Source organism: Patagioenas fasciata, chromosome 12, assembly GCF_037038585.1.
Source record: "Patagioenas fasciata isolate bPatFas1 chromosome 12, bPatFas1.hap1, whole genome shotgun sequence".
Taxonomy (NCBI): Eukaryota; Metazoa; Chordata; class Aves; order Columbiformes; family Columbidae; genus Patagioenas; species Patagioenas fasciata.
This window is the reverse complement of record NC_092531.1, coordinates 25,011,122-25,253,949: the sequence shown is the minus strand read 5'-3', so window position 1 is coordinate 25,253,949 and position 242,828 is coordinate 25,011,122. Positions and strand designations below refer to the sequence as shown.

The following is a 242,828-nucleotide window of genomic DNA, read 5'->3' as shown; positions in this document are numbered from 1 at the left end:
AGGATAGTAATTTCTAACATTGTCAGTTAATTTCAGTAGGACATTACCAGAGCCAGAATAAACCTCAGCTTCAAGCCCAGCTATATTTTATAATCCTACAGAAAAATGTAATCATTTTCTATAGAAGACCTGCTGCTGTAACAGCCTCACCCATCCAGCACACCCGGCCCGGGTGCTTTGCCAAGCAGGTCATGGCTGCCACACACGCCAGACACGGGCTGCCCCAGCTCCTGGCAGAGCCACGTTTCACTCCGCCCGTCCCAAGAGTTCTGCAGCATCTCCAGCACAAGCAACGGAAGGTCAGCCACACCATTTACATCTGCTTTTCTTGACCGAGAATGCCATACAGAAGCACAAGCGAAGCAGCAGCTACGCCAGCCTGAGCGAGCCCGGCGCCACAACCGCAGCCCCTTCCCCTCAGACCACAGCACCGCACCAGCGGGTCCCAGCCCAGCAGCACCCCGATCAACCGCCGCACCAGCACTCATCACAAAACCATCATTGTAACCGAGCACGGGCACCTCGCCCATCTGTTCCACACAAACATTTCCCCACAGGGAGGATTTTAACACCACTTCCAACCACCACCCAGGCTGCCCGCCACAGGCCCTACCTCACACCCAGAGCCGCTCTCCGCTCCTCTTCAGCTCAAACTCTTCTTGGTGCCTTGGCTTTGACTTCCACTCTGTCTTCAGCTCTTCCAGGCCTGCTCACCAGAACCTGCAGCAACCCCTGCCTGGGGTCAGGCTGCTCTATATGGGCAGGGGGCTGCCAGGGGCTGTGGGCCCTGCCCGCTCCCCCAGCTGGGCCTGACGGGCTCCTCAGCAGCCCCAGCTGTGCAGCCTGGTGCAGCCTGGGCCCGCCTAAACCTGTTCTCTTTTGCACAGAACCACAGAATGTCAGGGGTGGAAGGGACCTTGAAAGCTGTGGTTGCATCTGAGAGAGGGACATCCCCCTCCCACAGACATGGCCGTGAGTCCTGTTGCTCTGTGGCGCGGGACGTTCTCAAAAAGCTGGGCAGCAGATAGAAAAGATGCGTTCTCTTTAACACACAAAAGCGGCCTTGCTCTACTGTAGCTTGTAGTAAAGTGTTTAATAAAGTACAGTATCAGAAACAATAGTCTAATAGAAAAGCTGAAAAGGTGAATACCATGTATATTGTACTTGTTACATTTTCAGGGATATTTTAGGGAGCGAAGGATTTCTAATGGATCCTGCAGAGATACAAACAACATAGAAACTGATCCGTGTCAGTTTAGGACCAGAGATGTGCAGGTGTCGAAAGTACCTCCCTCACTGGGGAAAAGGAAGGCGCTGACAGAATATGATGTACTAATTCCGTACTAAACACACTGGCAGCAGATGTGCAGCGCTAATGTGCTTCAAGTGTTCCCTTCCAAACGAGGACTGATGTGCAGCGCAGGCTGAAGCTCGCGTCACTTGGTTTGGTTTTATTCAGCCCTTCAGGGTGGCTCCTGGGGCTGGCTGGGGTGTTACTGTGGGTTCTGAGGGCTCACACCCATTGTTCGGACTTGGTTTTTGCCTCTGAATGATATCATCTATGCTTTGTTGAAATTATCAAATGGACGAAACCGGGAGATTAAAAAACATCCTGGCCTTTTTGTGGACACAAACTGTTGATAATCACGGGCTGCTAGTTGGCGACGTCTTTCCGTCACTATCAGACCCCCGCATAGACTCCTGAGAGGCCAAACAAGAACCTGACTGCCGATGAAAATTAAACCCAATATTACACTACTCACCATACTGACAGAAGAAAGTTTGCCTTTTTTATTAAAGCAGCCATTGGGGAAGGAAAGTTTGTCCTTTTTAAAGCGCAGCTCTTGGGTCACTGCCACTCCCAATGGGAAAGGTCTATGGTTACTTATCTTGCTCCTGATTTCTTTCATAAATCCAAAAAGTCCACTTTTCTTTTAGTTTATAGTCACATGAGGAAGTAAGTCACAAGCTGCTGCAGCAAACAACTGAGATCTAGATGGACACAAAGAGATTCTGTTCTTTGGGAACATTAGAGAATAATAATAACTAAAAAAATATTAGAGGGTTCAGATGAGAACAAATACACTGATTCAGAATAACCGCAGTTCTTTTTTCCTAATTGTTTTCTTCGGTGTTCCCAAGGCACTGCTTGGGAATTAGGAATTAATTAGAATTCACCTCATTGCTATCACATTCATCTAATATTTGTTACCAATAATGTTCTGTTGATAATGTTCAGTTAATAATTTGTATTTCGCGGGGATCCTGAAGTTTATTTCAGTTGGCTACCAACATCCATCAAATCTCCTCCTCCTCCTTCATCTCCAGCGGGGCTGAGGAAATAAGGAAAGGAGCGAGCTGTCCGCTAACGTTGAGAGGAGTGGGTGCTGTGCAGGTGAGTCACACCTGCCCTCACTGACCTCTGCAAAGCCAACCTGCTTGGCTCTGTCAGCCTCACAAGTACCACGAGCTTTTAAGAGGATCGGAGCAGTCATACCCTCAGTTATCAATGAAGAAGCTCTAAGTAGAGAGAGCAGGGCTTTCCCGGGGTTCACGCAGCCAGGCGGCTGCTGCAGGGGATGTCTCAGGACTCACCTCTTCTGGAACTCAGTTTAAAAGTTGCTTTCCTAAAATCGTCTTTACCTTTGATCTTCCTTCCTGAGCTCTTCATAAATAAAATGATCCATTCCCTTAAATACACATGATCTCATAAACCATTCTTCAAACACTCCGTGAGCTGAGGAAGAAGAATGAGGGCGACATTTTTGTTTTCCCTTTGCATTCTTTAGGAGGTACCAAATTCTTGGCTAATGGCAGCATACACATGCCCCAAAAACAGCTTTCCAAAAGAATACTGCCCACCACAGACCAGAGGTCAGTAAATACACCCACAGCCTTGATAGTCGGAGATACTGAGATACGATCGGTTCTTTCAGTCTTTCAGAAAAGCAGGGCCCACGTTCCTAACATCATCTCTAGCTGCAAACTCCCCTTCCCATGCAAAATGACTTGAATGGCTTTCCTTTTTTTTTTTCTTTAAAGAAAGGAAAGGCTATTTACACTTGTCAGCAGGCTATTCACATCAGGAATTCAGCTAATTACGCAGGCACAATCATCAAAGGGTGCATCAAAGAGAGTGTTTATACATGCGGGATGAAGCAACAACCGCTCTGTACCACAAAGGGCAGCTGTAGTGCTGAAGATGGATCAGTCAGCTAAAGACACTGCAGGCCGAGTCATAGAATGCTACATAACAATTAAAAACGGGTATTAGGATTTAAAAGCAAGATTGCTAGCTATAAAATCATATTAAGATTAATGAAAACTTTAATAGGTAAATTATTTTCAAATATTTTATTTAGAGAACTATGAACTATTTTCTAATAATGCCCTTTACATAGTTGCATCTCTAGAAGGCTAGCGGAGTGAAAGCAAAAGATGCAGCGTTAAACGAACTTTCCATCAGAAATGACAGGTTTATCTACAAAAGCAAACCGAATGCAAATGACAAATCAAAGAGAACATTACAGAAATATTTACCCCGTCAAATAGAGATTCAGTGTCAGAATTTGGCCTCCAGGGTTGGTTTGCGAGTGTAGGGAATACAGCGTGCAGTGAGTGTACGGAGCACCACCGCTCTTCATTTCTGCCTAGAAAGTTGTGAGTGCGATGTGAACAGAGCGTTTCTAATGATACCCTCAAAATAACAGGTCAGAAATCACGGGGCGGGTGGGGAAGCTACACTAGTTCTCTATACGTTTGGCAGCCGCTGTTTTACAGGCTGCCGTATATACGTTTAATGACATCGGCCTCTTCCTTGTCCAGGATGCCCTCGTCCACATAGGCGTCAGCTTGCTGATCAATGAAATCTCGCAGCTTTGAAAGGTCGTAGTCTGAAAAATAAGAATCCATGGGCACAATGAGTCACTGCCACTACACCACCTCGCTTCAGAAACAGCACCATCCTCAAGGTTAGGCAACAAATGCAGTGTTTCCAACACGAAGGGAACGCACTGCAAGTGCCACCTGCGAAAACAATTAAAAAACCCAAACCAACAATAAAAAAGCCTGCCCAAAGTATTTTTATATGTCATGCTGCTTTTACTACTCAAGAGAAATAATCAACTCTTGCTCTTGATTGCTTGCTGAGAAATGCTGAAGTCAGAATATGTTCTGGACCAGGGGTTGGATGTTCTGGTCTGCGTGCTAATGTTGTTGAAACCCTCTGATTTTCACAAGTGTCATGGATTCAAAAGTGTTAAATTGGCTGTTTCCTGTTGAAATCCCAGTCAAATTCCCGCTTACCACAAACACCTGCAGTGAAAATTCAAGAAAGCCACTTCCTGAAAAGAAGTAGAACTAATGCAATATTTACGTTGGTACAGAACACAATATCCTGACCCGAGAACCCAGCCGGGAGTGGTGTCTGGGACAGCGTCAGTGCCAAAGAGCCGCTGCTGGCCCCGTGTGTCCGTCTGCACCACGGGGCTGCATTGATGCCGTGTGATTCACACCAGCTACGTTAAACAGGCTTTTCACATGCTGGAAAACATCGCTGCTTTCCATTAAAAGAATTCAGCTTTCAAATAACATTAAAAGGTAAGTATTGCGTAGTCGTAACTCTGGCAACAGATCCAGTATATTCGCACATAAACACAGTACCAATTTTAGGCACATAATTTACTGCATAAAATGTAAAGCTTAATCTGTTACAATCACAAGCGGGTAGTCTGGAAAACATCGATGTCTCGAGGGCGCATACTAAGTTAAATGAATTAAGATCTTTCCTAAAAACAGACACATCCTGAATTTTTCAGTATAAATTACTTATTCCACAGACAGAACCTCCAGAATATATGAATACTGATGTCGCAACGTGCTCAGTGTACATCACCATACAGCAATAAGCAGAAGGACCTTCTTCCAAACCGTGCGTTCTTGGCAAAACAGACAGCAGTGACTTTCTGTCTTTTTATGGTTGAGTGACCAAAATTGGGCAGAAACAGAAAGACATTAAGAAGCAAATTAACGCCTGTGATCATTTTTATAACAGTATAAGGCAATTTCAAGTGAGTAATTCAGAGAAATGATGTTCAGAACTCTCCACTCCAGCAGACGGGTCCTCTCTGTACCTGCGTTAACGGGAGTTTCCTGTTCGCTGTAAGGTGGTTGGGATTTCACACCCGCTCTGTCACCAGCACTACCTAAGAGAACGAAACCTGTTTGTCCCTCCATCTGAGCTGAGTAACAGGGACAAACCGTACCCAGCAACTGAATAATGAGGTTGTGAGATTTCATCCATGGTGGCACAACGAGATCATTATTGGAGATGTGGAGGTTTCATTACTAAACGTTCTGTATGAGACTCACAACCATTAAGATCCTATCCAACTCAGGCTCATTTGTGTATCTCATGGCAATTGAATTTGGTTTTGTTTCTTTCTAGAAATTGATAACTGTTGATTTCTAATACTTATTTGCAACCTGTTCATTTGGGCAATAATTAGAAAGATCAGCTTTGGTTTATATTCACCACAATGGCTGCAGTATTACCTCGAGTTGAGAAACTCCTACAGTTAATGAAACGAGGTCTTATTTGCGTATTCAAACGAAGCCATTTGCCGTTGCAAATAAACCTAGAATGCACTTTCATTCCTAGTTGTGAAACTATAAACTACCTAGGTACTTTGTGAAAAATCTGACCATGTTATTTGCACGTATGAGTTAACCGAGCCCCAGTTATGTTCTTTGGAGACTAAAGGCAGCAGGACCCCCAGCAGCGACGTCTGCGGGTGGAACGGTGTTCGTTACACAGCAGAGGAGCGGGGCTTAGAGAGCACTGCTTTCAAAGCCAGGCCTGGGACGTACTGAGGATCAGCCCACAGAGCTTATAGAATGTATATGTGCAAACCAAACTTCAGACACGAAAGCAAAACAAGCCAAAATCCAGGCTTTTGACAAGTTTCGCCGTAAATCATGCGGACCGCTCAAGTTTACTTGCCTCCATAACAGGCAATGGATATTTTTAAAGCAGGAAGACACAAATGAACATTTCCAGGGTCATTAGTCATTGAATGATTAATAATTTCTACTGAAATTTGTACAAAGTTAAGGATCTACAAACATTTGCCTGAAGCAAACCTAAACCTCTTCAAGCATTGCAGCGAGCAAACCAACCCACGAACGGGGAGGAGAAGGCTGCCCATTTTAGTACCGAAATGACTTTGTGAATCGCTTTCCGCTGGCTCCCAGGCGCGAGCTGGGAGTGGAGCAGTGATGGATGAGCACATCAACACCACCTAATCTCGCACTGCGGGAACCCAGCACGGTGCATCCACGGCCAGATCAGCTTCCCCTGCTGCACTTCCTTTAACAGCATCCCAGGAGAACTGAATTAGCATTTTACAAAAATAAAAAGTGTGGAAAGGCACAGTAAATGCGATGTATCAAACGAGTAAGAACACTATTCTAATCTTGTCATAACTTACACTCACTTTAAGGCCCATTTCCATTGCCGGAGGACAATAAAGATATTTTAGTGCAAATGAAAACCCATCTGTACAGAAAGCGTACGTCTTAATGCATTCCCAGGCAGATAAAGTGCTATTGATCTGCAGTCACAGCCATTTGCAGACTGCAGCACTGCAGAGGAAAGGTTATTATAGGGAGCGAGGGGCTGCCCACTCACTATGTGTGATACAGATAGAGAAACAATCACACGACCAAGATCTAATTACTGTAATGAGTACACTGATAAAGAGAAAGGTTAATTAGAGTTGGCAGGAAAACTCTTGAGCAAATACGTACGCCTGCTGCTAACTGCCATTGCTGCCATTGTGTGGAAATGGTGTTAGAGATGGAAAAGAAAATGTTAAATCCTTTCATATGATGGAGTTCCATATAGGAAAATGCATGTGTTGAGCTGTAAGCACGCACCCATCTCTGCACTGTAACCCAGCACACCCCGTGCAGCCACTTCAGCCGCAGCTCCTGTTCCACACAGCTTTGTGCCTCAGAGCTGCAGCTACCAGAGTTTACTTGGGCTGTAATCCAATACATTACAGTGCTAGCGACATAAGTTTGTATCTTAACTCTTTCTGACTATGAAACAAAGCTCGTTGCTGTTGGTGCTGGCATGCACAGCGCTGGCCTGATGCACTGAGCTTTTCAGGATGCATCCAGACATCTTAAATACATTTACTCCATGTACAAAATCATGACTTAAAAACATGTTGAATGAAGAAACGAAGCACTGGACAAAACTGACGTACTGTTACCTGGTGACAGGCAGACCTTGGCTATCTGGACAGCACCTTCCACTGGGTACTCCCTGGGTGTTTTGTGGCCAGTGGCTGTTTGAGCCGGTTTACATGGATTTGCGCTAGTTTACTATTTTCATTAATTGATTTAGCTTTTCATGACCTGTATTAATTAAGTCTAACACCACTAATTATCTCTATACACCACTAATTACCTCTATAATCTAGACAAGCACAGTTTCACATGACTATCATTTAACTTCTACCACGAAGTTATACCACACAATTTGAATTACACGCTTTGTTATGCATATGGCGCCCACCCCAACGTCAAGGCTTTTTATTTCATACCTTCTTTGTTACCTTGTTTGTCGTGTTTTTTTAGCCATTCTATGTTCTTCCTGATTGCTTCCAAATAGGCCTCAGCTTTCCCTAGAGGAAGGATGGGAGAGAAGTCAGGGATGCACTTGGAGCGGCGATGGACGCAGCTGCTTCCCCGGCTGAGCTTGGGCACGGCGAAGGCAGATTAAAACTATTCTTAGGTTCTGTTTAAAAGCTGAGTCCTGTCAACCTTAGTCAGGCAAAATTCCCACAGATGGACAGCAGGTTTTGTCTGTGCAAGATTACTCATCCACAAACTTCGGATCATGGCTTTTTTCATCCACTTTCTGTGGTGTGCACAGACCCTGCACATGTGGATTGAAGGCAACCTGCAGCTTTTTGATCATAATCATCGTTCAACAAAGATGAAGCTGTTAAGAAGCACGGAATGACTTAAATAAGACTGGGAACTTTGCGTTCATATACAACGTGTCAGGAAACTCCTCCTTACAGAAGTACTAACAGCATACAGCAAATCTGAGGTTGTGTTGTTTTGGAAAGACAAGGTGAAACACAGCTACTGGAAAAGAATATTAAAATGACGATGATAACGCCTTGTTAAAGCTCAAATTTGAAAGCGGTGGCTATTTTTGGACCAGAATGCACACAGGACAGAATTAGTTCAAGGATTACCTAATAAGGCCCCTAAGGAAATATTCCAGCTGATGGATTTTGAATTCTTAACTTGGCTGGAGCTTTATTGATGTAATGTTCTTCCATTTGTCAGAGAAAAAAACCTAGTAGAAGGTTACTACTGCCAACTATGCATGTCTGGCCCATTAGTAAGTGGATACAGTATTAAACATACCATAATTTTGAGCTGGGAGTGCAGAGTTAGCTCTGTAGTAAGTTACTCTGTGAAAGAGCAAAGGGCATTGCAGGGTGAGACCAAGAACTAAATAGTGATCCAATTTAAATTTCAAAAGAGCTATTGGGCTGAACACTTTTCTGAAGGTAAAGGAAAATAGCCCGAACCAAACTGAACAGACAAATCTTCATCAGACAGGCGAAATATGTTATTTAGCACTTCCCATGGGTCTAGAGACAATTTTTCTTTACTGTGAAATTGGAAAGCCATCTCGAGCTGTTTTCCTCTTGTGTGCTCAAATAACCACTGCTGGAAAAATGCCACCTCCTATTTGTGTCTGGCTGGTGGTTTACACGCCTGCATTGCCCACAGGACCCAACCAGGTGACAATGAGCTACAGTCTGCTGTAGCCTTGATTACTGCAGCTCCGTACTGAGCGTGTTGCAGTGAAAACACACGCACCCAAAAACGTACCCGCATAAACCAGCAGCATTACAAACCAGACTAGAAGCACTTGTTTTTAGCCAACTGACTGCAAAACATAGATGCTTATGCTGGATCCAGAGCAGCACGAGCCCGCTGAAAGGTTTCCACACCACCAAACGTCCCCCTCCAAAGGCTCGGTGCTGTACGGGTGCACAGCGTGCGCTGCAGATCTGCCTTCAGATTTGGCAGCCGATTTGAACCCCATGGACAGAGCCACTTCAGCTCTTACAGTCCAGCGCTGCATGGTACATGGCATCACATGTCATGCTGAAGCAACTCTAAGTTTGCTTATTGAGACACTAACTGACTGTAATAGGTTTTCAGAGTTACGTAGAACAGGTGAATTGCTGACGAACCGTGACCTCTGGCAGTGAGCAATGCGAATGACTTCGCTTTGCAGAACTTTCCAGTAGCTTTCAGTTCCAGCTTGTTCGAACACAAACTGGAGAGATCAGTGGGCTCACTCAGAATATTGAGTATCCCGATGATCTGATTTCACTGGAAAGTCATGGATGGAAAGAAGCAAAATCTCTCTGATTGCTGTGCCAAAATGCAAGAGGAACTGTCAGTTCTGGGAAAGATGATGCCTTACTCATCGGGGATATAGTTTCACACATCTAAAAGTAAGCAAATAAGTACACTTCCAAACCAAGCTGTTGTGTGCTGGCTCCCACTTCACCGCACACTGAAGATATTTATGCTAACACAATGGAAAAACAATACCACAGACAATACCAATCACTTGGAATACGGATGGAGCAAAACCCATGGCTATGTTGTACCTCTGGGCTCTTCACTGTTTCCTGCTGCCTTTTGTTCTTCATCTTTTGTGGAATCCTTTGAAATTTCGTATTCCTTTTCCATTTTAGCTGCTTCTTCCTTCGTGCTGTCTGCTTCTTCGCTACTCTTGTCTAAAGAAATAACAGTAAGAGCGTTTTTGTATCAACTGCACTCCTAAATCACATCAATACGGGCTTTAGGAAGTGAAGCAGCTTGAGTGATGACTGAGGAAGAACCTCACTGGAGCCTGGCTCAAAGTGCTTTCTAAAGGTCACCTCTACCCCCACCTCTGGAAATAGGAATATCTGTTTCTGCTCTTACAAATGGCAGCTGAATACAGGTGACTAAAATCCAGAATATGTATGAATAGTTCATCAAGGCACATTCCTTTGTGCGGAGAAAAATGATAGGAAATTTGCATTCACCAGATCCAAAGTTGACAAAGGATTATTTTTTTTCGGTTTATTATTTAAGTCTTAGAAAGCATCGATAGAGCTTGCTGCTGTATACGTGTAGTGTCTGGAGCCCACTGAGGAAAAGGACGGTGGGTATACTTCTCGAATTCAGTAAACCTTCCCCTCTTGCTGTGTTTTAGACACCCCGGCTGTGGGCACAGGTTCTCCAGGGACTGTAACCTGCAGGCTGGATCTAGAGCCATCAGCCTGCTTCTAGCTGAACAGGCTAAACCCCATGTTATCCCAGGAGAGAACACTGTAGAACAAGTACCTGCTGGTAGCTTCGTTCTGGTTTTAGTAGAAGGGTTCTCGAGCTTCTTCTTTGTCTGCTCAGCTATCATTGTATCCAAGTTTTCTAGAAATCAAGGCAAAACAAAAGCAAACCCTTGTTAGTCTTCAATAGATAAACTATGTTCTCCACACCACCAGCTGGAATGGTAGGAAGAAAGCTAAAGGAGCGGTCTCCATCCTTGCCTCTGAAGAATGAACCCAGGGCCCACAGCAAAAGAACAAACACGGAACTTCGATCAATCTTCTTAAAAAATGACAACTAGATCATGGCAATGGGTGTACCAAATAGAGCCAATATTCACGCAGACAGCAAATGTGTACATACATATTGTAATATTGAAATCATATAACAGTATCTGTAGCAATTTATTCTGATGAAAGCAATGAAAGGGTTTAATTAACTCCACAAAGTATACAAGACTCTGAAACACGTGCTTCATCCTGGTGGGAAAATACTATCCCAAACTGCCTATCTGTCTGGATTTTAGATGGTTTCACTGGAAAAGAAGTCTAATAAAAGGTTTTAAAATATATTTAGATTAACGAATATGTGAATATGCATTTACCTGAAAACCCAGCAGACAAGTGTGGCCACGTATATAGTTCTAAAAGTCTAGAAAACTCATCTACTTTGGAAGTAAAACCACCTTTTCATCAAGATGGGTGTTTCAGATATAAAGATCGTACGTTTATGTGGGGAACAAGTCCTGTGGCATTCACAGATACAGGGCATCGAGCAATCTGCCGTATTTCCTCTACGGTGCACAGTTTTCTTTCCCTTTATCAGCTTTTTTTAAAGGTTCAGTTACACGTGGAGGCAAAATGTGATAGATGTCAGCTGGTGGAGGGGCATTTCCGAGAGACTTAGTTTTGAATTGGCAATATTATCTTTATACAAACAGCTAAAATATTCAGTATGAGGTGTGGTAACTGTGGCATAATAGACATTATAGGGCTGGTAAATATTTTAGATTGTATCTTCTGTCTAAGACCAACCAACCTTTTATCCATCAGAAAGATACTCAGCCCTGAAACCTACGGATCCATTTCTCAGCAAGCACATTTCTCTCCATGTCAGATCAGCAGAACCAATTCCGCCTGCCATCGGGTGAGAAATCACATCCTCCTCCCTGCCCCAGTCCTCTCTGCTCTGTTATTCGCATAAAATCAAAATGCAAGCAATTTTTGTTGGCACCTTCCTTAATCCCACCCTGTCATTCTACATCGCGTTATGGTTTTTTCGGTGAACACTATTTTCATTCGGTACATATCCTTTCAATGCGATTTCTGGCCCTGCCGTACACCCTAAACTAACCAGGCCTGGGCTGGGTCACGAGCCGGATCAGACGTCCACTGATGAACAGAAAAACCAAGCTAGAATTACAGTGGTGGTATTGATGCCTCACTAATCACTTAATCCAAAGCTTATTGAAAAGACCGTAAACATTCCTTTCAGCTGAGCTTAAGATACTTTTTAAAAACCCTGAATCAGTACCAGACTGGTATTCCACCAGGAATATAAAGATTTTTCTGTTGCAAGAAGCACAATTTTTAGGATAAGATTATACAGCTGAGAACTTTGTGCTTCATTAAATATAACTTAATGAAAACAGAGGACTAACCTGGTGTTCATCATGCAAATACATTCACCATGCAAATACATTCACTTAAAAACCCGGTATCTTTCATCGGTAAAGATATGGACAAGTTTATGTGACAGACCTTTTAATAAGGACTACGCTTTACAGGAGAAACGCCGACGCTACCTGGCTAGCCAGGCGGCACATCAACACGGATCTGCACATTTCAGCAGCAGCTCTGTGCTCTGCGCCACAGAGAGGACTCTGCGCTGTCATTTTGTTCATGTTTATGGGGATCACCTGGTGTACCTATCTATATCTATATCTATATCTATATCTATCTATATCTATATCTATATCTATATCTATATCTATATCTATATCTATATCTATATCTATATCTATATCTATATCTATATCTATATCTATATCTATATCTATAGCTATATCTATATCTATAGCTATATCTATAGCTATATCTATAGCTATATCTATATCTATATCTATATCTATATCTATATCTATACCTATACCTGTATCTATATCTGTATCTATCTATATCTATATCTACATCTACATCTACATCTACATCTACATCTATATATCTACATCTACATCTACATCTACATCTACATCTACATCTATATATCTACATCTATATATCTACATCTACATCTACATCTATATATCTACATCTACATCTACATCTACATCTATATATAAAATAGAGATAATGTTATCTGAGAATCCCATACCTCACAGGCTATTTCCCAGCTTTATTCTCTCAATAGTCTATGTTTATGGGGATCACCTGGTGTACCTATATATATACATATATACATATATATAAAATAGAGAGAATGTTATCAGAGAATCCCCTACCTCACAGACTATTTCCCAGCTTTATCCTCTCAATAGTCTATGTTTACGGGGATCACCTGGTGTACCTATATATATATATATGTGTGTGTATATATATATATATAAAAAAACCTATATTTTTTTATAAAAACCTATATATTTTTATATATATATATATAAAATAGAGAGAATGCTATCAGAGAATCCCATTTCTCCTTGGACAGGATTTATTGCCCTTTTTGCCCTTCAGAAGGAATGCCTTTAAGAGCTGGTATTGTTTCAAACCATGTTTGTACTTGCGATGCGTTGCGGGGCGCAGTGTTTGCTCTGAGCGGCGCCGATGCCGCCAATTGGGAGCCAAGCAACGCGCAGTGCGTGCGGAGCTCTAACGAGAACCGATTACTTTTCCGGCATTGTTTCCCTGGCAACGTAAGTTTTACAGAGGAAGAGTTCAGAAAGGTACTGACCTTTCCCCAGAGCCGGACACTTATTTGAAATGGCACTAATTAAAAGAACAGGACAATAACTACTGAGCTAACGGAAGCGACCTGCGCTGTAAAACGGGTCGCTCTGGGGCGGGCTCCTCGCTCCAAGCAGCAGCAGGAGCTGGGAGATCTGCCTCCTGCCCTCCCTCACGTTCTAACGTGCTCTTGGATCCCGAATGGGTCACCGAAGCACTCCTGATGCGGGAGGGCTCCTATTTGGAGTCCTGGGCCCAGTTTCCACAGGTACTACGCACTGATAGATCCTATTAACTGCACCTGAAAATGCAAATTCCCAGCACTTTTGAAACTCTGAAATCTTTCGAGTTCAGTATTCAAAAATCTGAATCGCATCAAATCCGAATATTTATCTTAACTCTGGAAGAATGCACTGCAGTAACAGCCTTTAAATCCATGGAAAAAGATACTACACGAAATAATATTACAAATTAAATTAATTTGTTCTTATTAGAGAGGCAGAAACTAATGTACCCATCCAAGTATTTAACAGAATTGGCAATGGGAGCCTGAAATGGACCCTTCTCTACAGATAGACAGATTCACAGTGTCTTCCAGACTCTCACGAATCTTCCTGCAAAGGGTTTCTTCATCTGCGTAATTGTCACATTCTATCCTCGTCAAACTGACTGGAGCTGAGGCGTCACGTCATTAAACTTCTGCAGAAAGACCTGCCTTGCTGTTCTGCTTTCACACGGCACAGAAAGGCTGTGCACGTTAGAGGAGACAAAGGGATGATCATGGTACCTGAAACCAGTCTTAGCGACAGATGAAAAATGACTTGACTTGATGGGTTTGTACACTACAGCAGCTTCAGCCGGGAAGCTTTGTGGCTTTGTGCTGCGACTGCTGGCACGAGACACACGTATTTCAGCCATTAGAAAAGCACCGCTCTCTCAGGGCTCTTCTGTCTTGCACCAGAGATGAACCTGAACAACCTGCAAGGCTTTTTTACACCTGTGACAGAACTCAGGACATCTCAGGGTTTGCTTGTGACTGTTCTGTGGAGAATAGCATACCTGGTTCACTCTTCGGCCAAATCTTCCTTTTAGCTTCGGTAAGTGCAGGTCCAAACACTGTCAATACTCTCTGGATTTTCACCAATGCAGCCAAAAGCAGAGTTGGACCTTTAGTCAGCTCGCACATGTTTCACGCATCTGTCACATTAACTGCTTAAATGTGATGCGCAACAGAAACCCCTCCATTGTGGAATTACAGATGGGTTTGAGCCTTGCAACCCTCTTGTTCCTTTCCAACTTCCTGCCTTATGTGTCAAAATATGGCATTTTCTCTTCTGAGCCTTCCTGTTCGATTTGCCGTGACGTGTCTGAAGGCTGACCCTGACCCTCCCCAGGTGCTGCCACCGCTGGTACATGGAGCACAGGCACCATGGTCAGAACGGCCTGAAATACAACAGCAGCAGTATCACCCGGCAAGCAGATCGAAGCAAAACACCATTAAATAGATGTGTTTGGCGGTGAACAAAGCTCTGACCAAATCTCCTTTATTGTCCTTATTAAATTCCCTACCTCACCGACTATTTCCCAGCTTCATCCTCTCAATATTCCACAGACATTTCCTTTGCTTTACTCCAGGTCTCCTACAGCTGTTCTGTACACGATTTGACAGTCATGTAATGTGGTGGGAAAAAGAATTAGTAATACTAAAACTACTGGATCTCTCTTAAAAAGATATCAGAGGAATTTTAGATCCTATGGATACTGGGAATACCAGGCTCTCAAACATATTGTCCCCCTCAGGTGACGCCCATTGTACTGCGGTGTGTAGAACTGCGAGGTTCGCTGCCATAGACCTGTCACACCGCAGCTACCCATTTACTTTCTATGCGGTGAGAGTCTAAATGGGGGAAAACAAGAGAGAAGATCTAAGCAGTGGGGGCAAAAACCCCCATTCGTGTTTGTGTAAATGCACAAGTAGCATGGGGCAGACATGGACGAGGCTACAGGAAGAAAAGCTGTGAAGCTGCAGTGGGGTCTGCGATCAACATCCTTCCTGCATTCCAGTCCTGTCTGGGCCTTCGCACACTCCCTGTCCATGCAGCCTTTTATCTCCATGCAGACTCATCTCGGGTTTAAGCATCCACATACACTTTACACCATCACTGCTGCTCCTCAGCATCTGGCCCACTGTCCCCGTTTGGGGTGCCCCCAACTTCTACTTGTCAGGTATGAGAGAGTCCTTGGTCTTCCTAAGAACAGGACAGAATCCTGGCAGCTGGGTCACCTCAGTTCATCAGATATGAAATAGAGAGAAAAGAGAGCTGCCTGAAACCAAATAACTCCCACTGGCAGCTGTATGCATCAGTCATATGATAAACTAACACTGGGCAACGAAATTCACATAAGGAAATCGATTAAAGATTGTAATGCTTAGGAAGAAAACCTACAGTAGCGACAGACCATTTTGGAAAAAAAAGGACATTAAACAAGAAAAAGAAGGTGTTATGCACGAACAGTTTATGGAATTAACCGCTGTCACTGCCCCTCATCTCCCCGGTTAGAATGAAGGGCAGAACAAAAGGTGCACATGACACTGCCCATCTATCGCTTGCAGGCTCTGGCACTGGTTTGGCCACACGGCCCCTCAGCCCCTGGAAACACGCAGTGTGCAGCAGGGAGCACCCGCGGCTGCAGACAGCGAGCAGGGGACGGAGGGCGCCAGGCTGCGCCGTGGTCTGCTCTTGGCTCTGAGCCCGTTCTTGCCTAACCAAACAAATACCAGGATCAGACCTCTGGCCTGCAGCATCTGTGCTGATGAGAACTTCGGGGACTGGTCATAGTATTCAGATGAGTTCTCCCCTCCCAAGAGAAGCCAGGTTGTGTCCGCTCTGCACTGGCTGTGCTGGGGACATCCCGGAGCTCTGCCTTCAGCAGCACTGGAGCTGCCGAGGGTACCGAGTGTGGACGCGAGCGGCAGAACGGCTATTCCATATTCCTTAGCACAAAGATGCATGGGCACGTTAAAAATCAACACAGGGGACTTTCCGCCTTTTCTTTTTCCCCTGGATTTTTATTTTCACGCAGCTTCACTCTGGCTAAAAGAGAATATTATAGTAAAACAATATCCGAACAGTAACCTTAGAAAAGGACCAAACTAATGAGTGTGTGTGTGCCTCGGCAACAGTCACCAATGAACCATCCATCTCCCCGTTGTCTCGCTGTTTGGTCTTCTTTCCGATTGTCCATGGAGAACAAATGATGAGGGGGTAGGAGAGGTAAACAGAGACATCTGTTCCTGCCCATTTCTAACCAACACCATCTCCTGCTCAGTCACGGGGGAGCGTGTGGCTTCTGCCAGTGACTCAGAGCCAAGGGGGGCGGTGTGAGAGGCGCCTCTGCTGTGGGCTATGGAGGGAGGCAGCTGCACTCAAACACTGCATATTGATGAGCCGGAGCAATTTCTCTGTTTTCCCGTCTAATTAAAGGGGGATTTGCTCCCCAACTGGTCTGCGTGTTGGAAACTGTGGCTCCAGTAAGCTTAATGCTCTCCTACAAGGAGGTGAAAAGTGGGATGCCCCTCAGAAAGAGCAAAGCCACAGAGTGCTCAAACTTTTCTTCCCACTCCTTTGCCTCTTTCTGTTCTCCAATGATGTTCAGTTGTGGAAGATACAGAAGCCCCAATTTAGAAACTGAAAACAAAATGGCCAACCTCAATCGTAAGGTGCGATAAAATCCCTATTATATGCAGTATAAACATGAAGCTTCTATATATCTATGAGACAAAGTACTGGTGACAAAAGTTTGTGCTACACGTATGTCTTAGTTCCGACTGAGATAGAGCTGATTTTCTTTCTAGTAGCTGGTACAGTGCTGTGTTTTGGGTTGAGTAAGAGAATAACGTTGATAACACACTGATGTTTAGTTTCGGCTCCCCACACTGGCCTGCCCGCGACAAGGCGGGTGTGCACAAGCAGAGGAGACACGGCAGGACAGCGGACCCCGCTGCCCAAAGGGACATGCCATGTGCTCAGTGTGTAAAGCTAAGGGAAGAAGAAGAAAGTGGAGGGGACATTCAGAGCGATGGCATTCGTCCTCCCAAGTCACCGTTACGTGCGATGGAGCCCGGCGGTCCTGCAGGTGGCTGAACCACCTGCCCAGGGGAAGTGGTGAGCGAATCCCTTGTTTTGCTTTGCTCGTGTGCACGGGTTTTGCTTCACCTGTTAAGCTGTCTTTACCTCAGCCCACCCGTTTTCCCACTTGTACTCTTCGATTCTCTCCCCCATCCGCCGGGGCAGCGAGCGAGCGGCTGCGTGGGGCTGAGCTGCCACCACGATGTTCTAGTCCATGAATGGTAACTCCACAGAAGAACACAGTGTGCACACAACTAAGCTACATTTCTAGGGTAATAGTTGATTGGATAACACAACTTTCATTCGATCAGGGCGGCAATGGATAAATTTGCTACAAATCTACTCCTGCAAGAAGTGTACGGCAGGAGAATATCAGCAATGTACTGTGTAAAAAGAATTAATACATACACACTTGTGCCTCTTAAGAATTTGTCTATCATCTCTGAAAGCTCTATTTTTGTAATGGTCCACTGGGCTCTAATTGCCAATATTTCCCAGAATGGTTCTAAAAATCACACATTAGTTAGGTCTTATCAGTGGGAGATGATTTACAAATGTGTTGATATCCGAACAAACCGGCAGAAACCATTTGTTCCTGCTTCTAAACTGACAACCATATTATTAAAATAAATGTATTACAAAACTATAGTTTACATAAATACTATAAATAGAGCTTTTACCAGGTGGTAGTGGACTGATACGCGTTTGTTTTCAAACCTGGCATAGGTAATAAAATTCATCAGCACACAAAAAAATCCTCTTGGTTGTGCCATGTAGATGAAGCTTTTCTTTAGCGTTTATCTGGCCTGTGATGGATGGCTCTGATGGAAAAGCTGTCGGAGTGAATCTCCACCATGACACTACCCAACAGACACAAGGAAAGCGAAGGGAAGTACGATATTATTCACAAACTAATATTCAAGCAGTACAAGTACCTATGCAATGCATCCCTTATTCTGCCCTGTATGAATCAAAGTGAGTTTTGCTCTTGGCTCGAACAGCACTGTTCCCCTTGACGCGCTCAGCACCATGAAGGATATCATCCTTTCAGTTCTGCATGGAAGAATCACTACCAGCTTTTTACGCCACAGGAACACTATGAATGCAGAGAATAGCGAAATACTTTACACTGAATCAGCCCTAAGTTCTCTGAAAGCTTCTCGCTGCTTTCCCGGTTGCTATGTGGAGATGCCAACTCTTTGTTCCACTCCGTCCCTGCGCTCTTGCCAAGAGCAATCGCTCTCAGGACCTGTGCTAATTGCCCCCCAAGGCTCGGCAGCGTGGGGCGAGCACGGGGTGTTCGGCTGCCTGACAACAGCGCAGGGTGTTGTCAACAGCACAGCGGGACCTGATCCACCGGCCACCCGTGGAACCGATCCTGTGCCACATTATCCATTACCTGATGCTTTCTTTCTGCACCAGCAACGTTTGTCTATTCTTTTAACTGCAAAAACAATCTGAGAGCCGCTTGCAGTCTTCAGAGGGCAGACAGGCTTTCTAGAAAGATTTCTGGAATCCTTTGAACAGGCTACAAACATAATGAGGCTTTCATTCCACAGAAAAATTTGCTCCCAGTACATCAAACAGAGCGTTCATAGTTAAGACAGTAAAGCGTGATAGCAGATAGTGGCATTTTGCCACCAGCAGGGCAATTATCAAATATGATGCATTTCGGCTGAACACACATTTTATATCAGTTTGTTACAGCCTCTCATTAGTGTTTCCAGAGCTACGGTTTCTGAATACATACTGTAAAAGATAGGCAGTACTTTTTCTCCTCTTTCATATGTATGACTACCCTGGTTTTGGTTTTTGGGTTCTGTGTTACAGATTGTATTTAGCATACGTAAAGCTTTTCAATATGCATTACATAATAACGAATATTCGCATAAACCATGAATGCCCTCTCCTTGCATTTCTGTGTGTCTGCCTGTGTTTTTCTTGCACCACACTGCAGCTGGAGCCTTTGTAACTTAAAGCTCAACCTAATAACATCATGCACTGCAGCAGCAAGTTAGTTTCCCCTAGAGTAAGGCACAATGACAATGACATAATGCTGTGGTTTCCAAATCCCAAACCAGCTGTTCCTGGCACGTGCATTCACATTCACTGGCTCTGTGTCCATGTGAGAGGCCCAAAGGCTTGTGGCTTGATTCAGTAAATGATTTATTATTTCGAATGTATAATTCAGGGACATAACTCACGCACGGCTTCAGCCACTGAGTGGGGAGAAGCAACTTGGGCAGTTTCCCACTGTCATAAAGGAAGGGTATAATTCATCTGCACGGATCCAGTGGGTTTTTTCCACCCAGAAGCATAGGATCCACTCACTGATTTTGGACTGCGGGGACAACTAAATGCTGCCAATGTTTGTAATTTTTTCCTCTCTCTGACAGATATTCATACTGATACCTTTATATACCATAATAAATACAGCTGGGGATCAGTCCCCTAACCCAAACTGCACCAAGCACCACGGCGCCTATTCATGTGTTACTGGGTATATTATGTTCTAACTCTGAGCTCAGTAAGGGTGGCAATAAAACTGCTTATGGATACTGCAAAAAGCTAAGATTCTCCTGTGCTTGCTCTTCTTGATTATTTGAGAATACTAGCTCAATAAACGAAGGTCAGCTTTAAAGCCATTTCTCAACAGCAGCTCTAAAAAAAGAATAGCACAGAAGCAACCTGAGACCTACAAGAAAGCTTCTCCTCCTACAGTGAGCTGCTGTGATGGAGCGCAAAACCCAACTCTGCATAGATCACTCATTTGCAAGGCAGAGTCTGGATACATCCGTTCATATCTTGCTTTAAACCTAGACTAAATCAGACCTCTGAAACTCTTAACCTAATCCCTGCCCTCTGTACTATGTCATCGTGGCAATTTGTTTCCAGGGTTACAGCATTTATTTACCCAAAGTCAAGTCAATATGAACAACTGCCTTGAATTTTAGCAGGAAGAACACATCCCGAGTGTAATTCCATTATCTCAGCGGTCTTGCGTCAGGGATGAATTTAGCCTATTAAGTTTTGGCACAACACTATCAGTGAGGGCAGTATCTGCTTAAGCCATATTATCTTCATTTGTAGAATGATACTGAAACAAACAACTGTGCTTGCAATCAACCGCTTCTTTATGTGCATCTATCTTTAAATGTACAGGCAGTCAGAGAAATAAAGAGCTGAACTGTAGCATAAGATGTCCAAATATTCCAAAATTTAAGAACTTCTCACAGAAAACAAAGGGATAATCTTGGTCAGAGATATAACGAATACTTCAGAGAGGAGGTGAATGTGAAACACGATCCACTGGATTTTGTGCAGCCAAGTAATTGACAATCAAACCATACAGTTACAGTTGCATCAATCAATCAGGCCCATATCAAACAAGCCAGTTGAAGTCATGGAAGATGATCACCAGACCCGGCTGATTGATTACGCTGAGAACTGCCCTGATGTAAAGACAAACTCTTCAGGCTAACCCAGACCAGGAACACTTCAGAAAACTGAAAGGGTTGTGTGAGCCCATGCAGATGAGCCTTTGTTCTGTAGGAAAGCTATCAACAGCTCATATGAAACAGTTTGCAAAAGCCAGGAGAGGTGTGTGGGAAAAACCAAACAAAAAACCCAACGCAGGTTGTTCCAAAGTCACTCTTCAGGATATTATAACCATTTTACAACATCTGCAAAACCACAGACTCCAAAATGGATCCAGGAACGACTGCTTCAAAAACTACTCCTGCACCAAGGTGTGACGCCTCCCATAGATGGAAGGAGCCTCACTTGGCAGAAGACCATGGCATTGGGTCCTGTCTGCTCCAGCTGCTTACAGGTGACACATGAAGGGTGCTGCAGAGCTAGGGTCCTTTTGGAAAATGCAGGTGGCTGATCCACCCAAACATAACTGAGCAAAACACTCATCTGCCCCGACACAAAACCATTCAAATCAAGTGTTTCACAGGTGTGGAAGTGAAATAATCCTCTAAATACATCTGTGATAAATAACCTTCCCTTCATTAGATGGAAAGATTAAAGCAGTCTGGAATTTAACATCGCTATAAAGACCGATCGATCATTTAGAAGCGCAGCTTTATGAATTCCAATTAATGAGTCTGAAACAGGCCTCATAAAAGCTAGGAAGATGGCAATAAAATCATCACCGTTGGCAGAGTAAGAACATAGCATTGATAACGCTGTTGCATAAAGTCTGGAGGCTCACCCAGGTAGGAGACTGCTTCTTCAGGTGTGATCGTTCCGTATTTAACCATCATCTTCACAAAATCAATCAGAGTTTTCATGATGGTTATCAAGGTCTCTTTCTCTTTTGCCTCCGTCTCTGTGCGAGCAGATAAAGCAAAATTAGTCAAAGACTTCAGGCCACTCAGGAAAACTCAGTTCTGCAAACTCTCCACAAACCTCATGCATAAAAAATGACCAAGTCACTAAAAAGAAAATGCTGTGCTGGTTTAGCAAAGAGAACTGTACGTTTTTCCCTTTAAATTGCTCCTGTAAAGTACACCTGAATACACTTTAAAACTTCTGGGTTTATAGCTTTTTGTCTTGAAGGTCTATGTTATGGAAGGTAAATGGTATTAGTTCTGTTTGGCAGATAAGAAGACTAAACACACTGAGATGAAGTGACTCGGCAGAGTGGAAATTGCTGGTCAGAGGGCAGATACAGGCACAGTTTTCTACCATCTCTGTCTTTTTCTTTCATTTGTCTGTGCACTACTCAGTAGACCAGTCTGGTTCTGTATGAGGAAGATAGCTCAGAGATCCCTTCTCCTACAAGATCCATGGATTCATTTACAGAAATATGAAGTGTCTCAAATGAGATTGTTACTGTGCACAAGACCGTGACTGGTACTGGAAAAACATAATATTGCATGGTTGAGAGGATCACGGCTCCAGAATAGGATATGAACAATGATTTTTCATTATAAAAATTCATCTTTCTTGCCCACACATATCGCTGATTATCTTCATCATCATTGCTCTTAGCTTTCTTTTTCCATATTCTTTATCTGCTGAAACATATTACTGCTATTTCACAGAATCACACAGAATCACACTATCACAGAATACTAGGGATTGGAAGGGACCTCGAAAGATCATGTAGTCCGATATTTCCGCAGCAGCAGCACAGAGCTCCCCAGCACACGGTTACATGAGCTCTTCCCACAGCCCAGGTGCCACTGGAGGACCCAAGGGAGCCAGGGACACTGCCTGGCACACAGGGACAGTCAGGAACGTCCTCCCGCCTCGGCAGGGGCCCAGCCCCTTTTCCCAACACACATCTGTAGGATGCAATTGAATCCCCTCTCCTCCAGCGTGATCCAAGCTGGCAGGCGAACAGCACAAAGCAGGAGACAATACGGAGATGTGGAGCCAGCGGGACCTGCTTCCATCTGCTCGATAACCCGTTAGACCCAATATAAGCAAAGTGTGCCCTGAGGTTTTTTGTTCTAGCTCTCCACTTGGGCGTTCATGGGGACTGTTTGAAGCAAGTTTATGGCTCCTGCAGGACAAGGAATCTACAGAATAAATGGCTGCTGACTGTTCTGGAGCGAGCAGAAGATGTGCTGGCTGCAGGAGGAGAGTGGGTGTGCGGCACAGCGTGCTGGCAAAGCGGCTGTGGCGCGCTGCCACAACCTCGCCTGCAATCACTGGAAGGCACTGACGTCTCGCACCGGAATAGGAAGAGACGTGCAAAGCTTTCACTGCAATAAACAGCAAACCTGTGGTTTGTGAAAAGGCTGAGAGGCTCAGCCTCATTTACTGGTACCATCACGGTGAGGATTCTGCTGTGGCTTACTCAGATCTCTGTTGGCTTAGAAGACACGGATGTTACTGGAAAGATCTCCGGAGAAAACAATTTGCCAGTTTTTCATCATGCCCTTACGGGAATGAAAAGAATTCAGGGCTCCTGAATTATACAGCACAGGATGGGAAGGGCTATCTAGGTCACACAGTCTGCAGCTCTGAGTGCTGCTCCTCCCAATGTTTTGCCATATGCACTAATCAAATTAGTCTCTGCTATGCATCTTAGAGAACATTTTCAAGGTACCTGGTCTCTTGCGACCAGGGAATCTGTGGGAAAGAGAAGGGAAAGGAGCAGGAGAAAACAGAGAGAATCTTAATTTTCTATTTTTCTTCCTAAATGTCCTTGTAAACACGCGATGAGCTCACCTGAGTTAAGACTTTTTAATAGCGCGTAAAAATTTGGAAAGTATTGGAGGTCTTCAAAATTCTCTTCAGAAGGCAGCTCATTTCTTCTTTCCAAGGCATTAGATGGTGACCAGGTGTTGTCCAGCGTGTCATCAGTTTCTTCATTAACGAAACTATCCTTAGCAGCATTGCTTAGTATCTCCACAAAAGACATAAAGAAATATAAGCACATTGCTTCTGGTGATAGACTTAATAGAGCAATAAACAGCATCATAATCTTATGTCGACACTTTCCTAATTATGAGATAAAGACTATGCTGTTTTTCCAAAGCTATTTCAATTTGGGATCTGGCTTAAACCTCAAAGTAACTCATGATACGTTCTCCTATCTGATGGAATTTCTTAAAGAACACCTTTAGTTTCCAGGTTGAACTAATCATTCCCTAAAGCACGGCAGTGTATCGGTCTACTTGTATCATTTGGCATGTGAGTCAAAATGATTAGCTAGGAAATTACCATTTTTTCCGGTTGCTTTTCTTTTGTATCACTGTCTGCTCTGCTTGGAGGGTAATGGAAGCCTTCAGACTCCTTCTCACGATCCTTCGCTTCATTTGCGATCAGCTGTTGTAAAACCTCTGCCACTTCATCTTCCAGGGTGTAGGCCTGACTCTCTGTGATCTGTTGAAATATTTGTGCAGGGTACTTATAGGATAGTGCTTTTCCTAGATTGAAACATCAATACGAAACCTGAGCTTTGCAAATAGGTTGCTTTAAATATGTTTGCTTCAAAGCTCAGCGCAGCCAAATTAGGTGTAATACCTTCACTGATATGTGTGTATACATGTATTCATATATATACACATCTCTATCTACATACATGTATATACACACACAAACACTTATCAGTTACGTGTGTATACATAAAAACACCCACCCACACATATTGTCTCCAGTAGGAAAACAAGCCCATATGGGGCTTAACACAATGGAGTCCAGCTTGAAAGATGGAGCTGCAAGCGAAGCATGCCTGTGGATGTGTATAAATATATGTGTTCTGGAACATACCTATCTACAATTGAATAACTACAACAAAATAGAGTAATGCAGAAAGGAGAAAACCAAATAGCTTTCTACGGCATCATTAAAATGTTCTCTCTTTGCTTCATAACAGTGTCACTTGTACGAAAGCTCGCCCATGCAGCTGTCCCTCCGCTCCCTTCGTAATCAGTGGGACCCAGCACGCAATCGCTGATTGCAAAATCCACTGCAGAAAGGATAGGGTTAGTATTTTAAAATGCAAGGATCCCATATTGCAAAGGCTAAAACCATTGGGACATCCAGAGGTCAGAGACAAATCCAGTCTTGCTAAACATCAGTAACAATGAGAAATGCATCCTTAACTAACCAGTATCATTGTATGTCTGCTCGTGACAATAATTAGTAGGTGGATAGGAATGAGCTTAGACCCCAAATGCCCCTCATTTTCACTCAAGTCAGCATTAATAGCTGGACACAAAGAGCATTAAACCAAGCCACAAAGCAGCTGAATGAAGTATTAGCAAGATACTCACTAGCCCCAGATTTAGAAGTTTTGAGACGATCTTGTCAAACACTCCTCTATCATTTTCCTCGTAAATTCTTGCAGCAATTTTTTGAACAATGTCTTCAGCAGTCAAGGGAGTGCCGTCTAATTGATGGAGGCCATCTGGATCATCTGAAAGGATTACAGTTGAACTGTGTGCTGACTGTCCTAACTCATTTGGATTAGACGTCCTGTAAAAAATATCTGCCCACGTATTTTTCTCTTCAGAACAAAGCTGCACTTTTGAAACACAGCAGGAATATATTCGATAGACACTTTGGAATCCAACACATCAGTCCCAATGAAAAATTCTTTGTGTCCATTTTCCACATCTGAAAAATGGCTTTCTGCCTGGCTTTTTTGAAAGAGCAGAGACGACTATCAGGAGCACACTCTCCTGTTCCTAGGAAAAGTTGTAAGAACGAGAGAACACTGCTCACACGTCCTCATATGCATCTTCCTGCTATCTACTGTCATTGTGTGGCCTCCCAGTTCAGAACAGATCTTGACAAACACCGATTTCAGCAAATGAAGTTTTAATTATGGAATCATTACTTATGGCAAATAATATTATATGACCAATGGGAAAGTGTATATGATGAGTAAGCTTCGGTCTGTGATGAGCGAACTTTGATATAATTAAAAACATCCTGAGCTAAATGCTGCTCACAACTCTCAGAGGACTCAAACTGCAAGTCAGTTAACTGCTCCTGTAGTAAAGGCAAAGATTATTTGCCCCTTGGAAACTTCTTTTAGCTTTGTGATGAAGAGAATTACCTAACGTTGCATGTAACATTTGAAACAAATAGATGCAATTTAGCTCTGCATAAAAGTGCTTCTTCCTTTCAAACCAGAATACATTTTCATTTCAAATGTGTCCCATTTTCCTTCCATCAAATCAAAATTGCTAAAAACCATAATGCAAATTACACTGTTGGGTTTTCCTCCATGGAAGAAGACTGTGAAAATCAACAGCAATTGCTTTATATTGTGTTTCAAAACCTAATTGTAATACGACAAAAATACAACTGGAAATAATTGAAACTGCACACCAGTAACAAATAGAGCTCTTTTCTGCTGGTGAGTACAGCATTCATGACTGCAATCAGTTTGCAAGAGAAGCCTCACCGAAAAGTCACCGACAGATGATTACAGAATACCTTGGAATTTATAATCCAGTCCACTTTTAGTGGAGTCATAGTCGTCCACAAGCCTGCGGTTCTTGGTGGAGTCCGCATCGTCTACGGCCAGCTGCTGGTCGTACAACGAGCTTCTAATCGACTCCCTCTCCTTTGCATTCCTCTCTCTTTCTGCCACTGCTTTGAGCAGGTTCAGGTCATCAACAAAGGAATAATTCCTGAACTCTGGCTTATTTTCTGAAAAACATATCAACGCACACATGACATAAAATCTTATACCAGCCTGAATATCGCTATAAAGCAAAGACAGATGTTTTACCTGTGGGAGCTATTTTCCTGTTCTTGTCTGCCTCAGCTTCAGCAATCTGATAATACAAAAATAAAACAAACAAACAGGCAGAAGGAATCAATACACCAAAATGTGTGACCCCTTAATTTATCAATATCAGAAGCCTTAATGCCTGATCTTCCCTTTTAGTAAGAAGTTGGCGTTAAGAAGCAGAACATGATTAAGCGGTTGGCACTTTCTGTCAGTACCAAGGCATCCTCTGCTCAGAATCAGACACTCTGAGAAGCTGAAATAGACTTTCCATTTTACAATAAATGCCAGTTATGTTTTTCTTCTTCAGTCCAAGCTCCCGCCAGATTCAGTACAAAGGGGTTACACACCTATAAGCTCTTGGAGCTGCCAACCTGCTTTTGGAATGCTGGACAGTAAAACTCTATGTGCTAGTTCTTAAAATTAATGAAACTCTATTTTGTACCCAACCCCATCGATATTTACTTTACTGACATATGTATTTTTAAGCGATTTGTTGAGCCATTAGGATATTCATGGATCTGGTACCTGAAGGCTCAACACATTACGCGAACACCAAAACTAAAAACCACTGTAAATATTTGTTATTTCACTTACCTGTTCCTCCAAAGGTCTTTCTACACTTAATTGCCTGTTGTGTATAGATTTATCTAGAATAAATGAACACACATATATACTCAGTTATGTGATGCATGTGACTACAAAGAGACAGCACATTTTTTCTTAATTTATAGTTTTCTCCCATAAAACACGGTGTTTTAAATATGATGTCAACTGCTAGTTCATGTAAGAAAAATCAGTGTTCCTAAAAGATTGAGAATACAATCAAAAAGTCAAACATTTAAAACAATAAGATTGCTTGGGGCATAGGGAGGGGCTCTGCAAAGGAGGTAATAGAAACACAGATGTAGACTCAGTGACCCCTTTCTGATGAGAAAACTAAAAAAAAATTGGGGGGAAAATGCTGTAAGACATTGACTAAAATAGCAGTAATCGGATTGGCACAACCGGGAGATTAAAAATCTCCTACATCCAGAATACCAGGGGAGAGAGGGAGCCAGAGAGAGACTTGTGCAGAAACTGCTGTAGAATAGATGAAAACGTTGCTTGGAAAAGGCTGAAAAATATCAGAGCTTTTCCCTCTACCGGCATCTATGTCTTCACTTTAATATTAGATTGCAACTTCCGTGATCCAGCGTCTCGCACCAGGAATATTGCTTCTTTAGGATCTAATTTCTTTTAGCCAAGCGGAAGTAAAGTTTTTCCTTTCCTCCACTTCCACCCTGCAAAACTTTGCCCATCTCGGAGCAATCGCGTTACCGAAGGCGCTTACCTTGGCCCGCGGGTTTCGGGAAGCCATGCACCCGGCTCGCCAGCAGCGCCAGCACCTGCACCGCGACCGCCAGCCGGACGAACATCCTGCGGCCGCCCAGCCCTGCAGGGCGAGCCCGGCCCGGGCACGGGGCCGCTGCCCGCGGGGCTCCCGCCGCGCTGCCCTGCGCGGCCCCGGGCGCTGTCCAGCGGCGCGGTGCTGAACCGCACGGCAGCGCCGACCGCCGCGCTCGCAACGCCGCCGCCGCCGGGCTCGGCCGCTCGTCCCCGCGCCCGCAGAAATGGTCGATCCCGTCCCCGCGGCCGGTCCCGGGCAGGGGGGAGGAGACGGGGGAGGGCCGCGGCCGGCGGAGCATGCGCGCCCGGCTCCGCGGCCCCGCCAGCCGCAGCCCCTGCCCGCCCGCTCCCGGGGGAGCGGAGCCGCGGGGGCTCCGTGCCAGCCGGCGGGGGCACGGGTGGCGTGGGGCGGCCTCCCCGCCTCGCACGGGGCTGAACACCGCGGCTGAGCTGCCGGGAGCTGCGGGAAAACCCGGCCTGCTCAGCCACCCGCGACAGCGCTTTTGCATGGAAGGCTTAGGTTTGAAGCCAGCTCAGAAAGGCTGGGTTGCACATGCTTTTTGAGCTACAGAAGTGGAATTCGGCCCTGAGGCCGATGAATCTGTGACATCTGTTTAAGCGCTTTCCGCGGGGCTGGATTACACAGGAGAGGCACAGTCATCAATGATCCTTTTTACTACAAAGAGAGGACTCCATAAGTTTAATTATAGCACATCTAGCTCCTTACATCTTAGAATCAAAACAAGCAGTAGCACAAATGACAATAAGCCATGTAAGCTGATTCTGAACATTTTCATAAATTAAAATTTAGCCCTTGCAGACACAGAGCAGCAACAAATCCCCAGGGATCAGAGGAAGACATTTTCACCGTTTACGGCAGAACAAAGGATCGCAGCGGTAGCTCTTTTCACAACTATAGGATCTGCTTCCAAAGTGGGAGATAAATCACAGTGGGTTTTCTTCCAAAAAGACCTCATCATTTTGTAGTCATAAATGCGTACATGCAGGCCTCAGCTGAAAACAACGGAACGTTAGAAACCTCAATACTTGTTAACTGCTAAACAAAATGGCTAAAAATGCTGTTTGAACAGATGAAGAGGATCATTGCTTTTACAATGGAAAACCAGGAACGGTGTCAACCTCATAGCGTGTGAAATATTATTATAGTACAAGCTAGGAAGAACACAAAACGTTAGGAGAAATATAATTAATTAGACTACCAGCACTAACAAAGTTAATTTCTTCCCCTCCCCGCCCCATTAGCAACCACTATATTTAATACTCAAGCCTTTCCATATAATTTAGATGAAACAGTGATAAAATCTGGTGTTCTAGTTTACATCAGACTCAGTTCTATAAATTAATCTACCTGTGATCCACACATCCAGAGCAATGAAAATAACCCTCAGAAATGCACGGATCACCCCGGGATCCTCACCTATTGTCAGGCTCCTGTTCTTGGAGCTGCACCAGGGCTAGCGATGACAGGATATTTTGGGTAAAAACCTTTCAGGCACAGTTGTATGTAAGAACAAACCAGCCTTATTTACACATCGCCTGGTAACCTACAAGGAAAATTATTATACTAAACAGAACTTTCCCTCACTTTAGAAGCACAGAAGACAAGCAGCTTCCACAAGAAAAAGGCAGAGTGTCCTCTTCCCCTGCCATCTTTAGCATATACATACACACCAACAGGAACCTCCACATTACAGCGTATTACTGATATAGAAAAAGAAAATCCATTCTTTAACGTATGCAGCTTGATAGTCTATCCCAGTTTTGCATTAATTCAACAGTTCGTTGCCTATCTAATATTCTCAATGTTCAAAAGATGTGTAGTTGCTCTCCACTTACTGTTCCCATTATTTACTTCTATACCACTTGAACATTTCCTAAAATCCATTGTAAATATACATCCATTTGTAGGACCCTACACATTTAGTCATTCAGACAAAAGTCGCCATACAATACAAAAGCAGTTAAGTGTATTTTACACATGCTGAAATCAAGATAGACATAGAGCAGTGAGATTAGAAGAACTCTAACTGGTGATGATTGTGAAAATAAGTTCCTGGTTAAAAATGCACCTATTTATATTTACATCTCCATATGGCTTTTTGTGTATAAGGCTATGTCTAATTGTGTTCAAATGTGTTGATTTTACATGATATCCTTCTGTTTATGTTTCTATTTATGTGAAATCTTTTCTATACTATTCCCAATTCCACACGCCTTCTATTTCCTTAGTGCCAAATCGTCTCCCGCTTTGCCAAGGCTGTCTAACAAAAATGATACAGAAGGACTCTATAGGGGCTCAGACTGACGATGGGGAGAGAAAAGAATTCAAAACCTGCCAATATCCCAGGAAATCCAAGCCTAAAACTGAAGACACAAACCATTTCCCTATTTGTGAAGACTCACCAGCACCGGCTGCCGCTGGAGGCACAGGCACTCCCGCACCCCCGTGCTCTGCTTTTGCACACCTGGCCCAGGACTCCTTCCTAGTGCACCAGCAAGCTTGTGTGACACACGTCACAGACAACACATAATCTCTGCTAATTATGACCAAATATGTTTAATCATCGTAGGCAAATGACTGGGTAAAAGAGCTGCCTTTGTTTCTCACTACACCTCTGTTTTCATTTGGCTTCATTTATATAATCTACTACTACACGCTCCTCTTCCCAGCATGGAGACAACATGGTGAAGAGCATAAGCTTTTCTATTTTGGATTCTATTTTGGCTCATACACAATCAACCCATTTTCTATTCTAGAACTATTTATTTCCAGTGATGATTCATGAGCCAGAAAGAAAACCACTTGCCTGTCAGATGCCAAGGAGAACTTACAGGAATGGTAATTAGGATGTTTTTTATTGTGGTGAGTACAGCTGATCTGGTGCCTGGAGAAATGACTGAAATGCAGCCTCTCAGTGCTATTTTTATGGTTGTTTTATAACCACACGTCAAGGTTTTTCATCCAGCTGATGAAAACACAAGGCAGATGAAAGCAGAAAAAACCAAACAACGCAGCAACCCCCCTTGCCAAGTCTATGCTTAGATGGTAAACATTCCATACTTTGGTGGATTTGCTTTTTCTACTTTATCTCATATTATGCTAAATGATATACTAAATATTCCAGTGCCTAAAAGAAAAAAAAGGTTGGAAGAGTTCCTGGTGATCTTCATGCAAGGCATCAGATAGATCTACAATCATCTGAAGGTAAGTCATGTATTTTGCACGTATGTGTGCACTACGAAGAGTCCTCTGGATTTCAGTGCGATCATCAACAGTACCAGAAATTAACCATGTGCGAGCCTGAGGGTTCGTACTCTACAAGTCATTCCACACACACCACCTAAGGTGAAGAGAAGGAATTCAGACCCTCGAATCAACAAAGAAAAAAGTCAAAGCTACTGAGTTTTGCACATTTATTCAAGCTCCGTCAGCTTTACCAGCAGCTTCTCTTACGCTTATTGAACTTACAGTTTTGGTCTGCAAAGCTTATAAGTTTTTCTAGCTTCTACAATATAATATGACGTCCTTACATGACCAATTCTTAACTGAGATATTCTTAACCAATTATTTTGTAAAAAAAACTTTAAAAAATACAGGTACAAATCTTTCAACTTAGTTTCAAAGAAATGCCAGTTTTTAATATTTTTAAAACTACTGCCCTCAGTTTGTTCCTATTTTGCTTTTTCTCTGATAATAAATCAGTTTAGAGCTTCGAACTTCAGCGTGAATTTCTGACCAGACATATGTTGGAGATGGAGGGATGCTTCTTGGAAACACAGCTCAGAGGGGATTGCTTCAGTTTCTTCCCCATCCTGTCTAGAAAAAAAAAAACAAAACCAAAAAAACACCTTTGAACTAAAATAAAAAAACAGAAAATGTTAAGTAATTTTGTTTCAGAAAAATATGTGTAACTGGAAAAGCCATATGTGGGTTTCTAAAATGGAATTAAGCATCCAAAACTACATCAATACAGTATTATTTTAGTCTGCTGGCTTTGGTGAGACGATTGACTCACATACTGAAGTGGCACTATGCTTGTTCCTTGTTCACAGGAAAAACAGTGAGAGAACAACAATTACGTCAAAATATACAATAAAGACTATGCGAATGTATCTTGTTGCAATCGGCTGAAGATTTCATGGCAGTCTTGGAGAGGCATATCCTAGCGGATCAGGTACCCATGGCTGGGTGGGTGTGCTTTTCCCCTTGCAGAATGCAGTATCTCGGAGTATCTGGCACCTTCTTTCACGAGTCCACCCCACGCTCTGCCGGTGAACGCCCCGCTCCCCCCCAGCCACGGTCCTGCGGCAGCGGGTAGGACCAGGGTTTGCCATCGCGTTCCGAGCAGCGCTGGGATGTGGCCCATGCCTGACAAAGGAGGAGCCTTTTCTGTCGATTGAAATCACTTCTCTCGGTAACAAATGACCAAACCTAACGAGGCTTCTGTCCATTTAGCATCTGCAACTACTCCTGTTCAGCTATGGCGACATAAAACTAACGTCAGTTTGAAAGGCACAGTATTACAAAATGGCAAAACCAGTACCTAAAGAGTCAGGAACAACTGTAAATTTTAACCTTATGAATTCACACCCTAATTTTCACGAGTAAGAAATCCTTTGTTTCATTTGCAAGAGGAATGCAGAGGTAGCTCCCTGGAGCAACGTGGTGAAAGCTCCCAAGACCTGTCGGACCCCTCTAGATGTTCTCAAGCTTTAACAACAGTAATTCCCACCTACAGATTATCCCGCCGCTCTCTGTCGAAACCACCTCTACACGCCTTTGTTTTGTGGTGCTGACAAACGCGCAGGAGCCGCGGGCGCGGGGGCGGTGGGGCCGCTGCAGCTCCCGCCCCCCGGGCCGCGCTCCCCCAGGCGGCCCCGGCTCCCCCATCAGGCGGCACCGGCTCACCCCTCCGCGGGCTGGGACCGCCGGGCTGCGGGCGGCCACCCCCGGCGGTCGGGCCGACCCGCTCCAAACGGCCCGGCCGTTTGGGGTTTCAGCTCCACCTCCCGGCTCAGGCGGTGGGCGGGTGGCGGTGCCGGCGCGGCCGGTGTCGGCGCAGCCGCGCCCACCCCCGGGGTTCCCACCCGCTCCTCTCGGCGCAGCGACAACATAACGTCCCCACGGGCCCGGTTCCCCCGGGCTCTCCCTGCTCCGCTCCGCTCCGCCCCGCCCCGTTCCGTTCGGCCCCGCCCCGCGCCGTTCAGCTCCGCCCCGTTCCGCTTCGCTCCGCCCCTCCCCGCCCCGTCCCGCCCCCAGCGGGCGGGCCCGGTCCCGCTCCCGGAAGCGCACGGCGAGGCCGCGGGCCCGGCGGGGTTTTTCTCTTCCGGGCGGCGGGCGCCATGAGCGACGTGGTGGAGCGGACGCTGAGCGCGTTGCCCGGGCTGCTGGGGCAGCACGACCCGGGCGCCGGGCCGGGGGGCGCCGGTGGCCCTGGCAGAGCTTCCGCCACCTCCCGGCTCGGGAGCCTCATCCGGAGCATCACGGCGCTCACCTCCAAGCATGTACGGGCTGCGGCTGGCCCCCCGCTCCCCCCGCTTCTCTCCCTTCCCGCCCTCCGCCTCCCGGAGGGGCCGGCGCTCCCCGCGGCCGCTGGGGCGCCGAGTGCGGTGCCGGGCTGGGCGCGGGGGCTCCCTCGGCCGCGGGGCCTGTTGGGCTGTGGAACCCGGCGAGGAGCCTCGGTGCAGAGCGAATTTACGGGGTGCCGTGTTAGGCTGCCTGGGGGGGCGTAATATTTTAATTATTTAGATTTTGTTAATATATTACTTTATCATGACTTATTTAGTATAGTATTTATTGACTCTGTGCTTGAAACAAGCTGTCTGAGCTCACTGCGTTAAGTGAGGTATACGCTGGTTTTGGGAAAACCGTGTAATATCCCAGAGTGTGAGGGGTTGAAGGGCCCTGGAAAGCTCATCCAGTGCAATCCCCCCATGGAGCAGGAACACCCAGCTGAGGTTCCACAGGAAGGGGTCCAGGCGGGTTTGAATGTCTGCAGAGAAGGAGACTCCACAGCCTCCCTGGGCAGCCTGGGCCAGGCTCTGCCACCCTCAAGGGGAACAAGTTTCTTCTCATATTCAAGTGGAACCTCTTGTGTTCCAGTTTGGACCCATTACCCCTGGTCTTACCATTGGTTGTCATAATTACCATCGTAATATTGTTAAATCTATCTATCTGTCTCATATTTTACCTCCAAAATTTATGTGAGATTAAAATAAGTTTAACCTGTTCTAGGAAGAAGAGAAATTAATCCAGCAGGAGCTAACCAGTTTGAAAGCAACAGTTTCTGCCCCAAACACAACACTTGTAAGTTCTGTTCGTGGTTACAGGCGGTGGGAACAGCAAAGGTGAAGCAAAATGGTGTTCTCACTCTTTCTCCAGGTGGCATGTACAGGTTAGCTGTGTTATGGGTATTTAATCATCTGCTTTACAAGGTACCGACGTCTGGTTTGGCAGCGTGGTTAAAATAGTGAGGATGCTGTGATTCTGTTAGATGTGAACAAACTGTAACAGGATGGTGCTGAGAGTCCATCATTCTGTAGTTTCTAAAATAATGTAGACAAAAACCTGTGAGATGAACAACTCCCATCAGATGATGTTCTTCGCAGGGTAACATTGTTCTTATAATTAGCTTGTGCTGTATAAGAACCTGTGCATTGCATGCACAGTGGTTTGTACTGAGTTGCAGAACTTGGTATCTTCAGGTTTAGATACGCGATGTATATTTCAGTCCCGTGAGTGGGAATTTTTTAAAGGAAGAATAAGGTTTTACATCACACATAGTGAAAACCTATCCTAGGTCAGTGTAGTGATCGGTAAAGAATAATTTGCACTAGCAGTGTGATGATCTAATGTTTCAGATAATTTTTTTAGTTTAGTCATCATCTAATGTTGATCGCATACATGATAATCAAAATAAGGTGTCTTTCAGGGTACTATATGGGAATTATGCTTTTGTGGCCAAAAATTGATATTGATTTGCAGAAGAGGTTCACAGCAAAGGAAAAATGAAGAGTCCACTGCTTTTAGAAAATAAATTTGAATACACATATGTTTCTGTCAAAGTCCTCTACTTCATTAGAGCATAAAACATGATTGACTTAAAGTTCTCACTAATTTATTTTTACTATTTCAGAGACTGATGAAAGAATGTATGGTGAGGTTCATCTATTGTGAAATGCTGGGCTACGAGTCTTCCTTTGGATATATCCATGCAATCAAGCTTGCACAGCAAGGAAATCTCTTGGAGAAAAGAGTTGGTATGTGCATGGAGCTGTAGCCTTAATAATATTCTCAAACAAATCTCTTAGGATTTATAATTCATGTAAAAATACAACTGAAAATGTTGTTCTGCTTTCTTGGTCTTGTCTCTTAGTCTTGCTCCTCTTTGAAAACAACTAAACCCCTAGTTTGTGAGCTGCTCTCTATCTGCTTGTACAACAGAAGGCAGGGGAAAGTATTATAAATCATCGGTTGTTCTTTCATTGTTGTGAATTGCAGCACAAATAAACAAGTAATTTATGAGCAATTTTGTTTAAAATCACAGCAAGCTGAAAGTGAGTTTCTGCTAGGAACTGCTCTCTTTTTCAAGTGCTGTAGTGTGAGATTAGGCAAAGATATTAATGCCAGTTCCTGCAAGCATAGTATTGGTTTCCCAGCGTTCAACTAAAGAGAATTGTTTAGAATGTTTTAAAAGGGCTTATTCCTGTTAGCAAAGTGGCTCTAAAATATTTTCTGGTTTGGTGCTTGTAGGCTCTTTTGGTTTAGAAACAGTTGTAGGCAATGAGGCAAACAGGGAGATCCTTACAGCGTAGATGGCGAAGTTCCAGAGGAAATCTGAAAGGCTAGTTCGGACCTGCTCCCCGTAGCTGTAGTCTGAAGTCGCTCTCAGCCTGTCTCGTCTGGAGAATTTCCTTGCAGTTGCTGATTCAGCTGCCTAGTGAAGACATTTCTTCTTGTTTGCAGAGAAAATGGTTTAACTCCAAGCAATACTATGTCTGCATACACAGAAGGGAAGCAATGTCTTGCGGGATATGCTTGTTTGATATCCTTTGTTTGAATTTCACCTGGATCATCAACTCAAGTATTGGAGTTTCTGAGAGAATGCGTTACAAGTGATGATTTTAAAGTGGCTTTATCCTTGAGTAAGGAAAGCCAGAGTGCAGATGCTCTGGTAGGGATTAAGACATTCTCTCTTCACCAAACCTGGGAGAGCAGGTGGGAAGCTGTTTTGAAGAAGACTTTGTGACCTCTGTAAGTGTCAAGAACCAATGTGTCTTGTTGTTAATTGGTTTGAGACCTTTCTATGCTAGGGCTCTTTTTGAGAAGACTTTGGTGAAGCAGCGTTTTATTTTAAATGTAGGTAAAGTTCTCTGGACACAAAATGCCCTGAAGCTTCGATTTGGTAAAAGGGTTTTATCAAGAGTGTGTGGGAGGGTTTTAGTTTTTGGGTTTTTTCTTGTTGTTCTGTAGTTATTAATACATGTGATACATGAGGATAACCTTTCCTGTTCCTGGTGCAGTGCACCAGGCTCTGTATGAAGGAATCGTTGTCAGTTGATCCAAATGGACAGGTTACTCTTTTACCACGTGAGCCTCAATGAATGAGAGTGAACTGCATTTTGGCAGGTGTGCCAAGCTGATTAAGTCGGTAGTTTCACAAGCAGATAGATCAGTCGGATGGCCCAGACAGTTATTTGCATCTAGGTTTTGATCCCTAAGCCCTGAATGAACCAAGACCTTTTTAAAGACCCATGTTGTAATACAAATGTTGTCCTGAGTTGTGGCACAGCCTTCCCAGCTCCCCACTTCACGTCCCTTAGTTTAAAGGAAGAGGAGTCTTGAAGAAGAAGTTTGCTGGCAAGTTTAGTTTATGCGGTTCTGCATTGTTTCCTCCTTATTAAGAAATAGCAAAGGGGTTTTGGGCATAGGATGCTGAATTTACTTCTGTGTTCCGAGTCAAATATAAAATGTATTTGAAATGGAACTTTATTTTTTTCTAAAAAGAGAAGCAGGTTTAAGGAAGTACATTTGCTGTGTAGTCCAGAAGGAATATACTTCTGTCTGTGCAGAGGAGATATTCCTTTTCAGGGAGCCATTGCTCATGGTGTTTTTGGCCGCTCTTTAGTGATAACAATATTGTAATGTCTCTTATTTCTCACAGCTTATGAATTCTTAGCTGTTATTTGTTGAGCTTTACTGCAACCTAAATATAACTGATTTGCCTAGAAATAAAGTATCGATATTTGAAACAGGAGCAACGGTCATCCAGCAGCGGGGTTTTAAAATTGAATTAATTCTTCTTGTATTACGAGGGTCTTAAGTTTTCTATCTTGAAGTTACTTCCTGCTTGAAAGTAGTAACAGAGGCTGCTTTCTTTTTTAGGTTACTTGGCAGTGTCTTTATTTCTCCACGAAAATCATGAATTGCTACTTCTGCTAGTGAACACAGTTGTGAAGGTACAGTGTTGTTGGAGGTTTGGAGGTGAACTAAACGTGGGCCAATTCAACCCTGTTTTGTGTCACACAGCCTCTAAGCTGTGTGCCCGTTAGTTCTGCCTGCTCTCTTACAGTTGCCTGTTTCTTTGCTTAGCAGTGAAAACTTGGAAACACCTTCCCTGGCTTTTTTATTTAATCTTGGCATTCCTGCTGTTGTAGTTATATTTTTAATGTTTTTTTCAAATTAGATATACCATAAAATGTCCTGTGTAAAATGTACCAATTTGGTATGTTCTCAACTCCAGGGGAAGCCATACATGACTATTTCAGCATAAACTTTGCTTTTAGCTGACAGCAACTGTCTGCTCACTTCTTTGAGTTCTTTTGATACATTTCATGGAAAGTGGAAACGTACTTTAGAGTGACACTGAAAATCTGTTACCCAATAATATTTCATAGGTGTAATCTTCTGTATTACTGCCTCTTACATGGAGCAACTTTGACTTAAACAACTCTGTCACTGTCATCACTATTTTTATATTACAGTAGGCCAAAGTCACATAATTCTAGACTGAAGGTGAGGTTCATTTTGATGTTGTAATTGAAAACTCTTTTATAAAATTTCTAAAAATCTGGCTTGAACCTGGGAACAATAGAGAAAGAAGCAGAATACGAGTCCACAAAGAACTAAACCAAAATGAGCACTAAAGCCTATCTGAGAGAAATGGCCAGAGCAAAGAATGGCGTGAGCTGGAAACCTTACGTGTTTCATTTGTTTTGAACAATACAGTCTTGTATTTCATGAGTTCATCCATCCCTTTTTGATTTGAGGTTCCAGTGGGCTGTATCTACTGGTTTTATTTGTAGTGCGACAGATTGTGATTCTTTAATTTTTTTGTCTTGTAGAACATTACATGTAATTTTCCTTCTCCTCCTAGGGAGTGTGTAATGCCTAATTTTAGTGTACAGATATGTAACTGGCAGTATTATTGAGCTTGGTCTTTTTTCTATATTTGTTTAATTCTTTGGGCTAGTTCAAGGGCACTGGAGAGCATACTGTTGAATTCTATGAGAAGTGACTCATCCCACTGTTCCAACTGGGACTCAGCGTAGTTTTGCAGTCATCAAACTATTTCAGTAAACAGATATTGATTGTAGTTCTGTGTGTCAGTCTCTCATACATTTAAAATACGAATGTAGTTCTATATCATAAGTCTGAGGAGCTGCTTGATCCTTCTTCCTGTATAAGGGAAGAAAAGAACGCTGTGAGCTCAGTGAGAGCTGGTGCTTCTGGGACGTGAGCAGGCAACTGGCGGTGGGGCGCTGGCTGTAGCTGGGCTGGGTGCAGCCCGCCTGGGAAGATTTGGGGTGCGTCTGTGCAGAATTTAAAAGCCTAAATGAAAAATGACTGTCTCATCTCAATGACTTTAACAGGACTTACAGAGCACTAATCTAGTAGAGGTGTGCATGGCATTGACCGTTGTCAGCCAGATCTTTCCGCGGGAGATGATTCCAGCTGTTCTTCCCCTAATAGAAGACAAGCTCCAGCATTCGAAGTACGTATTTATTTCAAACAGCCTTGTACGGGTGAACGACTTATTTCTGTAGGTCTAGTAAACTAGTGGTTTTTTCTATGAGTTACTCTTTCTAATTGTTACCTACGTTAATTACTTCTCTCCCAGTGTTTCTCTTGGATTCTTGTCTCATTTATTTGCAGTCTTGACTGAGTGTTGGATGGGTATTTTTTTCATCGCCGGCTTTCATAGGTAAATGTAATTGGCTTTATCTGCTGGAGTCCTTCCAACAAATACATGGATGAAGAAGTGTTTGTAGAGTAAGTGGAGAGATAGATGGGGATCCTGAAAGTGTTTCACTGATACACTTTTACCCAAGTTTCTATGAAGAGCTTTATTAAAAGAGAAGTATCTGCAGATATCAATGTCCTTGAATTGTTTGATTCTTAATTTATAATATCCCATACACAGAGAATAACATTAGTGTGTTGATTGAAAGGGAACTGCAGCAGGAGCTGAGTCAGTAGCTTCTGGACAGGTATCTTTCGCAGCTGCACATGATCACGCAGAGCAGCAGTGGCCAGTTTGACTGTTTATTTGGTGGCCATTGTTTGAAATTTTCAATCTGACATCAAGCACTACTGAACTTTTAAGTTGTTGTCACTGCCTCACTTGAATGATATTTGCAAAGTCAATTTTTTATCAAATATGTAAAACGTGGGTTCTCGTCTCTCTTCAAATCCTGATGTTCTGATGACTGGCCACAATTTTACAGTGCTGTAGAAATAACAAGTGAAAGTTAAGTCAAATACTTAACATACACAAGCAGCTTCATTTCACTTTCTGTGAATCTCATTTCTCTTTAGGGAAATTATCCGAAGAAAAGCTGTTCAAGCTTTATATAAATTCTATCTCATTGCTCCTAACCAAGTTCAGCACATTCACGATAAGTTCCGGAAAGCCTTATGTGACAGGGATCCTGGAGTCATGGCTGCTTCTTTGCATATTTATCTTCAGATGATTAAGGTAGGCAAAGAGTTAGAAACGCAACGGAACTTGAGAGCTGTTTATATGTGTTGGTTTTATTATTAAATACACACTGTATTGTACAGGTGTTCTATAGGGAAAGCTTACTTGTGATAGTTAATTTATGTGATCATGGGTATCTTTGTTCTGGTTGTTCGTGGTAGCTCTACTGTACGTGATCCAAACCCTCAGTGCTGGCATCCTTGGGGAGAAGATCTAACTTCTACAGTGTGTTAAAAGGCTTCCTGAAATTTAGTTGTTAATATTTTACTGTTGCCTTTAAGTTAAATTCATTCCCTTTGCAAATGTACAAGAAAATAGCGTAGGTATAAAGTGAAGAACTTAGAGGCGTTGAGGAATGAGAGTAGAAGTTTGACTTAAAGAAATGAAACCGTCAGTGTAGGTATTTTGACCTTACTCAGTTTGTGGATTACTCTCGCTTTTGACACGCTGTATCAAATTATTTGAATTGTATTTCTTTGTGTAGGAAGACTCATCCGGATACAAGGACTTGACCGGGAGTTTCGTTACCATCCTAAAGCAGGTGGTGGGAGGGAAGCTCCCTATTGACTTCAACTACCACAGCGTGCCAGCGCCCTGGCTGCAGATTCAGCTCTTGAGAATACTGGCGCTGTTAGGAAAAGACGACCCGAGGTAACCAGCTCTTTCCCTATCAGTAATATTTTCAGGGTACAAAGAACACAGTCATAACCCGCATCTCATAGACAGCTTTCTGCTTTGTTGTTTGGGTGATGTGGTGTTTATTCTTTAATAAGAGGACTTCTGTGTTGAACTTCTAACACGTTTGTTATTAACCAGTGCAATCAGCAGATATTCTTTAAACTGCAAAATTAGTTTATTAGCTTCCAGATTGGTTATATGGTTATTGTGGAATATGCTAGAAGTATATGTTCTTGCTGCCACTTTTCTTACTAGGTTACCAAACAGCTGTGTGAAAATCCAGAGTAAATTCACTTTAACAAGTGTTGTTATTTAGCGAGGACTTAGTTGTCCGTGATCTTTTTCCTGTTGACGTTTTATGTTTTTATACAAGCAGTGAGGGGAGTGGTTTTATTCTTGATAGAGCAAATGTTTCTTTAGAAAGCTGCGAACACCTTGTTAGATGCCATTTAGAAACGTGTGATAGAGATTTTCCGTGTTAAAGCGGTTCTGTGGATATGGATGGTGTGTGTTACGGGTTTCAATACTGGTGTTTGAGCTGTTTGCAAAATAAGACTCTGTGCTTGTTGGTGCTGAATTCTTATCTTTTTCTTGTTAAACAGCACAAGTGAATTGATGTATGATGTTCTGGATGAATCTTTAAGAAGAGCAGATATAAATCATAATATTACGTATGGTGAGTGAGGTTATTTTATGTAATTGTAAGTATTGAAAATGTGAGTAGTCAATTGTGCTGAAATATCTGTGCAGTGCTTCTGAAAAATCTAATTATGTTCTCAATATACAACAACTGTTTTCTTAGGTGTTTTGACGAGTAAATTGTAAAGCAAGCGATAGTGCTGCAGTTCCTTGATCCAATCAATTAGCTTGTTTGACTGTTAAAGCCGTTTGCGTTATATTTACTAGAGGTTAATTACCTGCTGCTTTCCTCCCCACAGCCATCTTGTTTGAATGTGTCCAGACAATTTATACCATTCATCCCAAATCCGAACTACTTGAAAAGGCTGCCAAGTGCATTGGAAAATTTGTTTTGTCACCCAAAATTAATTTGAAATACTTAGGTAAGGTTACCTGATTTCATAAATATGTTTTGATTTTGATTGTAGTAGTATACATTCCCTTACATCATTTCCAATCACTTATATTCTAGGTTTAAAGGCTCTGACCTATGTTATCCAGCAGGACCCTAATCTGGCACTTCAGCACCAGATGACAATAATTGAATGTCTGGACCATCCAGATTCCATTATTAAAAGGGAGGTCAGTGACTTTTTAAACATCAAATGGTAATTTTCAAGATGGGTGATTGGTTTTGTAAAATGAATAGTGTAAATGGTGTATTATTTCTCAGTTATTGAGAAGCCGTTATAAACTCTATTAATATGACGAACTGTGTAAATAAGCATGGTATTTAATTTCAGTCTTGCCAAAGAAAGGCAGTTGCTCACATTTGGGATTGTACTAAAGTGTCTATTTGCCTGCTTCCTTTTTTGAGTCATCACAACCAATTACATATAGTTTTTGCATTCTCTTTCAGACTTTAGAGCTTCTCTATAGAATTACAAATGGACAGAATGTAATTGTCATAGTTCAGAAGATGCTTGGCTACTTAAAAGAAAGTAAGGAGGAATATGCTATCATCAACTTAGCTGGCAAAATAGCAGAACTAGCCGAGAAATATCCTTTTATTTTTCTGAAGCTTTGGAGTCAGAGCTCAGGCGTACGTAGCATTTGTACCTTTCAAAGCATCTGTCGTCATTGCAGGCAGGAAGCGTTACAGCCGTGCTTTCCATTCTTTCAAATGCAAAAAAGCGTACAAAAATGACCACGGTGTTTGCATTTCCTTAAGGGAAAGCACTGTTGAAAATTTCCATTTGGTAAGTGCGCATTTTCAGGATGTATTTAAGGGAAGGCAAAAGCTAAATTCCAAAGTTAACAAAGGCTCATCAAACTTTAAATATATAAGAAAAGCAATGTTACTTTCCGTGGAGAGCTTAAAAATGCTTATTGCTTTTCAGTAAATCAGCAGCAAAACACTGCTGAAAAGAACAGCGATCTGTCATTGATCAAGTGACACTGGGTGAAATAACTCCGAAGATTGCGCTGGAAAGCTGGCGTGGAACAAGCGTGAACCGCAAATGCCGTAGGATATGTTTCCGGAGCTAAATCCTCGTGTGAACATATCTGTTCCTACTGTGTGAAGTCTACTTAAACTCTTATTTTTGACTCTAACGTTTATTCACGCACAACAAAATGTATTCATTGGGGAGCCAGCAAATTGCCCATAACGGGGAGCTGTGAGTTCCCATGCAGGCTTTTTCAACACAGCAGTGACTGAAGAGTTCTCTGATTGACTGCCGGTTTTCATGAAGTTTACAGGAAACACTTTGTAAAAGGTACAGGGATATTTCCTCTTCAGTTAGATTGAGCTGGTATTAGACCATCAGTCCCCCAGTGTACTGGAGAGATCAAGATGGGTGGCTTATTTGTGGAGAATTTATTTCCCTAGGAAATGCACTAAAAAAGAAAGTTATGCCTTAGCGCTTTATTCCTTAACATCTGGACACATATGCCCCTGACAACGGGTGGTTCATCCAAACCATGAACGCTGTGTTTTCAGTCGGAGGTGACGTTGTGCATCCTGAAATCCCACACAACTTCCTGAGGCTGTTGGCCGAAGGTAACTCCCTGAATGCTCGGAAGAATTAGACGTGTTCCTCATCATCTGGCTTTTTTACTTAAAATACGCTTTGAAATATGTGATGGGAGGCGTTATTTGTGTTTCAGGCAGAGTATGTGTTGTTTCCTCTCTAGGATTTGATGATGGAAAAGAAGATGATCAGCTTCGGGTGTATGCAGTACGGTCCTATTTAGCTTTACTTGACGAGGAAGGTGCATTGTATCCCCAGAAATTCCTTCAAGTTATGAGCTGGGTAAGGTCAAAGTTGAATATACAGATATGAGGAAATAGTCAAAGGTGGTGATGGTTTTAATATCTACCTTTAGCTTTTATTTTTAGCAGTAATATTCTAGATAATATGCTGAAATCTGTTTTTAGTCACCTCTTCTGGTGCCCAAGGGCTTCTTAGTTTGTTGTAATTTATGGAAAAGCTGACTCGTTCCCCTTAAGGCAGGTGACTGTTGGAATGGCTTAGCAGCCCCATGAATCCGACCACATAACTGACGGCCTTTCCGTCTTCATCAGGATTAGGCCAGATGTGGTTGTTAAATGCGTTCTGAGCCTTGCAGGCGAGTGGCCAAGTGCTGTGCTGGTATTGCCTGGTACCTGGGTCAGCTTCAGCTTCCCCCAAGGAAGAGGCTGCTTTGTGGGCAAATCATGTTCTGCAAGGGCCTAATTGCTATGTTTAGCTTGCTTTTCAAAACAGCTCTTTGATTTTAAAGAAGCTAAAAGCTGGAGTGTGCTGAGGTAAACACAAAGATAATTTCAAGCCTTTGACGTTTAAAAGACAAAATGGTAATGAAATTATTTAGAACATGTTTAAATAATGGTTTGTGGAACGTGAGGTAGATTTTATTATGGTGTTGCTTGCTACTACTTTCTAATTTCAAGACTGAAAGCACTGCTCTGTGTTACTTATTGCATATTTTGTCTGTTCTTTGTGAACAGGTGTTGGGGGAATATTCCAGCCTTGTTACAGATGTTGATCCAGAAGTTATTCTGACAAAGCTACACAGCTTGCTGAAGAAGACTTTTGTGACTTCTGAAACTAAAGCGTGGATAATGGCTGCGGTCACCAAGATAGCATCGCGTACCTCCTGTTCCAAAACAGTTGACACACTGATCCAGGAGTTCAGCAGCTCTCTAGATACGTGCATGAGACAGCACGCCTTTGAATTGAAGCATCTGTGTGAAGACAAAGCACTGATGGCAAACTTGCTTCCGTTTGATGCCAGTTGCCATGAGATGGTGGTAAGGCAGCCGCAGGGCCTGTTCTTCATGAACCTCTTTGTACTTTGGGGAGTTGAGTATTTTGGTAAGAAAGTGTTTTCAAAATGAACGATATTTGGCAGTTCTGGCTGGCGCCAGTCTTCAGGCTACTTCAAGTGAGTTTTCAGAAACATGATTCATCACATATGCCTGAAAAAGTATGATGTTCTATACTGAAAGATAAAGAACTGTGGTGTTTAGTTAATAAGCTTTTAACAATTATTTCATACACTGACTTATTTTTCTGTTGTCTTGTTAAAGACAAGTTAGGCCTGCGTTAGTGGCATAGTACTGCTTTTTAATTCAAAGGGTTCGTTTCCTATTTAGAAACTACTGGTCTTTGCACTGAAATGTCCGTAAAAGGATGGAAAATAGCATTGATATTGATGAGTTTTTTATTTTTTTAATTTAGTATTTTCATATATTATTAGGATCAACCATTTTGGGAAAACTCCGCTGTGTTTTTCTAGTTTAGACAAAAAGCAATAGTGGGAGGAGTTAATTCAAGTCGCACCTCTCCAGCTCACAGTCTGTCCAACGTACTTGCTTAACAGTTTCTGTTAATACAGCAGCTTCACTGGAATATGAGATGTGGGACAGAAGATCCCGATTTGCTAACAAGACACAGTATTCTTCTCGTAACATCAGGCTCATGTACAGAAAATATTTTCATTGCTTTCTCACTTTTCTTAATTCTGTGTAGGTGGACGCGTCCTTATCTTTTCTGGATGGGTTTGTGGCTGAGGGGCTGGGTCGTGGTGCAGCACCATATAAGCCTCATCACCAGAGACAAGAGGAGAAGCTTTCTCAGGAAAAAGGTGACGGTTAGTTTACTGTATTTATTAAATAGCTTGTAAATTACCTGGTAAGTAGTAACAAATAATCCGAGTGTACAATTAATACTATTTCTTAAAGTAATGTTACCTTAATACCAAATCTCTTGTTTGTAGATTTAGCCAAGTTCAACTTAGATTTTAGTTCCACATCTGTGTAGCTGCTATATGCGACTGTTCATTTATGTTGCTGTTGTGCAGATGAGCATGTTTTGCTATAATCTCTGCTGGATTTGAAATACATGGGGATTATTAAAGCAAAGGATTCATAACTCTACTGTACTGAGCACTTGTTCTTGACTGCGGCCTCATAGGTTGCGATGATAATCATTGTGAACTTATGACACAAATCTTGTGTAGGTGCAGATAGGACAGCAGTATCTGCTCTCACTTATTTAAAAATGCCCAAAGACTTTACCTATAGTGCATTTTTAGAATTTTTACTTTTTTTCCTCTATAAATATTTGTTTCGTATAACCAGTCACATAGGGATTTATTGGAGACGCTGCTGAATGATTCGCTCTGAGGTTGGGAAGGTTTTCTAAAACATTACTCTGCTTTGCTTTACTGCTGTTGAATTAGAAACATCAATCTTGTACACTGCATCATCTACAACTAAGTTTTTAAGATTTTGACCGCGGGTTAATGCACACAGTAAATAGTATTGTCCACTCACACGTGTAACTGGGCAGAATTGAGCACTTTTCTGAGACAATTGTAAATTGAGAGTTTTACATCTACAGTCTCTGCTTTAAGCCTGCCAGAAAATCCAAAATTTTGGTGGAGAAATGTTAAGCAAGGTCAAATATGCTGAAGCTGAATACTCTATACTGGTTCTTCCATGCCTATAAAGCCCAGTGAGGGATACAGTGTGCTGGATGTGAGGCTGAGCTCATAGTAGCGCCTCATACTGCGGTGTTGAGCCCAAAATGAGTGGTTTTTGCTGAAGAACACCCATTCGGCGCTCTGGTGTTCGCAGTGCTTTTGCAATTTTGTGTCATCGTCCAAAGCAATTTTTAGAAGCTCTTCAAAACCGCTTTTTGATTCGTAAAGCGTAGTTAGGGTGGCTGGTTTTTCATCCTGATGTGCAAGTCTTAGCGAAAATTATTTATCACCCAAAATGTCAAGTATGTTTGCAAAGCAGACAGTGATATATGGACATAACACTGTGTGCTCAAGATGTTATTTAGGCTCATAAATGAATGGAAAAGCTCACTTGTGTAGATCCAATTCAGTTCTCTCTGCAAATGCTAAGTATTGACAGATGATATGCTGTGAAGTCTCTGTTTAATGTCAGTATTTAAAACCAAATGAATATATGTTTTAGATAAATCCTTTGTGTGTGTAAAATAAACTTATATGAGAACAGAAACATCTATTTTGAATGAGGGCAGAATCCTGAATGGGAAGCCTGAGAAGGGCAGCAGTACCGCGTATCTATTTGCAGACAATAGATTTCTTTCTTACCTTCTTGTTGTAATTGTAAGATTCTGTGTGTCTTGCAGCTCTGAATTTTGAACCTTATGGACTGTCGTTTGCTTCAAGCGTGTCGGCAGCTGGGGTCACGGGCAGACAGTCCCCCACTGGCTTATCTTTTGGCTCTGATACCTCCGGTAATAGTGCTGAGACAGGGCATAAAGAGTGAGTCAATTCGTGTTTGAAATGAAGTACATTTCAGCCTCTGTTCTTGTCAGTATTGTGTGTCTTTCCTTCATTACCTGGAACTAAAAAGAATAGAGTTGAACTTGGAAACCTCTGTCATGTAGAAGGAAATCCAGGATTTCTTTAAACTAACTGGGAAATGCTAATGCAATTAGACTGCTTTTTTTCCACGTCCTTCACAAAGTACAAATTAAGTGGTACATAATGCAGTAAAATGAAGCAGGATTACCTGATGATTACACAATTAAGTACTTTTTTCCTCTGGCTTCTTGCTTTTTGTTACAGGCTATGCTTGCTTTTTATGGACTTAGAGCAATGTGCCTGTTAAGGAGGTTTATTTTGGTGAAAGCGAGGCTGAGATTTGCAGTGTTTTAGAACACTACAAATAAATGCCATATCCGCAGCTTCATGCGATTCATTGACTTCATTTCTACTGTTGTAAATTGGTATGCAGGAAAGCTTGGGAGATTTCTCAGATCCTTTAACTATTTAGTGTAAGGAAATGTGAGTGATGCTTTTAGGCGTAGGACTTGCAGTGTTTAGCCTGCATCTGTTAAGTTCTGCTGGAGTTGAGGGAGAACACAAACGCTTCTCATAAGAAACACCAATATTTTCTAGCTCTCTCCTAATTTTCAGCCTCTTATATTAACAGAATTTTTGAAGGAATCAGCAATAGACTTATTTAAATATACTAGAGATTCCCAGAATCTTTCTCCTGAATGGTGTTTGAAATAGTTTTGGCATGTTTTTATGAATGTGATGTCCGTATAGTTGATCCTGCTTTGTTCTGTTTGTCTTTTTAGGACAAATAATCTGAAACTTGAGGGAGTACGCAAGCTGTGGGGAAAGGAAGGCTATCTTCCCAAGAGAGAAAACAAAGCAGGGAAAGCGGATGAGCCACAAAGTGCTTCTTGCGGCAGCGTGTTGGCAGGACAGGCGGGCGATGCTGCTGCCTCGCGCTCCGATGGAGCCGCCGGCCTCCCCGAGCAAGACAGAGAGAAGCAGCACTTGGCATCAACTTTGTTTGTCGGGCTGGGGTCAAACGCTGCTGTCAGTCTGGTAAGCGGTTCTTCTGTGATTTACCAGATTAAACTTGACACGTTGCCTTATTTACAGTTACAGATACTTATGTTCAAGTGGCCATCTAATTAATTAATTAAAACCAGGCAAAAAAACCTGAGTAATTGAAAAACTCTTGAAAATTACGTTTATAATCTGCTTGATGAGAGCCTGGTAGAAGTTGGATATTACTTGATCAGGCGATCTCTGGAGCAGATCTGATTAGGTAACTGGAACTTCCCTCTGTTAACAGGTTGCCCTTCAGGTTTTACCCTCAGTTTTCCCTGATCACTGTTCCTTGACCCAGCTTTGCGGAGCTGTTTGCGCTCATTTGGCAGTAAGGCTGGAGTTTGCCCTGTGTCAGGATCATTTTTTATTTATATATGGTAATTTGTGGAACGTTAAAGAATTCATCATTAGGTAACCTTTATAAGACTGGCGTTATCATACCAGCCAGCTCAAAGCTAAGCATTTATTACTGGTTTAACCAGAAAATGTTTGCCTGTGCTTGCTTTTTAACAGGAGCTTTTAGTTTGCTTGAGAGAACGCAGAGCCATTCTTGCATTATGGGCTGATCCAGTACCCTGTAAGGAATATAACAGAAGGACCCATTCAGATGTTTGGGATCGACCTCTGTCTGTCACCTGAACTGATTCCTTGGTTGTTCCTTGCCTGTGCTCTGTTTCATTCTGTGAACAGTAACACAGCTGGTTGCTAGAAACTGTCTTTTTCTTTTTCAGATGGGGAAAATGGACACAGCTACTCAGAAATTCAAGAGAAAATCAAAGATAACTGAAGCTCAAAACAGCGAGGAGATGTCAGACTTCCGAAATAGTGCTGCTCTAGATTTTGGTCCCTTACTCGACACAGTACCTGTTAGTGTGGAAGACTACGAGGGAAATATTCACACAAGGTTAAGGGAAGCCTCCCTGTGTTCTCAAGGTATTGTAGAAGATAATTTAGGATCTGAAACACCTCAGTCCCTAAGAACATCTGGACCGGCTGACAGACTTTCGGACAGTAGGCTGTCACAGTCGTCTTTATTTGCTGATAGCAATATTGACATTTTTCAGCCTTCCCCAAGCACTCAGTGCGAAGGTGCCGGTGAAACACAGCCGGTCCCTTCCTTACCAGCCGAGCTGGAGGCGCCCGCTCGCTCCGGAGCGGTGGCGCTGGCTCAGAGCGATGCCCTAGCGCTCTATTCCTGCAAGGGCTGGACAGACGACTCCTTGTTGCTCACTCTTTTTCTTTCAAACAAAACCACGTCTGCACTTCATGCTGTGAACTTAGTGTTTGAAGAAGCAGAACATTTTCAGGTAAGAAACCTTGTTTCCATTATATTTCAAATTCACTGGGAACTTCTTCCTTTTCGCTTGCATTTCAATGGACAATATTTAGATTTAATATGTGTTTGCTTAAAAACTCTGGCTGTTACACACATCCTGAAGGGTAATGAAAGAAATCTCAGTTCTAAACTTAGTGGTGTTTGATATACAAGTTAGCATCTCACTTTTTAAGTTCACCTTGATTTCATTTCCTGCTGCTTGCCTCCACATAACAAATACGTAGGATTTTTCAGTTCTAAATTCAGCTCCTCCCTGGTGTTTAAGAGGGAATGCAAACCCAACCAGTCGTACTCTGAACGGTCTGGCTTGAGTTGCCACAGGAATCACTGTTACATTTTTGTCTGGGGGTGACTGCTGGGTCTGTGTGTTCATTTGTATTTATCCCATGGGCAGGCACAGTGCAGTTTCTTCCTTCCGTTTTGTGGTTTATTCTCAAAGACATCAGTTGTATTTCCATTCTCGTTCTCATGCATTGGTGTTGGAGAGGAGTCAGTCGATTTAATTTTTATATCAGTTACATCTGGGATTTAACTATGGTTGGTAAAATGTGCGATACTCTTGCTTGGAACTTCTCTTAATTGGAAAGCTGTTTAGCAGTTGCCTATCGGCGTGACTCTCCGTGCGTTTTGCTGAAGGAAGCACAGAACTATGAAACCTTGGGAACACTCAGCAAGTGATAACTGGATTTCTCAACTTCTTGCTTTTACCATATAGCTTGGGGGGTGTTGCAGTGTTGCCTGCTCTTGTATATGAGTTTATTTTGGGACTGAACTACAGAATTCAGGTTTTTGGTCTCTCTGAGCAGTCATTTGTGGGGGGGAGTGGGGAAGCCAAATGGCAGAAAGAAATAAATTCTTAAGTGTTTTAATTCTCATAGAACTCTTGTAGATGTTAATGATTGATTTATCCGTGCTAAGAGCTGAGAAATGGGAGCTCTGTTCACTTGCCAAATAGTCCAAGAAAAATCGAAATAAAAGGCACACAATTTTATAGCTGTGTCTTAGCCACTTACACCAGTTGACAGCAAGACTTACATTCTATATTCCTTTTAAAAAATGATACAGGTTTTGGAGGGTCCCAGCTGCCAGTTCCCTGTAATTGAAGCTGAACGCGTGGAGCGTTGCCAGAGGTGTGTGCGCATGGACAGGCTCTGCACGCAGGGAGTGCTTTCTGGCTTCGTTCATTACCAATCAGAGATGGAAACTCGCCTGGAATTTTCAATAACTTTGTCATTGGTGGACTTCATCAGGTAAATAAAACAAGCTGCAATAGCTTCGTGTTGAACAGCTGATTTTAGTCTAATTGAGATGACTGTTACAGATAGCGAACGGTTACTTATGCACTTACAAAAAGGCACAAAGTTGCAGGAAAAAGCACAAATTTAGTGAGAACACCGACGGTAGCTGCAGGCTGGAATGGTCTTGAGCTACAGAACCTGGTTCTGAGGAGGCAGCGGAGCTGAGCGAACAGAAGGGCTTGCTGCTTTAAAATATCCCATAATATCAACATGTCAAGCGGCAATAAGCGGTTTGGGTACAGGTACCCTGCCTTCTATGGAAAGGCTGACAGCTTTTGCAGGGGAAGAAGAAAACAAATTCTGTTTATTTTTAAGCACTGCATTTATTTTAGAAGTAGCAAAAGCAAGTGTTCTTTTTCCATAGACTTTTCTCTTTTATAGTGAAATCAACCTTGTTTTCCGTTATGAAGTCCTCTCGTTGGCCTTGTTTTGTCTCTTTCAGTGGGCAGATATCTCAAGATATCACTTTGGTCTTTCATTTACATAGAATAACATATTTTTTTTCATTTAGAAATCTAAAGCAAGGAACGGAAACTTACTTAAAAGGCTAAGCTGAGAAGAGGAAGGGTTTGTTTCAGCTGATCTGTGTTTGCTTATTGCTTGCTTGTCCACTTGCCCCCAGGTGTCATTTTTTTGGGAGACTAAATATATTCTGAATACTGTATCTTATTTTGCTGAGATATGCCGTGAACTTGTTTTTAGGCCAATGGAAATGAGTACAGAAGACTTTGGGAAGCTGTGGTTGTCTCTTTCGAATGATGTAAAACAGAATGTGAAAATGTCATCTTCTCAAGGTTCCCTTTCAGCAGCTCTGAATACGCTGCAGCAGAAGCTGAAACTCCATGTAGTTGATATTATAGGTGAGTGAAAGTACACTGTGAGATTGCTTACCACCTCTAATTAGTCCCAGGAAAATGAGTGCATGGGAAAAGCACGTGTCTTATAGTTTAAGGCAGGGCACATGTTGAGAAGCACGGTAAGCACGGAAGCTTTACCCCATGGGCTTTATTTGCCTCATTCAGGGGTCTGTGTGAAGTGTGCAGCAAGCAGTCAGTTTTACAATGGGGCTGTCGCACTGTGACGAGTTTTGGATAGGACAAAAAGATGGGAATGAAGCTCTATGACAAAACAAAGCTGGTTCACATGCAGGAGGCGTGACTCTTGTCATGAGGAGTGGGGCTAAGAGGGGAGAGCAGCAGAGATGGAGTTTGAGAGAAAGATACTCATTGTTTGTGAACTGTAGCTGTTGTTACTTGTTGATTGCTCATTGCTTCATCCGTGGCCTCTGTTTGCAGGCAGCGAGGGGATCCTGGCGTGCCGGCTGCTGCCGTCGCTGCCCTGCCTGCTGCACTGCCGGGCCCACTCGGGGATGCTGGCTCTGTGGTTCAGGTCGCCGTGTGCTGCCCTCCCGGACGCTTTGCTTTATCACTGCCAAAAGGCGATGGAGGAATCCCAGTAACGGTAGTGCCTGCCTTCATCTGCTTGCTGTGTGAAAAGCAAATCAAGGATTTCGAGAGTTGCACAGATAATTACCAAAGCTAAATGAAGATACTGCTGCTCAGAAGTAGCACAGCTGGCATACATCATGTGGACTTTGGGAGGGAAGAATGATGACCTAAATTATGCCTGCAAAAACGTGCTCAGGACTGTACAGTGACTAACAAGTAATCCATTGAACTATTGTTACCTGTTGAAGTGAAATGTATATTTCTTAATTTTGTTGTAAATGACTGAAAGTATTTATTTTTATTATGCAGCTTTTATAGATGCCAACAATTACTCCTCATAGCAACCACTTAGATATGATTTTAAAGAAAATATATCTCCATTATGAGGTCAGACATGATCAGTTGTCAGGATCATCTTATTTTATTTTGGTACCTTTTCTAAAGCTATTTCTAAGCACTGCTGGCAACGAGACCCCTATTGGTCGTTGTGTAAAGTAACTTATGCAGCAACAAATGCATGTTTTGAAAATAGTTAAAAGGTTTTAGTGAGCAACACACTTCTCATGAGCTTTGATTTCTTTTTTTACTGTTGAAGTGGTAATGTCGAAATGAGTTTTTGGTAGGAGGCAGATGTGGCTCTGGATGGAAGCACCTGCTGGGGGATGATCTGAGCCCCTCAGGGTTGGTTCCTGTGTGCGGTTCCTCCTGCCTGCTGTGACACCGCGTTCCTTCCCTTACCTGAGCGGAGGTGCTTGGCTCTCTGGTCATTGCTCCCTGGTCAGTCTGTAAACTTGTTCTGTCCCTGCCCATGAAAATTCACATGGAGCAAATTCTCAGTTATTTTTGCTTCTAATTATTTACAGCCTGAGTGTGACTCCAAAGCTTGGACTTGCCCGGATGCGGCTGTGTTGTGTGTGAATGGTGAGGAACCGTGGTGAGGCGTCAGATCTACATTGGAGCAGCAGGCGTGATAAATGTGTCTGGTTAGGTTGTCTCCTTTACTTCCTGAAATAACCTCAGTCTTGAAAATCCAGCAATCTTAATTTATTTGGATGCTAAATGAAAACTTTAATACAGTTTAGTATTGGTTATAACTGGTTATGCTTTTATTTAAAAAATCAAAGACGGTACCCACGGTTCAGACATGATATAAATGGATTCTAGGGTGGAATTCTTCCTTTGAGTGTTTAATGTCAAGGAGGAAACTTTTTGTTTTATTTCAGTGTTATTGACTCTCACCTGATAAGCACTGCTTGTAAAGGAAAATAGAGTACACAAACTGCTCAGTGACTTTGCTAATGTTCTGGCAAGTGTTCATGGAATCATCGTAAGAATGTTAATGTGTTAATGTTTCTTTTTGTTTGCTCGTTTCTTTGTTTTGAATCATCCCACTTGTGCTATCACAAGAATATAAGCTAAGTTCCTTTTTTATTGCTGCTTCAGTACCCGTTTACTGAGGAGTTTAAAGTGCACTGAACCTGTAAATACACTTAATGTTCTGCATACTTTCGTGTTTACTTGGCACTTCAAGAAAGTTTCTGTAAATAAAAACTGATTTATAGTGGAATAATTCCCACCAAACCGTGTCCCTGCTGGTAAATCAGACTCGTGTTATGCAAAGGGACTTGTGTAATCACATGAACTACAATGGAAGTATCTGGCCTATGCGTTTAAACCATTTCAGCAGTGTGGTGGTCGATGTCCTAGTGTTGAAAAGAACAGCAAAAACCAATATTGCCTTCTCTTGTTCATGTTCTTTGTAGCCTTTTCCACTGTACCAATAGTGTATGTTAAGATGTCAGTATGTAGATTGAAGAGCTTTATCATAACCCCACATAAGGGGGTTTATGGAGCACTGTACCTGTGTCGACCTTCATTTTTAGATTGCCCAGCAAATATTTTTTCTTTATCAGCATCTTTGCATTTCTTGTAGTTTAATAAAATTCAGCTTCATTTTAAAAAAAGCTCTGTACTCGTTAAATATCCTTTGCTACCACGTGGAGCAGTGTTTGTGCGCATGAAGAACTGGTTTCTATTTTAATTGTTTGTGTTTGCATCTGAACAGTGATGAGGAATGCGACGTTGCGGGAGCCTTGAATCCCTGGAGTGACAGAGCACACGTCAGGTCTTTGGAGCAGCTTTCTGTGTGCCCGCTCAGCTTACCCAATGCTCCTTCTGGAATGCTGCTGGGATTTGGTTTCAGGTATCACAGGAGCCTTTGGGGTCTCTGTTATTCATAGTTGACAGCAGTAGGCACCACTTGCTGTAGTGTTGAGGAGGAGTCCGTCTGGTCTCGATCCATCATCCACTTGTCTCTAATATGAAATCTGTTATAGCTGCGTAAGTAATCATACGAAGAAATGATCTTTCATCAAGCTCCGTACTGGAAATCTTTCAGTGAGTATCTTCATCTCTGTGGCGTTCCCATGTACTTTTCTTGGCGACTTATTAGATCTTGAAGGATTAGTTCGTTTTCAGGGTGCACGGGCAGTTCTGGACATTGTGGAGGCAGTGGATGAGTGATTGTGTTAGGTCCATATGGAATCTGATGGATCAGGTTGTCCCTCCTTACCACAAGTATCTTCAGGTATTTTTAGTTGAATATTTCAGCAGGAAAACTGGTGGAAGTGCATCACGGCAGTATGATGCAGTGTGTTTCCCTAAACATAGATCAAATCTCCCGTTGTGTTACGTTACTCTCTGCTAGGTATTCCCAACCCCTTCTCATCCTGTAAGGCTGAGAGAATAAACGTGTGTAACGGATGGCGCTGCCCTGCGGTTTTCCTGTACCTGCGAATAACTCATCAATGGCGTTGCCTGATGGCTTCTAAATACTGGAAAGGTAGTTACGGCTTGCAGAGTCCCACGAGTAGTTTTTCAGCATAAAAAGCTGTATTATCTTTTCTGTGTGGATAAGGCTGTGCGTTGTCTTTTTCTGGCGTTGGGGTATGTATCGAAGTATGTGAAAATGGAGCTGGACCTGCTTAGGTTGTCCAGTTAAGACTTGCGTTTCTGTTCCTGGGATGAGAGTGAGTTGTGCTTAACCTTTTGGTTCTCTTCAGGGTCAGCTATTTACGTGCCTTTCTGTGAGAACGTTTCCTTAACACAAATCAGATTACATGTTCCGTGGTACATGTACAATTTCATTAAGATGCCGGAATGGACACTCCCTTGGGAGTTTCTTGAACATTGACACTTTTCTCTTAGTGCAGAGTTGGCAGCGATGAAGCAAAGAATATTGTGTCCTGCCATGATGTGACTCACGAAGTGAACGTGGCAGCGGTGCTGTACCAGCAGTGTGGCTCAAAGCACCACTTACCAAGATTGCTTTGAACTTTGATTTGAAGGTAGTTGGCAGCTTTCTCTTGGCGCCGATCTTAGATTGCCTCCGGTATAATTGCGGTGTGGGTTGTTTGCAAATCCCGAGCGCTTTCAGCCAAAACAGTTCATCTGTTCTGGGAATGAGGACAGAACGTGTCCCCCTGTGTTCGGGGCAGGGATTTGACACCATCTACCTGCCCTCTCCCTTCACAAATCTGCTCATCAAAGAGCACCAAGGTTGGAAAAGGTGAAGGTGACCCAACTTACGTCACACAAATTCCCTCCCCTTACTGCTTAATTTCAGTTTAAATCGGATGGTAGAACTAAGTAAATCAAAAGGAAACAAAAAGGGCAGTAATCACACATTTTTAATCCACAAATATGATAATACATCATATACTTAAGGTGACCCGAACATTGCCCGTATTTCAGCAATGCTGTTACATACCAAGCTACGAGTACAAAAGTAAACAACGAATATACAGGATATGCAAGTATGAGAAATACTTGAAAACATTCTCTTTCCTTAAGGCTACTCAGATTTATAAATAGAACAACAGATGTTCAGCTGTTTTCTCTAAAATACCAGAATCTGAATATTGATGCTTGCAACACACAAGAAGAAAGTCACGGATCCAGGATATCCCTTTCCTCTGGGCATCTCGAACGGTGAATAATCTCTGCTCTGGCTTTAAATAAAGAAGTTTGTTTGCCACAAGTGAAACAAACACAGAATCCGGCGTGTGCACCGGGACAGGAGTGTTGGGTACAATAAATACTGTTCAAAAGCATCAATTGCCAAACACGGGCTTGGAAAAGAATGCAGCTAATGGTGCATATAAATATGGCTCTGCGAGGGTCTGAACGCGCAGCCCCGGGGGCTGGTATTTCACCTTCATTGCTACTAAATATGCTTTTTCTAGTGAAAGGAAACGTCTTTACAAGCTGCTCTGGTAATGTCTTGTGCTGCCGTTTTTACCGTGCTCCAAAACGAGTTTCTCCTGGGAACAGATGAAAGTGTGTGTAGCACAACCCTGGTGAATCCGTGATCTGAGTGTGTGTATTCTCAAACGTATAAAGGTGCGATGAGCAAATTGTTGTTGCAAGAGAGACAATATAGTTATTCTGGGTCAAGACAGAAGAATAAAACTTTGAGCAGTTTTCTCTGCTGCTGTAGCATTTAAGAATTTAAATGAGAAACACTTTTCTTATCCTAAGTAATAGGTGATCAGCACTGGAAGTCTGCCTTAGAGAGGAATGGCTTTCAAATGGATTTGCTTTGTCAGTTTTCAAGTACATGCATTTCTGTATCATAATATATATGATGTGGGAGGTGTTACCTCCAGATATTGGGATTGCCTGCTGTGTCCATTGAAGACACTGAGGGTCAGCAGACAGAGCTCACCTGAGTCCCTATGGCACTTCTCCTAAGACCGCTGTGGATACTCTAGACTTGGATGGCACTGCAAGTGTAGCCCATGAGGTTCCTTTTTAATCACGTCTCTGTGTTACCGTAGGCACAAATTAACGTCACGGACATGTTAAACCCAGAGTTTTATCTAGGCTGAATATTTTGGGGATGAGGTTGCAACCGTCGGTTCGTGTCTTAGTTGTGCTCCTCTTGGCAAGCGCCTTTCCGAAGGATGTTTAGTTCTGGCAGGCAAAGGGAAAAGCAGGAAGAGCAGCACAACCTCCAGCCCGAACTCACCTGATGTTACCAGGTGCACAAAGCCCGAGATTGGGGAACTGACGGATTTCACCTGGTTTTCTGGTTGCCTTTGAGCCTGAACCACTGAGCTGCTTTTCAAGAATCAGATGGAACCTTCTCTCTGTTATCAGCATGTATAAAACAAAACTCTAATGAAACTACCGCTTCACAGAGCAGCTCTTTCAGTTTTCTCCCACTTCTACTGAGTTTGTATTATTTGTTGTTTTCCTATTAGGCTTAAATACTATGAAAAAATCAGAGATGGCTTCTGATATTGATTCCTGATCCCTCTGAAAGGAGTGAGCTTAACCCATTCCAGCCCTACTTTCTGGCTAAGCTTTTTCGGCCATTATGGAAATAAAAACAACATACGCACCGAGGGCAGCCTGGGGGTAAATTCCATGCTTTGCTTGTTCGCCTTCACCTGTCTATTTGTACATAACCATGCATTTGAGTTCACTTTCTTTCCATGCGTTCAGCCTTGAACACAAAGCTAGTGAGAACACAGCGTATAGCGATCTGTTTCTGAACAACATACATCAGCAGCCTTGTTCACTCCCCTCCTTGGAAAAGACTGAATTATCTGAACAGAACATTAAAATTAATAGCTTTCTGATGTGGGTTTTGTGCATCATCACGAGCCTGGTGAGCACGTTCTGGCCCGCGCTGGGCACTGGGGTGGGAGGCCGGTGGGAAGGGGCTCGCTCACCGGGGCTCATGAAGAGTGGCCAGTCCTAGAGAGAAGTTTTTGGTTGGTTTCTTGGTTTCGAGCGCAGTTTCAAAGGACCTTCTCATCAAGTAGTTTGTTGATGCCATCGCAGATCTTTTTGAGGTACGGCCGGCAATCCCCGTCGAGGCTGTACAGGGCGGTTAGGAACTCCACGTCCGCAAAGTGATTGAAGACGTGGTTGATGCGGCCGTGGGATCTCGGAGTCAGGTGTCGACCCACTAGTTCGTGCACAAGGTCTTTGCATTCGTTCAGAAGTTCTGCAAGAACGTTTCTGTCAAAAGTGTATTCCACCTCGTAGAAGCTGACGATTGTCATGGCAGTTTGGTTCAGCTTCTTCCTGAACTTGTCCACGATTTCCAGCTCTTCTTGGTTGAACTGATTATTTCGATAGAGGATCCCGATTTTTATTGCCACTTTAATCAGGTCTTTCATTATTTTATGGGCTTCCTTTTTGTTTCTTGTGTGTTCCTTTGTCACTTTGTACAGCTCATCGAAGATCTCGCTGCTTGTGTCATCAATCAGCATGTTAGCCATGGTTTTGGAGGCCATTTTGCTCAGGATCTTTTTCTGGGCTTGCAGGGCAAGATTCTTGGAACTGAAACAGTCGGGACCTGTTTTGAGACAGCAGAGAAGAGGGAAAATGTTAATTTTGTTTGGTGAATAATTTTCATAGTTTGTTAAGCAGTGCCTGTGTGCTGAACTGAGACGTTATCTGTATCTCTGATCATTACATACGGTCATGATTGCAGTGATGGAGACGTTATCTGTATCTCTGATCATCACATACAGTCGTGATTGCAGTGATGGAGACGTTATCTGTATCACTGATCATCACATACAGTCGTGATTGCAGTGATGGAGATGTTATCTGTATCACTGATCATTACATACGGTCATGATGGCAGCAAGGGGAACATTCCCAACACTGTATTTCCAGGTGTTGGGATCTCAGGCATCCACGGCTCAGATCTTGCTGTGGCTGAGGTTTCTTGCTTACACATTTGAACAGAATACTCTGGCAGGGCATATCTCTGCTGGTTCTTTGCTAGTCTTTTCATTTTAAAGCTTAATACTAAAGCTTTCTCGGCAGAGAGATCCATTGAGATGTTGTGGTCGAAATAATAAATAAGCTATTGGAGATGAGCGGAATGAGATACTGACAAATACAGGAATCCAAAAGAATGATCCTGCTGGTCATTGGGAGGCACTGTTGTTCCATGGTTGGACTGAGCACCAGCTCAGTTAAGGGCTAATCTGCAATTTCAGAAATGCGGATTTATTTTGCCTTGATCTCTGCGGATGATGCCTTTCCTGTTTGTTACCTGTTTGCAAAATTATAGAATGTGATTTTTGTAAAACATTGGTACTTCAGTGCATGCGGTTCCCGCCACCTCCGCTCTTTGCTCTACGTTCCTCAACTAAATCCCTTGGGCTGTTTGTTTTCACCCAGCTGTGCAGGTTGCCCTCAGCACAGCACCTGGCCCAGGTGGCTGCTCCTGCTGGACTTTATCCAATGAGCTTCTTTGATCATTAGCAGAGATTAATTTGGCCTTCCTTCGTTTTTCACGTTGAAGTTGTTTTTTAACTGACGCTATGTGGACAAAGTAAAGGAAATGGAAAGATTTCATATGAAACAACCACCCAGTTTAACACCAGGGGAGTGAATCAAACCACTAAGAGATTACAAATAACACTCTGAATTTAAACAGTCACTTGTTTAAACCCTGTTTTTCGAGTTAGCCAGAGTATTAAAGTTGTCGTCTTTCTTTGTGTGCTACGGCTGTACTACTGAGCAATATGAAAGACTAACATTGAATTTCAACTGAACCACCACCTGGAAAAAATAATTCAATGTGCTTAAAAGGATTGCCTGTCATTTGGGGAGAAAATTGTGGGGCTGAGCTGCTGGGTGGAGGAAATACAAAAACTGTGATTTAATCTAGAAATGATAAAACCGGGATGAAAGCATTCTTTCACTTAGGAGTATGTGGGTACATAAATAGTACCAGTTATGAATAATTATGTGGCTTTGACACAGTAAAATGGAAGATTAATAGTAGTGTCCGTTTCTGTAGAACGCGTTTGCTGTTCATACGATCCAAGGATGGGTTTTCCCCCCGTGCCACCGCGGGGTTTGGTACCTCGGGTGGGGACAATGAAGGTGCAGCACAGCCACAGAGCATCCAGCTGAGTTCTAACTGAATGGTGGGGCTGGAGCGTTTTTCCATGGCAAGCCCCAAGTGTGGGTTCTGCTATTTAACAGCATGAGATTGAGCTCCTTCTCATCTTTCTAAAAGTGAAATAAAGAAATCTGTTATTACACTGGAGCTGCTAAACTTTTCTCTAGAACCTGGATTCCCCTTTCCTCTATGATTTCCTTTACCAGGCCCTGATGCTTTATACTCCTCCTCCTCCTCTCGTATCTCTGGACCCCAGTTTCATGCCTCCTATCGCTGCTGTGGTCCCCTTCACCACTTGGTGCTCCTGTCTCTCCAGCATCCCTAGGACCTGAGCTGTACCAGCCACGGGTGCTCAGAGTCCTCAGGAACCAGACAGAGCCAAATACTTCGTGCGTGTTTCTTTCCCCAACCTCCTTTCGCGGTTTGTGCTGCTCTGTGCTATTGTAATAACTGCAATCACTGGTAATTAGTTTCACCACCGCGAGTGCCGCGTGGTCACCTGTGCCGAGCAGACAAGGTCCCGGTGGGAAGGGCGGTGCTTGGTGGGACACAGGACAAGCTCGTGCGTCGCTGGTGCTCCAGGTTATGGTTGTTTGGATCCCTGCCTCCAAAACCACGCAGAGCAGACACCAAGGTGACGCTTGGCCTCTCAGAGGTCACAAGCGGTTAGCCACACGACTCAATTCGGGCCTTACAGGGGATGTAGGTTTACCATGGCAGTCTTTCTTACTGCAGCGCATTGCTCGTTACACAAATACATCTTCGCCTCCTACACGCAGCAATTCTATTTTCAGCTTTCTTTCATACAGCAAAACAAATCAGCAGCAACATTATGGATGCTATTAGCTCTCAGGAACATTATACCAAGGCTAAAAAAGAAAAGCCGTTCTCTGAGCACAGCGCTCTGCTGGGTAATGATTGGCTTTCATTATAGAACGCCTGACATCGTAGTTTTTATTAAAGCAAGGACCAGTTCTGCCTTCAGATCTGCTTTCTCCCTTTCTCTCTGTCATCTAGAGGGCCGTCTATAATAAAAGCTGTTCAAAAAGCCCCGTGCAGCGGGGTCGATCCCATAGCGATCCTCCATCCTTCAAACGGTGCCACTCTCAGCCCTGTGCCCCACGGCGGTGGCTCCTGTGGGTCAGGATGGGGAGAGGCCCCCGCCGGGCAGCCCCGCGTCCCCAGCACCAATCCAGCTCCTGGCACACGGTACTGAGCACGGCAAAGATGCCTCACGTCCACTAAACTTAATAACAGGATTGCTTAATAACAGAGTTGCTTAATAACAGAAGTGTGGAAAAAGTTGGCAACTCTAGAGAGTTTTGTATTTTAAGAGTTTTTGAGACTAAAATGCAAGAACATCCGTAATGTTCTCGAAGTATTTTGATTCCAGATGGCCGTACCAAGTACAAAATGATTAGAACTAAATGCTCAGCAATACTGTTCCCATGTAAATGTCCATTCAGCTACTCTGTGCAGAACACACGGCAGAACCAGTGAACCAGAACGTGCTCCCAGTGGGTGTGGAAGCACCCCCCAGGCACACGAATCCCCTTCCCTCCCAGTTAGCCGCTTCTTAGTCAAAATCTCCTTAAAGTGTTGCAGCCGGGGTATTTTCTCCGCTGGCAAACGTCTGAAAGGTGTGTTGGGGTGAGCTGTGCGGGGAGTGGTTAAAATGCTCCATGGGTTCAAATGGACAGAGTAGGAGGTGCTCTGTGGAGTTTGTCCGGTGCCTTTTGCATTGTGTTAGCAGGCTTGCTAAAAGAGGAGGGTACATGCAACTTCTTTGGTTTTGTCACAGCCATGGAGTTACGGCTGACACTGGGAGTTGTTACTGCAGTGCCTGCTGCACCTGGTATGATTAAAGTTAATTAATTACTTCAGTCATTGGCTTCACCTGGTCTGCAGTGAATGACGCTGGGAGCTGGGTGCCTTTACCCCCTGGGTGTGACTGTGGTTCCAGGGGTGTGTGGGGCTGTGTGTTCAAGCTGCTGCCAAGCAACATGTGTGGTGGTCACTGAGCATCCCAGAGAGGTGAGTCGAGCTGCTGTGAATTAAAGGACTGAGCTAAACCCGTAAAGAAGTTGCAGGAGCCCAGTGCAGCCCTGTGGCCTGGCAGGAATGGGAGCTGATGGGGTTGGAAAAGGTTCTTCCATCTGTGCTGTAGCTGTACTGTAAGCAAGGAAACGGGAAAATACATAGGGAAGTAAAGATGATGAAAAAGCTGAAATATTTTTAATACTCCTGAATCCTCGATTTTTAAATGCACTGCAGCAAAACCCAGGCTTTGGGGAGTCAGCAAAGCTGCTGGAGGTGCGGGCAGCCCTCCAGCTGCCAGCAGCCGCTTGGGCTTGTGGAGCTGGGCTCAGCCAGGGGACAGGGGTGCTCTCGGGGTCTGGAACAGGGTCGGATACCTGGGCTGTGAAAAGTGGTGTAGGAATGTGCAGTTTCAATGGTCTGTGTGACCCACTTCGAATGCATCTGTGCATTTAACTTGGTGACGTACTTGCCCCGAGCCTGGGGATGCTGATGAGAAGGAATGAGGCAGCTGTACCATAAAGCTCTTGCAGGGGGTTAAATGAGCAGTGGATATCTGAATAGTTAATCCGGCGTTCTTGTTGGTTTCACAGTTTACTGGGCTGACAACTTGCTTTATTATAACATGCAGTTACCTGCAATGTTTCTTTTTCTTGACATAAATAGTTAATAAAGCATAAAAAGCTTTTGAGGAAAATAAAAGCAGGAAACCTTCTGAAGCTGTTACATAAAGCTGTAAGGACAAGAATGAGCTGGTGCGGATTCGTAAAGGAAATTGTAGGAAAACAACAAAAAAACTCCAGTTGCTTAATTTCTAGTATTCAGACAAAATGTTTAGAGGTAATGAGCTGCAAACTTGTGTGTTTTATTTATCCTTCAAGTGCCACTTTCGTGCTATGAGATTGATTAGAGATGCGAATGGCAGAACTCGGGATTTCAAAAGAGCTCTAAAAGCGGGCAGGGGAAAAAGTGCACCGAAATCACTCTTGCACGGTGTTTTGGTGCCGAGCTGGAAGTGCGCGTGTTACTCTTGGACAGCTACAGGATTACTGCAGGAGAAACAGTCAGTGTTTCCAGCAACTTTAAGCCAAGAAATCCAATAGACCAGATGGAATATATCAGCTTTCAGGGAGGGCCAATTTAAACATGTGTAAGCACCAGGGGCCCAGTGCTCAAACTTTTAACACTTTTAAATTGTTACTATGAACATAAGAGGGTTGCTCATTTCTGTAGTGGAGCGGGAGACTACAGACTGATAATTATATGATCCTGGGAGAATGTACCGGTATCCAGACATCTGAAGGCGAAACTTGGGCATGCTGGAGATGGCAGAGGGAACATGACTGAATGGAAAAAAGAGACTGTTTTTCCTTTCAGCGCTTTATAGGAGCACTGTCTGGGAATCTAGCAACTGGAGATTCCTAATGACAGTCTTATTTCAGCAGCTGGCCCGTATTTGGTATTTGCTTTACTAATGATATATGGCTGCTGCATACTGGGGTGTGCCTTTGGTACCTGGCGGGGTGGTGGGCTGGGGAACCCCTGTGAAGAGAAGAGAGAAGTGCAGGGGGGGCAATTAAAGGCTGTCCCTGCCCGGCTAATGCGAGAGGGATAGCCAGGGCTGCTGTTTCCATCAGCTCTGCTGGAGCTGCCAAAAATGGGGCTGGCTGGGAATGGAACCGCAGCGCCGTGTTCTTCTCTGCTGTCTAAAAGCGGTAGCTGGTGGGCCGTGTCTGGATAACAGCACTGGCCCGTGGCTGAAACTGGCTCATGGTGTGGAAACCTTCGCAAGAGCTGCCTTGGTTACACGGCAGAGCTGACGTGACGCTGGGATTTTGTACGGCTGCTATTTGACGTTGCGAATTGGACGTTATACTTGGTCACATCCTGCAAGCTCGCAGCCAGGTTGTGAGAGAGGAAACCGCTCGGTGAGGACCATCTCCATGCGTCATGTCCCTGCACCACAAATCAAACCTCCACAGCTTTGCTAAGGACCCAGCTCTTGGGCCTGGCCTGCCAAGTACCAGCTTGGCGCTCACAGGCAGCAAAGTCGCCTACATCTGAAACTGGCTACCAGAGCTCTTCTTTAATCTGATAAGACACATCAGAACCTAAACCTCAGCGCAGGGAATGGTGTCTTAGAAAAGTGACTTTCAAGTGTTTGGTTCAAACTTTGCAGCACACGGGGAAGCTCTGCCAAGGCAGCAAACACATCTGGGGAACCTCTGGCTCTGGTGGCCACTGCAAACAACGCAGAGTTTGCTCATGCAGCACCCGGGGGTGCACGCAGGTTATGCATGAGGCTTTGCTCTTATCTGGAAGTGCTCAGTTGTTATAGAAATGAGTAAGTCTGCCTGTCAGGAGAGATAGCAAAATACAGTGGTGTTTGGGGTTTTTTTTAAGCTTTACTATACAACTAAAATTGTTTTGATAAACTGACCACTGTATTTTATAAACAGGTTCAAAGTCTTCCAATGTCAGCCCGTTACGTTGATAGCAAATGCAAAATACATTGAGAAGACTGAACGTCCCTACTCCAGAAAATGCTGGTTTAACTCTGACACTGCAATATAAAATGCTTGTATGTTGGCAGCAAAGGTTTGAGGGAGGAATTTGCAATAGACTGAGCCGTAACAGACCAAGGTGTGCCCTGGCCGCATCTTTAAGGAGTGGGAATGCAGGACGATTGGTTGCAATTACCTGTCGATCCTGTTCCTGTATTTCAAAATGGATATTTATGATCACGTTAGCTAGCTCGGGTCAAAAAGAGGTCTTTAAGAGTGGGGAGGTATGCTGATGTATCCAAAACACTACAGCAGGATCTCGGGTAAACATGAATAGCTCGTAAAACCCAGCAGATAACACCTTGGTGACAATGGGGACATCTTGAATTGGTCAGGATATTTTTAGCCTTCAAACTGTCACCCACCCCCCAATACATGTTATATAACATCCTGGGCAGTGACTGTTGAAGAGTTTAACTTCAGCCTCTGAAACATTTTGTGTTTGGTTTCGTTTTTCTTTTCCACAATTACCACATTTCCTACATCTTCTTTTAGAAGACCTTGTATTTAAAAATAAGGTAGCATGGTGACTTTGTGGAAAAATGTCTAACTAGATGAATAGGATCTCTACAGGAAAATTATGCTTGTTTTAATGTCTGGCCAAGTAATTTTCACAACAGGACAGCAATGAGCTCTTTGATATGTGCTAAGAAACTGTTCATTGCTTAGATGGGACTTGGTCTCTGGTGGAGCATCAGGCACATAACGAATGGTAAACCAATTATCTTGTTAGGAAAAAAAGCCTCATAGGTTTCTTTAAAAGGACTCAGCCATCATGTTCTTCCACACAGAAGTAACAGTTATCTAGAAAAGCAGGATTTTCTTGCTAAAGTATTATTTGCCACTAAGACTCTTACAAGCCATGAGAAACCTTTTGAGATCTTGCAGCTATACTGCTTTTACCCAGATGCAGTTATTGCAGCGACTTCTCTTTGTAGGTGATCTGTAGAACCTGCTTGCAGTGTTGCTTTATGATCAGTTTCTGCACTGGCAGATTCTGCTTTGAGCAAAAACTTGAAGGAAAAAGAAGCTGCAAGCACTGAACAATAGAAAATGCAGGCTGTGTTATCTATCTGTGTTATCTGTGTTAGCTATTCAGCTGCTCGTGCTGGAAGCAGATGGTAGGACCGTCCCACTCAAGGCTGCTGAGACATTCTGGTTTCAGTACATACAACCTTTCTTGCTCCAGGAGTGTAGTAAAAACTTAACCTCTCCCCTTGCCTCTTTAAAGCAAACAAAAACGCCCCAAACCACATGGGGAAAAGAGCCAGGACAGACAGCGTACAGCTCTACGGCCGGTGCTTCCCACCTGTTTTACCTGTGCTTTAGTGTTTCCTTGCAGTGGCCCAGAGGCAAATCAGTTCCAGCCTCTGGCTGTGTTCTGCTGGTATGGACGGGGATTTGGCGCCGGGGAGCGGCTGCGCTCCTGTTCTGATGATCGAGCGTTTGAGCGCCGTGACGTTTGCAAACCCGGGGGGAGCCGAGTCCAATCTCACAAATGACTTGGATTCCTGATCAGGATGCGTGAGCTTTTCTGTGTGTTCTTTCACATCCTCCTCTGGTGGGGTGAGGGCAAGAGAAGGGCTGTGGAGGTAATGCTGCTTTCCTGGGCTTGGTGATGATCACAGTCATCACTCCTGGTTAACAGGAGGTGCAGATTTTCCTGTGCTTCTACAGCACAAACGCTTTCTATTCCTTCCACGACGACCTCTTTAGCATGCAGGAGCCAATCGTTCCCAGTAGGAACATAATAATATGCTGTTAGTAAAGCCTGGCAATATCAGCCTTAAATATTAAACAAGGCCTCTGTGTGATGCGTGTGCTTTAAATAAAGTGCAGCTCAGAAACAGGCTACTGGTTCACCGAGTTATTCTTTTTTTGCCCCCCCCCCCATTTCTCATGCCCGCAGGAAGAAAACTGAAGGTTTATTTTTGTGCCTCGAAGCTGCTCGCTGTTGCAGTGCACCGCTCTTTCTCCAGAGATGGAATGTCCTTGCCTTCTACATAGAGTAATTCTATTTTCCACTCTAATATATTAAAAATTGGTATGATAAATAACCATGTCTATTCTCTAGGGATGTACAAAATCCCACGAGAAAGCAAGGATAACTGGTCCAAAGATGCTGTGGAACTCAAAGATAGCATTTTGCTGTAGCTTAGTATGAGGCTGAAAGAATACAGGGGTGGGAAAGTGTTTCTGCTAAACCAGGTCAAGGTGAATAGACTTGCAAAAACCACACAATAGGCTGCAGCTGCAGAAGTTGGGGAGAGGATGGGGGCAGCAGCTTGGGCACCAGCATCTCTACAGAGCACACGGGTCTCCTCGCCATCCTCCAGCACACCGCTCAGATACACCCAAAATAACCCACCGTGTCCCACAGAGGGGCAGCGATTGAAAGCCATGTTGCAGTTCATTCTTGTGTGGCTCTTATCTTGTTTTTTAAAAGCAAACTAAAGTCTCCACTGCCAACACTCCTTAGCTTTCTTTGCTCAAAATGCCTTGGGGACACTGACACAGTGCAAGCGCAGGATGGGCAGCAGTAACCGAACAGTGTGTGTAAGTGAGGAAAAGCCAAGGCAAGGGAGGCGGAGGGGAAAGGCAGGCTGGTTGAGCTTGGGATTGATTGAAGCAAATGGCATCTGCATATCTGGCAAACAAAGGAAATTGTTTTCTTTAAATGGACATCATGCGCTGTTGTTTTATGACCTTGTTATTTGCTTGCTGACCACTGGGTTTTGAAGAAAGAAGGTGATAGATAGGAGGGAAACATAACAATGGCAGAGGTCAGGTACATCTGGAAAAGCAAATGGGTCCCTAAATAAAACACCAGGGGAGCTGTTAAGTTTCCCAATTAACTCCAGCCATGCTTCCAAACTGCTTAAACTAGACAATACAGTGAAACGAAGGGAAGATGAAGAGGACAATCATAGCAAGATGTGTCTGATAGCAGTTAACTCTTCCAAGTCAAGAGTAGACACTACAGATGATTGCAATATATTTACAACTATTAAAGTCTAATTAACCTTATACATAGTCTATTGTCTCAGTTTTTGTTTGCTTGTTATGTTTTTGGGGGAGTCAACTTGAAGAAAATGTTTCGAAGATGCTGGTTAGTGCTTGCAGATCAGCTGCTGGTCACAGGGCAGTGGAAGATGGGGACTTCCAGGTTATAACACATCTGGACCTGCTGTTTGGTGGCCACAACTAGGGACAGCTATGGCCACAACAGACCTGGACCAGCAGGAATGTGATGTGGTTATAAAGGATGCCAAACCTGCTGCAATGTGAGGGTTTAGAAGCAGCATAAGGGAGGTTAATGTGTGGCCTACCCTGCAACTGATGTTCTTAAAAAACACCCAACCATACAAAACCAAGCAAACAATCAATCTCCCTCCTCCAAACACCAAAACAAACCAACCAAAGCCTAGTTATAATACTGTGTATGTCACAGCATCATTATTTACAAGGTATGTGATGCTAGCTATGTTTATGTATTTATAATAGTTTAGATTTCCTATGTGGATGCGAAAGCCTGGATTTGTAAAGGTATCTCATGTATCACTAAGTGCACTCCAAAACTTTAATTTCTGGTCTGAGAATGTTTGGGAGGGGGGAAAAAAAAGGGATGAAAAGAATAATCTGGAAGAGTAACTGTGACTTGTGAAGCCTTTGGGGAAAGAAAATACTCCAGAATAATTCACTGCTTGTCATACTCAGGACCCTTGGTCTGAATCCTGGCTGCAGAGCAGCCCTTGCCCTGCAGAGCAGCCCTTGCCCTGCAGAGCAGCCCTTGCCCTGCAGAGCAGCCCTTGCCCTGCAGAGCAGCCCTTGCCCTGCAGAGCAGCCCTTGCCCTGCAGAGCAGCCCTTGCCCTGCAGAGCAGCCCTTGCCCTGCAGAGCAGCCCTTGCCCTGCAGAGCAGCCCTTGCCCTGCAGAGCAGCCCTTGCCCTGCAGAGCAGCCCTTGCCCTGCAGAGCAGCCCTTGCCCTGCAGAGCAGCCCTTGCCCTGCAGAGCAGCCCTTGCCCTGCAGAGCAGCCCTTGCCCTGCAGAGCAGCCCTTGCCCTGCAGAGCAGCCCTTGCCCTGCAGAGCAGCCCTTGCCCTGCAGAGCAGCCCTTGCCCTGCAGAGCAGCCCTTGCCCTGCAGAGCAGCCCTTGCCCTGCAGAGCAGCCCTTGCCCTGCAGAGCAGCCCTTGCCCTGCAGAGCAGCCCTTGCCCTGCAGAGCAGCCCTTGCCCTGCAGAGCAGCCCTTGCTGTTTGCCCCGTCCCTGCTGCTGCCTGGGGACAGGGTCAGCTTCTCCCACCCATGTGTTTCACGTCGCTTGTTGCCGCAGATGACGGGATGCAGGTCCTGGCTCTGCTCGCACAAACGTGGCAGTGACGATGTCATCGCCGTTTGAAGCAGACGGTTTTGTTTTGCTCAGCTCCAAATAGCCCATGTTTTGCGCTGCAGCTTTACAAGAGGGAGGTAATACCAGATGGGAATGTTGCTTGTGCAAGTCCGTAAAAGACCTGAGGGCATCCATCCTCCCGTTCTGAGTGATAATATCAGTGGCTGAATGTTGCCTGCTCTGGTTTCTTTTAACTCATTTTAAGTATGTTTCCCCACTAGAAGTTTAAACGTTTCTTTAGAGACTTCTATCAGATAATATTACTATGGCCTTGTTGAAAAAAAAACCCTGTTCGATTATAACCATCTGAATTGATATTGTAGAATGTATCTTCGATGAAAAAAGTATTTTAAAGTGTCATCTGCTTCTCCTGGCTGACGAGCAAGTGAGTGAGCTCCCTTTCCTTGAAGTTCAGGGGGTTTTTCCCTCCTCCTTCAGCAGAGAGCAGATGAAGCCTGTGCTGTACCGAACGGGCTGCCCACCCGCCAGCACCGCTGCTCTGCGGTACCTTCACTGTTGGTGCTGGGTGAAGTCGATGTCCTGTTCTCAGCCTGGAGGTGCTGGAAAAGCATTTAACAACAGCAAAGCCGACATTGAGAAGGGAAAAGGCATGAGGACCAGAAAAACTAGAAGAATGTGCACTTATTGTTTAAAACAATGCTCTACTGTTTGCCCAGTCATTTAAAAAAAAATAGAGTTGCAGAATAGTAAGCTGTGTGGAATCCTTGACTTGTTGGGGGGTTTTGTGTTGTTGGTTTTGGTTTTTTGTCCTGTGTTGTTTTCCCTGCCTCTAGAGAAGGATTAGCTGCTGGGGAGATGGCCAAGGCAGATTCCAAATGGAAAGCTCCTGAACAATGGAAAAATTAGCACTGGTCAGTGCAGCTGGGATTCATCACGCTCTCCATCTCTTACAAGTTTCTGTGCGTCTGATTGGGATTTATTGCTAGGGAGAAAGCACATGTTGCCTCGTACCTCAGATGCGATCTATAACCCTGTGTTCCTTTAAGATGAATCCTGATTTGGACTTTGATCCATCCTCCGTGTCACCTGCTCTGCACAGCGTTGTTCGAGCATCAGATCAGGATGCACGGAACACTGAGAGGGAGCCTGGGATGCTTCCATCCCCAGGGACAAACAGACTGGTGTGTGTCTGTTCCGCATGGGCTGGACCACCTGCAGTGTTCTCCGTAGTTGTCTCTGAAATACCGTCATAAACACCGAGCAATGTTTATCCAGCTTTTTCTTGAGTAAAACTGAATAATTTTTAAACCATGAAAACCTTAGTACAACCTACTGAAAATTTAAGCTGAGTCTTACAGTGAAAGCAACAGATTATTTCCTGTGGAAGGATGAAGAACTGGGGTGGATTTGCGGGTCGGTTGTGTTCTTCCTTTGTTCAAGATGAGTGTGAATAATAGCTGTCAAATGTTGGTGTCTTGCTGTCTTACACTGATGAAAGAAAAAATCATGAGGTTACACCGGAAAAAAGGGAGGAGAAACTAGACTGCAAATGACGATTTCCTTGTTATGGGCTTTAACTAAAATGCTGAGCGTGGCACCGGTATTTTCACACCAACGACCCACGGAGCATAAATAATATCTTAGTCAACGTTCCTGTAGAGAGTAAATGCTAATGGAGATAATGTGGTTTCATACTTTTATCTTGTTCGTTGTGTGTATACGTATTGCAAAACATATCGTGCCAGGAGGAATATCCTGGTAACAGGGATGCTGCTCTGTCATCAGGTGGTGTCTAATAACAGTTGAACAGCAGTAGCCGTGACCACCCATGGTGTAGAAGCTCACCCGAAGCGCAGCTCTTTATATCAGGAAAGCAGAAATAGAAAAGACGCTAAAAAAAGTAATTAAATGGAAAAGACAATTCTTAGGACGCCTGTTTCATTATTCTGAGGCATGTGTTGTGTGTTTTATGTTTTTTAAATATATACATGTGTATATATGTTTGTATCCTCATTATATGACGTTGCATCTATTTGGAGTCAGGATTGAATTTCTGAAGGAAAAGCTTAGAGATCACTGCTTTTATTTTACCTAAAGAAAACCCTCGGTGATAAACACGGGTCAGGAGAAGGTGCTGTCCCTCATGAGGCTTCAGTTCTGCAAAATCTCCGAGTGCGTGTCTGCTGGGTTTATTTGTGCTGTTCCCTACACATGTGCTGCAAGCACCCAGCTGAATGTCCGGGATAACACAGGATTGTTACCTCTGAGTGGAGCACTCACGACAGTCTCTAGGTGAAAACACGTGAGCTGCCTGGCTTGATATTAAGAGAAAGAAACATAGCACAGCCTGTGTGCCGTTGTCATCTCGCTGTCCCAGATGCCAGCAAAACTGCCGCCTTTATATCTGGTTAATGGTAATAGAATAACGCACAGCTCCACAGTTCTGCTGAAAAAATGTGCTTAGGAACAAAAATTGTGCTACTTCTGAAGGTAAACTGGTCAATTTTGCTGTTTCTTAATCTTGAGCGTGTCTTTCCTAAGGATCTCCTTGTGGCCTTAAGCACCACTTCCTTGGCTATCTCAGGTAAGGTGCGACACCTGCACCCGATCTGAGGAACGGGGCACTCTGTGCACTGCTGTGTCCCCGGAGCACGGGCACAGCGGGGAGCGCCTGTCCCCCTGGGCCATCGTGGGGGCAGAACTGTCGGTGCGGGGACAGGCTCGGAGATGCCACCCTTGGGGCTGCACGGAGCTAAACCACCGAATTCGGAATGGTCATTGCTTCCCTGTCACGACTACGTTGTTCTTTTTCACGCAATACGGAGTGTGGTGTTTTCCAGCACAAGCGTTTTGTAGCTGTAGCAATTCCCAGAGTGTCAGTTAGTTCTAATCGCTGCCTTTTGCTGTGTTTTTGGAACGGCAGCTTAAGTTCACCACTCTTGGCTTAACGTTTCAGATTTAATGTTTACTTGGGGAGGAGAAAAGGCTCAGCTGGGTTTCACAGTAACAGACACGTTTATGTGGAATCTTTCAAAGATTCAGTGGGAAGAGTGTCCTCTGATTCCTCAGTTTGCAGCGTTACCTTGTGGCACAGTTAATGAATGAGTTCCAGAGAGTAAAGCTGTTTGGTTTGCTTTCCTTTGACTGACATGTACAGAAATGAACTGTGTGATTTAGGTGGTAAGCGGAGCAAAGTGACGCTTTTGAAGTCCTAACTAACTGCGAGAGGTTGGTCACACCAGCAAAGCCACCTCCGTGTAAAAATGTATGAAGCACAGAATCCTTATCCTTTGAACAGGTACAATAATGAGCCCATTCTACTCGGTTAGTCCCGACTAACCCACTGAAGTGGGAGGAAAATGAATGAAAAGCCGTTTCTTTCTCCATTGCCAGAGAACGGCTCTCAAAGCAGCGCTTTTCAGCACTACCCTGATTAGAATGGCTGGTGGCTCGGGGACTCCCACTTGCCAGCCTTGGCACCTCGCTGCTTTTCAGCACTATTTGTTACTTTTTTTTGAATCCAAAGCGAGTTTAAACTAATGAAAACATGCTGCTTTAACATCCAGGGATTTCACAGCCAAGCCTTGCTTAAACTTCTTCATGTAGATATCTTTGTCATTTTGTAAGGTCTGTTCTGAGTAGGATGAACAGACCATAGTGTGAAATTTAAAAAAGAAAAAATCAAGATTACAAAACCGTTCATTCCTTCTCCTCTTGTATCCTTCCAAACGTGTCCTAAACTTTTGCCTGCACTAAGATACCCTGATTCATGCAATCTAACATTTAATAGCCATATTGAATAATATCCCGAAGATGAGTCAGAGCATTGCTGAAATTTGCACTGAAGTCATAGAAAAACATAAACCCTAAATCAAAAAGAGTTTGCGGTCTCTCCTATATTTGCTGTCCCAAGGTGCAGATCCAGCCTCTGAAACTGTTTGTTCTTCTTTAAAATAAGCAGCTAAATCCTCTGGCGTACACTGGCGTGGTTCCTCCTGCACTGGCACACGGGTACGTTCCACCCCAAGGAGGCAGCACAGCTCACAGATCCGTTTTCTATAGGTTGATGGAAGAACAGTAATCACTCCGGACCTAAAGAGACTTAAGTATTATGGCTGTATTTACTTATGCAATTAAAACCAGGGCGATTCATAAACTATGGGTTATCCCTAGCATTCATACAAGCTGACAACGTTCTTATTAAGCTGTTTTGATGGAAGACGTTAACTGGTTGCAATACTGTTGGCAATGCATATTTCTTGGTTAGAATTGCATCTGATTTCCTGTCAGCCAGCCCGTTCGTCCTGTGCCTGCTGTTTGCATGAGCTCTGCTGCAGAGGGTTGGGTTGAAACACCGAGTTGTTCCAGTCCTACAATAGGGAACCCAGCTCCCCGCTCCTCTCCAAGCTAACAGGGTCGATATTGACTTTGGTCTTGTGGACTTAGCGTCCTTTTGAGAAAGACAACAACAAAAACTGTGTGTATATAAATATAAACATGTATATAATAGAAATATGTATATACACACATTTATTTCAAAATTTTCTGGGGAAATTTTTCAGGCTTAATGATGTTAATGCCAACACAGCAAGACTGGAGTTTTATAGTCTTTCAGCAGTGTAACGACTGCCTCTTAATCTGATCTAGTCTTGCATATGCTTATGTAGATTTCCCTAATGATGTTGTTATTTCATCTCTGTGACACCATAGGACTAACAGCAGTAATTGTTTCAGCATTTGTTATTACCTACTGTCCAAAGCCATAGGCTACCAAATGCATTTATTGGGATGCGTTACTCCTAAAATATACAGTGGAAAAATTATTGCTGTCATAAAAGTTTCTAAATGTATGAAGCACAAAGTGAACAGCCCCAGTTGTCACAAGCTGTGCAGGCTTAAATCACACACTTTGGGAGAACTCTTGCTTATTAAGAAATAATTTATGAGTTGAATTATATCATTTCTAAATATATAAAGAGTTGGGATGGCTTCCAACCATGGCTGAGGAAGCCAGCCAAGTGATGCTTTCCAATTAAATCGGGGGACTTTTTTTTTTTTAACTTCTTAGTGCCCTGTGTTCTTTCTTCTGTTTTTCCCTGATTCAAGTAGATAATGTATTAACCTCGCATAACTGAAGTCTCGCACATATTCCCTTTGGTGTCCTTTCATGTGGCGGTGATCAGTAGGAGTCTCTCTGTAGGTACTACATGAAATGTTTCTTTCTTGTCCATATTACTGCTGCTGGTGAAGCTTAAGTTCTGGCTTTTAGTTAAGACCTGTTGTTATAGAGAGCTTCAAAGCTTGTGACTTCTGATGGCTCATTTATGTTGATCACTCTTTGATAATGACCATTTAAAGAAACAACTGCATAAACCAGTGCAGCACGGAAAACTTTGGCTTCCCATGGCATGGCAGTGCCTACGCTGTTCAAGTTATGCAAGAAGATAGATGTAGCTCCATGACCTAACTTATTAGCAGAGGAATAAAGACAGATTAATTAGAAACAAAAATGACAAACAAAAAAAATCCACTAAACCATCAAGCATTTCGCTTCCCACTTGTGTTGGATGAAATGCAGATGTTTGCAGAGATGTTTGCTCGTGCTGAATTACGCTGGTAGCAGCTTTCTATACAGTAAATAAAAATCCCAGCTCTCCCTAGAGGTTTGAGTTGATTTCCTAGGTAAAGCATATAGAAAGTACAGCCTAGCGCTCAACCTGAATAAGACAGACCCGTGTGAACATACCCAGACCAGAGCAGCCCGGTTTTTTGCAAGATGTCAGTGACAATGGTAGCTAAGAAAACCTAGTAAATTATCTACAAGCTTAAATTCACTATAGAAGAGTGCTCAACTGAATACAAGTTGAGCAATCCGCAAAGCTGAACAGAACAGTGATAATCACTGCAGGGACTGTGGGGCAGAGCAGCCTGCCCTGCCTGCCGGGAGCTGTTGCTGCACTTGGCTTCGCGCTGTGCTGGAGCAGGGCGGCTGCTCCAGGGTACACAGGCCCTGCCTTTATTGCTGGGCTTGGAACTTTGCCACTCAAAGAACTCATCAGAATGAGCACTTTTTTTTTCCCAGCACTTTGGAGCAGATAGCAAGTTCATTTGGGTATCTGGCATATTTGTTTGTCTTTGTTACTGCTTCATCTAGTTACCGATGATTGTTTAGAAGATTTAAATAGAGGTTTCTCCTCCACTAGCGCTGAAAAATGACATCAGATTGTGTTACTTGGAGAAATGATCGAAAATGATGGGAATTATTCTTTTACAAGACAGACAGAAATAGCCCAGCACAAGTATATTCTGCATTCTGCCAGTTGAAACAACAGCTTATTTTGTGCTACGCCTTTCCCTGATTCATTTCTAGGGCTGTTCCCTAAAGAGAATCTGCAGTGAGTGAGTCTGAACTGCTGCTTTCTGTCAAGTGGAAACTGAGTGGCTATTCCACAGCCTTGTTCCAAAAGCTCCCTTTGAAAGCTGGAACACTAGAGCACAGAGATCTGCCAGGCACACCACTGGGGAGGCAGGAGTGCAGTCCTTGCCCAGCGTCTGTACGTCCTGCCAGCTCCTCCCTTTCTGCTATGACAATTCATACGCTGTAATAGCATCTGCCGCTGTTCGTGCCATACGTAGGAGTTTTAGCCAACGGATTCATGGAGCCAAATCCATTTGTCACACATCCGCATCTCCAGCAGCCTTTATGAGAACTTCCCTAAACAATGTTCAACAGTTCTCGGACTTGCAGGCAGAGTGCAGCTCGACCTAAACTGCTTTCCTTCCTACAGAGTGGAATTACCCTGCCATGCTGTTCCATGTGGCCATGAATTAAGGTGTTGGTACTTACAGAACTGGCTACTGTTTCCAATAAAGGCTTCTTTAGGTTGGTTTAAGGACCTCAGGTTATCTGGGCACAGAACTACGACCTAAACTGATGCGTTTAGGACATTGCAACCATCTTTGTGTGGGAGACAGTACATGGGTAGTTCTTGCTGAGACTGACAGAATTAAGGTTGTGAATGACATGCCTTGGGTATGGAGTGGACAGTTTCTGACCATGGGCAGAATACCTCTGTTTTTTCCTTTCCTTTATATACAATATATGTGCTGCCAGTGCTGCAGTTCTTTCTCAACAAGTCGTTCAGAGCAAGCCAGGGAGAGGTGGTATGGGAGGCACTGGCCAAAGAGCAAGATACAGTATGAGTCTGATTATTATAGTTGAGATACTCTATCTCAGGGCTACTTTTATTCACAGATTAATCTCCTAAAAGATACTTTAAAGCCACTGTGCAAGGCTCAGGCAGTGCTGTCAGCCCCTTGGGTGCCATTACTTACAATCAAATGATACATTAGATTTGGGTATCAGCAATAAAACTCTCCGTCTCATTGAATTACCGTGCCTCACAATGACATTCAAAGGGCAATGGCACAGTAGCATACATATTTATGTAATTAAAATACATGACCTTAAACAGATTCTTGTGGACTGTCCATCACGCTCTTTAAAACTGCGCTCTCACAAGCCAGCAAGCTCCTGTGAAACTCTTTCCAACCACGGTCAACCAAGTCTTTATGGCTAGAACTGAAGACTTTTCTTAATATTGTATTGTCTGGGGGTAATGTAACAGAAGTCCTTAGCAGTATATGGACCTTAGGTCCTTACTGACGTTTGTCTTATAGAGATCTTTTTCATCCATATGCGGTCCGAGCTGGGATTGGTAGAGGAAGGAGTGGGAGAAGGGAAAGGTTCGTCCCCATTTCACCCCCACTTCTGCTCAGTTCATTCATTTTCTTATATGCTTGTGGCTCTACAATGTATATTCCTCCCCTAGGTCAGGGCTGCATTGTACACGTTAACCTTCTCCTACCCGTTTGACAACAGCCACTTGCCCAGCTCGCTTCCAAATAGCACTTAGCTGCTCCAAAAGTCATCGTAGCTTCTCTTTTGGGTCACAGCCAATGTGGCCTCTGGCAAAACGCTTATTTACAACACGCCTTAAAAGCCCTCTGGCATCCCAATCAGTAGTACAATGACATAATCATTGATTTCTTACTGGATGTATCAATCTCTATGCCATTATGGAGTGGAAGGAAAATAGAGGCTTGAGGGATAATCGGAGTAATAACTTTAGAATCTCGGTCTGGGAATAGCAACACACACTGAAATATACACATATATTCAACAAATAAGGACTTTGAACAGATTTTCTATATCTTTATAATTTGAAAGCTCTCAAAGCATACTGCACAGAAATATCTTTCCGTTTTCGGTTGCAGAGTTTATCCTGCACGTAACATTGGGTCTTATAAATAACTCCTAAAATGAGGGCTGTCCACCAGAGTGTAGATCTGGCTGGCTATTGACGGGAACACTTTGCACCCAGACGGTCTATGGGAGTCTCCGCTCAGTGAGAACTGAGAAGTCCATTGCATTTGTGTTAGAAAGTGTTTGTGTAACATTCCTGTTTGGAAAAGAAAGAGGAAAAGACACTGAGGCAGCTTTTTCTTTTCATGAAAATTCTCCTCATATAAAATTATACAGAGAAGAGAGGGGGAAGAAAACCAGAGGCTTTCACAGCAATCAGATTCTGAGGTACTTAAAATTCTCCTACTTAGTTAAAACATGGTATTAGTGCTACCGCAAATTTGCTAGAAAGATAATGACAGGTGTGCCTTGATCTTCATGCATCAGGCACTTGTTCTCTGTTCTTTCATGATGAAATACCAGATCTTCACTCATGTTTGGAAATCAAATGACAAAATCCTTTGACTAGAGCTACGCACAGCAGAGGCACTAATTAGAAAACTCCCTGGCAAACAACAGAGCCAGGACTTCTTTCTGTTCAAGACCATAATGTTTAAACTTATTCAGGTAAGTAAGAAATGCAGAAGACAAGAATAACAAGGCATATTTGTGTAACCTAAGCATTTCTATTCCCAGATAGCTTGTACCAGATTCTCTTTTTCACTTCCCTACAGAAATATACCTTTGGATTTGCTGAGGAAACCCCAAACCTGGCAGCATCTTTTACTTCCCACCTTCTCCCAAGCCGCAAAGCTCCTCCTGCTGCCTATGCTGTGGCAGAGAACAAATCCCACAGTTGTTTGCATTTGATCCAACCACATCACCTTTGTCTTTGCACCCATCAGATTCCACACTCGAGCTGAGAGTTTTCATTAAGGTCTGCAAAAGGACGGAATTTGGGAAACAGCTCGTCGTGATCCTTTCCTTCCACCCAAATCCTGGAAAACATCCTGGGAAATGTAAACTTCCCAAAGCTTTTTGCTATTTGAACATTTCGATTTAGCGTGGATTTTCTGCCCTCCGGTTGTGCTGGTTTGTGCATTTAAACGTAAACGCTCTCGTTTCTCGTGCTAGGAATCCCACTCCACGCATCGGCTAATTAACCACAATTTAGAATGGAGTAGGACTGATTACTCTACTGTAGTGCTGCTGTTTCTTAGCAACCGTGGAAGATATGGTGAAGGATGTGAACGAGAGACCCAAATAACATCATTTCCAGACTGAGAACTTCCACCTAGACTTCTCTGCTAGTGGGAGGGTTAATTAATTTCAAATTCCCATTTGCCCGCTTCAGTGCTATGTCCCGTGTGGGCCCCACCAGGGTGATTTCCACAGTCCGAGATGTCACTTAAACATTTCATTTCCACAGAACGAGTAATACCTGCTAGGTACTCCAAAAAAAAATAGTAACATTTCATTAAACAATCATTTTCCTGTTTTCTTCCCACAAAATGACTTACGTCCAGCACTAACCCCTCACTTGATTCCACCAAAGTAAAACTGCACGGTTGGGCCTTGCTTCAGCGTTCCACAATAAACCAAATTGATTTTATTAATAGCAAAATTGGTAATTATGTTATTCTCCATAATTCTAATAAGGTATTTTGAGCATTTAAATGGCTTTACTGTACTCTGAAGATACTCATTTCATATATTAACTGACTTTACACTGCAAGACAATTCCATCACTGATCTTCAAGTATATTAATACATTTTAAAAATAGTCTCATAGCCGGAAGCCCGACTGAAAAACAAATTCCTTTAATGCTTGCAGAATCTTTTAATGCCTTGCTGCCCAGTCCTACTGTGCAATTGCTACTCACATATGACATTGTCAATACTGCAGATTTAGATTTGACTCTGGAAGGGATGGAAAATTGGTCTCTGCAATCCTATTTATATTTTGCTTTTTGAGCATGGGAACGACTGAAAAGGAAAACTACGCAGCAGGCTTCAGAGTACCTAAGTGAGGATAAAAATGAATCAACGGCTCCGAATAACATGGACCATGGAGTCACGTTCTGGTCTATGTGTCTGAGGCCTGCAGAACGTGCAATCGGGGGAGATTTGTGTGGCAACGGCGCTTCTGCTGCCAGCCTCTGGAGCTGGGCAAGCTGGGGGGATGAGGTGTAAGCTCTGATAGCCTCATGCCTAGCCTGGGGGTCACAGCCCCTACTGAGCTGCAAAGCTCCCCTGTCTTCACCTCCAGTAGGTAAGGTAGTGCTGCAGCCTAGCACGGCAGAGGCACCTGGCGCAGAGGAGCAGTGCCAGGAGGTACCTGCCCACCTTGCTGCATCCTAGCAGAAGATCCAGCCCAAAGTGCCCTGCTGCTGCCTGCCCCATAGCACAAGGTGTTTCCCATCAGTAAATCAAGGGCTTCACTGACCAGCTGGTGCTTGAAATGAAGAAGTGGGAGGAGGGTGTGAGATCCACCACAGGGCAGTGAGGAGGAGGAAGAAGAAGAAGAAGGAGGTGGTTGTGGAAGGCTGAAGGATGCACAACTTTCAAGGTGGGTGTGTAGCTCCTTGGTACTGCTGGTGTGTCTTCTGCTTTGAGAGGACTTTGGGCTGCTACTTGGAGACTCTGAGAAATGTTAGTGCTGGTATTAAAACATAATTTGTTCTTCTTGTCTGGGTATTTGCTGCTATGGGAAGTCCTGTACTGGGAGGAGCCTTGGTCTGGCTTAGTGACCGTTCGGTGTAGCCTACAACGGTGTGCTAGGGCCTGTGTGGAAATCTCTGCAAACGACAGCAGCTTTTTCTTGGTGCTGCAGAGCGTGCACAGGGTGTTGTGGTTTGTTGTGGTGTCTGCTGGCAGCAGGCACAGGAGGGACCAGGGCTCCTCTGGGTGCTCACTGGGCTCCTCTGGGTGCTCACTGGGCTCCTCTGGGTGCTCACTGGGCTCCTCTGGGTGCTCACTGGGCTCCTCTGGGTGCTCACTGGGCTCCTGTTTCATTGTCTCATGGAACTGAGAATGGCTCCAACTGTTTGGGGAAGTTGTTGATTTTTATTGTTGTTGTTGAAGAAGCCAATTTAAACCTATAAAAATCTGAAGCTGTAATTCTTTAGTCGTGAGGGCGCTCTGTAAAGCTGTGTGTGAACCAAGGCGTCACCTCCAAAGGCACTGTGTGGTGATGCATGTGTCAGTCTGCCTGATCGTATGTTTAAAGGGCTCCTGTTCACTTTGTGAATTTGATATTGAAGTTAGTTTGGCAGTATTTGAGTTTTTGCTTGTTTAGGTTGCACAGGTTTGTTTGTGCTGGTGGTGTTTGGTTTGTTAGTCTGTTTTGTAAAGCAGAAATATTCTTTAGTAGTCTGGAAGGGAGGAAACAGTTGGGTTAACCAGTGTAAGCAGCTGTACGCTCCGTGCTCAAGTGGTGTTCGCAGGCAAAGTGTTCTCTTACCATATAAGTTCAAATGGTCCCTGGAAATACTATCTTACTATATTTTAAAAGCTTTCTGTTGAGGTATTTTATCTTAATCTGTGAGATAGAGGAATGTTTGATTACTTTAATATTCAAGTGAATCTCATCAAGGCTTGATTAGTTTATTCCTGGCAGCAGAGTAGCTGAACATTATGCCAATTGCTTTCTGTAGTAATTTTGTTCATGCATTGTATTTCAGTGATTTTCTCTGATGTGCCTTGCTTGTGTAGCCCAGAATGACTTTGTAGGATGCTCCTTGAGATGAAAAATGACTTTTCCCTTGTCTATCCCATATGATAAAACTGAAGAAAACCTCTACGTTCACAAGTTCCAAATGTGGTGCTTGTGAAGGGTGGCTTGCACGAGGCATTAGATTCATGAGATGGATGGTCTGTTTAGTCTATCTTGGTTCACTTTAGGAACAGTTCTACTTCTGTAAGACTCCAGTGGCTTTTTTCCTCCTCCTATATATGGCTTTGTTATAACAAATTTAAAACAAAAACCCCAGATGTTAAACGTATAAAATCACATTGCAGGTTTGCCAGAAAGTGGATCTGCTCCTCAGCAACCGCACTTGGTATTAATTTGCCTCCCGGCCCCGCTGCGCTGCTGAACCGTAAACCAACCCGTCATCGACCTGCAGGCTGAAAGTAGACGGTGTATCTCTAACTGAGCAGAAATCCACCTTCCTTTTTCCAGGTGTAACCTACACCCACAAAGTGCTTCTAGTGGCCATTAGGCAAGTTGCATCTACAGCCGTCTACAGGAGATGGTTGTATTTCAGTATTATTTAAGGGTGGGATGTTTGCCATTAGGTGTCAATAGTGGCTTTACGATGCATGAATACAAGATGTTATGGACAGATCTCCAGGTATATCTTGCTGATGACTCTGAGTGGTACATTTTCTACTTTCGAAGCCAGCTGGCACAGAAGGTGGAGGAACATGGGCTGGTGAGAGGCGAGCAATGAAGGATCAGTAACAGCTGAGGTGGTGCTGGGATGGATTAATTTGAATTGAATCTAGGGAGGTGGAAATGGATGTGGATGTAAATTGATAGCATCAAATACACACCAATAGTTCACCCTGATCTCACGGTTTCGTACAATCTATAGTTTTTCAGCTTGCTGCGGAGAATGAGGGGTAAGGATAATCAGGTGGTTTCTTTCATTTTTTCCAGCCTCTGCAGCTGAGCTGTCTTTGCATTTCCATTTGGAAATCAATGTTTGTGTTAGAAATCACCTGCAACTTGGTGATTAGGTGATTGATGAACGAGGCTCAGAAACTCTACATTTGCAGCCAGTGAGGGTTGTTTGGCTAATGTGAGGATTATTGCATCTGGGCAACCTACACAGGTATTAACTGCAGTAATGACACTCTCTAGAAGGATCAGAACTCATATCTATGAGATTGAGTTAAGGACAGATTTTTTTACAAAGATGATTCTGTCTGCTCACGTGGAGAGCAACGTTAGGGTGGCCGTTTGGTTTGGCAAAGAAAATAATTCTTTACATCACCAAACTAATTTGCCATGTATTGTTTTGGTATCGTAGAAACATGAGGTCCAAGAAACAAAGATTTTAATCAATAGTCTAATCCATTTCATTCTCTGAGATAAGACTACCAGGCTGCAAGAGATAATTGTCTAATCTGTTAGATTAGACATCCCTTTGTAGCTTAATGCAATATTTGCAGCTCTTACAGTTAGGAAGATTTTCCTAATGTCAGACTGAATTCCCTTGGCTGCAGATACGCTGAGTGCTTCTTGTTCTGTCTCCAGCAGATGCTGATCCATACATTAACTGGCTGTAACAAACTTCCAGTTCATGGGGAAAACATTGTCCAGCAGTGATCTCACTTCTAGATTAAATACAATGGTCATAAGGAGTGGTAGAAGGAAAATAACGTTATCCACTATACCTGTTTACTAGTAGATCTTCACCCTGTGTTTCCACAGGCAAGCTTACTATCAGAGCTCTATTAATGAAAGGCTACACGTCAGACCTAATTTTGCAGTTTGTTATATTTCAGGCCAGGTTTTATGTGGCTTTCTTGAATTGGAGGTTTAGTGCCAAGTTACTGGATCTTGTCACCTTAGAACAAGATTTCTTATTCTTTCCACTGGGGCATTGTCTGAGCTGTGGTTTTAAAGCACAAATTCACACCCTAGAAAACAGATTTCTGCAGGAAACTCTTGACAGAATCAGAAAATGTCCATATTCCGTGGCCTGCACACAAGTAAGTTTGGCAACAAGCAATGTCTTGAAGATTATGGTATAAGTGGGTTATGGGCTATATACGTGAAGTCCTCACAGACTGTTTTACAGGGAAAAAATGAACCTCGGAGTATGGAGAAAACAGAGTGACTCTGTGTGCTGTGGGGAATCCTCTTCACTCTGACTTACAGGGGTTTTTAGGGAGACCGTGGTCTTAGGCCATGGTGTGTGTATTGCAGTCAAGGAACAAACCCCCTGTCCTGTCACTTGGTCAGGATCTTGTGCTTTATCCCACGCTGTATTCTGAAAGGCTTGTATCAGAAAATACGCCAACAGTCACGAGCACGTTGAATCTACCAAACTTATTTTGTTCTGATAAGTTATTTTTGGGTGAAAGTCTTTAATGCATGAGCCTCTTGCTGAAATAAAGGGGAAAGGAAAACAAAGCAACACTCGATAGTTCCAAATTGTGGGTTCTATTTTTATTCCAAACGTAATTTCACTGCCAGAAAGCTAGAGAGTAGAATCAGAAGCAAATGGAAAGATGGGGGGGGGGGACATTAGTGTGTCCTCTTTAGCTGAATTGCTAAAAATATTAATTTTCTACTTCTAACATTCCTTTAGTGTCTCATCATATGCAGTAGCACTGCTTATTGGGAAAAAAAAGGCAGTCCTGAGTTTAATATAACAAAGCTGAGGGTGGTTAAGATAAATCAGTGCTCAAACTGCAGCCTTTTATGAAAGGCTTCTGAGAGACCATATTGAATGCATGTGTATTTTTCATATTGAAGCTGGTGTGTGAACTGCAGAAGTGCAGCTTCTTTCTCGGGGTTGCACCGCATTGATATTAGTATTTTTAATACAGTATCTTGAGTTTTACTGCACAAACTCATAGTGAAAGACACTCCTGGCCTAAAAATAGTAAAGGCAAATAGGCAAAGCAGAGCGGCAGTGGGAGGAGAAACAGACACAACTGAAATACTTGCTTAGGGCTGTGATTAAGACCCTGCTGTCAGTCCAGCACTTCATCTATCAGATTTTGAAAGGGTATCGTATGGGAGGTTGCACAAAGAAATTAGATATATTTATAAAGTCCTTGAGTTTCAAAGCCTGTTTGCTTTGAAATTCAGGAAGGCATCAGTTTACAGAAATCTGAAGTGGCAGAGTTTGGTTTAAAATGTACAGCAATGACAGGCCATTAATATGGAAGTCCAGGCTTAATATGAATACAGTATTAATGGTATAAACACCTACAAGGATGTTACATGAAGAAAGGAACTTTTTATTTTTTTAATGATGAAAAACCCTGGAAAGCCTTACTTAGATGTGTTCTTTTTCCAAATAAGCATGTGAAAACATGGTAAAGTTTCTTAAATACTACCATTTTCTGTTACTTTGCATGTGTCTGTCCTTGTGTTAGAACAGCTCTGAATTGAATGAAGCCCAAATCAGCAAGCCATCTGCTGGCATCTGACACACTGGGTGTATCCTAGGAGCATCCTCCCTATACCCTTTAACTGTAGCCGTCTGACATTTCCTCTGGCAAGTGCTCAACATGGGTAACTGTATTAAGGCAGAATTGGTCACCCCGCTTTCAGCGGCTCGGGTAGCGCCGTCTGGAGATGTATTTGCATTTGCTGCTGCACTGTGAATTGGTTTTGGTAAGATGGACTCTGTTTCCTTTTCGTCATCATGAAAGGTGTGTATATGAATTCAGATGAAAGTAACTTTATCTATTTTATGTGTGCTTCTACATATATCTACACACACACATATATATATATATGTATTTTTTTTGTGGATCTCCTAAAAAGACCCAGAAAAACCCCAACAAGAGAACAAGTTGCCCCTTGGGCAACTACGGGAGGCAGAGGTTGATTTATCCCCAATAACAGCCTGCAATTCTCATGGTACAAAAACTCCCCATAACATCCTTCCCCAGAGCTGTTATTCTGCATTGAACCCCTCAAGAGTTGCAGAGCCTACGTCGTCTTTGACTTGTTCAGGCCTTGACGTTTGTTAAAAATATTTAAAACTCAACTTTAACGTTTTAGCTGCTGATGTGTGCGCGCCTCCCATTCATGGTAACAGGGCATGATCATCACTAGAGGGAAAAGCATGAACCAACAGGATAACGGTTTTGATTCTGCAGAACAGTGTTCTCTTTACTTCCTAAGCTGGTTTTGATGTTCTGTGTATTCTTCTGAAGGAAACTGCTTTTATATTGTTTGTTGTGTTTTGGCCTCTCTAGGGCTGACGTCAAAAAACCTGCCGAAGCTTATGACTTGGAAGTATTTAGCTTTTCTTCTATATATAGCATTTTGTCCACTTTATATATGTATAAAAAAGGCTTAGTTATATTCAGACACATGCTGTTTGTATAAAAAAGTAGTTTTCAGGCCAAACAAAACATTAGGTTGAGGCAAGTTTCAAACCAAACGAATTCATGTAGAAGGCTGTAAAACTTTCAGCAACAAAATGGTGAGGTTTTTTTATAAGCTTTATGATGTAATGTGTATTTTTATATCTTTATCATGGTAAAGAAGCCACATGGCTTTAAAAGCAAGCTCTAAGTACTTATTTAAAGATTTATTTTCAATGCCTTTAATAACATATGATCTGTAGAGAGAATTTGTATTTTAGTCATCGATGAAGTGACCAAGCATAGGCATCAATTGTCCCTAAAGTACGATCGCAAATAGGAAGCGTAACTACTGCTTTAATGCCTGTGAAAGTGAGGAAAGGAAAATGAAGTATTTCCAAATTAGTTGTTTAACAACAGCACCCATGGTATTTGAATTTCTATCAAATGTGGCTATGAGATAAAAGGAACTCCAAGAATATAGAAAAGCTGTTGCGGTAACAAGTGTGTAACAAAAATCCTCTCGCAGGCTGTGGTTCCCTGCACTGTTCCTTTGGTTTGTCTGCTCCTGCTTTACTCCAGTGCACGGCCACAGGTGTTTCACATGCACCTTTTACCACCTTGTCATTGACTGTAGTGACTTCAAGGAAATCAGATTCTGTCCTATGAAAATTTGGAAAACATCAAATAACGGCTGCCCCCACCATCACCCTGAATTCTCTCCCTACACATCGCTTGTTGTCTTAATACTGCTCGGCTGTTGCTACGGCAATCTCTTTCTAGACGAGATGTTGCTGACTGAGGACAGACCAGGTGGGTCTGGCATTTGGCGTCAGCGATCCACAGAGATGCTGTGGTGGGACGTGGGGACCCTGGTGACGGAGATGAAACCCAGGTGTCAGGGCGGCTGGTGGCCTGCAAAGGGTAGGCTTGGCTCTTATTTGAGCTTGATTCAGGCCAGCGCGGGCTGGAAAGGTGGATGGGGGCATGTGGTGGTACTCTGGTGAATTCCTGTGCCTCAAGTCCTTTCCCTGAAGTCTCCCGTGGTGCGTTTCTGTGCTCTCATCCTTGTCTCATTGGCAGAACAACATAATGTTCTTCTCCTAAGGGCACAGTTCAGTTTCTAGAAGCCTCTCTTGCCTTCACTGCCTCTTCACAGTTGTTTAAAGCTTCTGGTTGCTTTCTAGAGGCAAACTGTGAATTCTCTTACAATATCTTTTCATTAAAAATATTAGAACTTCTAAGAAAAGATAGTGGTAAACTTGAGTGGGGAGATCTGCATGCCATGGTTCATCACAATACGCTGCAAAAGGGCTGGGCTCTGTTTTCCTTTATTCCTTGTAATTAAGCAATATCACTAGAAGGAATTGTCCTTCTCTGACCTCATTTGATCAGTGATAATCTCAGGCTGCTGTGTCTGGAGAGAAATGCAATTTTCCCCTGGACCTGCTAATCAAGCTCAATGATTGGACGTTATGGGGTGAGGATATACTGTTCTCAAGTAGGTGTTTGTTCAGGAATGAACTCTGGGGAGAAAACAGGGAAGCTTTTATCTGTGGAGACGCTACTGTATTCTCACTTTCTGGCGAATATTGCATCTATCTGTTTCAGTATTTCAAAATCAAATTAACTTTCCTGTTCTCAACATGCTGTGCAATCAAGAGGCCGATCTCATTTGCAAGCCCGCTGTCTGTATCGTTTGCCGGAGGAGGCAGGTTGACTCCTCTGGTGAGGCAGATCTGCTTCCAATACCTCTAATTACAAAGGCAAAACAGTATCTTACTCTTGTCTGTTATCCCTTTCGTGAAATACAACTCGATAGCACTTACTCCCTTTCACAGTGGCAGAAATCATAAACTCAGGAATATTTCAGAAAAAATGGAATAAGGAAGAAGAATCAAATGAATACTGAAAGAGCTGAGGCTGGTGAAATAATATTGTAATGGCTGAGGCACAGGGGATATGGGAAGATGAGTTATATTCCGGAAAGGTGTGGGTATCTGGAGAAGGAACATGAAATAATGTGTGAAAGGTGAGGATAAGTGGGAAGAGAAAGAACCAAAACAGATTCTAGAGGTTAGGAGATGGAGACTATAGCAGAAATCCTGGTTCCTGCATCCCTGTGAGGGTCTTGGCCTCCTTTGGTGGCACCTGACAGTCAAAGGAGGGTGCAAGGGGGCTTTTGACCTTCCTTGCCTTCTGTACCCCATAGTACGCTGCACCTGCCAGGCCTTTTCCCAAAGCACGAGGCGTTTCTGCGTGTCCTCCCGGGGCGCAGTTCCATTCGCTGCTCCTGAAGCAGTCAGAACATCCATTTTTACCAGCACAAGCTGCTGCATATAGCAACACAACGTTGAAAGTGGCTATTTGCTGGCTCTTAACTGCACTTCTGGGCACCTAGCACTGAGTGAAAGCAGCACAACTGTATCTTGAACTCGTTGAAGTGAGTGATACCAACTAATTAAAGAACTGCAGTTCACAGTTCAGAAATCAGCCTCAAAACTACAGGAGTTACTCTGGGCTGAAGGACAAACAGAAACCAGCTGATTAACAGCTTAAGCATTGGGACTGCCTAAGCCCCCAGGCATCTGATTTAATCCATATTTTAAAGTGAAACCATAGAACTATGAAGAATGTTGATATTCACATGTCCTTAAGATGATCTGTTCTTGGCTTTTGACCAGTTCTGGGTGATTTCTGTAGGGGGAAGTGCTTTGGGTGACTGTTCTGGGAGCATATACTGGTTATACTGCTCAGGGGCTTCCAGGGGTTTGTGGTGGGGTGTGTGTGTGGTGGTTGTTGCTTGAGGAGGGACAGGCAAGAGTGAAATCTCAGCCATATCTGCCTCAAAGCTAAAGTGTTGTGTCATTCCTCCTTACGCAGGATGCTATCTGATACCAACCTTTGGGAACTAATATGGAAATAGACTCATAAAACATAAACAGACAAGAGAGAAGCCAGAGAGACCTCATTACTGAGGTCAGACCAGGTTTGTATGATAGAAGCTGGTTTCTGCTAGAGATGAGGTTTAATCACAGACACAAACCCTTCCTCTTCTAGTTGTATAGAGCCTGGTGTCTTTAAAGGGCACCAGTTAGCCCAGGTTGGTCAGAATGGGGCACACTGGCACTCCACAGAGTTTGTGGAAGTAGTTTTTACTTACGCTCAGGCTTGAACTTTTTCTCCCATTCCTAAATCTGTAATCCAACACTTTTCCTCACTGATCCTTTATAATTGTTGAAGAAATCCAGTAGCTGTGCATCCTAATGACTGTACTGATTATTTCTGCACCTATTACTAAACATTTCTCTTAACAGTGGAGATCATTAATGAAATAACGTATCAAAATAGCAATGAGTATCAAAATAGCAAGGCAGCAACTATGACTTTGAAGTGAACATGAAGGTTGCTCTTGACACCTGTAACCCGGTTTCTTCTGATTTCTGGGAGGGAAGAGGAAATGACGCCCAAATACACAAAGTTAACATTAAAGGCAAGGAAACAAAAAGCACTGACATCCACCTCGCACAACGCTACGGGGCACGGAGGGTTTGATGGAAATAATCATCTGAAGGATGGTTATCTTAAAGATTGGAAAAACCAAAACCCACTCACTTTTCAAAGTCCAAGGAACTTTTATTTGTTTGATCTGCGTCTGTCAGTGGTTTGACCACATAAACTATGTCCTCTAAAAGTAGATGGAAAACTGTTTGTAAAGGAAACAGTAACACAGAAGAGTGTTAACACATTCCTTTGAAGAGAGAGAAAAGATAGTTTTTCCTGCAGCACAAGCAGCTTGAATGAACAGAGTTAATGCCAGAATTGAGATGCTCATTGGTGGCAGCGAGGTATTCTGCTCATTTCTACTATTTGTGTTTCAGAAGATTACCTTTCATATCGAGCTAGCACCAGTAAGAAAACCAAAGGCAACGGCTTCATGGGGAAGTGTTTGTTTCATGTCATAGATGGAAACAATCTTCCTGCTCTAGTTTCTGTTGTTAAATCGAGAGATGTAGCCAAAACCTGTGTCTGTATGGAGAGACAGGTCAGCGTGTTCCTCTGGCTAGACAGAAACAACCGGTAAAACTTGATTTAGAACAGAATCTCTCCCAAGCAGAGCTTAGTGATCACTGGATAGGACAGCAAAGTGACTTCTGCTCTTTCTCAGTCTTTTTCATTAAAAGTGGCAGCCTTAGAGTAGAAAAATCACTGGCTAGCAGGCAGTGCCTGAGGTCAGCTTGGCTTCTCAAGAAGTCTTGGGTATAAGGGCATAATGATTGCAACAAGTTGGTCTCAGCTTCCCATGAGCCTCCTTCAGCTGGACTTGTCAGCCTATAAGATGCCCTCCTATAATCAAACCAGCAGAGATTTCTGCAGACAAGCAGCAAAGAACACACTTTTAAGTGGGCAAGGCTCCAGAGCCGGGTCTTGGCTGAAGGGAGCTGCCCTGGGAGGGTCCCACAGGCTGCCCCCCAGCCCAGACAGCGTGAGCGATGCACCAGGGGCACAGGAACAGCGAAACATCTCTGCACCCTGCGCTGGCCACAGGGTCTGCGCCCGTGAATAAGCTGGGATGGAACCTGTTGTACGTGCATCGTCCTGCCATCTGGATGCAAGCTGAATTATTTCCCACACTCCAAATGTTGTTTAATTCATACTGGCCACTGTTATCCTCTGTCTCATGCCAGGACATTTTGTGGGAGGCTATCTGGCATGGCCTGAAATGGTGCCAGGAAGTATATTAATAGATAAACAGTTTAGAGGGCTGTGTACCGCAGCTTGGGCGCACAGCCAGGTCCTGCTCGGTCTGCTAGAAAAGATAGTGAGCACTCTCAGAAAGTTACAGGGTTCTACTTTTTGGGGACCTGGGAGGGCCTGTCACCCCAAGGCTGATTCTGTGAGTAAAACGTGGATACCAAAGGCTTCTCAGGCAGGCCAGGTCTTCAGGAGCTCTCATCTATCTGGCCTACTGTTTTCTCTTTTACCTGGGATTTATAGCTTTGTTCTTCCATTACCAACAAAATCAGGTAACCTACTATCACTACCATGACTTCTAAGTCTTTGGTGCAGATGAGAAGGATAAGAGATTTATTTCTTCAAAAGGGGAGTATGAGGATTCTGAGGAGATGCACTTGTTGCCTTGTACAGGTCATCTGCTATTGCCAAAATATCACATCAAATAGAGCCCAGTCTCACCCCAGGCCTTTGGCAAGGCAGACAGGAATAGTTGATGATTACGGTGTGGCAGGATATTGTTTTGTGTTTCTATCTATGAACTTCATCTGGCATCATAAATTCGTGCACCAAGGCTTGTCCATATCCACATATTAAAAAAAGCAGAGGCTTTCTGTTCACGGGCTGCTAGCAGCAGCATAATTCCAGGTGGGAACAGCCCGGTTTGGGGCTATGGAGAGCTCCTTACAACCATCATTCACATAAGCATGAAATCAGCCACCCTGCCTGAGGAACTGGCTGTCTCTGACCTGGCAAAGCGCGGCTGGCCCCTGCCTGCTGTTCCTGTGTCTGGGTGGCACCAGCGTGCCCTGTCCTGAAACTGAGTAGTTCTGATCAAAAGCATCCAACATTTATGCACTAAGATAGCGCAACATCCTTCATGTGCCTGCTGTCCCAACCTGGGAGTCAGATTCTGCTTCACTGGTAAGTCCTCCTGAGGCCACACGTTTACATACGCTGTCCTCTGAAACGTAGGAAGAAACTATCAAAGCTATTGGAAAGAGTCTTATCTCATACAGCTGTTGCTGCTCGGCTGCCTCACCCACAGATGTTGCCATTGCTCAGGCGGGTGTTCTTGGGCTTCAATCCATTGCTTCATGAAGTTCATATTTCCACTTGGTCCTTTTAAAAATGGGAGCCTGAACGAGTTGACCTGTTCAGCTAAACTGTCTGTTCTGCTTGTCCAAGTTGTCTATTCGACTTGACAAAAGTGGGATTATTTGGAGTCTTTCCTATCGTCATAGAATGATTAGATTTATTTTTTTGCCTCTCAAAGCTTTTACTTTATTTTTCCAGTTGGACAAGGCTCCTAATTTGACAGCTGCTGAGCTGACGAGGGGTCTATGTGTGAACTGGCAGCCCAGGTGTTTCCTGGGGGGAACAGTGAAGAGAGGAAGAAGGATAGGGAGCAAAGCCCTGTAAGACAGTTTGGAGCACGGGTTCCCATGACGTTCTAGCTCATGCCTGTCATCTCTCCATCTTTTTTTCCACCTAGCTTTGTTTTTCCTTTGTTTTCCAGCAGAAGGGAAGGGAGCGCCCTTTATTAGGCAGGTGCTAGAGAACACTTCATTGCAGAAGTATCCAGCAGAGCCCGCACCTTCCACTCAAAATAGTTCTGTGGTCTCTGTGGGTTTTCTTTGCGTGGTTTGGTGCTGTTGCGTGTGTTTGTTTGCTGTGGTTTGTTTTCCTTCCAGCTTCCATATTTACGCTGTTCTCTACCACTTCTGCTGCCTTGTCTAAAGTCCAGTAAACATGATTGTATATCTGACTTGAACCTTTTTATGGAGAATCAAAACAAGGCTTTGTTAAATCAAACCCCTCTCTGTTGGAACACACAAGTATTCCCTGGGGCAAAACATACCTTTTGTCATGATAGACATCGTTCAAATGACCAGTGTCATACTGCATAGAGCTATAAAATGCCTCCTTGCGCTTTGGTACACGTGGGTGTTACTGATGCCTCTAACAATAAAGCACTAAATATCTTACAGTACACTTTCCAATTAACTTTATATTTACAATAATGGATCTGCTCTTGAACGGCATTTAACTCTGTAAAGCAGTGATTAAAATATGTAACAAGCTTAAAAGATTAATATCACAAAAGTATAGGCAGTTTGCATAGCTTGACAAATAACTTGCCGAAAAAATTATTTGCTAAGTGTTTCAAATGAAATAATATTACAGCTCTATAAAAAATTATTCACGTCTGTCAGGGCTGTTTTACAATAGTAAGTAGTGTTTAAACCTGTTGTTTTTACTAAGTATATATTTATTGTCCAGAGGAGAGTTCAGGTAATTTATCAAATAACTTTAAATGTGTTAATATGGTAAAGGGGCTTAAATATTGCATAAAAGCTATATGGCCGAATTTCGGCCTGTTTCAGCCCGGGAAGCTGGGACAAGGCACACTGAAGGTTGGGCACCTGCAGAACTTCCAAATCCACTGCAAAGTCATCGGTGTTGGAGGTGACCTGGATTTTTGTGAGACGTCGCTCTGAAAGGTGGCACAAGGGTTCATACTTTCATGTGCTCGGCTGCCTCTGAAAGGGCTGGGACAAAAGTCTTCCATTGTGCTACTGGGGAATTTAGAAAACCAGCCTCTTATGGTTAAAAAAAAAAATAGAGAACTTGAAAAAAATGAGCACAATGTTCTATTCCGAGATTATTTTTTCGGTTCTCAAAAGCTTATCTATAGGACAAGAAATGTGATTAGTCACAAGTACGGTGAAACTCAAAATTTCACTGAGGGTAGTGCTTGTAGCCTTTTTCTTCTGCATTACAATATGTAATTTTTCAGACTAGTGGAAACCTGTTTAATGTTCTTAATATGGGTCCGTCTCATGAGAAACTGTTGAAGAACAACAACAAAAGAAGCTGTTTGACTGTATAGAGAACTGGAATGTGAAGCACTAATGGATGGGTGTGAGGAGCCTGCTGGAAGCCAGGGCTGTGGAGCTGGATGCTCCTGCGTGCGGAGGTGTGGTGCACATTAAGAAGAAATACAGTTAACATCTTGCGCTACTTGAATATAAGGAGCTTTTTGTTTGCACCGAAGAAATATGAAGATGCTATTGTGACAACATGTTCGGAATAAACACAGAAGAAATACTTGTGCCTCCGTGGAGACTCGGCTTTAAGTGGGCTATTAAAGGAAATGAGGCTGCTGGGATCTTGGAGAGAGACTCCAGCTGGCTCTTGGAAGCCGAGCGTGTGTGGCAGATGGTGGGGCGCACAAGGCAGCCTCCTCTGCTCTGCACACCCGTGTGCCCCTCGGGAACGGTGGGAGTGCCGCTCCATTGGGACAGAGCGAAAACATCAGTATTGCAGAGGTAGTGCCAACCCTTAAAAGGGATACGCTTTTAAACACCTGTATTGCATTAGCATCGTGGAGCACTAGTGATAAAGCAAGCTCTATCTCTCTGGGTTTGAACAGTCTGATATCCTAGGAAGTGGGCAATGGCTACAAGGAGTTTTAACCATGTCAGCAGAAGTCATTGCTTTACAAACGTGTGAAGTCTGGTAATAGAGAGAAAGCAAAACATTCAAGCTGGTGTCACTTTCAATGCAAAATCCTGGCTGTTCTAAAATAAATGGCCAACATTGAACTGTTACTAGCACTTCATCCCAAATCCTTCCCCGAGGCGCTCTGCTTGCCCTGTGAGCAGGGTGCCCCGGTCCCTGCGGGGTGCGGCACCTCCCCGGCCAAGGTGGTGGTTGAATCCCACGCCGTAGCCCCCCAGCTCCTGCGCCTGCACCGGTGACTGACAGCGTGACTGCTGAACACCCACACGCAGAGGAACACTGCGCCGTACATATGGCAGAGTACGGAAAAAAAGACCAGATGAAATCCAACAAAAATGTGCTTTCCAGAAGAGGATGGGTGATACAAATAGCAAGTAATTCTTTAGCGCAGAAAAGATGATTGCAACTGGTTAAGACAAAACCACCAAGTTTTCACTCTATTCCAATTTTATTCTACTGCATAGGCATCTGCCATGTATGGTCAAAATACCAGATTTTTCTTCTCAGATAGTACAAAGAAGGAACAGAAAAGAGGAGAAGAGAATGATGAACATCAGCTCCTGGCAGCTAGCAAGTGATGACATAAAAAGCACTTATGGCAATCTCTAAGCATAGTTATTTTTAATTTATTTAAAAGAAAACCCTATTCAGAACAGAAGTGAGTTGTTGGCAGGGGCTATATTACATTAGTTTGTATATAAATATAATGTTTTTAACTTGCACTTCATGCACTGCTTTGAATGTTTGGATGAAAAAGTATAGCTGTTGGTGGTCTGTTAGTCAGTTCAGCCTAATGCGGCTTTATGAACATAAGGAGCTCTGTGACCTGTTGCTGGTCTTATTTCGTTCTCTAGATCTCAAGTAAGAAAATACAAAGCAAGATATCAAGAGTAAATACCTCCAATATTTAAAAGTGGATTAGATTTCAGTCTATGCTATAAAATCCTGTTCTGCTGTGAGACTAGACAAGATGACACTTATGACCTCCTACCGTTGTTCATCACTGCTGTATTAATAGAGCAGTTAAAATACTCTACAAAACATCTGGCCCTTTCTTCATGTTGTAGTTAGAAGATTTGGTTGGTGCGGAAGCCTTTCATTTTTGGGGAGCGGGCGGAGGTGTCAGCTGGGAGAAAGGACATGTCTGAACTGGAGAGATCATGGTGAAAAGATTTCTTGTTATAACTCACTAACTTTCTACTTGGGTTTATTACGATCTCTAGGGCAATCTCAGACTTCATTCCAGTTGTGCTTGCTCACGTCTAATGCCAGACAAATGGCTTCAGAGAAGGTGCCTGTGACTTCCACCATGGGAAGCGGTCAAACAGGTCCTGTGGTCCCTGGTGTCAGCATCGCCCAGCGCCTGTCTCGAGCCAGCCGTGCGGGTGGTGCCGCTGCAGCCTGCGCTGCTGGGTGTGTGTGTGGGGGGTCACACCTCTGCTGGCTGAAGAGGAGTGGGAGACCCAGAGATGTGTGTGGGGAAGGGGGTGGCCTTGAGTTGATAGCTCTCAGTGGACTGGCACTGGGATGTGCTCTACTGGTAGAGCATGTGCCTCTACGTATGCTGGATTTCACCCAAGTTTGTCCCCACTTTCTGTTTGTGCAGGACAGCCTCTGATTACAGCACATCAGCGATGGTTTGTGCAGGGCACAGGAATGTGGAAATTTGGAAACAGCAGGAGAGATTTTTTTTCTTCTGTCTCATCTAAGAACTATGCAGGCTGCAGCCGCCAGACAGCGGCGATTTTATGGTTCTTTTGGTGACAAGTTAGGACCTGAAAATGCAAGCCCAGGAGCCCAAGGGCTCTGCGTGCATGTGGGCAAACTGGTCCTGGAGCGATGGCAAAATATCCCTAACCAAACCCTAAAAACTTCGCAGCCTCTGGGTATAAAGCACAAAGCATGCTAATTTGACCGGCTGTCACATCATGGCTGAACGCGACTCCAGGGCAGCGCTCTGCCCTCCCCCGGGCAGCCGGCTGGACGGGGCAGAGCGGAGCCCGGGGCTGAACCTCACCCCTCCTGCTTCCCGCGGGCGGTTCTGCCCGAGCGGCCGCCGGAGGAGCCGGTTACCGCTCGCACCGCCTCCGGTGCTGCTGCTCGGGGCTCCGGTGCTGCCGTCCTGCCCGCCCGCTGCACCGCGGGACCGCGCGGGGCAGTTGGTCCCGCAGCCGGTGGGGCGGCAGCGCCCCCTCCTCAGCGCCCAGCCCCGGGGCTGCCCCGGAGGCAGCGGAGCGGGGACATCCCTTCCTTGTCGCAGGCGCCCCAGCACCGTCCCCCGCGGAGCCGGACGGCCCCGGTCCGTCCGGCAGCATCCCCTCTTACCTGCGGGTGAGACCAGCTCGCCTTCGCTGAGCTCCCCGGAGTCGGAGTCCATGCTGCAGGCAGTGGCGGGGGCGCGGGGCGGGCGGAGTGCTGCTGGCCGCCGCTGCCAGGAGGGTCCTGAGCCGGGGAGCAGGAGATGGGAGCGAGCGGCCAGCAGAGCTGCTGCCTCCTCCTCTCCTCCCAGCCCGGGCGCTGGGTCCGCGCCACCACATGCAGCCACCTCGCTTAGTGCCATTGGCTGCAAAGGAGGAGCGGAGACGGGCGGGCTCCGGCGAGGGGAGGAGGCAGCGGGGGCGCGGCGGAGGAACGGCTCCTTCCCGAGCCTGTTACACAAGTTCGTCTTGCAGCGGCTGCATCTCCCCAGCCTCCCGGTTTTCTGCCCGGGGGCGGCGGAACCGCGGCTGCACAGCTGTGGCCTCCTCGGCTCAGGGCGCTCCTGAGGCAGGACAGCACAGAAAGGACCGAAATGACATCGGGCGCCACTGTGTCTCCCGTTTTCTTCTTTTTCCTTGTGGGCATCTCCCCTGCTCTTCAGTAGCAGCTTTGCGTCTTTTCACTAGCTCCCTCTCCTTAACGATCAAATTCCTCAAAAATTAGTTGTCAGAACAGCGGAGGCCAGCAGGGAAGTGTCAGTTCTTACTGGATATTAGTGCCCAGGAGAACAATGAAGGAGTGAATTTTGCTACTGCCTGTTTGCAGATTATTTGCAGACTCAGGGAGACAGTGCAGTATTTGGTAGATGAAGACCATGTTAGAAGATTACTTTGAAATCTTGAGTTTGAAAACTTTTAGCTCAAACTCTGTAGACTTTGCCTGTGTCCTACAGGATACTGCAGTCCTGAGCCATCCCTTAGTTCAGACTGTCGAGGCCACTTATTCAGCTCTGGTGAGGGTAGGTAGATCTTTCCTTTAGCTTTTACTCCTTCCTACTTTTCCTTCTTACAGGTCAAAGATCACTTTAATTGTAGCACAAAAATCCCAGGAAAGTAGTAGCAAGAATACTTTCTAATTAGAAACCAAACGCCATCATAAACCAGATCTCATAGCTCTATCTGATCCCATCCTAAGAGCCGGCGAGTGCCTTGAACGCCTGCCCGCAGTAAATGATCTCTAGCCAGATGTTTATGCCTGTGGCTCTAGACCACAGGTATCTCTTTCTTTACCCTGTGACTCTCTCCCTCCAAGCCGTGCGGATCCTCATGTTGCTTTATCTCAGTAACGCCCGGACGCTGCTTTGACGCTGTATATATGAAGTTATCTATTGTCATCAGACTATGCCAAACACTCTTGACAAACATGAAAGCTTTCCCTGTTAGTGTATACGGTAACATTAAAAACAACAAACAAGAGTCTTTCCAAACTTGAAGAACCCTGCCAATTTCTTTCCAGTGATGGCTGCTTCTGTGCGATGCTGAGTGTAAGAACGACAACAGTAAAAGTGAAGCTGGAGTTTGCCTTGTGTTCTGGGGTCGGTCCTGGCACGCTCTGCTGCCTTCAGACCTGCTTGAGCCTGGGAAGATAGGAGCCCTTAAGCTTTCTGATCCTGGGAATACACGTGTTGGGATGTTGAATTTGGACACACAATTCTTCAACTTCTGGAGTGAAAAGCCAGGTGTTAAGTAACTTAGCATGTTGCTGTCATACCTTGGGTATGTAGTGTTGAGACACACCTGGTTTTTTATTCCATGAAAACAAATTCTCACTTTTGTTCATAGTTGCTTTCATTAAATTTAAAGTGGCATTTCAAATGCTGCTGATTATAACCCCATAAATTAGTCTTATATAAGGAAAAACATCTAAACTGAAGTGATTCTGATTCTGTTGTGAGGAGCCAATGCAAAATCTGAATGGATGTACACAGATCACAGAGGCGAACAGAACATCTGGGGGATCTACAAGCATGACATAAACAACATTAACAACATGAAAATACTGAAATGAATGAAAAATAATTCCAGTTATCATACCAAGAGCAGAATCTGAGAGCTGGAAAGAGTTCGGTCTCTCTCTTTTTTTGTTTGTTTGCTTTTTACAAGCACAAATGAAACATAAAACCCCTCCCCAGTAACAGTTTAACAGGGAGAGTAAATTTGTATTTGAGTACAATTAATTAGTTTTCTGGACTGTCTTTAATTGCTTGAAACCTAATGGTAATTGATCATACTGCAGTTGTTAAGAGACCAGGTCATCTTTCATGATCCTCTGAAAGATCGAAGTCTTGGCACGGAAAAGTCAAAATAAAAACTGAATCCCAGTTATTTTAGTCCTTCTCAGCTTTTCTTTTATCCTAGAACCACAATAATTAATGTTACGGTGGCGATGGTGTAACTCAATATTTTATTGCATGAGGGATGTATTGTGGTAGATACCGGGCATGCTCATTACTATGCTGTAATTACTTCCTATTCCGCAGTAAATGTGTCTCAAGACTACTTTCCCTCTTTATTGCTGTTAACTGTAAAGCAATTCTTGAAGTTTTGAACTGTAACAGAACGAGCACAATTTTTCATTTCAAAACATATGGTTAGAATTATTATTGTTTTTTCTCCATCTCAATGTTCTCTGCCCAGCAAAGTCCAGCACTTGGTTCAACATCTGACCTGGAAAATTCCACTGGCTTAGAGCTCTGAACTTTGTAGTTTCCTCTCATTACAATTCCGGTGCAGAGAAAACCCCCAAAGGTTTGTTAACAGCAATGTGTGTATTAGCTAGACACATATTCAATGAAATTCCACATGAAGAAAGTTGATGTTTCATGACTTATTTTTTGCATTTAGTACAAACAGTGCAATCACACATTCATTGTCATAAGTTAAAGCTCTGTGACTGTCGCTAGAGTAGACCTAGAGAGTGGTGGGATATGTAGAAACTGGAACATCTCTTTTCTCCAGGCTCAGTTAATACATTTACCTGCACATTTCTACAGGTCTGCCTTACCGGGAGAGCTGGTAATGACTGTAACTGCCCCACGTGCTGCGTGTGTTCCCAGTTATACGATGCTGTCTATAGCGGCTACGTCACTATACGGCTCCTCCATTCACATTTCGGCTGCATCTGGTCTTGATCTTCATTCCATATGGAATTTATCTGAAATCCTCCTCTGCCTACTCAATGTGCCTGTGAGAGCTTTTAGGATTCATGCTTTTTCACTGATCTATCTGCAAATCATGCTTGCATGTTTGCATAAACAAAAATTCATCATATTCTAAGTATTTAGGTAGCCCAATTACCATAGCATCTATGTCTGGTATATTTATTCTTATGGGACTGTTGTGAAATAAGGAGAATAGTATTTATCTCTTTCAGATCGAGCGAAATGAGGTACTGAGAAGCTGTGATTTTAAAGTCAAATGGGAAGCACAGACTTTCACGTGTGTCTCTTGAGCCGTACCTGAACTGTCAGGTTATCCGTTTCTGCTAAATAAAAGATTGGCAAGCTGTCTCTGTGCTTCGCTACTCAAGCTTTCCTCCTCCAACCTGAGCCTTAGAACCTATCACAGGAGGCCTTTTCTCTCTTCTTTCCATTATTAAATCTAACAGAACTCCCTCTGTGCTACCACCTTTGTGTCTGCCTTGTCTCGCTTTGACTGCAAGGACACATGAGCAGGATCACTGCTGCTTTTTGGTTCTAAATGTAAAAGTGTGTGATTTTTTTTCCCCTTGCAAGTATTTTTCCAACATTATTTAAATAAGTTCTACCCTAGGATGTACTGATTCTAATATTGCTGCCTAACGTTTTTCTTCACAAGTTACAATATTATATCTTTCGGATACAAGTGCCAGTGCTACTGAAAGTATTAAACAGAGAAGCATCTGCTATAGGCTGATATATTAATGAAGTGGACTGGATTTTAGATTTCCCACCCCCCCTTCCCAATTTCTTTGTGGTGTCAGTTTTCTACACATAAATACACTATCTGCACCACTATTGGCAAAGCGTGAATACCCAATATCAAGGATTAGTAGGTTCTCTGTCAACAATTTAGTTGTGACAGGAGCTTGGATTCTTACTGATGTCGGGACGTTAGTCAGCATGCACACACATACACACGTTTCACATGCATTTTTGATGGAATGTAGTTGCAATAATGCAGCTATTGATGGTCTGCAAACTCTTCACATTTGACTTAGAATTCAAATAATGAACAATATGTCTACGTTACTTTAGTTACATTACTTTAATTCCTATTCATGTACCAGTAGATATTAAAAAATCTGGATTTCTGTCCTAGGTGATTATCTGGTTTAGGCAGTGCATGTTAAGTGCAGTATTTCCTGTGCTCCCCCTCCTTTTTTTTTAACGATACTGTTAAGAGACGTAAGGCTTCAGTTATCAACACCTATCATAGTATGGCCATATTTTAGCCATTGGACTTCCTGACTTGTGTTCTGTCTTTGCCTGGTGTTGACTTTTCTCAAAGAAGAGCTGGAGAAGCAGTTAGGGACTGAGACTGTGGCCCGGTGCTGATGCTAACCCACACTACGACACTTTCGGAATATCAGATTTAGAGCCAGGATTGAGACACAGCTTCAGTCGCCTTGAGGGGGCCTTGTAAGGTGATCTTATGAACGAAACAAAATAGAAAACTATTGTACTCTTGTGCAACTTAGATCATGATGAACTGCATTACTCTTGGGGGGTTATCAGAAAGGATAACTTAGGGTTTGGTCCCATCCATCCTGTGCCCCCCACTCAAAGCAGTAACTTATCCTGTTTTCTCTTACCTTATGGAAACAAGAATCCTGTCCATTGTTTGGCCATGAGGATGTTGTTACTTTCCTGTTCACTAAAGAGCAGGATTTTGGTCATGGAATAAGGTTCTGTGTGTTAAACTGTAATTTGAATTGTCTGGCATTTCATAATTTGATACTAATGTCATGATAGCTGGTTTTATTTTTTAAAGCTACTTTACCATTCTTTTTTGGGGTGATGATCGGTCCTGTACTTAGCAGGATGTCTGTCTTGCAAGTTACGTGTACCATTTGCTGTAGGCTGGCAAATTCTTGCATTCACAGCATTGCATTCTAAGCAATTAAAAAATAAGAGCTACCTTCCCAATTTGAAAATGCACTTGTTAGTTCTGTTTGCGGAAAAAGTCTTTTGAGGCAATTCTGTGTGTAAATTTTATCGGTTAGGCAATGACCCTCACTTGTTTTTATGGGCGGAGAGTTAGGCATTATTATTTAAAACTCTAATAAATCAGGTACTTGTTTTACTTGCAGTTTTAAATTTCATTACAGGTGGGATACTGATAATATTAAAGGCTAAGACTGATTAGCCAATGTATGAACTTTGTTTCTGCTTTCTCTGTTCTGGGGTTGGGAAAATACAGAGGTTTTCTCAAGGGAATCCCTGTAAAATACCGGATAAAGCAGGGCATTGCCATTTGCCTTCATTCTGCTGCCGTCTAGAGAAAGCTGGAGGACACGAGAGGACATCTGGGTGTCCCTGCTCCGACAGGGGTGCTGGACTGGATGATCTTTCCAGGTCCCTTCCAATCCCTGACATTCTGTGATTCTGTGAACTGCCAGGCAAAACCATTTTTCCCATTTCCCACTGTATTTGGGAATTACTTTTAATTCTTGTGTTGGTCATTGAAGTTACTTTAAAGCATGTTACACTTCTTACTTTCCATGTGTTGCTGAGTTATGCTCTTCATTACAAGGGTTGATTATCTGAGGGCTACATTTAAGCCTCTGACCATGCTGAAGATGCAAGTAAGAGATAATTAAATCAGCAACAGATAGCGCTTGTTACTGAGCTGTGGTTCACAAGCTTTGAAATAGTTTTCTGCTTCCAGTCTGCAAGATGGGTCATCATTGTTTTAATCCCTGATTTCAGATTTTGTGTAGGAGGAGGATTCCACAACTCCATGGTACTCTGAGAAAGCAGAGAAAATGTTGTTGCTAGGAAACCATGGAGGACCCACACCGTGCTGGTTTTCCAGAGTGTTTTATAGCTAACATCCCTTATTTCATTAACTTTCCTAGTCCTATTCTTTATGCAAACATCCACATTTTTCCCTGTAGTCATGATGTTTGTTACACACTTATGTACACTAGAAAATACAGTCTTTCTGTGGTTACTTTTGTATTGTTTTCTTCTACTCCTCAACACGCTAAAAGCAACCCACCAAACTTCTCCGATTATATTGTGTTTTGAAGGCTAATATTTATTCACATGATAATGTTGCCTAGAGATTCTGAATTATTAGGATGTGGTAGATCATGCTTTGCCGCAAAGGGCAGATGCTGAGATGCACAGAGTTGTACATCTTACATAGAAACTTAGTCACATTTTTCAAATGGGATGTTATCAGCCAAAGTCTTAAAGCGTGTGACGTTTTGCAGCTGATTGGGTCTGGTTGCTCCGTAACGCTGGGTGCTGTGACTCCCGTCTTACAGCCCTAGGATGTATCCACACGTTGGAAAGGGGACTGGAACGATGCTGTAGATTTTGGTGCAGGAGTGATGCCCCTGCGACTGAAATAACCATGCAACAGGTCGGTCTTGGTATAGAGATCCTGCTAAAAAGTGTAGCACCCTTTGGACTAAAGGGAATAATAATCTCTGAATGGCAATGGTAGAGCCAGAAAACAACTGTTTTATGGAGCAAGTCACTAAGATCCACAGATTTCACTCAAATGGCAGGATGTTAATATACTCTTCTGTGGTTTCTGTAGAGCTTGATGTGATTTTTTAGAACAGTATGGAAACATCATCTCCATCTGACAGCGTGTGGGCATTACTTCATGCCCATTTCCAAGAGTAGGGCTAAAGGCACTCGGCTGCCCACCTACCTATAAATAACTAAATATCATCAACCCAGACATAAAATTGCATTTTATGGGCAGTCTTAGGAACATGCAACATAGGCAATTAGATTACATGCAGCCCTGCGACAATCCCAGTAAAGAGAATGAAATTATTGAGAAACTTTCTGTCCAGACCACTTTCAGGTGAATTATTTCTCTTGTGCACACTGAGGAACTTGGAGTACCTGTAAATGCAATATATGAACGGCTTGAATTCAAATTGGATGACACAAATTTCTCTGTGGATAGATAGATCTAGAGCCTTTACTTTTTTATGACTAAACTTTTGGATTGTAGATCTCTGGTACTCCTGGCAGCATAAGTAGCTGGAAGGGCTAGAGAATATACATATATAAAGGCCCTTTTTAATGCTGCTGGAATTCTGAAGGAAGCTGAAAATGTAAAGTACACTGACAACTTTCCATGGTCCTCCAGTGAGTTCCACAGACCACTCATCATGGGCAGGCGTTACAGTGAAAGAATTTGAAGAATGATAGAAAGGCATCACAAAGTTTACAAACTGAAACGTTACAAGAGAATATCAGGCTGCTAAAGCCAGTGTGTTATTTAATCAGATAAAGAGATGAGAAAGGTTCTTACCATTTTGAAGGACAATGAGCTGTGACTGTGCCCCGTAATTAACAGGAAATCATGCCCGACAACCACCAATCCTACAAAAGAGACCACATGTCCCTAAACTGTGTTCAGAGCTTTGTTGAAGTCAGCCAGGTACCGTGGAGTTCTAAGAGCGTACTGAGAATTTCAAGACAAGGATGTGAAGCTGGTGTCATTCTAGAGATAAAAATGTCTAATCTAGGGTAAAACCGGGCTCAGCTACTCATGTTTTTACTGAAGGACAGTGTTCTTTGTCCTAACAAATTCTAGGAGTTCCAGAGCTCTAGGGAGCGGTATTTAACACTGAGAAGGAGGGATGGAGCCTGGGGTGTTGCTGTCACCCCACAGCATCATACAGTAGGAATAATTCCAATATTCATAGTTGAGGCACCACCATAATCAAAGTTTGTGTGCTCCTGGAGCTGCTAGGAGAGGTGATCTTTACCTGATTATGTAACTTTTAAACGTTTTTCCAAGTTAAAGATATATTTATTTTCATTTCTACATCTTAAACCTAAGAAGAACAAGGGTATATACAACTAGCCCTACAGAACATACGATATCACACTGAACACTAGCCAAACCTACTGTGGGATAACAGATTCAGTTTCAGAAACGGACTTTCGTTTCAAGTGAGATGCTCTTGATATTGAAAAATACGATACTAAAAGGCCAAAGCACACGTGGGTTGGATGTGTGCAGCCCATTTGTTGTATCCCTCTCACACGCTACGGTAAAACGAATCCTGAGATACCTTGTGCAATGACTCATGTGATATTAAGATGTGTCAGTGTTCATAAACAATGCTGTTCATCTTCTGTGTGTATGAGCATGTGTGAGAGGTGTGGGTGGAAGCTCAAGTTTTAGTTGTGATGACTCAGCCTTTATTCACTGTTTCTCTTATTTCTGATTTATGAAGGAATTATACTCTTCGCTGTGCACTTAGCTAGGTGGATTCGTCAAGGAAGGCAATGTGTTTGTTTCCTGGAACAATACTGAGATGCTTCACTGTTTAAAATAAAATCAGCCTCCTGTCACAGGCAGTGACCTGGTTGGGCTTTTTTGGCCCTCATTTCTTCACTTCCTTTTCTTGGAAATCTACTCAAATTAATGGGGAAGTCTTACCTACCTTCTTCTCTGTCAGACTTTGCATTCTATTATTAAAGCGCTTTTGTATGTAGCCTTTGGTAGGCTTATCTAAAGAAATATGCCTTTCATGAATCTCAGGTTCTCAAAGGAAGTATTCTCCTGTTGTTATCTTGACAGACTATTTGATAAGCCAGTGAGCACTTAGGATACAACGCACAATGTTTATGCAAAAATTATAGGGAAAAGAACAAATGAGTTTGATAGTGATTTAGGTCGTGATTGGTATACAGGTGAAATAATCTATTTGTCTTTCCAGTGTGTGGTTGTGTTCTATTTTTCTTATTAGGATTTGTATCATTACAAATTTCAGATTCTGTAATTTGTGTGAGCTATAAGGTAAAATCTCCTTGAATAAAGCGTGGAAAAGGTGACTTGTAACAGGACTAAGTTCGTACCGAGTTCTCACAATCATTTTGTATTAGTGATTTGTAAGCCGCATGTGCTAAGTGTAGCCAGCAGATGGAGGGCTGTACCAGCTGCTTAAAACTGTACCTGTCTGGTTATCCACGGCAGACGCATTGCAAACTGTTCGAAAGCTCTCGCAGCTTTGGTGCTTCGTATTTCTTAAAAAGTAAGAATCTTTGTTTTAAAAGACGGACCCTATTAGGGCTGTTTGAAGTATCTTTTCACAATGATGCATAGCTCCTTTTGTGACTCTTAAACCTTTGTGGATGGTGATGGCACTTAGAAACCAGGTGATTGCTGCAAAGCCAGGATATACGCACATATGTACATACACAAAATAGATACCTATGTATGCAGGAGTCAGGGGAGGTCAACTCTATTTCTTTATAACATCATGAAAACTCAGAGATCCATGATAGAAATGTACCTGCCAGTCCAGATACGCTGCAATGGTGTGGGGGATTTTCCATTCAATTTTTTCGGAAAATGTTGATCAGTGTAACTCACCACACTGAGGTTTCCTTATGCAGCGTATTGAGATGTGCTTCGCTACCAGTGCTAAGGTGACCTCATGTCCCTTGATAAGGGCAGGTCTGCTCCTTCCCTCCCTCTCTGTAAATGCCAGCGCTCCGCTCCTGCCGTTGTTGTCATAATGCTGCCCATCTCACCCGCTATCTGCTCCCAAGAGCCAGTAAAGGAAATGAAACGGGAAGAAAAATACCTTACCGAAAGAAAAGCGCATAGGTTTCTACTGATTCGCTTCCTTGAAAAATTTCACGTGAGATTGCACAAGTGTCAGTGAGAAAGGGGCAGGCATTTGTGACCAGGGTAAGGAAAAGGAAAACGGGACCTCCTGCTTTAGTTTTCTATACACACAAAATATGCCATCAGTATAGCTCAGAATTAATGATAGATCAGGAGGTTGCAGGAGCAATGTAAGTACATAAAAACAGAGCAGTAGTTGCAGTTTTTCCCTAATGATGGGTGATGAGTGCAGACATTGTTCTGGAGTGTCTCAACAACGATGTGCCAAATGGACACAGTCCCGTCTTTTAAGTCATGCTCAACCTGGGACTTTCTCTGGTGTCTTCATTTTGTTACCTGCTCAAATCTTAAATGACTAAAGCAATTTCAGCACAAAAGCTTATGGAAACCGTGGTGGCCTAAGCAGCAGCAATAACAGAGAGGAAAGAGGCAGTTGTGCCAGGAGTTGTTGGAATATGAATCCCCCAAGGCTGCTGTTTCCTCTGACCTCGTGCACTCAGGGAACAGGTGCAGCAGCAGCAAGCTGTGTGACTCCCCACCCTGTGCCCCCACCAAGTTTCCCCTTCTCTCCTCCACAATGGGGCTGCTGGACCATCTCACTGCTTCTCTTCAGCTGGCCAGCCAACCCAGCGTGACGTTTCCCCGGCTGCCTACCATCTGCCTCCAGACTCTCCTCTCCTTTCTTCCTCACTCCTGCGAGGCGCTGAGAGCCTGCAGTGAAATGCTAAACATGCACATTTCCTACTGATGCTTAGAACAAATAATTGCTCAGCATCAGTTAAGAGCGTTAGCACCTAGAGACAAGGTATCACGGCTTGTAAAAAGGGCACACCAGCAACGGCAGCTCAGCTTGAGCCATGTTTCTCATAGTCTTGCCATGATGTCCTAATGAATATTTATCATTATTTGCGAGACCCTATTTTCAGCAGTTGTGCATTATAGTAACAGCTGACAAAATGTTCATTTTGGTTTGTAATTAAATTGTCTCTGTTTTAGCTGCTCATTATGGTGGAGATGTCACTCCCACACCATTGTGTCTGCCATTGTAACACAGCTGGATTATTGGTGGACCAGCAAGTTTAAAGGCATATCTGATTAGTTTGTTTCTTGTCTGGATGAGGGTCTCGGAGCAGAAATGTTAACTCTTTGCGCTGTGCATTTGTCTTGTATTATAGCAGAGGTGAACGGGGCCCAGTCAGGCTTGACAGGGGTTTTTAGCATAAGAAAACTCTTCAAAAACTTTCAATGCTTTTGCTTTTAGCAGCGGTCACTAAAACCCCTTCAGTAAGAAACAGCACAAAAGTGTTCACTGAAGTAAATTCAATTAAATTAGTCTTCTACCTACTTGGAGTCAGAATAGGCTCTAATGTAAGGATTGCAGTGAGGAACACTCAGGTGTTCTGTTTGCCAAAGTGTAGTCAGGTAATACTTTATTTCCAACAATAACCAAGCCCTTGGCTCCTGGATACTTCACGTTTCCTGTATCTTTGCTACACTGGACCGATCAATGCAGAAATGGTTGTGATGGAGAGGATTAGCGCTCATCCTGCACATACATGGCCCAGAGTTCTCGGTTGTCTCATACTCTTCCTACCTTAGTCCCCACCAGTATATTAATTCAGTGAATTTATAGGGCCTAGAATACATTCCCTGGGTTTATACTTGTTGAAAAATGTATTTGAATCAAATAAAAACCTTAACATATTTTGATCTGGACATTTTAAAGTAAATTTCTATGTTTTCTTTCAATCATATCAGACTTAAAAAAAACAACCCAAAACAAAACACCTAATTTTGGATACATCTCACATAAAAATAAGTGTAATTAATGCTCATTAGAGACTTCCATCCCTGTTTCTGCTAACACAGAGAACAACTTTAAATAAGTCAGTCTAATTTTGGGGATTACTGTCTCTGTTTTCCCAGTTGTTATGAGGATGCTCACTTCAGTTAAATGACATTTTCAGATAAAAAGGTACTTCATTAAAAATTGTCAGCCATCTCTAACTTAATGCTGTACGATGGATTAAACCGTAAGGTTGTCTTTGCAGTGTTAATTCTGAAGCTTCAGACAAAAAGGGGTTGGGTTCAGCCTCAATTATGTAAACTGGAATTCGTTGACATTTGAATGGAAAAGGAATCTGGCTGATGGATTCCACTCTTGGCCAACCTCCCTTTCACTCCAAATTGAGAACAAATGGGGCTGACGTTGCTGCAGGAAAGCGCACTGTGCTTGGGTTTTGGCTCTTGAAAAAAGAACCTGGAATGACTTGAAGCTGGATCCTGTTTGCTGTTCACAAATTCCAAGGAGTTAGCAGGGAGAAAGTGTCTCTTATTTGTTCTGCGTAACACAGGCCATTAAGTACCTAAGCCTGTCGCTGCAGCGCATATTGCACTACATCTGGTTTCTCCTTACGTCCCCAATTTAGAAATAGAAATTCAGCTGTGACCATAATGAGAGAGCTGTGCTTGCATTTTAATTTTTAAAAAGCACATTCTGGAATACTGAAGTTACAACAGGAACATTCTTTCGAAACGGTTGCACGTGTTCTTGTAAGTATATGTAGAAAGTGTTAATAAGATAAGGCAGCAGACGAGAACAGATGTCCCATGGCAAAGTTGAAATAAAATTGACACCCAGTTTGCTAATGCGCACCAGTGGAAACTTTGTTCTACGTATGGGGGCTCGAGCTTGGACGCCTACATCCCCTCCCCTTCATTGCCAAACAAAGAGGAAAATAGGAACACAATGGACACAGAACTGATAAAAAAAGCTCGATCAATGTGCTCATTTTTATCCTGTAGCAGATTTTCATTTGCTGATCTGTTTACTTTGCATAATTGGTGATGAATTGAGCTCACCTTTAATCTCTTAATTGCATAAATGCAATATATAAAGACATGCAACATAATCCCGGTTCCAGAACACTGTTACTTTGATCTTTCCCTGAGCCACGATCTCATTAAATTTTTATCACTCTGATGTTGTTTGAACTCAACAAAACTTGGAAAATGAGGAAGTTTCGATAAATGATTGAGGTTTTGTGTGTTCTGTTTCAAGTAGAGATGAGGAGAAATCAGTATCAGTTTGAATAGAGTCCACTCCATCCAGTTCCTGAAAAACTGGCAGCAGGGTTTTGGGTTTTTGGATTCCTCACAGTCCAGAAACAGATCTATATCCGTATTTGTAATCCAAATCTCTTCTTTGTAATCTGATATTGAACTCTCAGGTCAGCAATATCGCAGCACAGAAAAGAGATCCCACAAAATGACCATTTTAATGTGTAGATGAGGCGTTTAGACAAGGTTCTTAGGGACATGGGTTAGTGCTGGAGCAAGGTTATGGCTGCACTCGCTGATCCTGAGGGTCTCTTCCAACTGAAACGATTCCATGATTAATTTATGACCTTTGCCAGTTTGGTGGGGTTTTGTTGTTACGCTGTGTGTTATTCTGAAGAGCTGATCACTACTCGCAGGTGAGCGCCGTCTTGAAGCGCAGGAAAGCTCTCTCACAAATGTTATTTTGTGTGGATGAACCAAACATATATCGCTAGCTAATTCCCATCGGAGCAATGATTTTGCTGTTCAGTAAGGACTGCCAGTTTAATGATTATTTTTGGCTTCTTTATCAAAGCGATGAGTCCTTTTTAGGACCTGCGCAGTCAAGGAAGTGTGATTAAGTCCAGGATATCAGAATTTTTTCAGCTTGATCCATGCTTTGTAGGTTGTTTAGCTGTATAGTAGTCTGAGAATCCCACATCTTCACTATGCTCGATAGGTGGGAAAATGCTGCGGTAACTTTTTTGTGATGACTGATCAGCAAAGAAATTCTTTTGAGTAGACTATTCAGAATAAATTTACAGCCTGTTCTTTAAAAATGATTTTAGGACGATTTTGTTCTTTTAGCGAGGTTTACTGGAGTCTTACCCTTCAGTGTTTCAAAAATTAGAAGTCCTTTTGTGAGTGTCAAGCATTAGCTATTGTTCTTTCTCATCCAGAAAACAATAGATCAGTTTAATCAACACATTGAATTCTGTGCCTCTGCTCCTCCATTTCTAATAAAACTTAATTATCAAAAGATGCAATACGCCTTTTATAGCAGTTGCATTAATTAAACTTTCTGCTGGATGTAATCATTCTGGGCACTTGAGTGCTTTTGGTTTGGTAATTCATTACGTTCAAGCAGAGATTGTGGAGCTATGTTAGCATCGTGTATATTTTACTTTGTCACAAATAAGTTTCAAATTTGACCCTTTCAACACTCTTGAACATCTGCCTGAGGGAAAAAAAGTATTAAAAATGTTGCCATGTTGAGGTTTTGGATGATCTGGTCTTCATTTGGCTGGGTTTGAATGTCTGCAGAGAAGGAGGCTCCACAACCCCCCTGGGCAGCCTGGGTCAGGCTCTGACACCCTCACCAGGAAGAAGTTTCTTCTCAAATTTAAGTGGAACCTCCTGTGTTCCAGTTTGAACCCATTACCCCTTGTCCTAACCAACTATCTTGGGCCCCTTTACCTTCAAGCAGCCTTGCCCATGGGATTTCCCCCAGCAATTGCTTGAAAACTTGATTTGAAAACATTTTGCTTCATACCAAACAGAAAAGGATCCACTTGCAGCTGCTTTCATATTCATTCAGTAGCCAAATCTAATCCTTTTGCAAAACTTTGTGCTTCCTGAAACGGAAGTAAGTGGCAATTTTCTTAATGCCTTTAACATCATATTAATAATACTGCTTTATATTCTTCTCATGTCTATCTTGAACTATTTTTTAACACTGAAAAATATCTTCTGACATTTGTTGGAATGATAAAAGTTGAATATAAATATAAATATGTGTTTAGGTGTTAGAAGATGCAGTTTCTAAATATAGCTACTTTGATCAATGATTACTTGCCAAGAATCTTTCTGCTAAATGGAGAATAAATTCAACTCCATCTACATATCATTACAAGGTAAGGATAAGTTTATGAAGCATGGAGTGAGATGCTAATCAGCTCTTCTAAAACTAAAGAGGAATCAACTTATTGAAATCCAATTGGAGCTATTTTAAGCTGTAATCAGGGAGTTCAATGGGGTTGTGCACATTGTGCCAAATGTATCCTTCTTTTTCTTGCAGCTGAGCTCACTGGTCTTGATTTTAACCAGCAATTATTAAAGAATAAAGAGTTATTATGAAGAGCTGCTCAATTCTTGGGCTGATAAGTTCATAACTGCTCTGGAAGTGTGGTGAGGCTGCATGAAATATTGGGACCTGTGTTACTCATTGAAGGGTTAATACACAAAAATCAACTTTCCTTCAAAGCCTCTAATGTTTCATTAGAGATTCCTGTTCTATTATGGACTGTGGAAGAATGCCATAGAGGCACTAAATTCAATTAACCAAGCAACAGGGTAAAATGCCATTAAATATATTAAGAGAAAGTGAGTTAGCATCAATGCATCAAATTAATTAAGCTGAATTATACTTAAAATACCAGCAGAGCCTTACAATTGCTTATAAATCATTTTGAAACATACTAAGCAGGGTTCTATTGATCTTAACGCCTACAGATTCCCCTCAAGTGGACTGGGAGAACACTTGCAGTAAAAGGCGACGTTTGAAAATAATGTTCTAGCGCCAGTACTAATTGTAGTGATGCCGATAGACTGTGTGCACTCTTGGCGGTCAGTTTTCTCTCCATCTCTACACTGTCGATGACTCCAGAATGACGCCACCTTTTCCTAAAGCAGTGTTCAGTAACTGAGTGAGACCACAGGGGTCTATTGGCCTTTAGCTTCTGTGCATCAGCAGATAGACAGCTTCAATGCGCTGTTCTTTTTGCATGAATACATTTTCTGTGTGTGCCATCTGCTGGACCCTGCTCAGAGTGCAGTGTTAACTCGTACATCTCTTCAATTATATTTGTACCTATATAAAGTTACCTGCAAAAATATCAACAGCACAACATCATTTCACTTTATGGAAGAAATAGGTTGTTTTGAGTGACTGTAGTTCACAATATATAATTCTTAAAAAGACAGTTCTGGATGATTATTTTTTTTAATGTGTCCATGCATTTGAATAGAGTTATTCCTACAAAAGTGTAGATCTGTGGAATTGAGTACTTGTCTGTATTGTAAAATAAAAGTCTGTGCTTGAAAACCTGAAACAGTATGCAAAGCCAGCACTTATAAACAGACATAACAGAGCTTAAGGCTTACAATAGTAGTAGATAAGCAATGCTGGTTTGAGCCCAAACAGTCTTAATCTCTCAAGTCCTGGGTAGCTGCCACTCTGGAATGAGTATGTCAGCAGCAAATTCCTATCTTAGAGAGGGATTTGTTTCACCGTAGATCAGAGCAGATTTGGCTCGGCATATTAACCGATTTTCTCTATCCAACAGTAATACATTCCTTTCTACTGCAAACATTCAATTGGGATTTTCTTTTCAAGCTAAGAATTTAATTTTGTTGGGATGCTAAGGCTATAACACTGAGTTGTATTGGAGAATACAGAAAGTGAACAATCTAATGAAATGACAATTGTTTATTAATGTTTAAAAATTACTACTAGAGCTTGTAGAATTCTAGGATAAAGGTTTTCAATGGGAGTGTCTCATGACCACGTTACTGTCTGAAAAATTTATCCATTTGCAGTGAAATTGAAGCGTTCTTGTGACTTTTTTTCATATACCATTTACTACCTTCATGTGCTACAGCTGCCATTTACTACCATTTGGTCACTTAGCCAAACACAGGAGTTACCACGCTTTTGTTTGAAAGCGAAATAGTTTAGTTTCACAGATACAAACTGAAATTTACTTTCAACTATGCAGTCAATTTATTTCTTTGCTTTGTTTCCTTTTTTTTTGGTTGTTGCTTTAGACACTTTTCTCACAGACAGCTGAACCCTTTGTTTGTATCGAGCCGAGCTTTTTTTGTTCCATCCTGTCCTGCTTTTGTTAAAAACAAGACCAGTTCTCTTTTAGTGGTTTTCCTTTCAGCTCAGTTCTTCTAGGTGGCTGTGCTTTTCTGAGTTTTAGCTTGCATATTTTGCCTCGGATGTTGTACTTGGTGCTGGTAAGAAGACCAATGGAATGCTGAAGAAGCTCATGGTTAGATTTATTACTATGGTAGCCAAGAAAGACTGATAAGTTTTCCCACATTCTGTTGTGAGAGGGGTGTGTTTGAGGAGGGGTGGTTGGAACAGGTGATTTAAATTGGTCAGTTAAGTATTCCATCCCATAATCATCATGCCCCCTATACAGGAGGGTGATCAGGAGGGTCACACTCTCTTAGACCATGGCCAGCATCTAGAGAGGACCCTGCCTGTCTGCCTGTGATCTATGGACCTCAAGCCCTGTTGGAGTGACACCAACTCCACTTCGAGCATTCGAGAGTGGCTTTGTATATTTTGTGTATATATTCTGTATTTATTAGTAGCATTAGTAAAACCCTTTAAAACTCTCCAACTTGAAATCTAAGTCTCTCTTCCTCCATCCTTATCTTTGCTGTCATCTTTCCGATCTAAAGGAAAGAGGGTGGCAGGAAGTGAGAGGGTAACAGGGAGCATCTGTCACCATTTATTGCCGCCTTGCCTTGAACCTTGACACATCCGTAAATCCCCACTGTCTTTAGAATCACCAAAAACTACCCCTTTTCCCTTCTTTTAAAGCTTTGATAAAGTGCATTCCTAGGCAAGCGGTCTTATATGAATTTAAATTACTCAATCTATTTCTGCTTTCTTACTATTATTAAAAATATCTTTACAATACTATATCCTCTGAAAGCAGTGGGAAATTTGAGTTTAGAACATCCCAGATTTCATCCTCGTGTCTAATACTTTAATAATCAGTTCATACACGCATACACACATCAAAATACTTTCTTGTGAGTCTTAGATTGGGAAAACACCATGAAACATTATTTAGAGCTTGTTTTTGTGCATACAACTTTTATTTGATGATTACTTTGTTTTCTAACATCCACATCTATGTGCTGTGAGCAGCCCATAATCACAGTGATGTATAAAACACAGTCTTCCATTTTGGTCTATGTCGATGTATTGAACATTAATGGAACAGTCACTTGGTGTGGTCACTTGATGTGGCTTTAAAAATCACTTGAATTTTTACAGTACCTGGTAATATAACAACATTTAAAATGGGAGCTCTGTTTTGTACTATGGCATACATACATTGGAAAGATGTAAACTGTTCATATCTACATGGCAAGCTCTGAACCATTGCTTCACCAGCTGCAGGTCCCAAATGTGCAAGTATATGGGGAGGGGAGATGGACCTTATTGTGCAAATATTCATGCAAATAGACCACTGCATAACAGTAATAATAAGGCCGTGGAGAACAGGGCTCAGATTAGTTAACAGCTCGAATTAATTCATTGATCTATTTTCCAAATGTGGACAAAACTAAGTACTGTAGAAATTTGAGGACCAGAAACACTATATGCAAAGCTTATCAGAAAGAATACACTTAAAATACAATGGGAAATAATTCTGCAAGCTTGCTTACAAAAAGTAAAAAACGAGACTTTTATTTCTTCCATAGAATAATAATGGTAATAATGTTTCTGAAATTCCAGCCTACAAATTCAGTAAGATATAATACATTAAATAAATCAGAGCAGCATGCATTTTCCATATATCTACATGATTTCATATAATTATTTCAAAATTAGAATGATAAAAGTAATTTATTAAGTCCAACCTCGTGAAGAATTTTACTCGGGGAGAGACCTATAATTATGAGATGGAAAAGCAGAGAATAAATTATGGCTATAAAAAGGTTTTGCGTGTGAAATAAACAAAGATGCGCATACTGTGTATAAAATAGCAGTCTGTTCCCAAGAAGAAAGAGCCTTCAGTGGGTTTCTTTTCAAAGTTCTCATGCAAATGGAAATGTGTGACCACTGAAGTACCCTTTTTCCCTTTTTGGTGTTTTATGATACAGAACGAGTCAGAATGGTGGGATGTGACCTGTGTGGTGGGGTTTTGTTTGTGGTTTTCTTTGTTTTTCTTCTACCTACAGCTCAAAGAGTTTCTTAGTTTAAAGGGCACAGAGAATGTAGAAATAGATGTTACATTAGGTATTCCAATCAGGTATTTATTAGTGGCTGTGGCTGAGAAAGCACTGTAATTTAGTGCTGACCCATTCTAGTCAACCTGATTCTTCTTTGTGCTACTTCTTGGTGTGAAAACCATTTCCAGCAGAGGCTGCTGTTCTATGGGGTGCATGGATAAGTCATTGTTTTTCTGGATGTTGTGAAGGCCTCTTCCTTTCATTGTCTGCACTCTGCACCGTCTCAGGAGAGTCACCAGAATTGCTTTCATCATTACCATGGCGATAAATTTTCCTACACAGCCCCGAGGGCCAAATCCAAACGGTTGGAAGTAGCGCGAAGGAACCTGTGCAGAATAACAGGAGGAATAAACTTTACATTTTTTTTCACAAAAGTAGCCAAAAATATGATGAAAATTGCTAGTAGATATATTCTGAAAAACCTGTGGAAATAATCTCTCGGGAGCAATTCCTTCTCTCCTTTACACTGAAGAGCCCTCCCACCCAAGTCAGGCCAAAATACAGGCACCTATAGAAGGTACGCTATTCTAAAAGCTAAGATAGCAGGGAATGTAAAGTTAAGCAGTTGGATTCTGCCAATATGTTTCAGTCTGTTCACCCTGTTAACTACAGGGATTTTACCACAAGCTATGAGATGGAGTGAAGCTTTCTCTCTTTAATCTACATTAAAGTTTACTAAAAGCTTTTCGAGAAAATGTTCATCATAAAGCTCATAAATGTCTGAGATACAGGCTGGTACTTTGTCTAAAGATAATCACAAAGCCATACACTAGGATTGGACTGGATGATCTTTTGAGGTCCCTTCCAATCCCTGACATTCTGTGATCCTGTGCCCAGCTTAAATAATAGTAATGAACAGGATGTATAGCTAACCAGGCACTTTGACAAAGGGAAAAGTCTTATGGTCACAAGGTTCCTGATCAAAACAAGAGGAAGATACATTGTCAATAAATAATACCCAATTTCCTGAAAGAAATAACACAGCAAACTTACATTTTTCTCAAAATTTTCTAGAGAAAATTCATTTGGCTTTGGGAAGAATTCAAGCTTATGCATACGTCCAATATTGAGAATGATGTTTGTCCCCTTTTTCACAGGATAGCCATCAATTACATCATCTTGTAAAGCTTTTCGCATGATTAAGTCCACCACTGGCTGGTACCTCATGCTCTCATAAATGAAATTCTCCACGATTCTTAAATTGGGCATGTCATCACTCTGTATATCTCTGTCACCTTGAGGGATAAAACAGATGGTGGAAAGTTGGTTATGAATTTAATAGCTTCATTGTGCAAATACTGAAGCATTTTTGGAAGATTCTCAGTTGCTGAAATGGTAGGAAGGATCTAGCAGCTTCTAAGTTGTTTTATGTAGCCTTACCTATTTGGGAAATCTGGCATACTGCTCATCAGCATAAATGCTACTTCATTAATTAATGCTGCTGATTCTTGAAACACTGAGCCTTGTTCTGCTTTCTCGTCAGTGACAAAACTCAAAGTCCTTCCCTGGTCCCACGGCTGAGACCATCAGGTCAACAACAAAGAAATCCGAGAGCTGACAGCAAACAGAATCTGGAGTAGTCTGCAGATAGGAAATAACTTTGTAGGGACCTGAAAGTGTCAGCAGGTGGTGGGGTTTGGCTGGATGTGGAGCTGCGTCCTGCTGCGCCCTGACTGTTTCGGTGACCACCAGTAGCCTCCGGCCAGCTTGGGTCCATCAGCAGCAGCATCAGTGCCATGGTGCACCGCCAGCGGGAGCCTTAGTTGAACTTCACGCTCCGAGCAGTTCAACAACTCCAGGCCGACCACCGTGGTGGCCGTTTTTGGAGATAAAAGGCAGCTTTACTACCCCGGTTGATCCTTCGCTTAAGGAAAAGGCAACAAAGCTCTACTTTGGCTATCACGAAGAAATAGGGAAAATGAATGAGTACTCAATTCTCATGAGGACAACAAAATAACGTTTAATAAAAGCACATTAGAAAAAAGAGTAAAGGAGTTGTTATACGCTTTCCAGTGTTTAACTGAGCAGAAGCAAATCTTCAATAAGAAAGCATGAAATGCGTTTCTATAGAAGTTCAGTGTCAGGCTTGGAATGAAGTCCAGACAAAGGGCAGAATACAGATTTGGAATATTTTGATTATGTTTTGAATAGTTAGTAATTGGTACTTAAAGCAGTTGATACCAAAATGGATGACAACAGAATACAGTTTTGATTTTATCTCGTCTTTTGTTTCTGCAGTCATAGTGAAACTTATACACGGAGAAATACTGGTGGTTAGAAATATTAGAAATGAGCATACCCTTTTGCTATTTTGAGGGAAATGGGAAATAGTTTCAATGGAACTTATGAGGTGAGTGCTGATTTGCACTACGGTTGCTGAGGAGTGAACATAGCACATTCTTTCTAATAGATTGTTAGTTCTTATGATTCCTATTTCAATTTGCCTTACAAATTGCTCATCTTCTTTCATTTCATCTTTAATAAAATCTTTTAGATGTAATGGTAGTTCATATATTTTACAGCAAATGCTTCTGCTAGAAGGAAACACTTAGAACTTTCAGCCTTTGAAAAACTGAAATTAGATCAGTGCTGAAGCAAAATGATATTCCTGCATCACTGACTGTGCAGCTCCTGCTTACCCATAACAGTTTCAATTTCTCTCATCATCTCCTCTTCCACTGTGGGGTGCTCTGCAATCAGGATGAGCATGAAGAAGAGCGTGACCGACAGAGTGTCGGGAGCAGCAATCATCATCTCCAGCACGCACTGGTTCACGTTCTCCGCGGTCAGATCCCCTCTGTTCTGGAAAACATGGAACATTTGGGGACAAGGTTGATCGCTGACCTCTGATGGCAACAAAGGTCGCTATAGCAGTAGAATGGGAAGGACCTAAAATACGATTCTGTGATCTGCTTTAAACAAAAGAAAAAATCTTGGCAGTCTTTTTCATATGCTAACTAGCATTTATTTTTTGCCTTTTGGAGAAAACCAGAAAATCCATGTTTCAATGACTATGTATAATCCTACAGGAAAGCATGAGTTTGTTCATAGCTCATATGCCTATGGATTTATTGCCTTTCCTCACAGAGTCTGAGCTGTCAGAGATTATACACGGTAGGATTTACGTAGTATTTGAAGCCTTGGTGGACAAAACGCAACATATCATGATAAAATATAGAGGTTAGGGAAGGACTGGAGGATATTCAGGGATAGATGCAAGAGTTTTAAGGGTATTGTTTAAGCCATGAAAATAATCAGACAAGCACCCGCTTCCAAAAATGCAACTGTTCAAAGTTTGAATCGCTTAAGGATTCTGCAGAGCCAAGTAATTTGTGTCCCTTTATGATGATACAACTTTCAGATAAATACATGAAGTTTAAGTTTCAGAGCCTGTGCTGGTTGTGACAGGAGAATGTCAGAAAAATTAGCCATATTTTGAGTACATTGCCAATACCTGTGCAAAAATCAGCTGGGATGCAAAATCCATGTGTTCATCCAACTTTTCAACAGTGGAAAGCTTCTGTCGTTTCTGTTCTATTAAGATTTCCATTGCTCCTTTCAGATCCTTGCTGAAAACAGATGAAATCCAACATACTGATAAATGTCTGCACCTTTTTAGTATATACTAGGGTACAATTAGAAACATAGAGATGGCAAACAAATGTTAGAGAAGATAAATCTTGTGTCTAGTTCATAAGACTTGTCAATCACTTTAGATGAACCTCCATCTTTCCCTTAAAGCCTTTAAGCTATATAGTTCTATCAAAGCAGTTCATTACACATGCCTCACAAGTAGTAGTTTCCTGTCACTAGATGGAACCCAAATCCAAAAAGAACAAACTGATTGCCAGTTCTTTTTATATCCAGTCCTCTCTTGGCAGAAAAAAGCAAATGAGGTCATAAAACCAGAAGTGGCACTTCTTATTTTTGCAAAGAGGAAGATGGTGAAATGTATTTGTTCTTTATTTAGGAAAAATCCCCTTCAAATGGATTATAATGCTGAGCACCAAGTTTTAACTCAAAAATGAGTTACTGACTCCAAAATGCACATTGAGGGAACCAATAAATAGAACTATTCTCACGGGTTAGCTCTTCTGGGACAGTTTGGTTTTGATGAACTGGATAACAAATGTAACTTCACGCCATGTGATGGTTTTTTCTTGTCTGTTTGAACTGAACCAGTAATTTCAATGTAGTTTCACATCTGAGAGGGCATTAACTAATATTTTGGTGAGTAAATGAAGGTCGAATAGACAAAGGCTTTAAATCATTCCCTGAGATCAGTGACTCGCAGCATCAGTGGCAAATCTGGTTCTGTTGCTATCTTGGGTCTGCAGATAGGGGACTTCAGCAGCACCTTTGCCAATGTCACCATTTCTTTTCTAAAAGGCAGAGGGAAACAGGAACCTCCTTTGTAGAAAGAAAGCGTCATTTGCAAATGAGCTGTAAAACTCTTGATACTTACGCTGCCTCTTCATATTTCTTGCACAGCCAAGAAATCTTGAAAAAGATGTCGGGCTTTAATAAAAGTGCTTGCCAAGCATCAAAGTAGTTCTGGATCTTAAGTACGATGGCGTGTTCTGAAAATAAACATTAATAAAAAGCAGCATAAAATTTAAACCTCAATAGTCAAAATAACAAATGCTTCAGAAAAAATAATAATAAGGCTCTGTTCCCTACTCCAACTAAATTAACTGGAATTTGATACACAATTGGTTTTAATGGTGGTAGATAACATCAGGAAACATTTCTAGCACGCTGTAGGAAAGGTATAGAAGTTTCTAAGAAAACCCTCTTGGTAGCTGGCTAAAAGGAGACAGTGGTGTGTCAACCAGAGCCAACCAGTAATAATTCGGACATCACGATAATACCGTTTCTGTCATATGCTTTTGAGGATGAAGAAATCACAGAAGACGTAAGTTGTTAGGTGAACTTTTCAAGGCAACTATTTAGTTTACTTGAAAGAATTTGATTCTTACATGTGTGTAATATTGGGATTGTACCAACTTAGTGCATAAAAGTCTCTTTAAGTGGTACTATTTATTAAGATGAGTGTGGCAAGCTAAGGTATAGTTTTGGTCGTATAAAATTCTGTTTTGCAACTAAAATATTTCAAAAATCAATTTCAGTTAATTATATGGTGATAAAAGAGTCTGTTCTTGCTCTGTTTTCTGAAAAAAACCTGCTGAGTGATGTCAATGAGTTTTCCTTGGAAATGTACTTTAGCTTCATCACGAAGTGTAAAAATAAAGCTGTTAGTACCATCCAAAGGGATCCCGAGAAAAAGCTTGTTGGATGTGTCAAGCATGATCCGTCTCATGAGATTCAACACATTGATGTTTCCTGCTTCAGTGGTTACTTCCTCTAGTCTGTCCAGGTGATCAATGGTCGATTCGACACAGATCGCTATCATACGCACCAGCCCGGGGCCGGACAGAGCTGAAATACACGTGCAAAATGATGGAAAGATTGGTTAACTTTCACACCTTGTTTCTAACTTATCAACTGGCAAGAATGGTGTCAATAAAATCTGAAGCATTATCATGTGGATGGTGTAGAATCAGTCTAAACCGTACTGATTTATCACCTTTCGAAAGAAAAATGGAGTTAAAATGGCAATGAACTCCAAGCCTGAACTTCCCTTGCATCCAGGCACGTTGTATGTCAGCCACACATTTTACACCAGGTTCACACCATGGTGAGGAAAGAGATTGGGCATCCTCTGTGCTACCTTTGTTCTTTAAGAATTCAAAGGCGACAAAAGGCAGTGGTCAGCTCTGTTGCTGTGTAACTCAATGGGATTCTGATAGGCTCCAGCTGGAATGAATTTAGAGAATTTTTGCATGACTTTAGAAATCTTGCCTGAAGTACTGTATTTAAATTCATTTTCCATACAAGAATTGCTGTAATTGCCTCAAGGGCATTATTTTATCAAGGATATGTGGAGGGGGATTGTATGTTTGTAACTGAGAAGAGAGGAGGTCTATTTTTGTTAGGAAGGCTGTAAAATCATTAGAAGGAGCTAATTCTAACAACATGCAAATACTGAAACTTTTCAATTTGTGGAAAGGAGGCGAATCAAAAAATTGTAGACTTATAATAACACTGATGTTTATGTAATTTCCTATTTAATTCCAACCTAGTGATATTGTTTCAATCTTTTCCTCTGTTCCTACATTGGTTACGAGTATATTAAAGGCATGAATACGCAGTTCTGCTGTGCAATATCTTCTACACTGCTTTTGAAGCTACAGCACTTTTTGTTCTTTTTTTTTCCCCCTCCCTCAATTAGAACAAGACAGAAAAGTCTTTGAGCTCAGTGGAGGCTGGGATAGGAACAGCCAACTGCATTTCTGGAAGTACCGAGTGAGCTGATGAAACTGCTGGACTTGAAACTTGAAAACATCTAGAAACATGGCTGTGGACATAGTTGAATTTTGTTTAGATTGGATGAGATTAGGAATCGAGGTTCTCCTGCCCCTCTGCTCTGCCCTGGGGAGACCACACCTGGAATATTGTGTCCAGTTGTGGCCCCTCAGTTCCAGAAGGACAGGGAACTGCTGGAGAGAGTCCAGCGCAGCCACCAAGATGCTGGAGGGAGTGGAGCATCTCCCGTGTGAGGAAAGGCTGAGGGAGCTGGGGCTCTGGAGCTGGACAAGAGGAGACTGAGAGGGGACTCATTCATGTTTACAGATATAGAAAGGGGCAGTGTCAGGAGAATGGAGCCTATCAATGATAGGACAAGGGGTAATGGGTTCAAACTGCAACACAGGAGGTTCCACTTAAATTTGAGAAGAAACTTGTTCCTGGTGAGGGTGTCAGAGCCTGGCCCAGGCTGCCCAGGGAGGTTGTGGAGTCTCCTTCTCTGCAGACATTCAAACCCGCCTGGACCCCTTCCTGTGGAACCTCAGCTGGGTGTTCCTGCTCCATGGGGGATTGCACTGGATGAGCTTTCCAGGGCCCTTCAACCCCTGACATCCTGGGGTTCTGTGAATCTGGAAAACAACTTCAGGACCTTTTCAAATAGTGTACCAAGCAGGGGTACCAAGTAGGGTGTGAAAGAACATGTGCAATAAAATAATTTTGTAGGATATATAAACAGAACTGATTTCTGTAATTTAAATATGCAAAAGGCAAACTGCCCTTCAGAAGAGACAGACTGTGTGCTGCAGTGATGCAGTGCATTAACGAACACTGCTTTACCTTTGGTGAAAAAGGGTCGAATTTCTTTCCAGTGTGCTGGGTTGTTATTAAATATGATGCCATTTTCATACATGCCAATGCACTGTAATCCAAGCTTGCTCCCAAATCGAGAAACGTAATGCCAGTGTTTCATTACATGGAACACACTTGAGGATCTGGGAAAGAAACAGGGAGGAAAAAGCCCAGAATTAAATATTGTTTCATAGATTGCACCGAGAGATTTTATTCTTACATTTTATAGTTGCTCTGAAACGCTGACTTGCTCTTCTAGCTTGGCAGAAAGTACAATGCTGGACATTACCTGTTGGTCCTTTTACATATTTAAGTCTTGATGATAATTGCCTTGAGAATGCAATCAGAGCAGTACTGTATTCTGTTTAGATTTAAAACTTTTTCAGTTAAAATGCAAATGGTTACCAATTGTTTTCAATCTGAATAGTGTGTATACATAGAAACATGTACATATATATGGCAATGACCAATATCAGTTACTTCAGAAGATGAGGTATAAAGTATTTGACAGTCAGTCATCTAATCATGATGTGTATTAAATCACAGCTATACTTTCATAGCTATTTGGTTATAACCAGACACATACAGAAAGCATAAATATACATGCATCATTTAAATATGCAGCATCATAATATGATGAGACGTGAGATAACTATCCCTAAATAGACATGTTAGGGAAATCTGTGATATGTGTAAGTCTTTTTACAGCTGACAATATTTATTTACACATGCTGGCAAACAGGTTGTGACCAGCATTATTGCTTTAACATAGAAGTTTCTTTAGAGGGAGTCAGCATTTTAGGAACGTCCACCATGAAAAACCTGATCATGTTAAAGCCAACAAAAAGAAAATCAGAATAGAGATTGAAATGAATCAATATCTGCTTTCTTGATCATCAAGCATACTCTATGGACCAAATCCTAGATTTCTTACAGGGGTTTGGTTCATCTTTTTTCAGTCAAGTGAAGTGAATGGGACTTTTGCCATTGACTTCAGCAGTGCTGGGTTTTCGCTATAGATCTGCATGACCACAGGTGAAGTGAAGAGTGAGATGCTGTGCGGTGCAAACAGACAAACATGGACTAAGGAGTAAACCAGGAGTAAAACCAGGGACGAGTGCGTCTGCAGGTCCAGCATTATGTTTAATACTGTGTGTAACTGGAGTCTATGAGCAATCCCATTAACTGGAGCGGAATTACTCATAATCCTAGAACACTGCATTTGCTTAATTAATTTACTGGATTGGAGCCATAATCTTCAAGCATTACCCCCATGTTAAGGAGAAGCTTAAGAACACAGGAAACTAAAATTTGGCTTAAATCCTGCGTTGCAGTCAGTCTAGGTTCCTGCATATTATGTTGCCCTAATATTAAATGGAATAGTATAAGAGATAGTAAACATATTTTAGGCTTAAGCCACAGTGCTTAATCTTCCTTTCCATGAAGAAAATGAGAAAATTCACACAGACATCCATATCAGTCCTTAAAGAAACAAAAGATTAGAAAAAGCTCTGTGAACAGCAGGAAATAAAAGGTTTGTGTTGGGATGATTTTTGAAAATAATAACTTCAATTGTACTTTAGGAAAAAAGTAGCAAAGAGGTTATAAAAATATCAAAAAAGCTCTTCATATCATTAAGGGTAGAAAATAAGGATTTACTTGCTAATTATAAATGTTTCTTCACCGCTGATCCAAACTCTCACAAATTCTCCATATGTCTTATTGTAGTAGTTGCAGGCATTGCCCACTCCCATCCAGAGAAACCTCCCGTGTGAAAGGAGGGGACCGATTCCCATACAGTATCCCGGCCCTAAGGAATGCGATAAGAGAAGTTTGCTCACTGACAAGAACGTCCCTTTGAGCATCATCCTTTTAAAAGCAACATTTTAATGTGGCAGTCGAGATCTGCATTGGGCAGTTCACTTATATAATCCTGTTCTCAAGTTCTGTCTTAAACCTGCATCCCTGGTGAAGCCCCACTTAGTATCTATGGAAGCCTAGAGCCCTTTTAATGTACATACAACTAATGCCATACATTACTTCTTTGTATAACTTCAAAGTGCAGCTCTGAGATTGCTGACGTTTGGAGGGGCAACGGCCAGATATTAGAAAGAAGAAGTTATCTGGGAAAAAAAATGCATGTGGTTTATTAATTTGTGATTTTAACAAATCTTCTAGTGATCTTGACTGAATTTGCGTTGAAGTGCCATAGTAACACCTACAGAAGTCAATATCCTTTTCATGTAATTAATGACACTTCTTGTCGTTAATACTAGAATGAGCAAACAGACATTTAAAGGAAGGAACACCGTACTGCTGTGAACTTCTGCAAACATGCTGACGTGGGAGCTCGGAACGGATTAATAAGCATTTAGTCGACACAGTTCTCAACTAAATCTTTCCACTGTAACTCAGTTTTTGTCTTAAAACAAAAGGGAGAAAGTGGAAACAGTAGGAGAGAATTTGCCTTTCATTTTTTTTTAAAGAAATTTCCTTCTTCAGTGAAAGCAAAATTGTCTGTAAAACATAAATCTAACACCATAAACCAAAATAAGTTCAGTATTTGCAAAACTTGTTGTATACTGCTTGAAATTTCAACAGTTGCTTATGACTCCCCTGTTTCCTAATGGGAGTTGCGAGACCTCAGATCATTTAATACTTGTGAACTTAAAGCATATTAATTTAGCTCTATCTTCTTGTTGATCTGACCTCATAAACTACCATGTACGTGGGAAAGTATTCACAGAAGGCTATGGGTTCTGCTTGAGTGCAATACAAATCATGGCCTAGATAATAATTTGTTTATAGCAAAGGCAATTTAGAAAGCTTTAAACTTAAAACATATACAAAGTCATTTATAGCACACATGAAACTGACCATCTAGAGTATATACATCATAAAGCAGAAAACTGAATGTGCTACAGTTATATAGCCAAGCCAGATTTATTATGGAAATTCTGAGGTTAGAATGAGCCTGCTTTCTTTTATCAGTTAGTTTTACAAACCTGTTATTTAAAATGACCTAGTAAATTTTGTTAGCATACAATCACAGTTCAGCATTACTTTCTCGCTTAAATTTGAGAAACAAACCAAAAATACGCTCAGAGCTAAAGTTAATTTACCTGGTATTGATGAAGTTTCTTCATGATTCCATATCAGAAAGAGGAAGAGCATGAGAATGAGGATGGGCACTGTGGCCACGGGCACGGTGTCGGGTACGAGGCTGCTGAGGTTGTAGTGCATTGGATTCAGAGTTTCCAGTACCATCTTTTCCCAGGGATTCTGCTTTGCCTTAAAGAGAGAGAAAGGGGAGAGAGGTGGTTTTTCAAAGCCCAGAGATATATTCAGCTTTAGTCGGTACCTCTCAAGCCCTTTGCAGTTCTTGCAAATGAGTGGATGAGCTCTTGAGGTAGCTTTATTTTGTATGAGAGCGCCTGCCGGGACCGCTTGCCAGGACAAGCTGCATCACAAGTCGAGACAGACATGCAGCAGACACCCTTTTTACTTGGAAATAACAAAGCTTTCCTGACCTTGCTCTTGCAGCATAGTTTTGGGTAGCTGGGCTGACAGACAGGTTATCTCTGATGTTGACTTGGCTGCCCAATACTGAGGTTCACTCCTTGCAAATTTCTAACCAAAACACAAGAAATTAAACTTTCAGCACATGTGGAAGCATTGAATGAGTTCACTTAACGAGCTTTTATCTCGGTTGTTTTTCCTTCATGCATTCCTGTAGTGCCCAGAGTCCTTGAATTTCCAGCAAAACTCCAGCAGTTTTTCCTGATGCAGAGAGTGCGCCCATGTACACCAGTCTGGTGTGCTTTCTTCTTTAATTGTCAACGTTTCTTTACGCTTCTTCTGCTGAGTACTTTGAAAATGATAACATGTGCCATAAGAACCAGGATCGTGGATCGTCTGGTACCACAAGCTTCCTCAGGCACTCAGCAGCGCTTGACACAGTGGCTGGGGGTGGAAACACCAAAATAACCCCACAAGACACACAGGTGAACGGACAGGTCTGTTCTGCATAGGAGGAGTAGCAGTGTTCCTTAGAAGTTGTTTTCTGTGGTTTTGACTTAAACCATAAAATATGAGAGGCGGTTGTACCTGAGAAGGAAGATGTTATTCTATGAATGAGAGTTCACGTAACCACAGAAAGATACTGCTTGTAACTACACAGTAATTTATTAATAACACGCCTTCTTAATTCTGCTCTGACATGAATTAAGAATAGATTTGCTTCGTTCCTTCCTGTGACAACATTTCAAAGTTGAAGGATGTATTTACTTAAAATGGAGCTTTTTGTTCCAGTTTGCTTTCAGCAAGTGCTTTCTTATTTATCTTGTGCATTGGCCTCACATTGCAGAAGAAAGCACAGTTTACCTTGTAGTAGCTATCAGTGCTATAACTCGGCCAAGTAAGGTCACTGAATAGACTGGAAAAGTTTAGAAATGGAACAAAGCTCGAGTGCCCATTGTGCGTGAAAGAAGCTTTCACTGTTCCTGCTCATTTTGTCTTGAAACCATGTATAGGTAATTTCCTTTGCAGCTGGTTGAGATATGTGTCTGATCAGAGGGGTTTGTTGGTTCTGATTGTTACTTATTACGGTGGAGGGGGGGCGGGAATGGGGCAAAAGAAGCTTTAAAAATCGAATAGTTGGAGGAAAGAGGCGAAGTGCTGCCGTGACATAACAAATGGATGTGCACAGGCTGCCTGACCGGGCAGTAATTCTGGATCTTAACAGCCAGGAAAGCATCACCAGCAGAGGGCCCTTCAGATCGCTGATCTTTAAGTTTTGACGACAAAGCCTGGCAGAAAATTCTAGGTTCTGTTAAAGGTTTTCTTTGCAAAAGGTGATATGGTGAATGATGGCAGGGTCCTCAGTAAACAGTTCATATACGTAAACGACAACTGTGACCCCTTTTATGCCAGTTAGAGCTTTGTGCTTGATGACTGTGTCAGCAAAAGAGCAAATTACATATTGCGTTATAGATTAGAGCTGAAATTGTCTAATGGTTTTGAGAAGGAGCTCATACAACTGCCTGCAAGCTCTTGAAGAGCCATTCCTGAGGGACAGAGTTCTTTCCTCTGTAGTGGTTCATCTGCCAGCAGAGATGTGAGGGGGGAAATATCTGCTACTTGTTACAAATCCCCAAATATTAGTGACCAATATTAGCAGCATCTGAAGCAACAGACCTGGGTTTAACTAAAGAGCTTGGAAAAGTAAAATCTTCAATAGACTGATTTCACACAAAAATCTATTGGCTTCTACAAGCCCAGTAAGTCTCTGTTTTTCCAGATTAAACGTTGTAGCCTTCCTTTCTTCATAGAAGTTGATTCTACATATCGCCTGCTCTCAGTTAGGAATGACAGTTTCTTGGGACTGTGAAGGTTCAGCCATCCACATGGAAGCCTGTAGACAGCTTTTGGTGTGCATTGCACAACTAGGAGGCCAACGTCTGCTTGGATTTGTTCTGTGGGTGCTGCCTGAACATGCAATCAGTTTACTATGGAAACATGTTCTAGCAATGTTGTGTGATTACTATAGCCTTGTAGAATAATCCTGTACCACTTGCTTACTATGAAATCTAATCTAAACGGCATTTATAAATGTATCTGTTCAAGTTGGAGGAGGAGGAAGAGGGAAGGAAGAGGTGGCAGCTTTCAGCAGAAGCTGGAAGTGGGAATACAATAATGATCATTCTGGCAATCTAAAGGGGTTCTTGACAAGTAAAGGAGGTGGTGGGAGCCTAATATTGTGTCAGAGGGCGAGACAGAAATGCAGAACATATTCCTGATTTTGTGGTGTTGAAAAAATACGTTTGTACCGTAAGTTTAAGAAAAGTATCTATTTGTTGCCGTTTGCTATTATTTGGAATTGTGGTTTCCTTAATTGTATTGAGCTTTCTTATGGCAGTATTACCTTGTTTCACAGCTGAACAGGATGTAGCCCTAGTGCAAGTTTCAGTTTTTAAGCTCTGCCAGCTGCCTTCTAAAATGCTGTCGCTTATTCATTCGGTGTTAGTGGTGGCCACCAGTGACTCATCCTGTGAACAATACTTGGCTTTTCTTCTCTGCCTCAGTGGCCACAGAACCTGATTTCTTGTCACCCCTCCTGCTCGAAGTGGACTGGAAGTGCAAGCGGAGAGATGGTTGGAGTTGCAGTGCTGTTGTAAATGCTGACATTCCTGTTGTTTGGAGTCTGGTCACTTAGTTTTCTGAGCACCAACCAGCACCAGCATGTGTCTGGGACTTAACTACTCTATGCATGTTGAACCCATTGGCAGAGAAACAAATACATTAAAAACATCTATAAATGCAGGAGTCTATATAAACATTACTATTCGTTTGGGTAACTGCAGGAAGGGCAGTGCCTCTTTCATGTGCCTTTACATGGTGGTTGCAACCTTCATTTTTGAACTTATCAGCTTTGTGCCTGTCACTCCAAGTCATCTACTGATGTATCTTTGGGGTTAGGTCAGAAGTTGTAATGTATTAAATAAGGAGTAATTTACACATGTATTTAGGTATCATGGAGGAGCCATTTGAAGCCACTGTAACCAGCTTGGAGCTGTAATTTCTGCAAGGTGATGATCAACTAAGGTATCCTACAGGCTCTTCTTCTCCTTGTGATTTGCGTGAACGATTTTTCGGGTACAATGGAGCTGTAAGACCTGCCTTTAAACATTCCACAGAAGTTACTGGATCCTTTTAGTGATCCCTAATGCCAAAGATCTGTTGTTGCTGACGTATAACCAAGTACTGCCCAGGATGCTAAATTCTTGCTGAAATGGCTAAATGAACTTTTTGTGTTGCTATTGATTATAGGGCTTAGCGAGCTTCCAAGATGTTGGTAATATGCTGTCAGGCTGGTTTGGCTGTTGTCTTCAAGACCAGCCAGTGAAAGCTCTGATGTTCTGAAAGTCTTGATTCAAATGTATCCTCCTAGCAATCGCTGGTTACTTTGAATGTCTACATTGATCTGCAGAGGATGCTGAAAATTCACTTTCCACTAGAGTCTTAAGCCTTCAAATCACTGAGCAGTTGTGAAACCACCATTGCCTGTAGTGAGCGAGACCCGGAGTGGCAACCTGCTCTGTGTAACTGAAAATTCGGTAGCCATCTCTCTCCTTTCTGGCCAGTGTCCATACAGTTTCCTTGTAGCTATTTAGAAATCATGGGTGTGTGAGGCAAGGTACACTATGTGCTTCCCAAATGACTGTACAATAAGAGTTTCTGCTTTCTGAACACTCTGTAATTATATAGTGATTTTTCCTTCAGACAAAGAATGATCTAAAATTAGAATTTGGACTGTGTCCTCTTCTGGGGTTTTAATTGCAGTCTGATATATGATTTGGAAAAATAACTTGCTGGTTTAGTACTTTTCACCGAAGATCTCATTGTTGCTTAGGAACCAACATCATGTCCATGAAAAGTATTATCCATGTAAGATGGTAAAAGGGTTTAACCTGAAACATACATCTCCTGAGGCACAACTGCTGTGTTAGTGCTTGTAAGTCATCAAAATAGCTATGGAGATACGCAAACCTTTGCAGTATTGGCAAGAATATATTGTACTGCTTGCCTGCCTCCGAGTTTCCTTAGAACACCATAAGCTCCAAACTAACCAGAAAATGACCTGTGGATAGACAACAGGAATTTCTCTCTCACACACTTCTTATCAGACTATGGCAAAGCAGCCCTGTATGAGGAGGGCTTTCTCTATGCAGATACTAACAGTTTGCTAACACTATTGAGTGGGAGGCTTTGTTTCCAATTTGGCAGATAGCAGGCAGCTCTGCCATAATTGTATGTGTGCTGTAGTGCTTTTATTGCTAGCAAACACCTGGACCAACTTCAGCAAAGAAAGTTGGTTGACACAGAAGGATCACTCTGTAAGAAATGCGAGTGAAATTAACTTTTTTCTGGTTATAAATGCCAAGTATTCTACCAAAGTATGTACGTTAATCCTGAAGAAAATTTATCTGGGTATTTCAAAAAACCAGACCAAGGAAGAATGCATGACTATTCTCAAACTACTCTTCCTGCAAATGCTTTTAGAAATCAGAGTTAACTAAGATGTAGTAGCTCAAAGATTGCACTTTTCCACAGCAAATACCAACCGAGAGAGACCAAGCTACGGCAGAATAAACAAATCCTCTGGGTCACTTCCACACTTGTTCTACCTGATGGCCTTTTTTTAACCATCTTCTCCCTGCTGCAACAACGATCATTGGAGATGTTGGTTTGTCCAAATTCCCTCACTTTCCGACTGATTTTACGTTGCTACACATCATCAACAGTTGCCAGTGTCCACTTCATGCTATGCATTGTACCTTAACTGCGTTGTGGTACACATCTTTGTATGAAACATAGTGAAAGGAACAAAATCCACACTAGAGTAGATAGAATGAAACTGGAGACGACAGCAACACTGAACAGGTTTGGGTTTTTTTGATCAGTGGAGCCTGTATTTATAAAGCCTATAAAGTCTTAGTATTTCTTGATGTAATAGAAACAGTTAGAAAGGTTGAATGAGGTGAGCCCTTTCTAAGGATGACTATTCTGCAAGAACATTGAGCCATTTATTTCAAAAAGAAACTTTGTAGAATGCTTACAAAACACATAACATGTTACTGTTATTTAAAGACCAAAAATTTGGTTTAACACCCGCAGATTTTCTACCAAACCCAATCTCCATTCAGACAGCGACAACACAGAATCTACAGGAAGTTAATGACAGTAAGTGAGAACAAAGCAGGTCCAGAAGGCACACTGCCTGCTCAAAAACAAAGAGCATTTCTCTACCAGCTCACTCACACTGCTTGAAGAAAAGTGCTAGAATATGAATTAAAGATTTACCTGTGTCCTCTCGTTACTCCTTGATTGTTACCAGTGAGGAGTGCTATCTTTGATACTGATGTGCTCCGTTTAAAGATCTGGATAGGTTTCCTGGTGCTCACTCTCTGTGGCATCTTTTATGCAGGTGCTTCGTGTTGCTAAGAGATCAGTTGCTTAGAGATGGAAGTTTGTTTTTTGTAATAGATCAGGGGCCATCGCTATTGAGAAGAGAATTTTGTCATTTTACCTCTACAGCTCAATGTATCTGCTGCAAAATAGCCAGTGATAGAGATTCACATGCCCAATGCTGACTGGAATTGTAACTGGAGAATAAAAACAGAAAAGTAAATGAAGTTTATAATGATGTTTGGCTCTGAATATCAAGGAAAGTGGTTTGTCATTTAAATGAAGGTGCAATTAGCAGAAATAATATTTTCTCCTAGCGTATCTACATGTATTTTTAATTTCCAAATGAAAGGAAGAAAAATCCAAACATTTTATTCTAAAACTGGGATGCACAAAGTTGTCCATCACCTTTTGAAAGGTACAATCTTGCACTGCCATTGGAAAAGTCTTACTGACTACCCTAAGTATTTCTGTGTATACTGTTTCCTTTATATTTCCCAGTTGGTTTGGTAAATTGTCAGAACTTCCTATACAAAGTAAAGGCTGCTTTCTGGTGCTTCTCTTTTTGCAGTAGCCTGGGGAAACTTGGACAAACTTAACCTACAAAAATCCAAATGTTTTCAAGAACTGTATTAAGCAATTACAGGAATCATTAAAATAATGACCAAAGATCTATAGGAAAAGGTGATAATGTTATTAAAAGATGAGACTAATGCAGAATTATTAATAATCTACTTATGCCTGTTACTTATAGTTTTGAAAACACCACTGAAGTCCAAATTTTCTTAGTTTCTGTTATGGGAAACACAGCCAGAAGCCAACAATCTCACTGAGGTTGCAGCAACGCCAGAAGCATTTCTGCCTGAATTCACAGAATCCCAGAGTGTCAGGGGTTGAAGGGCCCTGGAAAGCTCATCCAGTGCAATCCCCCATGGAGCAGGAACACCCAGCTGAGGTTCCACAGGAAGGGGTCCAGGCGGGTTTGAATGTCTGCAGAGAAGGAGACTCCACAGCCTCCCTGGGCAGCCTGGGCCAGGCTCTGACACCCTCACCAGAAGAAGTTTCTTCTCAAATTTAAGTGGAACCTCTTGTGTTCCAGTTTGCACCCATTGCCCCTTGTCCTATCACTGGTTGTCACCGAGAAGAGCCTGGCTCCATCCTCCTGACACTCCCCCTTTCTATATCTGTAAACATGAATGAGTCCCCCCTCAGTCTCCTCTTCTCCAGCTCCAGAGCCCCAGCTCCCTCAGCCTTTCCTCACACGGGAGATGCTCCACTCCCTTCAGCATCTTGGTGGCTGCGCTGGACTCTCTGCAGCAGTTCCCTGTCCTTCTGGAGCTGAGGGGCCACAACTGGACACAATATTCCAGTGGTATTTATAAAAGCCTCAGAATGATTTCTGTCTTTGTCAGCATGTTTTGCTTGAGGATGAGGAGTCCAAAAATGACCCGGACAGTTTGCCACACAAACACATTTTGATTCCTTTTCTGTGATCACTTATTTAATCAAAAGTACTGATTTTTAAAACTGAAACCTCTGAAGTTTTTATTTGGGCTCTTTCTTCTGTCAGTGCTATGTGTCTACTTAATATTATAAAGAATTGGTGCCTGAACTGTAATTCAGGGACAAGAAGCCAGCTGAATTGGTAATGAAGAAGTCCCAAAAGGGGTTAAATAATGTGAAAATACTTGTTGATATTTAAACTAGGTTTTGTCAAGGCTGACTTCTGTGGGATATATCTTTAAATCAAATATTATTTCTGTATACCAGAGAAAACGTACTTAGGCTCTTTCATGCCAAAGAATTCCCGGAACTTCGTATAATGTGACCGGAATGATTGGACTTGTTGTTCACTATAAAGATCTGTGGTTGAATAATACAAATTCTTCAGAGCCTGAGTGGGCATCCACTGAATTAACAAAGTTCTTTTTTATACCATTAGAAATGGTATACTGAATATTTTACAATAGACTTTTGAGGAAAAAGGGTGCAAAACGCTCTTCATAGTTGAGCAGAGGGTACGCAACCCTGGAGAGACCCTGTGGCTCATGTGGCAAAATTGATTAGACTTCTGTTGTAGTAATAAGGGCTTGAGTCTGAACTACTAACTATGTAGAAAGAAAATAACTTCCTTTAAAACAGTGGAAATGAAATCACTAATATCAGAATCAGAACTTTGAAACTAGTAGGATGGTATCAGGCTCAGATCTTAATTCTTTTCATGTCCTGATGGTTTCACTGCAGTCACTAGGGTATGGGACAAATGCTCACCTTACCCCACACTGGTGTATCTGTCCCCAGTATACTCCATGCTGGTTTAGGATAAAAGGAGAGACAGACATCTGTATGAACATCGGCTGTCAGCACCAGCTCATGCTGAAGATCCATCTGGCTTGGTACTTTGTCTCAGATATTGGCCAAAACCAGATGCCAAATGGAGAGTATAAGCATTGGGCAAATACATATACTTTCCTTCCTCTGCCTTCCCCGCACTGTTTACGGATAAAGAGATTTCGAGTGACAGTGTTAGCTATCCCTATGCTTGCAATAATGGCCACCTGTCTTTTCCAGGAACTTCAAGAAATACATCGTAGTAACTTGACAAGGCATTTTACTCTTACCTTTCCTCCTAAACAAGTCGGTTGTCAAGTACTGAGAGAGCTGACGCTACTGCAAGTACCTGTATTAAATACTTCCTGTGCTACTCTGTGATTTAGAAACGTGTATCAGCCACGGGAATAGCTGATGGTTCTCTCACTGGTCAGCAAAATTGTTCAACAAAGCATTCACTGGATATTTCCAAGCTTATAATTCCTTAAACTTGTATTGGGTGATCTTGCAATTTTTATTTGTTTGATTCTGCTTCAGTCCACTGTTAAAGTAATGGGAACTGTAACAGTAAAGTGCAAGGTGCAGCGGAAGGTCCATTGTAGACTCGCAGGAGCCTGAGTGCTGTTTCTAAGCAGCTCCTTCCCTTGGCAGGCACGCACTGCACTCTGAACCTGTTTGTGTCTCTCCCATGGGTGTTTCTCTGAGTAACTCTTTCATACTTTTACAATAAAGTATCTATTCATTGTCATAATGTCACCCTCTTAAAGAACAGTGTGTACATATGCAAATGGATGTTGAGGGAGTCAGTAGCACACAGTATTGGAAATCACTCGATCCACACTTTGTGCATGAGTTTTTCTTACGCAGTGTCCTGGAAGGAGCTGGTCTATTTGGCTGTTCTAACGTTACATTCAGTGCAGACGTTATCCCCTTTTTTGCCTCCCCAGCAAAGTTTTCTTAATGCAAATCAGAGCTTGGCTTCTCCAGCTAATGGCATTTTTAAAGATCATCTAAGGATTCCTATATCGTGGGATTGGCTGAAATCCATTGGTACTGCCCACAGGTTTTATTTTGTGCCTAGATTTAGAAGATCTATATTGATCTATATACACCAGATGGGTGTGGCAATGCTGTTCTTAAATTTTCACAACTCGTCTTCTAGGGTATCTTCCAAAAGTCCCAAACTTTTAGAAAATGCATGTATTTTAAAGTAAAATGTAGTTGTGTGGGGAGTTCTCCCAGTAAAGTCATGTAAAACATATGACTGAAGGATGTAGTAAAAAGGATCTCTGCACTAAGGCATATGTAGGGTATAATGCTGTTGGCTCTGAAGTTAGTTTTCCCTGTATAGAATATAAAAGCCTATATACTCAGAGGAGCATTAAAAAGACAGTAAAGTTCACTTGAAACAATGGGATTTTCATCCTTCCTTCGGCGGGAGTAGGATAAGGTGTCCTTTGAAGTATACACAGAGATGATAAGGTAAGGCGCAGTATACAGTTTTTGAAGTTTGATTGTTAAGGCTTGGCTTATCTCTGCCTATTTTTCCCTCAAAATCTTACCTTGGAATTGAAGTGTATGCTAGTGGTGTGTATTAATAACTTGTCCTTCATGCTAATTCATGGTTATCTAGAAAACAATTTCACTTATCTGCTATGTTTTCCAAATATATCTGATAAAGTTGTTATTCCCTTTCTAATTGTCAAAGGGATCCTAGGACTGAATGGATGTATGGGGCTTTGAGATACTTGGGGATGTGGGGAGGATTATGTTGCTATCGCCTTTTGGAATAGGCACTAGTTATTATTCTGCATTGTTTTTGTCTATTAAGAGGATTTAAACCTTGCAGTAAAATTAGGCTGTATTTCCTTAGTTAGTCGCCCCAAAATCACTCTTCTCATTCTGTCCAAATCAGGTTGGTAGCACAGCATTAAAAATTCCTAATAAAAGTCAAAATGCAAAGAGTTAACAATACGGATGTTTTTCTTCTATTAGTCTGTCTGCATCTAGTTCAAACCTTCAGACTACGGTAGACTACACTTCTTAATTCAAGAAGCACTGCTTATTTTGAAGATGGGGACAGTGTGTTCTTGTCATAGGCAGAAGCGGCTACAGTGAAGTATGATAGGAGCAGGTCACGGATATGCTGTCTAAAACTCTGTATGAAGTATCTGAACTCTACAGTTTCAGCTTGTTAGCTGTTCAACCTGTTTATATTTCCTTTTCTTTCCTGAACTGGTATTGCAGCTGGCAAGAAAAAAGGGATGTCTGAGGACTTTGTGTCCTTGGCGTGCAGGGACTAGTGATGACTATCTCAGATTTTCTCTCTTTGCCTGCGAATATAAGACTAATTTGAGTGCATATCTTTGGGGTATATGGAAAGGTGCTTTGAGAGACAACCTATTTCCTTGTCATGGAAAAACGTTCAGGCTATTGAGAGTAGTTTAGGGTGAGTCTTCAGATTGCTACAGGCTTCAACAGCTAATACTCTTTCTTTTATTAAGTTCTTCTGCCACCGAGTAACTATCTCTGCAAGTCTTGTGCAACATTCTCTTCGGTGGTGACTGCAATAGCGGTGGTACAGAACTTGTGCCTGAATGCATAGCCACAGAGGCAGAGTGCATTTTCTTGAACCATTAAACCACTTTACTTCAGCAGCTTGAATACACTTGCTGTCTATTGGTGCTGCTTTCACAAAAATGCCCCAGTATTCACTTAATTTTCCCAAGCCAATTTCTGTTATTTGGCCATTATAGTGGGAACAGGAGTCACATGTATCACATAGAATTATTTCTAATGGTTACTTGGATATATTGTGGGATGTTTCAGGCATTTTTTTTAAATAGTAAGGATGCTTTCCACCAAAAGTTAAAACCAAAAACGCTAAGCTCTTGCTAAAAGGGAATTAGAGCCTATAGTGCATTATAGTCCAAATCAGTCAAAGCAGTCATGATGAGTGTTGACAGAACAGAACATTTTCAATGCCAAAGGTGCTGCAGGCGTTTCTTCAGTAGGAATAACCACTCAACACAATGCTCAAGTTGAGCTTGGAAAGAAGGTGTGCAACAATCAGATGAAAACACTACTAACCACTTACGGCTGTTGTCAATCTTCTAAACTGCTTCTTCAAGTGTTGTTGGTGATGTTATTAACGGTACCAATTTCTCCATCAAGACAAGCTCTGAAGTGGCCAGGGCTCAGAGAAGCCTCTCTATAGCTGCGTTCTGACCGTTGTGCCGCTCCAGGGCACAGCAGCCTTGCAGAGGGGTTTTCTGTGCACGGGTCTCAGTGCTTATCTAAAAGAGAGGTTTCTGTATTGACTTCTGTCTTTGAAGGGCTGACAGTTTTGTATGAACACACGGCTTGTATGTTTAGGCCCCCTCATGTTAGTGTTTGGTGGAAGGCTACAATTCCATCCCCCCAGAAGCCCCGGTAGCCATTGCGAGAGAGCGGCTGACGTGGTGGGGGGCGTTCCCACGGTGACGGCGACCACATCCCCTCCCCTTGCCTTGAAAAAGCCTTTGGGAGCCTTAGTCGCTGCCCACCAGGTGCAGAGAGGAGCCACCAGCTTGTGCAGCGGGGTGCAGAGAGCACTTGTTGCTTGTCGTTCCCTCCGACTTATTGCCAGCGTCCCAGACTGCTGATGGCCATGGTCACCTCCAGAAGGAGAGCTTGGCTCAAAAAGGCTGTGGCAACGCGGACTGAGGTTCTGTCCCGACCGGTGGCTGTTCAGGTCTCCGGCTGCAGGGAGCACCAGGGCCTGCTGCTGCCGGGGGAGGTAATTACCCAGGTAATTATAGACCGGTCAGCCTCACCTCTGTCCCTGGGAAAGTAATGGAACAGCTTATCCTTGGTGTCATCTCAAGGCACATCAGGGATAAGAGGGTCATTAGAGGCAGTCAGCACGGCTTTACCAAGGGTAAGTCATGCTTGACCAACCTCATAGCCTTTTATGAGAATGTACCAAGGTGGATGGATGATGGCAGAGCGGTGGATGTGGTCTACCTTGACTTCAGTAAAGCCTTTGACACAGTCCCTCACAGCATCCTCACAGCTAAATTGAGGAGGTGTGGTCTGGACAATAGAGTAGTGAGGTGGGTTGCAAACTGGCTTAAAGAGAGAAGCCAGAGAGTGGTGGTCAATGGTGCGGAGTCCAGTTGGAGGCCAGTACCTAGTGGAGTGCCTCAGGGGTCAGTACTGGGGCCAATATTATTCAATATATTCATTAACGATTTAGACGAGGGAATTGAGTGTACCATCAGCAAGTTTGCTGATGACACTAAGCTGGGAGGAGTGGCTGACACGCCAGAAGGCTGTGCTGCCATCCAGAGACCTGGACAGGCTGGAGAGTTGGGCGGGGGATAACCTGATGGAATTTAACAAGGGAAAGTGTAGAGTCCTGCATCTGGGCAGGAACAACCCCAGGTTCCAGTATAGGTTGGGAAATTACATATTAGAGAGCAGTGTAGGGGAAAGGGACCTGGGGGTCCTGGTGGACAACAGGGTGACCATGAGCCAGCACTGTGCCCTTGTGGCCAGGAAGGCCAATGGCATCCTCGGGTGTATTACAAGGGGGGTGGTCAGTAGATCGAGAGAGGTTCTCCTTCCCCTCTACTTCGCCCTGGTGAGACCCCATCTGGAATATTGTGTCCAGTTCTGGGCCCCTTAGTTCCAGAAGGACAGGGAACTGCTGGAGAGGGTCCAGCGTAGGGCAACAAAGATGATTAAGGGAGTGGAGCATCTCCCTTATGAAGAAAGACTGAGGGAGCTGGATCTCTTTAGTTTGGAGGAGACTGAGGGGTGACCTTATTAATGTTTATAAATATATAAAGGGTGAGTGCCACGAGGATGGAGCCAGGCTCTTCTCAGTGGCAAACAATGATAGGACAAGGGGCAATGGGATCAAGCTGGAACACAAGAGGTTCCACTTAAATTTGAGAAAGAACTTCTTCTCAGTGAGGGTGGCAGAGCCTGGCCCAGGCTGCCCAGGGAGGTTGTGGAGTCTCCTTCCCTGGAGACATTCAAACCCGCCTGGACACCTTCCTGTGCGACCTCTCCTAGGCGTTCCTGCTCCAGCAGGGGGATTGGACTGGATGATCTTTTGAGGTCCCTTCCATTCCCAAACACACTGTGATACTGTGATACAACACGGTGCAATAATGGTAATTTTCTGCAGAAGCAGCTGCTGGCAAAACCAAAATAGTTACATGTGATTTTGTACCAAACCAACCAAAATTGTCCTTTGTTTGTGAACTCAGAATTCACAAGCTCTGAGAGAATATATCCCAAATCCCAATTATCTGTAAAAAATGATTTTTGACTTTATAGGAGGTAATTATGCTTATTCTGGGTCCTTTCTGATAAGCTATGAAATGCAAACAAAGCAGAATTTATCAGAGCCTGTGCAGGTAAAACTTCTGAATCATCTGTCATTATGTTTATCCGCCAATCCTACAATGAAATCTTAACTTGACCATTACAAAATTGCTCACGATTACTGGGGTCTTTGCACAACTCAAACACAATGTGTTTACTGAAAATCTAGTTCTAACAAGCTAAACTCAGATTGCAGAAGCAGTACTGAAATTTATTCCCTTGAAGAGACGTGTTTGCTGAAGATTTTGTCTAAGACAGCAGCATAATGGAAACAGTGCCAAGTCCTGTCTGCACACTCAGTGTTTGGTGGAAACCAATCCATTTCAATACCGGAAACACTCAGGATTAGTAGCAGCTCTAAATGAAGCTTTTGTAAATAGCCTCACAACATCCCTGCTTAGGGCATTACTGCACAGTAACACTTTAAAGCCAGCACTGAAGGAAACACCTTGGTGGCTGCTAGCAGAATGACCGTGTTATTTGGCGCTTTGCCTTTGCGTTTGCAGAAGGTGCTTAGCACCTTTGAGACTGCAATCCTATAGCATCCAATCTGTCCTACACATTCAAAAGTCTGATAAAATTACCCTTAAAGTCTTCCTGACATGATCTATTTGTTAAGAAAATTACTATTTTTTCTAAGACATAATTTGTGGCATTTCTTGTCCTTCTGCGGTATCTTCAGACACCTGAGTGTGGAGACCAGGAACATAAATTCAGGCAGTGCAATACGATGGGGCTCTTCCCAGACGTGGTTCGTGCCAAAGCGCTTGCTTGTTGATGTGGGCTGGAGCTACAATGCCTGTAAAGGAACTAAGTATTCTGCCAGCGTGCCCCCTCCATCCTGTATTCCCAGAACAATTTGGATGTTGTGTCACAGCCGTGTGCCATTTGGAGACTGCACAGAGCTGCACATTTTCTATTTGGTAAATTAGGACTCACACAGCTCAGAAACGAGGGTGTTTGGGAGAAGGGGAGGGAATGTGCCCCTGCTTCCCACTGGAAGAACCTCTGTGTCTTCCACGCTGTCTCCCTAAATAAGGCAAAATATTAAAAATGCTGTTTGATGTGACTGCGTTTTATTATTTAGTTACATGAGCAGCTTTCCTGAAAACTGTGCGTCTAGATAATTTATATTAAAAGCCCACTTAAATTTGCCATCTAATAACAAAAATCTAATATAGAAGGACTCAATTGTTTTTTTCTTGGTTTGTATTTCGGTGGTGCGATGACTCGAGAATGTAAAATCTTTGAAACAGAGACAACCTTTTAGGAAATGTGTCTGAATAAGGTCGATCTTAGTAACCCACCTTCCTCGAGTGGTAATACTGCTATGGATATGACTCGTTTTTGAGTTCAGACAGGTGTGTCTAAACCTGTCCTGCACTTGCTTTGTTAGCGGCTCTCAGGTAGAAGTCCATGTGTTCACTTAAGTTCCATGCCTGTCTTTAAGAGGCACCGAGGTGTCACAGATGAGACTGTTTAAGGTTCCTCTAAGGCCCCTCTTTTACTATCAGAACCTCCAAGAACGTGGTCCATGGTTTTGACTTGAGTAGATATGTAGTGTCTATAATAATATACCTAATACGACCAGCAGTTGTGTTTTGCTTGTGAATGTTCTGAGATCACATCGCCACCTCCTCCATCGATAAATTATCTCAGTGCAGTTGGTGCATTTCTTTTGCAGCCTCTTTGTGGCTATTATTGTGTTTGGTTTTCTGAAACTCATAGATGCCTGTAGTAAATTAATTATTTGAAATATCTCCTGTATTATTTGCTGAACAATGATATAGTGCTATTTCTTTCTCTTGGCTTTATAAATAGTCTTATGATATATTTAAGGTGTGTACAGCGATATACCAAATGAATATGTTAAAAGTGCTCAAATAGCGAAAACGGTTTTAATTCCCTGTGAATCACGATGGTAAATAAAATGAATGACAGAAAGATGAGGGGAAACAAGGTGGAAAGTTGTTTAGATTCCATGCTTTCTGACTGCAAATTACCAAGAGACACAGCCTTAGTCGGCTCTTTGTTGGATTGCGCTATGGGCAATAGTAGTTGTAAGAGTGACGGATGCAACATATATGTGATAGAAGGTGGAGAGGAGACATTTCTGAAGTAGAGCAGCAACCTTAATGCTGGTCTACTTTATATCCAGCTATTTTTCATCTTCCAGTCTGGTATCCTTGGTCCACAGAGGCATCCACACTTTCCCCTTGGACAGATTCCTGGAGGGTGGGTCGAGTTCCCATAGTGCACAGACCCCGAATTTCTCCGGTCTTGTTGGAATACCTTCAGCAAAAAAATGTTCTTTGTTGTTGTGTGTACCACTCTCAATATAGAGACAATTCAGGTTTGATAATTTCTTTGATAACGAGTATTAAGTATTTAATTCCTGGCTTGGTTTTGGGGTGGTTGAGGAGTGTCCTGTTCTGCATCTGATTCCTTCCTGAACTGTAGGATCCATTGCAAAAAGAAAGGACTATTTTTCAAGGAAAAACCTATGGATTTCTCCAGTTCCATTAACTATTTTCAGATTCCAATGGTGTTACAAAGATGTGGCAGATCTGTTGAGCCGCTTATCATTTGTCATGTGTTTGGATCAGTTGCTTTTGTTCCTGTACTTTAAATTATGAACGGGCGGATGTAGCCATAGTGTTTGAATTGGTCTCTTTGACTTTGCTTCTTAAGTCGTCTTTCTCTATGATTCAGCTTTCATTTTTTTCTAACGTGTGTTGGAGGAATTCTGAGCAATTTTCTGGGAAAAAACTCTTTAGCTGCCAGTGCCCCAGTGATGAATCTCGAAGGCATCCTCCTCCAGGATTACTGAATGTCCATTCAAAGCCAATGAAACATTCTGCTGGCGCCATTGAATGGGACTCTTTGTGCTGCGCCACTTGCAGATGTCTACGGGGTTTATTTTGAATTTTAAACAGCAGCCTGGCTTACCTAGTAAGAAATCGGTTTCCATTGGTTCTTAATTTATGATCTAACGTTACCACCAGATATTTCAAAATATCAGCTAGTACATCCTTTGCTCTGCATAAATGTATTTATTCTTGCAACTCTGTATTTAGTAGGAAATGCCTGCAATCAGAGGTATTTCTTAGGGAATATGTTGCTGATTCCTTGAGGAGCTTTATATCCTTGTGCCACCGCAATACACGATGGAAGCGCAGGGGGGCTGAGGTATAGCTCCAGCTTTCACAGTCATTTGGTGAGCACTGGCCAGCGATTCCAACTCCTTCCATACAGACTTTTTGTCTGTAAAATGTTGCTTGAAAGGACGATGCCCTATCTAATTAAGTGTAGGCATCATTAATTTAACTTATTCCAGTACTATTCAATCTGTAACCTTTTTCTTTTTCTTTTTTTTAACTTTTTTTTTTTTTAATTGGCTGCTGTTTTGCTAATAATATAAATTTGCTTAGGGTCCATCCATCTGCTGGAATTGAATTCATGATTAAGTCTTCCTGCCAAAGTATAGCAATTAAAAACTAATTCCACGCATCTTCCTATTAATACCGTTCACCCAAGGCTGATACACAAACCCACTACCTCTGATACAAAATTATCAGAATTATACTATTTTCTGTATATTTTCCTTTCACTTTGAAAACACTTTTTTCTCTTTTTCCCCTCCATTTTTCTGTTTTCCTCCCTTCTTGAAACACAAGCCTGTGTATCCAGTGTGTTATAATCTGTCTGGAATGCACATGCAGACAGCGAGTGGGATGCGTTCTGGTGTCTGTCGCTGCGACGAGGCTGGAGCAGCTCTCTGGGCAAGGGTGACCATGAGCTTAGTGCAGCCCGAGCCTCTGTAACTCTGCTGGTGTAGCTGGCCTACAGTTATTGCAAAGACATTTCAAACCTACGTATTCCATTTTTTTTCTGAACATGAATAGACTAGGACCTAATATGAATTTCAAAATCAAGCCTTTCTTTTTGCATGCTGTCAGAAGCCTTTTAACATTTTCAAGCTAAGCCTTTGCTATAGGAACAATGTTGGTCTCGGTGCCAATCCTGAACTGCAAGCGTGATTTGGAAGGGGGAACCGTGCAGCTGCTCAGCTGTGTCTCATGGTTTGAGCAGTGATCAGAGATGGAGAGAAAGGGCATTTATAGCTCTTCCTGTGGCCTTCCTGAGTCTATCCCGGCTGAACATGGTTCCAACAGTCACCAGCATCAACCGCTCCAAAGGAAAGCACAAGAAACATACTGAAAAGCATTAATCGTTAATCAGTCTGGGAATCCCAAGAACGATCTTTCCCTTCTGCTTTGCAGGTTTGGAAACTAAAGTAGGTTTGGAAACCTAAAACAAATATATTAAGTCTCTATCACATTTCCTTGGAAGAACAGTATTCAATAAAATCTGTAAGTTATCATGCGAGGTTGTGAAAGCTTTATACTAGTTACTAGTATATATATATATATATATGCATACTTTAACTAGTTCAGGAAAAAAGATTACCTTCTTTCTAATAGCGTTCATAAAGGTTTTAATCTGTATAGTCTTTCAGTGGCATCAGCAGAGGAAGTCTGGTTATCTGTCTTCTCAGGGCATCATCCCCAGCAACTCAGTCCACCCTTGAGCAGGAATTATCCAAGGGAAAACAGCATGCCAGGCGCTGGTGGGCTTTGTTGTGGGACAGCTGCCTAAATAGATGAGTTTTCAGTAATAACAATCTTTGCAAAGTAAAACAACAGTGGGAACATTATTTTAAGTGTGACACCATCTGAATACATTCTCAGCCTCAGAATAATCAAGTGATATTCTTTATTAGACACATAGTGTGTAATTTGGATACAAAAATACCTCTTGTGATAAAGCTATGTTTTATCCCCTGACACTTTATTTCAACTATGCTGGCACCATGAAAAACATAGATGTGATGTCGTATCTACAGCTTGCACATTTATATGGATAGTTTCGTTCTACTTTCCATATAACTTGGGCAGATGTACACGATTTTTGTATGCCATACTTCACTGCATGTCAGTTATGATGCATGGTTGTGTTAGGACATACTTTAGAGAACCAAATTCTGAAGAGGCAGGAAATAATTGAAATGCTGCTTGCTGCCATTCCGCATTCCTATAAAATAAAATAAAATATAATAAAAGAGTGATGGGTATAGGGAATAACAGTTTTCTCACATTGGTGTAGATTGCTACTGAGCATATTTTTTCTGTCCTTTTGGTAAGGAAATAGGAGTAAGTTCCCAGAACTGATCAGCAGCATCCCCAAACTTCCATTCTGCTTTGCTGAGCACCAGTCTACCATTGGGACCTTTGATTTTCGTCATGGAGAGCAAACAAAGCCATGAAGTGTGCAGCTGCATTGCGGTTGATGGCAAGTGCTGTACAGATGGACCAAAGTTTCAGGTGTGTTATGTAGGGACAAGAGATCTAGAGGGATACATAGGGTGGTGGCAGAGGATGAGAGGATATGGAGATACTTGGATGAAGTGGAGGTTATATGGTATGGGCAGAGACAGCTGCTTCTGCCACTGGGGCTGTTAATAGGACTGTCAGTCTAAGCTTGGGAACCCATTTGCCACAAAACTGCTGTCAACTGGTTCCTGACTTTCAAAAAGGAGGTGATTTCTTGACAGAAGTGAAACTCTATGTCCTGGCAAAATGACCACAGTACCGCATAGACTGCCATCTGATCTGTGCTACAGGTAAGAGCTTTGGAGCAAGTAGCATCCTGGGGAAGAATCCTGCAACCCTGCCAGCTGAGCCTTGGGTAGGGTGTTCACAGTGACCCAACGGCCCGTGCTTTTATTTTATTTAATAAAAAATGCTCGATTTATTTTTATTGTAATGCAGAGAAAATCCTGCAAGATTAGACAGATGGGGAAACAAGAGTGCTGTGTTGCTTCTGTTATTCTCCAAACGGCAGCTCATGATGATTATACTCTTTTTACTCAATCATTATGCTCTGAAATGGACAATAAAGATGAAGAATTGCTGTTTGTTATGTTACATGGCCTCTGGTGTGCAGTTCTATTTATGTTCTCAGAAAGAAATATTTAGTTTGCTGTTGTGATAGATACTTACTAGCTTTATATCTATGAAATTATAAACTATGCTTGCTTAAGATATGTCTTCTGGGAATCTGAATGCAAAGTCATTCTTTTTCCTTCACAAGATTAATACCAGAAGCAAAATTCAAATATGCGCTTCTATGATAAGCTAGGACATCAACTGCAGAGCAAACAATTATTCTTGTAATCTTCATTGGCATCAGAAAGACTATTTGCACAGAAGTAGAACTTTGTGGTAGGTTCAGACCAGCTGCCAAGGCTCCAGGCCTTGGAGATGATTTTTCAGGAAGTTTTGTACGTATTTGGTTTTGTTATTGTTCCTTAGGATGTCAATATGTGATCTGTATGATGTTAGTAGACTTACTTACACTAGATTGTCTGCAGCAGTATGGTTAAGAGCTCAAGAAGCAATGTAATATTCAATGAGATTCTGGTTTTGGATGAAGATTTCTTGGAGGCTGGTACTGGGAGTATAAATACAATCAGGCAATGAAGTTGCACTTCTGACAGTGTGTTTATATTATTGGTTTGCTTGGGGTTTTTTTAATAGCCAAATTAAGTTTTAAATAGTGTCCTCGTTTCTGAAAATACCCGTTGAGGCATTAGATTCCTGATCTTGTTTTGTAAAATATAGAAAGCTGAAAAACTTCCTGTGATGTGGCAGAAGCTCAGCAGAACAGATCTGAGATAGCGTAACGATGATAAGCCGGGAAGGACTTACAGTGAAACCTTTTTGTTTTCATCAGATATCTGCCATACAGGGTGAAAAAGGCATTTTGTATATCTATTTGCAATATGTATGAGCTACCAAAGAGACCACCATGATCCCGTATCATAGCACACACAAGAGCAGACTCTCAAGCCTCCTAGGAGGACAGGCAGAGAGCTGGGAAAGATGGGAACAGACTTTTGAGCAGGGTCTGTTGTGATAGGACAAGGCGTGATGGTTTTAAACTAAAAGGGGGGAGATTCAGGCCTAGAGGTGAGGAAGACACTGGAACAGGTTGCCCGGAGAGTTGGTTCTGAGTTTAGCAACTTTCATATTACTAGTGAAGTCTTCTTATTCAGTCAAACTCTGCTGAGCTTTACAACAGTGTAATTCTGGGTAATTAATTTTCTTATCTTTACTATGAATTAATCAGGAGCAAAATTTGTTATATTGAAGACATCCCATGTCACAAAAGAGTTAGCAGGAGTTATTTGGGAGAAGTCTGTGCTTGAACATGTAAAGCAACAGGTAAAGTGTTATTAGTGAGTGATGTATGATGCTCTGAAAATAGCAAAGTGCCTGTATGAGCTTGTGCTTGTAAGGAGGGATTTTTACAATGCAGTAGCACTTATGCTTGCATCACAGCTTGGGGGAATGAAGTTAACGAGAACCTCGCTAGCTGGAAAAAGTCGTGTGCAATTCGAGTCGTGCCAAAGCCGGCTGTGACTGCAGGCCGGGGCAGAGACAGGCAGTCCGCGCATTCCCCTCTGGAAACGGCTGACAGCGCTTCCCCGTCGTGCCCGGCTTCCCGACGTGTCCCCGACGTGCCAAGAGCTGGTGGAAGAGCGGGGAGGAGGCGGCCGGGCCGCGGTCCCTCTGCTCGGCGGCGCTGCCTCCCCTTGTCCCCCGCCCCGCTCCGCTCCGCACCGCGTCCCTCGCTCCGGCGGCTCCCGGCGCGCCGCCACTCCCTCCGCCCAGCCAGCGGCCCACGGAGCCGGGGGGCATAAAGCCCTCCCCGCCGGCGGCCCGCCCGTCCGCAGCCACCCCGCGGCGATGGAGGCGGCGGGCGGGCGGGCGCTGCGCTGGCTGCTGGCCGCCGTGGGGCTGCTGTCGGCGCTCAGCGCCGCCGGGACGCTGTTCCTGCTGGCGCAGTGGCGGGAGCTGGACGCGGCGCTGCGGGAGCTGGAGGCGGCGCGGCCCGGCGCGGCCAACGGCTCCGTGCGGGACCTGCTGGGCGCCGCCGGCCCCGGCCGGGCGCCCCCCGCCGCCCGCAGCAAGCGGAGCCGCCGCGGGGAGCGCGCCCGCGGACACGTGCGCGCCGACAACGACGAGATGCTCATGATGCTGACCTACTCCATGGTGCCGGTAGGGCGGGGGCGCCCGGCCCGGCGGGGTGGGGGGCGGGCACCGCCCTCCAAAGGCTCCTGCTGGGGCCAGGGAAGCGCCGGGGGTCTCTCGGAACACAAGAGGTTCCACTTAAATTTGAGAAGAAACTTCTCAGTGAGGGTGTCAGAGCCTGGCCCAGGCTGCCCAGGGAGGTTGTGGAGTCTCCTTCTCTGCAGCCATTCAAACCCGCCTGGACCCCTTCCTGTGGAACCTCAGCTGGGTGTTCCTGCTCCATGGGGGATTGCACTGGATGAGCTTTCCAGGTCTCTTCCAGCCCCTCACATTCTGGGATTCTGTGACTTGCACAGACCCGAGGCCCTGAGGGGGGAACCGGTAGTTTATTCAAATTTGAAAACATAAATGGCTTTCTAGAAACATATACAAAAAAAAAAAGGAAAAAAGCAAGGGGTACTTTGTTCGTTTGTTTTGTTGGTTGGTTGGTTGTTTAACCAGATGTTAGAAAACTTGCTACTCCCGTGAAATATTTTTCTGTGCTCTTCATCACAACATTTAATCAAAACTCCTTCCTGTTTGTTTTAAGAAATCATCTTGGTGTTTGGCAGCTGCCGCGCGTTGTGTCCCATCCAATAAGAATGGCTTCTCTGAGCCTGAGGGGTCCACATATAAAATCATTGGAGAAAATATTCAAATCCTGACAGGGATTGAGTGCTGTTAATCCCATTTATTGTTACGTGCTCAGGCTTAAATCATGTATGGCAGTGGGATGTCTAGATAATTTTGACAGTGGCAGCTAAATATGCTACTCTGCTGTCATTAAGCAGCATGTATGGATTAAATGAGTAGTATTGCCCTTTCGAAATAGCAGCGAGTGACATTGTGTATGTTTTAACAGCATGTAGCAAGACTTGTGTAGCTTCTCTGTTTAAATCACCACTGCGACTACTGCTGTGTGCAATGTGCTCTGTTTAAATGTATGTGTCCCGCAGGGAGCTGCTTGGTGACTTTTTGTGCCATTTTGTTGTTACACATTTCCATCAAATATTTCTCCTTCTGGCTGCTACTCCGAAGGGTGGGCAACTGTGCAGACCCACATGCCCAAGGGGAAGAAAGTCCTTAGAAGAATTTTCAAGCACCTCCCACTCCATAGCTTTTATATGTTGTGTCCAACTCCCATTAACGCAATGTGAAAACCCGAATGCTTTTGTAGCACTGAACAAGTTTCCTTAGGGTTGGTGAGATGGTCCCTGTTACATGGGAGGGCCCTAGAGCCACATTCCAGCCCCTGTGGAATGAGGTTTTGCCCGGTGGGATCTCTCGTGCAGGGGGGCACAGATCGCTGCACATTGTGACTACAGGTGTCAGTATCTTGCTGCTCTGCACGGGGGAGATCCGCTGCGGCCACCCTTCAAAAGGCTTTGAAATAACTGTAGGCACCAAAAATCCTATTTTAGCTTTTGTGCTATGGGTATAGTTTTGGTTCTGTGCCTCTTATTTATTTATGCATTTATAAATATATATATTTATTTTGTAAGAGAACCAAAATAGGAAATTGGCGAATCTGTTGCTGTAGGAAGGTTGATGAGAGGGTAACAGTCTAATAAGTTTGTAAGCATTAAGTTCAAAAGTGAGATTTAAACCAGTGCAGGAAGTTGTGGCTTATGGATATTTAATGATCTGAGTAGTTGCTTCGTAGTTTGGGTTGTCTCTTTTTCTTTTTTCACCCTTTTTTCATGAGAAAACTAATCTTTTAGCATTTAAATAAGATACTTCTTTGTGTGCGGCTGTTCTCCATGGCAGAGGTGATGCTGGCCGACTGCATCACTGGCGTAGGACTCGTCTTTTATGGCTAAGCTGGAGGTTCTAGGCTATTTGCTATAGCACACTCACTTCTTGAGTGCCAGGTTTTTTAATTGTCACCTGAATGGCACTGATTGGTAAAAATGATGCTGCTGAGATAATTAGAGGGCTGCAGAGCAAGCTGTCATCGCTTCAGCAACCTCAACAAAACCATTCGGATTAAAATGCAGTTGGAATTAGAACATAGGTGGATAACACGTATTTTAGAAATTACAGGGTAGAAGCCAAGTGTTTTCAAGGGGTGTGAGGGGAAAGAGGAAAGCAAATTCTGGTGTTCAAAACCAGTTAGCTCTTCCCAGCTAATTTAAATTGAGTCTAAAACTTGTATTTCTAAGAGCTCTTCCAGTAGAGTCTGGAATCCAGTAAATTCTCAGCATATATCTCATATCTCATATATCTCAGCATATATTGAAATCCATAGTCAAATATAGTTTGATTTTGCAGCAAAAGAATACTTACCATGAAAATAATTGTCTCCTATTTGAGTCTGTTAGATTTGTCACTTGAAGCTAATGGTGCATTGATTTTAAAGATAATGATTGACAGCAGCAAATAAACTTGCTGGGATTAAACGTCGGTCTGCCTTTCAGATTGACTTGCACTTGGTTTTTTCTGTCTTTTGGGAATAGTGCGTTCCACTATTTGCAAATAGGGTAATTGCACCGAGATGAATACAACGGCAGCTCTGGGTAAATTATTGTAGGTTGCACAGCCCTGAAATAATAATATTTTTCTTAGCATAATCATTAGACTTTCCCGTAAAGACCTGAGACACTTCCAGTGCCCATGTTCATAATATTCTCATTTCTGCTGGGTGGTTTGATGAGTGTTGACTCCCAGCATGTGGGGCAGAACATGAACTGTGAATGTTTGCCCAGCCAAAAGCCATGTGTTTTGTAAAGATGACTTTTTAATCGACAAACTTGAGTCTACTCTAGATTAAAAGCACTGGCATGAGTGTCAGTTACTGCTTGGTTTTTAGAAAGCCTGTCATTGTTAGGATGAAGTATTTTGAATGGACGAAGGTCCACTCCACATTTGTAGATGTTGGTTATTCCGAGATAAGAAATCACTTGGAGCATAGGTCATCTTTCTGCCTGGATATGCTATGTTGGAAAAGTGTTTATCCTTTGATATGAATATAAAATAAAATGGAATGTACTCTTTATTGGCTGATGCTGGCCTTTAATGCCCGCCACTGATAGAGGCAATGGATGGACACCAAACCTGCTTTGCAGATGGATGGTGTCACAATGTCAAGGTAGCTCCGAACAGCTTATTCTTACAAGCACAGAGCAGACAGTTGTATCTGTGTTTTTGGAGTTGTTTCTGTAGGCCAAGCAAACTAGCTACTGTGACGGTGTGCATTGCGTTCAACTTTACTTTCTTTGCAATATTAGGTCCGAGTGATGGTGGATTTATGTAACAGCACAAAAGGGATATGCCTAACAGGTATGTTTATTGCCTTAAGCATTGCACCTATGTTAACTTCGGAAATGCAGAGTTACAATATTTTCAAAGAACTTGAGGTCAATGACTACGTCAAAGAACTATGCTGTTTATTCTCTCAGAATTTACATATCAATGGGGTTATTTATTAAAAAAAAAAGACAATAGGTGCTACTTTGGGACTTATCTGTACCGACTTAGTATGAATGTCAGAATTTGAAGAGCTCGGTTGATGTCACTTGGAGCTATTTCCTTCCCATGTCGTTTTCATAAGCAAATCTTATAGGCTTGGGTGTTTAACACACTAATGGAGCTCTGAGGTGGGTATTTCTGTGTACGTCCACACACTTCAGGGCTAACATGGGATGAACACACAGGGTGTAGAAGCTTCCTTCCGTTACTGTAACTGCTGTGTAAATGTGTTTGCCCCCCTGCCTTGGCCCACAGTAGCAGGACATTGGGTTTCACGTGTTACTGGTGAGGGCTTGGAGGCGCTGCTGGCTGGGACGAGGTGATGGGCGCATTTTCTTTGTTATGTCAGGTAGCAGCCAATTCAATGGCTGTGGTCTAGCTTAGAAGTCTCTAACAGACTGAGTCGTGCGTTCTTTTTGGAAATAAGAAGACTAGAAGTAAGCCACTATTAATGTGTTTAAGAAAACGCTTCACTTGCTGTCTGGTTTGTATTTTCAAATGGCTGGAAGGTCCATTTGGCTCCACCGATTTCAACGTAAATGAGAATTACCACAGTACACACAGATGTTCAACGCTGCTTCTGAAAGTTTAGATCAGTCCTGATGGCAACCGAAGTTGTATCAGAGGCAACCTAAAAGTTTGTTTCTTTGGGTTCCCAACTTCGGAATTCACGCTGTTTGGTGCCTTCTGCACCTTTTGCTCCCTTGACGCTACCAAATTCTGTCTCTCTCGCTGGCTTTCTCTGCTCTAGGCCTCTCTGTTTGCTGGTTTTCCAGGACCTTTCTCATTTCTCTTATACAAGGATAATCAAGACCCTCAGTTTTTGAGATGAGGCAGTAATTGAATGCACTAATGGATGTAACATGGTAGTGTGGAAAAAATGGTCATTTACTGGAGAATTGGCAGAAAGATGGTAACTGATGTTACTGCCTGTACTGATGAAAAGGGATAATTGCTGTGATGGTATTATAAAATGGTTTTCACTTTACTCATAATGCTTTCTAATTAATCCTGAAAATTGTCTTCCTTGGGGAAGTGTAGTAATTACTGCTATTTTCTGTTGTAGAGAGTTTTGTTGAAACAATACAGTACTTTGTTGGCTGGAGGAAAATATTCACAGAACTAATTTGGTTCTTTAATTGCAACTTCCACCTTTCTTTGTATTCTCCTAACCTGCTTTTCCTGCTGCTGGGGTTTCTTTTGGTGCTTTCTTTCTAGAGGATCACATAAGATAGATCTTGTTACAGAGACGTTTTCTTGCTCACTTTTGCCTGCTGTGCTTTCTTCTCGTTAAGGTCCTTTTATTGTATTACATGCTGCTGAATAACTGAAGCAAGTCCCATTTCTAGTACAGCAACCGGGTTCTGTGGGGAGCTGCATCCAGTCTGCAGAACAATTACATGTGAAAAGCCTCATTGTTGATAGGAATGAGAAGTCTTTTTTCTTCTTCCTATTCAAACAGTCTGAATCCTGAACTACAATGAAATGTCTGTAAGACACAGAAGCGTAGCATGTATTTTTAATGTGTGTTTGCAACAGGATTTTTAATTGTGACATTCGTCAGTATTGTAAAGCTATTCTTCTTCTACTGAAGCAGGATCTTGGAGAACACTTGTATAAGTTAAATATAATGGTGGTTACAATGCCATGGATGCAAAGCATGTGAAGGTGCCCAAGCCCCTGCCAGTGAGATTACATTGTAGAGGTGCTTGTTCATCAAACCTATATCAACTGATATTTGCAAAAAGCAACATGTGTGTATGTAATTGATTTTAAGGGTTTTCTTCCAGTAACTCTGAGTTTCTGCTGATGCTCAAATAGTTAATTTTAATACAAAGCAGTTAAATCCATATATGTTAATTTTGAATGCTGAGAGGTTTTCCTCCCCTTTTACTGTTATGAACAATACTAATCAATTGAATTTGGAATTGTTTGTTTGTTTTATTGCTGGCTTAAACTCATAGTTTCTTTTTTTCTTGTTTTCTTTTGCTGCTTCTTGTTGCAGGTCCCCCCGGCCCCCCAGGTGAGATACTTGGATAATTGCAGTCATATTAATTAAAACAGTTACTGGTACAAAATGTTGAAAGGTAGAAAAGTATCTTTCATAGAATAGTCTTCTTTTGCTGATTAGAATGAGGGAGGGTTGAATGCCTGCCTGCCTTCATGGGTTTTGTATTTAGGTCAACTCGTGCCCCTTCTGAGAGGGCTGGGGTGATTTAAACAATAGTTTATCAAAACCATATGGAATTAAGAGTGTTTAAGTAGCATGTAGCTGTAGAGATGAGTATGTGTATATATATATAAAAGAGTAAACTGATTTAACACTAAAAACCACCTCTTTAAAAATGTTGGTTACTGATTCCACCCTCCCACCTCCCCCATAACTTTTCCTTCTTTCTTATTGAATTCTCTCTGCTACCACCCGTGTGGTTGCTGAGCTGTAGAACAGTTCCTTGCTCTCTTTCTGTGCTCGAGCTGTGGGTCTGCTTAGAACAATTCTCTGTATGAGGAAAGGGTCAGATGCTTTTCGTTTGGGGGGGTTCAGATAGTGACGAAGAGGGAGTGAGGTCTCCTGTGTCGACCCATTGTGGTTTGGCACAACAGGACCCTGGACAAGCAGGGAAATGCTTTTCTTGTGTTAAATTGGTCCGACCAGCAGCAGAAGCAACATTGGAGCTTGTGTGGTTTGTGAAGACGCTGCAGTCACCGTCAGGTTCAGAAACAGGACGGGTTCCACTGTGCTTGTCCTAGAAATGGGATCCGAAAGGCCGATCACAAGCAGCTTACCTTTGTTTTTATAGTTTTTTGTTTGTTGCGGGTGGGTGGGTTTTGTTTGTATTTGGTTTGGTGGTGGGTTGTGTGTTGTGGCTTTGTGGGGTTTTGTTGGTTTGCTTTGGGAGTTTTTGGTTTTGTTTTTTAATTATTATTATTGAGGAGGATACTCTATTGGCATGGAGAACATAATGCTCAATTTGTGGGTTTGGTGTGTCTAAAGAATGTATATACATATATAAAAAAGTGTGTGTGCATATATATATATATATATATAAAAGTATACTGTATGTAAATGTGGTAGATTTAAGGATAAATTGCATTGAACAGTGAAAATTCAATGATACTGTTTGGTTTGTTCAGGGCCTCCTGGACTGGATGGCCTGCCTGGCTACAATGGATCGGATGGGGTCCCAGGTGCACCGGGACAAAAGGGAGAACCAGGAATAAATGGAAAAAGAGGAAGAATAGGTATATATATATATGTATATGTAGATTTTATTTTTGGTAGTTGTTTTGAAAACAAGCCAAACCATTCTTACTGTTTTATTTTAGATCTTTGTACGGGGACAAGGGCTTCAAAGTTTACAAAGAAGCTGCACGCCACAGAATTCCGTAGCATTCGTTTTCTTACGCTAAGCTTTGGTAGATGCCTTCAGACTCAGTCCCGTGAGGACAGTGCTAGACATACTCATAGAATATTGCAAATTAAGGTTATGGAATACATTGTATTGATTTCCAGTATTCTGAAATTCCTACTAAATACTGTTATTGTAAGAACATTTCAGTTCCCTCAACCTGCCAACATAATGGCCCTTGGACTTCACATGTATTAAAACAAGAAAGCCAGAGTATGGGGCTGGTTGTTGTTGCACGTTACCACAGTTTTGGTTCCAGATTCATGATAACTATGGCAGGAACAGTATGCTTCCATATTTTGCTTCTTTTTTGCATTCTCTACTTAGCTGGTCTTTGGGCAGCTTTTTTGTGGCTGAGGAAACTATTTGGCCTAACTTATTGGCTTTGCCATGACGTGTTTCTACTAAGAGCGGAGAGAAGCAGCAGCACGGGTGCTGTTGTTTCTTAGCTGTGCAGCTCATCAGCGCGTGTGCAGATGGGACCGGGCAAGCACTGGTGACAGAGGACAGCTGTACCCCTGGCCCATGTGGGCTTGCTGGCTGGAACAATTGTCTTCTGTCTCCTCAGACACCGCACGGTGTGTCAATTCAATCATTGGCAATGCACTAGTCTTCAGAAAGTCAGGCGGCAATTGTGCCAAAGACACATTTTACCCCCAAATTGTGATTCCCGTTTCACAAAATAAATTTAAATAGTAAAGCAATTAGGTTTAAAAAAAAAGCATTTTCTTCTCCAATACTAACAAATGTAATTTATTTGAAACCTATGCCTGCAAGAACACTGACATTTCAATTTTACAACCACTGTGTTTCTCCTAAAGCAGGAAAATACCACCTGCCACAGAAGTAGAGGATGCAGGTGTTTGGTGTCTTGGTTGTGCAAACTCACGTTGTTTTCCTTATTGCAGAACTAAATCATGCAGGACAAAGGGATATCTTGTTGAATATTTTACTGTGATTTTACTTCACTACATGGTCAAGTGCAAAAACTACGTGCAATGTGGGCTGTTCATGCTTCTAACGGGTGTAGAATGAGGCTTATGAAGCCGTGTGAAAATGATACGAGGTGGCTGTATCTCTGCTGTAGTGCGACAATGGAAAAGATTAAAAGTGCAATCTGTGTTGTAACGTTAGTACGTAACTGCTTTAAGATCAAGTCTAGAGGGACCATGAACATGCCCTTCCCTAGCACCTTGCAAATGTGAAATAAGTGTATGAGTTCACATCTTTCTTTTGTATTCCTGCTTATCCAGAAATTCTCCAGCCAGTGTTAACAAGGCCCAGGTCTGTGTATTTCACCTTCAAAACTCAGAGGTCCCTAAGTAAAGATTATATTATTTGCAGCACACAACTGTACACCTTTCCCCTTCATATTAGGTTACAGTGTTGTCCAGCTAAATATGGGTGAAAATGACAGCTAAAGTGAGTATGTTTTGTACTTAAAAAAAGTTGATTGGTGCTTCATACTGGACCAGAGTTCTTGGTACTGAAATGCTCTTTCTTTCTAGGTGTGCCAGGACCAAAAGGTGATCGGGGACAGAAAGGAGAACCCGGAGAAATGGGTTTGCCTGGCAAGGACGGAGTGCCAGGAGGAAAGGGCGCAAGAGGAGCAAAGGGCGAAAAGGGGGATGCAAACAATGATGTGATATTGGAAGGTAGGAAGAAGTGCCCTTAGGAGCTTTCTTGTAACTGTGTACTCGGCAGAAAAAGAAATACTCTGCTTCATGAATGGGAACATGAGTTGATCTGGAAGAGCAGGACCAACCAGCACGTTGTCCTCAGTGAAGTGTTGAGTATTGCTCAGCCCAGGACATTCTGGTCTCTTTTTAATGCAAGTCTTCAAAAAACTTTCCTGCTTGGCCTTTAGGAGGTTGATGTGTACGTGAATTCTGCCCTTTCCAGTACTCTTCCAGTTGGCCTCCTCCTGCTCTTCCTTGCGGTGTAGTTTTGTTTTTCTGTTAGAAAATGGGGGGCAGATTTCTGCTCAGGAATAAATGAAGCAGCCAGAGATAAGCTGTGTAGAATTATAGTGCTGTAGCCTCTGAAGTTGAGGTCTTACAATACAGCAAGCAAAAGGCAACAGAGCTTTATAACTCTTAATTGCGCCTGTAATGCAGGCAGATAAATTGCCTTGGTGTCCTACAATTGCCTTGTGATGTTCTGTACGGTTACCTTCCAACCAACAGCATCCCAGTGAGTTCATTGCACCATAGTTCTGTGTGCATAAACCTCTTAAGAAGAGAGAGGCTGGTTTAGAAACCTCTCAAAGCCCATCATGTAGACACATACAGTTCTCTGCTTCCTACACAGGTGCAAAAGGTGAACCTGGACCAGCAGGGCCGCCCGGGCCCCCGGGGCCCCCAGGGCCTCCAGGAAAACGTAAAGCTAAAGCACAGCTTCAGGAGAACGTGTACAGCAGCAAATCCACAGGTCAGTTCCTTCCGCTGTTCCTTTCAGTATTTAAACGGTCTCAAGATGAAACCTGTTGCTCCAAGTCTCACAAAGCGGGAAGCAAGTGTTTAATTTTGCCGACATCAGTAAAGCTGCACGAAGTTAAAGCTGGGCACGTGGAGTGGATTTCCTTCAAACTGCGGCTGCACATTGCACCGCAGATACTGTTAAAGCCAAAATACGAGTATCCAGCTTGCCAGGTCATAGACCGTGTGCTGAAGTCCAGCAGCTGCTGCACTTTTTAAAGTCACTGCTTCTCCTTCTCCTCCTTCTCCTCCTTCTCCTCCTTCTCCTCCTTCTCCTCCTTCTCCTCCTTCTCCTCCTTCTCCTCCTTCTCCTCCTTCTCCTCCTTCTCCTCCTTCTCCTCCTTCTCCTCCTTCTCCTCCTTCTCCTCCTTCTCCTCCTTCTCCTCCTTCTCCTCCTTCTCCTCCTTCTCCTCCTTCTCCTCCTTCTCCTCCTTCTCCTCCTTCTCCTCCTTCTCCTCCTTCTCCTCCTTCTCCTCCTTCTCCTCCTTCTCCTCCTTCTCCTCCTTCTCCTCCTTCTCCTCCTTCTCCTCCTTCTCCTCCTTCTCCTCCTTCTCCTCCTTCTCCTCCTTCTCCTCCTTCTCCTCCTTCTCCTCCTTCTCCTCCTTCTCCTCCTTCTCCTCCTTCTCCTCCTTCTCCTCCTTCTCCTCCTTCTCCTCCTTCTCCTCCTTCTCCTCCTTCTCCTCCTTCTCCTCCTTCTCCTCCTTCTCCTCCTTCTCCTCCTTCTCCTCCTTCTCCTCCTTCTCCTCCTTCTCCTCCTTCTCCATAATAATAATAATAATGATAATAATAATAATAATATTAGTTGGTGGTTTGAATGCTCAGGAATTCGGGTTCTACAAACATTGCGATACTGTGATAGCTGTAAATTTTGGTTCAAGGTATTAGCCGATTATGGAAAGCGAAGAGAAGCAGAGAACAGCTTACTCCTAGCTTACTCCAGCTTGAGAATGGAAGCAAACGTTTGGGTTTGGATCCGCACGCTGGACCTGGGTGGTGTTGCATTCGAGGTGGTTGCTCCAGCCCTACAGTTCTGGGGTCGTTCTCCTCCCGGCTGAGCTGCCCATGCTCAGGGAGGTCAGAATGATCCTGGAGAGTGTCCTATAAAGGATAATACCAAAGGATGGCTTGGTTACTAATCTGTCACATTTCTGCAGAATAAGAGCGTTACTGTGACAGTATTTGGTGAAGCGGGGTTTATTCTGTAATTGGGACTGTAGATTTTTGATGGCGTACCGAAGGGGAGCAGCACAAGGACTTCGTGCACTTACCAAGTGCGGAACAGCAATTTGTGTGCCTCACCGTTAACGGAGCGATGTGTTGTTATGTCACCATCGCTCTGTGCAGTTTGCTGAGATGAAAAATATTATCATAAATGCTATTAACCAGTGAATATTTCGTATTGAGTGGGACATATATCAATTATTTCTGCTTCTTTCTTTTAATGTAGCATGTAATTGTAGTTTTAGTAGCATGTAGGAACCTCAATGAGGAGATTTTGGGTTTTGAATATCAGAATAGAGTGTGAAGAGCCGCTTAACAACAGAAAGTAGATAGCTGGAGGAGGTTTGCATCGTATTTGAAATTCAGAAATGGATGAACTGTTGTACAAGATACAATCGGAACATATACTCGGGTCGCCTCTTATCGAGTGGTGAAACAGACTGAAGTGCTTTGGAGAAGTTATCCGCTGGGTTTCTGGTGGTCTTCACATCCCAGTGTCAAACGGGAGCTTTACCCGACTCTGCGAAGAGGAGACCGCCCTCGAGGGGCCTTTGTGCTGCGTGAGGCCGTAGGCTGAGAGATCTCATTAGCAAATAAAACAGCCTTTTTAATTAAATATTCGTATCCCTTTGGAGAGAAGAGAATACACATAACGATTTACAACTGTAATTAACTTATTACATAAGAATACAAGAATGGTTTTTTTAAATTAAATTTTGAATCAGGTCAAAACTTCATTTCTCCAAAAGAAGAGAATAATGAGTTGGAAGCTCAGGTGTATTTGTTCTTATTTGTTCTCGGTGGTACTGGGAACCGTTTGCTAATTCTCAAAGAAACAAAATGTTCTGATCCACTCCCTTACTCTGCCTTTCCCACCATCCCCAGACAGACCACTCAGTGGGTTTAGTATCTTGCAAACTCCATCAACTCTTGGCTTGAGTATTTTATGATAGGAATCAGTGGGATATTTATATATATATATATATATTTGTGTGTGTGTGTGTGTGAAAAGCACTGCAAATTTCCAATGACAGTCTCTGATTTAATCGTAGTTGCTTTCTGTTTCATGCAGCTGAAAATCCTCAGAGTACTGCAAATATCGTCAAATGCAAACAGTGCACTCAGCTTCACTACGAACACTGACCTGGTTCTGGGCTATTCTATAGTCTTAGATAAGCTACTCTATAGGGAACTGCTCATTCAGTATTTAACTGTATGGATTAGACTCAGCTCAAGAGAATTTCCTGATGCTGAGTGAGTTCCTTTTTGAGATCCTTTGACAATATTTTGAGATCAGAGGCTGGAAAGGGATCCAGAGGGATTGCTGGATTCCAGCTATAGGCACTGATCTTCCCATGGGTGGATTCAGTTCTTGTGCCTTATTTCAGAGAGATGCTGTGATCACTTAGAGCCTTTCGATGTCGTATCACCAAATGCCCCAGATAAATGTGTAGAAGAAATACGTGTTGTTCTCGATCTGTCTTGGAGTAGTTTCCTTCGGCATGAGCAAAGAGAGGATGTAACCTAAAGGAGAAAACAACAATGCAGTATAATCTGTCCCTTCTTTCCTGAATGTCACAGTACCCTTTCAGCATTACTTTACAGCTATTTCATATTTTTACTGTCTTTCTCATTTAAACTTCATCATAGCCCTGTAAATCCCAAAAAGATGCTGGAAGGCAACAATGAAAATGAATGTCCAAAAGAATTTGTAGCGTGTGTGCCAAGCAGAGTGCGATGTGTTGGGAGATGGAAGTACGGATGGAATTAGAACAGAAGGCTGCAGTGGGCTCAGGATACTGAGCAAAGAGCTCAGAACTGCTCCCTGTGGCTTTGGACTCTAAGCAAGCTGAAATGCATCGCCTTGTTTTATAGACAAAAGAGGTCTGTTTAAAATTGTCCATAAATATTTGCATTCAGGTGTTTTTTTAATAGTAAAAACTAAGAGAAGAGCCAACCAGTTACTCTGTGAATTATTGAAGGGTGGGGAAAAATGTTGCCAGGTGTTTATTTGTTTCTGATGTGAACCATCTCTATGTGTGTAAGGAATATAGTGTATAATATATTGCCCCTTTAATAGCATGGATGGCTGACCTCCATTCTTATCCATTATGTTCTCAGTGTATGTGTTAGTACTTTATTACTATTTCGAGCATTAACAGCACAAGCAAAATTTGCGGTGTTGGGTACAGAATCCACCCCCTCTGCTGGTGTGTGTGGGTTTGGGTGCGAAGCTGTTGAATTGAGCATTTTTGGCATTTGTGCTGAATCAGCCAGTTGCCGGTTACCTCCGTTGTCTAAAGGTGCCTAAGGAAAGGGGCAGCTCCGTCTTTCTGAGCAGCTACTCAGAAATTCACAGCGAAGGAATCAAATCTGTTGAGCAAAATTGGTTACTCCTCAAATTGACTGTCAGCCTGACAGCCGTAAGGAAACGAACCACAGCCAGTCTTTCCTAAGCTCTTTTCTTGACCAGACCAACCTAAGCTGTTTGTTTTTCCACCAGATGAAGCAGAATCCGGGTTGTCATTCCTGTATTTTGGTGGAGTCACCGATGTGCAATCTAGAAAAATGCCATGTTTTTCCTCTCTGTGTCGCAGCCCTGGGGGAGGCGTGTGCGGTACCGAATGACGACACCCGGGCTGGGAAAGCCGAAGACAGAACCCCTGCTCCTTCCAGAAAAGCTGGTAAACTGCTCCAGAGCACGAGTAACTGCTGCTCCCCGCTGGGATGGCCCAGGTAACCAACGCGTGCTTGTTCTCCAGCAGAATGTGTGATAACGTCTGTGGGGAGCCCTGTTCACTTTGTCACGGTGCAGCAAACGTTTGGAACTTGGATGCGGGAACCCGCAAATGTAAGCGATGAAAGGATTTGGCTCACCATGCATTTTTCAGGTAGGCTGGCAGTAGCCACTGATCAAAAATCGGTTGTTATGTTAACGTTGCTTTCTTAATTCCTCCAGGCTAAACTAATATTTTTAGTCACGTATGATGGGGTTTTGCCCACGTCTTTTTCAGAATGGTTTCCATCTTACTTGTGTAATACTTGGCCATACCTATGGTTGTAGACATTTAGACTTTTGTAGTATCTTCAGACATATTCAGAGTCCAAAACAGATTTTGAAAAAAACTTGAGGATTTTAGTATTTTTGCTTATTTGATGATTTATTTTTTAAATACCTAATCCAGGTTTGAATGCCTGCTGCTCATGCCTTTTTATTCTTTTCTCTGAACAGTTTCCTATGGCTTTACTTCCCAAAATTGTAGCTAGGAGTTGTGCCTTTCCATCCAGCTGGGCATGAAAATGAATCCGGTGCTGCATGAACTACATTTAGTGCAGGAAAAGTTCCAGGACCGAGTGGAAAAAGGGAACGTTTTCTGTGTATTTACCAGCTGTTCAGAATTAGGTCTGTGGGAAGCAGGCCCTTGAACAGCACCTCTAATAGATTGGTTTGTCTCTCCATTCTTTTATTATTCCAGCAAGCTGAATCACAATTGAAAACACAAATACAGTTGTTGTCTGTCAGTTATTTGATGGAGATTGACTTTCAGTAGAGACTGAATTTGAGGGTAGAGGTTTCAAAATCGGATGAACCAAACGACAGTCCGTTTTTCGTGTTTTCCCCTTCATTTAGGAAGCTCTATAAAAGAATATGAGAATTCCAATGCCTTGCTGAATGACACCTACAGGATCGTGAACATCACCGGATTCTTTCATGGATGCGGTCACGCAGTACAAAACAATCACCTGTACTATCAAAAGGGAGGAACCAATGTCATTCTGAAGTAAGTCAGACGGAGTTGGCTTAAGGCCAGTGGTGGTGTGGAAGGAGCAATGGGTTCGAGTGACACAAGTGAACCTCAGAAAGCAGACAGCTTCCTCGTGCATTTGATGTCTCCTTTTGGTCCTATCTAGAATAGGAAGAATGGAGGAATGGTTCAGAATTCTTTCCAGAACAGGACAACTGATTCTTTGCAATCTGTAACTAGAATGTGGGCCCCGTGTGTTGTGTGTGGGTGCTGTGGGAGGAAAGGAAAGGGGGGGCAGCCCAGGCCCATTGCTCTGCTGTGACAGTTCCTTAAGGAGTGGTAACCTGAGTAGTCACTGCCTGACAGGACAGCTGAGCCTGCAGATGAAGAAGCAGCCACGTGCAGAGGTGACAACAGATTTTTCTTTTGGCTGCCCTGGGGTCCAACAGGTTTCTATGATACATTGCATTGCCGTGGGTGTCTTGCACTTGGATTCCTTGCTGTGCTTGTAATTGTGAGAAAGATACGGGAACGGACTGAGAAATTTGGGGGTCAGAAAATAATATCTGATTTAAAAAATGAACTGTGCGGCTCCCAGAGTCAGGGTCGGCTCAGCAGCGGTGCGGGACGCGGCTGGGCGGTCGTGCGGCCGTCAGCCCCGTGCAGCCTGGCTTCCCGAGCTCGGTGCTGGGTCGGAGCCCGTGCTGCGGTGCAGGGGACGCAGCGGCTGAGGACGCGGTGACCTGCTGGGCTGCCCTTCCCGCTGCGGGGGAGCGGCTCCGCTCCTTGGTTTCCTTGTGAAGAGAAGTTCCTGCAACTCTCCCAGTGTATCTCCCTGAACTGGAACTGGGAATTGCGTCTCTGTTTTTCAGTCTCTGCTCAGGACAGAGACAGACAATACAAATCAAAACCAAAACCTCATCTTGCGGGAAGAGCCAAAGACAGGCAGTCCAAGGGCAAGGGAAAGATTGCATCTGCTTTCAAGTTCTCTTACATGACTCTGATGTTTGAGCCAAGAACATTGCTATACTTTGATGTCTATTCCCAAGCAGGTGTGAGTGCTGCCTTCCTATAGTCATTTGGATGCCAAGGAATGTGAGCAAGCTGCTTGGATTCTATAATATTTATTCTGCCAAAGACAAGTCCACTTTTTGGCAGCCTCCTTGATCTTTAGGGCTTTTTGTTTATACATCTGTAAAAGACCATATCTGAGCAATACGCAGCGACAGGACAGATCATCAGCTTTGCTTGTGTACCGTTAATTGGGAGATGCCTTCACGTAGAGATGAACACGGGCTGTGTGTGAATTCTCAAAGCCTCTCTAAGAAGAGCTGAGAGATGGCCTCGCTGCTCCGTTCTCTGCCCTGAGGTTATTTACCTTCAGCACAGGCTGAATGAGGCTGTGAGTTCTGTGACAGTGAAGCCCCTTGATTTGGGGCTCCAGAAGAGCTTCTGAGAGGTTTTGTGTTGACTTTTGTATTGGCTACAGAGAGAACAGGCGAGGCCTCGGTGGGTTCACTTTGCAAATGTTGAAAAAAGTAGTTAAAAGGAGTTTCCCGTCATCTGGAAAAGCTGGTGAAACCAGGTTTGGCTGACCTTTGGCAGGTGTTTTCGTGATGATTGCTTCATCCTGTCTTCCTTTTTCCATAACATGCTTCCCCACCTCTGTTAGTTTCAGTTGGCTTCATTTTAGCAATCGAGAAACTGTTGGTAGCTTTAGTTCCTTGTGGTCGTTGGAAATACGACACTATATCCTGCCATTTACCCCTAGGTGCTGGAAGATTGAGGAATTTGGGAACCATTTGGAGTTGTCACTGACTGGGGGAGCAGAACAGAACCTTGGGAATGAAGTGGTCATCATCACTTTTCTGCTCCCTTTAGGGTTTTCACCTGAAAGAGGGAGAGACGGGGTGTTCTGTGTTGCAGATCTTGCCCATTTCTAATGAACGTGTCAGTTGTCTCTCCATAGGAAGAAAGAAAAAGGAAGAAAATCTGCATTTCTATGTGACTGTTCCTGCTCAGGGCTGTCCTCCCAGCCCTTGCACAGGTTATTTACCAGTGTGAAGCAACTGATGAGATAACGGGGCTGACACACGTTCTCAGAAGTCTTCTCTAGCCTTGAAGCCTTTTGTTTCTATAGCACAGAGGTGCTGCTGGGATACGGAGCTGCTGTGGACACAGGTTTTAGAAGAGCTGAGGGGAATGATCCAGTTAGCAATTCTTGACTTCTCTTAGGATGATTTTTCCAGCATTTGCTATCAATGCCTCTTCCACAGCAAAAATATTCTTCCAGTATTTTTGCTTCTCTTGTAAGTTCCTGGATCTGAAATGTTCCTGTCATTGAGCCTGACTTTTCAGAAAACTTGTGGAACTGTAGCAAATTCCTGTATTGAGTGACGATTTTCTCTCTATTTGAGGAATGGAGCTATACATTTAGATAGAATTCAGCCAATGCGGGTGCATCATTACAGAGGGCATTACACTAAAGGAGAAAGCGTGCTCTCTGCCTTTGCTAAAACACTCTGGTATTCAGTAATTAAATACAAACTGCAAATGTGTCTTGAAGGTAGCTGGTTACCTTCTTAAACTGGTAGAGGAGCTCAATTTAGCTGCTCAGTGCCGCTGTCCTCAGATTATCATCCTTTTAAGGAATTTTAGGGAATCAGACCAATTTCTTACATCAGAGACGAGACATTCAGGCTGTGCTGGTGGGGCCGGCGTCAGCTCAGAATTTTGGCTCTGCAGAAGTGGAATTTTCATTCCTTTGATGTTTTCTTGGGCAAATCACTGCACTATCTGAACTGTTCTCAAAGATGAACTGGAAGACTGGGTGAACCTGCCCAGAGTTCAGGTTGGTTTGGTCGATCAGAGTTTCTCTCCTTAGTTCCCACCTCGTAGAAAGCAAACAAACCTCTGTCAGACTTCATTTCACAGCCTTGGGCCTTCACCCGGTATGTAATTCTTTTCCATGCCCATTCCTTTTAGTTATTTCTTTCATCCTGGTGATAATAAAGCTCATAGACTAAATAAAGTGAGACCTACCAAAGCAAGTTCATGGCCTTGTGCATCTTTTAGATTGGTTGTTACTTTGGAATTTTCTCCTGATATTTTGGAAGGTGCTTTGAGCGGAGGACTTAATCTTAAAAGACATCGGAACGGTCCTTGAACTCAAGTATTTTCAACGACGCTTCTGTCACTAGTGATGCACTCTGAGTTGATTCTACCAAGAAGTGTGTGTGAAAAGAGATTTCTAACACAACATGCCGAATACTTTTTATCTCATTTCAGATTTGGGCTTGATAAAGCATCGTTGAGCACACTGCTGATTGAAAATGCCTTATATCATGGTCGTAACTACCTCTTTTCTAACTCGAAGACCTATTTCAACGTAGCGGTGGATGAGAAGGGTCTTTGGATTATATATGCCTCAAGCACGGACGAAAATATAATAGTAGCACATGTTGATGAAGAAACATTTTCAGTCATTCGGCACATCAACACTACATATCCCAAGTCTAAGGCTGGTAACGCGTTCATAGCGTGTGGCATTATGTATGTTACTGATACGAAGGATACGACAGTAAGTTTTGCGTTTGATTTATTGAAAGAGAAGCAGATTGATGCAAGGTTTGAGTTACGGTCTTCACAGTCTGTTCTTGCTATGCTGTCGTACAGTTTAAGAGATAAGAATTTGTATACGTGGGAGAATGGAAGCTTAATGATATATCCTGTACATTTTGGCAGATGAAGGTATTTTAGAATACCATGTATGAGAGCCGTATTTGACTAAATAGATGATTTCAAGCTGTATGATATACACCTGGGGGTCTCTTCATTTGGTATAATTCTCTGTTCACTCATGGTGGTTTCTGAGTGTGCATAAAAGGGAGATCAGGCACCTTTGTACAAACACACTTCAATTATACAGGCACTTCTCATCCTTTTAAAAGAAAAGCTGTTCCGTATTGCAGCTGGCACACAGCACAGATTTTGTTTGTCCCCTGTTATTCAGCTGATAATTTTATCTAATGTACATTGATTATTCTATGGACGTGTGCTCAGCAGAGAGTATTTATAACTTTCAGTTGCTATCGCCCTATCTGCAATAATTTTCTAGTCCGTGATTATGGTCTGGTATAAATGTCTAAATAACGAAGTTTTGTGTACAAATCCCTAAATAACGAAGTTTTGTGTACAAATCCCTTTGCCATGTTCACTTACTACTTGCCACTGATTCTCGAGGAACGTTCCTCTTGGACAAAGATACACGGCTGTTAAAAATAATGGAGATGGAGATGGTTGTTCAAATAGAAAAATCAGAAAGCTTCAAGTTGGGCAAGTCCAGTGAACTGTTACATAAAAGCAAAATCCAGCCCAAGTACAAGGAAAATGGGAATAATGGGTTATTAAATATTGAATGTACATGAAATTGTGTTTGCTAAATGGAGTTTGGGAAGAAAAGTAACGAGGTATAAAATTGAAGAGAGGAAGTAAAGTATACGATTAAAATTCCCTTTTTAACGGTGCTTGAGTTGCTTGTGTTGCTGCAGACTCTTCCTTGCCCTCTCTGCCGTGTAAATTATGCCGCTATAACTTGCTTGTAACTATAGTTCACTATAGTAAGGTATATTGATTAAAAACCATCCCCACATTCATCCATACAAACGAAATCACAAAATGCGGGGTATAGTTTTTTTGCTGATATTCTTAGAAAAATAAAATACCCGGAGCAGGAATGCATGTATTCATCATAGTGCTCAGTGACTTAATCTGGGATTAAACTTCATTCCGAGAGTGCCCGCTATCATTCAAATATTTCAGAGCTGGAGGGGAGAAGTAATGGGAAGTTTTAATTTTGTTCTGGTATTTAATATTTCTAAATTTAACATTGAAACATAAATCCCTACTGTTTCTTACTGTATCTGTGTTCAAAGTCATGCTCCTAGGAAAGCCCTACCTGTATTTCTAAGCTGCTTGTGTATATTGGTTAAAGTTCCTAAAGCTCATTCAAATATTTAGAAGCAAAGTATCACTTAAATACCTTTTGGCTGAAAAAAACCCAGAACCAGCTGTGTTTCCTGCAGCTGCCTTTGGTCATGAAGAACTAAATTCTGTTAATCTTATGGTTTTCTAGGACAATACCATGCAAACAGCTACTCCGTTTTATCTCGGTCCAGGCTGAGGCTCAGGCGCTATCTACTCAATCCACCAGATGTTAGTTAAATGGATTTAAATATAAGGAAGAGTTCTGGGATGGACTGTTCCATGAAATAAAAGTAATTTATTTAACTTACAAAGGGAAAACTAAACGGTGACATTTACTCTTCTTTCTTTTCATACCTCCTGTACTTCACAGCCTGCAATTTAAAATCACCTTTGGAGAAAGGTGCTTTTTATTCTAGTATATTTTACAATACAGCACAGACATCAAAATCTTCATTGGAGGAATAAGACAGTGTGTGAACATTTAAATACGCAGACATCGTTCCAGTCTCGTAAGAACGTGGGTTTGTTTACAACAGAAAAATACATCTGACGACAGTAGCTAGTTATATTACAAGCAAACGATATTGAACTCTGCATAGTTTATACAATATACTGTGGTAATAATTTAATTACCAGTTTTATCCACTATTTACTAGATGGCCACATAAAGCCTGACATTCATCTGAATTGTGGCATTATATGTTCCATTGGTATTCTCTTAACAGCTTCATTTGATGAAGTATATTCTGGACAAATGAATTTCAAAACTAAAAGCTGACTAGAATCATGGGTGTCTTCACTACGAACATTTAGTGCTTACAATACATTCCTAAAGTAAAGGCAGGTGACCAATAGAAAACACAGCTGTCAAAGAAAGGAAGAGAGTGTGCAAATTAAACCCATCACATTTAGAAGTGTGTTGATGTGCAAGTTGCAGTATCAACGGTGTATTAATACCAACTGGGAAAAACCCCTCAGCATAAAATGATACGTGTTACACAGCACGTTCTTGATTGCACATTTTCCACGGCATTGCATCCATTACACTTTCTCGCAAAAATCAAATACACTGAGTACCCTTAATTAAAACGGAACTATTTTACAATGAGAAGTTGTACACATGCTTCAATTAGTGGGAATAACTGGAATAAAAAGAACGGGAATCACATCAGAAATGCGTACTGGCTTGTAAAGCCACAGTGCTTGTTACGTGACTGACGACTGTCAGAATCTCTACAATACACTTAGTCAATGCAGCTTGGGGGTTACTGAGCAATAACTGAGCAATAACCCCTCCTCTGACTGTAGGCTGTACTGGGTGTCATTCTTTACTTTTACAATACAGTACCTGCATTTCCACCCCAGTGATCCTTATGGGCATACTCAAAATACACCTGCTGAAAAGTGTTGAGGTTTGCTTTTATTATTTTTTAAAGGTTTTTTTGTAATCTTTTTCCCCATAATACTTGATGCTGCAGTAACTGCCTTGAAAGGAAACCGCATGTTTCCTTTCCACAGTGCATACCACCGTGATTTTAGCCACTTAAAGGGACATTATATAAAGCCAGGACTAGCTCCCACACCACTACAGAATGTCGAAAATGCCGGAGGGTATGTTGAAAGCACTGGGAAGAACCCTCATTTTCAGCGTGCCGTCCGCTCCACAGGAGAAGATCCGATTGCCTTGCACAGTTTCAATCTGGGTGACTCCAGCACCAATGTTTCTGAAAATGGACTGCTTAGCATGTTCATTTTTAAACGAATGAATTAAATTATAGCCAGTCAGTCTCCACACCTGTATCAAAAGAATAACAAATGACAAAAGGAGATTAAAATGAGGATTTGTATCTTTTCCCTGTTGTTTCAGATTCCTGTTTTAAACCCTATTCAGCAATGATAAAGGGTATTTTTTGTTCCTTATTAGCAACAATTACAACAAGTCCAAGAGGTCCAGCTGTAAGGAAAGAAACTGCTTTCTCCTTCTCTTTACCATGGTCTTGTATTTCCCTCCTTTCCTATTCAGGAACCAAGCCCTTTAAAACAGGGACTGTATTCCTGGTTTGTGGGGTTTTTTACTGTTGGTTGTTTCTCACTGCTTGTGGCACCTCAGCAGCCGTCTGGGGCTGCAGCATCGAGCAAAATACCAGAACTTGGGGTTACACAAACTTTACAGGATGTTGAGCTTACTGAACGCCCCCTGTATTAGAAAAATATCCAAAGGTAAAACCAGAACATTTTTAAGAGAGAAAAATAAGCCAAGATTTCAGAATCATACACTTTATCAACCTGAAATTCAGTCACACAGCTTAAAGAAAAACTGTTCTATCTTCTTTAGTAGAGAACAAAACCTACTTGCTTTAGAAGGACATAGTTCCCTTTACGTTATTAACGTAAGGCAAGCATGCTCTACCCCATATGTAGGTTTGGGGCTTTGTTTTTGTTGTTGCCACATTCACCTGTCTATTTACAGTGCTAAATACTCTCCTACACAACTCAGTCCTCCCCTATCTTACCTTCATGTTGCCTTCTGCTGAGCCTGTAACAAAATAGTCCTCAGAAGGATCCAGGGCAAGGGCCTTCACGGCTGATTCGTGTGCTTGGAAGCTGGAAAGGATCTGCCTCTGTCTGATGTCAAAGATGCAGACGTATCCCTTCCTGCCGCCGGAGATCAGCAGCTGGTGTTTGGGTGCATACTGAAGGACCGTGGCCCCGTGATCGTGACAAGTGAAGGCTGAAGGAGCGAGATGTCAGAATGTAATAGATTTGAAATCGTAAGTAGCTTTCAATGTAAAAATGCATTTCTTCTCGAAATCGTTATCTGAATATTTTTCTAACTTGACAGTTAACATTATTTCACATGGGTAATGTCACAGCAGCTGGCAGCTTTTTGCTCTCAGAAGAGCTATATAGATCTAATGCACGAGAAAGCATGGTATGTAATCTAATTTATTTTAGAATACAGGTGAATACCCAAATTAAAAAAATAAGAAAGTAATAAATTCACCGTATTAACTTAGATTAGATTCCTGAGTTAAAAAATACTACAGCTGAACATTAAGGTAAATATTAATTACCTTACAGATATGTACTATTATATACTAATTTCCTATTTTTCATAGGAGCCCTGATTCAATTTCTTTAAAATGAGGCCAAACTTGTGTGAAATCTGCTAGTTTTGAAATGTGAATCTCAGAATGCATCTATGGCTTATTCAAGTACTGCAGTTGTTTGCAGATGTTTATGGTGGTTGAATTTGTTTTTTTAAAAAGCCCAGGATATTCTATTTGCATTTGTATGTGTTTTTCTTTCATAGCACAACATGACTGGATTTTGATTTAGTTTGTTACATAAAGATGAAATTATTGAACGTGGTCAAACAGACACAAACGTCTTTTAAGAATCCAGTCCAAGTGCTGAGAGACAAGGCCAGCAGACAGAATGAATTGCTTCTATTACCTACAGTTGTCTTCTCCTCTGTCCTTCACCAGAGTACTGGATATATTAAGGGCCAGTTTAAGTAAAAGCCTACATACATGTGAGAGTTCAATAATACAGCCTTCATTAGTTAGCTGTTAATTTTTTTTTCAGGACCGTATGCTAATATTTCAGACCTCAATACTGTCACAAAACCAGCTTTGTGCATGACATTCTTGCTTCATACTTTTCTACATGGAGCTAGAGACTACACAGTGGCAGTTCTGGTGTGTGCAGTAGTGTGCAACGCATACTTACACCAGTTCCCGGTGCAAATTTTTCCCCTTAGCCAAAAGCACACCCATGTTCTGCTTCCTTAGTCAATAAGAAGCAGAGGTTTAATTTCCACTGCAGTGCTTACCGTGTATGAGACTGTTACCAGATGAAACCAGGGTGTCCCAGAGGCACACGTTTCTGAGGGGAAAAAACAAGAAGTCATTGTGGCTGAGTGACTCACAGGGTGACACGACTTGGGAAGTGTTCACATTTTATGTCAAAACTTAGAAGGTAGAACCGAACAAGGAGCCCTTGACTCTCTGCAGTCATTGGAGAGCATATGCAAAGAGTTAAGAGCTTTAATTCTTTCTGTGCTCTTTCAGAATTCTTAGTGGAACAATACTTTCTACCTTTAAGCTGTGTACTAGTCCTAGGTTGTACCAAGAAATTCTGGAAGTTGTTCTTTTCAAAGAATTATCTTGCCTTTGCTAAAAATATTTCTCCCCCCAGCAACAGCATTATGTCAAATGAGTTGCATTTGGGCCTCACCTTGAAAAAGCTGCTTAACTGTTGTTGACCACTCCTCACAAAAACTAAATTTGGGAAACAAGCAACTCAAGGAAGCTTACAACACTGAGCCTTAAAATGTCAGCCACACATTAATGCACAAGAGTAGCAAGTTAAGGGAGATGAACAGGCAGCTTTGGTGAAATTCCTCGTTGTTTCATTAAACACACCTGTTATCATTGGACTGTCCCGACGTAGCAACCAGACTTGAAGAGGTTATAAACGCAAAGTCACTTGTGGTTTTACTGTGGCACTGCCAACTCTATTAAAAACAAACCAAAGAAGATGCAATCTTACCAGCTGTAGTCTGCATCAAAAGTTACCATCAGTCTGGTGTCACCCATAGCATAATACAAACAGTTGGTTACGCAACGTTTAGAAACGGACGGACAACACAGTTTGAAACATCAGAGAATGGAACAATGGATTAAAAATCCATTATAAAATAAAAATACACTAAAATAAGTGAACTACAGCAAATCCAAATATAGTGTATCAAAACAGCCTGAATTTCAAATTAAGCATGGTCTTCATGTACTGTTAAGCAGCAGTAAAAATAATTGAAGAGCGTATTTTTACTAAGTCTTGGGGATGACAAATCACTACTGTCAGCTCTGACTTTTAATTTAATCAAGGGTAAATGCTAAAGTAGTATTTGTAATTACATTGCAGCTTATGGTTATTGTATAACTAGTTTTCCAAAGATGTATCAATGAAGCTCTACAGTTGTTTTCATAAAGTGTGCCAATAAAAAAGCAGCAATATCAAAAATGTGTCTGTGAAACTCTGGTGCTATTGATGTGTCTGAAGTCTCAAAGACTTAAGTTTCCTCTTTAGAAAGGAAAAAAAACCCCAAAACCCAACAAGGATTCTGTGTACTTACCAAATAGGGCTTAGGGTTTGAGGTGGTTTGGTTTACTTGCCAAATACTTAGAAATCCTTCGCCATCAGCAACTCCACACTGCAAAGATGGAACAGTATTTATTAGGCACAATGTGCTGGTTACTGGGTGCTTACTTCATGACAGTCAACAGCTGACTTCAGGGAAAAAACACCTACACCACCCAACCATTGCCTGCACATTAAATATCAACAACGATTGTCAGGTACAGAAAAGTAGTTTAGAAGCTAAACGAGTTCATTGCTGATTGCTTAATGATTATTTAAAGATTGCTCTCCTACATACCTAACTCTTTTCTGGAAATGGAGGCTTTGGAAGCTTATCTTTCAAATCCTCATTTTAAATGCTGAAGCTTACAGAGGCATCATTACTCTTCTTGGAAATGTTTAGTAAAGTAAGCAGCACGACAGCGTGCCATAGAAGCATTGTAAGAACAGTTGTGGAAGGATTCTACGATGCCATGAATGGTAAACTGAGTTAAATTTGTTCACCAAAATGCATAACAATACTGTATATTCTATACAGCATATTCTATAACTATAAACATTTCAGAAAATGTTTTAGAAATATTAAGAATGACTTTTTGTATTTTCTCCTTTTAGTCACATTTCAGGAGTCCCACCGGAGTGACCTCTGTGTGAAGCAGTGGGGACAACCAGTACTCTTAATTTCTCAGTTAAAACTGATTCTCATGAGATGCTGTGATTGCAGTATCTCAAAACATAATCAAACCACTATTTAAAAATTTAAAAAAAAAGTTTAAATGAGTTTTTATGCTACCTGAAAATAGGTGTGCTGGAAGATAGTTTGTATTTCCAGCTATTCCTAGATGTTGAGCTTTTGCTGGTTTATAGCTATCGTACAGTCCTGTCCAAACTCCTTTAATTCACTTTTTATGTCTTGTAACTCTACTGAAGTTAAACAGTTTCTCAGTCAAGTGCAGACAAGACCCGCTAAAGGAACAGAATGGGCAAGACGAAAAACTGAGAAGGTGGGTATTCCTCCCAGTCTCTTTATTTGTCCACTCTGTTTTCTGCATCTCGTAAACCTCACAGAGTCATTTCTGGCCAAAGTGTATGGCTCCTTTGTGCTCTCTGCTCTCCACTGTACTGGAGTATACTTACATTCTTCAACTAATAGCTGTCTTATTTATATATCTTTAGGGTCATTCTTGGCCAGAATGCAAAGTGTGAAGCACTTCTTGAAGACCTGTGCCTAGATTGATACAAGTTTGCTTCTACAAAATAAGTAAGCTCAATATCACTTTCAAATGTTAATTTTAAAAGGTCACCACACGGGAAGAGAGATTTCAGAACGGGGAGAACAAACAGGCTGCAAATGCAGCAAATGGGATATAAGATAGCAGTGTGAAGGAAAAGAAAGGAGAATAGGAGTGAGTGTTTATTACAAAGCTTCCATATGCAGCCAAAGTGAATGAAATGATACTCCTGATGCCATCATTCTAGGACATCTTAACGGTTTTGTGTGTCACCAGTTAAAACTGTTTTACAGGTCACAGCACAACCGTATGTTTCCTTGTGAAGGAAGGAAAAAAGGAAACACCCTAAATGTTGTACTTACCTTATTGCCCTGGGAATTGAAATACATTCTTGTAACCCTGGCATTCCCAGCCTGCCGGAAGCAAACCAACTGCTGCGGCCTTGTCCACTCAAACATTCGAACGCTACCATCCTGTGCTCCTGTGAGATCTGAGGTTACAAGACAGATGTTCATTAATACTATAGTATTTCACAGAACGTTATCTCTTCTATGCTACTAAGTGTGAGTCACTTACAATACTGATGGACTGGATGTGAGGCCATTCTCTTGACATTATTCAGATTTCTTTTAATGAGCTTCATATAAAAGAAATAAAAAAATAGTTTTGAAGAAAAGACATCAACGCACTCTTCAGTTTTGTTTAGACTACTACATGGTGAGTGTCCCCCAGCTTGTTAATCTAACATCATTTGCATCTAACTGCGTCCAGTTGCAGTATGGTATATAAAGCCTATTTCTGAGAGCTGTTTTAGACATGAAAGTTCAAATAGTATTAATATTCTACTATACAAAGAACTTAAGCACGTGCTGATGTGCATTCTTTTGATATTAGTCCCCATGCAAGAACTGAAAGTTTGGGATTGTTCTGGTTTTGGTTGGCTTTGTTCGTTTGTTTGTTCCTTTATTTTGTTCCCAGAAACTCCAGGTCCTACCTGAAAACTCCTATAAGAAAGAGAAAAACCTGACTGTCTGAATATTTTCTATGTCACAATAAATCTATGCCACAATATGCTTAGTTTGGCCTCCTTTGTGGCCAGGTCTTGGTCATTGTAGGCCTTTAATGTCAATATTGAATTAACAGTATGACTAATGCAAACTAGGTCTCTCAAGTAAATAATCCACTAAAAAGCTAACAGTCTCTCGAGCTGCACGCAGCAGAAGTACTTACCACCCCAGCTCCGGTGCTAGTTTGACCACTGCCTAACCATGGCATCGATGAAGACGGTTGTATCTGACTCACTCCAAAAGACGGTGCAGTTGACTGAGTTAGCGTGGTGGTAGAACCACGAAAGTCAATATCATCAGAACTGTAAAAGAACAGCATTGTTCTGCTATAAACAAATGTTTCTTTGCTGCCAATGCTGTCAGCTTATCTCATTGTAAGAGCCTAGTGGTAGTGGGTAGAGGAAGCGAGACAATGAATTGATAATTCCTGCACTTACGTTGTACAAATGCTTTCAACATGCTCCAAAGCTTTTGGTGTTTAACCTCAACAGTTGATCCTAACTGTGGCAGATAGATGATGGGACTGTAGGCTCTTTTGAGAAGAAAATTGTTGGCATACTCCTGACCTGCATGTCTAGATGTATATCTATTCCGTGCAATGGAGTGCGGTACAGATGAGTGCTTGTTGCAGCTGATACATCCACAGTTCTCCGCGCAGTAACGGAGGAGACAGGAACTGAGGCTGTTGCATTACACAGCCGGGCTCGGCCCCCACAGCTGCTTGATGTTGCAATGACGCAACTGCAGCTTTTGTAAGGTAGCATTTCCTTTATTAGCTTATGCAGCATGGGACTTTACATCACCGAGCAGTGCAGATGTGCCCCAAACGCTCACACCCCTCAAAACCTTAGTTTCTCCACGTGTAAAGCAAAGACAGTAATATTCTTTGGCCTTCCCTAACTCTTTTATTGTAGAGCAATCTGGAACCTACTGAAGAAGAGTAATTAACGTTTTTTTGGTATGATCTGCTTGTGCTCACACAGGTATTATCCATGCAGACTCACAGTTAACCAATACTCTCAATATAAACACAAAGAAACAATCCTACCTTTTGGACTCCCTGTCATATTCTTCCCCAATCCATATAAACGACTGAGCAGCCAGTAGAGCTGAAATGTCGAGCTCCTGAACATCATGTGTAGATGCCAAAACAATTTCATTGCTGTTTGCCTGTGCAGCACAAATAGAAAATTTATACTAACTGTCATTAAGATTATTTTTAAACTTATTGTAATATTTGAGGCTTACCTTATTAACTGCAAATGCCATTATCATATCTGATTCTTTGTGAATTATTTTTGCTTTTCCTCCAGGGTAGCCAAGATCTGCTTCAACCTACAAAACATTTATAAGGAATTTCAATTCTCCTGAAAATCCATTTTGTAGAGGTACATTCAGACTGCAAAAATCCATACAAATTTCATGCAAGAAAAGTTCAGTGGCCTCAGCATTGATTAGGAAGCTAAACTTTAGACTTCTCATACTCTTTGGTGTTCTAGAAGCCAATACGTTATATTTAAGTGTGAGAAACACAAAGCTGTGTGTGCAATACTATTTACGAGGTGTTCACTCATCCCAATTATCAGGACATCCAAAGTTAATTCAGTGATTAAAAGCCTGACACACAGACTCCACAGAACATACAGCTTCTGTTAGTCACGTTAGAGAAAGAAAAGCCAGTTCCACAGAACTTTTAAGAATGTGCTAGAGGTTTGGGAGAAGGGATACTACCTTGGCTTTGTGATCTTCTGCTACGCAGTTTTGTTTGACCTGCTCCACACGATCTTCTACAGACTACATAACATCACACAGTCACAAACACAAAACACATGCACAAACAAATATAAAAAAAGAATGAAACATTCCAAACTAGATTTTAAAGGCCACTCTGTCAGTAAATGATGACAAATGTATTTTTAAATTTTTATAAAAGGCACAGAAACTAAGACAGGAATCTAAACAAACTCACTTAAAATGTAATGCCTCCTAGATGAACACAAAATGTATGATATAGTAAATAAATGGAGGAGTAATACACACACAAAGTCCGTACTTACAGGAAGTCTTAAAGATATTACCCAGTATACTTATTTCCCATGGTACTTGTGTCTTGGTTTAAATTTTCAGTTACAACTCATTACAGTTGTAAAATTCATAAAGCCCCATATTATATATTGCTATATAATATTAATTTTATATGTATATATTACTCATGCATATATACATATACATAAAATAATAGCTTATTTAGATCTCTTTTTCAATGTGACACACAAAAAATATTACATGAAACCTCAAATTTATTTACTTATGACCCTTATTGCAAATGTTCTGGTTCTTTATTTGGACAGTGTTCGAACACCTAAAGGTAAGGTCAGATACGTCTTGTCTAACGACATTCAGTTCAGTTGGTATTTCAATAAACAACATGACAGTCATGTTGATTTAAAACAAATCCCAACGCTCTTAAATGAAAGAAAGGAAACTGAAACGCCAACAAAAATGGAAAGAAAAAATACCGAGGAGACCGAGGAACAGTTAGAATAGAGCTTTCGTGGAAAAAAACGTTACATCCTTTGTTTACCTCACTTTGTTTCCTTTTCTTTGTGAATATGTATCTTATGAAAGTCTCCTGAAGCAGCTCTTGCTTCACAAGAAAATGCCAGAGCCTTTTTGCTGGAAGAGCTGAAGAATCCTTGGATCTGGATGACATGGGAGGGAAATAAAAAACCAAAAGAGAAAGCTGTAATGTAATTAAGAGTGGACAAAAAAATACTCAGTGAATGACTTTAGATGAAATTTCAATTTGAACAAAAACAAAGTTTAATGTCTAATTTCTTCAAGGCAAATATCGAGAGATACTTTATTTCCTTGTATTTTTTAAAAAACCGCAATATATTACTAACTTCCAAGTACTACAGTTTAGTCTGCTGACTTGCTAAGATCTAGCCAGCCTTCATTTGGCTCTTTAACTTCAGGTGGAAATGCTCTTTAGGAGTTCTATGATCAAAGAATGTGGTGTTGCTAGGACAAAAATACTTACTTGAACGGTGTATTCTCAGGTTCAACCATTGCTTTATTGCGGAGGACAGCTGGTCCTGCCCCTGCGCCAAGGTCACTAGGGTAAGTACTGATGTAGTTTGGCGGCGGGCCTTCAAATTGGTCCATTCTGTCCTGAAGAATCTGTTCCCAGTGTTCCAAATTTTTTATCACAGCAATGCCCAGTGGTGATGTCACCGGCAGATCTAAACAGAAATATTAATAAATTAAGGCTTAGCAAAAAAAACCCACACTTAAGTTACAGTGTGTATAAAAATACTAGATAATACAACCATCAAAAACCAAATCTTGTCAGGAAATGTACTTGTTGGCAATTGTAAAAAAAATAACACATTAAATTATTTAATTTTAAAACTGAAAGTTAAAAAGCAAAGTCTGACAGAAGGCCATTGTACAGAAAGCAGAAGTGTAAAGCAGCATTTAACATACCAGTGAATTCCAGACCAGCAATGGGAAAGAAGTTCTTAACATTGTGCAGAACTAATTTTACCATGGTCAGATGAAGAAGAGCCCAGCTGTATCAAAAGAATAGATTTAGTTGTGTTATAACAAGATTAACATAGTTATCTGCAGAATATTTTTCACCTCCTACCAAATACACAGATCAGAAAAACTGTGTAGATGGTTGACTGAGGTTTACCCGACAGGTAGAGAAATACTTATTTATCAGCCATGCAACACAAGGGTGGCTCCGAGAGCACCTCTCTGGAACAGACTGTTCCCCTTCCCTCTGGTACAGCTCCCACGTTATTTTACTCTTCCCGCAGGTAAAAGGGTGGGCATGCACGAGCCTCTACAAGACTGAGAATTAAGTACAAGTGCCCTAAAACACCTCCTGAAATTCTCCATTTGGAAATCATGATGAATACAGAAAAGACAAATCAAACAAAACACAAGCCACACAGCTTTGACTTCCTAATCCGTTTTTTCTAGGCAAGTAAGTGAGGAACCGTTACTGTGGTGCGAATTTGTCACTTCTGTAATCCTATTGCTCCAGATAAGCCTATCCACAGCACTGAAATTATTTGACTTCAACTGGAAAGTGCAGAGGATCTGCATTCTCTGTAGTCAGGAAGAAAAGGTACGCACATGACACAATGATTCTAAAATAGCGGCAGCTCCTGCTAACCTGTAAGAATTGGCATCTTTGTGTTCCTGGATCTGTACATCAGAGAGGAAAGCATCATCTTCTTCTTCATCACTGTGAATGCTTTCATCTGAATCATATATAACACCGCTGTCTGATAAAGGAAGAAATGGCTGCAATGCAAAATAAAAGTCTGCTAGAAAAGCAACTTTCCGATCTCTTAATATTCAACTCTTATTTTAGTTATCACTGTCAGAGTTTAAATGACAACAGCCTAACCGAGAAATAGGTTTCCCTAAAGCATAAACAAGTAGCAAGGAGAAAAGTGTTAATCTCTATTATTGACAAGAAACATGCTTTGAAAGTTAAGAAATAGGCTTGTAGGCTCTTCATCTTTTTTTACGAGGATCATATTCTGCAGCTTACTATGAAGGGCACTCAAAATCTTCACATTATTTTTGTCCTTTAAAACTTAACAGAGAAAAAATATGCTTTTATGAACAGTAACATACATGTTCCATTTTAAATTACCTTTGCCATAAAATAGTCCCACATGCTGAGCTCTGGAGGAATAAACTTTTCTTTGTACGAGGGTCTTTCTGCGGGTACAGGCGGTGGGACAGAGCTGTCTTTTACTGGCCTTCCCGGCACTAGCATTCTCATATTGAACCGACGACGATGTTTGTCCATTTCTTCTGATGGAAGAGGTGGTGCTAAATTCAGGTAATTTGAAAAGCTGATATTAATATTGCATCTTCAGAAGTGGAGGTATTTTATAATTGAAGCAACTAAAACCATCGCTATTGGTACTAATTTCTACTGATTCAGAAATCAAAGCCAGCCTAAATAAAGTAAGTGTGATCATACAAAGAGTTCACTTATGATAAGTTCACTAACAGTGGCATTTATACATCAGATATATAATGAGAAATACATTTTATTATCTGGATTAAGTTTTCAGGAGATGTAGCTTTTCAATAAAAAGCTATTAGCTGAAATCTGTTCTCCAGAAAAGAATGAAAACGTTTTGTTGAGAAATAAAATAGAGAAAATGTCACTAAACTAAACTGCACAAGCAGCAGTAGTTATTGAAAATATAAGCCAAAGAACTCTTAAGACAGCAAAGAGAATTTGAATAGAGAAGAGAGGATTTTTGGCAACTGAAGTCTATTTCAAAGTGTTATGATTTAAAATGTTGTAATAGTTATCAACCCATTAACACAGAATTTGTTTTTCAAAGTGTTACTGGCCAGGCAACAGTGAAGATCACACTTACTTTATTACAAAGGAGCTATATATTTGAAAAACTTTTTATTTCAAGCCACTACTAACACTCATCTATACTGCAAGTCTTTACAAACCTCCATTACCATCCTCTGAAACATCGGAAGCTGGAGCAGCTTGCAGGTTAAAGGGAAACAGAATACATCTCAAATGAAGAGGAATGACTCACAGAAGTTATTCACAGTAGCATCTTGTGAAAATAACTTCCCTAAATAAGTTTTAAGTTACTCCACGAATGACAAATATCTGCTGTGCATCCTGAGAACGGTGCATTGCCTCGTTACTATTTTGTTTAATATTTCAGATATGAAATATCTAATTTTAGCACAGGTTTCAAGCTTATCACTGTTTTGAAAGCCTATGTGACATGATTTTCAGCATTGTTGCAGTGTGAAGCCTATGACAAATGGTTGTATTTGCCCTTGTCTCCAGAGCCGGAATTCAATCTCCATTTCTGCTTTTCCTCATGCAATATATTAAAACATGCTCATCTCTCGTTGCAAAATCTCTGGTTTTAGTTGGAGTTTACAGACACATCAAGTATTTTTCTGACAGATGAAGCCAATATTTCTTCTCTGTGGACTTGTGCAAGGTGAAATCATATCTTGCAATAGAAATTGGTTTCAGAAATACTGTTTCCAAGTTACCGCAGTCGTTAAACAATAACGTTCATCTCTCACATACAGAAAACCATAGGTATTAACACCGATTCATACCACCTGTTTTTTCACTAAAAATAATGACATAAAGTCCCCCAAAGTTGTTCTAAGTAAGCATCTACTAGTAATATTAGCAATACAATAACTGTACAGTTTTTATGCCAAATTCAAAATGTGCTGGGTGCCACCACAAGGGACAACCACAAAGACTAATAATTTTTCTGCTTTTTAATTAATGTAACAGTTTTCTTGCCGGTAGATACTTAAATTCTGCTTTCTTGCTGTTAGTTTTTAAAAGGAAGGAAGGTATAAAAGGCAAATCGTTAGTATGCCCCTTAGAGAACAAGGTACCTGGAATGTTTTCTGACTGCCGTCGAGGTTTCACAAGGAGTTTCACCCCTCCACCAAAAACAGCAGCCCACATTCGGCTGTTCAAAGGATGGGCTGCTAGTCGAAATAATTCGTTACATGAATTGGTTGCAAGGGCGTGTATAAGGAGACTCAGGTAGACAGCTACAACAGCTTCGCAGAGCAGGATGTTTAACTTTGGTTGATCTTCATCCTGAGCTGAACTTAAGAGATTTATAAGCGAACTCACACCTGCAGAGAGAAAAGAGGAAAAGTTCTGTATTCAATGAGTAGGAGTACAAATGGAAAAAAGGGAAATGTTTCGCCTCTCTCTTTCATGTTAAACACATACTAATAGCCACACGATACTTCTATTCAGCTGAAACATACTACGGGCAGTTCAGCTTGCCTGTGGAATTCCTGCACTCTTTCCCCAGTTGACCTCCAAGCACTAAAGCGATGCTTGGGTGCTGGGAGTAGCTGTTTTGGTAGCTATACCAGGTAAAGCACGGGGGTAAGACAGTGCTAGAGAAACCACTAACAGAAGGAGCTTTGCTGGGGGTGAGGCAGACTGGAGGAAAACATTTTAGGATGACAAATTATCAGCTTATTGAGTTTATCCTAAAGATCATGGTCTCTTCTTCAAGCAAGATGTTTACCATATACAACGTTTATTCTTATTTGTTTTGATATGTGAAAAAGTTAAATGCTTTTATTAATTCAAGAACAGAATCAGAAACACTTATCCATTTCTGATCATCCACCATTTCATCCATCGTATTACAGGACAGTGAGATCACATTTCAGATGTGGTGCTAAGAGTAACGTGGGCTTTGTCTCACCAGGCCACTGAGCAGGGGCTGAGTTGGGAGTTGCGTGCTCTTCGATACTTTCTGTCCTCAGTCTGCGTCGATCGCTCAAGAGCAGTCCTTGATAAACCATCCCTGTAAACTGATTCGCTTCTGTTTGACTGCTAAATACAAATGAAGATTTTTCTCATGAGAAAGGATTTCAGAATATTTTTCATAACAAAGTGTAGTTATATATACGAGCTTCTTATTTAATCAGAAAATGCAATATTTTAAATTCTATAGGACTGTCAAGAATTTTATAATTTCATGGTACAGAAAACAAATTTTCAATTGAAACTTGGATTGCTGCCATGTGGCATTATCAATTTGAATATGTTATATGCAGAGCTCCAGACATGAAAAAGTCTTTTCCAAATATTTTAGTAATATATTTGTTCTGAATAATATCTTTTAAACGTTTTTACAGATTTCTCTTCCAGTTCCAGTTTGGAAATTACACTGCATGAGTCCTGACTTCAGTTAGGCTCAGATGTTTCCCCTGCAGCCCTGTTCAGCAATAACTGTGCTGTGGAACACAGCAGTCAAATGTTTTTCAGAATCATCCTAAGTGAGAGTGACACTAAATTTTCCTGTTACTTATTGAAAAAATCTGAATGATTTCTGTTATTTTATCCATGGAAACCTGATCTGGCATATCAAAGCTAGCAATGTGTAAACTGTATAAGTATCTATACCCATACACAGATATTTAATCCCTTTTTTAGACATAGGCAGGAAGAATTTCCACCTCAGATACTCAAGATTACTCCAATGCAGGACTGTAAGAAAACTTGTGGGTTTACCTGTAGCTGTGGCTGTCACATAGTGCTTGATAAATGGATGCAGAAAGCGAAGCTGCTAAAGAATGAAGTGTGTACACCTAAAATAAAAAGAGCCAATAAGCTATACATAAGTTATACATAAACGGTGAGTAAACCACAATTCTTTCTAAACAGCACTGGAAATTGCTCCTAGTTTTAAATCAAGTGCGGGAAATAGTATCTGAGTGTTACTTTAAGTTTAGAGCACAGTATTTAGAAAATCACAACTGCTACTTCAAGATCACTGGATTGCAGTCAAAACCCTCTAATGCTATGTCAAGATAATTAACTTTATTCAGACAGAGAACTGCCACAATGAATGAGTATACTGAAGGAGTGCTAAAGTATGTCCTGTTACAATAATTAATTTGATAGAGTGATTCCTGGAAGCCTTAATATATAACAATGCAGTTTAATACAGTAGTAGTTGCTCAATATGCATGAAATAGAAAACTTTGTGTAATAATGGTATGATTCTTTTATATATCATCTCTTTTGTACCTCAACTATGTGATCACAAATTTCCGGAAGTCTCCAGGAGTAACAAGAATAATAGCCTGTTATTGCCTGACAATACAACAGAAATACTCCAGTTCTTAAAACAGGGGAAATGCAAGGGTTTCTTGGAAAGTCCGATGCAATCCACAGCGTGAAGAAAATGGTAAACTGTTAAAAAGGTGGACTTGAAACTCACTCTGTGTTCATTTCCATCTCCTCTTCCTCTCTTTCCATTTCCTCACATGCTAGACCTCAGATTAAGCTATGAATTATCTAAAGTCGTTTTGCAGTTAGGCAGTGTCAGCTCTTCTTTCTGAATTCTCTTTTAAAAGCAAATGCATGTGAAGCAGGAGTTTTAGAGTAAGAAAGAAGCTTGCTATAGCATAATGCAAAAGGAGTTCACTGATATAAGAGACAGACCGAGACGTAAACAAGCTTTGGCTACAGTTTTAGAAGCTTAACTGCCTCGCAGTGGGACAACTCATTTCCTTTCCCAATTTTTCCCTACTTCATTTATTCAACAGGAATTCAAATTTTAATGAGTGTCATAGTCATAACACTGTGTCATAGTTTCAGACTCTTTGGTTTTTTCCCCCTCTATTTACTGAATCTGAACAGAATGTATTCACCCCAGAATATGGCTTAGATTAAGCAGTTCACCACAATTCCTTTAAAAACCAGCACGCTCAAGGAAATCCACGCTAGAGTAAGTTATGTAATATCTATATTAATAGAAAGTTACAATGTCAGTCTCCTACCTCTGCTTTCATTAATCTCCCTACAGCATTTGACCATAATGATAATCAGTTAACTTATACGATCACGTTATTTAAGAGCCAAGAATTCAGTGGTTTAGTATATGTCCACATTTGGAATAGTTTCCTGAGAATGACCAGAATTGGGATGAAAGGCAACTAACCAGATTCAAAAGGGTGTCAGAAAGCAAGTGGTTAACTAGCGGTTTACTTAAAGGGAGGAGGTCAGTGCTGTCAAAGGGTAAGTGTTGAACAGTTACCTCAAACACCACATTTTATTTTCCATGCTCACTCCATAAAAAAACATTTAGCGTTTCCTGAAAGCTTTTCATTACCTTGACATCTTCAACGTTAGGATGTGGTGGTGATTTCATCTGCACAATAGTGTAAAGAATATCGTGGATGTGGTTGTTTAAATACAGCACGGGATTGGCGATCACCGTTTTTGTGGATGCTATGCTTGCAGAAAGCAACGGTAGGGTTGTGGGTAATGGAAGTGGAGACTGAAGTTGTTTTACAGTAGTTTCCTGTTTAAAAGAAAACATTGTATTTAAAATCATTGCTTTGAGGAAAAAAGTTTAAAAAAAAGGATAATTTTCTATCTTAAATATTTTTTCAGTTATTCATTTTCTTGTACTGTCTACTCAGTACAGACAAGATTTTTACTGTCACTGATGTCAAAACCAAATTCTTAATTACTATAACAACAAATATCAGACCTGATAGCCAAGTTTGCTGGAACACTTTTTGATTTAGTGCAGGAAGAGTATTTTTATGTAGTTCATTAGGAAGTGTTTGGATTGACTATTAAGAGACACTAACTAAAATGCACTCGCTGTAGCATGAGCTGATATAATACTCACTAGTCTGAGTTCAATAGCAGTAGTTAAATTGGCACCAATCTGAGTTTCTCAAGTGGAAATGAACAAGTTTTTTTCTTTCTTCTGAAAAGAGTGTGCTAAGCCTTGTACCACCAAACATTTGCCTACTGCTCCTATTCGAGATGTGAAAAATGTGGGACTAGAGCAAGTTAAATGACCTGCCCAGTATGAGATTATCTGCTGTAGCTCAGTTTAGTCATTAACATTTGTTGGAAAATATCTCTTTTTGTATGAAATAAATGTAGACAATGCCATAATACAGTACAAGGGAGCACTGCCCTGTCTAATTTGGTATTATTTGTTGAGCCTTGCAGCTAAGATCCCATTCCTTGTAGCTCCCTTGCATGATCTGCAGAGGCACAGGGAATGAGATTGTCATATTTCAGCAATTGTGAATTTGATTTATTATATGGGTACCTGGACAGGCTGGAGAGTTGGGCGGGGGATAATCTGATGGAATTTAACAAGGGAAAGTGTAGAGTCCTGCATCTGGGCAGGAACAATCCCAAGTTCCAGTATAGGTTGGGGCATGACCTATTAGAGAGCAGTGTAGGGGAAAGGGACCTGGGGATCCTGGTGGACAACAGGATGATCATGAGCCAGCACTGTGCCCTTGTGGCCAGGAAGGCTAATGGCATCCTTGGGTGTATTACAAGGGGGGTGGTCAGTAGATCGAGAGAGGTCCTCCTTCCCCTCTACTCCACCCTGGTGAGACCCCATCTAGAATATTGTGTTCAGTTCTGGGCCCCTCAGTTCCAGAAGGACAGGGAACTGCTGGAGAGGGTCCAGCGTAGGGCAACAAAGATGATTAAGGGAGTGGAGCATCTCCCTTATGAAGAAAGGCTGAGGGAGCTGGATCTCTTTAGTTTGGAGAAGAGGAGACTGAGGGGTGACCTTATTAATGTTTATAAATATATAAAGGGTGAGTGCCATGAGGATGGAGTCAGGCTCTTCTCAGTGGCAAACAATGATAGGACAAGGGGCAATGGGATCAAGCTGGAACACAAGAGGTTCCACTTAAATTTGAGAAAGAACTTCTTCTCAGTGAGGGTAACAGAGCACTGGAACAGGCTACCCAGGGAGGTTGTGGAGTCTCCTTCCCTGGAGACATTCAAAGCCCGCCTGGACACATTCCTGTGCGACCTCACCTAGGCGTTCCTGCTCCAGCAGGGGGATTGGACTAGATGATCTTTTGAGGTCCCTTCCAATCCCAAACATACTGTGATACTGTGATACTGTGATACTGTGATACCCCGAATATTAAGGTCGAAATTATAGTTTAATTGGAACACAACTATAATGCTGCAGCTGTAACATAAACATCAACATTTATATTCCATAATTATAGGTAGCCTAATCCTCAGTGTCATCTAACAGATTCTTAAGAACCAAATAATCAGGATGTGGAAAACAGCAGAGCTAAATACCAAGTTCTTTCCCTGAGAACATTAAAATGATCTTGACCATTAGACTTGCAGAACATAAGAAGCATCTATTTAGGCACAAACTTTAGCATTTGACAAAACCGACAGTCCAGAACTGTTCACACGTGTCAAATGAGTTGAATTTGTTTTACCTGCTGTGACTCTTGCAGCAAGAACTTCAGCTCCATTCTTACAGATGCCAAACCACCACCTTGTGCCCCATGAAGACTACAGTAACTTAGAAAAACTCTCAGAAGAGCTTGGTTCTTCTGCAGCCACCACTTCCGCCTTTCAGCATGTTCACGTTTTGCTTGTAACCTACGTCTTTCTATCTGGTGCCTTTCATATGAACCAATGTCTGGCTTATCTATAATATCATCGTGATCAAGTAGATCCCCGTTTACTTTGGTATATGTTTTGCAATAGTCTTTGCCCCCTGCATCATGGTTGCAGATTTCATGCATAGCAGCAATCTCTTTTTCAAGCCAGTTGTACAGCTGAAATCTGAGCTTTCCTCCATCTACTTCATAACCTGTAGCCAAAGTCCGCAGTTCAGTCATAAGGATCTTCAAACAGGCTCTAAACTTCAGTTGTTCAGCAATAACATCAACCTCAGTTTCTCCTGCATCAGAAACCTCCTCATGCAGTGTTTGTGAGATGTTGGTGTCTGAGGTTGGCTCATCATCTTCTCCACTCTTAGATTCAGACTGTGAGCTTTTCATCATTATCCCAACATCCTTGTCCTCTTCATCTGATCCATTTTTGTCTTCACCCCAATCAAGAGTAAGGGGCTCATCATCAAATTTTACTGCTGGTTGACTCCAGTCAAACTGTGCTGAAGACTCAAGAGTATTCTCCAAAGCAAGGGAAGTGGAAATTGGCTGTGACCAGTCTATACCACCACTTCCAGCACCATCCATCAAGGCTTTGGAATCTGAAACACCAGCCTGTATTGGAGGACTAGATGAGTCCTTCTCAGCAGCTACAGTAGGCTTTTTTCTTACTTTTGGAATTTTGGAAAGGACTTCAAGTGCTAGTACAGGACAGCCCACTTTAAAATGAGCATTCGCAGTAGTGAAGAACAGTTTTCTTTCTATAAGATTAATTTTATCAACAAAGCTTTTCTCAGTTTTCAAACCTAAGGTGGCCAAAGTCCCTTCTGGTGAGCCGAAGTATCTTCGGATGAGCAAAGGGTGGGTCCGAAGATAATTGTAAAAACTGAATACCACAGGATTGCATGACTTGACAATAACTGAGGGATTAAACAGATACAACATCTATTAAAATGGCTATAAAATGGTATTAATCTGGTTTGCAATGTTTCCTGCATTACAGAGATTTGTCAGAACACAAAAACAAAGACAGTTTTGGGTCTAGTTGCCAAAACAAAGTGAAATAATTACTTATTCCCCACAAAAAGATTAAAAGAATGAGCTGGATAAGTAGAAAGATACTAAATTCTCTCATTTGCCTGAGTGTTACATTCTACTCAGCTATGCCTAAAAAGAGCCGGGATGATCAGCCAGGTAGAGATTTCCCCAAGGGAGGGAGTATGCCACAGAAACTGCGTTAATCTCGAAGACAGAATAGGAAATCCTGCCAGAACATTGCTCGTTTCTAGAAGCAAGAATGAAAATTTACTCCATCAGAATAAAGACTAGCCAACAATTAGCAGTGGAGAGGTATGCAGGGAAGTCCCAAAGAAGGCTCTCCTGAGCTTATCTGACAGCAGAACTAAATTTAATATTGGGCAGTCGGAGACAAGGCCCTGGAAGAAATTGGAAAAAGATTTATATATTTATGTTTAAGAAGAAGAAATTATTGAGTGGGCTAGTGTTAGAGATAAGCCAATTAATTATTTTGACATAATGGCATCTCAGGAGATACATACAGAGATACATACAGAGAAAGTATTTCTCCTCCTCTACTTTGTCTTCATAAGTTCATCCTATCAGACCAATGATTTTCCCTTACCTGGGTTTTCATCATCATCTTTAGGTGTTTGTTCCAATAACGTGTCCAGTGCTCTAGTGTAATCCTTCATTATCCAGTATGCAATGCTTCTCAGAAATGGATCCGAATGCAATTTAGTACAGTTGAACCCAGCTCCATCCTTACAGCAACCCAAAATCTTTTCATAAAGAATGGAGGTGTACGTGACAGAGGTCTCAAACTCAGATTCATATAAGCGAGCAATAACCATAGCCAACTGGATGTCTTCCATTTTCTCAAGGCACACCTATAAGAAGTGGGGAAAAGGTTGCTTTATTAAGGAAGACTGTTCTTTAAAATACAATGAAGTGAATAGCAATTTATGTTTACAGAACAGCTAACTTCTTATATCTGTTCTTTAAAGTATATATTAATCTTTGGGTCAAAAATGTGGTAAGTGATATATATGTAAGTAAGATATTTATTGCATGTTTGGAAAGAGGTGTACTTTCTATTTCAGGAGGTATAATATGTGTAGCAGTATATCAGCATGTCAAAAATTATTATGGCAGAAGATACAGATTAACTTCCAAATTTAAAGTTAATACGTTCCTGGTAAGATATTCTTCACACAGCCTCATCTGCAGAATCTTTGTCTTTTCAGGTAAAGACAAACATAATGCATATAAACAGGTGGGACAACTAGAGTTCTCTAATTCCCATTCTCTCCTGAGAGGTGCTGCTTAGGTTATGATCCTGCTTACAGGTCTCACCTCCCTTGTGGCAAGGCAACATCACAGCTCACTAAGAAGGGATCCTAGGGCTGCTTCAGAAGAGAACTCTGACTTCTTTTTTAACTTAATGTTGTAACAAGGTCATGCAGAATAGCTGAAGGCTGAACAGGCTGCTACAGCTTAACTGTGCTGATCAAACAGGCAGCTTTGCCAGAAGGGTCATGACTGGTATTCCCAAGAGCGCTTCCTGAGGACTGATATATAACATCTGAACAATTATTCAGGCCTTCAGATCAGCTCCCAAGCTGCTTTTCACGGTGGTGTGGAGGTAAATGGTATGTCTGCAGGGCACAGAGAGATCATGCGTACACATACCATATCATTTGTGCTGCCACGATTTGTGAAAAGACCATCAGGGAACAGCTTGTAAGGATACACTTACATAGTTCAAATTAGTAACTGAAACTTAATTCTCAAAAGTGGAAAAGTGGATACCTCTATAGCATCTTTCAGTGAACCTGCTAGCAAGAAAAATGCAGCTGATTGTTCAAAGCGTTGTTTTCCCAACAAAGCAAAAGCATTTTTTAAAGCAGCTTTGCGCCATCTATCTTCACTAAAGTTGTGGCTGAAAAAGGCAGTCATCTTTTCATCATGCTGGGATCTGCATAAAGAAATGCAATGTACACAACTATTTATTATGTAACCTTAGCATACAACCACTTTAACAACATCACTTTAAATTAAACTCTCATCTTGAATGAGTTCTGCTTTGCATTCCTGGTTCAGTTAAGATTTAATCAAACTTACAGTTAACAGAACTCACCTGAAGAGACCCCACACCACTGCCTTTTTCTTCATAGCAAGGTAAAAAAGTGCAGCATCTAAGGCATCGTTGTTCCTCTGGAATGAAGCTTTTGCAACCTGTAGTAAATAAAACCTACTTTAATTACTGAAAATAATACTCAAAATACTGCTTTTCCCTAACTCCCTCTGTCAGGGAGGACAGTCAGGTGATTCTATTATTTCTACAAAGCTACAGTAATTTCTGTCAGAATGTTTTATTTACATGTGACAGCTCTCATTGCACTGCAAATGTTCTTAAGAGTCAGAAAAGCAGCACTACTGCAGCTATTAACCCCTCTCAACACAGCGGGACAGTAACGCGTACTATTGTGTGAAATTCCTCTTGCAATCCATAATTTCAACATGCTTAAGCTAACACAAGTATTTCTGTAATGGACACTTTATCTTGTATAGGAGTCAGTGATGTAATTGCATTTGATTTGGAGTACCTGGATGATTAAGCTTCACTCCTGGATTCTCTGAGTACCCTGTAAGTTTTTAAAATGTACTTTTACAAGAGATGACTTGGAAATGTAGTACACTAGCAAGCACTTCTGTTCCTCAGAGACTGCATTATTTGCTGTAACTCAAAGCAAAAACTCGTGATGATTCAAATCCATCAAACTTCGAGTTACAATAAAGCTGAAATTCTTACTTTAGTAAGGACTTAAATCTCAATGGTACCTATGGGAAATAGTTTTAAATATTATCTCAGAAATATATTGCATTTTATCCATTGTTAGACCTCCCATAAGAAAACTCCGCATGGAAATTAGTTGTGTTATTTTGGTTTTACATAATATAGGTGCATATTTCCATCAAACTGTAATTTTTGTGACTCTTCAGATGAGTAAGACCTGAATTTATTTGCATTTCAGATCTTTTATGTTCTATAGTACTCTGTTATAAAAAATACAAAATTTGCAAAGAGACCCTTTATATAGTTTTTATTGAGTAATATTTTAGATATATTTATTTCTTAAATAAAACCCTCTACTGAACTCAAAGCATAATTCCCTCTTTCATCTGTAGATGTATAGTCATACCTGAAAACAAGACTCTTCTTAAAATAGGGTACTTAATATGATTTTCAACATACTGTTAGATATGCAGCAGGGGAGCAATTAGGTGCTGCAGAAATGGCTTGTTCCCTAGGTCCAGTTGTATTATATCTTACTATTGAATAACAACATTTGTAAGGCAGGAGTACCAACATCAGGTGTGCACACTCCTGGGTGGGCTGGAGTACAAAGAAATGTGCCAGCCGCAGGTCACCGTGTGTATCTGTTGAGGCACACCTGACAGCACGGAACTACAGCCTGCAAGCAATGCCAAGTACCTTCTCAATGCATCTTCGGAGGGTGTTGATATTCCTGACCCACCAGCCAATACCCATGGCTCTTAATTCAGACCACTGTGGGTCTCCCCTTTGGATAGCTGGGATCATATTGATCAACTCCTCCTCAGCCTCAGAATGAAAAGCCCATGCAAAATGGCAAGTAGACAGGCCTAAACAATAACATAAGAAAATTTAGAAGATTAAAACTTGTTAATAGGTAAATGGACTACATCAGACATGCGAAGTGTGATCTCCAGCTGAAGATTCACGTAGACCTGACACAGGCTCCTTCGCTCAGCATGAATATCTTTTTGCTCTCTAGGGATGTCCTCTCTTCAGTGCTTCTGTCCTTTTCCAGTATCCCACTTACATACGTACTAGAGTTATATGGTGAAAGGCTGAAGGAGAAATATTCTATTGCCTTGGAGGCAGACCCGTTCTGGGCCAGAAACCTTCCTGTCTGCTGTTAGGTGGCAACTTGATCTTCTTTCCTGTATTTCACAACAGCATTTACTCCAACTGAGCAAGGGGAAAAAACTGCTGTGATGAAAATAAGAAAATAATCTCTAAGATAAAGGCATGCTCATGTAAAGCAGCATCTTCATTCCTCCAGCAGAAACAATGAAATATATATATATATAATCTCTATGTTTTCTTGTTGGGGAACTTACTCCTGCCTCAAATTGAATGGGGCAGAATCTTATTCTGTTCTAGAACTACACTTTTTTGCTATTCACAGTGCATGGAGGGAAGCATGTACTAAGCCTTTGCAAGATAAGGGCTTCAACAGAATAATCTAGAATTAATATGCAGATAATGGAAATACCATAATATTATAAATCAAATATAACCAGATCCTGTTAGCTCAAATGGATCAAATGAAAGCAACACTTTGCTCTAAGAATTACCTTGGTGAAGTAGCTGAACTCGATACAGAGGTGGAAGTGATGTCAGAAGGCAGGTGTGCAAGCGCATAGCCAACAAATACCGTAAGCCACATTCATCCAAGGTATCTCTTCCTGTGAAATACAAAATATTGACTGTCAAACATGCAGGTGACTACAGGAGGCATATAGACAACCTGTCATATGCAGCGTGTGAGGAATGTATGTTTCTTAGCTTTCTGAGAACCTGAACTACAAGTTATTTATTATGTGTGAAATATAAGCAGAGATTTATATTTAAGTGTTTTTTCTTTTACTATAATCTGAATAACTGATGCTAGTTTTCAGCTTTGTTATCCCAAAACACCCAAGGACAACGATTACCTTTGCTGAGAAGAACAAGAGTGTTAATTCAATAATATGTCAGTTACTAACCTGAGTAATTCTTATCTCTGTTCTCATCTAGCTCAGTGCTTGTTGTGGCCACAGTGTCTGCCAAAGCCACCAGGAACATCTGCTCCAGTCGAGTGAGGCCTGGCAGACTTGAGTGCATCAGGTGGCTTGAAAGGACACTCGCATGTTCTCGGCCAAAGTAAGTTGGACCGTACTGTGAGAGATTAATAACTTTGGATTTACTCTCCCTCTTTTCAGGCTCAAAATCAATAAAGTCATCAGTTGTAACAGGCTGAATCTGGAATAGATCTGAGTACTGATCCTCTGTTTTTCTCTTAGCGTGGTCTTCAGAGCCCTGAGGTATTTTAGAAGTTTCTTCAGAAACATAAGTAGCATCTTGATCTGCAGCAAGCAGCGCATACAGTGGCAGCGGGGGAATTGAGTCTATCTCTGTGTAGTCTCGGGTACCATCTTTTCCAGCTGTGATGGTATCCTTCGCAGTACTACCACTTACACTAATGGTGCGAGAAAGATGGCGTTTGGGACCAGTTCCTTCTCCAGCTTCTGTGTCTTTCACTATTGCAACTTCTCCCGCAATACATTTAACTAAATGTGATAGAATGGCTTTGGCTCGGCGAACTTTACCCAGGTCCATAAGTTCTAATAACTGGGTTGGATGATACTGAGGGAGAGTAGGTGAAAGAACATGAGCAGCTTCAAAAAGGCCACCATCCTGAATTACAGTTGGAGTGCCAAAAACATCATCCACAATACCTGCCCCATCAATTACACTGGTCTTCTTTGCTATCAAGCTTGTTTTGAGTGGATCTTGCGTTGCTGAGTCTTCAGTAGTAAAAACATCACTTTCTGCATCACCAAACTTGACAGTGTGTTTCCACTGGGCATAAACATGCATTTCACAGTCCATTCCCACTACCAGGATGCCATCTCTCACCCAGGACAGAGACACAGGCAGGGAAGGAGTGCCATCTACAGATGATACCAAATCAATTGATCTAAGCAACACCCACTTCGACTTTATACCTTGTTTTATGCTACCACCTAGTGGTAAAGTAATGACAGCTACTCCCTCTTTACTGCTCGTTTGATCTGTTACAATTCCCGAAAGTCTTCCATACATGAAGATGTTGGCACCAACTCCAACTGTCAATATATGTGAGCCATCTTCTTTTGATACCCAGTCCAAATGCACCAAATGCTTGATACTGGGCACCAGGTATTCATCTTTATTCAAAAAAGCATCTGATTTACTGTAAACAAATAAATTACTATCTACACTGATCCTTGAATCAAGTACACTTCCAACCTTAACTAAATCATCCAGATGAATTGTCTGTTCCAAAACCCATTCTGATCCTCCTGTAGACTCACATTCAAGTATACAAACATGCATGGAAAATTCTTTGGAAACAAAACCGTTATGCTGTATGGGTTGTTTGTATGCTACTGCAAGACGTCCCGTATAAGAACAGCTCACGGCAACTGGCCTTCCTACTATGCTCACTGTACTGCTGTTGTCTTCTCCTTCATCATTCATTAAAGGCCATTTTCTCCAATGATATGTTTCCCTTTCTTCTCCATTTTTGCCGTTCAGGTCTGTCTCTACCGTACATCTCCAGAACCGCACTCTGTTGTCCGAACACGCTGTTACTATCAAATAAGGTGCAAGGCAGACTGGGTATATCGATGAAGAACTCAAGTGACCTGAAGTTAGAACAAACATTTACTTTTAGTAATATGAAGTAGAATGTCTGTATGAATGAGGCAGACACAGCACCGGCTGACTACTGATAGAGAACTTTACAAGCTAGTATTCTTTTTCTAATTTGGAATCGAGTAAGGGCAAATGTATTAACACTGATAACAGTACTGCAGCTTGAACATCACTAATCAGCTCCAGTGCCAGTCACTATTCAAAGAAGATAAGCTTGAATTGAACTAATTCAGAAGAAGGGTTGCTGGAATAATGAGAAGAATACAAAGATTTAACCAGAAGACATTAAGGATATTAAGATTAGGTGCATGTAGCTTATCAAAATGAAACCGAATAAAGAGAGGAGAGACACAGACAGACAACCAGAGGAAGGGCTAAGTGCATCAGGTAAAAAACCCCACTATATACCCAACATATTAGTGCTGGCAGGTCAACAAGTGGGTATAAATTGTTCATTAACAAATTAAGACTAGAAGTTTCCAACGGCTAGAGCAGTGAGTTTCAGGAACAGCTTTGCTGTGGGAACTCAATACATTTATGAAAAGGTAGCACGACATGGACAAAATGATTCGTTCGAGAGAGCCTTTTTAAAAAGTCCTGTGTTCCCTGTTTCAGTAAATCAGAATGTGATAGGCTGACGATATCTCTATATATCTAGAATTGTATAAATCAAGAAGTAAACTCATGGACCAACTGTATAGAAAAAAGTGTTAGGTTTACCTGCTGAAGGAGTTGCTCTTATTACTTCTACACCAAGAGGAAGATCCAGAGGTTGGCTGTACACAAGTCTGGAGCTCAGAATGAGTTTACTCGCAGTCTGAAGATTTGCAATTGATGAAGATCGTGGAAGGGGACTTATGCCGGGTGATACATCTGGAGAAGAATCCACAGTCTTTTGCTCAGGTACGCTAAGTTTATTCTCTGATGAAGTAGCTTCAGTTGGTTTTGCTATAAAAAAGTGGTCAACAGTGTTAAAAAAAAGTTTATAAGTAAGGACAAGGCATGAATAGCCTATAATTGGTTTTATTTTTCTAAGCAGCGCTTAAGTTACACAGAAAATAATTATATGACATGCAGACTCCATTGGTTTTATTGCGCCTTATGAGTCTTCATTTTGAGATATCCATAACATTCTGAAATATGGATAGTTTAAAATGAAACCGGTGATTTAGGACGTTACTCATCCTATCAACAAATTTTTGTATTGCAATTGGCATAGAATGCAACCAATGTTTGTAAGGAACCTGACTGCTTATATAGCATTGATAAATTATTTCAAAGGTTCCTGACTTTGAGGCTTCTGCTTGACAAAGGTGACACAATTTGTTTTAAAATAAACCACCATGGTTTAAGTTGTCTTTCATGTGATTTAAAATAAACGTCTGTCTCTAAGAACATTACAGTCACTCACCTAAACAGGCTTGCACAGATTTGAGATGAAGATGCCACATCTGAAGAACAGAGCAGCCATTGCTGTCTTTTTCAATTACTACTAGGTAGAACTTTTCTGAGAAAGGTGGTGGACGATACCCTGTAATTTAAGCGTATTATCGCTATCATGAAGTTGATGTTCAATGGAAATAATTTGCAATGACAGAAGACTCTCTAAAAACTGATACTAAAAAAGCCTTTTTATATACACATTTTAATTTATAACATATAGCATTTTGAAAAATGGACTTTGTCATATGAGTTAAAATGTTTCACTGAGGAAATCAGAATGTCTTTAATACTGTTACCATGTAAACAACAATTAATATGAGGAACATGGAACAGCTGTTTTACTGAATTCTACAGATTCTCGTTAAGCATATGCCAGCTAGATTGCAATATTCTTTAAGAACATTTTTGCTACCTACTTCATTCATATTAGTTATTTTGATGCTATACCTTGTGATGGCTGGAAAAATATCTCAGTTTCCTTCCCTTCCACATCTTCCTTATGTGGTTTGTATCCCAAAATGAAGTCTTCTTGAAAGACATGAAGCAACTGTGTGTTTGAGCCACACTGAAATATTAAGCAATAGTTATACGTCCAGAACAGTATAGCAACATTTGGTACCAATGCCGTAATTTCTTCAGTGCAGTCTAGCTACTGATGACGATCACTTTCTTTTATAATTTTGAAAATTATTTTAATGCATCAGAAAAACTAAACATTTTCCTCTTATATTGAGAAGAACATATTCTAGAACCTATTGTTTGTACATTCAAATAATTTAACTGGATCTACCACGCTAGACAAATTCTATAATAACATTTCTGCTGCAGTTATTGACAGATGACTTAGGATCTGATTGGATTTGATTTCTTTAGCTGTTGAATAAATGACAGTGGCTAAAACTCTTAGACTTCATCCCTTCTCAGCGGGAAGACGCTGTCTGCAGTGTATTGCTTGGGAAATCTAAACAAGGGAATGAACTGCAGGTTTTCTTTCTCTCTGATACCTCAAGAGCTGTCCTTCCCGACAGCAACACGTCTTTGCGGTACCTCCACCTCTCTACAAAGGAGGCTGCTGGCACTGAAACCCTTTCCTGCAGGCAAGGAAAAGACGTCGCACAAAGACAGCCATGGCAAAGTTTTCAAGTTGCAAAACACCCTCTTTTTCCAGAGAAACACGGAGAGTGTTCCCTGTACTCATCTATAAACATGCTAGAAAAATATTTTGTAAATCTGAAGATCCTGTATGATTAATACTTAAAAGACATGGAAATTTATTGACAGATGGAGAATTGGCTGCTTCCTACCAGAAAACAGCACTGAAACACGTATGATCAAAGTAACTGTGAGTAAGACCAAGGTGTAATAATACTACCTTCTCATTGTTTGAAATGGACCACTGTGTTGGTTAACACAGAAAAATTTGTCTTACAAGACAGGCAAAATGTTCATATATGGCTATGATTGCTACACTTTGGACTAGTTCTGGCTGGTCTTTAGGTTTGGGATTTTTTAGCGTTGTTCATCTTTGTGTTTGAGTTTGAGGAGAATGTTATTTTCTTTGAGTTATGATGGTTTGTAAAGCAGTCTTTAGCTTTGTTTTAATAAAGATATATGTTTAGAAAATACTGTTGTACTAACAACAGGCTTTGAGCTCCTAGCAGCTAAACAAAAGCTGTCTGACTAAAACATTCAAGATATCTCAATATTCACATAAATTCAAGGCAGTTATCATGGAGGAATGTCACCTCTTTTACCTCTTTTCAACAGATTAGGGTAATTAAAAGACAAAGCTATTAAACACGTTTATGTGATACCCTTAAAGCGTTAACCATTTATTTACTTTGTTAGTTATTGCATCAAGTTCAATAATGCATCCTGGTCGAGCAGTGGATTGTTGGCTCACAATGTTAAACACTTCTCCAATAAGTTTCTGAAAGAGAGAAAAGAGTTAATATATTTTTCCTTCAGACAGAAGGAAACTGTAGTCATTTACAATAAACTGATGCCTTAGTTTTCCTTGTTGGCATAAACCATAGCAGACTTCTTTCTGTTGTCATTTTGCATTTATGAATAATGTGTTTATCAAGAGATTTGTGCTGTTGTGAATCTGAAGCTATTCAGCAGGATAAGGCACCAGTTTTTACGGAAACAATATGTTGCTTATTTAAAGATTTATCCTTTCATAGCATAACTTAGTATCTGTGCATGAGAAATGCAAATATTCCGCCTCACTTTTGTTTCTTCTCAAATTTAAGTGGAACCTCCTGTGTTCCAGTTTGAACCCACTACCCCTTGTCCTACCATTGGTTGTCACCAAGAAGAGCCTGGCTCCATCCTCCTGACACTCCCCCTTTCTATATCTGTAAACATGAATGAGTCCCCCCTCAGTCTCCTCTTCTCCAGCTCCAGAGCCCCAGCTCCCTCAGCCTTTCCTCACACGGGAGATGCTCCACTCCCTCCAGCATCTTTGTTGCCCTGGCAGTCTTGAGGCGTGGGGTCAACTGCCTCTTTCTATGTGACCTTGTAGGTGGGCCTTGCAGCACATCCTCACCTACCTCCTCTTCAAGATCCAGGGCCTCAAACCTATTACAGAGGGGCACCTGGGGAAGCAAAGCAGGTAGGGAGGGGGATTGCCCACGGCCCCGTACCAGAACCTGCTTCCAACCCTCGTCATCTTTTCTGTCCCCTACCTCTGCCCAAGAGCGACGGGGCAGGGGCTGTCTCAGGTCTTCTAACCTCTGCCCGACAGGGCAAGGGGTTCATCACCTTTTGGGGGTATCCCCCTGGAGCCTCTCTGAGTGGCACCAGGGAGTTACTCCACCAGTTGATCTCCTTTTCACACTCCCTGATGGTCCTCAGCTTCTATGTAAACTAAATGCTTTATTGATTTTTGCTGGAATGCCCCAATTATTGCTCCTAGAACAGATTCCTCAGACTAATCTGAATACTGAAAGGCTCTGTCTTGCTGGTTATCTTATAAAAGAACAGAAGAACGGAAAAAAATGAAAAATGTGCTTCTTTATATAATAACATGCAAGGTGAGGCTTTGCTTGAAGTCACAGAAATGAAAGATGTCAGAGAAATTTTCAGTCCAGCCACTTTTAGTAATAATAGCTGTATGTCCGTCTGCTTATTATATAAAAAATATGCAGAACCTAAGACAGACAGGCCTCTGGAGGTCAAAAACCACCCAAACCTTAATTTTATTTTAATACTTTCAAACTACATAAACTTACAGATGATTCAGGGTCAGATAACTCATCCAGAAGTTTTCGTGCATCTACAACAGCTTGATAGAGTCTCAGGTTTTTGCCATCGGAGGCAACAAAGCAAGCGCTAGCGGAGTTGCAGTATGTACCTAAGAGAAAACAAAAATATTCTAGTTAAAGAAAAAAATGGCAGTCAAATGGCATCAGGTAGTCTGTTACAATCCAATTCACACAATATATTTCTAACATAGTTTTCATGAAGTACTGAAGCACAAAGGTCTAAGCTAATGTGTGCATTAAAACACCATTATACTCAGGAGGGCCAGCTCCAGCTTCCCCAGCTTCTCAGACATCTCTGAGTAGGAGCCTAAGGTGAGCTGTTCAGAATGCTGCAGCGTTTTCCCTTGGTTACTGTCTCCAGGCTTTTGGATAAAATCAACCTCTATAAATATTCTCTTCTACCATCCAGTTAAAAGTGCACATATAGAAGTGGAGGGAAAAATGTATCTGCAGTAGTGCATAATGTAGGAAAAACTGTCACAGAGTGTCTTTATGGCTTCTCTACATTATATAGAACAGGCTTCATAGAAGCTTTTCTGTGCTGATGTGTGGTTTTCTCTTACGTCATAAGAGGGAATCACCTTGTTATTTGTGTTTAGAAGACTCTGTGGGATTCAGACAGCACAGAATGTTACTATGTGAGCACAGAAAATTGATTTCTCTTAAAGATATGTTATGCATTTATTAAGCACATTTAGAATTTTTAAGGTTGCACAACATCTCTGACACCTGTTTAATCATTGCAAAGGTCAGGCTGGCCTTAGCATAGTAAAAGATCCTGGCACTATTAGTATAAAATTGAATGTTACATCCACAGGACAAATTGCATTTTTAGTACTATATATACCAAGATGAAAACTACCAAAACAGCATCTTTTTGATAATTCAAAAATAACTGTCTGAGCAGCTGAATAGAGTAACGTTTTTAGAGACAATTTTCCTAACTGTAAGAGAAAGCCCTAAAATTAAAGACAAAAGCTGAAGAATTGTCCTAGGGCATTACATGGGATGTTGTACTGCCCGACCTCTGAGAAAGTATTCCCTGCAGTTCCGTAAAGTTAATGTAGTCTATTTCTTTAAAAATACTTTGTGTTCTAACTGGGCTTTTATAAACCGCTACTGGTCTGAAGAATTTCAGTATTGTTTCAGGATCTTCTAAGCAGCGTTCTTAGCCAGCATGTCAAAAGAGTTGATACTGCAAATTTTGGCTGAAAATCGTTCTCAATAGCTCAGATGTTCAAGTGGTCCAAATACTAGTTCTGTTTAACCCACTGCCTCCTGTGTCTGTATGTGGCCAACAACCCAGACACCCGAGTCATTAGAACACCTGTATTATTGAGAACCATGTCAAGGCAGAGAACTCAGTGAAGCTGCCTAAAACACCAAGGAAAGGGATCATATTGTTCTTTGTGAGAGTGATGATTGCTTACTCACACAAGGAAGTTACTGAATGTCAGATGATCTGCAGTAACTAGACACACTCAGACCACATGAAATAGTTGAAGTAGCTTAGCCTCACATGAAATGAAAACGCTTCATTTGCATAATACAAGGAAACTGCTAAAAAGTTAATCAAAATATACTCCACATACAATAGTAATTTATTTTAACAAATTAATTCTATGACTCACAGTGTTAACACTATATGGAAACATACTAAGTAGACTCACCAAGGCAATAACTGGGAATAAGCGTTGGAAGCCAGGCTACGTTAGAGAAAGCGGAGGTATGAAGAGAGTTAATTCGAGCCAATTCAGACACTCCTCCAGTGTATGACAAAGGTCCTATAGGGTCTACGCGCCACAGAATCAGCTCACTATAGATTGCATTTGGGTCATGAAATGTACGGGTTGCTGCATTTTTAAGTTGCTGCCTAGAAGAACCTTTCACATGTTTAATAGGATCCATTATTCTGTTTATCCTCTCAGAGTCCCAGGAACTGTCTGATTCAGGAGTTAACAGAGCATTATGATGAGAAGAAGTCAGCAGTAATGGTAAAACAGAATGGCAAGCTAGATCATTGAGGTGAAAACGGTGACCGCAGTACCTAAATTTATGTGATACAGTTAGCACAGTAGTGAAAGCTGATTTATCAGCAAAAGTAACTGCCCACTGATTGAGAGAACCATCTATATGTTTGGAAATCATCATTACTATGGGAGAGATTATATTCATGTTTGCACTATCCTGGGCAAAGCTTGTTCTTTTATTTTCTAGAGCCTTATCTGGGAAGTCCATTGTCTTCTGATATACGGTATTACTGTTATCTTTTACAAAGACAGGGCAAGCATACATCATAATATTTTTGCTAAGGGAACTAGCATCTCCTGATGGAAATGCAACAGGGATCTTAGAAGAAAATGAAACCTAAAAAGAAAGAAAGAAAAAAAAAAATTAGAATATAACAACCCAGCTTAAGTCCAAATCAATGTTAGCTGTTTCACAGGAAGTACTTAAAATAAACTCATACTGATGTTTAGATAGAAAATAGAGGACACAATGATTGTTGACTAAGATAATAAATATTTTTTAAAAGTCAGATATACAATACCTGAACTTGTCGAAAGATGCCTGGAGTGTATTCATCTAAATATTTCACATGCCACACCAAAAAGGTACCATCAATAGGATGGATAGTAAAAAGCATATCTGGATTTCTGTTCCATTCAGTTAGAAGCAACTCGATTTTCCGATCTAACAAAACTGTTGGAAGAGGCATGCGTGGGCCTGCTAGCAGAGATGTTTTGGGGCTTCCCTCTCTTTCTCCATCTTCATGTTCCGAAGAGCCTGTACCAGTCCCTGTCTCTGATTCCCTATCTATAGACAAATCTGCAACAGAAAAGAAATGTGCCATTTTATCCATTGCAAAGAGTTCCCTATGGGTTTCTATTCAAAACAACCCAGTATTTTTAAATCTGTTACTAGTACTATTGGATAAGCACACTCATGCAAATTGAGGGTAGAAGCATCTTTCTTTGGGCTGTCTGTACAAAAAGATGAGGCTCTGGCCCTTGGCTATTGCTCCTAACTATGCAATACAAGTAACAATAAATATAATCATAAAAATCCAGATACTTAGAACCTAAGATTTTTCTGGTCAACTAAAAAAACCCCACATATTTCATATGAGTGGGGTCTGTTTATATTTAGAAGGTAATAATGAAATAGATGGTATGTGATCCTTGATGAAGTAGTATGTATTGTATGTTCAGTAAGAATTATCACACCCTTTACTGCACTGGTCATCTAGATTTGAAGAACCTAAGCATTATAAATGACACAATTTATCATCATTTTACTGTCACTAATTGGTCTTACTGGTTTCTGTAGACAGAAAATGGAAACAAAAGACAAAAGCTACCTTTGCCTTCCAACAGAGAGTACAGCATCAAATTTTTCATGCCTACAATTACAGCAGCCAAAACTACAGCTGTAAATGTCTATTTCTTTAACATTAGTGATAAAATGTTAGCACTTACAATTCTTGTGCTAAGTAGTTGCATTATTGCATTAATGTGCTTCAAAATAAGTGCTACATATCACAATATAACTAACCATGATCTAATTTCATATGTAAACCTCTCTCTTTTTCTTCCATTTCTTCTTCCTCCTCAACCTCAACATCCAAATCTTGTTCCAGCTGTTGTTCAGAAATTTTTCTTAGATGCTGCATAAATACTTCAATAGAGGATGTAAAATTAAATTCTTTATTATTCAACCAGTGAACAACGAAGCCTCCATTTCCTTCATCCATATTAAAAGCTGTTCCAGCCAAACCTGATGGAATATCTGTGGAAAATTTTAAACAAATAAAAAAGGTATATATTAAACTGCCAATCTTTTGTGTGTATATATATACAAACACGTATATACACAAAATTCTTAATTAAGACATTTAACTTATTTTAGGTAGACCATAACTTGCACCTGTAAGATTAGAGAAGGTAAGATGCAGATCAAGTTTCTACATGCAATTTAATTTTAAAAAGTAAAGAGATTTCAACATCAATAAATTTAAATGAAAACGATTCCTATATGATTGATAAATAACACCCAACAGTTCTAATTGCTTTGCTTTGTACACTGCAGTCTTGCCATTTCATGTACAGGTTTTAGGCAAGGCATATAATTACTCTTTAAACTTCTCCTTGTTTAAAATATTCTATATTCTATTTCATAAAAAGCAGCTGGTTTCCTGCCAAAAAATCTGGTACAGCTTTTTTTCATTCACTGTATACTCTGTAGGATGCAAATACTCTATTGATTATATACCATTGCCCCCCAAAACCCAACAATCAAATGCTAAGTGGATGTGAAATTTAGGTTTCTTTTGCTTTCTGATGTGCAAAGATAAATTTAATTGGCTTTTAAAAATGCTGAAAGTGTTCAGAATAAATTCAACCTCATTTGTCTTACAAAACTCTAGGCCAGTAAGAGACTTGTGAAATAAGTCTTCCTACAAATTTGCTGTATTCAATTAGGCAAAGCAAAGAACGTGCATCTCAGCCCCTTTTATTTTTTCATTTTGTGCAAGTACAGTATTACAGTTCAATAAATGGTTGTATTTCACCTGTAGTAGGGTTGATGCTTGCTGCTATGTGAAAGTGACCAAGTGCATTTGCATGATGTGAAATGTGACGCTGAACTTCGTGAGTACCCTGTTGATCTGGCAATACATCTGTGTGGGTAACAAGAACTGAAGATCTCCTTTGTCCTTTTCTCATATTTTTCAAATGGTGAATTGTCTGGTATAGTTATAAAAAACAAATTAAGAAATACTTAAAAAATTGTAAGATAAAAATTCACACTTATATAAAGCCTAAAGCTTCTAAATTTCCTTCTACCTAAGAAGTGAAGACTATTTTCAAAAGGATTATTCTGAGCAGATTGAACAAAGAATAGTGAAACTTGTGTACATCAGTTCTGGCCAAAAGCAAAGCTCTTCTAATAGTCTTCTGAAAGTTCCTTTTGATATCTGTTCCAATGACAACACAAAAAACCACACTATTTTGTGTAACACACATAAACAAGATTACAACAATCTCAGAGCAGTAACCTTTGCAATATTATTTTATAATGAATCACTTCTGTGTAACTGAAACTTGCTGAGAGCACATGGAGAGCACAACTGGTTCAACAGCCCATAGCACGCTTGCTTCTGCTTTCCCTTTTTGTTGATGGTCATGATGCGTAAGAAGTAAAAACTTGGTCTGATTGTAATTGTCTACAAACGAGTGGTGGGGTGGTTGGTTTTTTTTGCTTTGTTTTCTTGTTTTTATAAGGTTTTCTCTTATTGTAAACTTAATAGACTTGATATGACCACCACTGAAATTTAGTGCCCCACAATAACGCCTTTTGGAAATGCAATTATCAAATCTGATAACTAAAAATTCAAAGAGTTTAGTTACTGCTTCTACTGTTTTTGTATTTACAGACTTTCAGACCCAATCAGAATGAAACCATCACTTACTGCTCCATATGAAACATTGTCTCTTCCCAATGCTGTTAGTTAGCTATAGATAGGAGCAGATTAAGTTATAAGAACATGGAGCTTGGCTGCAGAGATCCGAAGTCTCTGACTTTGTCGGTGTTTAGTAATAGACTTCCAAAACTTATATAACTCACACTATGCTTATAAGAACCAGATAATACACATTCTTCATATCAAATCCTTTAAATATTTAAGCTTTAAGAATCTTGGAATAAAAAGCTGACCAAATAAGTATTTACTTGTACCTCTAGTGCATGCTGTATTTTGTCCTTTTGCTTTCCAGACTGAGAGACAGAGCTGCTGATGCTGGAGGTGCTGGTTTCACAGATCTGCTCCCCGAGAAGCGTGTCTTCTGGCAACAGCGTCTCTGCCCACAGCCGACAGATGCCGTCAAGACACGATGTGAGTAACACATTACAGACCAAACCCCTGAGAACAGACAGAGCAAGGTTGCCCAATGAAATTAAATAAGCGTTATGGACATGACAGAAATTAGGGAAACTTAGAAGTATTTAGTAGTTACTGTTTCATGCACATTTCTGCCTCTCCCCTAACTAAAGGGTTTGTATCAGTAGTGATTCTTGGCATGCTGATAAACCCATGGACTCTTGGCAAAAGTACACGAGTTATTATTTGATAAATACAGCAGTTATTATAAAACTGCAGTTATGAAACTGCCTAAACTTACAGGACTATGCAAAGCATGCATAAATTTTACTAAATAATGAAAAGAGAAATTAAACAACTAATTAAACATCAGTATATATGACAAAGTGCAGAAAATAGCTTACTAAATGCTAATCATTTAGACAAATGTTTTCTTTCCAGAGTTACAGCACCATTTGGTGAAGACAAAGCCCTACAGCCGTGCTTCTTGCCATAACTTGAGAAAGCACTGAAGTTTAAAGTATATTTTAGAATAAATCCCACCTATTAACATGACTGTCACTGTCGTACTAGGTAATCCGGAAACTTATGGGAAGATGTTCATATGTTTTATTTCTTGAAAGCATAAGCAGAGAAATCTAATCATGTTCTTGATGGCCAAACTTTAAGCAGAGTGTGAAAAAACTTGGTCAAAGGTTTGGTTTTTTAAAAAAGAAAACTTTCGAACCTGGGCATGTACTTGCTAATGTTACGCCATGAAAATCCTGTCACTGCTCGAGGATGCGCCAAATAAACAAATGAGAAGTGGACAATGCCTGGACATTTTTTCTTTTCTTCATTCTCTTGGGGCAGAAGAGATGACTTCCAACCGGTCATAGGATACCAGACTTTTAGGAGGCAGTCATCCTGGGTAAAGCAATAAAACACCCCATGGGGTTAGCTAGCTATAATTGAAAATGTCACAAAAGAGAAATCCCAAATAATAAGACAACTGCTGTTCTGGTATCTTTCACGAAAACTTGATCTAGGCCAATGGCATCCTGGGGTGGATTAGAAGAGGGTGGTCAGTAGGTCAGAGAGGTTCTCCTGCCCCTCTGCTCTGCCCTGGGGAGACCACCCCTGGAATCTTGTGTCCAGTTGTGGCCCCTCAGTTCCAGAAGGACAGGGAACTGCTGGAGAGAGTCCAGCGCAGCCACCAAGATGCTGGAGGGAGTGGAGCATCTCCCGTGTGAGGAAAGGCTGAGGGAGCTGGGGCTCTGGAGCTGGAGAAGAGGAGACTGAGGGGTGACCTCATTCATGTTTACAGATATATAAAGGGTGAGTGTCAGGAGGATGGAGCCAGGCTCTTCTCGGTGACAACCAATGGTAGGACAAGGGGCAACGGGTACAAACTGGAAAACAAGAGGTTCCACTTAAATTTGAGAAGAAACTTCTTCCCGGTGAGGGTGGCAGAGCCTGGCCCAGGCTGCCCAGGGGGGGTGTGGAGTCTCCTGCCCTGGAGACATTCAAACCCGCCTGGACGCCTTCCTGTGGAACCTCAGCTGGGTGTATTGTAGCTCAGACTACAATAGAGTTTGTGGTCCAGGACTAATCTGTATTACTTATTTACTTTACTGAAACAAATACAAACCATAGCAAAAACTGATTTAATTTTCTTTTTGTCCTTACCTTCCCAGCTGTTGCAAAGTATTCACCATCAGGAGACCATGACATCAAATGTACTGACACTGCAGTCCTAAAGAACACAAGAGTAAAGTTCTAAGTAAAGTCTATTTATTCTATAGTATTATTCCATATGCATTCAGTTGATTAAGTATTACTGTTCATTATTTAAATAAAATATATTTGTATTTTACCGTTGTTGCTTTAAGCATATTTTAGAAATAGCAGAAGCATAAGACATATTTGCTACTATGAAATAGAATATTTAGTATTTTCACAGTTTTACAAGAAAACAGCCCATTAAATAAATTAAGTATGGCAAGCCTAGGCTAGATCAGATCAAATCACAGAAGGGGAGTTTGTCCCACCTGCTCTTCTACTCCCCATGAAGCCAAGATAAATAGTAGGAAAAAAACAAAGTTGCAGATAATCTGTGATGGGTCAGCTGCCTGAAAGAGCAAAGCAGCCTATACAGTGCTTTATGGACCCAAAATCTAAAATGGCTTCCAAAAAGTCAAAAGAAAACAGGTTCATAGGCAGCTGCTTCCCAAGTCTGCATATGTATAGAAATAGCTGATCATGAAGCATTTCTGTAACAGGGATCTCAAATAGAACTGGGTAGAAAGAGTTTCAAGACCCTCTTCCTAAGACTGAGGAAGCGGCCCTCATCTTCCTCAGTGTAGTGCATCTGCCTGCTGCTGCTCCTCTGCTCACTCTCATCCCATACCTCAGCACTACTTTCAAAGATGAGAAAATGGGGACAATTTTGATCCCCTGGCAGTGCTATGGTTTGGGTGGGCCTTCGACGAGGTTTTCTGGTGGTAGGTCACTTAAAAAAGTGAGGAATTTTTATTTGGAGTAACTTACTTTTTAAATGTGATGGTGTTCTAAGGTGATTTAAAAGCACATTTTAAAATACAGCTTTGGAAAGAAGATAGGGTTGATATATGAGGTGATATTGCAATTTGTCTTAAAATACAAATTATCTCACTCACTTGCACTGCCAGACACATTTCCAGTCATTTAAAACTGGGAGAACTTTATCATCTTTGATCTGATTGTCAGGATCATCATCTTCATCTTCTTCTAGGAGGTCACTAGATGGAGGGGCCCACAATTGCAAAAAGTCAGTTGCTGTCAGCAGCCTATTACCTGCAAGTCAGTAATATCACAGCTGTGAAACCAAGATGATGCATATATATTGAAAGATTAAGCCTAACATCATATTTTGCTGAGAATTATTCAAAACAGGTTGAAACCTCAACTTTATCAAGTCCATTCTAAATACGATAGGGTATGCAATCATTATACAGCTATATATTTATATATTTATTAAAACATTTTGAATTTAAAACATCTTTTAAAAGAGCATCAATGGGTTTTTGGCAACTTCAAATGATAAATCATATTTAATAATGAATGTTGCAGATGCTAAATACTCATTCGTATCTCAAATAAATACACATTGTTAGATGTCTTAAAAATATTTGTGTCTGGCTACATTACTGATTTCAATTGTAATAAAATTCTGCTTAAATGATTATTGGTGGTAATTTGACTCAGTTAGCAACTTAACGTTCTATTTCCCAAACTAAGTTCTTGTGTAGGAGACTCAAACACTTGGTACAGCACCTTCACATTTTAAGTAACACTGGTGAGAACAGATAATCTAAAATATCCATATTAATGCTCTCACTTTTACAATAAAAATAATTTGTATTCTTCAAGTTCTCCTAAACATAAATGTTGAGCAAATACTTCACAAAGTTTACATTACCTTGAGGATCCCAGGCCAGATTGTAAGTCATAGAACTGAGGAAGAATTGCCCAGTTTTAAGCCACTGACACTTCAGTTGCTGTAGTTTGAAAACAGTAAAAGATTAATTCTCACATCAACAGCAAAATACAAAGGTACCGGTATTTCTTTCTCTATGAAATTGCTATTAAGCCTGTTGCAAAAACATTCAGGATCCAGTGGCAAATTGCTGAATCTAATTTTAACAATTTAATTGTTTTATAAAAATTAAATGCGTCACAGAGTACCCTGCGAATGAGATCTGGACCTGTCACGCATACAAATCTATCTGTAGTTTACTTTAAACTAGTTAGGTCATACGTTTATAACAACATAGGGGATGGCAGTATAGATGCAACAAAGATTGTGAAACCTGCTTGAGTACATACTTAATGCTTGAGTGCATACTTAATGCTTGAGTGCTCGGCCATGGCTGTACTGTTAGAATAAGCCTGGGTGCACATAGAGAAGTCTAAGTCATGTTTCTGTACCACAGATCTGATGATCCCTTCAACACAAACACCAAAATGTCACCTTGTCACTCTAGGATGAGATGAAGGAACAAGATGCTGTGAACTTAGGCAGAGTGCCGTCCCCTGTTTGATTCACGCAGTGGAAGATTCTACCCATATGATCTTATTATTGATGGTGGGAAATGTTTATCCATTAGTCTTGTGTGTGCCGATGTAATAAAATAATAATAACTGGCTGACAGACTTTTGCCTCTTCTAAGAACCTAAACTGAATTACAATCATTAAATATATACGTACACAATTTCTTTTATGAGAATTTATACCAAGAGGTTCAAAAATGCAAACAGCATTTCCATATGATGCTGCAATCTGTAAAAGAAAACAGAAATACATTCAAAATGTGAGGTAAGGAGCTGAGTGTTACAGCTCCTCAGTATTCCCAAACAGCTAAAGAATTTCCAATACCTCTTCTATGTGCCATCGTTCAAGAAAATGAATACGAATGTCATTAATTAATGTATACTTCCCTAAGTAAGTTGAGAAATACATAGTTCTGAACAAGCCTGTCTTTACAATTTGAACTCTAAGTAGGGAAGACATCTTGTTTAGTGGAACAAGCACTGTCAATCAGATCTAATATATTCTTCCAGGGTAACAACTGTTAATACATAAGGGAAACATGATGCCTTCACTACTTCTGCTCACGTTCCGTCCACTTCACATGTAACTAATACATTAATGATTAGTGTCTGGTCTCGTCACGTTCCCAGATTCCAGTTTGTACCACTAAATAATAATTTTGAGCAAGTCTATTTGAACACTTAAATACATTTTGAGGGGAGGCAAATGGGAAAAATGAAGTACATATACCACTGAACCCCTCTATTTCTTTCACCCACTTGTTGCACAGAAACCTCCATATGCAAGATGGTCTTTATTAGGAATTTATCTGGTCATGCGTCTAATACTTTTTCTTCCTTAAAATATTTTTATAAGAAAAACCGTTTCAGTTCTTAGCATTCAGGATCTGGTTTCCTCAATACTGAAATGATATAAAAGTTGCACAACATTTATTATGAAATCATATTTCCTCTTTGGGGAGGTGGGGCGAGAGAAGGTTGCAACAGCACACTCCCAAGAAAAGAACAGACCGTGCCCAAATGCTAACTAGGGCTTTCTCAATACTGCAACCAATTTTTAACTAGCTGACATAGCTCATATCAGTAGGCAGTAACAAATGACAAAATGTTCTTAGTGTGCTACCACAACTCATAGAAAGTAGTTTTTCTTTTTTTTTTTTTTTCTTAGCAATTTATGCTGTCTCTTTAACATTGTTTAGGGATTAAAAAGAAACCCACATAGCCAGTCAAAGGGCCATGCAGTTATGGTGGTTCACACTGTAGCACTTCTAAACACATTAAACACGCCTAAGCTTTTCTGAAAATTAAAGTATTTCTAATTTATTGCTTTGCATGCCACATAAGCACACATATGTGTATATATACGTATATGTGAATGATTTAGCCATGTATACTTTAGCTAGATAAACGTATACAAAAATGGAGACAATAACAACAATTTGAGTACCAATCCAGTTCTGATACTATACTGTAACCAATACATATCTCCCCATTTTGTGAGACCTGTTATTACAGGTCCTGAAAAGGAATTAAAACCATTATTACAAGATGCCTCCTGTTTCCCCTTCCCTCCATTTAAAGAAGAAATTGCTATTAAATTAAAACAATTCTCGGATTAACACAAGAGGTATTACTCGGAAAGTAACAAATCAGTAAAAACTGATCTTTGTCATGAAATTAACTCATTAACACCATTAATGTATTATGATGTACTATGTTGCTGCTTATTTTGAGTATTGCAGATGTATGAAAATTCTTACCCTGCCTTGTCGCTGGGAGCACTCCACACAGCTCACCTGGATGTTTCCGTGTTTAGCACCGGGAATGATTTGCACACATTCAAAGTCATTTGCCAGAATAACAATGTCACAACCAGAGCCATACGCCTGAAATATTTTTTAGAAGAAATACAATTGAATACTGATTTTAAAAACTAACTGAATACTTATTAGATTACTTATGGTTTTGAGAGATCCGTGATAATCTCCACTGAAAGAAGATGTTACTAAGTAGCGGGTTTATTCTTTGCCAATTCAGAAGCACCAGCAGAATAAGCAACAAAGCAGCAAAGGAGACCTTAAATCTTCTAGAGTTTAAATCACAGCAAACAGGAACAGTAAAAAAAAAAGCCCCCAAACCAACTCCTCAACTTATTCTAGCTGTGTGTGCTTTCACTTTTGATTGTTGTGTGCAGTTGTTTTAGGTTGTTTGAGGTTGTAGTTGGTGGTTTGGTTTTTTTTCCTATTCAGGTACAACTCTTCCTGAGTGTGCATATAAACCTCTTCAATATCTGTGTCTCATGTCCCCCCACTCTTTTTTGTTTTTAAGTAATATGAAGTGATTCTTTTTTTTTTAATAAGAATGAAATTTCTGGACTTTTCTGAATTTTAAGAAATGCAAATTACTACACCACTGTAAACCAACAAAAATTGGTCTTGGTTATAGTGCATCTTGTGTACTACACACTACAGTCTAAACAATTTGTTTAAGAATAAGTTATAGAACAATGATCACTTCAGCACTTTTTATTGGCAGGACAAATATATATATGTGTCTGCCAAGCTTTCACCTCTCCTAGTGTGCCAGAATATTCTAAAAGCCTTAATCGCTCCAGATGATCTGTTCCACTGAGTTCCCACATTCATGCATAGAAATCCCCTCCCATCAATCTACCAATAAACCTTTATAAACAGTTCTAGTTAGAAGTCTCTTTTCTTGAAGTAAGTTTTCCACAAATTCCAATGCAATAGGCAAAGATTTTAGAACAGCTGAATTAGGCAGTGTGCAAGTTCTCTTATGAAGTTAAGTGCAAGGTGGTTGTGAATTAAAAGGGTGGGTTACAGTAGAAGATGTATTTTTGTTTCTTAAAGAATCATCAGGATGTAGAGGTCTCTTCCCCAAGTGAAACCTTGTTACTGTCACTCATACCCTTCCTGCTCTTTTCCGTGTTTGGCACTGCACAGCTGAGTGTCCCGTGCCAGCAGAGAGCATTCAGTCCATTAGACACCTCAGCTGGAACAGCTTCCCAACAGGGGGTATCAGCCTTCAGCTCTAGGTTCTTGGAGTAAGCGCTGTCTCTTGGTTCTGGGGTCATTTTCTCAGTGTAGATATTTATTCTGAGAATGTCTTTCATTTTTTGAAATCATATTAAGGTATATTTACCTGAAATCTTAAATTTACTTTAAGAAGTACATTTATTATAACCCCTCCTTTGAGAAAAGGTGTCCCCTCATTTTAAAACAAGTGTTCACTTTTTCACATTTATAGCCTCCAAATTTCTCAAAACAGAAAAGGTCAATATATTTCTCTGTACTGAAAGATATCTCCACATTTTACATTATAAGTCTAAATACAGGTTTTCCATTTGATTACTTTTCTAATATACTCAATATATCAACATGTTTATACTTGAACAGAACACATTTCTGTTAAATCCTCTTTTCACTTTGTCCTTTCACTCCTTAAACTGGTAACAAAGCAGAAGCACCCTATATTGGCAAAGAAAATGGAAGTGTCGTAATATCTATCATCAGTAGTTCCTTCTTGAGGATTCAGCTGACATCACCTTCAGGGTCATTCACACCACCACAGGTCTCTCCGGCCAGAATAACAGTGGCTATAATATTTGTGGCAACATACTAACAATCTGCATAGCATGATAAAAGGAATGGAGAATCGGTAAGCCATCCAAAAAGGAAAGATGGAAAATGAGATGCTGAGATACTGTAATGGACGAGAGCAGCACACAGGTCTTAGAGAAACAGAATTCTAAGCAGTCACTGAATGAAGCAAGTGCAGTAAAAACCACCCACATGGACTATCTGCCAACCTCCATTTCTAATGTCACTGATAACTTCAAAGAGAAAATTAAATGGCGTTGCAAAGCTGTGATAATGCAAGGATGACTTGCAGGATCCACAAGCAACTAATAAGCTGTAGTCTGCCAATGTCTGCTCTAACTGTCAAGATCTGGAACCACATAAATGAACAATAACAAAGCTCTAATTGAATGCAGGAGCACCAGACAGAAGTAGGCCGTTCTGTCCTGCCTTAACAGTTTATGCTATATCCTCAGTTTTCAGGTAATAGGAAAGCAGCACATGCATCTCTCTTTTTCAGCTACCCATGTTTTCTTGTTTGGTTCTCTAATTTTAATGTTGAACACTGGAACTAACAGACAGGGAAACAATATTCCTTCACATTCTCTTCTTGTTTATATTTCCTCTGTGTAAAAAATGATTCTTTCTATAATCTGCAACTCTTTACAAATTTGGGGTAAGCGAAATAGACTGGAAGTTCTCAAGCTCCAGTGTGTACCATTAGGGGTACAGAGGCGCTTCAAGATGGGAAACAATGGGGAAGAAACAGAATCAGCCCACAGTGGTATTAAAAAAAAAAGTTCATAAACATCTAAAATAACATAAATCCATTAAAATCTGTATTAAAACCTGAATTAAAGCCTGTATTAGCTTTACGGTACTCCTCCAGTACAACACTTACCCTGAAGTTTTTGGCTATGGGTAGTAAACATATAAAATGCAGAAATTCCTCCACCTCCCAGTCACCACACCTGACTTCTGAAGCATTTCCAAATCCTCAGCAACAGACACGCCATTTACACTTTCCCCTGGTTAAGTACTGGTAGAATTACATACACTTAATGCAAACTAGCAAAATAACTGAAAAAACCTTCAACCCACTACTAGCCTGCAGAACAAGTGTTCCTAAATTTATATCTGAGACGAATTTCTAATTAAATACTTTACGATACGCTTACAGACAGAGCTTCAGAGAAAAAGAAGAACATAGTAAGGATTCGGATGTTAAGCATCTGTAATCTAGTTCTCATAAACATGACACAGAGGAGAACATAGAGATATATGCAAGTAGTAATAACTGAGAGGGAATTGAAAAGAATGGTTTTAGTAAGTAAATAAGGTAGAGGAGAACCCTGCAGAGCAGAAAAACCGATTCTCAGTGGCGGGATCTTGTGGACATAATGGTGTGGATGAAGATTTTGCCATTTTCAATGAGGTGAAAAACATTTACATGGGTTTGAGAGACTTTCATCTGCAACAGCTGCTGAAATCTGTTACACACAGTTCAAGGCCAAGTGGCAGTATTGGCACTGACCATGCCAAGAAGCTTGTCTTTTTCAAACATGACAAATAATACATTGATTTTTTTTCACTTTTATCGGAAAAGTTCTTAGGTACAGATACCCTTAAAATCCGATATTTTTTTTTTCCCTTGAAAATATTTACACATCTCTATTTAATGCACTTCATAACACTTCTTACAAGAACCAAATATTCATTATCTTGTGTTTGTGGAACACTAGCTAGGGCTTGGAATTTTTGTACTTACAGAATCTAGTGTTTAGGTAATTGACATACCATGCATTTGTTTGGTTTTGGTTTTAATCCCAGACTGACCTTAGAAACAGCCACATTATTTTCAGAGTTTGCGGGGCGGGGGGGGGGGAACAACCCTGAGCTTGTACAAAGAGAAGGCGGCATATAAACAGAATGAGAACAGCTTGTCACCTTTATCTGAAACCACCTTACTCCACATCACAGAAAGTCAGATTGGTAACATACAGTTGGGGAATGCCAGATATAAGCCAGGATTGCTGCAGGCAGATGTAGGAGCATAGGGAGGAAAGAATACTATGTGCATTTCAGATAAAGGATGCACAAAGCCTTTGTTGCCAGCCTCTGTCTTATCCTAGCTCTGTTTCTTTGGATTTGTTTTGCTTTATGGAGTCACTAATACTTGGGTTTTTGCAACTAAAGAAAAATTAATGGCAAAATTATTTCTTTTCCTTTTCTTATTCTCAGAATAACTAGATGACTTTCACCAAAGCTTTAAAATAGTACAGCTGAGACAGAACATGTTATCATCTTTTAGCTACAGTGATTTGGAAATGAAAAGCCTACCTTCAGCCCCAGGAAGAAGTCACGGAAACAATCCAAGAGCAAACCACAGAGAAAAGGAAGAATGAAGAACATGAGAACGGCAATGTCCATCCTCAGGTGAGAACAAAACATGTTCCTTCTCTCAGGATCCTAAGACTGCTGGAGTTAGGCATCTAAAGAGGACATTTCTCTTCCTCCTCCTCCTTAATAAAAGTGTGAAATAGCTCCAAAGCCACAAACTAGTGAATACAGCTATACACATACCCAAGCTGTTATTCTACTGTTAAGTGGAGTAACTTTAACATGAGTGACTCATTTCTGCCTACAAAAAAAGACATTTTTCAAGTCCCTGTGATGAATCAGTTGTAGCAATTTTGAACTAGTTCTCACACATTTAAAACAAATGCCTTAACACCAACCAAAGCACAAGGGAGCACATGCAAACAATGGCTCCTCGGCCACAGCCTGACTTCATATGCATTCATATAGTACAGCACATACTATGCAGATCTCTTGTGACCTCCTGCCTCTTACTGCTTTGCTTCTGCTGTGCTTTAGGGGCTGACAGGTATTGGGCTCTAAGAGTATGTCTAGAGTCAGGCTCTGCCAACAATACAAATGATCTCTTGCCTAAATTGCAAATCCTGCTTCAAGGTCTGAGTTAAAGTTATGACTCCAAACAAGTAAATGGTTTGGGGTGACAGATCTATGTCAACACAGTGTTATTGATGTTGACCAACAGACTTTAAAGTTGGGCGCTATCAAAAGTGACACCTGCAGTGCATAGTAGACTATGATGCTACTGAGAGTCACACAGGTGACTAATTTCCTAAGAATATGGATATAAGACCTGAAGCTGTGTGCAAACAGATGTTTTAAACCATGCAGTTTACTATAGGATCAAGGTCTAGAAGAGCAGGAAATAATGCCACAAATTCAGAGAAAGGAGGAAAAGGGAAGAAGAAAGCTATGGTTGTAGAAGTCCAGAAGATACCTTTATTAAAACACACGGCCCTTTAGTTCCTTCTTCACTATATTACAAAGAATTGGATGCAGCAGCCAGAGAAGAGGATGGGATCTGTTATCTGCAGTTCCATAGTTAACATGCGACCAAATGATTTGGCATTTTATGTAAAACAAGCCTAGTTATTGTCAAATTCTTGTATAAACAGTAATATATATCATTATACATTTTTGATGTTATCAAAACTATTATAAGAATTAGCAAAATGTCTTTTATAAAACCAGCTGATCGATGTTTCAAATCATCACAGTAACAAGAAACACATTAGAATATAAATATAAGTAAACAACCACTTATATAAATACCAAAAGTAAGAGGTCCCTTTAATAGCAGTATGGCTACATAGCAGCAGAACAAGGAAAATAAAGACAGACATGGTACCTTTTATTTCTTAAGGCTTTCAAGCATTCATTACTGAAATTAGACATCTGTGACAACCTAAAGGAAGCTTTAAATGCTTGACAAGTCTGCTGACAGTTATCCTAGACTAAAAATTATGCTCTGTATCATTTAGCTTGGAAGTGGTTTGTGCCTGGGATATAATCTTGTGTTAATATAAAATCTAATGAGACAATTTATTCCCAAATACTGATTAGATGATAGTATGCAAAACACTGCAGAAGCTGATCATTCATTAAAGTCAGAGAAGTAAGCTGAAAGAGTGGAAATTGACATTAGAATACACAAAAATGGCCTGTGGATGATGAACAGTCTTTATTATGTAAACTACAGGACTCTTTGAAATTGACTTATCTCTGTCAATTTCTTTCCTCCTCTAGTTCAAGAGGTACATTTCACAAATACCTGTTTTTTAACCATAGTAACTGAAGCCAAACGCTTCTTAAGCAGCCTAGTGCGCCCAGCAACATTTGGGGACGCACAATTTGGGTGTTTCCCTGGCCCGCCACTCGAATCCCGAGGTGACGGTCCCACCGCGGATCCCGGTCTCCATCTGCAGCGGCACCTCGGCAAGAGCGAGCAGCGAGACCCCTCCCGGCGGCCGGAGCGGGGGCGACGCTCCGCGCCGGGGTCACGCCTGCCGCCTCCGGGCCCGCAGTGTCCGGGAGCAGCGCGATGCCCCAGCGGAGCGATGAGCGCTCCCTATCGCCCTGCCGGCTCCCGCCCAAGCGCCTTCCCCGCACCACCCCGACGCCCCCGCTGGTAATCCCCGCCCCACCTGCCGCGGTGCAAGGGCCCGCAAGCCGCCCCGGCAGGTTAATCCCCTGCAGCCCCTCCCACCGCCCTCCTCAGGCCTACAACTCACCCTCCCCTTCCCCCACCGCAGCCGGGCGCCCCCCCCGCCCCTCGCCCCGCCACCATTACCGTGAAGGGGATGTCCTCTACGCTGCCCACCGAGTAGCAGTTGTCCCCGGGGTTGACGGCGCCCGTGAGCACCTGGTGCAGATGCATCGCGGCCCGCCCCCCGCTCTCCCGGGGCCGCCAGCACCGCGGCCGCCGCCTCCGCCTCCGCCGCCACCGAGCGGCCGAGACCCGGATGGCTCCGCGCGCCCGACTCCCGGGCCCAGGCGCTGCGCGCGGCCGCCGCGAGCGCGCTCTCGAGGAGCCTGCGGGGGGGCGGGCGGGTGGAGGGGGCCGCGCACGCGCGGGCAGCGCCTGGATCAGGTGTGGCGCGCGCAGGCACCGCCCCTGCGTGAGCGGCGGCCGTTGGGCGCGCGCCTGCGAGGCGCTTAAAGGGCCGTGGGGGGGGAGGCGCGCGCAGCGCGGTCCGTAGGTGCGAGGCCCGCGGTGCGGGGCTGGAGCCGCAGGTCCCGCAGCCCGAGGCGGGCGGGGTAGCGGGGTGAGAGGAGAGCGCGAGGTTTAAAAGAGAGAAGGGAGACGCGGGCAAGGAGCGGGGGATGCGGTGCGCTTGGCTGGCGCCTCGAGGTGAGACGGTGGCAGGGCGCCTCACGGGGGCGGGCGGGAGGGAGGAGAAAGAGGAGCTGGGGGGGTTTATCAGCTGCCGCAGCAGCGTTCCGGCCGTGAGGCGGGCTGGGGAGGCGTGTCCCCCGAATCAGGAGCGATAAGCGTGCCGAGAGGGAAGTGCCGCCCGCCGGAGGAGCGGCTGGGCAGCGCCTCGCTGGCTGCGGGCGGTGAGGGGTGTCCTCGGCTGGCCCGGGGCAGCGTGCTGCGGGTCGCGCACTTGGGCCTCTATACAGAGTGCTTCTGAGGAACGTTTGCGGCTTTTTATTAAGGATCCTCACGTTTGGTTGTGTCTTGGGGAGCCGGTGAAGCTCTTGGGAATCCCTGAGCGTCCGTCCGGCGGGCGGTGGTGCCGCTCGCAGCCGGCACACGGAGCTCGCAGCAGCCGCTCGGGGTGCGGGCTGGGCAGCGAGTCCGAGCCTCAGGGGCCGCTCTTAGTTATTGATTCACGAGAAGGGCCGGCGTTACAAGTCAGAACTGTTTGGTATCAGTGAGAAACAAACGATGTTTTAGGGTCCTTGTAAATAACCATTTACGGGAGGTGGATGAGAAAATGACCAGTTCTTGTTTGATTGAGGTGTTTGGTTGTGTTCTATGCACGTTATGTGACCTCACAGAAACTATGGTGAGCCCTTTGCTGCTTTATTTGTAATAACTGCCAAACATTGTTGAAAACAAGCCTTTCAGTGTGCCTATCCTTATCCTTCTCGGAGGTGTGAAGAATGCTGGCTCCTGAAAATTGATCGTCAGGGGTTCTAAACTCTGAAGGGAAAAAAACCCCATCCTGTATACAATGGTCATGATATAAAGAAAATTCTCTATTTTCTTGTACTAGGTCAATATGTTAGTGTTGCAGTTGTACTGCTGATGATAGTGATTGAAGCTGCAACACTCAATCTCTTTTACAGTTTATGGCATTTTTGCCGGAGTCAAGACTGCAAGATTTCTCTCACACTATACTGCTTCTTGAAAGTGTGCATTTCCTACTAAATAAGTGAGTTTACTCAGAATGTTGAATTAAATGAAGACATAGTAAAGTCACCTTTGAATGGGGAAAAAAACCCACCATTGTTATCATAACAATTAAGATTTTTGTTTACTCCTGCCCTTAGTAAAGGCAATTTCTTTTTAAAGGGAACAGTATCTCTAGCTGGGGCGAAAGGGGGAAAAACAACATTTTGATCTTCAGTTGATATAGTTACATATTGTTTGTAAGAAGACTTGGAGATAAAAGCACTGTCATGTGTTGGTTGTTTGTCTGTTTTTAAATCAGTGGAACAAAGTCCAAGTAATGTCTGAAAGGACAACTGGCTTTTGAATAGGCACAGCCAGTCATAATATTAAATAGTATGGTAGGAAAACTGTGATCTAAAGGAAAGCGTTTTCCTTTCGTAGGTGCACTAGAGCTCTGTGGTTTTGATGACAAAAAGTCCTCAGTGAAAGCGGAGTACTTGCAGGATCAGTTCAATCATCTTGTGTAACAGACATGATGGAGAGTTTTGGTTTTCAGCCCAGTCTCCTGTTACCTAATCAGAGGAAGGCTGCCAATAATCTGGGGCATGCCAACTGTGGGACAGACTTCCATCTTATTGCTTGGGTTGGTAAGAAACCTTTCAGTGTTCGACTTGCATGGTGCTCTAACTCCACTGAAGCTTTGTGGTGGGACAGAGAATGCATGTTATCCTGAAGCAGGTAAAGTTCAGCTTTCAAGGAAAAATAATGCCAAGTTACAGGCTTAATAGTAAAATACTCTGTGGCTGTGGAAACCTATAGACATGGTCAGCTCTGTGCGTGGTGCTTTGAGCAAGAATCATTCTGCAAGTATCTGCAGATAAGGCCTTCACATTTTTTCCTGAAAACAAGTGTTTTCACGCAAGTTCTGCTGACAGATTGTTTTATTTACCTTAATTCTTCTTTACTAGTGACTCAAATACCGCCCATTAAAATAATTTTCAGTGCATGTAGTAGTTATTTCTATGTCCAAGAACATGAAGCAACAATAATGCAGAAGATGCAAAAGACTACACTGTTAAATGTGCATAGGGAAGCAATCCTGAAGCACATGCAAAAGAAATATGCTGCATATAGCCTAGGGAAAGCAAGACTCTTCAGAGGTCTCATGCAAGAGAAGTACCTTTTATTTCAAAGCTGAAATGCTGCACTTCAGCCTTGGTATCTCAAAACCTGCAGAACACACCCTGTTTCAAGCACTCTGGCCAGTTTTCTGTGCTCTTGAAGGCCTTTACCCTTCCACAAGAAATTGAGAACTTCCAGGCACAATGCTTTTATGATTCTGTGAATATTTTCTTCATGATTCAAATCTTGACTGTATTCTTGAATAACTTGTATTTTTTCCTGAAGAAAAGCTGCTTGCCGTTTTTCTCAAGAAGTCAAATTCAGCTGTTAACTTAGCTTGGAGAAAATTGTTTCAATCCTAAGATGCAACACCTGTTCTCTGCTATTAATTTCTGAACTGTAATGTGGGGGGTTTCATACTACCTTTGTTATGACTCATAGAACAAGATTGCCCCAATAAAGATCCTAATTTGTGAACTGTTGTTCATTGTGTATTTCTGCAGAAGACCTTCAAGGCATTCCCCTGTAAAGGATGGTGTCCTCTTCTATACTCCTAAAAAGACCTTGCTACAGCACAGTTTTTGCTCAGATATTTTTAAAAGCTCATGGAAACAATCTTGCTTCCCCAGAGGTATCTAAATGCTGAACACTTTTGGCAGTGCATAGGTGTCTAAACACTTCCCCCTGTCTGGACCCCGACTGTCCTGTAAAGTAATTACTCACACTTCCAATCTGAATGAATTTAGTGTCTGGATCCTAATAAACAGTAAAAGACACTGTTGGTTTAATACAAATACTCTTCTTCAGACAGAAGAATTAATACTTTGTACTTTTGCAGTTCTGATCATCTCTGTCTCTTGCCTTTCTATATGTCTTTCTAGCATCCAGAAAATATAATCCCCCTAGCAATGTCATGAATGACCATGTAGGATTAATTCTGTGTTCTTTAATTTGCACTCTAAGTGATGATTTTGTAGAATGGCAAATGTCATTGTCAATTGCACACATATAACTTTCCTGACATATAAACAAGCATTCCGTATCATAGTAAGTGCTCTGCTAGCACTAGACATACATGAAAGATGATCTGAGAGTTTCCCCTCACCAGCTTTTGGGGGGCGGGGGGGCAATCAAAACAAACCTCAGATTCATACTGAGTCATGTTCTGCAGCAAGATTTCAATTCTCCCAAAGGCAGACACTTCTGTCCTTAAGGAGGCAATGAAAGGTGTTGCATGGGGTTATTTACAGCACAGGCTCATATCCAGCAACTGGAGGACACCAGAAGATGATTCCTGTTGTGAACCTCTGATGACAGAGTTGTCAGGCACAGACCAGATCTTCAACACCAACCCTTTTACAAGCACAACAGGAACAATTGTGCAGTGAAGGCTGAGGAAGACTTTCCCACAGAATTATATATGGAACAACTTGGTTATTTGTACCTTCTCTCCAAAGAATGTGAGAGGTCTGTACAGGTTTCTAAGTGTGGAGATTCTCAATGCAGAGATTGCTGATTCCTATGTCAACATTATCAGTAAGGAACACGTGGATTTTATGCCAGACTACAGACTGATCGGCAGAATGCTGCAGTATGTGTCAAAGTGAAATTTGCTTAACTCCTTATATAGCATTGAGAATCTCTGGGATTATTTTGGGATGTGAACTGTGTGTTCTGATCTTGCAGACAATTCTGAGATTGTAATAAAGATGTATGCTTATGGAAAACATCCTCTCGCTTCCTACAACTGCAAACAGGATATGAGAAATGACCTGAATGCTTGCCATGAGCAATTATGCTATGCAACGAATTCACTGAAAGCGCGCTCTGGCTCTCCAGTCATACACCTTAAATTAAGTAAACATAAAAGGTGAAATTTGGGCCTAAATAAGCAAATAAGTTTTGAAAGTGACTTGGTGGGAAAAGCATATCATGTTTTCTCTAATTTGTATATATTTATTTGGGTTCCTTCCCCATGGTTTTCCCTTTCCTGTCAGTTTTTTCTACCTCCATCTCCCAAACTTTAGAATTCCCTAACTCAAGTGCTAAAGTCCCTTGTACATGTTTTGGAAACTGACAAAGAGAGACTTTAATTAGGCCCCGGATGGAAAAACTGCAGCGAGAGGCTGATAGTTTGGTCTTGTTTAGCATAAGATGAAAGTGGTTGTTGGTACCTTCACTTAGAGGGAGGAAGTGATGGTGTCAAAGAGAAGGTTGATGTCCCAGGGGACATTGCAGGGCAGTAAGAAGGGGACTGAGGAGCTGGCAGCTTCATTTGATCCACTGCTATGTGACAACTCATCTCGCAGAAAAAGGTTCCTCTAGCGCTACCAGCCAAATGTGTGTGGCAGCTGGCATCTTGACCTGTCTTGGCTTCCGTTTCTTTTGGCTAGACTAGAATGGGGGAATTTGAGCTATCTGGTTTTGCCTGAAAAATGAAGACAATTGTTAATTTTGTAGTGGCTAAAGGAGTGATGAAAAAGCTAGCGGTTCGTTGTGTACAATGTAAGGAGAAGCTAGTACTGAGCGCTCACTACCATTGAGTCAAGTGGTGTGTGCTGAACACCTCTGACAGGTCAGTGATGGACGTGGACGTGTGTTCTGAGGGTGCGCACAGGACTAAACGAGTGAAGTGGTGGTGATATTTGCCAGCAGCGTAATATGGAAATGCTGCCCACTGCATCACACAGATCTGCTGCCATCTGTTCACCAAGGTTTGCTGCACTGACATGAGCAGAAAATGGTATCATTTTCCTTATGTTAAAGCTGTGGAAAAGCTTGCTTTTGTGCTTGGTTTTTGTTTGGTTTGTGTCTGTGTGGGGGGTTGATTTTGTTTTGTTATTTATTTTCTCTGAATTCAGGTCAAGTTCCTTTATTCTTAATATGAAATTTCTATGGATGTTATAAATTTAAGGAGCCTTAGTTACATAAATAATATTTGTCTCCTGCATCTGATCAACATTTCTTTTTTGTTTTCTTTGCTCTTCCAGCAAATATATAAACCCAGTAATTAAGCCAGCAGGACAATCAGTCTATGTGGATCATACGGGGTTTTTTTATACCTTATTGGTAATGTACCCAAAAGGGATCATTTCACAATGACCTTGTAGTCATAGTTATCAGGCAGTCTATATTTTGATTTTTTAGAGTTAAGCACATCAAATAGAATAATCACAATTGTTGCCACATTTGCTACTGATGGGTGTTTGCCATTATTTTTGGCCAAATAATCTATTTAAAAGACTGCTGACTGGGCAGCCCAAGCAAGCCTGTGGGGTGCTCTGTTTGTTTTAGGATCTCAGGCTACTAGCCTTTAGTATCAGATACTATATTATGGAGGTAACCTTATCTGGTCTTAAATACAAGTTTTTATTAAGAGGACCAGCTGTGTAATAGCAAGTATGAGTAGGACCATTCAGTACCTTTGACTATTTTCCCATCTGCAAATAACTGTTGGACATCAGCTGTGCTGCGTTACTGAACTGTACTAAAAGATCTGAGGTACAGCATAGGGGATCTGTGAGCTGTATATTCTGATGTTCAAACGGTCTCCAGTTTTCTCTGTCCCAATCTCTTTGTACCTCATTCACCTGTTCTGGAGTCATCAGCTTTCACTTAGCTGGAGAATCTGTCAGTGTTTTGCTGGTGATGAGAACAAGAGTTGCTACCTCTTACCTTCTGCCTCTCATCTCTGAGGATCCCTGGAGCAGGAGACATCCAGCCTGAACTTCTGCATTATCCAACTGCTTTTTACCAGTAGCACCACAGACCAGCTCAGCTGTTGCTGCGAGCAGTGAGTTGTCAGCCTTGAATTTGGCCTGCTTTGTATCACAGAGCTGAAGTAACGGTGTCAGGCTCAAGAGCAGCCAAGTACTCTCCATTTGGCTCTTGAACTGGGCTCAGTGCCAGCACAATAATTAATTATTCTCTTTATGTCTTGGTTCTAAGTAAATAAAACGTTGAAAAGAAGATATACCTAGGAGAGACGGTTCAGCATTGCAAATGACTGGATTATTTGGTCCTGCCATGACCAAGAAATTACATAGAAACAGATAATCTACTTTGCAATGTAGCTACATAGTCATTTATTATGGTTTATACAGCTTGATTTGATGCTTGGGTGCTTAGACCTCTAGCACCAGTATAAACTCTCCATGTGTGCACTTGTACTAATGAAATCCTGTTAGTTTGTAGAGCTGGCCATTGACCAGAATCCCCGTTCTGGAGAAAAATCTGAAACATTTTATTGAAAAAATATAAACCAGAACTACTATGAAGCAGAAATTAAAAACTCCAATGTTGAAGTAATAATTCTTTGAAGTATTTGGGAGTATCAGACACTGAGCTGCTTAAGGTGTGATTTCACCATGGCTCCCCCAGGTGACTAATGTGGGAAACTGGGGAGCTGGTTCTAACCATAGCAACTGAAAGGTTTGGTTTTTCTTATTTCATTTTATTTTTATTTTTTAAATGGGAAAAAGAGGTGAGAGGATCTCTGTATTTTGCTATATAGGCCCTAAGGGAATTATCTTGTTATCCGCACTTTTGTTCAGTCGGTTTAGAGTCGTGTTGACCTGGCTATACAATTTGTATTTTTTGATGGTAAAAGACATGTATGCAACATACATTGCAATGCATTTAAAAACACATATCTATGATATGGGTCCATTTTTAAACTTTGGTCTCTTGACTGTTCCAACTTCCAGATAACAGGGTGGTTAAAGTTGCTGGATTTTTCTCTTGTTTCCAGCTGAGAGAAGCTGAACAGATGGGAGTGGGAGAAAAACTGACACGCCAGTGCAGACAGTGTGATTAATTTGTTGTGGTTCTTTTTTTGTAGTTTTTGTTGTTGTTCTGTTTTTAATTTGGGAGGACAGTGCGCATACTGCAGAAAAGGCGGTAAAAATATACAAGTAAGTTTTAAGTGTTGTTTGTCCAAACCTCTAAAATGTCTTCAGTTGCTACCTGGGTGTAGTGGGAAGGGAAATAGCGAGACTGTATTTAGAAAGGGTTGCATCCATAAGGTAATGCAACCAGCAGCTTTCAGAACTCTGCCAGATGGTGTTAGCTATGGGAAAGTTCTGTGATTCATTTGCTGAAATGTTTGTCATGGCAACTGAGGAGTTTCAAACTTGTTGGTGCAGTAATGGTACAAAACTGCCATTGGTCTCACCAGATGTGACACTCAGCATAAAGGAAACTTCGTATGACACTCCTTTCCAGCCTGCCTACTTTGCCCAGCAAGATGCAATTGTAATATTTTTTTGCATTTAGCTCCATCTCAGGGTTCATCAGACCTTAAATTTGCTACTTCAAAAACCTGTAATAACTACTCAAAAATATCACAATTATTCACGAATTTTTCCTTTACCTTGTGTTTACAATGTCTGATTGAAGGAGAAATGAATGTTCACTATCATTAAATTATCTCCTCTCCGTTTTGGAACAAGCAGTGGGCAGATTATCCCAGGAATGGGATCTGGTAGAAGAACCAAGAAGGGCTGCAGGAAGGCCGGAACAATGCTGGATTCTTTTCTTCAAATAACTCACTGGGGACAAGATCTGCAAAGGGGTATTCCAGTGATCCATGCTAGCCAAAAAAATATACCTTTGTATAGTTTCATTTTCAGTTATGCTGTTTTCAAACATTTACAGTTCGGTTTCTAGTTTAGCATTCCAAGTTTCAAATCTGTCCCTCCTTGCTAGTGATTAGTAGGAGGGAGTGACACGTGCTGAATGTTAAAGTGGCATAGCACTGGGGGAAGGGAAGCAGTAACATACATATATTGTGTACGTATACATTACATAGGACCCTGTAGATTTGCATGTTGGGTATCTGCCGTTAAAATGAGATCACAATAGTAGAGGAAAGGGAAGCAAACATTCTGTCTTCTGTCAGTCAGCACACGCTTTTCACAAAGGGAAGCTTTTATTAAGTAGAACATGATGAGTTTGGCATGATGTATGAAAGAAATGGGACCACTGGTGATGCTATAAAACTTTATAGAGTGGTGCTGGTATTAATACAGCAATTTTGTATTCCTTACTCTTAAAGTATTCGAGCAAGATTGTGAAAAAGAAGTCTAAAATTCTTTTTGAATAATAACCAGTTTTCAGGAATCAAGGGAGTGGGGGATACTCTACTTTCTACTGACTAAAATATCAGAAGATAAAAATTAGAATTACTAATAAGAAAAGTACCTAAACTGCAGAGATAAACTTGATCGCAGTAGTTTTAGATTTAAGGTGTTATTTTCACAGCTGATCCTTCCAATACGAGATCAAAAGAACTATTTTAGGTACTGGACTTAGAAAACTAAATATCGAATATTGTTCTACTCTGGCAGAAACTATACCTTGTTTTAGTGTGAAACCACTGTGAAAAGGTTGATTCTGTCCTGAGTGTTGTTTTGTGTATCTTTTGTTAAGTGATTAGAAGGCTGACAGGCTGACACTTGACAAACCGCTCCCCTAAACCTGAAAATCCTTTTCATTCATTTGCTTTATTCAGGCTGGAATAGAGCGTTGCTTGTGGAAAGCTAATTTACTGGGGGCAAAAAGAGAACAGGATTATAGCATCTCACCTCTAAACCTCCCTCCCAGATCAGCCACACAGGCACACAAAGCACTCTGAAACGTTCTTGTCAGCGCTGGATTTTAGTGTCAGTTGATAAACAATGATAACAAAGCATCTGTTGATTTTTACCATAGGAGCACGTTGGCTTTTTTGTTCTATTTGACACCAACTAATTAGGTTGATCTGTTCTCAGAACGACTGCATAGAAACAGTTGCTTTCATGTGTTGCTATTCTTTGACAGGATTTCTTTGCTTGCTAAATTGAATCGTATTCAGTTGGAGTTGAGGCAGAGACAGTATTGATTCTGGGGAAAACTCGCAGAACTGCTGTGATTCTGTACTCCAGCTTATTCATATGTTTATATTTAATGCTGCCCTTATGTATGTAGGTATTTCATGAAGGCGTGGGGGTTGCCAAAGCATGATGAAATTCATGTAAGATGCAGTAACTTGCTGCCATTTTTATAAAACATTAGTGACACCCAGTGGTTATTTTTGGTTATGGACTAATATACATTAGAAAATTTATTCTAAGCCTTTTTCCTTATAAACACTGGAGCTCAGAGGACTCGTGTCAAACCGAGGTCTGTGTGCCTTTGGCAGGTATATATCGTCTGTACTTTAGGCTTACTAATTTGAATGAGCTTAACCAAAGGGAATGGAGAGAAAAAAGGCACTTCAGACTTGTTTTGAAATGGTTCTCACGTTATACCAGACCTAATGACAATGCGGAAAGTGTTCTTGTGCTGTAAGGAATGGGCTCCTTTTCCTTCTTATTTTCTTTCTCTTCCCTACCTCCCCTCCTTATTTCATTTTTTTTAATTAGTATGCTGTGTTAACATTTTTTTTCTTCTGCTATGGCTTAGGTGCCTCTGTACAGAAAGCTGGGTTTCCTACTTTACACTGCTGTCATTCCCCTTTGTACCTTGCTTGTTTCGCTAGGACTTGATTTGTTGTTTTGCAAATACATTGAAGAATTGTTTAATGTTTGCAAAGTGTTTTGAAGCTAGGGGTCAAACTGTTTATCTTTTTACTATGTCAACTGTTGCCTCATTCACAAGCAAAGCCTGCTGCTGGAGGCAGGGAGGATTTTGGACTAGTAAGTTTCTTAGGATTGATTTTTACACATATGTGGGGAAGTTGTAGTTCTATGTGTGTGTGGTCTTCATTTGTAAAATGGTGACATTGGTGTATCCTGGTTTTTGAACATGAGAATACTAAAGCCTGGTGACTTTGTTATGATTTGGTGTGTGTTGGTTTTGGTGGTGCTTTTTTTTCAATGGGAGACAGGCCAGTGCAGTGTGCGGGTGCTTGGGTTGGTGGACTTAAACTGGAGAGTTGGGCAGGGAAAAATGTCATGAAATATAACAATGGCAAGTGTAGAGTCTTGCATCTGGGCAGGAACAACCCCAGGTTCCAGTGTAAGTTGGGGAATGACCTATTAGAGAGCAGTGTAGGGGAAAGGGACCTGGGGGTCCTGGGGACAGCAGGGTGACCATGAGCCAGCACTGGGCCCTTGTGGCCAGGAAGCCAATGGTACCTGGGGTGGGTTAGAAGGGGGTGGTCAGTAGGTCAGAGAGGTTCTCCTGCCCCTCTGCTCTGCCCTGGGGAGACCACACCTGGAATCTTGTGTCCAGTTGTGGCCCCTCAGTTCCAGAAGGACAGGGAACTGCTGCAGAGAGTCCAGCGCAGCCACCAAGATGCTGAAGGGAGTGGAGCATCTCCCGTGGGAGGAAAGGCTGAGGGAGCTGGGGCTCTGGAGCTGGAGAAGAGGAGACTGAGGGGTGACCTCATTCATGTTTACAGATATAGAAAGGGGGAGTGTCAGGAGGATGGAGCCAGGCTCTTCTTGGTGACAACCAATGGTAGGACAAGGGGTAATGGGTACAAACTGGAACACAGGAAGTTCCACTTAAATTTGAGAGGAACACAGTGACAGAACACTGGAACAGGCTGCCCAGCCCTCAAAGTTTCTCTCTTGAGCACGTAGTGTCTGTAGCCTTTACTGTCCATTTCTGTATAATATTGACCAGTTTAGAGAAGGTAATAATTCCATTCAGATTGGCTAGTACTCCGCTTTGTGACTGCAGAGGAGAATCCATGAAATTGAAGTGAGACCAGTGTGGGATTCATTTTTCTTATATCTGTCTTATTTATCAAGACTTGAGCTGAAATATTCAAATATCATGTTTTTTTCAGACACATGCCTTTATAACCACAGACTATATATATCGTATCTCCCAGAGAAATGAATAATGCCATAAGGAGCTATTTAATCATGAGCATGGAGATTGCTCTGCAGATTGCTGTGCTCTGACAGTGCCACTCAAGATGGAATGAGAAAAATAATGCTAGAATAAAAGGCGTCAGATTCATAGTTACTTACAGAGCAGTAAACTCAGCCTGTACTTTCTAAATACCACAGAGAGAAACATGCACAGAGAAAAGGAACAGCATCTATTCCTGTTAACTAAACTTCGCAATACAAAATTAAAATTATAACTTAGAGTTCTTTGTGCTACCTGATATGTCTCATGTTGTGGATGTTGGGAGGCAACCTTCTTGAGGAGACTGGATTTAAGAATATTCTGAAGGAGAATGACTTATTTAACCTTCTCTTACATTTAAAATACTGAGCATATATTCAACTAGGCTATGAAGCTTGATAGAGAGTCACAGACAGTCACCTCCGAACTCTAAAAACTCATTATCTTCAGCCTATTCTGTGTTTTAGCAATTCGTCCTGGTGGAGTTGCACAATGTGTTTTGTTTTGCTGCCAGATGAAGTCAAGCTGGTATCGGCTGAACTTGTGAAGGTGCAGCATGTGTGTTCCAGTGGGACAGCATTAACACAGTTGTGACGAGGCATGTTTCTTTCACACAGACACGACTTTAGGTACTAGCATTTAGCTCCTCAATGGGAGGACTCCTTTGCACAATGGGAATTCTAGTGGCAGAGATGGTGGTGTGTGGGAGACTGCATCAAGATAAGTGAATGGAAGAAGATCAAGTGAGAGATAAAGTGTAACAATATGCCTGCATACCTCAGCAAGATGAAGAAGTGATGCTTCACAGTGACAGCTATAGGACTTTAGTTGCTCGGTGTGACATTTCTCAGTGTTACAAAGACCATCTGTGTTCTGCTTGTGTACAAATCCCATCTGCTTTAGTGACAAGTCTTTCAAGGAAGGACTTTCTAAATGAAATGTATGCCTGCTGTTGTTCACTTGGCATCCCTAGAAGAGTGTAAGGATACGTGGAGTCCCACCAGCTTTGTGGGCTTATCCAGTGTTTGAGTACAGGTTTGTACCAAGACAGTATAGATAGAAGGCAGAGCTTGGGCTGGAGCACAGCGGTCAGATCAGGTAGCATGGAGTTATCTCCATTCACGAAATAACATGGTTTGCTCTGCCTGATTGTGTGTGCACCTTCTAAGTTTAAGTCAGATTTTAATCTCTCTACATAAGAGCATTTCCCTTCTCAAATAATGACTGATAAGAACATTTTCAATAAACTGACAAGGGAATTTGAATTTCTCCTACTTTTGAATGAATAACGTACAGCTAAGGAGATGTATTGAAAATTCTTGGCTGGGTTCAGCTATTTGGAAGAATGGAATGTGGATAGAAGAGACTTTAGGAGACTGAATCTGCACATGCAGAAGCCAATGGTATGAAATACAGGAATATCGGTGTGATGAGGAGCAACTGCTAGGAGAAGTAGGCTTCTTCAACAACTACTCTGCAACATTCACATACTATTTAAAAGAGAAACACATCTGAGTGGCATACAGTTGTTTGTGTGTGTGTTTTGGTTTTTTTTTAACTGTTCATTTTTGAATAGGGAGAACATCTGAAAAATTTCCATCCCAGGGTATATGTTTCTGAAAATTATGCATATGAGAAATGTGGTATGTAAATAAATGGGTGGAGTCATTCTGCATTGCAACCAATACACCAAAGTCTTCTCAAGTTCACTTGCATTGTAAACACCTGTTTGATTTGGTCTTATATAGGGCATTTACATTTGTTATTCCTGCCTTTGGACACAGGAGTTTCCAGTCCTTCTTGAAAGAAGAAAAAACACCTAAGTGCATGGAATGTGGTTTTCTTATCTGTTATTTGAAACTATTTTTCTAATTATGCTTCTGAATTCAAAAGAATAAATCATACTATCAAGGGGCAAGTTAGATAACAATTACACCAGAGTAAAAGGGGAAGAATGAGAAGCACACGGTCCTTGATGAGCCTGTTGGCTCATGTGTATTCATGCAAATATACATTCATCATTCACAGTTCATAGTTGCTCAAATTAAAAATATTCAACATGAACACTTCAGGAAAAGAAGAATGGGCTGGATGTCAAAGTATTTATTTATTGCAAACAGTAATAGCTCTAATTTTAGATGAACAGAAACTGTTTCCAAACATAAGCCCCCGCCAGAGACTGCTCAAGTATTTCTTTACATTTAATATATATTTCTCAAAATGAATCAGCATGATTAGTTGCAAAATTACAGGTTGATACATATATTTTTAAGAAATATTAGGGTTTCGTGGTGAAGTAGTTTTTTTAAAAAAAATGCAAAGCTGTTAGTGCAGCCACAATCCTGCTGGAGCTGATGGTCACGCAGTGAGCCCTGCGGCGGGGTCTGAGGCTCTTCTGGGCATGGCATTAAAGTGATGAGGTTTAGAGAGGCGGGTGGTCAGAGATTTACCTGGTGTGGGAGGGGGAGCTCAGTGCACACGTACTTTTATGGGGAAAAATATTTCCATGTTTGAAAATGTAGCATAGGAAACAAAATGATGGCTCTTGCAATTAAGGTAGCTTTTATAAATATTCTGCTATTAGATAACATAGATTTAGTAAATAGTTTGTCATCTATGTATTGTAAAATATTTACTGAATCTGTTGTAAAGCACTTATCAATAGGACAAAATTCATTAACAGGACGTATTTTCTGGCACAGTCTAACACATTTTACAATGGTACTAGGAAATAGGTCACCAACCTTTGAATATTGAAGCTTGATCCAAAGCATATTTAAATAAAGGATTGATTACTCATTTGGTAGGACTATGTGTTTTAGACTTCAATTTCTGGCACCACCCCAGAAATTATTAAAAGCTTTAGAAATATTGTTTTATGAAAGCCATAACTGAAATACACTATTTGAATGGAGTATTACCTGTCTGAATGGAAGGACTGCCACTATAACATTCCCTTGAAAAGAATTGTACTTGTAATAAATAGAGTACTTAGCTGAGCTGGATTGAACTGCTAATAACTGCTGGCTGGGTTATGTCCTACAAGTAGAAAAATCCTTGGGGAAAGAGCCCAAGTCAAAGGAGATCATCCCTTTTCATTTGGTGGTCCCCTGGCCTCGCTTTAAGGTAAAACCCTTTAACAAAAGGTCATCTATGGATAATGGTCAGATTCCTTGGGAGCAGGTCTATTTATGCAATCTGAAAAAGATTGATTTGAAGGAGAAGATTCATAAAATTGATTTTATTTCTTTTTTTTTAATGACAAGACTTTGGAGCAGTATATGGGAACCAGTTATCAAAAAAGGAAATCTGACTTGATCAACTTGATTTTAATTCATCTTTTAAAAAAGTGCCGTGCATCACAGGTGGGCTCAGACATCCCATGAAGAAAAAGTCAATGGAATGACTGTGTCCAGTTCTTGTTATGGTAAGACAGCACAGCAACGAAAGGATTTTAATGTTTTTGACAATCTCAAGAGGGTGGGCAACATGAAGATTTGGGCTCCCGAAGTATGACAGTTTTATTGGTATTGTTAATGGTTGCATTATAATAGTATTTGCTGTAGATGAAAGTTTATCCTAAATGGACAACTGTGCCAAATTCTTTTGCGTTCTAATTCTGCTAGTGGATGAACTGCTTCTGATGTCAACAGATATGGGACGATTTTGCATCTGATGATCCAAATGCACTTGATGTGGGTAAGCTTTTTGGATCATCCCCAGCCCAGGGATGCGGGATTGTCACAAGAGTTGTGTTGATTCACCTTGAATTTGTGTCCATCTTTTTTTTTTGGAGTAGACAGTATTGAGTCCAGGGGAAGATGAACATTTTTGCATCGTACTTGAAAGTGTTTGTGTCTTAGGGCCATAGGAACAAAAGACTCATAGTAAGGTGCTTGTGCCTTTTTAGCCTCCCAGAACAAACTTGCCAGATGGTGCCTTTTCTCTCAGCTGGCTGCCTACCAGCTACACCTGGGTGCAAACCAAATCGTTTAAAGTGCTGTAGAAGAATAATACACTTTTCATTTCTTTTCTTTCACAAGAGGAAACACAGCACAGGAGGGTGTCTGAATCAGGCCTTGCCGATTGAAACCAGTTCTCAGGTTTTCATGGGTACTACTTTGCCATTTACTAAGATTTTCTTTTTTTTCAAGTAGGCTACTGTTTTGCAAAACTCGTTACATTTTGTTCTTTTCAGAAAATGGGTTCAATCATGATGCAATTTAGATAACTAAGTTGAAGACTGTCATCTTAAAGTGGATGATGTAGCTATTAAGCAAAAGAAATGCCACATTTAAGAAATTGCTTTTGGATGTGTTTTGTTCCTTTTCTGATTTTTCTTCCGATGACTTGAGTGGGATTTTGGTAATTGGTTCTTGGAAACATGGAAGTGGTTCAAACCTGGATAGGTATCCAACCAAAATGTATCACTGGCTGTCAGTTGCATTTGGGCATGAGGTACTTCCAGTAGCATGGCTGCGTCTCAACAAGTTAATGGCTCTATATGTATTTCCTTTGTATAGAGGTTTGCTTGCACATGCTTACCCTAGAACCTCCTTAATCCTCTTTGCAATGTTAAACAACGGCATGAGCTATGCTAGTTGTGAAATATTCCTACAGAGCAACTAATTCCACCAGTTCTTCACCTTAGTGGATGGTTTTCTCCAAATTAGCCTGGTTACTCGCTACGCTGTTACTGGTTCCAACCACCAGTTTGTGCGTAAGCATTAATTCCAGCACCTCTGTAACCTAAAATCAGGAATGTACCCTGCATGCATCAATGTGTGTGAGTTCTCAGAAAGTGATTGCATGCCAACTCATTTTTTTTTCTCCACTTTGAGAAACAATGGGGTTCTAGAATTTTGTTCATATACAGCGTTCCTTACTTTCTGGAAAAAAGTACCTGGTAGGAGACAATGTGTGCATTAATCCTTAAAATTCAAGCATGTTCATTTTTAATATTGTCATCAACTAAGAGTTTAACTGGTAACTCTTATAATCCCTTGACTCCAGATTGCGAGTCGCTCCCAAAAATGAAGCTGCTACCCAAAATGAAATTTAATAAAGTTTTGAGGCAGTGCAGCATTTCTTCTAAAAGCGCTGAGCTTGTTTAGGTCAAAGTCTTGACCTCTCCCAGCAGGACAAGTTAGAAAAGCACGTTACAATAACACTTCATCTGGATGTATTTTTGGCTGGTGTAATAGGACGAGTTTTCCAGCAGAGGGAGAAGTATACTGGGTTATTGGGAACAGAGCTGTTCCTTTGCAACCCCTCGTTTAGCAAAGCTATATGCAAAGCTGAAAATTCCTATTACTTTGCTTAGAAGACACACTTATTTGTTCTGACTGGTGTTCTTTTGAAATGTCAACATATCTTTCTGCCAAATTTGCTATCAGTAATTTTCATATAATCATTGGTTTGGTATTTTTTAACATAATCAAATAGCTGAGTGCCTGTTTTATAAGGATTTTTTTTTCCACATCCATAATAGTCTGGTCTAATGAGTTGCACTTTCCACTGATTGCAGTGATAGCTGTTCTTTAATTCTTAATTAAACTATGTTAAAATATGCTTTAAGGGATGTATGTGTGATAACATTGTTTGTGTAGTCACTATCAGAGTAATGTATGGATAACAGCTGTAAAAAGAAAGTTCTTTTTGTTAGAACAGTGTGTTATTTGAAGAGAAATGTGAATGGAGAGTACAGTATGCTCTGGATAAGGAGCACATCCCTTGATGTACCCAACTTGGTATGTAGTTCTGGCATCACTTCTCTTCCTCTACCGGCCCCAGAACTGTCCTTTCCTCGCCCCGTCTCGCACAGCACAGCACAGCACAGCACAGCACAGCCCAGCCGTGTGCCGAGTGCTGCCGGTGGTTGGTGATCTGGTGCTAGCGCATGCGTTTAAGTGCGTATTTTAGTCTGAGTTACTGCACAGAGTCTTTTAGGTGCTATTTTATGAAGAAGAGTAGTGTCATCCCCAAAGACTTTCAAGCAATAGAACATCTTGTTGCAGAACATGATGCATTCTGATCTCTGCTATCTCAGCACATTCAGCTTCCTTTTAAGAGACTATCAGAGAAAGAGGGTGGTAGAAGTTGTACAAGCTTTAGTGAGGCCACTTCTACTCTCTGTAACAAAATTAACCAATATGGAAATAATTATTCTGCAATAACTAAATCCTCTGTCCTTTCTGTGAAAGCGGCGGTGTTCAGCAGTGAAACTAACAGCACTGGGAATATTACTGGATAACTTGTCCTCAGAGACCAATTCATGTAACATTGTCAAATTACACAATGTCAGTGCAAGGTATTGAAGAACACATTACAATGACAAATTAGAAGTGCAAGGTCCTTTGAATAATGTAGTTCCCGTGAAGGTGGAAACTCATTTCAGAGCAGCTTGTGGGACTTCACAGGCTACCTGGGATTTATGAATATGGCAGGTATTTTGCTTTTAGTGTCTAGGGGAGGGGGGACTGCAGCTCTGCAGTGAGGCTCTTGTTTGTATGAGCTGAACTTGCTTGTTCAGATGAGACGGCAATATATCCCGCTGCCTCCCTTCCCCAGGGAATTTGCATAGAACAATTGTTTAGGCAATTCTTTAACTCACAGAGCAAGAATTGAAAATTTAATTTATTGCATTAAGGAATTACTGCAGCTCTGTTAGTGGAATCAATTATGTATAGAAAAGGACAGTTGTAATTCCAAGCCTTTGCAGGGGTGTAGGCTGCCTTAGCTGAGTGTGGTAGCACTGAGCAGGTATTGGACCCCCGTGAAAGGACACTGGGAACTTTCATAACCAGATGGTATTGGGAAATAGGACTAAGGAAAATAAGATAACAAACTGGATACATAAAAGCAGCCCAGTTTAAAACTGCAGTCCTTAAATACCTCGTTTGCTTCCCAAGCTTGGAACAGCCTGCCAGAAGCCCAGAGGAATTCAGTTTTTCTCGGTAATATTTTAGGCACCCTTGGTCATGCTTTTGGCTCCGTGTTCTTGATAAAGTAAGGCAGTCTGGTACCTAACTTCTAAGCCTAGTGACGTTCCATCATTTGGGCCTTTTGGGGCTTACCTCAAGACATATTCTCAGAGTATAGGTAGCAGATCATACTTCTCAGTGTCACGGAAATATTTTCCTGGGTAATAGTTTCCCCAGTGAGCTGGCATTTACTACAATAAACTATAGTGTGAGACTTCAGCGGTAATCCCGATTTTCACAGCTTAGGGTGTTAGTATCTGCAATATGATGAAGCTTTGGGCAATACAAAGACCGAGATGTCTGTGTACGCTTAGGCAGCTTTTTAATTTGGGGAAGCATTCTTTATCTGTTCCTTTCTCGAAGACGCCGCATTATGGAATATAGTGAATGTGAGTCTATATTAGCAAGTTCCAGGAGTTTTTCTGAAATGTTTGAGCAGTGTTTATGAAGGCTTTTCTCCTTAGAAGTCTTGTTGAGTTTGGGATGGAGTGGCTTTCTCAGTGATTTAGATGTGTGTAAAGAGATGTTCTTGCTTTTTAGAGACGCTTAATTTAATTGATTTTACTTGCTCACACATCCACCTTTATCCCCAGAATTGAGTGAAACTTGGAACTTCCGCTCTTCTCCTGCATTGCACTAAAATCATGTGAAACGGTCTCTTGCTTGTGATGTTACTACAAAGCTGTAATTCTCCTGTAGTTCATTTCACAACAAACTTGGAGCATCAGAAGATTTAGCGTACTGTGACCTGAGTTCTAAGCCTATCGCAAAACCTAAAAATGGGCCAACTTTCATGACTTCTTGCTTTAGTATGAACGTTTCACAATGAGCTGCTTTGGTTCGGTGGTTAGCAAGTGGGTTGACAAACTGTGTTTCTACATTGGTGAGTTCATCACTCTGACATCTGCAGTGATATTGGAAAATATAAGATTATGCACTGAAAGCTGTCTGTGAATTTGTAAGTGGTTGTGTTTTGGCAGTCTAAGGATATTGCAGTAAAGTGTTTCTCAGCTTTAATTTCTTGATAGTCTCATGACCAAAAATGCAAGAACATCTACTAGCAATATGTCTCTGCTGAATTGTGTAGTTCACATGAGCCTAACTCAGCAGCAACGAGGCTGACAGTTTGTTCCTTTGGAGACTGTCAGCAGTGCCAATGAGGTGGCAGCAGCAGGATCCCTTGGCTAAACCCCACATCCAGGGTGCTGAGTCCTTGGCCACCTCCGGTCCCTGTGGGAAAAGGCACACTGAACATGTCACTGTTAAACCGTATTTAGTAAGTAGACCAAATGAGGCATAGACTATATGAGAAAAGCTTTAAACATAAACACAGAAGCAGAGCATTAACTGAGCCCGATTATCACTGCAGCAAGTAGGTGCAGTCAGGCCTGGGGGACTGGACCCGTGCTCTGAGACTCACCTCAGCGCCAATCTATAGCAGTTTTACCCGCTCTGTATGGTGACAGATGTATGGATACAAGCTCCGTGCCCTTCCTCCTGTTGTGTGGTGGGGTGGTTGTTGTTGTGTGTGGGTTTTTTTTGTTTTGTGGTGGTTTTTTTTTCAATATCCAGGTGTCAGCACAAGCTGCTGATATCAGTGGTACAACCTTCCCGCAATTTCAGGTGTTCTCCTGTCACTTGTTAACCTCATTATGCTCAGTTTTATCTTCTTGTTGTCCCATTGGTCATGACTTGTTATGCTGTATTAAGGTAGAAATTATATGTAAATCAAACGTGTATTAACATGAGGAAAAGATGAGAAAACCTAAGAATTTGAGTGTAGCACCAGATCAGCAACATCTAACGACGTTAGAGGAGGATGTGTACAGTAACAAAATCCCTTTCTCTTTGAGCTCTTGGTTTTATTTACCAAGTTATTTCAGAAAGAACTGTATTACTTTGTGTGGTGAACCAGCTCACTTAATTCTAATGACAATATCATCCTCAATGTGTGGGCATGCATATGTCAAGATAAAGATAGACTAATCTAATTCGAAGTAGACAGCTATTGTGATTTGGCTAGAATTGTCTCTGGTGTAATAACTTACTCCCTGGTATTTATTGCAAAATAAACTTAGATAGTTTCCTACCTTTGGGGATGCCCAGTCCTTGTTCAGCTGATGGTGGAACATCGCTGAATTGAATTGGATTGGATTGCTCTTGCTCATGGTCATCAGCACTGAAAGAATAGAGGAGAAACAAGTGATAAGTGTGGGGGGGGAATGTGTGAGAGAGATGGATAAAGAAGATGAAACCTGAAGTTTGCTCACTATATAGGTATGGCAGGCTACTGCAATTACAGCTTTCTCTGCATTGTTGTGAGGATACATGTAAGGAACCAAGCTGAGCCCTGTGTGGCCCAGTGCACCAAAAGCAGGAGGTATTGTGACAGAAATTCTGGGCGGTGCACTATTTTACCACATCCCATCATGCCAAGGCCCAGGAGCTGGGTTGGCATTTTTATACCCTTTAACAAAGCTGGACAGATATTCTAGCACTACACCAAGTCGGCCCCGTTTGCAGTGGGAAGCAGTGGGGGTGGTGCACGCTCCCATTGCGCAGCAGGGCCTGCCCGTGGGTGCTGTGCTGCACCACTGTTCTCTTGCAGAGGGTGCCGGGCTGTACTACGCAGAACTGTTTGCACCACCTCAAGACTGACTGTCCACCCATACAATCGTATCCTTAGCTTCCTGTTCCTCGCTGCTACAAGCCCATTAAGAAATTTCTCAGCTACTCAGCTTGGCAAGCAAGAAGAGCAGGGCTTGTCGGGTGTTTGTGAGGACTCTGTGCCTTCCCACAGCTGAATTTGTAGCATTGGGTGCTGAGTCATGCAGTTGGTACAATCAGAATTAATAATGTTTTGCCTCCAGTTTGGAATGCTGTCCTGAAAAGAAAAGTTGGATTAAAAGAATTTTTCAAAAGCACCCAGAGGGAACAAATACCACTGACTAAATTAATAGGTGAACGAGCACCATTGCATTACAGAACTATACCTCTAAATTGGATTTTCAGTGCAAGAAATCCAAGGAAAGGAGCTTGACGGTGACGGATATTTCTGTGTGTGGTTTATTCATAGGCAGTGAAATGGCAGCGTTTCTTTTTTTTTTTTTTTCCTTTGTTTTAGTTTTGTGGGGGCTTTTTTGGTTTTGTTTTTTGTTTCTCTTAAATACCTAAGGAAAACTTTGATGTGGGGAAAGTGGGGAAAGTGCCTCTTTTCCTTTAGTGCCATTTTTGATATCTGAAGCCCAGGTCATTCCCTGCAGCGTGCTGGTGTGGGCTGGTTTGGTGTTGAAGCTGCTGATCCTGTCTGTTGGCTCCGTCTTACACCAGACAAGAGCTCATGATCTGGCTTTCTCGGGTCTATTTGAGAACCCACCCAAGAATACCACATCTACTTTTGCAAGTATTGGCTGTGCTATTTGTACAGCTAGAAAATATGCACACAGAACATGCTTCTGTAAAAATCTCCATCATGAAACCTTAATAGAAACAGAGCCCTAACTTTAAACACTTGCTCATCTGATGGCTTTCTAAGACAGAGGGATGCTTTAGTTCTGTTTTGGGGAGACTCTGACCAGGAGGCGAGCATCTGGGTGTCCGTGTGTCCTGCCATCAGCACATTCAGTAAAACAGAAGGCTGTTAGGCCACTATCAACTTATGTACTAAGTCAAAGTCTGGCTTTTGAGCTTATGTCCTTTACTGCATCTAGCCCTCCGTCTCCTATAAATAATACATTTATATGCACTGGGATATGTTGCAGTCTCTTAGACTTCACTACCTTTTACCTTAGCTTAGAGACTACTGAATTATTGCAGAGAAAGGGTTTCTTTACATCCAATATCTCTTTTTTCCAAGATACGGCTAGAAATATCTTTATAAAGTGATCAATGACAGAAATGTTTGTTTCTGATACACTACACTGAACTATCGCTGCTTGTCACCGTGATCAACAAAACCTGTATTTCATGCGTGAACAATGACTGGAACAAGTCACACGAGAACTGCTAACGTCGTTCTTATTTGTTCAAGATCTGCCCTTGACGTTTTGTTGTACATCTGCAAGCAGTTTTCTCTGCCACGGGGAACTCAGGCAAGTGGCTTGGAAAAATCCAAGTTAATATTTTTTCCTCTTTCGCACTAAGCTTTTGGGATACTAAACCTTGTACCTGTAGAGATCCAGTGAAGAATCTCCCTTTTTGCCATGTGAGTTTTACCTGCAGCCTCCCTGAGCAAAGATGTATGCTGATCATTTCTGGTGTTTCTGCACCAGTAAACGCTCTAGTTAATGTTGCAGAGAGACTTTGATTATAACTCTCTTTTTACCCCACCAACTACATTCCTGAAAAATTCTGCTGTCTCAAAACTGCCATCCTTAGTCTCAGCTCACAGGTTTTGAGGAAGGTTTCAATTAAATGCAGTCAGCTATTGTACAAGTGGGAGGAGAATACAAAATTTCCATTATTTTTGTTTTGCACATAATACCTTGAAAATAGTTACATATGTGCTTAAACTGTGGTGAAACACAATTTGCACATGCAGAGCTGTTCGTCTTTGCAAAGCTTAAAGCTGGATTCTGCTTCTTTGTATCATAACTTCAAACTAAACTACCCTAAAATGCTATTAACTTATTTTTCCCACATGTTAGGAGCATTATTATAGAATGGCAAAGAGTTTGTTCTTTCTGTTGTATGGGTGTGTTAGAAAGGCATTCAGCTGTTTTTTCCTAGACTGTACCTAGTTATGATTGTAACTCTTGAGGACACTGTCAGTCGACACAAAAAGACACTTATGTTTGAATTTCATTTGAAGCAGCATTCAATTGCCAACTAAATGTATTTTTTTGTCATGAAATCACATGAGCTTCAAAGAAACATCTCTTGATTCCTCCTCCCTTCAATAGGAATTTTTAAAAATTAAATTTTGTTCCAATACGTTTTGTAAAATATTTGTCACTTTGTTGTGGCATCTTATGAACTCAGTGGTGTTGGCACAGGAGGAGATTTACCTTACTGTACTGTACTGGGATACACTGTGTCCTGGTACTGACGGCTCCTGACAAACGGACAAGCTGGGGTTTTCTTTAATTTTCACTCACCGAGAAATCCTGTCATTAAAATCAGGATCTCACACTTGTATTTGTAAGGACAAAATCTGATGTTTTGACATCTGATGGAGAAATAGAAACTGAGCACTCCATGAGCAAGAGGCAAAGCTGTCCTCAAAACCCTTCGTGCTACCTCCTAATATTCCAGAATTTTGAGCCAACTATTTTCAGAAAAGACTATATTTCCTATTAAACTTCGAGTTTGTTTCTGAAGTGGCATTTATTGTCCAGATTTACCCTAATTTGGGGAATTTTTCAGTTCTGACTTCTTTTGATGTGGAACTAAGGTGGAGAAAATAAGTATTCTGTAGCTTGTTGGAGCTGTTTTACCCACAGTATAGCTACAGAATTCATAACCCTTGGACTCCTCAAAGGTCTGATCTGCCACACTAGTATTAAGCTCTTTCAGTGCTACATTGGGAAGAATACAAGTGAAGGGTTGATTGATTTTTAACATACTCTCCCTTTATTTTTCACCTGACAGCAGTGTTGATGACAGTAATGGATTATTCCACTCATCTACTTTAAAATTAATGCCATGTAAATTATTATAGATTTGTGTGTGTGTGTGAGAAAGTGGGCTTGCAGTAAATTAAAATCTTTCATTCGTCTTCAACATATTTTTGATGTTGTTAATATATATTGTATTCGTATGTAATAAATACACCTGTTCTTAAGTCTGGCAATGATTTCCGTAATGCCCAGACCCTCTTCTGGAAGAATAGTGTGGTAGTCAAGTAAGGGAAGGAACCTGTGTGAATCTCTGGTATGACACACGCCTTGTTCAGAATGGTAATAAGCCAAGAGCACCTTCTTCAGATACCAAGCTAAACCTGTCTATAGAGCAGATCTTGGTTTTAGCACCTGTGTGCCTATTACTTTGCGTTTCCTCTTGGTCAGTCCCTACCTTCCGTGATGGCAACATTTTCTTACTGATCTGACCATGGTCTTATGTTCAATTTTCATTGCCTTAGGCTCAGTATCAAAACTCTTTTCATCTGTTGCTGGCCTTGGGCTGTGATGTGCCAGCAAACATCACCCATCTGTCCTTTAATCAGTGCCATCATTGCTTTTCCCCAAGACTTGCGGAAGAAGTCTGCCAAGCGGTGAAGCAGTCGGTATCAACAGCACCAGGTTCCCAGCTCTGAGTCTTGAGGTAGCGGGGCTGGAGAAGCGAAGGCCACGGGGCTGGTGGCTGGCAAGGCAGAGTTCCAGTGTGCCCGGCCGCCTGGCAAGTGCTTCTGTTCCCGTTACAAACCAGCACTGAGCCATGGCCAGAGAAAAATGCGTGGAGTTGGGCTCCTTTGTGTTTAAGAGCGTGTTTGCTTAAAGGAGTGCTCCTAAAGAATCATTTTATGGTGGACTTGGGTTTTTTTTGTAACAAAAAAAGGAAAAGAGAGAGAAAGAAAAGCAGTTGTTTTAGAAAAAGCCAACCCCTCCTTCCCAACCCAGAGCACAAGTTTCAGTGTGCAAATTGGCAAGGTGCAGATAGGGATCTATCCAGCTCTATGGAAGCCGTGTTACAGAGGTTCTGGAGTCCCTTATTTTCTCGCATGGAATATTTCTATAGACAGCAATACAACTTGCCTCAGGAGGGTATATGTTTCACTGCATATGTTCCCTTTTATCTGTTAATTGAACCAAGTTCCTGTTTGTCCTGGGAGAAAGAAAGTCTGTGAATTTCACATGTTCACCGAAAAAGGTCAGTGTAATATTTGAGATGGAGAAGTGCAGGAGTGCAGCCATAGAGAGAAAAGGAATGAGGAGAGTGTGGGAAATACCCACTCCATAAGTGCTGGGGTTTGAGCACGGTGGGTTGAGCAACGTCTGACTGCTATCCGTCTACTGAATAATTTGTCTCTTCAGAATGTCCGCAAAGAAGTAACGTGGCTGAGTTATTTAGTGAAGCCACTGTGGTTGCTCCACCTTGTCAGCAGAACCCACACGTCATGTAATATTGGTCACAGATTCAAAGTGTTTTCTGATTGGCCTTGAAGGAAAACAAAACAAGCGAAGAAACCAGCAGTGGTTGATTTGCACCATTGGAAGGTCCAAACTCTGCGAGATGTCATTTTGAAATACTTCCTATGTTTTCTTTCACTTGGTCTCAATACCTCAGGCTCAGCTAAATGAAGAACTAAATTAAAACTGTCATTTCAGCTCATAAATAACAGATGTCTCACCCATTTAATTATTTATAGTCTTGAATCTTTCAAAAATGAAAATGGCTGTACACATTTTTAATGTAGTTCTTGGTAATTTGCTGCATGAATGATAAGATTCTAGATAATCCCAGCACACAAACATGAAAAATAAAACTTTGACTGACTTGCTTATCTTATGTGACCGCTTCTTCAATCCCCTGTGACTTCTGTTAAATTAAAATTTAAGTGAAATCTAATCACAACAAAATGATGTTCATACACTTGCATTAATAATTTATCTGCAGGAGATCACAGTGCAGGTAGTGTGGACATCAGAGATTCCTTTGCTGCCTGAAAATCAATGCTTTCTCTTTTTGGGAAGATTCACCTTCTCATCTGTGTGAACCGTGTTTGGACGGATCACAAGTCTGAAATATTGTCTACCCCCCAAAAAAAAACCCCAAACAAATACCCCATAAAAACACACAAACCAAAACCCAAACGAACACAGTGAACCCCCAAAACACAAAATCAAACAAAAAACGCAACCAAGAATAAATCCCCTGAAACCTCACTCCCCTGTATTCCTTAGGTAATGACAAAATTATGTCACTTGGCTTTACGGCTGATTGTGTTTTTATGAACATAGCTGCTTACTGGGTTAACAGAGGCTCACGGCACACAAACCAAACACGCAGTGTGACCTGGAACACGGGGGTTGAATGCCATGATTCACTTCAGAGAAAAACACTCCCCACTAAGAAAACACACCTATTCTAATCTCCTAAGCAGTACCACCTAAGTTCTGTTGTGAGAACTAAACGGGGATCACTGACAGTCCTTGCGTAAGGAAAAGGTGTTTGGGTTGTCTGGAATCTGTGC

The 242,828-nt window shown here is 41.8% G+C and overlaps 6 protein-coding genes and 1 long non-coding RNA gene across 20 annotated transcripts; 3 read left to right on the top strand and 4 right to left on the bottom strand.

Annotated features, from left to right (window-relative positions):
* Positions 1-3,339: 3,339 nt before the first annotated feature.
* Positions 3,340-28,279, bottom strand: SCG3 (secretogranin III). 2 transcript variants are annotated; one of them, XM_065847354.2, is made up of 12 exons: positions 28,033-28,279; positions 27,297-27,349; positions 26,700-26,745; positions 26,402-26,617; positions 25,231-25,373; positions 24,176-24,337; positions 23,681-23,858; positions 21,711-21,827; positions 10,441-10,524; positions 9,717-9,845; positions 7,623-7,691; positions 3,340-3,893 (listed from the first exon to the last, which is right to left on the bottom strand). In XM_065847354.2, the coding sequence occupies exons 1-12, from the start codon at positions 28,115-28,117 to the stop codon at positions 3,775-3,777; spliced, it is 1,401 nt and encodes a 466-aa protein (XP_065703426.2). In that variant the 5' UTR covers positions 28,118-28,279; the 3' UTR covers positions 3,340-3,774. The 2 variants fall into 2 exon arrangements, with proteins under 2 accessions (XP_065703426.2, XP_065703425.2); XM_065847353.2 differs by having other exon boundaries at positions 7,611-7,691; positions 28,033-28,277.
* A 5,142-nt stretch (positions 28,280-33,421) lies between these two features.
* Positions 33,422-54,328, top strand: AP4E1 (adaptor related protein complex 4 subunit epsilon 1). 4 transcript variants are annotated; one of them, XM_065847659.2, is made up of 21 exons: positions 33,422-33,614; positions 34,345-34,416; positions 35,246-35,369; positions 37,495-37,568; positions 38,982-39,103; positions 39,928-40,087; positions 40,575-40,741; positions 41,371-41,444; positions 41,707-41,829; positions 41,919-42,028; positions 42,306-42,449; positions 43,340-43,448; positions 43,583-43,701; positions 44,397-44,699; positions 45,421-45,535; positions 47,056-47,191; positions 48,016-48,271; positions 49,012-49,587; positions 50,682-50,866; positions 51,617-51,774; positions 52,210-54,328. In XM_065847659.2, exons 1-21 carry the CDS (start codon positions 33,453-33,455, stop codon positions 52,371-52,373), a joined length of 3,453 nt encoding a protein of 1,150 aa, XP_065703731.2. In that variant the 5' UTR covers positions 33,422-33,452; the 3' UTR covers positions 52,374-54,328. The 4 variants fall into 4 exon arrangements, with proteins under 4 accessions (XP_065703731.2, XP_071670210.1, XP_071670211.1 ...); XM_071814109.1 differs by having other exon boundaries at positions 45,421-45,541; XM_071814110.1 differs by lacking the exons at positions 33,422-33,614; positions 34,345-34,416 and adding an exon at positions 34,424-34,504 and having other exon boundaries at positions 45,421-45,541.
* Positions 54,329-56,018: 1,690 nt separating this feature from the next.
* Positions 56,019-96,391, bottom strand: TNFAIP8L3 (TNF alpha induced protein 8 like 3). Its single transcript, XM_065847874.2, has 2 exons — positions 96,141-96,391; positions 56,019-58,732 (listed from the first exon to the last, which is right to left on the bottom strand). The coding sequence occupies exons 1-2, from the start codon at positions 96,373-96,375 to the stop codon at positions 58,170-58,172; spliced, it is 798 nt and encodes a 265-aa protein (XP_065703946.2). The 5' UTR covers positions 96,376-96,391; the 3' UTR covers positions 56,019-58,169.
* Positions 96,392-113,875: 17,484 nt separating this feature from the next.
* Positions 113,876-131,144, bottom strand: CYP19A1 (cytochrome P450 family 19 subfamily A member 1). Of its 2 annotated transcripts, XM_065847461.2 has the most exons (10): positions 131,045-131,144; positions 125,305-125,473; positions 123,842-123,992; positions 122,171-122,325; positions 120,230-120,406; positions 119,433-119,547; positions 118,422-118,536; positions 117,607-117,769; positions 115,961-116,202; positions 113,876-115,293 (listed from the first exon to the last, which is right to left on the bottom strand). In XM_065847461.2, the coding sequence occupies exons 2-10, from the start codon at positions 125,447-125,449 to the stop codon at positions 115,042-115,044; spliced, it is 1,515 nt and encodes a 504-aa protein (XP_065703533.2). In that variant the 5' UTR covers positions 125,450-125,473; positions 131,045-131,144; the 3' UTR covers positions 113,876-115,041. The 2 variants fall into 2 exon arrangements, with proteins under 2 accessions (XP_065703533.2, XP_071670268.1); XM_071814167.1 differs by lacking the exon at positions 131,045-131,144 and having other exon boundaries at positions 125,305-125,617.
* Positions 131,145-146,403: 15,259 nt separating this feature from the next.
* GLDN (gliomedin) lies at positions 146,404-166,445 on the top strand. Of its 2 annotated transcripts, none has more exons than XM_065847559.2 (10): positions 146,404-146,979; positions 150,219-150,270; positions 152,465-152,482; positions 153,595-153,702; positions 155,378-155,524; positions 156,180-156,299; positions 160,165-160,251; positions 160,333-160,458; positions 161,199-161,349; positions 164,602-166,445. In XM_065847559.2, exons 1-10 carry the CDS (start codon positions 146,668-146,670, stop codon positions 165,059-165,061), a joined length of 1,581 nt encoding a protein of 526 aa, XP_065703631.1. In that variant the 5' UTR covers positions 146,404-146,667; the 3' UTR covers positions 165,062-166,445. The 2 variants fall into 2 exon arrangements, with proteins under 2 accessions (XP_065703631.1, XP_065703629.1); XM_065847557.2 differs by having other exon boundaries at positions 146,405-146,979; positions 160,330-160,458.
* A 129-nt stretch (positions 166,446-166,574) lies between these two features.
* On the bottom strand, positions 166,575-216,378 carry DMXL2 (Dmx like 2). 8 transcript variants are annotated; one of them, XM_071814102.1, is made up of 46 exons: positions 216,198-216,377; positions 209,693-209,818; positions 208,090-208,161; positions 207,301-207,379; positions 206,519-206,675; positions 205,530-205,596; positions 204,589-204,767; positions 203,720-203,903; positions 202,554-202,728; positions 201,539-201,772; positions 200,535-200,812; positions 199,654-200,350; positions 197,951-198,072; positions 196,555-196,644; positions 195,719-195,805; positions 195,162-195,279; positions 194,683-194,802; positions 193,992-194,219; positions 191,579-193,261; positions 191,168-191,278; positions 190,260-190,429; positions 188,901-188,998; positions 188,573-188,738; positions 187,386-187,650; positions 185,564-186,663; positions 183,442-183,633; positions 181,836-181,912; positions 181,024-181,154; positions 180,185-180,433; positions 179,252-179,290; positions 178,422-178,603; positions 177,933-178,063; positions 177,233-177,318; positions 176,787-176,988; positions 176,328-176,445; positions 175,475-175,537; positions 174,992-175,078; positions 174,792-174,913; positions 173,907-174,045; positions 173,253-173,313; positions 173,039-173,166; positions 171,440-171,517; positions 170,727-170,818; positions 170,135-170,187; positions 168,813-169,030; positions 166,575-168,094 (listed from the first exon to the last, which is right to left on the bottom strand). In XM_071814102.1, the coding sequence occupies exons 1-46, from the start codon at positions 216,282-216,284 to the stop codon at positions 167,885-167,887; spliced, it is 9,351 nt and encodes a 3,116-aa protein (XP_071670203.1). In that variant the 5' UTR covers positions 216,285-216,377; the 3' UTR covers positions 166,575-167,884. The 8 variants fall into 8 exon arrangements, with proteins under 8 accessions (XP_071670203.1, XP_071670205.1, XP_071670204.1 ...); XM_071814104.1 differs by lacking the exon at positions 175,475-175,537; XM_071814103.1 differs by lacking the exon at positions 179,252-179,290.
* Positions 216,379-216,537: 159 nt separating this feature from the next.
* LOC139828967 (uncharacterized) lies at positions 216,538-220,637 on the top strand. Its single transcript, XR_011741135.1, has 3 exons — positions 216,538-216,758; positions 218,190-218,395; positions 219,374-220,637. It is a non-coding gene; the product is annotated as an uncharacterized lncRNA (long non-coding RNA).
* The last annotated feature ends 22,191 nt before the right edge of the window (positions 220,638-242,828 follow it).

Excerpts from the sequence above, each read along its gene's own strand:
- SCG3 (XM_065847353.2), bottom strand. The coding sequence starts at position 28,117 with ATGTTCGTCCGGCTGGCGGTCGCGGTGCAGGTGCTGGCGCTGCTGGCG. Across the intron at positions 26,746-27,296 it reads AAAGACCTTTGGAGGAACAG|ATTGCTGAAGCTGAGGCAGA; the intron begins GTAAGTGAAATA and ends TTGTATTATCAG. Across the intron at positions 7,692-9,716 it reads AAACAGTGAAGAGCCCAGAG|GGAAAGCTGAGGCCTATTTG; the intron begins GTACAACATAGC and ends TCCTTCCTCTAG.
- AP4E1 (XM_071814109.1), top strand. The coding sequence starts at position 33,453 with ATGAGCGACGTGGTGGAGCGGACGCTGAGCGCGTTGCCCGGGCTGCTG. Across the intron at positions 41,830-41,918 it reads AATTAATTTGAAATACTTAG|GTTTAAAGGCTCTGACCTAT; the intron begins GTAAGGTTACCT and ends CTTATATTCTAG. Across the intron at positions 44,700-45,420 it reads CCAGTTGCCATGAGATGGTG|GTGGACGCGTCCTTATCTTT; the intron begins GTAAGGCAGCCG and ends AATTCTGTGTAG.
- DMXL2 (XM_071814102.1), bottom strand. The coding sequence starts at position 216,284 with ATGCATCTGCACCAGGTGCTCACGGGCGCCGTCAACCCCGGGGACAAC. Across the intron at positions 207,380-208,089 it reads ATTCTCATAAAAGAAATTGT|CAACTGAAGTGTCAGTGGCT; the intron begins GTACGTATATAT and ends TTCAAACTACAG. Across the intron at positions 169,031-170,134 it reads TGGTAACAGTCTCATACACG|CCTTCACTTGTCACGATCAC; the intron begins GTAAGCACTGCA and ends TCGCTCCTTCAG.
- GLDN (XM_065847557.2), top strand. The coding sequence starts at position 146,668 with ATGGAGGCGGCGGGCGGGCGGGCGCTGCGCTGGCTGCTGGCCGCCGTG. Across the intron at positions 160,252-160,329 it reads TGCTCCTTCCAGAAAAGCTG|CAGAATGTGTGATAACGTCT; the intron begins GTAAACTGCTCC and ends CTTGTTCTCCAG. Across the intron at positions 161,350-164,601 it reads GGAACCAATGTCATTCTGAA|ATTTGGGCTTGATAAAGCAT; the intron begins GTAAGTCAGACG and ends ATCTCATTTCAG.
- TNFAIP8L3 (XM_065847874.2), bottom strand. The coding sequence starts at position 96,375 with ATGGCACTAAGCGAGGTGGCTGCATGTGGTGGCGCGGACCCAGCGCCC. Across the intron at positions 58,733-96,140 it reads CGAGCTGGTCTCACCCGCAG|GTCCCGACTGTTTCAGTTCC; the intron begins GTAAGAGGGGAT and ends GTCTCAAAACAG.
- CYP19A1 (XM_065847461.2), bottom strand. The coding sequence starts at position 125,449 with ATGGTACTGGAAACTCTGAATCCAATGCACTACAACCTCAGCAGCCTC. Across the intron at positions 120,407-122,170 it reads TCGACCCTTTTTCACCAAAG|CTCTGTCCGGCCCCGGGCTG; the intron begins GTAAAGCAGTGT and ends CGTGTATTTCAG. Across the intron at positions 119,548-120,229 it reads TCTCGGGATCCCTTTGGATG|AACACGCCATCGTACTTAAG; the intron begins GTACTAACAGCT and ends GTTTATTTTCAG.